This window comes from Chroicocephalus ridibundus, chromosome 1 (assembly GCF_963924245.1).
Source record: "Chroicocephalus ridibundus chromosome 1, bChrRid1.1, whole genome shotgun sequence".
NCBI lineage: Eukaryota > Metazoa > Chordata > Aves > Charadriiformes > Laridae > Chroicocephalus > Chroicocephalus ridibundus.
Window position 1 is genome coordinate 8,358,938 of NC_086284.1, and position 250,428 is coordinate 8,609,365.

The following is a 250,428-nucleotide window of genomic DNA, read 5'->3' on the forward strand; positions in this document are numbered from 1 at the left end:
CTCTGTCAACATGCGACACCCGCGCTCGATGCCGCCCTCAGCTCTGGAGCAGGCACGCAGCCACCTTCCAGAGGATGCGCTGCTTAACAGAGCTGAAATCTGTTGCACTGCAGAACGATAAGAGATTTGGGAGGTTTTTTTACGGGAGTCTGAGGATTTGAAGGATGTAGGATTTTTCCTTACTCGGGGGAATGAGAGAGGAGCAGTGCTCATCCCAGCCTGGCTGCAAGGCGGAGAACGAAAGCAAAACTGATGGTGAAGGATTCCAGGTGGGGTGCGATAAGGCCTGAAAGGGCCAGAAATCAGCAGCGTTTGCTCCGTCTCCGAGACGCTGCACTCCTCCGTGGAGCCGTCCAGCTGGGAGGATGACACCTACAACACATTTTAAGGGAACCGGCGGCAAGAAGCGGTGACGTGACTTGATAAGGCTGCAGCAGGAGTCAGTGGGAGGGCAGGCCTCGATGCCCAGACCCTTGGTCCCAGAGCTGCACCTCAAAAGATTTCAGCGGTGTCGCCTCCCTGTTTGGGCTTGGGGAAGCAAAACCATTTTGCAATGCAGAGAATGAAGGCAAAGGCATCAAAGAAGCAGCATCCCTACTTGTAATCCAACACCACTGCTCCTGGGGGAGGCTTTCTGATCCAGCGCTGGCCGACCTCCATCCTGCGGTTCCTTCTAATGGCCGTCGGCGAGAGGACAGAGCGAATACTAATGGGGCAAAACGCTCTCTGAGGTGCCATCGCCAGCTGAGCCTTGGGGTCGGAGCCCGTCCTTCACGATACGTACCTCTGATCTCTGTAACTCGTGGTTTGCCAGGCTGGGTGAAAACCCCGGGGTCAGCCAGCCGTTGGAAGACTTCAGGCTCGGGAGCCAAGTGGGAGCTTTTCACGAGCAGCCCGGCAATAACCTGGTTCTTGCTTTGCCCCGTTTCCCGCAGGCGATTCTCCAGCCTCAAGAAACAGTGAGACAGCAGCTGTGATAAAATGGCTCTTAGTCTAAGCACAAGGTTATTTTCTAGGACATTAACCAGAGTCCTCGGAAGCCGGCTTGTGAGAGACCCATGAAAAGCAAAAAGACACCTGACCAGAATGCAAAAGCAGAGCCGCAAACTTAACACCTTTTTTTTTTTTTTTTTTTTTTATAATCTTTTAAAAATAGCTTTAAAGAAAGGGCGAGCACTTTTGCTATTTGCTTTAGAAAACAAGCAGTTTCGGCAAAAATATCAAATGACTGCCACCCAGAAAGCTCTTATTTTCAGTATCGCAGCTATTCACGTCTCTAAATAAAACATTCAAGCTGCAACACAACACAACTGTTTTGCAGGAGCTAATAAATAAATGAAAAGTGTTTACCAAGCCTGCTATTCTGTAGGAATAATACCCCTAACATCCTAGAATTATCTCCATCTACGTCTGGCTGGGACTTCAAATCAATAAATCGCCTCCTCGTCCTCGGATTAGCTCAGTCAGATGATTTCGAAAGCAGCGGCAGCAGTTCCCTGCTATTAGTCCCCACAGCTCTGCCAGCTGAATTAACACGAGATCCCCCTTGTTATCCGAGAACAATCACGCTCTGCCAGTGTCCTTGGGTAGCAATTTGCACTGACCTCGACAACAATTTGCGGCAGGCCGAGGATCGGCTGTGATGCGGGTTTCCTTTTCCAGGAACATTAAACTACCCGGTGTTCAGTCTTCTCGCGCCCCAGCGCGGCTCTTTGCTGCGAGAGCCGGGATGCGGTAACATCGGTTGAGAGAAGCAGCGCTGATTTATGCTGCGGGGAGACCTGGCCTTGCAAAGCCGACGGCAAGCAAAAGCCAACTAGTACGAGGCAGTCAAGAGACCAGAGCTGGGTTAAAGGCGATCGCAACGGTAGATTTACCGACGGACCTCTCGGTCCAGCCACCTCTCTCCTCCACTGCAATCCCTCAAATGTCACTCTGGGTGAAGAATTCAGCTCTCCCACCTTTAATCTTCCAGCCACGCAGCTCCTGGGGCTGCCTCCTGCATTGCAGCGGGTTTCCGCTTCAGATCCGTGTAGGCTCTTCGCCAGGGAGATGCTCAAAACGTGGCATTTGTCTTCTGCTCAGAAGTCTAACACGTCCGAGCTACGTATTTATGAAGTTTAATGTTCGGAATTAAATTTCTGTTAAAACTCTGGGAAAAAAAGCCCCACCTGTTTTGGAAAAACTGGAGGCAGCTGCAGTGAATCGCGGATGCCATGACCCAAAAGAGCCCCTTGGCACTAGGAGTGAGGGAGGAGCCCCCGTTACGGGCAGGGAAGCCCAACGAGGCGTCGAGGGCATCTTGGCTCTGCAGGTCCTCATCTCTACGTGTTGTTCATGGGCTTCCAGCTCCACACAGCTGGAGTTCCTTGACGCTGGTAGGACGACCCGTCTGCCACGGAAACCCGGTTGTCCCCAAGAGGACAGCAGCGCGTGCAGGCACGCGGGGGTTCACAGCCCTCAGATCCGCAGGGAGACAGAACTTTCCAGCAACGCTCCGCAGGGTTTGGGGTAGTCCTCTCCCAAGTTTCCCCGCAACCGATCGAAGCAGTGAGGTGTTCTGGTTTAGCTACTGCCCCAGATTTTTAAAAGGTTTTGCCAAACCAGCGTTTCCTAATGAAATCTGCTTCATTAGACAAGTTTTTAATGGTTTTCCCAGTTTGGTTTTCCGTTTCAGAAACAAGACCCCGGCACAGTGTCCCAACCCAGACAACGCTGAATCATTCCCGGCACCAGTTCGTCTCTGCTGAACCAGCTACAACCGACAGCGCGGAACTCGCGCCAGTTTTCTCTTGCCGCGCGGCCTGCGAGGGGCCGCGGAAAACCTCGTTTGTCACATTGGAGTGACACAGAGAGAGAAAACCCGGCCCGCTGGTACAGAACTTGACCCGTCAGAGCATTTTGGACACATGTGAGCCAGCAGCGGGAGTTTATCTGGATCAGCGCTCCATCTTCCGGGGCCATGGTGTTCTTGGATTAGCACAAGGTGCCCTAAAGCTGGATTTACTCTGTCACCGAACCATGGCCTCAGAAAGCCTCCTGCCACTTTCACGCCTTAGAAGTGATTATTACCTGGCTCAGCCTCAGCTCTGCTGGCTCAAGCACCCCAAGAGGAGCGCCCGGATCCTTTCACTAAAGTTCCGGGGAAGTCCAAGTCTGTCTTTCTTCCAAAGCTCTGCCAAAAGCAGCTTTCCTCCGCAGAGTCTCTCTCTTCTGGCATCCAAACGTGCTGGGCTGGTGAAGCGCTGCCGAGCAGCCCTTCTCTGCCGCTCCGTTTGTCGTCTCCCACCGTTACGGATGTTCTCAGCAACGCCACGCGTTCCTCAGCCACAGCCCCCGCCTTCTCTCTCGCTGCCATACGGAGCACCCCTTTCCTCTTTTTTAAGGAGCGGCAAGAATTTGTCATCCCATTCCCAAGGAAAAACGCCGATCCTTCTGTTTTAAAATCAACTCTGGGCACTCCACGGCAATGCCCGCAGCGGTAACCCATGGCAGCACAGACAGGAGAACACGCAGTGCAAAGGATCACACCTCACTTCGCAGAAACCAAGATAATCTTATGAAGGAGGACGGGACACTAATAATATATATATTTTTAAAAACCCTCTAACCGTGCTTTTAAATGATCAGCCCCTCGTGTCTCTTCATGCAAGTTTACTCGGCAAGTTAATCCGAGGTTGTTGCTGTTTTCTATCCACGCTTGACGCCTGCAGACGGAGTGCGCTCCCTTCATCAGTCCCCCGCGTTAAACAAGAAGAAGGCCCCAGTCTTACAGAAATTAATTAGTGCAGTAATTTGCCCAGGACACAGAGGTGAAGCCGAATTTGGCCCACTCTGCAGGATTCAGCTGAGTAAAAAAGACAAATAGCTGTGCTACGGGATTTAAAAAAAGCTGCCGTCAGCATCCCCAGTGCAACTAGACCTGGAAAATCATCCGTCTTTCAATAAACAATGGCAAAAGAAGAAGCAATTACAGTAGACAAAACTAATTACACCACAGCAGAAGCATACCTCACAGCAATTGCTCTTGAATCCGCATTAAAAAAAGAAAAATCTAAACAAAAAATCAGTCTGTTGAACAAAAAAAAAGGTAAAAATTCAGGAGCAGACTAAAACCAATTCCCAAATGGAAGGTACTTCATCACGCAGCTCGAACGCTTGACCTCTTCCTCCAAAGCATCCTTCAGTTTTGTTTCTGTCCTCACTGCAAATCCAGATTTTAACGTAAAATAATCCATTCTCATGCGGTGAAATGACCCCCCGGGTCAAACTGTAACTGTGCCATTCCCAGCTGCGCGATGACACACAGGTGGACCAGGGATCTGGACTGAGAGCAGCCCCGAGGAGGAGGACTTGGGGGTGTTGGTGGGTGAGAAGCTCAACATGAGCCGTCAATGTGCGCTGGCAGCCCAGAAACCCCCCCACAGCCTGGGCTGCATCCCCAGCAGCGTGGGCAGCAGGGCGAGGGGGGGGATTCTGCCCCTCTGCTCCGCTCGGGGGAGACCCCCCTGCAGTGCTGCCTCCAGCTCTGGGGCCTCAGCACAGGAGAGACACGGAGCTGTTGGAGCGGGGCCAGAGGAGGCCCCGGAGATGCTGGGAGGGCTGGAGCCCCTCTGCTGGGAGGACGGGCTGAGAGAGCTGGGGGGGTTCAGCCTGGAGAAGAGAAGGCTCCACGGAGACCTTGGAGCCCCTTCCAGTCCCTCAAGGGGCTCCAGGAAAGCTGGGGAGGGACTCTGGATGAGGGAGGGGAGCCATGGGACGAGGGGGAAGGGGTTTCCACTGCAAGAGGGGAGACTGAGCTGAGATCTCGGGCAGAAATTCTTGGCTGTGAGGGCGGTGAGCCCCTGGCCCAGGTTGCCCAGAGAAGCTGTGGCTGCCCCATCCCTGGAGGGGTTCAAGGCCAGGTTGGCCGGGGCTTGGAGCAAGCTGGGCTGGTGGGAGGTGTCCCTGCCCAGGGCAGGGGGTTGGAACTGGACGATCTTTAAGGTCCCATCCAACCCAAACCATTCTGTGATTCTGTGATCCAAGCTTGACCACCAGCATGCTCTCGCCCAGTAAGCCCTCAGGAGAGGAGCTGGCGTCTTCTCCATCTGTGGGTATCTACACTGCCTGTTCTAAATCCAAGTGCATTTTTGGCTGAAATCATGTATTTAGGTGCAAGAGAAGAACTGGAGTAGCTGGAGAAACCATCTGTGGAGCTCAGCTTGCAGATTCGAGGTTGAAGGGCTTCTACTTTTGTAGTGAAGATGAAACACTAAAAAGGGAAGCGTAACCACGTCTCCCATTCTTCACAGCAAAGACTAGATGACTCAGGAGAATACCTAAGAGTTCTTCACATGGTTATGTTTTTGTTGGGTGAAACGATGTAAGAGAATCCAAAGCCTTCTCTAAAGTCCATTTAATCCTTGGCCCCTGCCCAGGCTGTAGCAGTGACCGTTCTGGGGAGAGGCGATGTCTGCTCAATAGAGCTGGATGGAGATCGCCAGGCCCGTTTCCTCCACCGGGCCCCCTTCAGGTACCAGCTGTGAAATCCAGAAGACAGCAAAAGCGGATTTTAAACAAAGTGGCGGAAGAATCGCTGCTTAAGGCATTTGAGAGAGGCCAAGAGGCTGGAAAATTGATTGCGGGGAGCAAACCTGAATGGGGAAGAGGAGGAGGAACGAGATGGGGCTGCAAACTGGTCTGGCAGACGCCGCAACAGGCCTCATTCACTGGTGACGTGGTGTGGACTCAGGAGTTGAAAGCCTCCACGAGGCACTTCCAACGTACAAAGCAGCCAGTGTCTATAGTATGTGGTTTTTTCCAAAGCATTTTTGGGAACAGAAACAAGGCCATGTCAGAGCATTGTTTTTTGTGGATCGTTAAGGAGGTACAATTTAAAGGCTCCATCCTGTAATCCGATTTCTGAGTCTCTGTGATGACTGCACAGCGCCCAGCCTAGAGCACCGTTCAACAGAGAGCTGCTCTGTCGGACCCACGAGACACGAGACCAGCCGAAGCAGCAATCTGGGATCCACGGGTAACACGAAGTCCACAGCGCTTGCTTTCTGAAAGGTTTCTGGCTGATTTAAAAGCTCTTCTTTGCAGGGAGAGCACACAGAGACGTACGGAGAAGGAAGTTTTTGGCCTGGAGAAGAGAAGGCTGAGGGTGATCTCATCAATGTGTATCAATACCTGAAGGGAGGAGGCCAAGAAGACGGAGCCAGGGTTATCGAGCATTGGAAGAGGCTGCCCAGGGCAGTGGTGGAGTCGCCATCCCTGGAGGGATTTAAAAGCCGGGCAGACGTGGTGCTGAGGGACATGGGGTAGTGGTGGTTTGGGCAGTGTTGGGTTGATGGTTGGACTCGATGATCTGAAAGGTCCCTTCCAACCTGGATGATTCTATGATTCTTCCCATTAGCAGGACCAGGGGCCATGGGCACAAACCGAAACACGGGAGGTTCCCTTTGAACATGAGGGAACACTTTTGCACTCAACAGGTGACCAAGCACTGGCACAGGCTGCCCAGGGAGGTGGTAGAGTCTCCATCCTTGGAGATACAAAGAGTCGTCTGGACACGGGCCTGGGCAACCGGCTCTGGCTGGCCCAGCTTAAGCAGGGGGTTGGACCAATTGACCTCTGGAGGCCCCTTCCAACCTCAACCAGTCTGGGATTCCGCAATCCTTTTCCAGGCGACAAACTCATCAGCTTTCAAACAGCGCAGCGCCATATACTCAGACAGAAAACTGGGTGACGGCCGCGTACAAGGAATAGTTTTAATAATTTCCTAGGAGATACTTCTATTTCACTCCGCCCGTCTCAGTTTTATCCCCCGCTGGGTCTGCAGTATGTGATATAAACTAAACTGTTGTCTGCTACAGATAAAATAGAATTCCAGGGTGTATTTTTGAGTTTTCCCTTGGGATGTAAAGCCCATTTCAGCATTTTAAACGGCAGACGGACGACCGTCTGCCTCCCGTTTTCCTTCAGCGTTAGCATCCCCCTCTCCTCGCTGCGAGCAGGGGGTGGCCATTCACCGCACGGCCGGGGTCTGTTCCAGTTCAACTCCGCTAACCACAGAGATTCCTTACCTTCCCCAGTCCGGCCCCGGTATCGCTGCAGCGCTTTTATTTTCTATCTGAAATGACCTGCAATGCAGAAGCTCGCTTGCTCCAGCGATCCTTCTCCCGGATCTGTAATCCTCAGTCCCCCGGGATAACGCCTGGAGTAGGAAACTATTTGGTATAGTGAGCACGTCAACATTTCCCTCGCTGCATTTTTTATCGGCTCGTTTGCTACATCCCTGGCATCAGTTAAGTTTTCTTTCTTTCTTTTTATCCCTCACTTTCTCCAGCCTCTCCCCGTGCCTTGAACCGAGGTCTCCACGTCCCCAGCTCACCTCTCGGAGAGCCGGCCAGCAGCAGGAGGGAAGGGGGAGCAGCATCCTCCCTCCCGTCAGTTTTATGGAGGGCAGCAGATCTGCAGACGGAGAAAACGTGGGGAGACGGGACACCCAACGGCAGCAGGATCTCGCCTCCCGAGCTTCCCGGGAGGCTCCGTAGAAGGAAAGGCTGATCACGGCGGATTTCCTGCTCCTCCTGCCTTGGCTGCGCTGGGATTTGCAGGTTATTAATTATAGGGATCTTGCTGGAAAAACAAGGATGAAAAAAGCGCAGAGCAGCCAGTCCTCCACGTTACGTGCAGAGACGCAAAAGATCCTTTATTTGGAGAAGAGGGTGAGGTGTTTTTCTTTTTTATAGAATCACAGAATAGTTTGGGTTGGAAGGTGCCTTTAAAGGTCCAACCACCATTAATATAACTATTAACAGCAAGAGAAACTTGTACTACATGGGAAAGAGCACTCACCCACGTGCCTGCGTTTGGTTTAATATTTCCATGAAAGAAACAATAAGGAACCCCAGCACAAGCAATTTGTCGGGTCTCAGTCTCATTATCCTTTTTGAAAACCTGAGAGCTGGAGCTGTCAGGAGAAACCCCGGCTCCACAGGAGACAGCGATGGTCCTGCACCACCTCTTCCAGAGACCAACATTTCCACCTCCGCGCTGGGCAAGATCCCCATCCCGCTTCTCTATGTATCCTAAGTGGAATACGGTCTCTCTGGTGAGACCTCACCCAGAGCAGTGTGTCCAGCTTTGGAGTCCTCAGCATAGGAAGGACATGGAGCTGTTGGAGCAGGGCCAGAGGAGGTCCCGGAGATGCTGGGAGGGCTGGAGCCCCTCTGCTGGGAGGACGGGCTGAGAGAGTTGGGGGGGTTCAGCCTGGAGAAGAGAAGGCTCCGCGGAGACCTTGGAGCCCCTTCCAGTCCCTCAAGGGGCTCCAGGAAAGCTGGGGAGGGACTCTGGATGAGGGAGGGGAGCCATGGGACGAGGGGGAAGAGGTTTCCGCTGCAAGAGGGGAGATTGAGCTGAGATCTCAGGCAGAAATTCTTGGCTGTGAGGACGGTGAGCCCCTGGCCCAGGTTGCCCAGAGAAGCTGTGGTTGCCCCATCCCTGGAGGGGTTCAAGGCCAGGTTGGACGGGGCTTGGAGCAAGCTGGGCTGGTGGGAGGTGTCCCTGCCCAGGGCAGGGGGGTGGAACTGGATGAGCTTTAAGGTCCCTTCCAACCCAAAGCACTCTATGCTCTATGATTCTATGCTATAACCATGCAGCTTTTTTTTTTTTTTTTTAACTCAGCACCTTTTTTTTGGCCTGGAGGTGGCCGCTGCACACTGGGAAAACCGCAGCCACCTCCCACTTGCAGGCGAACGGCAGCAACGGAGTTTGCCTCTCGGTTGGGGAAGCACTTCAGGGCGAAGAGGTTTTCAGGGAAATAAGTTACGCTTTTGTTAACGGGAAGAACGACGCAATCACCGCGCTCCTGCTGAACGGGCATTATCCGCTGGGTTTGTTTTGTCACGGCCCAGCTTTTAAGGAAGGGGGAAGAAGAACAAGTCGAGGTATGAAGGCAGCCTGTTAAAAAATGGAAGAAATGAAAAGTGGCATCACTGGGTGGGTTTGGGGCTTAACATCATTTATAAGCGATGAAAAGAATCACAAGCAAAGAGGTTTGTGAGAGATGCAGCAAGCAAAAAGAGAGATGCAATGCGCAAGAAGCTAAAAGAAAAGGACAACGTGGTCAAAGCAGTAAGTCTGGACAATAATTTTTGGAGAAGCGTGTAAAAAGCCAGAGAAGATGGGATTTCTCAAAGGAAGAGGCTGCAGGAGCTCAGGGAAAAAATGACGAAAGCCTGTGTAAGCGTTGCACGTGAGCGGTGGAAATGAAAGCTGAAAGATGGAACCCAACGCGGCGGCAATGCCCAGTGGCCGGTCGTCTTCAAAGAGGGTAAAAGCGTCTCGACTCCAAACAGCTGGAAGCAAAAACGGGGAAGAAAAATCAGTGCATAGAGCTGAGGTATCCCTGAGCACCGAACGCAAAAACCGCTCACCTGTGAGACACTGAAACGAGCCAGGCAAGGAGCCGGTCACCAACGCCAGGAAGGAAATAGAACAGGGAAAACCAGAATATGACATAATAATACGGAAATCTTACAGGGAACCTCAGCATACAAGATAATAATATGGAAATCTAACAGGGAAGCCCAGAATATAACATAAAAATAAGGGAATCTAATAGGGAAACCCAGAATATAAGATAATAATAAGGGAATCTTACAGGGAACCCCAGAATATAACATAAGACTAAGGAAATCTAACGGGGAACCCCGGAATATAACATAATAATACGGAAATCTAATGGAGAAACCCAGAATAGATGATAATAATAAGGAAATCTAACCGGGAAACCCAAAATGTAACATAATACTAAAGAAATGTAACAGGAAAACCTAGAATATAACAAAATAATAGGGAAATCTAACGGGGAACCCCAGAATATAACATAATAATAGGGAAATCTAACGGGGAACCCCAGAATATAACATAAAAATAAGGAAATCTTACGGGGAACCCCAGAATATAAAGTAATGAAAAGGGAATCTAACAGGGAAACCCAGAATATTAGATAATAATAAGGAAATCTAACGGGGAACCCCAGAATAGAAGATAATGCCAAGGCAATCTAACGGGGAAGCCCAGTGCGTAAAGGGATGCGGAGGCCAGCGAGGTCTGGGATGAGCGGAAAGGCTCCTCACGCGATGAGGCAAATGAAGCCCACTAAAGGACGGGCACACTGCAGTTACGATCAATCACTCTCTCCCTCTCTTTCTTCACGCAATTACCTTAACTGCATAATGGCTATTAAGCGATTATTTCGATAACCGGAGCTTTGTTACCGGCTCTCCATTTTTCCCGTGATTTTGCTCCTCATGTAAATACCACCTTTAAAGATCGCTTTAAGTATGTGCGTAAGTGTTTTCCTGAGCAGGAGATTCAAATTTCTGTACAAAAGCATAAACTATAAAAAACGATACCCAAGAAAATACACATTTTTATCCCCAAATGTCAGGTTCTCCCCCGATTTACCGCCAATTTTGCCGCCGGCGGAGCGGTGGCCGTATCAAGGCAAGGTGCTGGATTTCGTTCCACTTTTTTTATTATTCAACTTTTTATACATAATAAATACAAACTTTTTACAGCCAATATAAAGAAAGCATTTGCACCGATGCTTTCAGTGTACTGACGCTGTACAGGATGATACGTCGAATACATGCCCTGTATGAAGAAACCATAGTTAAAAAGGAGGCATATTTTTACAACTTTTCTTCTTTTTTTTTTTTTTTTTGTTGGGTTGTTTTTTTTTGTGGTTTTTTTTTTTTTTTTGTTTTAACCTTTTTAAATAAAATTAGCAGCTCTTACAGAAAATATTTTAAAATACAACTAAAAGAGACTTTAAATAACACTTTCTGAATTTTGAAAGTCCGGGTATGAAGGACACAGAAAAAACTGGCCAAAGAAATCGAACGTGAAGGTTATGGCAAAACTCGCTTTTCTTCCGCGTCGTGAAGCTCTCAAAATTTTTGCAAACAAGTTAAAATCTTTTTTTTTTTTTTTAAAAACGTCTTTTTTTTTTTTTTTTTTTTTAAACTTAAGAATAAGTTTGATAAACACATAAAAAGACCTCGAACAGATCAACAGGACGAGAGGTGCAAAAAGAATGAAAAAATTACGGAAAAGATTTCGCTGGGCAGTCAGCGGTTTCAGAACTGATCCAGGAATTATTTTCTTCCAACAGCCCCATTCTCGGTGGAAGATTCCCCCTGGGAAAGGAGATTGGCAAAACCACGGACGTCTCAGAGCCCCAGCCTGGCTCGGGATTGACAGGTACGTGCAAAACTGATGACATAATCTTGTTAGATGATTTGGATTTTGATTTTTTTTTTGTAAATGCAGCCTCAAAAAATAGCCCTTGTTAGTAAACTAAAGGTAGAAAACTTACTGGTTTAGAAATAAAAAAGAAGACATAACAGCGCGTTCAACAGAACCCATAGAACAGCTCAAAAAAACCCACTTTGTGATGCCTTTTAACCGAAGCTTTGATCTGACGGGAGATTGCTGAAAATAATTTAGTGAGCGCACCTAAAGAAAAAAAAAAAAAAACAAACTGCTTTCATCCAGTTTTTCCCTCTCCTCTGACCGTTTCCACGTTACGGTTCCCAATCTCCTTGGCCCTTTCAAACGACAGCACCAAAAGCTTCCTTTTCCCCCATCTCCGATGGCAACTGCCTTTCGGAATTCTTTCACTCTCTCCTTTCCAAGAGTAACTGGAGCCCGTAGGCCTGGCCGCGAAGGCGGCCTGAAGGCTTCGCAGAAGCCGGAGCTCTTCCTGGCGCTCTGGCTTTGGCACGTCAACGGGCTTCGCAGGGAAAAACGCTCCAGGACCATCCGAAAACTAAATAACGCGTGTAAATACTCGAAATTTAACTTCTAACTCTAGCCAGACGTGTTGATGACAAAGCTATACTGCTAACCTCGGATAATAAAGTACAATAACTGGGATAAGAACGACCCCAAGTACTTAAAAAACAAAACGAAACAAAACCAAACCCCCCAAATCTGCTAAGAAGAAAAAAAAAAAAAAAAAAAAAAGCAGCTCAATTTCCAGATCTAGACAAAAATCTCACTTTTCTACCAGTTGGTTTATGCTATGGAACAAGATGTTGCTACTAATTCAGCACCTCCATATTAGATACTGTATTACTAAATGTACTGCATAAATATTAATACAAAGAACATTTAGTTCTGTTTAACTGTTAATTAGTGAAGGGGTGTGCACTAACGCAACGAACGCCATGTGATCCGCATCACTTTTCCCTACCTCTACGAGTATTTTCCTGTTTCTTCCTTTCTGCAAGGGGGTTAAAGAGGAGCCAGCCTCTCCTTATACTTCTGTTTTTCAGTTCCCTTTTTCATTCCGCAAGCTCTGATTAATACCTAATCAGACAAGTTCACGCTACTTGAAGAACTGACAATCTTTTAACACATTCCTATGGCAACAGTAATATACTGTACTAATGCACGGGATGGGAATACGCGATGACTAAGTTGCATGAATGAGGCTTTTTTTCCGCAGCCTCCCTAGAAAAATTGACCGTTTTCAGCCAAGAGAGAAACCTGCTCCGAGCCAATCCTCCGCTCGCTGTTTGGCCCGTCTCGGTTTGTGCTAAGAGAGGAAGAACGATGTATACAAATCAAAATGACAACCAAAAAAAAAAAGGCACAAAATATTCATGACCGTGGGAAGGAATCCACCATGTCACTGCCACAGAAAACCCTCCCTATCTCTTGCTCTATTTTAAAGTCTTCATCATGCAAAGGTGCCTAAAAATGAGATTGACCAAATATCGCGTTTGGTCTTGATTGTAGCACTACTACTGAACTAGTCCGATCGTTACACCAGAGTGATTTCCACGTCCTCGATCTTCTCCGTTGTCCGGCGATGATGCTGAGTAGGGGGTGGCGGAGCCGCTCGCACCTGAAACAGCCAGAACCAGCCCGTAACTATCAGCAAACTCTCAACATTTCCAAACTTGTACAGGCTAAAACTGCAGCTTTGGGCTTATCATAGAACGTGTTGGGTTGGAAGGGACCTTTAAAGACCATCTAGTCCCACCCCCCTGCAGTGAGCAGGGACATCTTCAACTAGACCAGGTTGCTCAGAGCCCCATCAAGCCTGGCCTTGAATGTCTCCAGGGATGGGGCCTCCACCACCTCTCTGGGCAACCTGGGCCAGTGTCTCACCACCCTCAGTGTAAAGAACTTCTTCCTAATGTCTGATCTAAACCTGCCCTGCTCTAGTTTAAACCATTGCCCCTCGTCCTGTCGCTCCATGCCCTCGCAAACAGCCCCTCCCCAGCTTTCCTGTAGGCCCCCTTGAGGGACTGGAAGGGGCTCTAAGGTCTCCCCGGAGCCTCTTTTTCTCCAGGCTGAACACCCCCAGCTCCCTCAGCCTGTCCTCACAGGAGAGGGGCTCCAGCCCTCGGATGATCCTCGTGGCCCTCATACCTCAAGATGATGCAAATATACAGATCGTTACTAAGACTGACAGAACTGCAGCGAGGAACCAGCTGAGTTCAGGTCCAGGAGCCAATTAAGCCATCAAGGCTCTTCGTTACAGACTGGCACCGCTCTCGGGTGACCAGCAGTCACGGGGGGGGCAAACACACCGAGGGAAATAACCTATTTACTCTGCCTGTACCCACGGAGAATCCTGGGACGGACTTGGATCTTTACATCCAGTGCTTTCCAGCTGATGACGCCCTCGGCTGGAAACTACCAGAACACCTTGTTGCACCGAAGCAGCTTACTCCTGTTTAATCAATCACTGACCCTAACGCTACGCACCTGAAATCTGATGCTATTTTTACCCTCTGCCACATCAATAAAGTTCTTACTGCTCCTCATCGAGACTCCCTTGAGCGCTAACAGCATTTCGCCCAGGGTTTTTTATCACACGGTTTCAAAATCCACCGGAGTGACTCGATACGGAAAACGGGAATTGTGGAGCAATAGCAGAACAAACTTCCCAATGTTTTCAAACCGGGCATATTAAAAATGCAACACTGACAGAAATCCTTTCAATTAAGGCACGACACTGTAGTATTATTTTAAAAAGACGGTAAATTGCAAGCAACTCGTGAAGAAAATAATAAATCTACAAAATGGAAAAGCTGAATCAATGTATTTTTACAAGGGAATAATAAGATAATGTGAAACTTCTCTGTTCAATAATTAAACACTTAACGATGCGGTACTACCTCTCCCTCGCGTACGTCCGTGAATAAGGCTGACTCACTGACTACCGGAATATTCAAAATATCATTTCTGAATATGCAAAAACGCTCTTTTTCTCCAACCTCCTTCATTGAGGATGCCAGGAAAATACAAATATTGCAGCTTTAATACGATTCGGTTTAGGACTTTGAAACCCCCAAAACTTGATTTCAAAGTTAATCCCAGGAGACAGATCTCCGCAAGTTCTAAGTGATTAAATTCTTCTTCTCTTTTCCTAGCAAAACCTCTCCTTCTAGGCAGCAGAGACATCGCAAAATATACAAAATAAGAGACCATTTCATCTTATCATGAAGAATTTTTAATCTAAACCCCTCAAATGAAGAGGTTCAGAAATAAATTTAACCCTCAATCGAGTCCCCCGGACCACGTATCACGTCAAACTGCCGGCCAGCGGATTTGTCTGCCAGCACGCTGGGGAAATTGTACAAATCCTGTGATTAAGCTGTTCTGGCATTTATTCCCCACCTCTTTTTTAGTTCTGTTTAGGGGTTATTACGCGCAGCCAGAACAGAACTAATCTCCCAGCGCCCGAAAAGGCAGCGTAAGTTTATCGACTCACATCTATTTTTACTACGGTAAGAGATGTAATTTCCTCCCAGGTTAGATTTCACGATCGAGACGCCTCACGCGGGTATTACAGCGGTAACGGCAGCCACAGACGGGCGGGTTGGATGAAAAAAAAAAGGGGATGGATAAGACTCAAGGTCATCTTTAAACACGGGGACTTACCGGTTAAACAAGGGCAGCTTTGTTTTATTCTAGTGTTCGCCCCATCTCAAATAGCTCTCGTGTTCTATCGCTTTCTGACACCTCTATGGCATTATCCAAGGGGGGCCAACAGACCTTTCCTCGCGCTATTAATCTGAGATACCGCATTTTACTAGGCAGTAATTGGATTTGCAGAACACGGAGCCATTCACCACCCTGCTCTGAATGTACCTGATTTACCCAGACTCGGCCCAGTAACTTTGGAGCAGCGATAAAACCAGTTATTTATTTTTAACTTACAGGTCGCAGTTTGCCATAGGAAGTTTCGGGGGGAATTCGCGGAGGCTGGGAGAAGCCAGGAGACTCTGAACTGAAGCTGTTTTCTGAAAGGGTAAGCAACAACCCATCACACACACGCCGCTCAGCGCTGCTGAATTTACTTTGTGTTGCAAAAAAAGCTGCGCTTTTTTTTTTTTTTTTAAATATGAGCATTCTAAATTAAGAATTTAGCAAAACATTTCTTATACTATCACAAAATTTCTTACCGTTAGTTGTCGGCGACCTGGGGAAGAACTGAGAACCTCTTTTATCCGGACTGTGGTAGGGACTAGTGGGAGGCTGGTCGTAGAGCGGCAGCGGTGGAAGGGCGTTATTAGGCTTCGGAGTTGGGGATACCTGTGTTAAAAAGAGGGGGGGGGGGAATGCAGAAATCCTTATTCCTCGGTGGTTTTTACGTATGCAGCCAGCTGCAGGACGTTGTCTGACACATCAATATGCCAGGAACTGTCATCTGGAGAAAACCCATCTGTCAAAAGCGCTGTCAGGTAGGTTTGGGAAGGAAAGCCGTGATATCCAAGAGGGATTAGATGTTTTTTTTAAATCATAGGTTGCCACCGAGCAGAAATTTTCATCCTCTCCCAGATAATTTAGGCAGACTTTTTGAAGGTTATCCGAAAATAAAACCTTCTGATCAAGTGTGTTTCTCTACTATATTCACACAAAAGTGTTAAGATCATGACTTTTATCACAACTCAACTGCATATATATCATTTAAATCTTAAGTTTTCACAGTTTTCCCAAATCAAAGAGTAAAAATACTGGAGGAATTACTTCGTAGGGAACGTGGAAGTCCAGTTTCTAGCACCACAATTTTTCATGAGAATGTGTCTGATCTTCAAATATAATATAAGGATTCACAGAATCACAGAATGATGGGGGTTGGAAGGGACCTCTGGAGACCATCCAGTCCAACCCCCTGCCAGAGCAGGGTCACCCGGAGCAGGTGGCACAGGAACGCGTCCAGGCGGGTTTGGAATGTCTCCAGAGACGGAGACTCCCCCACCTCTCTGGGCAGCCTGTGCCAGGGCTCTGCCACCCTCACAGGAAAGAAGTTCCTCCTCATGTTTAGGTGGAACTTCCTATGCTCAAGTTTGTGCCCGTTACCCCTTGTCCTGTCCCTGGGCACCACTGAGAAGAGCCTGGCCCCATCCTCCTGACACCCACCCTTTCAGTATTTCTAAGCGTTGATGAGATCCCCCCTCAGTCGTCTTTTTTCCAGACTGAAGAGACCCAAATCCCTCAGCCTTTCTTCATGAGAGCTGTTCCAGTCCCCTCAGCATCTCCATAGCCCTTTGTTGTCCCCTCTCCAGCAGTTCCCTGTCCTTCTGGAACTGGGGAGTCCAGAACTGGACACAGAATTCTGGATTACAGAACTATACTGAATTGAGGATGTTTTTGAAGAGATTACTGTAACACAATATTTGGCAGTATCCTGCCCTTCAAAAACTGAGAGGATACAGAACAGACTGGAGTATGAAAACATTAAATTAGGGCTGAGAGAGCCTGTAATTCTTTTTTTGCCAGTTTGTCTTTGATGTCTCAGTTGATGTCATAAACGAATTCCAGGAAGCAGACTGGGAATTTTCTCCTTTGGTTCATTTTCTTTCTACCCAACTACTTGCCTTTATTCACAAATATATTACATTTGCCACGATAGATCAGTTGATCGTTATTAGGCTGGCTGAGAAATTAAAATGTAAATTAATATCATACGTGTAAGCTGGCACCTCAACTCTTTCCATACCTGAATATCTCCAATCCACTGAGTCTCTCCATTTTCTGAGGCCGTCAGCTCTTCAACTAATACTGATGGGAACACCCCGACGCGGCCGTTGAATTCTCCTTCCCAAAAGCCATCATCATCTTGATTTTCCTTGTTCAGGATGCGGATGATGGCTCCTTCCGGGAAGGACAGCTCATCATCTGTCTGGCCTTCGTAATCATAAAGTGCTTTTACAAAACAGACTGAAGAGCAGGGGGGAAGAATAATTATGGAATTAGGATGAGCTTAAAAAAATGATCATAGAATCATAGAATCGCCACGGTTGGAAGGGATCTTTCGGATCATCAAGTCCAACCACCAACCTAACTCTGACAAAAAACATCACTAATGATGTTATTGTACATGATCAAGTACTACACATAATTGCAGCGTCAAATTATTTTAGTTTTCTTTTTTTTTAGGTAATGTTAATCTCAATTCTATGAGATCGCCAGGTAAATTACACGGATTTGATACGAGATAGATCATTACTGAGAACAGCTGTACTCGGATACAGGTCAAATATGAGAAATTCCCACATGCGACATCCAAACTCGATACGCAGAATGCTTTTGAGAACAAGGTTAATCTACTCTTTATTTATTTATCGATCGGTATTTACCACTGGAGTCTCCATTCAGGCTGCCTGTGACTAAATCAGCCTCGGTGGAGTTATTTGAGGTGTGGGAGCGAGTATCCAGTGCGGCGAGGGACTGTAGCATACTCAGCAGGCTGCTGGACGTCGGGAACTGCAGGTACTTCTCTGGCACGTAACCCACTTGCCCCACTTTGTTCCGTGCCTGTAAGCAAAGGACAGAAAAGATGCTCTGCTTTTGCATACTCTGAAAAGAATCCAAATCCCTTCTCCCATCCCAAATTCTGGTTCTAAAAGTAACAGTGAAAAGAAATAATCTCAGAAAAACGATACCTTCACCCAGTCTTCCATATCTCCGTCTTCAATAACCTCCAATACCTCGTGTTCCTCTATGGTCAATTCATCCGGCTGAGAAGCCTGAAGTAAATAACGGGAAGATTAGAAAATACAAGCGTTTTCAGATGCATGGGACAGGAAGCATAACGAACAACCTCATCCAGGCCCTTTATTAAAAATTACGTCTTTCTAAAAAAAAATGAAAATTTGATGATGTAGCATACTTTAAAATATAAAAATAAGGGTTTTTCTGTATACCTACTGATATTCCCAAGACCCTTTTTCAGTCAAGAGGACAGACAGAAGCACCCCGAATACCACCCAGCGCGTCCAACCCTATTTACTTTTGAAACCCTAATTACTCCGTACTCTGCCACTGCCTTCGGTGTGATTTACAGCTGAGGCAGCGGCAGTAAATAGCGTGAATGCCGTTTGTCAGCAGAGCCTGAACTCCTGAATGGCGGTTTCACTATTCCGGTACAAAGACGAGCTTTGTGGCGTTTCTCATACAGCCGCACCAGCAACACAACTCCGTTTTTCACAGCGAGATGTTAGATATATATAATGTGCACCATTATTGAGCCAAACGCTGACATTCTACCTCCAACTCCCACCGAAGAGTTACATCTATCATTTTTTGGTCACGTAATTCATTTTTTCTAATCAATTAAAAAAAATAAAATCGCAAACCTTATATGAATAAACAACTTTGCAGGTGAGAGGATAATTTCTTAGAGTACCAGAAGGACTAGAACTACTGTCATCAAACACATCCATGCTGTCTTCAAACTCTTCGCCTTCTTCCTTTTCTGCATCGGCATTAATCTAATAAAACACATTAAATTCGGCATTATACATCAAAGAAAAATAAGTGAAGAAATAACATTAAAATTGAACTGATGGATATTCTTCTCGCTTTTTTTCCTACTTACAATTCTTGTAACTGGACAAAAAAAAAGGTCGACTAAATAATATTCAACATACAATTCTCAAATACCAACATCAGGAAAGCATCGACCAAACGAAGCAAATACAGGGAAGCAAAAGAAGACTCTTTGCTTAATTCAGCTGTTTTTCTTCATTCACGCACAAGCCGCGGGCTTTAAAAAGAACTGGAGAAGATTTTGGAAGCTCCAACTCAACTGTTGGCCGTTATTTATTTTGCGCATCAGCTGCGGAAGAATGACTAATGTGCCTTCCTTGGGGGTGCCATTTCAGAGGCACAGCAAACAGTTTAACGGAAAGGCGAGTCACTTGCTGAGAATTTATGCCGCTAAAAGATGAATGTACCTGTGACCACGAGTTATAAAATGAAACCGCAGTGGAAAGACTTAAATTTGGAAAAAAAAAAAAAAAAAAAAAAAAAAAATCAAAAAAATCAGCCTTCCGGCTGGTGGATTCTGCACAATAGAGTTGCTGCAGTTTATTAAAAAAAAAAAAAAATAGAGAAAGAATGATTAAAAACTAGCTATAAAAATTTAAATAAAAACTGAAGTCGAAACACCGGAAAAATACAGGTTTCTATAAATGTAGTTCGGGCAACATTGACATGAGCTGTGCTTTGGCCTGGTGCCTGGATTAAATGATGAATAAACACTTTATCTCATGTGAAAACAGGCAAGTCCTGCGAATCAAAGGCAACACTGTTACGTGTTTGCCGTCTTCCCCTTATTCATTCCTTTTAATATGGGGGCAAATCTGGGATTCCTCATGAAAACTAAAAGGCTGATAAATCGAGAAAATTGGGGCTGAGACCAAAAATGGTCTGTGCAGGCTCCTGAACCAGCCGGCTCCGTACGTCAGCCCGTGACACCTTTGCTCTTCTGGACCTGGGGTAGGAGACCACAAAGCTTCATCATTTTCCGACCTTGATTGATTTTTATGTTACAATTTCTAGACCACATCCTTGTAATTCATACCGGTTTTTCCCCATTTTCCTTCCAGCGCAGTTTGCGTCCATCGCCACTTAAACGCGTTCACGGATGTCGCGGTAACAAAAATAAATCGTGGTAAAAAACCCAATGCTTTGATATATTACCAACCAACTATTAATTATGGCAAATTTAAGGTTTCTCCCTCCAGTTTCTAACTGCCTTTTGCTGTGCACGGTCCGCGTCCCAGCAGCCGTAGGAAACATCATGGAAATTAGTGTATCATGCCTAGAAAGACTCGTTTGTAAAACATCTGGTCCTCGTTTTCTAACACGAGGAAGAAAAATACATCTTAATTTTCAGTGTGTGGGCTGCTCAGACTCCTTGAATAGCATCATTTGCAGAGTAGGCACACAGAGGGAAAACAGCATTAACGATACAGAAAACTTAGCAGCTCGTGTCATAAAGCTCATCTTTCAACGGAGCCTGGTATTATTTTGCAATAGAGGTATTTAGGGAGTGAAACCACAATTTGGTTCATGCAGGTTGCTGGTTTCAGATGACAATCATGCTTGAGTGTGAACCAGTAACGTAATATATAGAATCTTAAAATGGTCCAGGCTGGAAGGGACCTTTCAGATCATCGAGACCAACCATCAACCCAACACTGCCAAAACCACCACTAACCCATGTCCCTCAGCACCACGTCTGCCTGGCTTGTAAATCCCTTTTAAAACCTCGCCTGGTGCAACTTGAAGCTGTTTCCTCTTGTCCCATCGCCTGTTCCTTGGGAGAAGAGACCGACCCCCCCTGGCTACCCCCTCCTTTCAGGGAGTTGCAGAGAGCGAGAAGGTCTCCCCTCAGCCTCCTTTTCTCCAGGCTGAACACCCCCAGCTCCCTCAGCCGCTCCTCACCAGACTTGTGCTCCAGACCCCTCACCACCTCCGGTGCCCTTCTCTGGACACGCTCCAGCACCTCAATGGCTTTTTGTGTGGTGAGGGGCCCAAAACTGGACACAGCACTCGAGGTGGGGCCTCACCAGTGCCCAGTACAGGGGGACCATCACTGCCCCAGTCCTGCTGGCCACACTGTTCCTGACACAGGCCAGGATGCTGTTGACCTTCTTGGCCACCTGGGCACACTGCTGGCTCATATTCAGCTGCTGTTGACCAACACCCCCATGTCCTTCACCGCCGGGCAGCTCTCCAGCCACTCTGCCCCCAGCCTCTAGCGTCCATGCGGTTGGTGTGACCCAAGAGCAGGACCCGGCACTTGGCCCTGTTGAACCTCACACCATTGGCCTTGGCCCACCCATCCAGCCTGTCCACATCCCTCTGCAGAGCCACCCTAACCTCCAGCAGACGAACACTCCCACCCAACTTGGTGTCATCTATGAACTTACTGAAGGTGCACTCGATCCCCTCGTCCAGGTCGTTGATAAAGCTATTGAACAGAACCGGCCCCGGTACCGACCCCTGGGGAACACCACTTGTGAAAGACGCTATCTCCCTTTCCAGGTAAAAGCATCCATTTTCCTGTTCACAGAAAACGTACCAACTGCAAATATTATTTCTAACTCTGTAATAATGTACCTCTACTGTACAAGTGTTTCTTATAACCGTACTGCTTCGAGTCCCAGCAAACAGAAAACAAAACACAAACCCCATAAAGACATTATTCTCTCTTCCTTTTTTGCATAAACTACATAGTATTTACTATACATTTGTTGTAGGCAGCGTAAAGGTTTCGCAACAATGTCAACATGTAAGAGTAGCATTGCGTATCTTTTCCAGATGACATTAAAATTCAAAATGACAATTAACTTTTTTAGGCATGTACACTGGGAAAAATAAATGTATTCCCTCCCCAAATTATGCATTTCGTCATTACATCAGAAAGTCACTGGAGAGTTGATGGCATATTAACTCCTTCGGCTCGCTGTATTATTGCAGCAGGTTAAATAAATACAGTGATATCAAGGCATCGATGCTGCTTTCTAATTTTTAGCTCTTTGAAATAAAAATATATTGAGAGTTTTGCTGCACAGATTATGTCGTGATAAATATGGGCACGAAGAGCAAAGCAGTGCAGGACGCAGGGACGGCAGGTAGCTGGTTTCTGAACATTAATCACTGCCCACTTGTTAAGGATGAAGTGAAATTGCTGCTTGTTATGTGCCGCAGTAATTCTAATAATTGCACGCAGCGTAATTTCGGTAACGGTTCTAAGAATTCCATCTCCAGGCTGTCCTCATCTGGCCTGCCAAGGTCAACAGCATCTTATTTTTTTTTATACAGGAGGGTACGTAAGTGTAAAAGGGGAAAATAAGAATCAGAGTTGAACCTCCCACGCTGTGGCATCTGCTGGCTCGCCAGGGACTAGCCCGGGGTTTGGCTCAGGGACGGAGCGCTGGCACGGCCGCCGAGACGGAGAACAAGATGCTGGGCGCAATCCAAGGCGCACAACGGGAAGCGAAAAGAGGTGGAGTACAAGGAGAAAGGGAAAAAAACTGCTGATAAACACAGCTCCGTAACATCTCCTCATCTCTCCCGGCTAGCAAGGAGCTGAAATGACACGCGACGCAAGAAGTCCTTTGGGATTTTGGGAAGGCTGAAGCTCGGATCTGCATACAACAGCTTGAATATATAACTAAACTACTAACGATGGGGATAAAGAGACAAACAGGACAGGGCAGGGATTATAATAACAACCTTTACTGCAAATCGCTGTCACCGAGCTCCGTGTGGGACATCCTAGAAGAAACATCCCAACACCCTGAAGAAAGCAGAGTGGAGTCGGCGCCCCCTCACTTTTTTCAACTAAAGTTCATAGAATCATAGAATCATAGAATCATAGAACATGTTGGGTTGGAAGGGACCTTTAAAGGTCATCTCGTCCAGCCCCCCTGCAGTAAGCAGGGACATTTTCAACTAGACCAGGTTGCTCAGAGCCTCATCAAGCCTGGCCTTGAATGTCTCCAGGGATGGGGCCTCCACCACCGCTCTGGGCAACCTGGGCCAGTGGCCTTTTCCACAGGGCTGCTCTCTATCACCTCATCCCCCAGCCTGTATTGATAACGAGGACTGTCCCGACTACCAAGTGTAGGACTTTGCACTTGGCCTTGTTGAACTTCATAAGGTTTGCTCGGGCCCACCTCTCTAGGTCATCCAGGTCCCTCTGGATGACACCCCGTCCCTCTGGCACCACTCAGCTTGATGTCATTGGCAAACTTGCTAATGGTGCACTTGATCCCACTGTCTAAATCACTGATGAAGATATTGAACAGCACCGGTCCCAGTACGGATCTCTGGGGGACACCACTTGTCAGCCCTCTCCAACTGGACATCGAACCATTGACCACCACCCTCTGGATGCGACCATCCAGCCAGTTCCTTATCCACCGAACAGTCCACCCACCAAATCTGTATCTCTCCAACTCAGAGAGAAGGATGTTGTGGGGGACCGTCTCAAAGGCCTTGCAGAAGTCCAGAAGTTGACAAAGTCCAGAAGTTGACAGAAACGAAAATTTCTGTACACCCAAAAAAACCCCTTTCCCTCTAAGGGTTTGCCACCGTTCCCAAGAAAACAATAAGGAAGCATAAAAAGATGAAGAAACATGGGAACGGGCAGGATTTTTTGTGTGTGCGGACACTGCACACTTGCTGAAACAGAGATTTTGTCTCTCTTAAGTGATCAGGGAAAACCAGACCTCCTCCAAAGCATCTGCGGTGCAATGAGAAACCACGTTCCCATTCCCCCTGAAAGTTTCGTTAGACAGAAGATATATTCTGGCTGTCCAAAGCTTTTAAGATGAAAAAGAAAGTGTGAATGAAGTAATTTTAACAGCGTATGAAGACTACAGTTAGGAAAGTATCCACATGCAAACTAAGACTTTATAAAAGCCTCTGAAATTTGTTATAAATATATAAACATGCACAGAAAAATTAAAATTCGTTTGAGGCAAAATGACTAAATCTTCAGGAATTTTGAGTTGGTGACCGGTGAAGAGCCCCAGATTGCGCCGTTTTACTGCCAAAGGTGACCGCGCAGCATCGCGTGCCGTGTAGGGGAATTAAAAAAAGGGAATTATCAGCTCCTTTAGCAGTTCCTATTTATGAACAGGGTTTCCCGGTTCGGGCAGCCGTGTGATTCAGCTATCTCTACTTTTTTTAAAAAATATATCATTCTTCAGGGGAGGAGAGGGAAGAGAAATGAGTTTGCTTTTTATTCTTTCTTGAATTACATAAAAATGTGCTGTCTTCCAAGCTAAACAGGTGGGAAATGCCTCTATTTTGCAAACCAGCTATAGATATTGCAACACAATTAGTCTTATGTACTAATGAGTACAAAATCATTACCAATCTTCCATTGATCCAAGCCGCTTTTGAGTTCAATTTGGGGTATATTGGCTGAAATATTCGAAAGGGTCAGTGGGACTTTGGACACGTTGTGCCACACTCAGGTAAATGAATTTAACAGTTTCAGAAGGTACCAGCTCTCTGGATGAAACGCAGGAGTCCTCAGGTTTGGGCTCTGTTCCGATTTAACATCTTTACTGCTTTAAGCAAAACTAGTTATTCATATAGAAAATGTCAAATATCGCCTGTATCTCAAGTAACAGGGCAGCAGCTCGCAGGTGAACAGTGGTAACATCTACCTCCATGACAAATTCTTTGAGGGAAACATCTAACCCTGCTCCCAGAAACCTGTTTTCCAAAGCCTTTCACTGATTTTTAATGAATCAAATTTTCATTTCAAACACCCAAATCAATCTGGAAAACCGGCTTTGCTCTCTTGCTTGACTTTCACTGCGATCTGCAGGCAACCGACTCTGGAAGAGCCGATGTGGAGTCGACATTTTTCTAAACATTTGGGGGAGAAAAAAGCGCCTTTCATCCAAGTAGCTCAGATAACGTCGTGAACTATTAATGAAACTTCAAAGAAACGCGCAGCCATTTTTCTTTTCAGGAGGTGGCAAATAAATGTTATGGCACTTAATTCAAGGTCGGAAAAATCAACCTAAAGTAAACTCAGCAACAAAACCCAGAAATCCTTTTTTTTGGTTCTTACATGAAATTCAGCCACGTAAAGCTATGAGATTTTTCCAGTTAGCCACCAACCAACCAAACATTCTCAATTTGGTTTTCTATTCGATATGAAGTCAGGATTTGCTACGAGGAAAGATTTTACAGGTCGGAAACCGTACCAGGTGTGAAGAGCCGTTGTTGGTCACCGAAGGCAGGCTGGCCCAGCGTTCGTTCTCCAGTTCTTCCATCACTTGGTTCATTGCGCTTTTTAGCCAGGTGTCCACAGACACACCGATCTGCTTCAGCAGATCAAGACGGGCTTCTGCTTTCAGCTTAATTATCTGGGGAAATAAACACACACAAGTCAGAATTCTTTCAAGATTACTTTTCGCTCCTTGCCACCATTCAAATGTGTTATTTCCTGATCAGCAAATTACGGAAATTACACAAATAGGTGGCTCCGAAAGCTGCTCCATGCGGAAACGAGTCCAGGTCTTCATTTCCTTGCCTGCGGGAACACGGTGTGAGCCAAGAGACAGGGGATGCTTTCCTTGGGATGTAAAACTACAGGCACAGCCACTTTCACAAGCTTGTGTTCTTAAAGTAACGATTTAAAGTAAACTAATCATAAACCGATTAGTTTATGCTAATTTTCTATTCATATATTAGAATAACAGAATCGTTTAGGTTGGAGGGGACCTTTCAGATCATCGAGTCCAACCATCAACCCAACGCTGACAAAGCCACCACTACCCCATGTCCCTCAGCACCACGTCTGCCCGGCTTTTAAATCCCTCCAGGGATGGCGACTCCACCACTGCCCTGGGCAGCCTCTTCCAATGCTTGACAACCCTTTCGGGGATGACATTTCTCCTAATATCCATCCTAAACCTCCCCTGGCACAACTTGAGGCCGTTTCCTCTTGTCCCATCACCTGTTCCCTGGGAGAAGAGCCCGACCCCCCCTGGCTACCCCCTCCTTTCAGGGAGTTGCAGAGAGCGAGAAGGTCTCCCCTCAGCCTCCTTTTCTCCAGGCTGAACACCCCCAGCTCCCTCAGCCGCTCCTCACAAGACTTGTGCTCCAGACCCCTCACCAGCTCCGGTGCCCTTCTCTGGACACGCTCCAGCACCTCAAGGGCTTTTTTGTGGTGAGGGGCCCAAAACTGGACACAGCACTCGAGGTGGGGCCTCACCAGTGCCCAATACAGGGGGACCATCACTGCCCCAGTCCTGCTGGCCACACTAGTGGTGATACAGGCCAGGATGCTGTTGGCCTTCTTGGCCACCTGGGCACACTGCTGGCTCATATTCAGTCAGCTGTTGACCAACACCCCCAGGTCCTTTTCCGCCAGGCAGCTCTCCAGCCATTACTAGCTGGTGGCTCTTTTCTTTATGTTCTAGTGGTTGGTCAGTTTAGATTATTTTCAAAGTGTAAAAACCCAGACAAAACCCAGCGCTTCACAGTATTTTTAAAACTAGGCATATTCCTGGGCTGCAGACCCTGGATCCCCTTCGGCTGGTGACTAAACTGGATGCGACACGCAAATAAATCCGACGTGATACACAAATAAATCCGATGCGATACACACACACACACAAACCACCAACACCCCCAAATGAGCCTGTTTTCGATCAGCGCTTGCCAGAGATCACAGGCAGCGTATTTGTTATGGAAACAGAATATCTTAATAATTCCCAAATTAAACAAATAATACACTTCAACAAACAGTTTCCTGATTTTTGTCTTTAGAACAGAAGGAAAATTTAGGTTTTCTGACAGCTGGGTTCACTTCAGCATCCTGGCATGCTTTCTGGCCGACGGAGCCAAGGCTTTAACAAATTCACAGCAAACCATCACCCTGATCCAAATTATTTAACGACTGAAGCAGGAGGAATGGAAAGAGTAGCGTGAAGAAATGCAGAATTTTGAGAAAAGCGCAATTCAGAATTTCAAGAAAAGAAAAGCAGAATTTCAAGGGAAGAAAAGCAGAAATTCAAGAAGGGAAAAGCAGAATTTCAAAGATCGCCTCAAGAAGCGGGGGACAAACTTAGGAATAAAATGGAGAATATTTATGTCCAGTCCAGCCCTGTCGTCACCATCCTGTTCCACTTGCCCAGAGGAACAAAACTCGCAGAATTTACCAAAGGTCCTTCAGTGAGTCACTGATGGAGCCAACACCAGGAACCCACTGAACCGCCCTGGAGTTTTTCCGGCGTTTCCTTTCACAGAATTGTTCTTTCGGAGCAAGCTGCTGTGCAAGGAGCAAAGTTTCACCTCCTTTCTCGCCCTTCCACGGGCATCAGAAGCGCCTTAGTTCAGCATCACTGCCCGCATCCATGGATCGAGTCAGCAGCAGCGCTGGGAAACCAAGCAAAACCAGCAAAAATAGAAGGGTCTGAGCAAAAATTAGAGGGAAATTCTTTTTCTGCAGTGGCTGAAGCACGGTAAGAGTATGGAAGAATAGATGTACAGTGAATTAAAATGCCAATTGGTGCCACATAGATTTTTATCTCTCACAAATATCCTCGTTATAATATATAAAATTACGTGTGCTGAAATGATACCGGTATTTTTTGTGGGTTTTTTTGGATTGCTATTATCATAGAATCATAGAATGGTTTGGGTTGGAAGGGACCTTAAAGATCATCCGGGTCCAACCCCTGCCATTGGCAGGGACACCTCCCACTGGACCAGGTTGCCCAAAATAAATGACTATAATGTCCATTCAGCTGAACACCCAAAACATGGATCCATTTTCATTTTAAAACTACTTGCGAAGGTGACTTTAAACCTGTTTCAAACAATGAAATTGCTTTTGAGAGGGATTATTTTCAATTCCGTTTAGAAGAAATGTGATTTTTTTAGAAAGGTAAGTCATTAGAGTCAAATTTATGATGTGAAATGTATCTTCACAGGGGTACAGCTGCACGCACACGCTCTCCCACATCATTAGGTGCGGAGAATGAAGGATCGGACAAGCTTGGAAAGCATTTCCCACGGGAAAAGCCAAAGCCACTTCGCCAAGTGAAATTTCCACTTCTCCGTGCAAGCGGTCTTCAGGTGAATGATTAACGTGCACTGTAAATACTGTTCATACGGCCGAGGAAATGAGGAAAGAAGCAAAATATATTAATGCGCCTTGCGTTACTTCAGTCAAGATTCAGAAAATATTGATTTTAAAAGAATAGAGAGTCCAAAGCTGGATCCACGCACCAGCATCTACATTTGCGGGGCAGATCCTTTCGGTTCAATTGTGGCACCAAGCATCTTCTGAAAACCTTCTAAGTTTTTATGGCCCAAGCCCCGACCTGAAATTTGTAAATATTTACAGAAGCAATACCTATGGGAAGGTCTGAAATCAGAAGGGTTGGGGGGGTGTCAGAGTTTTGAGTTCCAAAGTTGAATGGAATAGACATTTTATCCCTTTATTGGTCTTAAAAAGGCACTACCTCTCACTTCGTTTTTTTTCGTTTTGCCCCTACTTATATTAGTTTGTATATTTTAAAGCTGTAAGAGCATGGAAACAATAATAATTTTAATTAATCATTAACCTTTTCTTTGGAAAAATTTCTTTTGGGAGCACTTATCCAATCGAGAAGTGGATTCCTCACTCTACCAGGCAAAACAGAGAACACACTTTTAAACCGAAGATGATAACACAGAAGGGTTGCACCAAAAAAGCTGAATCCAGGGATGCCAGTTCCTGAACACACCTCTCTCCTGTTACGAAGCATTCAAGATTTTGAATAAAACCACTTTCTAACCACATCTGCGTTGAAAGAAGGGGAGATGAGTGGCTCTGCAGCACCCAGCGCCGTCCTTTTCTTGGGTTTTCTTTTGAAGTGCGATAAATTGACTTAACGGAGGTCAACGCGAGTCACTTGCTTTAGCTTGTTAATGAGAAACTCCTCATTTTGTCACGTCACGGAGCTGAAGTGCCTCCACGTCTATATAAACACTTACGGGATAAAGTAGCTATCCCCTAATCTGCCTCTCCATTTTGAAATTGCGTTACGAGGGCTTTCCGTGCGCCTTCGACAAAAGCTGCCCAGGAAATGATCAGCCTGGTTGCTTTGCCGCTATACCTCGTTATGCGATTTCCAATTAGCTCGAGTCATCCAACAGCCCTACCCATTAGCGGAGGCAGGCTCTAAACAGGGGTAGTTTGTATTAGAACTCCGTCTGTTGTTTGTACAAACTTGTTAGCTAAAATAAACATGCTGCTCCAAGATCCTTGACTGTACTTGCTGAGGGTCAGAGAAGAGTTTTTAATCCGCGGTACCCAGCAAATCCAAGCGCGTTACCCCCCTCTATTTACACATCGGGCTCTTAATATTCAACAAATGTTCGTTCCAAAACCACAAATGTTTTGAGTTTCATTCCACTGCAGACAAGCCATAAAAGCACTTACAGGCCTGCACTCGAAAGATGTATAATGTTATTTACAAGCATATATATATATTTACCAAAATAATTATACTGGTAGACCAGAGTTAACAGCTTCCTCCCTATATGAAAAAACCTAAAAATCCTAGACAGCTGTATAACTTTATTCTGCTTCTCACACAGGAACAGCTACATATTTAAAAATACATTCAAGTATCACTACGACTAAATTAGCTGGGGTTTGATGCTTTCGTTACACCGGAATAAAATGTTGAGAGGGAAACCAAGGGATCACCCAGAGGAAATACTGGTGTTTCCACCAGCACCAAGTCACGCAAGCAGCTTCATGTGTGGCTTTTGTTCCTGCAGCCGGGCACAAGGCAGGATCTCTGGAAGATGAGATTCCTGCAAGCTGGAGTCCCAACTACATCACGGAGGGTCCCACCTTGCACAAAAGCTGCAACTGCTCAGTCTTGTCTTCCCCTTCCAGATGTGGGGAGGCAGCCAGAAAGGGATGTGTTGAAATAAAAAGAGACAGGGTGCGCTTTCTGACAAATCACAGCTCTGCACTACGCTGCAAAACCACACAAGACTACAAAATCCTTACGAAACGATGCCCTAGCTCTCAAAGCCCTTAATATCATAGAATCATAGAGTCACAGAATGGTTTGGGTTGGAAGGGACCTTAAAGATCGTCCAGTTCCAACCCCCTGCCCTGGGCAGGGACACCTCCCACCAGCCCAGCTTGCTCCAAGCCCCGGCCAACCTGGCCTTGAACCCCTCCAGGGATGGGGCAGCCACAGCTTCTCTGGGCAACCTGGGCCAGGGGCTCACCGCCCTCACAGCCAAGAATTTCTGCCTCAGATCTCAGCTCAATCTCCCCTCTTGCAGTGGAAAACCCTTCCCCCTCGTCCCATGGCTCCCCTCCCTCACCCAGAGTCCCTCCCCAGCTTTCCTGGAGCCCCTTGAGGGACTGGAAGGGGCTCCAAGGTCTCCGTGGAGCCTTCTCTTCTCCAGGCTGAACCCCCCCAACTCTCTCAGCCCGTCCTCCCAGCAGAGGGGCTCCAGCCCTTGGATCATCTCCGGGGCCTCCTCTGGCCCCGCTCCAACAGCTCCGTGTCTCTCCTGTGCTGAGGCCCCAGAGCTGGAGGCAGCACTGCAGGGGGGTCTCCCCCGAGCGGAGCAGAGGGGCAGAATCACCTCCTTCGACCTGCTGGCCGTGCTTCTTTTGCTGCAGCCCAAGATGTGGTTGGGTTCTGGGCTGCCAGCGTGCATCGCCGGCTCAAAAAAATCATATATTTCAAATTAAAAGCTAAACCAGGCTTCGAACATTGATTTTCCCCATGAACAAAAAGGATTCCAGCAGACACATGTGTCGTACTTCCCTACTGACAGAAGCTCATGGAATTGAAAATATTTAAAATCAAGTACCCACTTTTATTCCCAGCAACATGAAGTACCTCCAGGAAAGCAGCTGAGTTTCGAAAGCACAGGAATGCTGGAATCCAGCACTCGCTCCGAGATCTGGGTGCTGCCCAAATTTCATTGTTCTTACGTCTCACTGTAGGACAAACATTTTCCCATTTAATAGTGAATTTGCTATTTACAGTTACTATTTACCAATGCCTATTTAAGAGCTACGGACTGGGTTATCTTTACACTGATTGAAAAACCGTCAGCCACCCACAAAGTTTACAAACAGTGTTCTGGGTGGTTCCTGCTTCTCTGAGCCGTTCTTTTCCCTTAGCTGATGGTGGGTTAGAAGAAGATGAAAGGCAAAAAAACCTCCAAAGTCGTTAAAAATATAAATATTGTTATCTATTTCTCACATACCTATCGTTGCTCTACACGGAAGGAGGCACGGTTTTGTTTATTTACTGTTCCAGTCTTAATTAAGCGAAGGCTTTAAACCTACAGCTTGCACAAGATGAAGATAAACAACTGCTTTGGAAGGCGTGGAAATTAAACCCAGCGAGAATATCTTATATGGCTCATTTCTGTTCCCAGAAAGAAAAGGGCTTTTCTTCTCCACCCCACAAACACCTCGGTTACAAGTCTTCAAAAATCGTTTATAAAAGTGTTGGGGTAAAAAAAAAAACAAACAGGGAAATCCAGCAAAGCTGATCTAATGCAGCCCCTTCGACATTTTGGTTTATGATTGTTTGGAATGGAGTGGCTTGAAGGCAGAGTTGCTTTATTTTCCGTGATTTTTCAGGGCGCAGAACAAGCCCGCGACAGCCCTGCCCAGGGGAGAGGATTCCTCTCCCTGCTGGAACATCTCCCGTACTTTTTGATTTGTACTAAAGCCGCCTGAACCCTGTAATTTTTCTCTTAAAAAAAAAAAATCAAAACTATTGATTTTAGACGAAGGTCAAACATACGAGCATGTGCAGACATTAAAATCAGATTAAAATAGGCTTACAAGTAGACCCAAATGATCTTTTGTGAGAAATATTTTATTCCACTGCAATATTTTTCTAGGAACAAAACCATTAAGCGGGTTGGACGGTCTCATTTGGCAACTGGTTTTAGCCAAGGAGAAAACAACACGGAAACGTTTTGGCTAAACGTTCTGGAAAGACACTATCTATCTTTATTTCCTCATTCAGAAACATTTTGGTTTTAATTCTAGGCTTTTAAAAATGAAAATAAAAGCATTAAAATGAAATAATTCTCTTAACGAAAAGTAATGTATCATTAAAATTTTGGGCCACCAGAATTATTTGCACAGTGACGGGTGGAATTAACTATGAATACAGTAAAAACAAGTATTGGAACACTACAAAATTCTGAAAACCCAATGTAAGCCCTCCCCTGCAACTCAGCTTTAAATCACAGTCCAGTGCTGTTAAAGTAGGGCTGCACCAGCAAATAATCCACAAAGCTCAACTTTCACCGCCTTGCTGACGCGTGGGGTGGAAAGAGCTATGCCAAAACCACCCAAAGCAAAAAAAAAAAATCCTATCCAATATGACTCACTTAAAATTTTATCATAGAATCATATCACAGAATGGTTTGGGTTGGAAGGGAACTCAAAGATCAGCCAGTCCCACCCCCCTGCCCTGGGCAGGGACACCTCCCACCAGCCCAGCTTGCTCCAAGCCCCGGCCAACCTGGCCTTGAACCCCTCCAGGGATGGGGCAGCCACAGCTTCTCTGGGCAACCTGGGCCAGGGGCTCACCGCCCTCACAGCCAAGAATTTCTGCCTCAGATCTCAGCTCAACCTCCCCTCTTGCAGTGGAAACCCCTTCCCCCTTGTCCCATGGCTCCCCTCCCTCATCCAGAGTCCCTCCCCAGCTTTCCTGGAGCCCCTTGAGGGACTGGAAGGGGCTCCAAGGTCTCCCCGGAGCCTTCTCTTCTCCAGGCTGAACTCCCCCAACTCTCTCAGCCCGTCCTCCCAGCAGAGGGGCTCCAGCCCTCCCAGCATCTCCGGGGCCTCCTCTGGCCCCGCTCCAACAGCTCCATGTCCTTCTGATGTTGGGGGCTCCAGAGCTGGACGTGGTACTCCAGGTGGGGTCTCCCCAGCATGGAGCAGAGGGGGCAGAATCCCCTCCCTGGCCCTGCTGGCCACATTTTGGTCCCTGAGGCACCAACGTGAGCTCAGCCTGGGAAGAGGAGCCTATCCGCAATTCGAACTGGATGGCGTTCACCTGCAGTACTGTGAATCAAGACCATACGATGCCAGAGATGTATAAAGAACAGGTAAGGAAGCTGTTCTTTCTGCTCCAGCCTGTGTTTCATTTGTCTTCTCTACAGCCAAAAACCAATCACTACCTGGCTCCAGGCGAAGCTCAGCCACCGTTTGCAAGAGAACGATGACTGCAGCAAACCGGAGCCACCAGCCCTTGGGAATCCACCTGGCCGGGACCAAAACAACCCCAAACCCAATCCTTTTTCGGCACCAGCTAGGGAACCGGCTAATAAATGACATTTTTCACACAACACTGAGTGTTTGGTTGGTTGGTTTTTTTTTCCAAGTGGGAGGATGGGCGGGAAGTTTCTACAGCTATTACAGCAGAGGTAGTTAATTTATATGCTAAATATTCTGTGTGGACTTAAATCAAAGGCGGCTGTTAAGGGTGAAGCAAACAGGAAATGAAACACTGACACAGATAACGCGTCTCAAGAGCGAATGCCAAGGGTAAGAAAACAGAGGTGAAGCTATTAATGGAGAAGAGCCCACCTGCGTAGCTCCAGCCCAACTGGATTTTTTCCAAGCTCGAGCATATTAGAGATTCCTAAACAGAGAAAGCAGTTGGTGGGGAAGGAGATGGCGAGGAGATGAGAGCAGTAACGAAGCATTTTATAGGGTTTACGAAGTTGTTCCCAGGCTACTGGTAATGGGACTGAATGGAAATTATCCAAATTCCGTAAGTAGAAAATGGAATGTTCATAAAATGTATGTACGCAAACCTTTACTAACACATTTCTCTGCAGTCCTGGTGATGAATATTGGTTCTTAATGTAGTGAAAGATGTCGGATACGTTTCATAATCAAAAGATTCAGTGCGATTTAGGCAGAGGCTGGACTAGAGACACCCCCAAAGCCCCCAACCTGAATGACTCTACGAAATGCCACCGCATTCAAACCACAGCTTTAAGGAACTGAGCTGGGTTTTCAGTGTGATCCACCTTCCAAAAGAACTGAATTAAAAAAAAGGACAAAAAGAAAAGCTACAAAACACGCAACATTAATATTCTTGTAGCCCAGACTCATTCCTGACCCCTTTACCGAAAAGATCAGAGAGACAGTCTGCCACCTGAGGCCCTGCAGCAATTATTCTTCATCTCAGCAACGTTTAAAGTCATGAAGATTATTATTTGTAGGATGTTTTCAAAATGACTTATCCATTTGTTTCCATAAATAGGGATATTTATAGGATAGGGATACCTAGCCTTTACAGTACATAGGGATCTACAAGAGACAGAGCTTCAGTTGACTATATCCTTCCAGGAATCTTTATGACTGTATTTCATCATTAGCTTCAAAACATTCCTGTCTGTTCCTGCTCCTTCATCCCACGAAATACCTTCCTCTGTTAAATGTCCACAAATGAAAAAATATCCTTTATTATCATCGTGAATGCATATTACCCAGCCTTCTAAAGACTTCCCTTCTCATTGCTCATGCCAAAACAGGCAGGTTTGTCAAAAAAAAGATGCTGCGAAATATTTAGAATGAATCATAGAATCATAGAATGTGTTGGGTTGGAAGCGACCCTGAAAGGTCATCCAGTCCGACCCCCTGCAGTGAGCAGGGACATCTTCAACTAGATCAGAAGCAGGATCTTCTGCACACCCTCCCAATTTCTCAGAAATTATATATTAAATTATCAGAAAGTATTAATTCAAGATAAAGATTCTCAAATACGGTCGTATACTTTTTGCAACACCGCGGTCAGAATGATTAAATGTTCGGATACAGCAGATAAAACACTACAGCTTGTCCATCTTCACAATGCCCTAATACAGCTTCGGGGCTCTGATGATGATGTTCTCAACAGCGACATTCTCATTCTGCTTTTCACCAAAAGAGCTCAGAATTTTGTGGATGTCGGCGGCATTTTTCCAGGCTAGTTCTCCAATCTGCCTGGCCGGAATCTCCGACCGAGAAGGCAACCTGTTCACGGAGCACAGCTCTCCCAAGCATATGCTTCCCGAGCGAAGCCGTAGGTAGCAGCAAGTGACATTTTACAAATTCTTTTTTTTTTTTTTTTTTTTGGGGGGGTGGGGGGTGGGGGTTGGTAGCCTTATTCTCTTTCATTTCTCTTAGTGAAGCATACGGAATGAAGCTTTTCTCACATTTCTTATGAGCAGAGAATGACACCGCTCCTGCAGCTGAAAGGTTCCACACGCCACTAACACCAGGCTGAAGCGTAGCTACGTCTCCTTGAGCTGCAGGAGGACCACATGCTGCATACGATTAATAGATTAGATCCTAAGATAGAACAGGAGCCCAGCCAGCAAACACACTGTTATCACAGTAATAAATATTCATAGCCAAATAGAAGGGGAGGGAGAAAAGAGCCCTCCATTTACAATTAAAGATGGACCCAAGCTTCTGAACTAATCAAAGGAAGTAAACAGCACCATAATGAGTCTTAATCAAATCTTATCTGGTACAAATACTCCCCTGAGAGTTGTAGATATCCTAACGATGAGATGAAACGCATGCCCTTATAATTAAGTGGAAATAGGATTAATCGCTGTGGAGGCCCCGAGACCTTCCTTGAGCGCAGACCTGAGCACAGATGGGAAATCTCCCATCATCATCATCATCATCGAGAAGAACGATGTCAGTCCTGGGACCAGCCACACTGGCTAGTGAAACCCACTCCAGGCTACCAAAGTATTGGGGTGTTTAGTTTGATAGAGACAAAACAAGATGAAAGGAAGAAGAATTCCAGTAACCCAGCCTCAGGGTCCAGGATGCAGGCTGAAAGAAAGGTCGTAGAAACCAACGAAATAGCTGCAACTTTTCTTTTCCCTTATTTCCGCACCACCGATGAGTGGAGACGGTAAATTTTTGTCTTGAAGAGCATAAAGAGGAAGGGGCAGAGGCAGTGGAGAAACGCAAAGCTATTTTAAGGCAAATCAGATCTATCCAACTGCCTGAACTAACAGCCGTGAAACCCCCAGCAACCTTCCTTACCGTTGTCACAAAAAACGAAAGCTTAAAACACCCAAGTTCTATTTCAGTTACCCGAGCTGGTTGGTTAAGTGCCAAAGAGCTACAAGAATAATTTATTTTCTCAAATTACTGAATTTGGAGGGTGTTGACCTCCTTTACAGACGCTGCCTGAATCACGTCACCTTCAATTTAACCGAGCACCGTCTGCTCTCAGTGTTTGCCTTTATCAAAATCCAACCCTCGCCCAGCAGTAGTTAAATGCTGGTTTGACAAGGATGGATGGAGCTCCTCTGGATCTAAACTCCGCGGTGTAGCCTTAACCACAGTCAATTTTAGTGCCCTGAGGTATTATCTGAGATATTATCAGACCTGTTCTAACATTTCCTTTAAGAACAAGCAAGCAAAAGAAACAAAAACCGTTTAAAAAGGCAGAAACTTTCCATTTTTCAGAAGAAAATATGGGTTCTAGTTATCGATTACAGCCACTGTCCATCACCTGCTGTGTATCAATTGTACAGAAGCACTCTGGTGTAAGCCATATTTTCCCCAAACTTTAATCAAGGACTCCGCTCCCTGAAAAATCACATGGAAAAATATCTCTTATCCCAGGGAGAAAAAGATTAAAAAGAACCCAGTGAGCTGTGAATGTGCCAATCTCAGGTTTTCGGTTCAGGCACTGCATCTTGCAGAAGACAAAAAAGTAGATTTTTTCAGTGTGTCTTGGTTGTATGCACACTTTTACTGTAGTTCTTTGCTGTAGCTTCAAATTGCACCTATTCCACATCCATCGTGCTTGTCAGAAAACACATAAATTATAGAATCACAGAATGGTTTGGGTTAGAAGGGACCTTCAAGACCATCCAGTTCCAACCCCCAAATCCCACCAGACCAGGCTGCTCCAAGCCCCGTCCAACCTGGCCTTGAACCCCTCCAGGGATGGGGCAGCCACAGCTTCTCTGGGCAACCTGGGCCAGGGGCTCACCACACTCACAGCCAAGAATTTCTGCTTGAAATCTCATCTAAATCTCCCCTCTTGCAGTGGAAAACCCTTCCTCCTCGTCCCATGGCTCCCCTCCCTCATCCAGAGTCCCTCCCCAGCTTTCCTGGAGCCCCTTGAGGGACTGGAAGGGGCTCCAAGCCTCCGCGGAGCCTTCTCTTCTCCAGGCTGAACCCCGCCAACTCTCTCAGCCTTATACATACAGTAGAGTTCCTCGGTTTCTCTCAGCTGTTAGATTTCAAAGGATCCAGGGTCTCCAAGGAAGAGGGCAATGAGATGAATACATCTATGCACAGAACACCCTGGAGAAACCCCCTTACCAATATGCATCATCTCTGAAAGGTTCTGACTCAGCTCACGTTGTATTAGATGGCACATAGAGATCGCTTTGTCTTCCGATAGTTAAGCAGGCTGGCACTGGAGCAATGTGTCAAGAATGTGAAATCCCTGAGGAGAAACACGCAAGTGGAAGTGTCTTCTGGCAAAATAGCTTTGCCAGAAGAAAGGCAAAATTTAATCCCAACGTGCTTCTGAAATTATCTTCCCCTTCAGAAATGATGAAGAAAGAAGAGGAAGAGGGTAGATTTGCAAAGGAAAAAGCATCTTTTTCCTTTGAGCAGGTCAAGAAGTCAAAACAGGAAAGAACAACAGGCACACTACTCCAGAAAGGAAATAAAAATAAAATGCATTTCAAGAGAAAAACGCAAAAACAAAAGGAAGAAGGGAGGATGTCTCTGGAATGAGGAATGACAGTACCCGGTATCTAACACACCACAAGAAGAGAGGAAGCGTGTGCACGTACACATGCACGTGGATGGGACCTACAAATAACGTTCAGCAAAACGTCCATGTCTCCAAAGCGCTAGCAGTACACACCCAAGGTCTCTTAGAAACAGTAACTCTGCAATACAGGCATCGCGGGTTAATACAACCATCGACTTGAGGGAATTATCTCAAGGTTACGAAATTCATGCCCTGCAATCCTTGTCATCTTCTCGATGCGCTGTCCTCTAGCTGCTTTATTCAGAATAAACAGGAGCTTTCCATGTCTAAGTCTTGACCATCGTGGCAAGAGACAACAGTAGATTAACCAATACTTGTTGGAGTTGCAAGCGAAGTTGCATCGAAACCTTCCCAATAAAGCAGTTTGGGGTTTTTTGTTTAACAAAACAAAATCTACATGTTACCATCAAACGCTTCTACACATGGCACCAGAACATATTACTCATCCAGTTACAATCACCGCAGTATCCACAAAGTTTTGCAGCTGGTAAAGATGCCCCATCCCTGGAGGGGTTCAAGGCCAGGTTGGACGGGGCTTGGAGCAAGCTGGGCTGGTGGGAGGTGTCCCTGCCCAGGGCAGGGGGCTTGGAACTGGGTCATCTTTAAGGTCCCTTCCAACCCAAACCATTCTGTGATTCTGTGATTTAACGTGACGACGTGATAATGAACTAACTAGCGTTAAAAGGCAAATTACTTTGGGCTGTTCACACAGGGTACAACCATGTATGGTGTCAGGCAACTGTAAACCACCGTGCATTCAGCAACAGCCGCAAATGTGAAATTGCCCATTGACTCCTGCCAACTCTCCAGACACCCTCCTTCGCCACTCACTATCCTGAGAAGGACTTTTTTGAAGCACGGAGCTAATCCCGGGGTCTCTTTGCTTTGCTTTGCTTCACTTACCAGCCGCAGCTCCTCGAGCCAAAGGCAGGGCAGCGGGACAGGGAACGGGCAGCTCTCTGGCTCCCTACAGCCTAAATAGTTTATTCTTCCATGGATCATACGTTTGCAAAAATCTCTTGTCTAATGAACGGTCCTGAAACTACTTAATAGTGCCGCTTAGAGGGGTGGGGACTAATAAGGGTTGAAGCTAAAAGGAAAGGCGACCCCTAAGTAAAAGTAAACAAGCTTATTAAATGCACTTTCTAGCTTCTCTTAGAAAAAAATTCTATATTATAAATAACTCATGTGGGAATATATAAAAGTCAGAAACACAAAGTGATTTACACACCTACCATTCAAAAATTCAGAGACAACTTCCTGGCCTTGAAATACAGGGTGGAAAAGTTGTACCAAGATAAAAGGAAAATCACCCAGGCACCGAGTCTTGCGAGACTCAATTCCTTGGCATTTTCACCGTCTTCTGTTTTAAACCAGAACACGTGTATATTATAATATAATATTATTATAAAGGTAAGGGACATTTTAACTACGACACACCGGGTATCAGTGGAAAACCAGGGAAATACATTATTTGTCTATATTAAATGCTTTCTACCAAATACATCTTGGAGAAAAATATTCATGCTCTTTAACTCTTTGGAGCACCATTTAGTGTTTATAAGGATGCACATCTATGACTCTGCATTTGCTCCTCATTAGATCAGAGAACTGCATGCTATTCCCTGCCCCCCACCGCCCCCCCCATTTATTGCATTTATCCATCACCTTCCTGGCCAGGCACTTCTTGCCCAGTGTGTTTCCCAATGGAGCTTTACCCCTCCCTCTGCTTTTGGAAAAGCCCGCTGCCTTCTACAGCACACTACAGGGTTCATTTCAGCTCTCACATCTCTTTTTTTTTTTATTTTTATATATATATATATGTATATATGTAAAAACCTTCCACTTCTTGGCACTTTCCCCCTACCCTCAGTTATATTCTGCGGCTGTGGCCCAACTTGCAATTTTGTCTGAAGCTCTTTTAGCTAATTCTCTCTGAAAAGCCAAACTTCTGCTGGGCCAAAGTCCTCGTGCGCTCTCAAACATCTTCTTTGCTGTATTTGCCTGGACAACAACTGGCGTGTTATCCCTTCCTCTGTGCTCTCTGTACCACTCCTACAGGACCAGGCCCCGATTTCTACTGCAGAGATCCTTCTTGGCCATTACTCTTGCAGCTCGCCCTTTCCAAGTTCTCACTTGCCAGAATTTAACAAATAAAAAATACCCCCGTCCATTTTTCTCTCCGCCACCTCCCCCAAGGAATCGTGTCACCTCTTCGCTCAGTTTCCGCTGATTGATTGGGTTCTCTTAATTATGCATTCTTAAGACTTGCAAACACTAAAGTTCCAGACCGATTTCATCTGTACCTTTTATGATATTTTTGTGCGAGAACCTTCTCCTCTGCAACTTCTTATCCTAATTTTATTCCTTTCTGCTGCCGCTTTCATCTTTCATTCTCATGCTCTCTTGTCCTTGCGTATTAAATCATTAACTATCTATACACCAAAGTACTTTGGAGTACAGTCTGTTTGAAATAGTTTACTCAAAATAAAAGGCTACTGCATTTTAAAACACTTTCTGTTACGAGAGCATATTCTGGATTTGTTTTAAAACGAGAGCCTAACATTTATCACAGCAGGAGGAGGAATATTTTTACTCTCTATTTTCTAACCTCTTGAACTGTAAATCACATTCCTAATTACATCAGGTCCTCCGAATATCTGGCGGTATGAGAAGCACTTAACTGAAACAATTACGTTTGCTCTCCAGTTTTAATTAAGCGACCCACTCAGCCGAAAACGAATAGATCGGTTCCTGTTGCTTGCAATAGGTTTTTTTTGAATCACTGGCCAGGAAAACAGTTAACTTTTACCCACCCAGCGCTGGCAGTCAACCACGAAGTTTATCTTTTCCTGAGTCTTTCTTAACCCAGAACAGGTCTCACAAACCTCTGTAACCTTTTCAGAAGTACCTCAGAGTGAAAGCAGAACGAGATAGAAAGATTATTTCAAATATTTTCCCATCAACATTACAAATTAACGCGTATATCAAAAAAACGCTAGAACAGAAGGCACATCAGCGTGTGGGAGTTCCTTCTAGAAGCCAAAAAGCATGAAGATGGAGATATTATCATAATTTTGGGGTATTAATTCCTTCAAGCAGAAGGGCACTAGTAAACGTGAGATTGTTCTTTCTCTATTTAAGACAAAGCCCCTAAATGTAGAGATTCTTGACCTTTGCACAATAGCGGAAAACGCAGCAAGTTTAATCACTCCTCATCAGGAGTGTTTTTTAATATTATTCTTCTAATCTCGAGTCTTTCATTAAGTTGATTCAGTGATGTGAGAAGTACGAAATCAAGGAAAAAAAAAAAAAGACATCTCAAAATTCCCTGATTTTTGATGCTAAAAGCTTTCATTTCCACAAACAAAACGAAAATAGCTGTAACCTAAAAATAATTTCCTTCTTACCTCAGCCTTGCGAATGCTCTCTCTGGCTTCATCTATTTTCTGCTCTAGTTCTGCTCGGGTTTGCTCAGACATCACAGGCCCGTGGCATTCGAGCTCCTCAAGTGTCTGTCAGAAATCAGAAAACACGCCACAGATGTAGTAAATCCCAGCGAGCCATTTACATGATAAATATTTATGACAAGTCCGGGAAATTATTGGTTGATTAGTTGCTGGGTTGACCAACAATAGCCCGATTCCAGGAAAACAGATGATGACCAAGGCAAAACACCATTTAAAAGCACAGTATTTCACATGGAAATGCCACTTGGGGGAATATTTCAAGATCTTCATGAAAACATGATATTGTGGTCTGAATCAACTCATCTACAGGTTGGTATTTCCCTATTTAAAATGGGTATGTTGCTCCCCATTGATGTCAGGAGGGAAAAGAGCATCTTCAACACGGAGAGTGAAGTTGCTAATGGTACAGGAACGTTGTATCCAGAGGAGAATTTGCTGAATCACAGAAAACACATTGGAGTTTCTTGGCTTCCCTCACATGTGTGTTGACCGTACAGATCCAGAAAAATAACAACAGCATGCGATCGCACAAACTGTCACCAGTTATCTGCAAATATGTGCCTGGCTGAGTATTTCTGTATTTTGCGTTACGTAGTCTTTGGAGAAAGAGCAGAAGGAGCATCAGGTACTAGGACCAGAATGGAGGATGCTCCCTCCTTCCTCTGAAGAGAGTTTTACTGTCATATTTTGGTTACAGACTCTATTCATACCCTCTTCCTGGTGCTGCAATTTCTGGTTTTTTGCTACAGAGTGACCCAGGCTCAGCAGAAGACAGGTACGATGGTGAACACCTATTTTGGTCATCTTGCTTTGTGCCTTCCCTCTGCGTAGTTTGAGGAATGGCTCAAATCTCTAAAGTGGAACTAGAAGGCAGGTCCCCCACTTCCCGGGCTGCAACTCATTGAATTATACAATATTGCAGATATTGTGGTGTAGACACATCCTCTTTAACTGAATTTAATGTAGTCTGTGCAAGTTAGGCTTGACCCGAGCATGTGAAACAGAGGTTTTTAGGCAGAATTTCGCACAAGAACTTAGTGTGGCTCCCGACGCTCTCTCCAAACAAGAGCATGACAGCCTTGCCGTAGGTGTTTAAGGAATTCGGTGCCCCAAGGGATGCATTTCTACTGGCTGACTTTATTCTCATTCCCAGCCAGTCTCAGCCACATTCCAAAATACAGCTACCTGAAGCCCCAGTCAGGACGTCCAAATAAAGCTCTAGGGCCTTCTATGTTGAGCTACATATGTAGAAATAAATTTATCAATACGCACTTGATTTTGTGTCTTCACATTAGATTTAAGCGCACGTTACTCATGGATTTTCCTAGACTTGAAAAAACTTTTTGGTAGCCAAACTTTTTTTTCTACAGGCAATATATACATCATACAGCGGACGTAAGAGAATCCCCGAAACTTCATTTCTAACAGAAGGATGGCGTGTAGAACAGAGGTAGGTCTGTAAGTTATTTGCAGTAAAGAAGCTGTAACTTCAGATTTATACGGGAATAAAATGTATCGATGAACCAAAAAGTTAGAGGAGCTGCTAACCTGGCAGTTGGAGTGTGTCATATCAAGAAAGGCTTAGATGAAAATGGCAGGTTGCCCAGAGAGATAGCAAGACAAAAATAATTCCTTCGTGCTTGCGGCAGCTCCTCTTTCGTGCAGTGGGGAGCTGCAACAAATAAAATCCGTAAACAAATGTTTTCCTAACCTACCCGCTGACTGTGGATGATGTTTTTGTGCTCCCGGGCTACCCGGGTAGCCCATTTCCGAGCCTCCTTGTTGAGGCTGTGCTCTTCAGTCGTTCCAGTTTCCGATTCCAGTTGTCGACTCTGGAACAGAAAACAAGAGGATGAGTCATGACACAGACCCAGGGCTACCTCTGCAGATATGATGATATTTAGTTATAGGATAAGTTTACATTACGTTTATCAGCCTGGGATCTTGCTTCATATGAAACAAGGAGGATTCAACCAAAACCAACTCTCTTCCATACGAACTTTGTGATGGTACCATGTTGTGGGATCCCAACTACGAAAGCAAATCAAAGCTCACAAGAATTCCCAACTCAATTGCCTCGGAAAAAACAGCGTGACACTGAATACCGGCCACAGCTCTACTGCAATGAAAGACATTCACGATGAATACAACTGAAACTCAATTTCACCCATACTGGGTATCAAAGAGATGAAGAATAACTAGCCAAGGAAGCCACCTAATTTCTAAAATAACCATGCATTACGTGAAAGATTCATCGTTTCAACGATGAAAGGTTAAGTGTGGTCCAACTGGCCATTTGGGCTCATTCTTTGTAATTTGTGATCAAATCATAGCGTCATCAAATATTTTAGAACAGCGCGGCCATTTCTGTCAAAAAAAAAAAATTATCTGCAAAACAGCGACTCAAATTTCAAACCAAATTTTTTGATATTGTTTCATCTTATGCCCGCTTTTCTTGTGTCAGTAACAAAAAAAGAAAAATTCCAACTAAAATTGCCAACTAAAGCAAGATGAAGTAGTTCTCTATTGTCCCCAGATTGAACAGAACCCATCTGAAACTCTGAAGAGAGACTTCCCAGCATTTAATGAATGCAATCACGCCCAATCTTTCTGTAATTTCTATTAGAATCATAGAATCATAGAATCATAGAATCATAGGGTTGGAAGGGACCTCTGGAGATCATCTAGTCCAACCCCCCTGCCAGAGCAGGGTCACCTAGAGCAGGTTACACAGGAACACGTCCAGGTGGGTTTTGAATGTCTCCAGAGTTGGAGACTCCACCACCTCTCTGGGCAGCCTGTTCCAGTGCTCTGCCACCCTCAGGGTAAAGAAGTTCCTCCTCATGTTTAGGTGGAATTTCCTATGCTCAAGTTTGTGCCCATTAGTGGCACGGCAACTACGCCATGCATTTACGTAGACGTCTCAGTGTTCAGGATGTAGATCAGTCTCCATCTTTCCCACTAAGGTAGGTTTCCTGATAGTCCTTCTACATTTGTGGGCATTCTGTGCACATTTACTGCACCTGCACTGCGTAAGGGTAAGTAACTTAACGACAATTAAGTTGGAGAGAGTCCAGCAAAGGACCACAAAGATGATGAAGAGGTTGGAGCATCTCTCCTTTGAAGAGAGGTCGAGGGAGCTGGGACTGTTCAGCCTGAAGAAGAAAAGGCTCAGAGGGATCTCATCAATCCATATAACGGTGTGAAGGGAAGGTGCAAAGAGGATGGTGCCCAGTGACAGAAGCAGAGGCACAGGAAGTTCATTCTGAACACCAGGAAACACTTTTTCCCTGTGAGGGTGACCAAGCACTGGCACAGGTTGCCCAGGGAGGTTGTGGAGTCTCCATCCTTGCATATATTCCATATTCGTCTGGGCAAGATCCTGGGCAACCAGCTCCAGACCGGATGACCTCCAAAGGTCCCTTCCAACCTCAACCAATCTGGGATTCTATGATTTTTTTTTTTTTTTTTGAGCCAATCTCATACTCTTCCCATCAGTAAAATTAGCTGTGAGAAGACATTCTCTTCACCCCACCTTCCCGGGGTGTGCTCCTGGCACAACAGAACAGATTTGTGGTTCTCCCAATCAAAGTTAATCAATATTCCAAAGGGGACCCTCAAGAACAACTCCTCTGCGTGGATGACCTGCTGACTCGTGCACATCTCACTATTGAGACGGTGCAGTCCAGAGCCACCCTGCATCCCTCTTTATCACAAGTCCTCTCCAGGCTGATGGAATCTTGCACAACCTGAAAAAAATCCCCTAATAAATTATCACTCAAGAAGAGCGAGTCAATTATCACTCAAGGAGAGAGAGCACGCTTCGGGCTGCTCAAAACCAACTCAGAAAGTGTGAAAGAAATGACTTTTCCATGATTTTCTCTCTCTCACTCTCTCCTCTGTGGTTCAAAAGACAGGATTTTTCTCCATCAGGTGCGGTTTGAAACTAGAGAAGATCCCACAAGTATCCACAAGTTGTTTCGAAAGGAGAAATTCAAGGTTAGCCAGCAGGAGGAAGGTAAGAGAGCACAAAGACAAGGAATTTTTTTCAGGTGGGGCGAGAAGCCTGATGCAGCAGAAGACGGAGAGTTATCAGGTATTTTAGCAGGCAAAGTGGTCCAATTTGTGTCAAGGACGGAAGACAATGTTAACACCAGCACTTGGTATAAACTTGGTAAAATCAAGAGATACTGGGAAGCAAACCAATGTGATAATGAAAGCCAGGTTTTAATGCTTTTAGATTACATTGCCCTCATGGGAGAGGCAATAATACTAACTTATGCTAACATCCGATCAGAGGATTTAATTGAAAATGAAGCCAAAATTGGTTCAGCTTGTTATTTTGTTCAGCTAAGCTCCTTTTCATCAAAATTGAATCTGGCCTTTATTCTTATTCATCCTCTTATTACAGGAGAGCTGGGGGGAGCGGATTCAAGGGGTTGTGAAGGAGATGATTTCCACCAGCGGAGGCAAGCGAGGGAAAGGAAGACAACCCCTACACACGCACACGCTCCCACCACAGGGCTCTGAAATACATCTAACACTTCAGGCAGCTTCTGGGCCACTTTCTGTCTCTATTCCAAGACGCTGTAACTCAGCCAAGAAGCTTGCGGTGCTTCAATTTGTCCCTTCAGAATGCCTTTAGGCATATCAAAAGAGGGGTGGAGAGGAGGTGGCATCCTTCTGTTGCTCCCAGTGACCAAAAACCACCCAAGAGGTTCTTAAAATCCAGTACACCATGTCAAGATATTTTAGCTCCAAGCCAGAAACGACTCCATGAAGTTCATCCGCCAGAGTGGGACAGAGCCACAAAGCCCATATTAATCACAGAATGGTTTGGGTTGGAAGGGACCTTAAAGACCATCCAGTTCCAACACCCTGCCCTGGGCAGGGACACCTCCCACCAGCCCAGGTTGCTCCAAGCCCCGGCCAACCTGGCCTTGAACCCCTCCAGGGATGGGGCAGCCACAGCTTCTCTGGGCAACCTGGGCCAGGGGCTCACCACCCTCACAGCCAAGAATTTCTTCCTGAGATCTCATCTAAATCTAACGGTATTCTCAAAGCAAAAGGAATTGTTAGACAAGATGTGGAGCGGCCCAGAAGAGGAGGTAAGTTCTAAGCACGTGGTTATCTCCGGCATGAACAGGTAGGAAGGCAAAGCTGCCCACCAAGCAAAGAACAGGTGGGTCCAGCTCTCTTCTCCCACCCCCTCAGATTAAATATTATGGGTTTTTTGCCTGATTTTATTGAGGTGGCTTTACACGATCATGTTTCGTCACTACTGTTTGACCTCTTTAATTACCTACGTTAAGCTGCTCCACTAGGTCACTGCAAAACGTAAAGAGAACAAACACCCGGATGTATTTAGGCACATCCAATCCTTAAGATAACATTTGACCTCAGGTTTGTCCTCAGCTTATTGGAGTAAGCATTTTTGTACAGCTTCTTCCACAGCTTCCAACTGAGTCTTACCAGCCGCAAATCTGAGCAGAATCCTTTGACCTTGCCTCTCCCCCGTAAAACATCTCAGAATGAATTTTCACCGTTCCCACTGGTCTTGCTCCTAACTCAGCACCTCATTCTCGTTAAGAAATACAGACTTCTTTTCGCTCGCTTGATAACCTTCTGCGTTATCCCAAGCGTATTTTCGGTTTTTAATCTATTTATCAAAAGCACTTGACCAGAAAAATGAATGCAAACTTTGTGGCTGCTCCTAAGGGCATACTAAAAAAGAAATGAATTGTTATTGGATCGGAGCGGTTATATTAGTTATTCATAAAGCAGTATTGTACCCAAGCAGACCTCACCCTTGCTTAAAGGTCTAAAAATAAACAACATAAAAATGGGGTAATAAAAAGAGTTGGGGAAAAACCTGGAGCTGTGGTCTGTGCGGATAGCAGAAACACAGGCAAAAGCAGGAGACGAGATCTAGAGGAAAAATTTAGTCTCCTGGGGAAGAAGCTGAAAACAAGGGCTCCTAAGATGGACAAGACCAGAGAGAGAGGTGGAAATGCTTGGCCAAGAAGACAGAGCAGGAGAAAGTTTTCAAACCCATCAGGATCTGGAATGTTTCTGGAATAAATGGAGCCGGTATGGCCGGGAGGGACTTCACCTGACCTCTAACAGACCAAGCTGCCAGCACTTCAGAAGACTGTGAAGGATCTTAGAAGCAGAGGAGCAGCAGCAGGTTGGCTGGTGTGGAAGAGTACGTGCTTCAGGAGGACACCAAGGATGACCTGAGAAGTCCCTATCCTCAGGTAAAGATAGGCTAGAGGGGTATAGCAAGTAAGAAATGAAAAACCAACTGCCATTTAAACAGGCTGAAAGGACCTAAAAATAGGAAGAAAGGAGCTAAAATAAGAGATTTATCTGCTATAGACATGAAAATCCAAAGTGTAGGGAAGAAGGTGGAGGGACTGAAGTGTCTGGTCCTAAACTGATTTACTAAATTAAGCTCTTGCTTAAGTGTTTTCAGGACTGGAGCTCGGCGGTGGCAAAACGACCAATGACTCAATTTAACCTCTTCCAAAAAAGAGGGAAACCAAAACCACTCGCCGTGGCCAAGGAATGAAGGGAGAGCCCAAAAACCTGAGCTAAACTTAGATGGACGTTCTGCTGCTCTCTCAGGGTTTGGGTTACAGCGAAAGTGGCGTTTAGTGCTAAAAATTCAATCAGTAAACCAAGGAAAAGCACTAGATGGCTCCAACCAGCTGAAGAGCTTAGAGACTAGCGATGCTGTTTCTTAAATTAACAAACGCATCTATTTTGTAGACACGTTGCTCCTCCATTTTTGTCTGAAATGTTATTGCAGGTGCAGAAGTTGCCTTATGACAGGGCCAAGCGTTCATTCTCTTATTTACGCAGTTACATCTGCACGCAGATGGCACACGTACAGTTTTAAGAGCAAAAAAAGTTGGCTCTTGAGCCTTCAAGTTCCTTATTTTTGTAGCTGAAGCCTAAAAAAGTTCGCTTCGACAATGGAAAAACAGAGGAAACATTTACTGCATGCAAATCACCAACACAAAACACACCTAAAAATTGTAATTTCTTTTGAAGAGGTGAAAATAAAAGCTTCCCATGCCAATGTTGAAAAGCAAGCTCAACCTTATGACCAACACTTCCAGGGAGGAGCAAGGGATACGCATGACATTTTTCACACAACTCATAGCTCCACGCAGCAGCCGTAAGAAAAGCGTGAGTCGAGTTTGGCGCTTGTTTTAGTCTGTTATTGTACAACTCATTTAATTTTAGTTTAGGCGGGAGTGAGCTAGGACTGACTTGCATTTCGGTGAATTGTCAATGTTACAAACAGGACACCCCCATACAGGGGTGGATTTTCTTCCACTCAGAAGAATAGAAAAGGACCGACGTCCACTATTAATAGCTTACATCAACCTCTGTACATATGTTATGATAAAGCTAAACCAAACCAACCTATTATTGCTGCTTTATAGGACTACATTCTGCTTTTTAATCTAATAAATTAACATCTCACAGTGGCGAGTGCTGGGGGCTGCAGGAGGATAAGGAACATCCATCCTATCAGGCAGGGAACAAAGACAATAATGACATTTAAACTCATCACAAGAAAGGTGGTTCAGGGGTATGTGAACAGAGAAAAAGGGATCCTGGGACTTTTTGACATCATCTGGGCTGAAAAACAGTCCTACCATGATCTCGTGGTTTTTCCTAAAGAAATTTTTTCTATAGCAAAATATGAAATCCCAACAAATACTACCGAATACCACAAATACTACTTCAAGCTGTTGTCTGGCTTCTGGCGTAACCGAAACTCGCCTTACTAAAAGTACCCGGGAAAGGAACCCTCCTACCGCCATCTGTATGAAATGATTCCTCCAGTGGGTTTTTAGGGGGTTGTTTATTTTTAGTTCTGGTTCATTAATGATTTTGGGGGATCACTGCCCATTAGCTAGAAACCTCCTGCTAATCATACTGTGCACACAGATTGTTGGAGCAGCTGACGCCGAACACCTGAGGCCAAGGTTACTGTAAACCTCCCTTCTTCCCATCTCTGGGAAAACGATTTTGGTTTGGGGCGTTTTTTTTTTCCAAAGACTAGAATCTTAACAGTCCTATTATTTGTTAGACGGCAGTGATTAATAGAGCTTTGCTGTTCCTAGTGCCTGATGTTATTGTGTTAAGCCCTTTTGTTATATAGCAGAGATTAAAAGCCACAAATCTTTCTCTCTTTTTAAAATTTTCATCTTATTTGTTTTAAAAAGTTTTTAATCTTCTCACTGAAATTAATTTCGCAAGTAGAGCGCAGTATATTTTCATTAGCGTGCTTCCATTCTCCCCCTCATAATTATTCTTATTTGCCTCAGCTATCACAGCAGCCGCCTCCACATCCAACTTTCCCAAAAATCTACGCTGTGTTCTATTATAACTAGAAATACAGAAAAATTGCTCTCATTAGGTAACCGAAGGCAAAAAAACCCCCAACCTTCTAAACCAACTTTGACACCAAGAAATTGATTTCATAGATAATTTCAATGCGATATAAACAAAGATCTATTTCTTAAGCGGCCGCTTCTTTCAAGTATTACTCCTGCTCTCTGGTCTCGCTGCTAGAAATTATCCGGAGTTTTGCTTAAACGGTGTTTTCTGACTGTATGAGAAAGAATACTAACAGCGCGCTCTCTAAATTCAAATAAAATCAATTGGACAGTGAGCCAATTTCAGCTCATTATACTTCAAGCAGACCAGAAAGGATGTTAAAATTCCACCCAAGATAAGAGCCAGTAACTCCAGGGTGCTTCCCCTGTTCTTCAAACGACCCTTTTAACATCAACCTCAAATCTGAGTGGTTTAGCTCAGACTTTATTTTAACCACCACTGGGGTGGGGGGAATTAAGGAAAATGGGTTTTCCTCGTGTCAGCCATGCACAAGACGTGTCAAGTTATATAGAGAATATTCCCTATATATTCCCTATATATATATATACACACACACAAGTTATATAGGGAATATATATATACACACACACATACTAATACATACAGAGATATATATACAAGTTATATAGGGAATATATATAGGGAATATTCAGTATATATATTCCCTATATAACTTGTGTATATATATCACAGAATCACAGCATGGCAGGGGTCGGAAGGGACCTCTGGAGACCATCCAATCCAACCCCCTGCCAGAGCAGGGTCACCCAGAGCAGGTGGCACAGGAACGCGTCCAGGTGGGTTTGGAATGTCTCCAGAGACGGAGACTCCCCCACCTCTCTGGGCAGCCTGTGCCAGGGCTCTGCCACCCTCACAGGAAAGAAGTTCCTCCTCATGTTTAGGTGGAACTTCCCATGTTAAAGTTTGTGCCCGTTACCCCTTGTCCTGCCCCTGGGCACCACTGAGAAGAGCCTGGCCCCATCCTCCTGACACCCACCCTTTCAGTATTTCTAAGCGTTGATAAGATCCCTCCTCAGTCATCTTTTTTCCAGACCAAAGAGACCCAAATCCCTCAGCCTTTCTCCATCAGAGAGGTGTTCCAGTCCCCTCAGCATCTCCATAGCCCTTTGCTGTCCCCTCTCCAGCAGTTCCCTGTCCTTCTGGAACTGGGGAGCCCAGAACTAGACCCAGTGCTCCAGCTGTGGCCTCCCCAGGGCAGAGCAGAGGGGAGGATGACCTCCCTCCTCCTGCTGGCCACACTCTTCTTGATGCCCCCCAGGAGACCATTGGCCTTCTTGGCCATGAGGCCCCATTGCTGGCTCATGGTCATCCTGTTGTCCACCAGGACTCCCAGGTCCCTCTCTGCAGAGCTGCTCTCCAGCAGGTCAGTCCCAACCTGTCCTGGTGCAGGGGGTTATTCCTCCCCAGGGGCAGCACTCTACACTTGCCCTTATTGAATTTCATAAGGTCCCTCTCTGCCCAACTCTCCAATACATATCTATATATATATGTATTAGTATGTGTGTGTGTATATATATTCCCTATATGTGTGGGAATAATATATATACATATAAAGGGAATTTACAGCTTCGCCAGGCTCCCACTGGCATCTACTGGACTTTTCTTTACCTGAACGACTGTATTTCTCCTCAGCAGTACTTCCATATGCTTTATATTCTGATAACATTTAATTCTAATTTTTTAATATATATTTAGCTTCAAAAAGTAATAGTTAAAAGACAGTCAGCTTACCCTTTTCTGGTATTAAAAGCACAGGCTACTCTAAATACAGAAAACGTCATGAGTTCTCTGAATTTGTCCGTTTGGGCTTATTTACGCGAGAGATTATTTTTTACTAGCAGTTTGTATTTCACAAACTTTTCCGGATTTAAATATTTAATGTCGAACATGAAATATTTATAATCAATAATTATAAAAATAGAATATAAGACCATTTAGAAAACAAAGGTATTTTAAAATATTTAAGCATATTTAATACTAAATAAATGTTAAATATGTTTTAAATATTTAAATAAATTCAGGAGTAATTTCTAATTTCTATTTATTTTCAAATCCCCAAGCACTCGGAGAGCTGAAAAAACATGCCGTGAGCAAGAATGATGTCCTTTTGTAAATATTGCTTGTATAACTTACATCATACAGCTTAATATAAGCTGCTCCGAAATTCAAGATATTCTTCTGCGTATGACAGCGACGTGAAATTCATCCTTATTCCCACCATCTGTCCCTAAAAATCTTGTACATCCAAGTAACGAGGGGTGAAACTACAAAACTTTCCACTGATCTTACTGAGATGTTGGGTTGTTTTTTTTTGTTTTGCAAATGACAGTGAGAAAAATGGATTTTTTTTTTTTTTCATGTCGATAAGCTGTCGTACAAGTAAGATTCCGCTACGTTTTTTACTTGCGTGCTCCAAGAAAACGCCAGCATCAGTAATGTCCAGGGGAAATTATAGTCACAGGCGACACGTAGATTAGAAAAAACAGGAAAAAGACCTTCAAAGTTTCGTGTCAGCTGTTTGCTGCCGTTCTCGTCCCGCGCTCGCGACATGCTTTTTTGTCGTTTGGCTCATTTTCTCACGTGATAACGGCCGGTTCAAGGTAAAAAAAAAGAATCTTTTCCAAACAGGAAAGAGAGAAAAGCTGGGTAATTTCCTGTCATTTCCTTTCTGTTTCGCCCTGTTCTTATGGCGAGGGCTCAACCACGAAGCGTGTTTTCAACGCAATGGATTTCTGCGGATTTTATACTAAATATCCGGCGCCTGGCGGGAGGGTGTTGGATGATGAGAGTGTCACTCCATTGAATAGAGCAGCAGCCCCCGTGTCAGGTCAGCGTGTGCCGACTGGTTTTTCTCGTGAGGCCAACGGTATTTCAAAAGACCCTCTTGATTTTTTCCATTTGGCTCTTCGTAAAGGCTCGAGCCGTTTTGCGAAGCCATTTATTGAAAGGATTAAAGCTGCCTGGGAATGGATCAATGGTTTCTTACTTACTTACTTCCCTTTCCTTAGGGCAAACTAGGTCGTTTTAAATAAAAATTCAGAAACTTCCCTTTTTTAAAAAAAAAATAATCACATCTGTCGAAATTAACTGAAACACTGAAATAATCTAAATAGTAACACGAACAAATATATATAAAGTTAAGCTCAAAACAATGTTTTAGATAATGGAAAATAGCTGATCGGTGGAAAATATTTTGTCGTGGGCTTCTCTCTGTGGACACTCAAGAGTCTACATTTCAGGATAATGCTGGGGAAATAAAAATATTGAAAATCCATGGAAAACCATTTCATACCCATCTTTCTTAGGAAAGGTCTCTTTTGGAGGCTCCGACTGTGCACGTTAAAGAGTATTTTGGAAATCAATGGAGGTGTGGGGTTTGTCCCTGACTCAAGGACTGCATGGGAATCCATTCTTTGGCAACAGCAAAATTTTGGGACGTAGCACATAAAACTAGAATTTATAAAAGTATTCAGAGTTTTTCCTACAGCCGAGCTCCACATTCCTATTGTCTATAACATTCTTCTTCCCTACAATATTCACAGTTTCATTCCGGTAATATTTAAACGCTCCAAACTTTGACCCCAGCCACGGTGGATCCAGTATTTAGTCTGAAGAGAGGCCATAATTTGTTCTTGGAAAAGGTTGATATTAAAACATTTGATTAGATGTTTTAATCACGCTATTTGTATTTCTTTCAGTGTTAAGTCTTCGGTGTGAAAATTATCATGCATAACCCACAAAAACGAAAAGCCAACCGGTAACCTCGGCAGATCAACTACAAAGAGAATACGTGGCAAAAGAATGCTTGGTAATTATTCTTCAATATTTCAATTTCAATTATTCTTTCTTTTCGTTAGAAAACATACAATTTTGGACAAATTCAAAAGCCTGGACCAAAACCCCTCATTTTCTTGTATTTAGCGATTAAAAATGGTGAATGCGTAACCTGTAATTGCCCAGGTAGGATGCTGTTGGCTGAGAATAATTATAGGGATCATAAAGAAGCTTGATAATTTATTTATTTTTGTGAATGCCGGTTACAGAATAAGCAGGCAGAAGCTCAAAAAATGCGGTGCGCTGAAGAAAAGCGGTAACTCCACAGCCCAAGCGGGTTAGCCGAGTGAAGAAGTCACCGCATGGGAGGTACCGAGACAACTCGAGACGCAAAGCACCCCTTCATCGCCTTTAAAAAGCTCCCGAAATTCAGCAGCGCCCGCGCAGCACCTCTCGGCCCAGGCGAGCGCCGCGTCAAAGCCTCGTGTCATTTTCCCCCTTGAAGAGTTTAAAGAGGAGTGAATCACAGTTCTGTTTGAGGTGGGGATAGCCCTCTGGAAAGAGCACAAAATTAAATTAGTAATGGGACCGCATTTCATTAGCGCATGCTAAGAGCCTCCAGTTGTTGTACAAGCTTCCCCGTTCACGTTAGGGAAGCAACCGATTATACACAGCGCTATCTGGAGCTGTGAAATTTTAATTCCTGCCCCCAAAAGATTAGAATATCAATTACAAGCGCAAAAAGAGAAGCGTGAAGCTGCTCCCCCCCAAATAACACAGTTAAATTGCTTTCTCCTCCTTTAACTTAAATCTCATTGTGGAAAAAGCGCTGCTTTTTTTTTTTTTTTTTTCCTTCCTTATTTTATATGTATATTATGCATTCTGTTGCCACCTTAGGAGTGTAAATTCGCCATCCCGAGCCACACGCACAGCAATAACGACACAAAGGCTGATGGTAAATACTCCCATATACCTCTGCTATAGTCATTCTCATGGCACTGACAGGGGAGGGCTCAATATCCACCAGCTGAACGGCGTTAAAACTCTGGATGCAGAGATGGCGCAGGGAGGAAAACACACAGCAGCGAAGGTTAGAAAAGCAGGGCAAAAGTTAGAAAGATTCCGCTCGCTCTATTAACAACCTCAAACTTTATGGAAGTAAGTCACCCTCTACAAAGGAGCTGGAAGAAAAAGCAAACTCACAGTTTGTTAAAAAGGAAAGACAAGGGAAAGCGTGTTATAAGTGTCAGAATTTCTGGAAAAATCACCTTAAATATCACAGAATCATCATAGAACGTGTTGGGTTGGAAGGGACCTTTAAAGGCCATCTAGTCCCACCCCCCTGCAGTGAGCAGGGACATCTTCAACTAGACCAGGTTGCTCAGAGCCTCATCAAGCCCGGCCTTGAATGTCTCCTGGGATGGGGCCTCCACCACCTCTCTGGGCAACCTGGGCCAGTGTCTCACCACCCTCATTGGAAAGAACTTCTTCCTAATGTCTAAATATCTATTAACAGGGTTCTTGAATTTAATCACCTGAACTGGAGATCAAGACATACCTGTCCAAGTCAGTTTATGAATGCATTCAAGTAATAAAAAGCTGCACAAGGTTAACTTTTTTAAACATCTAGACTTAAATTGTTATTTCTTAAAATAACATTAGTAACGTCAGTGGGACATCAACAACCCGATTTCATTAAAGTGTTGTTTGGAAATGTATTTACATACTATCATAGAACCATAGAACTGTCCAGGCTGGAAGGGACCTTTCAGATCATTGAGTCCAACCATCAACCCAACACTGACAAAGCCACCACTCCCCCATGTCCCTCAGCACCACGTCTGCCCGGCTTTTAAATCCCTCTGGGGACGGCGACTCCACCACTGCCCTGGGCAGCCTCTTCCAATACTATGATTTACTCAATTTTAATGTCATTAACGATTGCTTCAGAAGCAACATGGGCACCAAGCAAACAATTTCTGAGATTATTTTGGAATGCAATGTGTTCTTTCTAAATCAATAACTTCTTCTATGTATGTCTAAATATTCATTGAGTAGTTTAGAGGTACACGGACACTTAATTTGGCACAGCATCACGCGTGTTGTCGCCCGCTATTAGGGAATGTTATGAGAAATCTCACCAGCACTATAAGAAGCTAAAAAAAAGTAGCAAGAATTGCCCTAAAAGCAGAGAAACACGTGACTGCTAGTCACAATCTGGCAATAAAAAAAAAAGATTGTGCTCTTCTGTGGATGACGTTGAGCTCGTTTCACGCTTTTGTTTCCATCACCCACCTACCGCTGGCAGAGCTGGTGGAATCAGGCCACTTTCCCTTTCTTTTTCCAAATATATAGCACGAGGTTAAACTAGCCCAGGATACCAGGGAGAGCTCTTCTCTTACCATTTATAACAACATTCTTAAAAATAGAGGGAGAACAAAGAAATGAAGGAATTCAGCGGGGTTCTTACAGTGTCACTGTCACTCGGTTGGAACTGGAAAGGCTGCGGTTTGTGAAAGACGGAGTTCTCCTGTAGGAACAGCTGGAGATTGTAATCCCGCACCACCTGAGGAAAATAACAAACGGCCTGTTATTTTGTAAACCTAAAAACATGCGACAGTAAAATTAGTCCACTATTTCAGAGACAGAACCTCGAATGCAACGGAACGAAATTCAGGACCTGATGCCAGGCAGTAAAACCCACAGTTTTTCAGAAGCAACTGGTAGGACACGCCAAAGAGCCCAAAAATATCTGGCTTTAACCGCGGAAAAATCCCACAAGGGCAAAATGGGGGCGGGGGGGGGGAGCCAATTATCCATATACAGTATGCGGTGTCACTACCATAAACATTTTTCTCTCCCCTTGCGGATAATTTCTTGCGCACAGCTCTTTCTTAAGCTGAAATGTCATCTTTTTACACAAATTATTAGTTGCAGGAGCTGGAAAGACTATTTGGGATAACGCGTAGAAAATCACTTGCACAATTAACCTCTTCCTATTAAATTGCTTTCAGAGACAACTCTCACAGCTTCCATTTTGCTAAAGCAAAACTACTTCAGCTCCTAAATTTGTTTAATGGTACATTTCACATAGCAGGACACATCTCCCTAAACAAATCCCTTATGTCACAATTTACACGTATTGACAAAGAAAAACTCAGTGACCGCGATACGAAGAAACAGTATCACTGCTCGAAGAACTCTGCGGCGCATTCGCTGCTTCTTCCATTGATGAAAACGCGTAAATAGCAGCATGAAATGATAAAAATCTACTGCCAAAAGGAGGGTTTCAATGTACAGAAATGTACAATAAAGACGGTATTTATCCAGAAAGAGCAGCAATGCTGTATGGGAGCGAGAACTCTGATTACACTGAACCTACAATGGTAAATACAACGTGTTCTCTCACGTATCAAAATGTTGATGCTTGTGTTACCCAAGTACCGAACTGTAAAAAATTAATCTTCAGTTTTAGAAAGTAAATAGTCCTCCAGGGCCAATAACGCACTTATTTAAAACAGTAAAGCACATAATTACTGTGCCAATTCGAGCAGTTGAACGTAAACACATTCAAACGTGTAGAAAACAGAGCGAGAAGGCATACGGGGAAGCTGTATTTATTCCCAGAAATAGAAATTTGGAAAATATGGAAGGAGGACTCGCCTGAAGCTTCAGACGATGCCCCGCACTGACCGTGGCATCGAAATTCCTTCTGTTAAACACTTAAACTTAGATGTCCTGAGAAATTTTCCCTTGAAACAACAATATTTAGTTATAAATGAAAACAACTGTTATAACGTGAGACTTGGGAGAGTTTGCAAGTCCAGCAAATTAATATCCCACTTTTTGCACAATGTATTTGACAATTGTTAAAATGAAAATAAAAAGACTCCAAAGCAACACAGTATTTTCAGGATTAAGCAGCAACTTTTCCGACTGGATTTCCTGCAATTCAGAAATCAAGTCAATGTTCCCAGGCAGTTTCTTTATGAAGTCAATGTCAATAGACATGTTAAAATAGACCTGAAATCAAGCGTTAAATACATAGCATATGCAGAATGAAGGCATAGTCAGAAATGGGCACAAATGAACTTATTTGCCCTAGGACGGTGAAGGTCCTTACCAGAAACATCACAGAAATGTTATTCAAAAGAGCAAATGGAATTTCAGAAAATGTTCCAAAAAAAATCATATTTTCTCCAAAAGAGAAGTGCAAGTACAAGTCTTGAATAAGACTGTTCAATTGAAAAGGAAGTTAAATTGCATTTTTCATATGTTCAGCGTCAGAGGGTAATATTTCATAGAATCACAGAATGGTTTGGGTTGGAAGGGACCTTAAAGACCACCCAGTTCCACCCCCCTGCCCTGGGCAGGGACACCTCCCACCAGACCAGGTTGCTCCAAGCCCCGTCCAGCCTGGCCTTGAACCCCTCCAGGGATGGGGCAGCCACAGCTTCTCTGGGCAACCTGGGCCAGGGGCTCACCACCCTCACAGCCAAGAATTTCTGCCTCAGATCTCAGCTCAATCTCCCCTCTTGCAGTGGAAACCCCTTCCCCCTCGTCCCATGGCTCCCCTCCCTCATCCAGAGTCCCTCCCCAGCTTTCCTGGAGCCCCTTGAGGGACTGGAAGGGGCTCCAAGGTCTCCCCGGAGCCTTCTCTTCTCCAGGCTGAACCCCCCCAACTCTCTCAGCCCGTCCTCCCAGCAGAGGGGCTCCAGCCCACGGATCATGTAGTGATAGGGCAAGGGGTGATGGCTTCAAACTGAAAGTCCCTCAAGGGGCTCCAGGAAAGCTGGGGAGGGACTCTGGATGAGGGAGGGGAGCCATGGGACGAGGGGGAAGGGTTTTCCACTGCAAGAGGGGAGATGAGCTGAGATCTGAGGCAGAAATTCTTGGCTGTGAGGGCGGTGAGCCCCTGGCCCAGGTTGCCCAGAGAAGCTGTGGCTGCCCCATCCCTGGAGGGGTTCAAGGCCAGGCTGGACGGGGCTTGGAGCAACCTGGGCTGGTCAGAGATGTCCCTGCCCAGGGCAGGGGGGTTGGAACTGGGAGATCTTTAAGGTCCCTTCCAACCCAAACCACTCTGTGATTCTATGACCACTTTTGTGCCAGAGGAACGCCATGAGTCATCCCAACCTCACAGTAATAAAACCTCCAAAGCTGCAACAAACGATGCTATGACAAATTGTGAAAAACCTTCATTTTATACAGAAAAACTTGTTTTGGAGATGTTTCCCTCCATCTGCATTAGCATTAGGTGACCAACTATCCCCTAGGCAGCCGGATACAACACAGCCCTGCCCACCCGGAGCAGCCCCCTCCGGCTCTCCCGCGCTCAAGCAACTTGTCTCATTCTAACACAACTATAATTTAATTCCATCCTGTGAACAGCAATACAGCTCAGCTGGAAAAACTAAAGCGTTTCTACCAATGATCTGAAGCGCCTTTTCTAAGCGTAGCTTGGCAAGCTTCTGATCTTAAAACTAACAAAGAACAGGTGAAGCATAAAAAAAAACCCACAATAAATATTGAAAATCTTTGCTTTGATGGCAAGCTGGGTTTTATTCCAAATTACTAAATTGCTAACAAATCTGTTACACGTTTAACACCCGAGCTGCTTCTGAAACACACGCACAGCTTTTGATACCCAGTTTCGACTCCGGATTCACCTCCCCTGTCTGAGTCAATTCCTGCAACGTGGACTTACAGGAAGTAAGTTAACTTAAAATTCCAAAGAAAGGCTGAGCAAAGCCTGCGTCTGTGGAATGAGCCGCCGATTGATGTGTTTAGTATTTCAGAGCAAGACGCACGTTTTCAGTAGTCACATAATACAAATTTTTCTGCTCTGCATTCTTGAACTGCAAGAAAACCGGTGCTGCTGAGCACTGGATGCAACCGACCTGAATGATAACAGGCCAAGGTAAATTAGTGAAAGTCCTTTTCCAACAGAAGAAAAAAAATACTATTTTCATTATCTTTCCCGCTGCTGCCAAGGAAATTCAAAGACGAGCTAGCGTGAAGCCGATTTTTAATCCACTCACTTTGTATCTAGTAAGGTGTGAGTTAGCACCCTCGCAGGTGAATAAGGAACGTGTTAAATATGTTGTTTCTACGTTAAGTCCCAGCATAAATGAGTTCTGCTTCTGTGCGGGTGGCTAAGGTATGCTTATAAAGGAATATTATGACAGCCCCAGAGCAGCTCGTTTGAGCTCAACGGCAATTATTATTATTTTTTAGCCCAGCAGATGAATTATTTAAGTATCAAAATTACCCCGGAAGCGATCGCGTATTCCTGATTCTGGCTGCTCGACAGAGCAAACAAACCACGTCTATGACAAGACTCAAATCTGTTTTCTGTGTTTGCCATTCTCCATTCCAGGGAGAAAACGCCGCAATACTTTGGTTTTTAAGTTGACAGTCAATTATTAAGAAACGATCCAAAGAGTTTCACAGGGCGTTACTGGGACGGATGACTAACGCGGTTCCAGATTACCCAGCGCAGAACTCAGCTGCGATTTCTCTTCCCAAACATGCAGAATGAACATAACGGAACGTCTCTTGATTGCTGTTCTCTGAAGATCTGGTACCGTGTAAACGCGCTGATGAGAATGCAATCTGGGTGGCAACAGGAAAAATTCTCCCCAAGAAAACCGCCTAGTTTCTTTTAACCCAATACCACTCATGAGGAACCAAAAATAATAACCATTCCGCTCTGTCATTCTTTTGGAAGCCAATCTTAAGCCTGGGAACCTCTATGTGCTGTAAGGATTCGGTTACAATGGTTCATTCAGTTAAAACTTACCCTGCTGGAAGTCTCCAGTAAAAACTGGAAGGTGTTTTGTACAGCTTGGCATGTCTCTAGCTCAGTCCTGCTGAATGCCATTAAATAATCCTTCAGGTGATCATATACATTGCCGTCAAGAGCCTGTATGAGGGAAAGAATTAGAGGAAATTCAGAAAGAAATTAAGAAAAGCGATGCGTACTTTGGAATAGGATTTATTAATATTCATGTCTAGGTTTGTAAGATGCCCCCATAATTTCTTTTAACACATATTCACCTATAAAAATCAGACTGGATGGTGACAAGAGGACATCCTTCACTGTTGACAAGGAGGAATGGCCGTGCTTTATTTCCATTAGGTGGCACCACAGAGCACCGTAACAATGTCGCGTTATAATAAATGATTTTCATCCAGTTGTGTAACGCGGCCACAGCGGAACAGTGAGGTCAGGCCGGGATAAGGGAATACGCTCAGGGAAATGGCTTTTATGCCAAGGAAGGGACCTGGTCACCTCAAGGATACGGGGCTTGGAGCAGGCAGAGCACTCCTTGAGCCACTGGACCACACTCCAAATGACATTACCAAGACACTCAACATCTGTATGCTTCAGATACACAGCTATTTGCTAATTAAAACCTGCTAATCAATACCAGCCATTCTGCGTAAGCACAACACACCTCTTCGGTGCACAGAATTGCCAAATATGTAACAAAAATGTCCGTACGACATCAAAGCTCCTACTCAAGAGCCCTGTTGCAACCAGAGCCATAAACCCACATCTCATGGCCTAGGTCACACGTAGGTTTAATGCACGTTCTGTATTATACCTGTCTGACTTTGCAAGTGACTGACGATTTCACTTAAATTTCACAAATACTCATTTAAATAGTATATACCAGGTTTCACAGGTAATCATTGAAATAGTAGATTCATTGAAACAGTGTATTTCAGGTCTCAACTGATTCAAGGGCGCGTTGCCATATAAAACTGCATTTGATTATTTCAATCATTTTGAAAAGTCAGGGAGGGGGGAAAGGTGAAATCGCACAAGCCTTAAGAAATGGTTTCTGCCCCAACAGAATCAATGTCTGCTCGGCTTTTAAATCCCTCCAGGGATGGCGACTCCACCACTGCCCTGGGCAGCCTCTTCCAGTGCTTGACAACCCTTTCGGGGAAGAAATTTCTCCTAATATCCATCTGAAACCTCCCCTGGCGCAACTTGAGGCCGTTTCCTCTTGTCCCAGGGCCTGTTCCTTGGGAGAAGAGCCCGACCCCCCCTGGCTACCCCCTCCTTTCAGGGAGTTGTAGAGAGCAAACTCTCTACTTGACAAAGCAATTATAAATGCTCAGTCTGCAAAGCAGCTCTGGTATTTTTAATTCCAGTGTGCTAGAAAGCAGTATTTCAGTTCAATCCCCCTGCCTTCGTATCAAGCCCGTATGTTCGCTTGGTGTTCAACCCAGCAGGAGGGATTCACGTCGTTTAACTTCAGACTTCTACGCCGGAATTTGTCACTCTAGGTCCTTTTTGGAGTCAATGGAGAGAAGCTGGGACTGCTGGGGTGCGATTCATCTCCCTCTAAGATAGATGGCTAAAATAGGTCAGATGAAACGCAGCATGCAAAGTGCCTCTTCCTCTTCACTGCCCGGTAATAGCACCCAGACAATTAGCTTAGATGTCTACCTCGGTCACAGAAAGCTGGGTGAGATGAAACCCATCTCAACTCAACATGTTTTTATTCTCTGCAACTCTTATCTACCGAGCCCTAGGAATGAAACTTTTCTCTCTACAGCTGTATTCTATAGTTCTAAGAATATAAAAAGATATATAATCTTCAATTTCATTTTTCCCTCGCTCCTCTTGCAATGACCACAGCTCTGAAGCGTCGTGCTGCGCTGTCAAAGTACCCTCCCAGTGCGATAGATAAGATACATAGGAAAGAACACCAAAGCAAAGCATGGCAAAACATAAGGAAGCGTACAAATCTGTCAGCGTGTGAAAACTGCCTTTTTCCTTTCATTAATTAAAAGCAGTTTCAATATGAAGTTCTTAAATACCGCCGAGAGCTGCCAGAATCGCCGTTATTAAAGGCGGCGTGATGCGACACGGGCACATTTCTCAGCCAAGGAAAACCCACAGCTCCAGCACCCGCTAAAAAACTCAGCGTTGCACAGAAAAAGCGACAATTCCATCCCATCAGTTACAGGACGAGAGAGTTGGTTGGGTACAAATTGCTTTCAATGATAATGTAGCTATTCATTCTATAAAATGGCAATTATTCTATCAAGCTGGATATGTTAATACTAAAACAAAAGATGTGAGTTTGCTGAACTATACAATAATAAATTAATATTCATGCGGGATTTTGTAATACCGAATCTGAATCTCATTTCCTGACAAACACTCTGACCCGAACCACCGAACACCCCAATTTAGGTTTGAAAGAAAAAGTCTTTTCAAAATTTCTGATCGCTCCACTTGGAAGAGGAAACTGAAAAAAAAAAAGCCCAAAAAATAAAATCAAAAAACCCCAACAGACATTATTTCACTACAATGGCTTTTGTTCTCGTTCTGAATCTCAGAAGATTACTAAATCACTTACTGTATTACCATCAGACTGAAAAACCTGTCTTTTTTCCAGCCTCAAAAGAAAATCAAGATTTAAGTGGGTTTTTTTTAACAAACCCAACATTAAAACTATGATAATATGAAGTTAAGTATCACGGAATTACCATTTCCAAGGATAGGAAAAAAGCCAATGTTTTTTAAGAAATAATTTCTTTAGAGTGAAACTGTCATACTAAAGGTAAAAAACTATTTCTCCACCTGAGCCCAAGCTTTAGCAGATAATGGCTGAAATTAGGCCTGACAAAAATTGAATCTGTTAACTAAGGCAACGGATACACAACCAAATTAAAGTGTATTTTTATAAAAACCCCTATACGTTAATTCAAATCAATAAAATGACATGGTGGGGGTGGCGAGCACATTTTTCTGATTTCAACATAAAGTTTCAAGTATGACATAACATAGTTTTCCGAGGAACAAAATTTCACTCCCAATTTTGATCATCATTTTGAGAAGGTTTTCCTTTTTTAATTCAAGGGATTATATTTAACATTTTAGGAACTAACTCCTATTCTATTCTATTTTATTCTATTTTATTTTATTCTATTCTATTCTGTTCTGTTCCGTTCCTCTACTCTACTCTACTCTACTCTACTCTACTCTACTCTACTCTACTCTACTCTACTCTACTCTACTCTCATACGCACCAGCTTTATTCATTCATTGAGATTTCCTCAAAGGCAAAGACGCAAATAAAACTACTTTAGATATTGTTAGTGCCTTTGGGCCATCGTTCTTAATCTCTGCTGATAACACACGAAGTAGAAAAGACAGTGCTGAACGTATCGCTTTCCTTCATGCAACTTTGAGGTCTCTTCACTAGAGCATTTACAGGTATAGTCCCACTTATCTAAAAATTACCACTTCAATTTCTTGGAGAAGACAGAGAACAGGCTAAACTACTTGCATTTTTTTTATTTTAAAAGACTCATTCCTTCTCAGATCCCAAAGGAAAAACAAGGAAATTATTTGACCCGTGCGTAATGCAAGACCAGAATCATGGAAAGGCACCAAGGCGGGTCTTCCATTTTCTCTCATTTATTTGTGAAATATTCCTGTTATTCTACTCATGTCTGTCTTGCACAGAAACTGCTAAGCTGTGCTGAAGCTCTGCGTGACATTTTAACAGTTTAAACTCAAGTGTTTGAATTAAACCTCCCATTTAGGGATCTGAATCCACCGGGTACCAAAACCTGGACCCTACAGTACTAAGTTAAAAACCCGCAATTAAAACCACACTTACAACACCATGTGGGTTTTCATCAACTAACTTACACTAATCTCATCTGAATCACCACTGCCTAGAAATAATTTCATATTTTTAAACACTAGCACTTATATGTTTAGATATTTTTGAATGCCCTAACCCTCCCTGGAACCCCACTCTTTCAATAAGACAACCATCGCGGATCAAATGACGTTTTCATTTGTAAACGTCCACCTTTTCTTGAGTTGATGCAACTCAACACTCTACCTGTGCTAATTTTGCCTACGCCCAGCATTAAAAACCTTGACAAACACTTCGTAAGCTGCCACCACTTTGCCGGAAACAATAGAGCTGATGTTGAAGGCCAAGAATTTCCTTACATGGGTGGAGGGAACAGATCAAAATTAGACCTGACCCTGCCCCACCCACACGACAGGCGGAAAATGAAAAGATAAGGGAAAGTTTTAAATGAAGTGAACAAAAATCATTGTGTTTGCGGAGTGATAGTTTTCCACGAAGCAGGGGGGTTGGAACTAGATGATCTTTAAGGTCCCTTCCAGCCCTAACGATTCTATGATTCTATGAAGTCAATGGGGTTGCATCACGGGAATGCGACATACTTTCCTGCGTAGTAATCAAAGCCAACCCCTCAAATAAAAAGGGAGATCCGTATCGCAGGCGCCTTCTCTTTATTTTTGGTGGCCTATTAAAAATTAAAACCTAATTCTTACACCACCTTATTCTCATTTCCATTAGAAACCCTGTTTTATCTATCCCTCATCTGGTCTGTTCTGAAAACAACCTGTAACCCATTAAGACCAGGGACTCTTATTTTTCACCCCGTATTTTCTGTAACATGATTCTAAACTTTGTCTTACTTAACATTAAAAAATAACAATATGAATTACCTAACAATGCATGCTGAGGGAAGCTTTTTGAGTGCTTGTGTTTAAAACTTATGCCTATAATCCATTAAATAAACAGTGCGATCTCACGGATGATGCAGTCTGGGAATTTTCAGTTGAATGATTTTGGCAAATGAGACCCCAAGCGTTTTAATTTTTATATGCAAATACCTCCGAATATAAAAAGGAACATCAAAAGGAAAGTTACAATAATAGCTAAATTGTTAACAGGAGTTTTTACTATTAGCTTAAGCATCCTTCTGGGTCTCCGAGAGGTTAAAACAAAAGTAGTTCGGATCTATTTTATCCCAAGTGTGGCAATGGATCTCAGATTATTTGACAGTGAAGGACAGAGTGTTTTAAAAACTCGCCTAAAACTCAGAAGTAATAAAGTCAACAACTTGAATCAGCTGGCTTTGCCCAACTCAGCAGTATTTGGATCAGTGACACGCATTTCCCAAGGACGTTGGGAGAAGAAAGGAAGGAAGGTCAGGAAAACCCATCCTTTTCAATTAACGGTTACATTCCACAGTGATTTTCCCTTAAAAATGCTGATTCCTCATAATAATTTATTCTAGGCACCAATTTCTCCTAACACAGAAGAGGACCCGCTTTTCTTTAAGTCTTTTTAAATTCTTCCATCACCGCAGTATTTGTCACTGCTGAAATACCCTTCTCCTCCATCAAGGCAACGAACATAAAAGTAAATCAAGTCTCCGAGTATTTGTCAACAAAACGCAACTTCTAGATCTAAATTACACACAAACCCAAGATCAAAGCGAGAGAAGTGTCCCTGAACCACTCACCTGCAGCAACCCTCTATCTGCTGACATAAAACTAGTGCGAGTTCCTGCAGTTGTCAGTCGTCGCAATCCTGGAGGAACAATTGCGCAGCGTCTGCACCCATCACGAGGTTGAAGTGTGACGCCTGACATAAAAATGACGGGAAGCCTGCTGCCTGTACCGGCTCAGCGTTTGATAAAAATCCTCTTTTTCCGCTAAACCGTACGTGAAAGAAGAGAAAGCCGCAGAGAAAAGCTGAGAACAAAACCCTACCCTCTCTGCTGGATCAAAAAGTTAGTACTGGATTTTCTCAGCCTACAAGGAGAAAGGACAGGAGAGACACAGAGCTGTTGGAGCGGGGCCAGAGGAGGCCCCGGAGATGCTGGGAGGGCTGGAGCCCCTCTGCTGGGAGGACGGGCTGAGAGAGTTGGGGGCGTTCAGCCTGGAGAAGAGAAGGCTCCGCGGAGACCTTGGAGCCCCTTCCAGCCCCTCAAGGGGCTCCAGGAAAGCTGGGGAGGGACTCTGGATGAGGGAGGGGAGCCATGGGACGAGGGGGAAGGGGTTTCCACTGCAAGAGGGGAGATTGAGCTGAGATCTGAGGCAGAAATTCTTGGCTGTGAGGTCGGTGAGCCCCTGGCCCAGGTTGCCCAGAGAAGCTGTGGCTGCCCCATCCCTGGAGGGGTTCAAGGCCAGGTTGGCCGGGGCTTGGAGCAAGCTGGTCTGGTGGGAGGTGTCCCTGCCCAGGGCAGCGGGGTGGAACTAGATGATCTTTAAGGTCCCTTCCAACCCAAACCATTCTGTGACTCTATGATCATCCAAGATTAGCTCTGGAAATTCAGAATTCGAGTTAGACAACAGCAGCACAGCCCCACAGTTTGCATCCCATGCAAAATAGTACTAAGCTAAGGCCAAAAAATTCTCCATATCCCAGGAGAAACCTGCACAGCCAAAGCTTCTGTAGTGACAAACCTCCTTCATAGTGAGGTCAGGGTCCAACTTACTCTCAGTGAAGTAACACTAGCTAGAGAACTAGAACACTGCCTGAGAACATCTGGAATTCAGTGGGGTTCTACAGAAGGGAAACACAACTATCCTAAAGACGACACACCTGGACAGAGCGAGGAAAGACTCCAGTTAATTTGGGGCAGGTGGGTGCTACTCAAAACGCAGAGCTACGACAGCTGGGAGCACTCCAAAGCAGCAAGTGTAAAAAGGAGGATGGGACTGAAATTCCTGCGTTTTCGTAGATGACTGTTGTCATGCAGCTCCCCGGGAGGGAAAGAGGGAAGAGCTTTCGAAATAACACTAGGGTTCCACCAGCATTGGTTCCTTACCCAAGGTGTGCATTTCTTTGCAGATTATTGGTGCTCTGCTCATGCTGGTCCCTTCAACACTTTGTAAAAATTAAATACTGCAGCAAAACCACTCTACTTTTACTTGAATTTCTCAATGATGGAATCATAGTTTGGGTGGGAAGGGAACTTTAAAGGTGATCTAGTCCAACTCCCTGCCCTGGGCAGGGACACCTCCCACCAGATCAGGTTGCTCAAAGCCCTGTCGAACCTGGCCTTGAACACCTCCAGGGATGGGGCATCTCCCACCTCTCTGGGCAACCTGGGCCATTGTTTCACCACCCTCAGGGTAAAACATTTCTTCATTAGATCAAGTCTGAATCTCTCCTCTTTTTGTTTAAAGCCACTCCCCCTCGTCCCATGGCTCCCCTCCCTCATCCAGAGTCCCTCCCCAGCTTTCCTGGAGCCGCTTGAGGGACTGGAAGGGGCTCAAAGGTCTCCCCGGAGCCTTCTCTTCTCCGGGCTGAACTCCCCCAACTCCTCAGCCCATATTAAAACTGCTTTTGATGGCTTCCTCTGTAACCTGGCGTCTTCAGCTCTACTCTGGAAGCATTTCAGTAGGTACCAACTGTGAAGTACAGGTGGACAGACAAGTGTCCTGGGCACCTCGGTTGCCCTCAACTTCTGCAGCACTTAGTTTCTTTGAACACCAAACATTGTCAAACACAAAGTACCAGCCAAAACAAACAAAAAGGGTAGTAACCCCCAGACATTTTTACTCTTCTAGTCCTTACTGCACTTATAGCAAACTCTTCTACCTCCCCAGCCACCAATCTGTTCATGTCTCCTTGAAACAAAGAAGGTTCTGGCCCAATAACTCCAGAGTCCCTACAGAAAGACCGTCTGCCACCTCTCTGGCTTCTGCTCCTTCTTGCAGAAGGATAGAAATAGGATAGAAGGATAGAAAATAATTTTAAGGACTTTTTACGACTGTCTCACTCTACTGTCGCTGTCAGACTAATTAGCTTCTCCTGTTCCTTTTTATTTTCTTTTTCTTCTATCAACATCCTGCGTGACTGCATGTTCTTCAGAAGTACATTCTTAAGCAGCCAGCTGTGAACGAGGAAGCGAGAGATATTGCAGGGACATATCCATACCGCTCAGGAGCGGAGAAATGAAAAAAATAAATAAATCTGGGAACAAGTGGAAATAAAAAAAGCAGACCAAAAGGCAGGAAGAGAATATGATGAAAAAGGCTGCAAAAACGTATAGAGTGTCGAGTTAAATCAACAAAGGTTGGAGAAGCGATTTTAGTTTCCTCATCTTTTCCCCCAGCGTAGAGAAGGAGCTTTCATCATGGCCAACATGAGGATAATAAACAGTAGAAGACAAGAAGTGCCCTGACTTCTGTTTGCCTGCCTTTCGGCTCAGCGCCCATAAACACACTTTGCACTTTCCCTTACCCCAGAGCTTTGTATTTTCTAGTGTCAATAGTTTCGGGCTTGTTTGCAAGTTCTTTGTTTGGTTTCATTAGTCACTTGATGATTGTTCTGCACATCATTTTGTTCCTTTACAATTTAGGCAGGGTCATTGTTTTTAATGACAAAACCTTTGTGGCCGGTACACTGAAGTCTATTCTCAGCCCAGAAAAAACATGAAATGACCGCCAGCAGATGCCCGTCACCCTCCCCGAATCCACAGTGTCCCTTTAAAACAATTATAAGCAAAATTAATGATGATATTAAGTAGTCCTTCTAGATCTGCCCCCACCGATCTCATGGCAGCGCCCTGTAGTTGTCCCAGGTGACCACGGGTAGGTGGCCACAGGCACCGAAGGAAGTCTCCTTTGCAAATTTTTTCTATCAATAATATAAATAATTCTTGGCCCCACAAGGGCATGAGAGTCACCCAACGAAGACAGCATTAAACGAACACTTCAGAGTTCAAGAATAATTCCACTTAAATCAGTGGGAATACCCTGATGCAAGATTGCCCTAACAATGGAAAAATCAGACCTTCAAAAATTCTACTGTATAAAGCTTAAAAAAACCCCATGGAAGATAAGAACAGATTCTTTATAGTCTAGAAATACACATACTTTTGCTAAAGTTTTTAAATATCATCTCCGAAGACTTCTTGGACCTATTTTGCTTTTTCTTTCGTGGCACTGGAATAAATCCCAAGGGGATCGATCCTTCTTCGGACATGACACATTTTCACTAAATTGCCCTGGCGCAATCGGCTTCGCTTTTGTACTTCCTCATTCTTGGGGAAAAAAAAACCACCTCTGGCTCGAATCCAACACTCAGAAGGCAGCTTCGTGGCAGACTGTCACTGTCACGTCACCTCCGCACCTAGACTGTTCCTGCCAACAACATTTGGCTTCCTTCAAGCACAAAAATGGATATTTAATTCGTTCAGCCTTTTGCCATTGATTTCTGCTATTCCGGGATTCTTATGCCGACCACATCATCATCATCATCACCACGATCGCCAAACGGCAGTGGAGCGTGTGCTATGTCTGACAGTTGCAGCTGGATTCTTTATTTTTTCTTCAGTAGGAAACCGTACCCAACAATGAATTATTTTGTTGCTCAGTTTAAAAAAAAAATAAATATATATTTTACATAATTTCGAAGGTGGGTTCAGGAAATGTACTTTGCCCGAGCATGGGTTAGAACCACGACGATGCTCAGCTCCTACAGGAGTTAATCGCACACAAACACAGACTCATCTCCAAGAAAGCTCTTGAAATTTTTCCTTACTGCAGAGATCCACGGTGTCACAGGTGTGGATTGACCAGCAAGTCCCCGCAGAAGCCTTCCTACTGAAAATGAAACAGCCTGACTCAGACACACTGGCTCTTCTGGATAAGTGTCCTAGAATACCACGTCCAGCTCTGGAGCCCTCAGCACAAGCAGGACATGGACCTGTTGGAGGCCACAAAGATGATCAAAGGGCTGGAGCCCCTCTGCTGTGAGGACAGGCTGAGAGAGCTGGGGGTGTTCAGCCTGGAGAAGAGAAGGCTCCGGGGAGACCTTAGAGCCCCTTCCAGTCCCTCAAGGGGGCCTACAAGAAAGCTGGGGAGGGGCTGTTTGCGAGGGCATGCAGCCACAGGACGAGGGGCAATGGCTTTAAACTAGAGCAGGGCAGGTTTAGATCAGACATTAGGAAGAAGTTCTTCACAATGAGGGTGGTGAGACACCGGAACAGGTTGCCCAGAGAGGTGGTGGAGGCCCCATCCCAGGAGACATTCAAGGCCAGGCTTGATGAGGCTCTGAGCAACCTGGTCTAGTTGAAGATGTCCCTGCTCACTGCAGGGGGGTTGGACTAGATGGCCTTTAAAGGCCCCTTCCCACCCAACACATTCTATGATTCTAAGTCTCAAACCATTCTATGTTCTACAAAAGTATAGACTAAAGAACAGAAACCTTAAAGTGACTCAAATGTGAGTGTGAAAATGCATTTCACGCCAAATCCCATGTTTCTTAATAGTTTAAAATACCTCCTTGGCGGATAAAATGCATAAAAATTGTAAAACAAGAAATCAGATACTGATCATACGCATTCCTCATGACCTTTTATTTTCTCTTTTGCATCCCTCCTTTTTTTTAACCATCTATTTTACTGCTGCTGTTTTCAGTTGTTGTTCAGTATATTCAATCTCTATTATCGTTTTTACAGCAGTTAATTTTTTCGTCCCGTGTGCTTTTCATCTACATCCCCAATTAAATCTGTCGAACAAAAACTCTTCTGCTCCAGCGCAGGCTGTTGCTCCCATTTGCTATTTGGATTTATCGCTTCCATATGCTTGGGGTTTTTTTTTCTGCCCATGGGTTTAAAGTTCCCTGTCACTATTAGGGAACAGGCTTTTCAAAAGACACCCTCAGAATAGGTGTAGGTGATGGTGACATTGCAATATTCAAAATTTCATTTTATCTATTACTGAGCGTTTCAGATTCTTATCACGCCAAAGAGACATAACCGGCAGTTTGACGCGGTCCTACAAATGTAACGTCCCACCGTCCAATCCACAAGACAACATTTCAGGATAAGGAAGACATTTTTTGAATTCAAATTCAAATACGCTTTTTAAATTTTATATTAAAATGTCCATTAATTAACCAAGATGAAAAGGGCAGAGCATATTTCACACAGCAAACCCCTGGTTCCTGAAAAGACACTCTATTAAAGGATTACTAAGCACTTTTTACCAGTCATACTAAAATTTAAGGACCAAACCAAGTGAAACTATTTTTAGGAATTTTTTGTAATCTACACAAATGAGCAACATGTTCTTAAAAGGAAAACGGCTCAGAGTCACAGTACTGCTATTACCGTCATAATTATAGAATTGGAGAACAATGAAAGAAATTATCGTGAGCAATAAAGGAAAAAACACGACAGGGGGATGCCAAAGGTACAGCAGCTGCGTCGCAGCACAGAAGGTTAATCCCTGTTTCCCGAATATCGCTCGGGAATTCCACGTGCCAATTACGCTTTATTACTTTTAGCAGTCCATTCTCATTTATTCCCAGGGGAATCACACTCACAATTGATGCGCGCACTCCTTAAAAGCATCGGTGGGTGAGGAGAGAGAGAATTTTGGGCTGAAGTCTGTAATTAAAAACACTGTGAAAGGTTTGTCCCTTTTAAACAGACTCCCCCCCTCCAACACAAAGCCGGGCACAAAAAAACCCATTACAAACCGCACTCCTAAATAAGAATTGACGGGTTCATTGGTTGCACCATTTTCTCCAGAAGCTGACAGTATTTTATAAGCTTTTACTCTTGGATACACAACAGTGATGGGTAATAAAAATAAGCAGAAAAGTGAATAAAATGGGATCCAGTGGTGTTGCATTATCTTTGAATTAAATGACTTCTTCAGCATGGCCTGACTGGAAACATATTTATGTTTATTTATATATTTATATATTTATTTATATATTTATATTTAAATCTATACATTTATTCTCATAACATCTCTGAGGAGCATAACTATAGAATCACAGAATAGTTTGGGTTGGAAGGGACCTTAAAGGCCATCCAGTTCCAACCCCCTGCCCTGGGCAGGGACACCTCCCACCAGCCCAGCTTGCTCCAAGCCCCATCCAACCTGGCCTTGAACCCCTCCAGGGATGGGGCAGCCACAGCTTCTCTGGGCAACCTGGGCCAGGGGCTCACCACCCTCACAGCCAAGAATTTCTGCCCGAGATCTCAGCTCAATCTCCCCTCTTGCAGTGGAAACCCCTTCCCCCTCGTCCCATGGCTCCCCTCCCCAATCCAGAGTCCCTCCCCAGCTTTCCTGGAGCCCCTTGAAGGACTGGAAGGGGCTCCAAGGTCTCCCCAGAGCCTTCTCTTCTCCAGGCTGAACCCCCCCAACTCTCTCAGCCTGTCCTCCCAGCAGAGGGGCTCCAGCCCTCTGATCATCTTCATGGCCCTCCGCTGGACCCGTTCCAACAGGTCCATGTCCTTCTTGTGCTGAGGCCCCAGAGCTGGAGGCAGCACTGCAGGGGGGTCTCCCCCGAGTGGAGCAGAGGGGCAGAATCCCCCCCCTCGCCCTGCTGCCCACGCTGCTGGGGATGCAGCCCAGGCTGTGGGGGGGGTTTCTGGGCTGCCAGCGCACATTGATGGCTCATGTTGAGCTTCTCTTCCACCAGCACCCCCAAGTCCTTCTCCTCAGGGCTGCTCTCAAGCCATTCTCTGCCCAACGTGGATTTGTGCTTGGGATTGCTGCGACCCAGGTGCAAGATCTTGCACTTGGCCTGGTTGAACTTCATGAGGTTCGCACAGGCCCACCTCTCCAGCCTGTCCAGGATGGCATCCCTTCCCTCCAGCATGCTGACCACCCCACACAGCTTGGTGTCGTCGGCAAACTTGCTGAGGGTGCACTCAATCCCACTGTCCGTGTCACCGACAAAGATGTTAACTGCATTAACGTGAGCTTCTCTTCAAACGTATTTCAGCAGTGCTGCACGCTCTATGATTAATAATCAAACCTTTTTTAAAAACTACTTAATTTCCCACTTAATTTCCCAATAATACTGCTCAGATGTCCTAATGACAATACACAGTAAAGCGCAAGCAACGTTTAAATCACATGGGAAGAGATGCTCCAAGAATCTGGTAGGCTTGGGATTTCTTTGATACAAGGTTATCTTTAATACCTAGCCTTTGCTACTAAATAAATCGAGACTTTCACCAAGGTTAATTTGATGAACATTATTTCAGATATCCCCTTTCACATTTGAAATGGGGCTGCTGGACCCAGCTAGACGGCAGGGTCTGTGCTAAATGTGAATGTCGATACACAGAATTTAGATTTTAGTTTAAATTTCATTTAAATGTAATTTAAAATTGCATCCCTGAAATCACATATGGATACCGTAAAAATACACTATAATAATCCAATACAATCAATGCCCGTTGAGAAGAGCGAAGCAGAAGGGGCTCAGCTATTAAAACTCGTTAAGATTATTTGGGTATACACAGTCATAAATATTTGTGAAGATTTTACCGAGAAAAAAAGATGCTTCTCACTCGGATTGGCCGTCTTCCTTCTATCCACCTTTTTCTTAGGACTCCATATCTTTTTTAATTTCTCTTTTATTAAACTGAGTTCTCATCTATTAAATTAAATTATTATATCTAAGGTCTAATATAAACCACTGAGCAATCTGATTGGTAGGAGCAGTTGAAAAATTTTATTTCTAATATTCTTCAGCTTGAACTAGAAACCTGATTTCTACCTATCTCCACGTACCTGGTTTTATCCTTCAGTCTAAAGTACCTTCACCAAATAAATTTAGGCACCCCAAAATCAGGATATTGTCACGATTCGTTCAGAACAATTTTCTTCCAGTACCTTTAGGTCATTTTCAGCTGCCATAACTTGGAGTTATATGAGATTAGCGCCCTTGAACCTCAGTATTTAAACTTTTCTGAAGTTTTTGAATTCCATTAAGATTTTTTAAAGGTACTAATTGCAGGGTGCTGCTCGGTGTGTCCCGACGATGCTGCCACCAAGGGGTTCTGCAGACCAGCAGACGGGGTTGTGACGAACCAGTTGCACTAGAACAGGTTCTTCCCATTAACAACGAGCAACGCCGGGCATACCAGAGAGACCTTATTTCTTTTAATTAGCATTCAAATCCTATGAGTCGTTACCCTAGTGCTTCAATAATTTGTAAAACATTACAAAATATCCTTGTTCAGCTGGACTACGCTGTTCCAGTTCGTCCATCATCGAGCATTAGGGATCTAATGAACTAGGGAACTGATGAACCTGCTGGTAGGGAATATTCGCTTCCCTTCCATGACACGGGGGTTTATCCCAGCTATAAAGCCTTTTTAGCAGAGATAACAACTGGAACAGACCGGATTTATTCTTTTTTTCCTGTATGAAAACTAGCAGGTAGACAAATCATATTGCAGGATTCCCCCTCCTCCTCCTCCCTTGACTGAGCTTTTCGGACAGATTTCCAATCAATTATCTTCCCAGCAATTTGTAAATGCTAAATAGGAATTTCTTGCCTCCTAATGTCCTTCTGTGGCCTAATTCCAATGGCACACGGATCAGCTCTGTTCACTTCCCTGCTGAGCCGCTCACAGGGAATCACACAATGGTTTGGGTTGGAAGGGACCTTAAAGACCACCCAGTTCCACCTCCCTGCCCTGGGCAGGGACACCTCCCACCAGACCAGCTTGCTCCAAGCCCCGGCCAACCTGGCCTTGAACCCCTCCAGGGATGGGGCAGCCACAGCTTCTCTGGGCAACCTGGGCCAGGGGCTCACCGCCCTCACAGCCAAGAATTTCTTCCCAAGATCTCAGCTCAATCTCCCCTCTTGCAGTGGAAACCCCTTCCCCCTCGTCCCATGGCTCCCCTCCCTCATCCAGAGTCCCTCCCCAGCTTTCCTGGAGCCCCTTGAGGGACTGGAAGGGGCTCCAAGGTCTCCGCGGAGCCTTCTCTTCTCCAGGCTGAACCCCCCCAACTCTCTCAGCCTGTCCTCCCAGCAGAGGGGCTCCAGCCCTCTGATCATCTTCATGGCCCTCCGCTGGACCCATTCCAACAGGTCCATGTCCTTCTTGTGCTGAGGCCCCAGAGCTGGAGGCAGCACTGCAGGGGGGTCTCCCCCGAGCGGAGCAGAGGGGCAGAATCCCCCCCCTCGCCCTGCTGCCCACGCTGCTGGGGATGCAGCCCAGGCTGTGGGGGGGTTTCTGGGCTGCCAGCGCACGTTGCCAGCTCATGTTGAGCTTCTCAGCTCAGGAGGAGTTCTCCCCCTCCATACCAGTTGCACACCCCATTCGTTGCTGGTGGAGCCCTGAGCTAGTCATTGACCCCTCAAAAGGAGCTGAAAGCCAACGTTGCGTGTCGCCTTTTGAGGTGCGCTGTGAACCCCAGCACCAGTAAAGGCTCACCAGCACCATCCCAGAATTCCGCTGCAGGAAGGGATCCCAAGGCAAGACAGTTTTCTAAAGAATGTGCCAAAAGTACAGCTCCAACAGCCACTGCCCACACAGGCTACGACAACTGATGACCAGCTCCTCACCTCCATCAATCCATCCCAGCAAACACCTCCAGCGGCACCGAATGGACTTAGGTTGGAAGAGAGAAGCAAAGCTTTTGAAGCTGAAAAAATAAAAAGCAACTCACAACTTGGCAGCCGTACCCTATGGAAACCATCTCAGTTCTGTAAAAACTCTTACCAGGTTTGCTTCCCTCTGGGGTGACACTGAGATGCGCAAAAAATAATAGATTAGAAGCCACTTTTCCAATAACTTCTTTTAGGATTTAATTACGCTTCAATTTCAGTGCGACATTTTCCACCTTACGCTTACTGGGCTTGTGCTATTTTGGGTCTTATCTCCTTCTTAGAATTCTTCTACCTCTTTTACAAGTTTAGTCACTCAGAAGTGTTTTCTCCTGCCGTTGAACGTATGAGACACCACATCAGTCCTCACAGTCTCCACCAGACGATGACCGTTATAACAAGTTTTGCCTTCTTGATGGTCACTATAACATGTTTTGCCTTCTTCTAAACCACCTCCCACGTTCCTTGAAGACAACAAAATCTACAGCAAGACCGCGCCTCAAACACTTTCTTAAATTACTCTCCCATTCCTAGAGGCTTTGGGAGAGGATTAAAACCAGCTCATCTTTGCCACTGGCTCCAATGCGTCCAGATGATCGCTTTTAATTTGCAACCCGTATTGGTTAAGTTTAATCAAAAGTGAAGTATCTACTAAGACAACTAGATATTTCATTTTTGATGAAGCAGCGGTTATTCACCTGGATTTTTGGATTTTACCAAACCTTTGGATTTTGCTTTGAATCATCCAACGGAGCATCTGAACCTTTCAGTACCAACTCTGATAGAGGATATTACCAGATATTAGTAAAAATTTCTCCACCGAAAGGGCTGTCAAGCATTGGAAGAGGCTGCCCAGGACAGTGGTGGAATCACCATCCCCGGAGGGATTTAAAAGCCGGGCAGACGTGGTGCTGAGGGACATGGGGTAGTGGTGGCTTTGTCAGTGTTGCGTTGATGGTTCCTGAAAGGTCCCTTGCAACCTAGATGATTCTACGATTCTATAACTCCATTATCACTCCAGTCCTAAATAACCACTCTGGGGGCACAAGACCCGTTTCTCGCCTAAAGAAGGCCTACGGGCTGCCGTTCAACTTATAAATATTCTTAGTCCACAGTTTCAATAACGTTTATAGCTTAATATGTCATTTAACAGGACAAAACCTGTACGCATGCATTCCATTTTGGAAACGGTACGTGAGCTCTTCACGTGGTTTCAATGTCAATATGTGTAAATTCCAGGCAACTCGCTGAAACATGGGGTGGTTATATCAATATATAAATAGATAAAGGAAAATGAATCTCTTCCCTTGCGTCTTCCATTCTTCAAGAGAATCCGGAGTTGCTAAAAACAAAGTCCCCCAACCAAACAAAACCCCCCAGATGATCTGTTTGAGATGTCTGCCTCCATGGCTTCTAAAATCAGAATGTCGCATGTTTCTCGTTAAAACTTTTCAATGTAGCCACACCTGCTCCCAACCGGAGGACGCCAGGTGCTTCCTGAGTTGGGTTATTTCTCCAGGCTGGCTACAGAGCGACCGGGAGGCACTGAGGGTGCTTTCTGGCAGAGCCAAGGATTTAGGGAACCGTTCCGACTGTGTTACAGCACAGCTTTGAAACAAGATGGCAAAGTTTCATTTCCTGTTCAAAATGGGTAGGTTGATGACAGCTGACGGAAAAATCTTGAAGCCCCATCCAAATCCTAAACAGTTTCTACATGAAAATTATTAAAAGCTAAAAAAAAACCAAAACAAAACCACAAAAACCCCCCACTTTGAAAGTTCTCTGTTAACTCCTTAAACTAGATTTCTCCACTAGACTGCCCGGACTCCGGTTAAGTACCTCCTCCCCTACCTTAACCCTTAGACTGCTGTCCCTCTGTCCTCTTCCTAGCCGTGATTTTGACTTTTTTTTTTGGCTTTCCAGTCATTTTCCTTGTTTTACTGCATCGCATTCAACCTTCATCATCGATTATTTCTCTTTCAGTCGCTCCCACTCACTGCACCGACGATACCAGCCTCCTGTTAACTTCCTTATATAAATACATCCAGGACTTTTTCTACGTAACCTCCTCTACAGGAAATACCTTTCACGAGCATCTGTAAAATCACACTACATTTTTTCGCAATCAACCCTTTTCTCAAGTTGTTTCTGTCAAAATGCCAAAGGAAAACTCGCTGACAAGTCAGAAGCATTATCAAGAAATGGTTTTATTATCCCATGAAAAATGATTATTGCTTTAAGATAATTAAGTAAGCTGCCCTGCTTTATATATCAGGCTTTGCTGTGCTCTGTCTTTACGCTATACACTCCCTGCCCGCGGAGGAATACTTAGTCCCCTTGGAAATAAACGGCCTTTTTTGGAGCAAAATCCTGAAACAAGGAATTGCTTTGCGGTTAAACCACGAGGTGAGAGGGAGCTGACTGTCATCAGGCAAATGTGACCATGGCTCAGTTTGTGATTCAGACCCACTCTTTTGTCTCGAGTTAGCCTGGAACGGCTGTGGGAAGGGTAACGTGATCTGTCAGGGTGCGAGCAGTGGATCAGAAATTTAAAATATTAGATGCTACCATAGCTAGCAGTGAGGGTACCGCTTACTGTTTGGGCCAGCTAAACTTCCCTTGCTTGTGATTTTGACAAAATTACCACCAGAAGTGGTCATCTTTCCAGTAGGACGCTGCTTTTCACTTCCCTGTAAATGTTTACTGACAGTCAGCTGGAATATAAATGATCAAAACCGTAGTTAGCACATATTCAATAGAATCGCAGAATCATCTAGGTCGGAGGGGACCTTTCAGACCATTGAGTCCAACCATCAGCCTAACGCTGACAGAAACCACCACTACCCCATGTCCCTCAGCACCACGTCTGCCTGGCTTTTAAACACCTCCAGGGATGGTGACTCCACCACTGCCCTGGGCAGCCTCTTCCGATGCGTGACAACCCTTTTGGGGAAGAAATTTCTCCTAATATCCATCCTAAACCTCCCCCAGCACAACTTGAGGCTGTTTCCTCTTGTCCTACCGCCTGTTCCTTGGGAGAAGAGCCTGACCCCCCCTGGCTACCCCCTCCTTTCAGGGAGTTGCAGAGAGCGAGAAGGTCTCCCCTCAGCCTCCTTTTCTCCAGGCTGAACACCCCCAGCTCCCTCAGCTGCTCCTCACAAGACTTGTGCTCCAGACCCCTCACCAGCTCCGGTGCCCTTCTCTGGACACGCTCCAGCACCTCAATGGCTTTTTTTGTGGTGAGGGGCCCAAAACTGGACACAGCACTCGAGGCGGGGCCTCACCAGTGCCCAGTACAAGGGGACCATCACTGCCCTAGCCTATGAAGGAGCCAAAATTCTCCAAAGCAGCACTTGGGTATCAACAGGGAAATATGATATATGAGCATTTAACAACAAGCCTAAACAAGAGAACACCATTTTGTATTAATTATTCAACAATTTACGTGGATGCATAATCACACTATAAACAGGGCCTTATTAAAGGAATTAATTTAAGGTTTTATGTGCACGTAAGCACAGACCGATGTCCTCGGAGGGGAAAACCAGTACCGGCTATTGTGAAGCCCACAATGAGCATCTTCTGGAACACGGGGATCATGTGTTGGGCAACGGCCTGCCTTCACTCATCCTCCATTCACACGGACGAACCTGATAAAGCAACGCACACTCACCGCCCGTCTGTAAAGGAAAGTTCCTGTGCCCATCTGATACTGTAGATAACGCAATCTACGGCTGGCTTAATTGTAATTACAAAATCTTTGTGGCTTGCAGCTGACAAGAACGGGAAGCGAAACAATAGTTCTTTCACTTACGTAAATTCCCTCTACATTTTAAAGGGAGTATTGCAGGATCTTAAAAGAATAGCTAGGAGTGAATTAATAAAAGAGATTTATAGAAGAAAATGGAAACCTCTAGTGACTTCAGAATTATTTTATCTTAATGCTATTTTTTCATTTAGGACAGAATCTCCGTTTCAGAAAAGTAACTCCCTGGGTGCTTCTAAATCATTCTAAAAAGCCTAAAACAATAACGTGTACGTAAAATGATTCCTTAGAGTGATAAGATTGGTTCTGCTTGTTCTGGAGTCTACAGAAATATGCACTCATGCAAATGTTAACCTTTTATTTATACAGGACACACACTGGCCAGCCTCTGCTGGGATAACATTCCTGAGACAATTTAAGACCTTCAGCTAATGTGTCAAGTTACTTTTCAAGTCAAATAGAGTCACCAGATGAAAGAACCGTTTGCCGTACTCATCCTAGTAATTTCTGGGCATAAATCAAATTATTAACTGAAAAAAAACCCTGAAGTCTTCAATCTTGGGTCATTTTTATAAACATCGCGAGCTTCAGCTGAATCTCATTTGTGCAAGTAATGTCTGGAGTCGGTATTTACATTTGGTTTAAATGATTTTTAAATGGTTTTTGGGGAGGAGGAATGCTAAGCACCAGTATAGGTTAGGGGTGGACCTGCTGGGAAGTAGTTCTGAGGAGAAAGATCTGGGGGTCCTGGTAGACAGTAAATTATCCATGAGCCAACAATGTGCCCTTATAGCCAAAAAGGCCAATGGAATCCTGGGCTGCATAGGGAAGAGTGTGGCCAGTAGGTTGAAGGAGGTCATTCTCCCCCTCTACTCTGCACTGGTGAAGCCACAACTGGAATACTGTGTCCAGTTTTGGGCTCCCCAGTTCAAGAGGGACAGGGAACTGCTGGAGCGAGTCCAGCAAAGGGCAACAAAGATGATTGAGGGACTGGAGCATCTCCCTTATGAGGAAAGGCTGAGAGAGCTGGGACTCTTTAGCCTGGAGAAGAGAAGGCTGAGGGGAGACCTTATTATGGTATATAAGTATCTAAAGGGTGGGTTGAAGGAGGATGGAGCCAGACTCTTTTCAGTGGTTCCCAGTAACAGGATGAGGGGTAATGGGCACAAGCTGGAACATAGGAAGTTCCGTTCAAATACACGGAAAAACTTCTTTACGGTGAGGGTGAGAGAGCACTGGAACAGGCTGCCCCGGGAGGTTGTGGAGTCTCCTTCTCTGGAGACTTTCAAGACCCGCCTGGATGCAGTCGTGAGTAATGTGCTCTGGGCAATGCTGCTTTAGCAGGGGAGTTGGATAGATGACCTCTAGAGGTCCCTTCCAACTCTGAAGATTCTGTGATTCTGTGATCGTAAAAAAGTGCTGAGTAGAAGTGGTGGGTGACGATGCTGAAAACACAGATGTCAACTCAGCTTCACAAAACCTCCCGACAATGTTAATAAAGAAAAAACAGCGTTCATCAAAACATGAATATTCTAGCACTGATGGCTCCTGGAGTTATTCCAGTTAATGGCAGAAAAAAAACTTAGAAACTGGCAGTTACGGGTTCCCAAGCACCATCTTTTTAACAGAAAATGTTATTTCACAAAATGAGAGAACAATTTGTGTTGAAAGGGAGATATCGGTCCAACCTCTGCTCAAAGCAGGGCCAGACAGATCAGGTTGCTCAAGGCCGTGTCCGGTCAAGCTTCAAAAGTCTCCAAGGTATGGCATTGCTCCCTGAGCCCCTGTTGCTGTTTGACCACCTTCATGGCAGACCTTTTTCCCTGTATTTAAATCAGAATTTCCTGGGTTTCAATTTGTCCTCCTCTCACCGTGTCAACACCTTCAAAAAAAGCAAGCCTGGCTCACTCTTCTCCATCAACACCTTCAAAAAAGCAAGCCTGACTCACTCTTCTCCATACGCTCCCTGCTAGGTACTTGATCATTACGACTGTTAATGTCTCCCTTTTCTTAGGCTGAGCAAACTCAGTTTTCTCAGTGGGTCCTTCACGGTGTGCTCCAGGATACTCACTCTTGGTGCTCCCTTGCAATGTCATTTGAAAAACTGAGCTCTCAAATTAACAAAAAACCAAAGCTGCAATATGTCTCGGTATCATCCCCCACGCATAAAGAAAGATCTGTTCCAGGGAAATTGCCTAACGTGAAATTCTATTTAAACCTGCTGTATCGCCACACGAACTGTGATCAAGAACAAGAGCGCAGTTATACAACGGCACTTCCTCATGTCAAACAAACTGGAAAGTACAGAAGACACAGAAAAGATGACTGATACTGACAACGATATAAAAAACCCGTACTGAAACCACAAAGACAAAAAACGAGCGAAGCACACTAGCTTTCGACAATACTCCTCCAACGCTGTCCGCAAACACCAAAGACAGCACTAGGTACGATATGAAATAAATTATTAAAAAAAAAAAAAAAATCAGAGAGCTTTACTTAGAAATACTTGCTGCTGCTGTTCTGTTTGCGACCCTATGGAGAATTTGTCATTGCTCATAAAAAATGCGTCACTCTCTGTAAACAGTTCCCCAACACGAAGATCACGCTCGACTGCCAATTGTTTACTGGCGTTCCTTTTTGTTTGTTTTTTGGGTTTTTTATTATTTTTTATTATACCCAACAATATCATTCAGGATCGTTAAAGAGCGTTTAGCTACAAAGGTGGCTGTATATTTGGCATCGACCATGAAGCTCCACCGACGACCAAGCTCTACAAAATAATTTTGATATCTTAAGGCAGATTTTCTTTAAAGATTTGGACTTTGAAATACAAGCATTAAAAGCGAAACACTCGAGAGCAACAGCTTTTAAAAATGTACCAGAGAAACAAAATAAAATACGTTATTAAAGTATTTTACATTGTGTCCAAGAACTTGCTCTGTGTGAAGCTGGAATGAGAGTCCTGAGCTCCACAACTCGCGTCCCCAGACGGGCACCCACCTGCCACGGGCTGTAATGGAATAAACTGCTGAGCTCCTGTCATCTCTAAAAGTGAACACTTTGAAATCAATTCAAGTTTTAGTTCTCTCTTTCTACTAAAAATAACCCAAGAATTATTTAAAATGTGCATGATGCCTCCCTTCCTTTTTACAGATCAACATTTCCTCATTGTAAGTCGCTTTATAAAGTGATATTCTGAGGTGGTTCACGAAAAGGAACTTACAGTAAAAAAAGGAATGCACTAACAATAAAGTTTCAAAAAAGACAGGTATCAAAACAGCCCTGAATTTACTTCCTTTTGACCTCAGTTTAAACCTCCGCAGAAGCCCAAGCACCAGGCAGACAACTCACGCTTAAAAGGGTTTGCAGATTGAACCTCAGCAATCGGGTGATGGCAACTCCTCCTAAGCAGCTCGTCAGGAAACTGGCAAAGAATAAAATGCTTTAGTCTTACCATGCTTTAGTCTACGCTTTTTTGTTTGGTTGGTTTTTTTTAAAATTTCATTACGGAGATTGAAATGCAGAGCTCAGGTCTGCGGCATAACTTTGTTATATCCAGGTGTAAAAGGGGAGACCTTGGAGCCCCTTCCAGTCCCTCAAGGGGCTCCAGGAAAGCTGGGGAGGGACTCTGGATCAGGGAGGGGAGCCACGGGACAAGGGGGAAGGGTTTTCCACTGCAAGAGGGGAGATTTAGATGAGATCTGAGGCAGAAATTCTTGGCTGTGAGGGTGGTGAGCCCCTGGCCCAGGTTGCCTAGAGAAGCTGTGGCTGCCCCATCCCTGGAGGGGTTCAAGGCCAGGTTGGACGGGGCTTGGAGCAACCTGGGCTGGTGGGAGGTGTCCCTGCCCAGGGCAGGGGATTGGAACTGGATGATCTTTAAGGTCCCTTCCAACCCAAACCATTCTATGATGCTATTTTTCATTCCTTGCATAAAAATACTGCAAAATAAAGTATGATACTGAAATCAGAAGTTGTATATCACCAGGCATCCTGCCACTGACAATGTCATCTCGACGCCTGTTGCAGAAAACTGAATAAGGCCACGACACGTATTTATGAGTGAAGAAAATGAACAATGAACAAAACCAAAGCTGGCTTCTTTTGATCACAGAGTAACCCAAAGCGTCTCCAGCCCAACACACGTTACGCTTTCCCGACAACAGTTTCGCAAATACCTTGTGCCAGCATAAACCAACCCTGTTTTTACTGCAAAAGGATCGCCACCCCTCCTTTCTCTTAACAATACCATGAACTTTTATTGGATTTTATTGCTTATAAAGCACTGATGAAGACGCTGTTGTCTAGGCTGTCAGCAAGCCAAGGTATGAATTAACGTTACCCGTCTGCGTTTGGTTCCTCTTGCACAGGATGCAAGGCCCAACCTTTGATGTACACATCCTACAATAAACTTCAGCGTTTTGCCCTCTTCACTAAGTAGGAGCCAAGGGATGCGGATAACAAGAGTTCTTGAGAGCAGGGTAGTATAAAATTGAAGGCATAATTATAAAATTGCATTTGGTTCAACATGTGTGGAAGCCCTTAAGAAAAATCGCACAAATTGCCAACTTTGGATCAAATGTCGCTAAATGAGACCAAGGTTTTGGCAAATTAAAATCAAAGGTAACTTAGTAAGAGAAGAAAACTGATAGCGACAGCCAGCCAAATCAGCTTATTTATTTTAATCCACTATTTATCAATGTATACAAGTTAACATCAAAGTTAAGAATTAAATTTCAAGTTTTCTAGGAAAGCGGGCGCTGTCTGCCCACGCAGATGGTCCAAAGGGATGGGTTCAGAGAGTGCTACACTACGACCCAAACCCAAAGCCAGCAGCATTTGGCATTTCATGGCCAGAGACTGGCTGGGTCCACCCAAGCCAAACCCAGCTTCCAATGAGCCAGAGGCCAACTCCTCTCTCGCCACCCACTACGATCCTCACTCTGGATACAATAACCCAATTAAAATCAAAACCTAGAAAAGAAGCCGACTACCTGCAAGAAGGCAGTAACTCCAAAGGTGCTGCAAGACAGATAAAATCTCAACAGTTTAAGGAGAAACTTGATGTGATTTGAGGCTGAGAGAGTTGGGAGTGTTCAGCCTGGAGAAGAGAAGACTCCGTGGAGACCTTCGAGCCCCTTCCAGTCCCTAAAGGGGGCCTACAGGAAGGATGGGGAGGGACTCTGGATCAGGGAGTGCTATGATAGGACACAGGGTAACGGTTTCAAACTGAAGGAGGGGAGATTTAGATTGGATATTAGGAAGAAATTCTTTACTGTGAGGGCGGTGAGCCCCTGGCCCAGGTTGCCCAGAGAAGCTGTGGCTGCCCCATCCCTGGAGGGGTTCAAGGCCAGGTTGGACGGGGCTTGGAGCAGCCTGGTCTAGTGGGAAGTGTCCCTGCCCAGGGCAGGGGGTTGGAACTAGATGATCTTTAAGGTCCCTTCCAACCCAAACCATTCTGTGATTCTATGATTTAGAAACGTGGACAGCCCTGCAGAGCTCACACAGAAGAAGGTCTATCAGCTCAATCGCAGCTAAATGAAGAAATAGAGATAGCAAGGTGCCCATCGCTACAGGAATACCTAAGGATTTACTAATATTGAGATAAAAGATGCAATTTTAGAATGTTAATCTCAACAGACGAATGAAGATGTTTAGTTTAGACACTACAACTGTAGCATGTAACATGTATCGGGTGACACAGCCACCCAGCCTATGAAAACAGGACCTGTGCTACCAAGGAAGGGTTTTAACACCTCCTTCCCTACTGACGTTACCTAGAGGAAGGATTACAAACATTTAATAGGCAAAGTCTCCATTTCTTTATCCTTCACTCCATTTTCCAGTTCTAGTACCTCTTTCATAAATCATAATGGCTATTCTTCACTCTCTAGGCAGCAATTTTCTCCTCAGCTGACTGCTTGTCTCTTTTTAACATGAATTTCATGTGCTATTTTCTTGCCTGGTCAACCAAAATGGTTGAGATCCCACCACACCTCTTGGTCACAAGCTTTACATTTGTTTATACTGAATGATTCTTCACCTTCAAATCATCCCCTCTCTCTTCAGTTCCTTCTCCATATTGTTTATGTTAAATAAAAGCATGGTTTTCTCAGTAGGTTAAACAGCACAGTTCCCACACGCATTCCAGAAGGAGTCAGGTAAGGGAGAAACCAGGACCCTGCCAGCAAATCTCCTTCCCTTAGAAACCCCAAGTATCTACTTCATTCCCACATCTCCTCTATCTCTTCATCAGTTATTAATCTATGCGAAAACCCTCACCGCCCCACCTGTACTAGTGTTGTTCGTTTACGTAAGCAGAGACTGAGTGGGAAGTTTGTTGAGAGCTCCTGGCAAATCCAAGACATTAAATCAGATGAATCACTCTTATCCCCAGCCTGACGGACTCCTTCAAGATCTCTTTTTGCAGGACACGTTCTCTCTTCAAAAAAAGTCCTGTTGATTGTTCCCACCATATCGGATCTATCCGCGTGTGAACCGACTCAACTCATCACTGCACTGATTTTATCGGCCTGCCTGGGAGGGAAGTGGGATTTTCTTCATCGATAATTCATGGAGCCCCTTCCTGAAGGCCTTTCCAAACGCTGGGACACAGTTGGTGCCTTCTTTTGGCACCAAGGCTGGGTTTAGCACCAGGTTACACACTGTTGTTTACAGTTTTACATAGAATCAGAGAATAGAATCATAGAATCGTCTAGGTTGGAAGGGACCTTTCAGATCATCGAGTCCAACCATCAACCCAACACTGACAAACCCACCACCGACCCATGTCCCTCAGCACCACGTCTGCCCGGCTTTTAAATCCCTCCAGGGATGGCGACTCCACCACTGCCCTGGGCAGCCTCTTCCAATGCTTGACAACCCTTTTGGTGTAAAAAGTTTCCCTAATATCCATCCTAAACCTCCCCTGGGGCAACTTGAGGCCGTTTCCTCTTGTCCCATCGCCTGTTCCTTGGGAGAAGAGACCGACCCCCCTGGCTACCCCCTCCTTTCAGGGAGTTGCAGAGAGCGAGAAGGTCTCCCCTCAGCCTCCTTTTCTCCAGGCTGAACACCCCCAGCTCCCTCAGCCGCTCCTCACAAGACTTGTGCTCCAGACCCCTCACCACCTCCGGTGCCCTTCTCTGGATACGCTCCAGCACCTCAGTGGCTTTTTGTGTGGTGAGGGGCCCAAAACTGGACACAGCACTCGAGGTGGGGCCTCACCAGTGCCCAGTACAAGGGGGACAGTCCCTGCCCCAGTCCTGCTGGCCACACTGTTCCTGACACAGACCAGGATGCTGTTGGCCTTCTTGGCCACCTGGGCACACTGCTGGCTCATATTCAGTCACCTGTCGACCAACACCCCCATGTCCTTTGCCGCCGGGCAGCTCTCCAGCCACTCTGCCCCCAGCCTGTTCATGGGGTTGGTGTGACCCAAGAGCAGGACCCGGCACTTGGCCTTGTTGAACCACACACCATTGGCCTCGGCCCACCCATCCAGCCTGTCCTTTGCAGGGGTTACAATACAATGAGCAGCCATAACCCTCCCGAGAACCAGTCATAATTTTACCTGGGCTATCTATTCATTCTTTTATTATTTCAAACGACTGTTTTGTTTGTTTTACTGTGAACATATTAAATTCACTTCTGGCATTACTTCCAAGTAAGAGCATTAACTGCTGACAGCCAACCATGCATGGAAGTAAGGAATTATTTTGTGTAAGCATCAACTAATAATTTTACCTTTAGTATTACAAGGAAATATTTACTCTAGAACCATTTCCACATACTAAATATTTAGTCAGCACAAATATTCACGTTTTACCACACATACGCCAAGAGCAAAGCCAGGGTTCCTGCTTCAAGGACTATGAGCTCTTCATCGCCTCCGAGATACCCAGATCTGATTTAGCCTTCCAGGAAGGCAGGTATGAGGCACAGCAATGAATGTATAACACATGCTGTGATTTACTCCAAGACGCATGCACATACTGCTGGAGGAGTGGTTAACTTAGTCAAGATACAACGGAATTACACATAAGACTCCCTCGAAGGCCTCGTCTGGCGCTCACATTTTCTACTTGGGTTACCTGCTTTTCAGATCAATATTTTTTTCCCCCCCAGTACACAAAAGCCTGATGATCATACAGCAATTTGTTATAACACAGGGATAGTTCTTCAACAAAGCAATTTTAGAAGCAAATTGCAAACTTCGAAGTTGCCAAGCCTGACTGCATCACCTGGAAATAGTTTGTAGATAGCACACTTAAATAAACTTTGAAAATGTCAATACATGAAACGCATCTATATAAAGCATGAATTAGCTTTAAATAGCCGATTTCACAGATTTTACATTTTATCTGCAACTACCTAAGTTACAGGAATAGTGTACGTTCAAGTAATTCTAGGATGATATAAAAAAAAGCAACTGTGAGCCATCATATTTGAACTTTTTAAGTATGTCATTTCCTATGAGTTCAAGTACCTCCTCTTGGCTTGGAAAGCTGCCACGCGCGAGTACAACGAGGCTGATTTGCCATCCTCCAAAATTCATAGCTTGAAATCAAGATATTTAACGATAACATTTTCATTAATCATACCATAAGAGAAATGTTCTGATCAGCTAATTGGATTAAAAAAAAAAAAAAAAAAGGATTAGGAGATACACTACTGAAGAACTAAAACATCTCCAGCTACTTAAGGTCAACTCCAACAGGAAAATGCAGGTTTTAGTTTTACAAACTTGATTCCTTTATCCCAATAGTTCAAAAAAAAAAGTGAATTAAAAATAAAAGTGATTCCTTCGCTTTGGGGCTTGATAATTGGTACCACAGATCCTCCGCACGACCGCAGGACCTGTCTACTGAACTGCACTCTCCTCTACTGCAGCATATTGGGAAGGTCAACGTTGCCGTCGCAAAACCCGAGATTTTGTACTTTGCCCATTTTGCATTCCAGATTTTCACACTTCCCAACTCCCATACATAAATCAGCTTCCTTACCTTCATAATGTTTACTAAGTCCGTTTGATAATAGCGATCTTGGTGCGCGTTAGCAGCTGCTAAAGTGAGAAGATAATCATTCCGTGCATGGATAGCCTTGGAGTTACACTCGGATCGTCGTGCTTTTAACTACAACAAGAAACGGAAGTTAAAAGATAGGCATTAATGAGAAGTTATATGACCAAACATGTATTAATAGTAAATTAACACGCATAAGTATGTATTAATATAATTTATTAATCCCTCAAAGTTTTGACTACAGTTTTGTTAATGGTACGGGCATTTCTAATGTCTTTTTTTCTCATGCCGTTGTAATTTCACACGTGGTCTTCAAAAAATGGTTATAACTCCCACTAGAAAAAATTTCCTTGTAAATATAATTCTGTGCTCCGACTGATGAAAAGAGTCTGCTCTTATCACTTGGTCTAACGATTTATCTTCCAAAATGTCAGTCATCTTTAGATTCCAGCCAACTTTGGTCGTATGCCTCATGAAATCAGCTACAAAGCACAACTATAAATTAAGGGGGTTTTATACTCACCTTTACACTTGCCTTCTGCAAGCTTATTCTTGACTGAAAAAGACTAAGTTTGGACCTGAAACAAAAAGTAGAAGAGGAGATTAACATCTTCCACCCTTTCTACAAAAGCACAGGATGAACAGGCCCCTGCACTTCACTTCTGCAAAATTTCAATCTGACTAACTCGTTATGTCTAAATTTTTATTTGTATAGTTTGAAATAAAGCTTAAGGATCAAGGAAAATACTACAAAGTATGATGAGTTACATCAATAACATCTTCACTGCGCGTTCTGAAATCTTTTGTATATTTTTACCCTGGTTTTTGAACAAAATTTAAAAAGATCATGAAAGGGAAATTGAGTGGTGGCTGCGACTCAAGTTATTTTGGTGTTTGATGCATTTTGAGTCAGCCCTCCAGACACAAAGTGCTGTAAATTTGAACAGCCGGTCATCTGAAGGAATATTAATGCAAAATGATTAATAATTATGTTCCAGCAAGCTGGAAGAGTACTCATGTACGCACACGTATTTTTAAAAGCAGGATTGGTGTGATTTTCACATTCGATGTTAATGAAAGAGAAAATAGAGAAGTACTTTATTGGCTATTTGAAAGACGGTGGTTTAAAAAGTAAATAAGAAAACAAAATCAAGTAAACAGCTATTTTAATCTGGACAATACTGCAGTATGAATCTGGCCCAAAATTCCCAAGCTCAAGTTTTCGGTTGTTTTTTTTTTGTTTGCTTGTTTGGTTTTTTTTACTTTCTGTGGGTATTATAGGTAATTTTAAAGTTCTTCCTTTCATCATCCAGCCCCCATAAAGTAAAAGAAAGAAAAATTCTGTAATGAAACCGTAATTTCTTTTCGTTCCCTGAGAATAACCCCGAGGCATTTCACAAAATAAATAAATAAAAAAAAAAGAAAGAAACTTGCAAAAAAGGGTAAGGCAAACTCCCCTAAGACAGGCCAAAGTCCAAACTGAAAACATGTGAGCTACTGGCTTTCCTGAAAGGAAGGAAATCAACCTCTTCAGGACATCAAGGAGCATAAAAACTGAAAGCCTCAAAAATTTATCTTTAAAAATGGAAAAGAGCGTCCCATCCCCTCCCCTCCTCCAAATGGACTGATACCAAACCTGAGATCCACGGAGAGAAAAGGAAATAAGCAGCTTTTCATATCAAAAAAAGCGCCAGCTCACACGCTGTCCTTTGAAAAGGTCAAATTAAAGCAGTCAGTTTAACTTCCTTCCTAAAGGAACCCGCCGCAATGAGTTATACTTGACTAGCAGGGTAAAAACATGCTTGAAATGGTTACAAAAACGTATGTAAGCAAAAAGAAAAACAACTGGCACAGGCTCGTTGAAAGCAATTATCTTTCTCCTAAAATAATATCAAGTGTAAAACCTAATACAAGTTCAAATCTGCTTTATACACACGCAATTATTTATACATACGCTATTATGAAAACATACTTGGCCTCAATATCAGCTTTCTCCCGCACCGCTTGAGCCATCTGTTCAGTCTCAAAATATTTCTTTTTGCCTTTAGCTAAATCTTTTACTGTCTCTTGTAATTCAGCTTGGATCCGTGTCAACTGGTCCACGCACTGAAAAAAAAAAAAAGCATTCCGGAAACAAAGCATTAATGTTGGGGGGTTTTTTTTTTGCATCCAAATAATACTCTCATCATTGTTTTATTACTTTTCATCACATTTTAGATGGAACGACGCCGTCTCCAAGTGACTCCTGGTCAATTATTCATGCCTTTCTTTCAAAGCTGATCAGAACATAAACCCGAATTTCTTTCTTTCTTTCCGCTGCTGTTCAACTACTCAAATTCAATGATCACTTGCAAATCAAACATAAAACTTCTGAAAGCTTTGGATGAGGTACGTAGTTGAAATACTTGAAACACAATTGGGAAAAATCCAAAGGCAATCTACTGGAGGTGATAGAAAAAATGACTAATCTCTTCTCCCCTAAAATTGAAAACGTTAAGACAAAAGCTACCACGTAAAATACGGCGCAACGGCAACAAGAACAATTTGACAAACGTTATTTTAAGAGCTCATTTTTCTTAAAACTTCAAGAGCTTTCCAACAAAGTGGGTTATCTCAGAAACCGGTGTCGTTCGCAAAGAAAGCTTAGAGGCTTAAAATGCATAGCGAGCTAGACAAGGAGTGAAAATAACCTTTTCATTAATATGACCCAATCAGTGTTACGACATATATTTTAATGCCAAAAAATAAACTGTCTTTATCTGAACCCACAAATTTTTGCTCTTTTACCCTCAGATTCTCTCCCCCATCCCGCCGGGGCTGTGGGGGGGTGGGGGTGCAAGCGGCTGCGTGGGGCTGAGCTGTGACCATGGTTAACCCCCAGCAGCGACTAAAATGTTCAGCAATTCTCCAAACATCCTATCGGCTTCAAAAAAAAAAAAAAAAAATTCTGGGAAAGGATCTATATTAAGCGGAAAGATCTACTTAACAAAACAAATGTGAGTTATCAATGTCTAGAATTATACTATCTTTAAAAGAGATTTGTAAAGGTTTTCTTTTACCTGAACTAGCACATGTAAGAGCTACAGTTCAAAGCATTTATATTTAATTACGGATATTACGGACTAGATGTCAATGAAGGCTCCAGGCAATACTTAAAGGCAGAGGAAGCTGAGGAAACTTAAGGAAACTCGAGCTTAAAGAAATCAATTTGCCTTTCTGTCCTTCAAAGACCAGACCCAAGGTCCCAGCTCTTGTCACATCGTTGTCACACACCCGACTTCTCCCATTCAAGGTGCCACATGTTGTCCTCATACTGAACACCCTTCCTAAACACCTAAGCTTTTTCATTACACTAACAATTAATGCGTGCAACCTCCTTTAAAAGAACTGCAAGACTAACAAGGCGATGTAATCCAACAACCTAACATTAATTTCACAGTATTTGACAATCATTAAAAATAATATTCAGTCACCTGTAGAAAAAAGAAACTTGTGCTTCATAGAATCATAGAATGGTTCAGGTTGGAAGGGACCTTAAAGATCACCCAGTGCCACTCCCTTGCCCTGGGCAGGGGCACCTCCCACCAGACCAGGTTGCTCCAAGCCCCGTCCAACCTGGCCTTGAACCCCTCCAGGGATGGGGCAGCCACAGCTTCTCTGGGCAACCTGGGCCAGGGGCTCACCGCCCTCACAGCCAATAATTTCTGCCTAATATCTTATCTAAATCTCTCCTCTTTCAGTTTAAAACCTCATCCTATGGCTCCCCTCCCTGATCCAGAGTCCCTCCCCAGCTTTCAGTCAATAGAAATTGCTCATCTTCTCACCACACAATTGCTCTCGCTAAAAATGTCAAATTTCTTTCTGGCTATAAAGTACCTAAAAATCCATATAAGTTCACACCAAGCCCAGTATTTGATGTGGGCAGACCAATAAAGCAATGGGCTCCATAAGGTAAGCTTCGTGGTAGGTGGTTTGGGGAGCGGTGAAGGGCAGGATTGAGTTTTTTGAAGACTTCTCCGTGTATGAGAGAAAAATGAAAGGTAGAAAAATCTGTATATATTGGACAGCTGACAGAGGCCTAAAATCGTTTCAAAAGGACTGGGATTTTGCTACATCAATCGGTATTTTGATCCCTGAAGTCTCCTGCCGGCATCAAAAAATTAAAATATCAAATAACCCCAGTTGTTAACGTGATCATTTTAAAAGCGTAAAATAATCCTGCTTTTGCACCTCTGAAGAACACGGAATTATCAGGGGATTGGATGCCTTTTAGGGGTTTTGGGTTGGGTAGACACTGGTTGTATGTAAAAAGCTGTTTGAGAGAGCTGAGGGAGACGGTTTCTTGTTGCGTTGGCTCCGAGCAGAGTGATTTAAGTTCCCTTCCAACCCAAACCATTCTACGATTCTATGACTTTATTCTATTTGCCTTTCAGTCTTCCCATACGGATCCGCGCAAACATCTGCAGTGGTGGCCACATCGTCTTTCCTGCAGATCCCTCATGAACGTCCACGGCAGGTCCCTGCCTTCTCCTTCAAGGCCAACATATGAAACCACACATCATTTCTGGGATAAGCTTCCAAGGTCTCCAGGGAAAGATAACGGCAGGGGGTGGGCTGCTGCCCCCAAACCTCCTCGTCTGTGGCCAAGAGCCGCCGAGGGAGGGCAGGGGATCAGTTTTCTTAATAGGTCAGGTGTGGTCTACAGGAGACACATTTATTACCCCTCCTCCAGAGTCACTGTGCAACTTAACAATATTTTTCAGCAAATTATGGTGAGGTTTTCCGAAATTGTTCAAGTTTAGTATTAAAACAGCTCATAAAAAAAGGAGTTTCTATATGCTACCCAGCCGAGGAAGTAAAGGTTTACAGAAACATCTGGAAAATAAAGATGACATCTCATCAGGAGCAACTCAATACCTACTGCAGTCTTGGTAGGAGACGCTGCTTCTGATAGAAACTCGATGTTAGATGGGCATTCCAAGTGGAACGTTACCAGTATTTTACTGACTCTGAATTTCAATTTCGATAAGCTTTTGCCTGAATGGAGGTCAGTGTAATTTATCATTTATCGGTTTGGAAATCCAAGGGCAAGGGTGAGAGACTGCACTGCACGAACCACGAGATTCGTTGTGGAGAGAAATTAATACCAAGTGGATGGTTATTCCACGTTGTGGAAAAAGCGTATCGCTGTTAGACTACTTGGAACCCGCAGTACTGCCCTGATAATTGCAATAACTTGTTCTGCTAACTCAAAAGTGCTGGAAAAATGGAACTTCTATCATTTATATAAATTTAAAGAAGTGGTCCTCGCTTCTACAGCTGACTCATAAACACCGAACTATCAGCATTTGCAGAAGAACAAAACTGGAGGTTATTTACCCAGTAAAGATACTATAAAATTGCTACGGCATTGTTTGGAAAGCTTCACAGAAAAATAAAATTCCCCAGGACAATAAAACAACGTTAATAAAGTTAATTTTTCCTCCAGAAAAAACAGATACTCCACGTGCTTCTGAGAGCTGTATAACAGTTTGTTCAGAAAGGGAGAGCTCATGTTACGCTAACATCTGTTTAAAAGTTTGTAGCCACGCGTTTTACAAAATACTGCGTTAGAGTATTTAACTAGGGAAGTTACAACTAGCTGTTGTCACCTTTCAGCAAATGAACCCGAAATTTCTGCATTGGGTTTTTTTGTCTTTTACCTTGAGTGGATGGTTCAGCCTACCTCAAATTAAAGCCAGCGGCGACACTAGTAAATGCTCAGTGATAACGTAGGGAGGGAATATTTACAAGCGCCAACTAATAGCCGAGACACTTGCAAAGTCCGTTCCACCAATATTTCTACTTCCCTCCTTATGTTAAGCTTTGTCTAAGCCACACAGCGAGCATTTCCAAAAAATCATTCTCAAAAACTTCCAAAAATGTATGCTTTTTGTAAACCTCTTATAAACTATGCTCATTGTTTAATAAAAACGGGAGGCTTTCTCCTCACTGCAGCAAAATCCGCCGAACACAAACAGAAAATAATTAAAAATGAAGAGCACCTAGCTTTACGCAAATACACGTGACTATTTTTAAAATATTCCTTACCGCCTTATGAAAATAGTTTATTTGAAACACACCGTGTATTAAGAGGTACGGTAGAGAGCTCTCAAGACATAAACGGCTTTAAAATGTAATAACCAATTAACTAAGTCAAGCTTACTTTTTTTCCTTGAACTAAGCTATTTTCTTCGCAAGGATTAACCGATCAATTGTAGCAACTTTTGGAATACTTACATGTGATACCTTTAGAGGAGGTGGCTGAAAAACCTGCATTCCACATCTTGAAGATGGCACAAGTCGTTCTTTCGTGTTTAAGATAGGCCTTTTCTCTAAAATCAGAACCTATTTCTACCAAAACCCACTTGCAACTGTCACGGCAAAACCAATTCAATTACGCAATTGCCACAGCGTGACGGGAGATTTGCAGCGATAGTTTTGACCAAGCAGGTATCACATTTTGAAAGGCTCATTCCCAAGCAATTTTAATGTCAGATAACACAGCTCGGATCTTCAACAAGCTGGCTCTTCACTTCTGTAACAACACGCTTAGGGAGACTGAAAAGCACATACATATTTTAGAAATACTATACTAAAAGATTTCTAACAACAACTTTTGTTTCTAAATAAACCCAACAAAAGCTTCAAGAACTTATAAAAGCACAAATACCTTCTTCAGCTGCTGTTCCTTAAAGCACCGTACAGTCCTGGCTGGTTCAGAAATTAAGTTTTTATAGTTCTCGCAGATATTGAGTCGGGATTGGGCCACTTGCATCGTGCCTTCCAAAAGCGATTTCCAAACTGAGTACATGCTCCTAAAACAGTGAAACACAGAAAGTCTGAGCATAGGAAGGAAGGGAGACAAGGCATTATACTGAAAATATGGGTTGTTTTAAATAACAGTTGCATAATTCTTCAAAGGATTGCTTTAAAAAATAACGATAAAGCACTATACTTCATGCTGATCTAGCAAATACCTGCACTTCTAAGAAAAAATTTAACCGCAGTTCTACCAAAAGTAAAATTTTTCCCTCCTGTCCCTGTTTTGGGATTCAATTTTTTGGCAAACATTTCCGGCTGAAATGGTTGCTCCAATGGAACAGACCCTACAGAACCCAGCAGCCAAAGCCAGAGCAGATGCTGACAAATTTTTTATAAGATCATGGATTTTGTGATTTTGGGCGTTTTGCAATCAAGCAAATAGTTACAGATGGCTCATCAATGTTGCCTCAGCTACCTGTCATTCCTTCAGAGAATCTTAGAATTGTCCAGGTTGGAAGGGACCTTTCAGATCATCGAGACCAACCATCAGCCTAACGCTGACAAAGCCACCACTACCCCATGTCCCTCAGCACCGCGTCTGCCCGGCTTTTAAATCCCTCCAGGGATGGCGACTCCACCACTGCCCTGGGCAGCCTCTTCCAATGCTTGACAACTCTTTCGGGGAAGAAATTTTTCCTAATATCCATCCTAAACCTCCCCTGGGGCAACTTGAGGCCTTTTCCTCTTGTCCCATGGCCTGTTCCTTGGGAGAAGAGACCGACCCCCCCTGGCTACCCCCTCCTTTCAGGGAGTTGCAGAGAGCGAGAAGGTCTCCCCTCAGCCTCCTTTTCTCCAGGCTGAACACCCCCAGCTCCCTCAGCCGCTCCTCACAAGACTTGTGCTCCAGACCCCTCACCAGCTCCGGTGCCCTTCTCTGGACACGCTCCAGCACCTCAATGGCTTTTTGTGTGGTGAGGGGCCCAAAACTGGACACAGCCCTCGAGGTGGGGCCTCACCAGTGCCCAGTACAGGGGGACCATCACTGCCCCAGTCCTGCTGGCCATGCTACTGCTGATACAGGCCAGGATGCTGTTGGCCTTCTCTAGACCCCTCACCAGCTTCATTGACCTTCTCTGGACTCGCTCCAGAATCTCAGTGTCTTTCCTTGAGTGAGGGGCCAAAGACATCACCTGTAAGAGGCTAAAAGCAACAACCACAGCTGTGTAATGAGCTTTTCAGGGTCCCAGTAATTCACCAGAAAAGCTTAGAAGTGCCTGCATCAGAAGGAGAAGGTGGAGCAGGAGAGCGGGGGAAGAAGGCGAGAATATGTGCCCTGCAGCTGGCAGAAAGGAAAACTGCTGGAGCCCAAGGAGTCGGTGATAGGGAGGGAGGGGGTGGCAGGTGTTTGGAGAAGACCTCTGGGCACTGTGGGTGTATCTGATGGCACCGAAGGCAGAAGAAAGACTTGCTGAGTGGGGAGCAAACTGCAGGTAGGAGGGGTCTGTCTGTGTGGTATGGGAGCATTTTAGATACTCTTATGACTAATAATCCAGTTTATTCTTCTTAGAGACACAAGTGGTGTGAAGTTATTGAAAGTCCAAAACACAAACCTATCAGCAGCTTCTTCCTGTTTGAAATAACGTTTGTCAGAATACAAAGAACGCATCAAAATAAAGTATCTTCAAACTTTTTCAAAATATTTAGGAGGTATTACTCATAGGCGGGAGGCTTTCAGCAACTAACTCGTTCCTGTTTTGATGTTATGATCCACCTTTCATGTTAATGACATTAAGTTTTGTAAACAACTGTGTCTTGCTTTGCCTCCTCCTTGCTGTCAGATGGGATCTTCCTGAGGGGCGGCCTCCTAAAAAGAAATGTGTTGCTGTCTTTTCCTACGAAGAAATCCACACGCTTATTACTCTAACCGTAAAGCTATTTACTAAAATATATATTCAGATACAAGCATTAATACCCAAACAAAGTGCGCAATTACAGTTGTTGTCCGGTCTTGCCATTTTGTTTTTCCCGTCTTCCTAAATTATTCAAGTAATAAACGTCTACTTAAGACCAATCTCGGAATTTCAGGGGAAAACAAAGCTTCGTTTTTAACTGGCAATGCTCTACCACAAAGAAAAAAAAAACAACTTTAACTACAGAAGAGCAGCGTTTCGTTGTTGAGTAAAATAATTACACCAATTGAAAATAAACACAGCCATTTCGAGATATCCAACTGTTAAATTACCTATAATCACTTCGTTCATCAGCTTTCATTCCAAGCCAGTCCTTCTTCAAGTATTGGCTAGCCAGCTTCTGAATGCTCTGTTAAAACAAGGAATAAAACCAAAAAAGTTAAAAATAAGAGGTATCTAAAATAACATTTTTGCTGCTATATCAGACAAATGATAAGCTGACATATAAAGAAGTAATCAATGTACAGTATTAGCATACTACAGTGCAAGACTTATTTTTACCCTTTTTTGTACTTTTGACTTTAGTTTCTCTTGAGAAAAATCAATGAGTTTCATCTTAACGTTTTAATTCAGAGGGACTCTGAATCTACTGAGATTTACACCGAAAAATCCTTCTGCATGTGACTACGGCCAGTAAAACCAGTAACACAGAAGACGTCTGGGCAGCGTGTGGCAGAATCAGAGGAAGGAATGTTGCAAAATGCCTCAATTTGTCACAGTTCGGAGAATGAAGATCTTGATTTAACCCAATGAGGCCATGGGGTTCTGAGAAGCGACAAAATATCCGGTCATTTACGTGCCCAAACTGACGTGCTCAACTCTGATCAGTCATGTCCGCACCGTTATCAGTCAACTGGAGAAGCCCGATCCCAGGATCAAGCCCTTCCTCAGAGGATTACGATACACTGGAGGTTGAAAAATGCAGTTCATTTTTAATTATTAACGTTAATGACCCTCTTTAGTCTCTGCATTTCACTTTGCGCGGTCTGAGAAAAATCAATAACAGCATTTTCATACTCAGGCTCAGAGAGCAGCAATGTGGAATTCGTAAACAACGGGAGGGAGGGGAGTCGCCGCCGCAGCGCTCCCTCCTTCGGCTCCTAATCTCATTTCATGTATCGCTTACAAACTGAGTACCAGCAAATGGAAAAGAGGATGGATATTATCCAGCTCGCGGAGTCGGATAACGGGTTTATGAACACCGAGCAGCGTTCCTGCTTCTTCAAGAGAGCCATCACCGGAGGAGCACTCTCTTTTTGTATAAAAGTCTAGCAAACAAGTGGGAGACCTGGGTTGAAATTTCCTTTCGAGTTAAGAAAAATCAACGCCACAGTTGCTTTCCAGAAGAGCGGATCCCGGTGAAAAGCCTGGAGTGAGACACCTTCGCATACAACCCACCAAACGAGAAACATGGCACAGTACCATTTATTTACATTTTCCAGACTATATTCCAGATGCTGTCGCCTGCTGGGACAGCCTTTGAGTGCTCTTAGAGAAAAATATCAGAAGAACCTCAAAAAGCAGACCCGGGTTCCGTTCTTGTCTTACCAGCCCATTCGATGCTCAAATTTACTACCGAGCTCACAATCCGACTGACACTTTCACATCGAAAAATATTAATTGTTCCTAATATATCATTAGCGGAAAACTTACGCTCCCTCATATTAAATCTATCTATTTCACCTTAAGAGTCCAACTCCCAAGCCCCTCTGCTGAGGTGGGTACCAGTTTTCGGTGTGAACGATGCTTACAGACAGGTTTACACTAGTAGTCCTCGTGAAGCCAATTTCTTAACGCGTAACTCATGAACACGCATCCCACTGTGCTGCTATTTCCCATTCTGAGCTTCCACATCTTCCCCGGTTACCTTCCCTGATTTCTAGTGCTCTTTTTGCTCAGTTAAGGATCATTTTCAAATGCCACATCAATATTTCATTCTGACACGCTCATGTGTACAGTCAGCAATACTTCCCGCAGGTAAAGTTATGCCTTTAACTATAAATTCGTGAATTTCCATCGCAATTTCTTCCATTAAAAAAAAAAAATGCACAAATTGTATTAGGTAGCTGTTAAAAAATCCAGATAAAAGGAAAAATAACATCTCCTCTAACTCTGGCAGAGCAATTTGTGATGAGATACGGAGCTTTATTAGGTACCCCCCACCTGGTGTTATTTTCAGGTTTCCACCCCTTCCGCATCAGACCCCACCTACGAGATCTGCCCCAAGACGCAACAAACGTTCACAAACACAAAACTAACCACCAAAAAAAAAAAGCCCACTGACAGCTGAGGACAAGCTATGCCAAAATTAAAGACGCAAAAAACTCACAAGAGGGATAAATAAAGCCATTTTGCACACAGAAACCCTATTGCTGATGTCAGCAAATCAACTCTACAACTGGTGAGTAACCGTTTATTTCCAAAGCGACCAAGCTCGCCACCAAAATCAATGAAAGGCTGGAAAGGGCTCCAGCTGCAGAGTGAAGGTGTCTGATTATTTAGTGTTTGTTCATGAAAACCGATAAACCACACCTTGGCTTTTCATACAAAACTGCCATAGGCAAACCCGCGGGTTTTAATTAGACCAGTACAGTAGGTTTGCTTTCTTAAACTTTATGCTGAACGTAACCTTTTTGTATGAGAACTTCCTTGTTCTGGTCTCAATAACGCTTCTTGTTTCGCTGGACGGAAACAAAGACAACCACTGTTGGGATCAAGCGGAGAAATCAACTGGTTGTTTAACCTTTGGCATCGCCCGCAGCCCAGGAACATGCTTCTTTCTTCCTTGAAGGTGCACATCGATCACGTTTAACCGGCTTGAGAGAAAGATATTTCAATGCAAGAATAAATTTGTAGAGAGGCAGGAAAGGAAGACCGCGCAGAGTGCGCTCCTGATTTCAGTATTGTGTAAGGACACATTTCCTTAATGTTTCTTTAAACATTAACTTTAAAGAATGGGATAGAGCTTCACTGAGTAAAGGTGCTATCAAAAATCACGACGTAAATCCCCATCCAAGGTTGAGTGAAATCCATAAAAGTTCTCCTCCCTCTCAGTTTCACTGGACTACAGATAGTCGGAGTATCATGACTTGAGCAGCTCAACATGAGCCGTCAATGTGCGCTGGCAGCCCAGAAACCCCCCCACAGCCTGGGCTGCATCCCCAGCAGCGTGGGCAGCAGGGCGAGGGGGGGGATTCTGCCCCTCTGCTCTGCTTGGGGGAGACCCCCCTGCAGTGCTGCCTCCAGCTCTGGGGCCTCAGCACAGGAGAGACACGGAGCTGTTGGAGCGGGGCCAGAGGAGGCCCCGGAGATGATCCAAGGGCTGGAGCCCCTCTGCTGGGAGGACGGGCTGAGAGAGTTGGGGGGGTTCGGCCTGGAGAAGAGAAGGCTTTGGGGAGACCTTGGAGCCCCTTCCAGTCCCTCAAGGGGCTCCAGGAAAGCTGGGGAGGGACTCTGGATGAGGGAGGGGAGCCATGGGACGAGGGGGAAGGGTTTTCCACTGCAAGAGGGGAGATTGAGCTGAGATCTCAGGCAGAAATTCTTGGCTGTGAGGGTGGTGAGCCCCTGGCCCAGGTTGCCCAGAGAAGCTGTGGCTGCCCCATCCCTGGAGGGGTTCAAGGCCAGGTTGGACGGGGCTTGGAGCAACCTGGTCTGGTGGGAGGTGTCCCTGCCCAGGGCAGGGGGTTGGAACTGGCAGATCTTTAAGGTCCCTTCCAACCCAAACCATTCTGTGAGTCTATGACTTAAAAATCCCATTCTGGGGAAGTGATATTGCGAGGTGGGTGCATCTGCATCCCCAGGCACCGTGTGGCTCGTCTGCTCTGTGTCCCACAGGCAGGGGGCTTCCTTCCAAACCTTTGTGTCTGAAGAAACACTAAAACAATTTTTAGCATAAATACGTAAAGCCGTAGTTCACCAAAACAACAGTAATAGTCTCTCCGATGGCTGCGAAACAAGAAGGTTTTTTGATTTCATTTTTCCACTTCATTCCAAGGTGTGTATCACTGAATTTGAAAACAAAGTTCAGTTAATTATTTTTGAATGGTAATTACAATCGATTTATTTCAAAGTACGCTATTTTTAATCTATAATTATTGACACGAAAGGTCAAAAAATGTCTGAAATGCCCTGCAAGCACTGTGCAACCTCCGCTCACCCTTTGCCGAAACAAACGCACTTGGGCAATTCTGCTTGTGTGTGTTATTAACAGGACACATATAAAATAGTATAAACAGACTGGCTGTCACATAAAACCAATTTTAACTCATTTGAAAAAGACATATATCCTTCCTCCATGTCTTGGTTTTCCCTTCCTCCTCCCCATCAAAACGCACGTTGTATCGCTATGCTACGCACACATTAATATTACACATTCATAGGAACCTCAACTGGTTGCAAATCTGCCCAGCAGATGGATGGATGGGACATAAAATTGTGTCAATCGATCATCCAAGGAATCAACACCTAGAAATGAAATTCTGCTGAAGGGGAAGAGCATCAAAAAAAGCAGCAGAGTTTCACGTATGCTCAAATTCGTGTTTCCCAGCGCTATGGCTCCTATTTGAGTTGATCGCCCGACCTTACCTCAAGTTTATTGCTGGTGTTTTCTGATAAGGCCGGTTGACACAGATGTTGGGGGAAGAAAAAAATAATAACAAATTGCTATAACGGAAAGTAAGTAATTACCAACAGAAAAGGAAGGAGAAAGATGTTCCGAATTAAAAGATCATTGATAGAAAAGTATGCGGCTTTTAAAAAGACACATTAATGATGCTTTTCAAAGCAGTCCTAAGATCTTTATCTGCAATCCTTGAGAGGTGCTGATGACAGCCAGGTCCCCTAAAATCTATTATTGATTGCAGAAAGCATGGTAGACGCCAGCTGGTGTAACACCAAGCTTTGGAAAATATCTATCAACAGGACAAATTTAGTGCTGCTCTTCATTTAGGTGGTTTCAGTATCTTGCATCATTTTGATCACTTCTCTTTATCAGACCAAAATCCATCAACCAACCCTTTATAGCTTTCATTTCTACAAATAAATCTACGCTCTGCTATTATTGTCTCAGAAAAAGAGGAACCATGAATTGACAAGAATGACAGAAATATTGCCTTCTGAGTAATCCCTAATATTCAGCAATCCGAGGAGCTCCAGCACAGGCTCTAAGCAAACGGCCCAAATAATCCCTGCAAGAGGGGAAAAAAGGCAATGGGTGGGAGGAGAAGCCCGGCCAGGAGGTAAGACCTCAGGCTGGTGGACAAGGAGGGCACAGTGAGAGCGGCTGCTCCGACAAGTCTCCGATGGCAAAGCCTTCTCCGACCAGGCCATTCCCAGCGGAGTCGGGACCCTGAAACAGCCAGCGAGGGAGAAGATGGAAAGGAGAATTAAAGCAGGAGAAATGGGGAGAGTTCCTACCCGAAACCAAGTCCGAGATGGGAAGATGATGTCCTGTATGTTTAATATCCATTAGCTACTACATGATGTTAATACACCATTTTTCTAGTTTGAAGTGTAACTTTTCCAAGCGCTGATCACTGACGGGTAACAAAAAATAACGCTTCCCCCCCACCCCCCTGCCATGGATGCGGGCACGGCAATTTGCTTGACCGACCCTTGAGATCACTCCTATGTGTTACGTGCTGCCGCAGCAGCTTTCTGACATCATTTTGTTCGCTAAGTGGCATTATTTTGTTCGCTAAGTGGCATTATTTTGTTCGCTGAGCGCTCTTCTGGCAGGCAAACCCTCCAGGAGGGAGAGGTTTCGAGCATCTCTCTCTTTACTCGACTTCTCGGGGAGGAGCGAGGTTATTCCCAACTTCAGAAGTCCAACACCGGCAACTTCAGGCTCTCCCATAGCACCAAGGAAAAGTAATAGTTTTATTATGGATAAATTCTTATTATCAGGCCCATCCATTGCTCATGCGCGAGAGGGCTGTGTTTTGTTTTATTTTTAAATGAAAAAAACAAAAGAGTTCAGCAATGTTGGACCATTATTATTATTGACTTGCGTGTAAGATGGAAAATTCTATTTTAATTCAGTACTGCTGGTTCTTCAAAAATAGGATGGAGACTTACACTAAGACTTCCTTGTCATTGTAAAAACAGCAGTTTGACTGAGATCAGACAGTTCTAAAATCCCATTTTCAGTTGTCAGAGAGTTAAGACTGGCTGGGAATGAAGAGAAACCGCCATACACAGAGAATCCTCCAAAAAGAGAAGGAAAAAAAAAAAACCCACACAGCTGAGCTACGACAAATTTCTGCATTTTGAAGAATGCTTCTACTACCAAAATGAAAAAAAAGAAGATGCATCCCAAAAAAGACATTTCAGATGCTCGTGCTTCCCCGATCCCTGATTATTTCCTTAAATCACTGCGATTTTACATGTCTTTAGCTCAATGAGTCTGACTCACCGAAACAGCGAGGTACTTAGTGCCAAAAATTTAGTAGACAGCTTTATCAATCATACAGCTGGGTTTTTTTTTTTCACAAGCTTGAGGAGTAACTTGAAACATATTTAACGCTGTCGCCAATCTCTTCAAAACATTTGGACAGGGAGAAGGGAAGGTGTGGGAACGGAAAACGCAATGCAGTCTGCGTGGTGAGGAGGAACACGGAGAATACAGAAGAACAATTTAGTCTCAATATTAAATTCCCAGATAGTTATTAAGCGTTCACAGCCATTATTTAAAGTGGTATTTTATTTACTAGAGCTAGATTCAATAAAACCTTTAACGATTTAATAAGAACGAACGCCGTTCTGCACGGACTCAATTCAGGGATTCCACGCAGGATATGACTCGGTCCAATTTACATTATAAGCTGATGACAAAAACACTGTCAGACACAATTATTTTTGCTCGGAGCTTCCCCAGGGCCCTTCGGCAACGAGACCGTGACTAAAGCGCTGCTGCAGCACAAATAAAAATGAAAACAAACCACATAACAGGCAGCACACGGACTTCTACAGAGCACCCTAATACTTTCCAAAAGGCACAGACCAGAACTATGGCGGGACTGTTTATCTAAATTGCCTTTAATACGGTTAAACGATCAATAAAAGAGGTTTCCGCATGCCTGGCAGCATCAATCGTAAAACTCCCCAGAAACATTACAAAAGGCTGGTTATCTAATGGAAAGCTCCGTCTCCAATCACGCTGCTTCTCCTTCCTACCATTTGATGCTTCCAGTTCCAGAAAATAAGGAGTTTCGTTCTGTCATTCGCAATCTCTTTCCGAGCTGCTCCATTTCGCATTTTTTGATATTTGAAGCATGACAAGAAGGCAAAGGAAAACAAAGGGGAAAGCTGAAAAATTAATTTACAGCAATCAGGCTTAGCAAAGGAAACGTCAAATCTTTGTGGGGTTTGTTCTTTTGTCAAGTTAAAGTCAAGAGTTAAAACCGTTACATCACTGGAAGCCTCTTAATTCTTTCCAAAACATCTTGCTCCAGGAGTTTAGCATTATTTTCTATATTCAATCCATAAAAGAGATTTGAAAAAATAAAACAAACTGCCAAGAATTGTTTATTCACTGGTAGAAGGAGTATCTGAGATCCTACAGAAAGGAAAGGCAAAAGGCCGATCCACATGACGGTCCCCAGGTCCAAGGAGGGACGGTCCTACACCAGGGAAGACCATCCAGGAAAGTTCATGAAGTCTTATCCCAATCCCTAACTATTTTTACTCTAATGTGCTTAATATCACGTACTACAATTTCCAGTATGCTATACAGCGGATAAATCAAAAAATTCCAACGCTTTTGGCGTTTCAAGGCTGCCTTAAGGCTTTAGAGTAAACATGTTCCTCTTCATTCAAACCTGAATTTTTCAGTCTGAATTCGTAACCTGTTTATTTTCTTTCTCATTCTCAATGATTTTTTCACTGCTCTCCTCTGGTCTCCCTCCAGATGGTCTAAATCTTCCTTGAAATGTAGGAGCCGACACTTGGAAGACAAGTGCGCTGATTTTTCCAGGAGATTTTGAACTTCAGTCCTGTTGGCAGAATCACCTGCCGCCCATCTCGAGTCAATACGGTTGGTTGATGGTTGGACTCAATGATCTGAAAGGTCCCTTCCAACCTAGGCCATTCTATGATAATATCAGTAAATTCAATAAGTCCACATCCTACTCCCTCCTCCAGGCTCCTAATGATAACGTTGACTATTCCCGGATTAAGGACAGGCCCTAAGAAACCTCATCGATTTTAACAAAGAATTAGTTGATATCGTCATGATTTTCCCAATGTTTTTCAGCACGGTTTTGTCATTTTATGCAGACCACATTTCCCTAGCACGCATTTTAGACGGCCACATGAAAGAATCGATAACCTCCCTGAAGTCGAGACACCGAGCACCTTCTCTATTTACAGACCTGTTACCCTCTAACAGCAAAGAAAGAAGTCAAAAATTTATAGCAAAATGGTGTTAAGTGGTCTTTCTTAACACTTCTGTTTGTTGCTGCAACGCTTTTCCAGGAATTTAAACCAACCTGAACTTAACTCTTCCTCCCTCAGCAGTCCTTTTAAAAAAAAAACAGGCACTAAAGGTGCCCCTTTTTTTAAAAAGATTTCAAAGTTTTCCAAGACAACACTCACAGCCTTAAGACGGGAAATTATCTGAGGCTAAATCCCCTGCAGTCAAGCTGACAGGAGCTAGAGCCAATTCAGATTTATTCACTAAAATATCCTCAAACCTATTATATTCCTGATCTTTCACCAGGCCAAGATGGATATATTGCCTAGGGATTAATACGAGCCAATTTACCCACAGTGTTCTACTTCTCTTGGCAAAAAATACATGTTGGAAGTTGCCTTATCTGTGTATCTCCGTTATTAAGAGCATCCTGACAGATTAGGTCAATAAATTTTAACTGGTAAAACCATGGTTTGCAAAGCTTTAAATTGTTTGCTTTGTCTCCAAGTGCTCCTGCCTTTGGCTTCCAGATTTTAGGCACTCAAAAATGTAATTGTCATCTTCATGACGTGGTACCATGTCTGTAACTAAACTGCAGATCCTTCCAACTCTGCGCAAGTTACAAACGAGAATAAAACGAGTTACGACCAAGCCAAGTAGTCATGTGTATAAATTATTTTCACTTTCTAAAGTATAGACTTTAAATTGCTAAATGAGAGATACGCTGACATTCAGAAATACTCCAGGTCATTCAAGGCCTTTTGCTAAATTACTCCTAAAAAATTTCTAGGTTGATGCCAAACAGTCTTATTGCACGTTCCAGTGAGTATTTCAAAATGTTTTCTCTACTGATTCCACTGCGGGGCTGCCTGACTGGTACTGAGAGCCAGCACCAAGTTAAGGGACTCTCATCTTGCAGACACAGCAATTTTCAGCTCCACAACCTATGAGGAGGTACAATATGGCAAGCAAACTGACATTGAAACATAGAATCACAGAATGCTTTGGGTGGGAAGGGCCTTTAAAGATCATCCTATTCCAGCCCCCCTGCCCTGGGCAGGGACACCTCCCAGTAGAGAAGCGCAGGTTCCAGGGAGACCTTAGAGCCCCGCTCCAGTCCCTAGAGGGGCTCCGGGAAAGCTGAGGAGGCACTTTTTACAAGGGCTTGTAGCGATAGGATGAGGGGTAATGGCTTCAAACTGAATGAGAGATTTAGATGAGATCTGAGGCAGAAATTCTTGGCTGTGAGGGCAGTGAGCCCCTGGCCCAGGTTGCCCAGAGAAGCTGTGGCTGCCCCATCCCTGGAGGGGTTCAAGGCCAGGTTGGACGGGGCTTGGAGCAACCTGGTCTGGTGGGAGGTGTCCCTGCCCAGGGCAGGGGAGTGGAACTGGATGATCTTTAAGGTCCCTTCCAACCCAAACCATTCTAGGATTCTGTGGCTAAACATCTGATTGTCCCCACTCAGAGCTCTGATTGCTAGCATTAATTCAAAGTACAGTTTCCCAGGACACAGCACCTTCACCTACGCAAAATATAATCCAAATATCAGGTGTAAAAGTGAAATTCAAATGCTGTTGTATCATTCACTCAGAAGAGGAACTGCTTTTACACTTACTGGACCCACCAGTCTCCCCTGCTCTCTGCGAAACAAATGCCACATCCTTCCTCTGTCTCAAAGAAGCCGTTTGCACAAACCTTATCTGAGCGAGCGCTGCCTGTGAAGGAGGAGATGGGAGAGATCTCTATCACTTCCTCACTTCACTTTCTGCTGTTTTAAGGGATACAAGCCAAAAGCACCTGTTTAATACGGCTTTGAATGCACTTGCTGTGGGGTTGGAACTAGCGCTGCTGTCAGGTAGAGGGTTTTTTTCTTCTCTGCACAACTTTCTGTTTGAACTGCTGAGAAATGTCACATGCAACAGGTACAAAACTGTCTCTATTGACTCTTGAAATACTGATTGCTTTAACAAGGGCACCCTCAGTAAGTCTGAAGATGACACCAAGTTGGGTGGGAGTGTTCATCTGCTGGAAAGTAGGATGGCCTCAAACCTCTACCACACAGAGGTTAACAAGGCCAAGTGCCGGGTCCTGCACTTGGGTCACACCAACCCCATGGACGCTACAGGCTGGGGGCAGAGTGGCTGGAGAGCTGCCCGGCGGCAAAGGACCTGGGGGTGTTGGTCGACAGCGGCTGAACAGGAGCCAGCAGTGTGCCCAGGTGGCCAAGAAGGCCAACAGCATCCTGGCCTGTGTCAGGAACAGCGCGGCCAGCAGGACTGGGGCAGTGACCGCCCCCCTTGTACTGGGCACTGGTGAGGCCCCACCTCGAGTGGTGTGTCCAGTTTTGGGCCCCTCACCACACAAAAAGCCACTGAGGTGCTGGAGCGTGTCCAGAGAAGGGCACCGGAGCTGGTGAGGGGTCTGGAGCACAAGTCTTGTGAGGAGCGGCTGAGGGAGCTGGGGGTGTTCAGCCTGGAGAAAAGGAGGCTGAGGGGAGACCTTCTCGCTCTCTGCAACTCCCTGAAAGGAGGGGGTAGCCAGGGGGGGTCGGGCTCTTCTCCCAAGGAACAGGCGATGGGACAAGAGGAAACAGCCTCAAGTTGCCCCAGGGAAGGTTTAGGATGGATATTAGGAAAAATTTCTTCACCAAAAGGGTTGTCAAGCATTGGACCAGGCTGCCCAGGGCAGTGGTGGAGTCGCCATCCCTGGAGGGATTTAAAAGCCGGGCAGACGTGGTGCTGAGGGACATGGGGTAGTGGTGGTTTTAGCAGAGTTGGGTTGACGGTTGGACTCAATGATCTGAAAGGTCCCCTCCAACCTAGACGATTCTGTGTTTCCCCCCACCGAAGTGGAAGCTCCGTGCTGGTGGGGAGAAAGGCAGACAAGGATCATGATCTGGTGCTGTAGGAAAAAAGCAAAGCACCAATTAGGAACAAAAAACCCCAACCTTCAGCTTCTCAAATTCTCACCTTCCCCATAATTATCTCCTCAAGTTCTGTTTTGCTGCATGAGACCATAACCTGGCACTTCCCAGTTTTGTAACGTGAGGATATAGTGTAGTTTTAAATTCCAAATTTCCTTTAATTCAGATTTTAAGGGTGGCTGATGGCGTATGGCAACAATTTCAACTTCTACAGCATTTTTGGCTGGAGAATAATGTGAGATGTACGCCTCTGTAACACAGAAGAATCAGGACAGGATCTCGTAGGCAAAGACTGAAGTAGGGATTAAAAATCGGCATTAATGAGTTCACTTGCCTGACGGAAGAATTTGAAAGAGAAAAACCTTTATCATCCTTCCAGCAAAACAGCTCTAACAGCATCATCTGTTAGATGTGAAGAGCCCTGTGTGAACACTTTCCACACCACCACTGGAACCAGTTTCTGACTCAAGATATTTGTCAAAGAAAGTAGCAAAAAGGTCAATACAGCTTTTTAGCCTCCCAAATTTGATAACCCATTCAACACAGCTGTCCTGACCTCGATAACTTTGGCCTGTCATGATCAACACTTGCTATTTTTTTTCCTTCTAAAAAGGAAAATGCTTTTTCTACCCCCCACAAAAAAAAGAGGGGGGAAAAAAAAAGAAAAAAAAAAAGTATTTATAATCTAATCAAACCTTTTTTTGGAAGAGACTGGTCAAGCAATGTTGCAGCTGACACTGGCTCTAAGCCTGGTTTGTAAAAGAACCTGAAATTCAAAACTTTTGCTGTCAAAATAGCGCTCGGTGCTCAATGGCAGAGAAGTGACTGAAAACAGGATACGCTCTTTCTCACACTGTAAGTTCAAATGGCGTTTTTTGAAGCGACTTCATGGTTGAGTCAATTCTGTAGCGATTTTCTGGGAGACGAAAGGCTGCCCAATTCATGCAGATGCGCAGAATATATTAAGCAAAAGAAGAGAACTGTACAAGAATAAAACCACTGGGACACTGGACGGGACACTAAAACCAGAGCAAGTAAGCCATAGTAGAATATAATATTACACAATGCATATATTTTCTTACATAATTACATTAAAGCGTAGAAAGCTCTGTAAATAAAGTGTAAATTGAAAATGCTGGCTGGAAATTATCTGAAAATATGATGATAAAATTGCATACTACATCAGTCATCCACAAAGACAGATTAAGCAACCACAAAAACAAGACTCTTCAAAACTAGAGATTTACAGACACTGTAGGAAAGGGGATTTTAAGAAAATTCGAAAAAACACATATGACTTTAAAAGTAGTATGTTAATTGAGGAAGTTCATGTAAGGAAAATTCCACAGGCCAATTTTACTTCCACTTGATCACAAGGCTGTAAAACACACGTAGCTGAATGTTGAGGCGGTGAAATAGAGTTTCGGGAAAGAATTAAATAAATGGGAAGTTCCAATTAAAAGCAGCTTTCAAAGCCTGCAAGCGCAGTATCACAGAAAGATGAAAATATTCTAATAAGAGCAGTCACTGTTTGAGACTATAAATAAAATGCAGAATTACGAACTAAGCAGCGTAAAAACCTTACCCAAATTAAACCCCTTAATCTTCAGTTTATTTAAAGAAAAGAGCGAATGATTAACAGTTTAAGAGACTGGGGACAGGAGACAGAGGGTGATAGTATCTGTTAAAACTAAACATTTATATTATCAAATACAGCTGAAACCCACCAAAGAAATCAGCAGCTACAAATTTAAGACAGTAAATGTACAGCAATAGGCAAGTTATCTGATATACTTATTAAAAAAAAACCCCACCGATACTAACATATAAAAGCATGGTAGACACATGTTAAGCATGACAGTATCTTTCAATGTAAGCCAAAATAAATTAAGAATTGTTCTTGCAAACACTACTAATTCGGTAGCTGCCATTGATATAAGTTAATATTAACAGTGGGCTAGAAAACATTTAGTACAGTGTCACAGCAAGCTGCCAAAATGTATATTGCGATAAAGACAAAGCGGATTATTTATCAAGATCAACACGTATAAAAAGCACAGACAGCCTCGGTGAAGAGCATATACAGGTATTTCTAGAAACACAGGAGCGTAACGATGCCAAGGGGAGTTCTCTGGCTTTATCAATAGCAGCAATGGCATCTCAGCCCCCAGACTGGCTCAGAGCGCGACACAATTCACCTCTTAAATCTGAAAGGTTGACGTATTTTCTCCAAAACTGCAGACAAATCTGCCCAACAGGTTCCACCTCCATGCGAGAGCTATTTTCGCCCCCAGGTGAGCAACGCTCACGACAGATCAACTGTCCCTCCAGGGCAGGGGGTACAGCTGCATTTCGGACGCTTTGGGAAATTAAGAAATTAAAACCGCAGAGGAATAGGTCAATTGGAGTTAGTTATTCGGTGGGATGCAGGAATACAGACTTGCATCTCTTAGCCTAACTCAAATTAGTCTAGTTTAAGGTAACAACTTTGCTAAAGTATCCCGTGCCCACACCAACCGGCACTCTTCAGAACCTTAATATATTTGTCTGCTTTAAAGTTACTTTGAACTAGTTCAAAAAGCCGCGAAATATTCGAGGAGCTAAAAAGACAACATATAGGAATATCGGACTGAAACAAAGGCCGGGGAGCGACTTCTCTATCCCGTTTCAGAGACAGACTGCTACTGCAAATGGTATTTCGGAATTCACCGAGTCAGCCCCGCAGGCCCGGGACTGTCAAATTATGGTTCTCTCATCCTTGTTGTGTGACTTTGCATTTCCATTTATAAATAAACCGTAAATATGCCTGCGGGGTTTTTTTTTTTTTTTTTAATAATGCCATTCGCAAGAATTCAATGTTTGAATATTTAATATTTTGAAAAAGCCTAACAAGTGGAAACACGACCGTTTAATGTCCCGGATATATTGTAAGGAATCTCAGAAGGTGAGGGACTGCAAACCTGAGTTCTGGCAGCTCTTCCAAGTTATTAGAGCTGTTAATTGGTGAATCTGAACGCTCATCACTAACAAGCATTTCTTGAAAGAGTCTGTGTTTTATTGCATTAGGAGCAGACTGCAAAATATGACTTCTTTCCGTTCTCCATCTGCAGAGGAATATATCCTCCATTCCCTTTCTTCCCCTCCGTAAAAACCATTCCCGAGTTTGTTTTATTTCTCTGCAGTGCCGTCACCAGCCGTTTCTGAAGTCGCTGGGTGTTATTCATTGACGGTGTCTTCACAACCGAGCAGGTCGGCCTTCTCTATTCTGTGGGAACTTCTTAATTAAAGGTTCACAGGATTACAAAGCATGGACCCAGCTCCCTGTTTTATGTAGCACAAAGCTTGCTTCCCCCCCCCACGCCCCATCCGAAACCAGCTGGCAGATAACTATTACATTTGTTGGGCTTCACAGAATATTTATCGATCGGTTTAGAACAACCAAAATGTTACTACTCCAAAAGTTTATCACACTACAGTGTCAAAATTAATTTTGCATTTGGTATTCAGCTTCGGAGCTTGTTATATCTTCAGAATACGGAACTTGCAATTAGGTAATCTTTTATATTCAAATTTTATAACTCCGTTTTTGGCAGTAGTTTAAGTGTGTGCATCATATTGTGGGGGAAAACACAAAAATCTGCCTGAAAACACAATGCCATATTTTTAATGGATTTGGGATGTTTTGCTATTTGGAATATTTTGGTATTTGGTATGTCTGGCAAAGTTTACATGGGTAAATTTTGCTCTGGAAATCATTATCATTATTCACACTTCACAGTTTTCTTGGTCGATTTGTGGGGTTTTTTTATTAATATTTCTTGCCCATTCTGTTTCAAGCATTCCTTTTAAGCATTAAACCCTGAAACTCTACATTTAGCACTGCTGAAAACTTACACCCTCTAATACAAGATGATGATGATGATGATAATAGTAATAGTAATACAGATAGTGCACAGCAGGTCTGTTTCTATAGCTATATATTTATTAACTCGTGTAGTCTGGGTTAATTAAGCAAAGGACCTTTTCCTCGAATATCTCAGAAAACACTTACTTGCACTGACAATGTTTCACCTAATTCTACATGGAATCATAAAATGGTTTGGGTTGGAAGGGACTTTAAAGATCATCCAGTCCCACCCCCCTGCCCTGGGCAGGGACACCTCCCACCAGCCCAGGTTGCTCCAAGCCCCGTCCAACCTGGCCTTGAACCCCTCCAGGGATGGGGCAGCCACAGCTTCTCTGGGCAACCTGGGCCAGGGGCTCACCACCCTCACAGCCAAGAATTTCTTCCTAATCTCTAATCTAAATCTCCCCTCTTGCAGTGGAAACCCCTTCCCCCTCGTCCCATGGCTCCACTCCCTCATCCAGAGTCCCTCCCCAGCTTTCCTGGAGCCCCTTGAGGGACTGGAAGGGGCTCTGAGGTCTCCCCGGAGCCTTCTCTTCTCCAGGCTGAACCCCCCCAACTCTCTCAGCCCGTCCTCCCAGCAGAGGGGCTCCAGCCCTCCCAGCATCTCCGGGGCCTCCTCTGGCCCCGCTCCAACAGCTCCGTGTCTCTCCTGTGCTGAGGCCCCAGAGCTGGAGGCAGCACCGCAGGGGGGTCTTCCCAGAGCAGAGGGGCAGAATCCTGAAATCCTAAAAAAATCCCTCAAAATTCAGGCATTGCGAGTGTTCCTGGTACCCCCATCCCACCACAGCACCGTTACCTCACCCTGCCCCACAGCCATCACAAACGGTCTAACTGATAAATGCCATTTTCTCCAAGAAACTTGTATTCTCTGTAACAGTGTCCTTGATGCCAGAGCTCTTTTGGGTTTGGGGAGTATTTCACATGTTCTCATTGGAAAAGGACGATCCCAGTAAGACCATATTACAATGTTTGTGATGAAATATAGACATTAAATACTAACACAGAATTTAAACGATAAAATGTGATGATGTGAGGAGGCAGAAGGCCAAACCTATCCAGTTCAGCAGTCAAACGGCCATCGTTTCCAAGTCTTGCTCAGTCCCATCTTCCCTTTCTCCACCCCCCCAGCTTATTTTCTCCCAACTAATAAAACAGCCAAGGAGGAGGAAAGGTTTACCCCTGCTCGTCTGGTTATGGACAGATCAGTAAAAGAATTAATTGTAGCGTAAAGACTATAACAGGCTGCTTCAGCCAGTGAATTTAAACTCTTGACTGAGAGTTTTGGTTTGTTTTGAGCAAATCAGTATGTACCAAAAAGTACCATTATGAATTTTCAGTGTAGAAGACAAAGAGACAAAGATCTGCACATTTTTAAAAACCAACGGAGATGACTCACCTTGGCTGGAGAACTCTTTCAGCTGAACAAACAACCCAATTGTTCTCTGGAAATCAGAAAGAAGAGTGGACGTGCTTACATCCGCAAGTAAGTTTTTGGCACCGTGACCCAATCATGAAAAACAAAGATCTAGAGTTCCTAAGTGAAAAAGCTGGATTAATCAGAGGGGGTAAGTATGGGTCCAGTTGTACCTAACACCATTCCCAACATTTGAGGGAAGAAGACACCAAAGCTCCCTTCTTCTCCTGCTTAGTGAAGTTTGAAAATTGACCCACAAAAAGGGACTGATGAACTATTTCTCAGTAATTTCAGTGGAGATCATGAGTTGTGGGGGAGAAAAGGAAGAATAAAATACATTCTGGGTCAGGGGAATCCCATCAAAGTGGTTTTTTTGGGAGAACCTGCATTCATCTAAGGACATACAAACTAATGGGATTGTGTCCTGCAGGGAAACACAGAAAAAACTACGCAGCTCAAGAAACACAGTTTCAGAAGAAATGTGGCCAAGGACAGTTTCTTCCAGTCTCTGACTGGTCTGCTCACACCAGCTGATCTGCAAGCTGATGTGAGCTGATAACCGGATTCATGGGCCTTTAAGAATGAAAAAAAATCTCATCTTCCACTTCCAGAGGCAAGGGATTTTGGAAGATATTCCCAACAAGAATGAAATACAAGTATTGTTTCCTCCCTGTAACTCCAAATTTCAGTCTTTAATATGCATCACTCAGAGCAACGTACCACTGATGACGTGGGACAGCTCAAATTTTTGCAATTTCTACTTTTCAACACCAACAGAAGTTTCTTTGATCTTTCAGCTGAGCTGACATGAAAAATGACATTCTCAAAAATCTTCAATCCATGGTCTACTACTCCAGTTAATGTCTGAGTCACGATCAGATGATTACTACATCACCTACTTGACGTTGCAGTGCATGAAATGCCAGGTGCCAACACAGTGTTCCACTTCCAGTGATAAGAAATTAACTGTCTGCCTGAAATTGTCAACGTTTGTACCCCAAGATGACAGAGTTGAGCCAAGATTTCCCAATAGTAGATGCAAAATTGAATTTTACACTCCTAGGATGAATATAAAAGGCAACCTTAGAAACCCAAGCTTGCTGCTTCTCTCATGCTGATGGCGACAGAATCATAGAATCATCCAGGTTGGAATGGACATTTCAGATCATCGAGTCCAACCATCAACCCAACACTGACAAACCCACCACTACCCCATGTCCCTCAGCACCACGTCTGCCCGGCTTTTAAATCCCTCCAGGGATGGTGACTCCACCACTGCCCTGGGCAGCCTCTTCCAATGCTTGACAACCCTTTCGGTGAATAATTTTTCCTAATATCCATCCTAAACCTCCCCTTGCAGGGGCAACTTGAGGCCATTTCCTCTTGTCCTATCGCCTGTTCCTTGGGAGAAGAGCCCGACCCCCCCTGGCTACCCCCTCCTTTCAGGGAGTTGCAGAGAGCGAGAAGGTCTCCCCTCAGCCTCCTTTTCTCCAGGCTGAACACCCCCAGCTCCCTCAGCCGCTCCTCACAAGACTTGTGCTCCAGACCCCTCACCACCTCCGGTGCCCTTCTCTGGACACGCTCCAGCACCTCAAGGGCTTTTTGTGTGGTGAGGGGCCCAAAACTGGACACAGCACTCGAGGTGGGGCCTCACCAGTGCCCAGTACAGGGGGACAGTCCCTGCCCCAGTCCTGCTGGCCACACTGTTCCTGACACAGGCCAGGATGCTGTTGGCCTTCTTGGCCACCTGGGCACGCTGCTGGCTATCTGCAATCTCGGCTATCTGCAGCTTTAGGCAATTATTTCCTTTGTCTGCCCTAAAGACACTTTCGTACGTTCGACTGTGCAAAGGCCTGAATGCACAGCTTGCACAGTGTGTTGCAGTGTCTCCTGTTCTATCCCTGCAAAGAGACTGGCAGAATTGGTTTGGGTTTGGTTTTTTTTTGAAAGAAGAAATTAGAACAAACCCACTGTAAGACCATGAAAATCATATACCCTCCTTAGTAAAAATCTTTGGAGACTTTTTCTGTAGACCAGTACAAGTAAGCAATGCCTGTAATACCTGCGAAGCCGCAAAGAGTTTGCTGTCAGAAGATCCCAGGTGAACATCCCATGCCGACACCACTGCAAATAATTAAACAAGGTCTAAAGGCAAGCACCGATACCAGCATTCCCCAAGCACAGCGGCTCCAAAGCTCACAATCAGTTTCTAAAAAGCAGCAGTGTTTTTCAGGTTTTGCAGTCTTTGCATTCCCCTTACGGAAAGCCCTCACCGTATAATATTTCCCGCCTTCCTAAAACTCCAGATTAACTCTCAGTGGAAGTAGTATATAATTTAAGAGTAGTATTACTTAGTGAAAAGCGTTTTCCTAGAACACTTGCCCTCATAGAATGGTTTGGGTTGGAAGGGACCTTAAAGACCATCCAGTTCCAGCCCCCTGCTCTGGGCAGGGACACCTCCCACCAGACCAGGTTGCTCCAAGCCCGCTCCATGTCACGCAAGTAACTTCTGAGATGACATCCACATTCCTTAACCTGGTCTTAAAACGCACCAGTATCTATTTCAGGGGGTTTACTGGGTTTTATTTTGTCTTTTTTTAAATCAAACAGTAGCAGAGACACATCTTTGAACACGGATATTCAGACTACGCAAAATTATAAGTAAGGTTTGAGTAACCTTAAACTGTCTTTATGAGCATTTTAAGCTTACCAAGAGTAAATTTGGTATCTCAATGGATCTTGATACCTTAAATCTAGGCTATCTTTTTTAAAAAAGAAATCTCTCTTTCCACCAGGACAGAAGAGCAGGCGGCTGCAACTACTGCACAGGTGTTAAAGGTCATGTTCATGTTCAAACATCTGTAGCAAAAAAAGCCCTCCACAGCCCAGGATACAGGTGCCAAAGCACTCACTAAGGGGAAAAACAGGCTATTAGAAAATATTTTTTTCTCTGAAGTTATTAGGCAAGCCAACTGTTCTAAGAGCTGCCAAGAGCATCCAAGTCCAACTCAGTTTGACTTCATTCATATTAAAAAAAAAAAAAAAATTCCTTCCTGCTCATTTAAGACAGAATTTAACAGGAACAATTCAGAAAAAAATAAATGATCAAGCTAATCTCTGCACAGAAAAAAACCAAAACAACTGGTGAAAAGCCACCAGAACAGAAGGAAAGCTTGTCTTCGGGTATTTACAACATAAATGTATTCACTCTCAATGTTTGCAAAGTACAGATCCGCCCACAGGAACTTTTATACATATATATATATATATACACACACACATAGTTATTTTTTCAGATGTGAAATTCATGGATTTGGTATTATCAGATAAATGGAACAACTGAGAAAAGCAAGAAAATGCCCGGCGCCGGGGGAAGCCGACCATCTGGTCTCTAACAGACTAACACAATGGGGAAGGAGTTGAGTTTGGCAGCTCAGGACTGGAAAGCATATGGTCCCTTTCCTCTTAACTGGGCATTTTCTGGCTTTTCTTAGCTTGTGTCAGACCTTAACAGACCTCGTGGAGTTTGTATTAAGCTTTCTCGTACTGAAAATCAAACCATAGAGAGGGCTCAGAGTTCTTCGCTTCGGGTCATTTTGAAGCGGGCTAAGCGGGGAAAAAAAAAAACCCTGAAAATCTCTGTCATCTTTCAAGATCATTGTGTTGGAATTTATTTTCTGCTTTCTGAATGGGCTGGGTGCTAATTCTTCACCAGACACGTGCAACGTCCTTATACCATTTTCAAAATATAGATGCGGTAAATGCCCTGGGGCTTGCTTCCAGGTCAGGTCAAAAAAAAAAAAAGGAAAAAAAGGAGAAAAAGGCAAGACTGAACCTTGGCAATAAAATCCTACCAAGATTATTTGGGTCAAACATCTTTGGGTTCAGAGTAAGTTTATTCTTAAATAAGCAAAGTTAATCTTTTTGTTTGTATATTTACTAATGGTTACAAGACAAGCTCTTGAGCTCTGAGTTTATTCATACAATGATAAAATAAATCAGAGAAGCCTGAAATTACCACAAACAAAAGATTTAAAAGTCTATACTGGTAGCAAACATACTAAATTTTAATGTGAAAGTAGCTGAGTACAGGACTGAAAGGAGTTACTTGGAAACAGATTCATATTTCAGATGTTCACACTAGTATTAGAGACGTTTTGGGTTTTTTGCCCATCCAGTTTATCATAAGGTTTCACTTCAGTGATAAATGGAAGTTTCAATTATGTTTTCAGATCAGCGATTTAAACAAGATAAATACATCATGCTGCAAATGCTTCTACTGGGGTGTCTGGGAGCACCGGTACCCTCTGAACGGGTCAGCACCCTGTCACGTCAGGGCGGAAAACTAGAGACCAAAAATCTCAAAAAAAAACCCAATATAGTAACAACTCCTCAAATTTTTAAGACAAAAGTTACACACCAAAATTAATCTAATACAAACGAATTGAGCACAGGAGAGAATGAGACGAGATTAGTCATCACAACACTGATCCCCGCACATCAGCGCCTTCAAATTATTTGAGATTACCTGAAATTGCACTATTTCATGTTGCAGTATGGTCAGCTATTACGTACTCAAAGTAAAGGCTCAATAAGTATTTAGCATTATTTTTTTCGGACCTAGCCGCAACTTTCACCTTGCAGAGATTAGTAGGTACTATTTTTACCCTTGTATCTAAAAAGTTACATGGATAAAAAAAAAATCTGCAGCAGAAAATCTTCCAGAAGACTTTCAGGATGTAATCATGATGAAACAGCCATAAAATTAAGACTATTATGCATCAAATAAACAGCAGTAACTGTGTGTATGGCCTTACCAGTGACCGGTGACCAGTGACCAGTGACAGGCAAACCCACGACCGGATTCATTCAGCAGTGTCAAACATTATTCTCGATCCCACAGATGTGTTAAAAAAGTCATTGCTTGAGGGCAAACGCACAAGACAAGAGCCAGACAAGAGCACACCAAGAGCAACCCGAGCTTCATAGAATCACACATTGGTTTGGGTTGGAAGGGACCTCCAAGATCATCCAGTCCCAACCCCCTGCCCTGGGCAGGGACACCTCCCACCAGACCAGGTTGCTCCAAGCCCCGTCCAACCTGGCCTTGAACATCTCCAGGGATGGGGCAGCCACAGCTTCTCTGGGCAACCTTTTTGTCAAGGTTGGCCGATGCACCAAACCAGGTTATGGCACAGCAGCGTGATCATGAGAACCTGGAGTTCACTTTTAAGTTATCTGTACGTACAACGATGAACATCAGGATTACATCCTGCAAAGTTATTCTATGACTATCAATACATCAAAGGTAGTATTCACAGAATCACAGAATGGCAAGGGTTGGAAGGGACCTTCAGAGACCATCCAGTCCAATGCCCTGCCAGAGCAGGGTCACCCAGAGCAGGTGGCACAGGAACGTGTCCAGGCAGGTTTGGAATGTCTCCAGAGACGGAGACTCCACCACCTCTCTGGGCAGCCTGTGCCAGGGCTCTGCCACCCTCACAATAAAGAATTAATTCCTCATGTTGAGATGGAATTTCCCGTGTTCCAGTTTGTGCCCGTTGCCCCTTGTCCCGTCCCCAGGCTCCACTGAGAAGAGTCTGGCCCCATCCTCTTGCCCCCCGCCCTTTAGCTCTTGCTGAGCATTGATGAGATCCCCTCTCGGTCTGCTCTTCTCCAGGCTGAACAGCCCCAGGGCTCTCAGCCTTTCCTCAGCACAGAGATGCTCCAGTCCCTCCGCATCTCCGTAGCCCTCAGCTGGACTCTCTCCAGCAGTTCCCTGTCCTTCTGGAACTGGAGACGCCAGAACTGGACCCTTATTCTTCCGTGAATATTTGCATTTCAGTGCCTTCAGAAAAAAAACACCCCAACTCAAAGGGAAATACTCCAATCCTTAAAGTAGAAATAATATTCTCCAAAGAGCACTATTAAGCACTCTTAAAGAGGGGAGGAGGGAACTCTGGTAGAATTAAAATGTGAAGGTTGAAAGCTTTTAGGAAAAACCCAACAAAATTTAACACTGATGTTACAAGAGACACCGTGCGATGAAGACCAGCTCCCCGCGAAGTGGAGAGTCCTCGGAAAAAAGAGATGAGTTTGACTGCAAAAAGGGAACAGACAGAATGAAATAAGGAAAAGTGAATCCACGCTGTAATTCTGCAAAGCGTGTGGCTGTTCGGAATTGAATTCAAAGCAATATGAAAGAAAACACAGGTTCTGCGTCTTGAAGAATATCTTTGCTACAAGTGGAAGAAGCCAAAGAAACAGCTATCGAATGTGGTCATCTGAATGTCTCCTCCTGTCTGCACAGTGTCAGTGTCAGAGGAACAGCACAACTCTTTGCACCGAGCAGCTGCCCATCGACTGGAGATGGAAAAGTCCCATCCAAGAACGTCAGCAAAACATTTTATAAATACTTCTTCTCTAGACAAACGCTGGCGAGACGATCATTAGAAATCGTTCATAACTTTTTAATTTTCTCAAATTTACAGAAGTGGAAAAAGCTTACAGAAAACCTCTTTTACTTACGAAAACAGAGCGTTTACAGACAGTGTCTTGTACAAGGAGCTCGGGGCTGAATTTCTGCTCCCCTCTGCCTTTGCGCATCTTCAGAGCACTCAGTCTGACAGCACTTCGTCCTCCTGCACCCGAAAACCCCGGTGCACTTTTCTTTCTTTGCTGTAGCAAAGGTCAGGAATCTCAGTATTTTTTGTTAAACTACTAGAAATTATTGTGCTATAGGGTATCCATGTCATTTCGAAGAACAATCACTCAAATAAACACCAAGTATACTACAGTTAGGACCTAGCAGATAAGCAATTGCTTGCCTCCTTTCCCCAGCACTACATTTTTTTCCCCAGTTTAATATAATATTGAAGCGTACAGAATAGGAAAAAAGCCCCCAAGTTACAAGCAAATTCAACTGAAAGGGATTCAACAAATGTAACTGTCAAGATTTGCAAAAAAAAAAAAAAAAACAAACCACCGTTATGTTCATTTTCTGCTTCACAAAGGTTTTTATGTATTCGCGATCCACCGTAGCTCTGAGAGATCTGAGCAAACGCTAACATTTAGGTAGCAACACAAAGCATTAATTAATAGATGACAAAGTCATCTGGTTCTGTATTCTCCACTGTTCTTCAAAGGCAAATCATTTCTAACCTAAATATAGGCTTCAGAGAAAGCACTGAAAGGTTAAACAAAAACCTCTTCAGTCAAAATGCTTACAGCTCTTAAGACAGCAAGCTATAAATTATTAAGTAGCTTGTCTAATTGCTTCATGATGGCATCCAAAGATTCCAGTCCTCCCTACCCCCCATCCCAAGACGCAATTCCAGCTGGATGCACTTTCACCACAGCCCATTATTCACCAGAGTCCGCTCGAATGTTGAAATGAGGTACCAGAGGTCAGGCTCCTAATAAGAAAACAAAGAGCAAGATTCCCATACCCACGTAACGTCCTAAATCTCCAAGCTCCATCGGCGAGCTGACAACTGGAAAACCTAGGAAACCTCATCAATAAGTAACGGAGCAAGGAATCGGATTACAGCGAACGCACAGATTTTAAATCCTCCAAATTAAGTCATATACGGAGAACCGCTCCTATAAAAACTGCCCTGAACCACGGCTGTAATCAGAGTTTTAAACGAAGAATAAGGGAACTTTCAGGTCTTCAGTCAGAGGACGAGAGCATAAAGAGCAAACTCCATTTCCAGTTATTATGGAAGAAATAGGCAAAGCAGGAAAAACCAGCACAAGATAAGAAAAACATATTCAATTCATCAACACGCACAAATTTTCCAATTCACTACTTTGCTGGTTTTTAAACAACACATTTCAGGCAGAGGAAACACATATTTAATGACTCAGGGTTTACAAACTATAGCACGGCTTGCAAATCAAACAAAACATCTCTTTTTTTACTGCTGGAAGTAACAGCATTCCTAATTTGCTAAAATACATAAATAAATCATCCACACACACACCAAATCAAAAGATATGTGAAAATGTTAACCGCTGAAGTAATCTGTCTTGCCTTGAAGCTTCTTGTCGTCTTAATTTACAGCTGTTAAATATTTATTCTTTCCTGCCTACCGTCTTTCACCGTAATGAAATTATTTTTCATTACAGCAAAATGCAATTGATTGATTTTAGCGTTCTCCCTCTTGGAAAAAGAAACATGGAATCCGGGACAGATGAGTCAGTCTTTCCATGCAGTTTTCATATCAAAGTCCAGAATAATTCAGATACCTGCACAGCTGATATTACAACGTAGAAGCAATCTGTAAATAGCAAGGCGCAACGTTCATTAGAAGTGTCACCAAATCATCGCTAACTAAGGGAAATACAAGAGCGGCGGCAGCTCAATACCCACTCAAACGGGGGTAAACGTGTATCGGGAACAAGAAAGAATCAAAACAAGGCAGTAAAATGTACGTGGTGCACGTCTCGTCCCCAGAACGCAATTGCAAGAGGAGTTGATGATTGACAGAAATCTCTGGGCACTCCTCCACTGCCACCAAAGAGCAATCACAAAGGCCACGGATACTGCAAAGCGCTGACTAAGGGTTCAAAAAGGGCGTTAAAATAGTAATGTTCTATTGGCACGACGTATCTCTTGCCTTTAATTGCTCCTGGGAAGAACAAAAGGTAGGGAAATAAAAAACCACCATGTTACTCTATTCTTAACCTGCTAACGATTACTTGGCCAAACTTTGGCCAACTGATTTTCAAGATGGACAAAAGAGCCCAGCAGTAAAAGATACAACTATGAAAGTTAAAAATATGGAAATCTTAACTGTCAGGGTTGGTTAACATGTCATTTTTGGCCAAAAAAACCCCCAACAGTACGGAAGGGTTTGTTTTCCTTTATCGTAACGCAGCAATCGAAACTCAGCCTTTGGATACCGAGATGCTTTCAGTACAAAGGTTGATGTGCAATAAAACGTGGCACCAGAAGAGTTTGTCCTTCCTACACCTTGGTTATCAAAAGCACGAAAGCTACACGAAATAGCAAATTTCATGGTTCTCCCCTTGACAGTGGAAATTAAAGTTAATTTGTTACCGCGTCTTTAATCCTAGGGGTACAAAAGATCAAGAAACAACATTCACACATGCAGAAGTCAAATAAACGTGTACAGAGAAGCTTAATTCTCGTGATGAAGCGCTGGCGAGGAGTAGTGTCCTCAGGACCCTTTTCCTACCCTCCTCTTCTCCCCTCCCTAAGAACCCAATTGTTTAATTAATTGTTTTACGTAGGTGAAATGGACCATTAGAAAACATTAGACACTACTTAATTTATCATTTATACAAGGATGAATGCAAATCATTTTGAGGTTTGGGGTTGGTTTGGTTTTTTGTCTTCCCACACCCCTAATTAATATTCATGAGGATAATTTCACAAAGGCAGTTATAAAACTATGTCAAAGGCGGCCTGAAAATATAGTTGTGCTAAGGCAGAAAGAGGAAATTCTCTTCCCCCTCGGCCCTGAAAGGGGGGATTTAAACGCAACGCAAGCATTTAGTGAATGATGGGGGGGGGGGGGGGGAGGAAGGGGAAGGGGTTTATAATATTTTATTCGAGTTATTCATTACGCAAAAATAACACTGTGGAAAACCAGATAACGGTATACAAAAGCTAAGTTCATTTGTTCTGGACAGGTGGCCAGTCTGCAACTCCGTGCCGGCATCCAAAGCCCGCCCACAATAGCACTAAAGACGATTATGCAAATGTTCCCTATTCCCTGCTATTTTCCCAGGAATGGGAGAAGGGCTCCATGTGGAAGAAGCAATTGTTTCCCAGTCATGTGGAAAACAAACCGAGAGAAAGAAGGGAGGGAATGGGAACGGGAGATAGCAACACATACGCGCAACCAGGCCGGGTCTTCTGCTCTCTCGCGCTGCAAAAATGCTTGAAATGATCATAACGTGATTTCCATTCCGGAGCGCGGATAGCAGGGGTCAGCCACGGAGTTCAAAGCCCAGGAAAGGGAGTCTTCATATGCAGCTATTCGACATTTTTCCCTCATATTCTACTGCGGGACAAAGCGGTTTCAAGGTGGTAACTCTCTTTGGGTAGTAATACATCACTGAAATGTGAACAGCGGGGCCGCGCGATGCTTCGCTAGAACAAGCAGAAGGTTTTAAGGGCTGGGTAGCGGAGCATCTACTTATCCGGGAGCCTGGATTTTGTCCAGATTTCACATTACTGAAGGATTTTTTTTTTTTTTCCTAATTCCACACCTCGATCACAGCGTAATTAAAAGCCAAATGGGAAATCGAAGTCAATGCGTTTGCTTCACTTCAGTCCTTCAACAATTATTACTTGAAACCTGTTTTACTATAATACAGCACCTGGTACCACAATATAGACTAGTTTGAAGGGACATAAAACTAATTCGTAAAAAGGACTAGAACAGGCCTTGTATTTCAAACAGCTCTTCAAAACCCACGGCTTAAACCACCAATTTCTACATAAAATGCTTTTCACCTCCCCCAAATATCAGTTTTCCACTTAAGTAGCCATCTGAGTAATTCGGCCATCCTTCTGCTTCTATGGTATTGTACAGGATTCAGCAGGACACAAAAAGACCGTAGGTAAACGAATGTGATGCAACTAACCAGCAGCCTGCAACTTTAGTAATTATAAGTTAGGCGTGACTAATTATAATTATAAGGGCATAACTGTCCCTTCCCACAAAGCGCCAGGTATTAAACGGATCCAGAGCAGCCTCAGCGGGCCAGAAGTTGTAACAGATAAACAACCTGCACCCTTAGCATTAATTTTTTACACAGGTTGGGGATTCGGCTCCGCAGTTGAACCTTCCAGCCGCAAATGGGTCCAGGAGCGGTTGCGTTAATGGGAGGGAGATTCCCTATCTACCAGGGCCAAGCAGCTGCATCCCATTGGAATTTACTCCAATAAATGATTTAATTTGAACTGGACAACCACCACAAGTTGTGATACTTGATTCAATAATAGTTATTTTTTTCTTCGGTTCACTATTATTCTTTACTCTTCCTATTCCAAAGGAACCAGGTTTCTACAGCTGCTATCAGGAGACTAAATAAGAAATACCCATCTGGTTAACCTTCCCAAAAAAAACCCCACAGCAATCAGAGTTACAGCGAGCCTCACAGTTTGCTGGGTGTAACCTAGAGGAGCAGTGTTAAGGATAATCAGCATTTGGTGATTTAAAGACCAATAAATACCTCCTCTGCTTTAGGACAAGAGGAAATGGCCTCAAGTTGCACCAGGGGAGGTTTAGGATGGATATTAGGAAAAATTTCTTCCCTGAAAGGGTTGTCAAGCATTGGAAGAGGCTGCCCAGGGCAGTGGCGGAGTCGCCATCCCTGGAGGGATTTTAAAGCCAGGCAGACGTGGTGCTGAGGGACATGGGGTAGTGGTGGCTTTGTCAGTGTTGGGTTGATGGTTGGACTCAATGATCTGAAAGGTCCCTTCCAACCTACACGATTCTGTGATTCTAAGGAAAGCAACACATTTTTTCACCCTATTCCAGCCCTGTAATGTGAAACAGGAAATATAAAAACTGCCTCCTATATGTGCATATTTTTTTACTTTTAAAACTATAGCTTTTCAGAACTTAGTTTTTTATACTTCATTTTGCTCCACCTCAACATCACCTAATCCTTGAGCGGGGCTTCCAAAGTATTTCCCAGTACCTGGAAGTTTGTTTGCAGTTCCGATCACTACCTCTTCTCCATGCTACAAGGACAGGCTGAGAGAGTTGGGGGGGTTCAGCCTGGAGAAGAGAAGGCTCCGCGGAGACCTTGGAGCCCCTTCCAGTCCCTCAAGGGGCTCCAGGAAAGCTGGGGAGGGACTCTGGATGAGGGAGGGGAGCCATGAGACCAGGGGGAAGGGTTTAAACTGAAAGAGAGGAGATTTTGGTTAGACCTCAGGCAGAAATTCTTGGCTGTGAGGGTGGTGAGCCCCTGGCCCAGGTTGCCCAGAGAAGCTGTGGCTGCCCCATCCCTGGAGGGGTTCAAGGCCAGGTTGGATGGGGCTTGGAGCAACCTGGTCTGGTGGGAGGTGTCCCTGCCCGGGGCAGGGGGTGGGACTGGGTGGTCTTTAAGGTCCCTTCCAACCCAAACCATTCTATGATTCTATGATTCAGATCCTGACAACTGACAAACTTCACAATATCTTCAAAGTCAAAAGAATTTCTTGGCAGTTTCTGTCACTGCTTTAAAGTGATTAATAACAATCCTCCTTACTTCACCGACGTTATTGCTACTTTTCGTCATTCAACAGAACTTACAAAAGCGTAGAGTGAAGACTCTCGCTCATCAGTCCATCATACGGACACTGCCTTTATCGTGTCTCCTGCCTGTCTATAATTACTCCGCTGTTATTTTGACACGCCTTAGAATTTATATTCTTCCTTTTTCCCAAGCTAACAAGTGTTTTGCATTTCCATTAACTCCACTGTTCTCTCCCCCTCTTTCTTGTAGGAAGCTCCTCCAGTACCAGCCTACCTATTGGCTTCCGGGTGCTCTGTAGACCTTCCAAATATCTTTCAACTATTTTTTTTTGTGCTCTTGCTTGTTCTCAATTATCACTTGTCTTTCAGCACTGACATCTTCCATTTGAATGTTCCATTTTCAGAGTCCTCTTCTCTTGCTACAACTCTTTTCACGTTTCTCTCCACACACTCTTCTGAACATTCCTCCCCTACCCAGGCGTTCCTCCCCTACCTCCCCTACCATTTCCATTTTCAACACCAACTACCCGGTCAGTCTCTTGAATTTCTTTTTTTCTTCCCCTCCCTGGCAACTTTGAACACTTTCCAGCTCAGCAGCTCCTCATTCTTTACCCACCTCTGCTTCTTTGTCTTGGCCTGGTAACACAAAACTTGATCAGCCATTCCTATAATCTCATTTTTTATGCTGTTCCACAGCTCTGCATCATTCATTTCTTCTTGCACCAGAGACAAAATTCCACCCCCCAGCTCCTTTGTGTTCTTTCCTGGATCTTTCCATCTGTGCTTATCGTAGATCTTCGTTCTTGACACTTTTTTGGTCGCTCTTAGCTTCAGTAATGCCAGCGCTAACTTGGGCTCTGGAGGTAATTCTGTGCGAGAGGAAGCCTTCGACGGCCGTAGGAACATACCCTGATTTACTGCAAACTCCCTCCGGAATTATCAATTCTCGTCCACTGCCATATGCAATTCACTGAATCTTCAGAGGACAGGGATTATTCTGAGACTGAACTATATACTTGCTCATGAAAATAACCAGAAATTTCAACGAGTGTTAAAAAAAGGTAAGCACAAGCACGGCTAAAAAAAATAGACATGTTTCCTATGTTAATTAAAGCATGCCTGCAGGCCACGGCAGCATTCGTATGGCTTTGAGGATTATTTCTGCCTATTAGAAAGTTTTTTACATATGAGAATGGCGCTACCAGCTGTAATTATATGACCATACATAACTGGATTTTAGTAAAAGTTCTACTCTATCTTTCATTTAGTAGATTTTCTATATTAATTTATATTATTGGTCTTTTTTCTAGGTATACAGAAAATAGGTCAACAGAGGGACAAAAAGCATTTAGAATATAAAAATAGGTTCACAGAGACAACACTGTTTACTGAAGGGGGAACAAATCCAGGCTGCTGTAACAGAGTCCAACCCATGGTCTTGTCGCCATCACCTTTTTTCCACCCAAAATTCCCTCAACCATGACCAGAAATCACATCACACACAGTGCTGCATATGCTCTCCCTCTCAGGAGCTTCTTCCCCCACCACAGTGGCACGACACCAGGCATCCATCCACAACGGGACCCACACAAAGATGCTCCCCTCTCTCCTCCTTTGCAATTACTCAACAAATCTATTTGGTTAAAGAGACACTGGTTGAGCTACAGCCAGGGACTGGTGCAGGATACGGCACGGGACAGCCCCCCATGCCAGATATTGTCACACAGAATGACAGGATCGGAAGGGACGTCTGGAGATCATCTAGTCCTACCCCTGCCAGAGCAGGGTCACCCGGAGCAGGTCACACAGGAACGCGTCCAGGCGGGTTTGGAATGTCTCCAGAGATGGAGACTCCACCACCTCTCTGGGCAGCCTGTGCCAGGGCTCTGCCACCCTCACAGGAAAGAAGTTCCTCCTCATGTTTAGGTGGAACTTCCTATGCTCAAGTTTGTGCCCGTTACCCCTTGTCCTGTCACTGGGCACCACTGAGAAGAGCCTGGCCCCATCATCCTGACACCCACCCTTTCAGTATTTATAAGGGTTGATAAGATCCCCCCTCAGTCGTCTTTTTTCCAGACTGAAGAGACCCAAATCCCTCAGCCTTTCTTCATCAGAGAGCTGTTCTAGTCCCCTCATCACCCTGGTAGCCCTTTGCTGTCCCCTCTCCAGCAGTTCCCTGTCCTTCTGGAACCGGGGAGCCCAGAACTGGACCCAGTGCTCCAGCTGTGGCCTCCCCAGGGCAGGGCAGAGGATGACCTCCCTCCACCTGCTGGCCACACTCTTCTTGATGTCCCCCAGGCCCAGCCCTGTGACACACAGGCTCTTACACTCCCAACAATTTCACGCTTTCCCCCCAAATTAATAGGTAAGAGTACACTTTTTTATAAAAGTAGAAAGGATAGTGTGAATAATTAATTATAACAAAATCTCTTTTGAAAATTAGATCCCAATAGCCCCTTTTTCTTATTCGCATCCTCATTATACACATACCTGAGAGGAGAGAAAACATGTTTTTTTCCCCCTTTTTTGGCATACAAAACCCATATGATTAATTTAGCATATAATTAACATATGTTTGTCAACTCCTTGTTTCGCTGTAGGCCTTTAGCCCGGTATTTTCTGTACAGCTATATAGATAGTGCCACCATTCATTATTCAAAAGGTTTCTGCTGCAAACCAAAGGTGTCCTGGTAAATAACAGTTTTGGACTCATTACAAAATGAGTCATGTTTGAGTTTCCCCTCGTTGCAGGTAGCTCAGCCATTCATTCTTCAAATATTTTTGCTCTTTGAGTATTACTGGGAGTCGCGTCGAGAAAAATCTTCGCTACAAGCCATGGGGAGAAGAGGAAAAAGAAATTCATTGTAAATAATCAGCTGCTCCTGGGAGACAGAGACATTGCAGTGTGCCAAGTCAAATTAATCCCAGACACAAAGATGTGAATAAAGCTTTAAAAGTGAGATAAAGCAGGGAAATTAAATAGATCACTTAGAGAAATAAAACTAACTTCATTCGGTACTGTATTTTACACACTGGCCAATGTGTGCCTAAAATCCCAAGTTTCTTCTTCACATGAATGCTTGAAGGCAAAAAGAAGAGAGCACTGTATAGAGAGCCTGGAGAACGCAGATGGGCTTTCTAAAGTCTTGTTTTAAGCAAATGCATCAAGAACAAATTTCTGCTAAGAAAAGCCAACAAAATCTGGTTTTAAAAGATGTGAAAAGAGAATCAGAACCAAAGTGAACTTCATTCATATTGAAATCAGCATTGCTAGAGAATAGATTTTAAAAGAACAACTTTTATTTAGCCTAGGGCGAGCTTCAAATTTGCAGTCTGGTCTCATCTCTCCACTCAAACCTTCCTTTATCACGTTTTCCATTTTGCCTCCTTTATATAAACGGTGTGTTTCCGAACACAAGACGTCAAACTCAGCTCTGATGTGACTTCATTAACTTCTACTGGGGTGGGTCATTAGAAAACATTCATATATTGTTGCAAATTTACATAGCGCTGTACAAACACAGAAGGAAACAGATTTCCTACCTGGAAGCACTTACAACATAAATAAAACCACCAATAAGCCTGGCAATCAGAGGATGTGGCAGATGCAGAAATTAGGGAGTGTTTTAGGGGCACAGAATAGTGTCACTGAAGGCAAAAATAGTCAAGAAATTGAGAGGAGTGATCTAAAAATAGAGACAAGCTAATACACGAGGGCATGACGCTTTAGAGCTTCACAAACAAGAAGCTTAACCACAATACAGTAAAGGACAGAAAAACACTCGTGCGCAGAAGAAAAGCACAGAAATCTCTATCAAGTATTTCCAAGAATATAGAAAGAAAGTTATTGTTCAAGTCATTTCAGTTCCTATATACGGAATATTAGTACTTCGACAACTGAGAAAGACATTCTGGCAATAAGAGAGGCAAAAATGAATCAACACACACGTGAAAAAATGAAAAAAATGTTCACCAAAAAAGACGGTGTCTCACTGTTTTCCAAATTAGAATCTAATTTGTTTGAGAAAGAAAGACAAAAGGGCAGATTTGGGAACTAAAAGCAAATATAGTGCGGGTTAAAAGCAGGGAAGATGTACTTGAGATGGGACTGAAATCCCAATACCGCACACTTGAATACAGCAAAAGAGGATCCACCGGAACCATTTGCTCACCCACTGAGATATTCAACGCGTGGGGAAGAAAAGCCAGGGACGACCAAAACCTGGATCACCTATGGAAAAGCTTTCAGGTAAATCAAGAAGCATAAAAACCAAGATTAAAACAACCACCACCACCTAAATAAATCCGTACAGAAAACAACCTTAGCAGCAGCATATGAACGATTTAATGAGTCCACATGCAAGTAAGGACGATTAAAAAAATGTTCTGGTATCCTGTGATACTGATGTAAATGAGGGGTAATTAATGGGATTAAAATGCTCCTCACCTTTAAACAATATCCTAAAACCATGCATGGTTTTTCTTCGTTTATTTTTGTATCCCGTTCTTTTGCTAATACGGCCTTCTGTGAAACTTGATGGCAGCCGGTACCGAGATTATGAAAAAACACATACACAGGGTCATCTTGACACGGTAGCTGCTCCGTGTATTTGTATTTTTACTAGTATTAATATTTGGCAGTGTATCTCCACGTCCAAGCAAACACATCTTCCAGACACCAGGAAAGGCGGCAGCGGCAGTTCTTCATTTTGGTTTTCATTCTCCACTCCCACAACAGTGACATTTCTGGGCACCCCGCCAAATGATATTTAATTAAAAGCTACTCTGCTTTCGATTCTTTAGTAACTTGGTTACCAGCTCCACTGACCGTTTATGCAGCAAAAGGAATTTAATAAAAAATTGGTTTTCTATTGTGTTTACGGAGCCGGTGGCAGTATGATTTTGAGTGTAGAGACAGCTGGCGGTGCAGTTTGTTGCAAAAAAACCTCAGAGAGGTAAAACACTGGGAAAAAGATAGAAAAAGCCCCCAAATCAATGGAGTATTATGTACATTACTGCTGTACAAATGGTATTTATTGTAGTTCACCATTTGGCAAACCAACGAACCCCTGTTTTCTTCGGCAGAGGCAGTTTTCCCAGAGCACCTCAGTAACGCCGAAGTTATCGAGTCCCGTCTTGCAGCCTGATAGCAGAAAGAAGGGGTAAAAAAAACCCAAAAAACAGGATCTTTGATTTAAACTACATCTCTTGCGTTCAGCGAGGGCTGATTAAAGACATCCAGTAAAGAGATACACACCAATGGGGTTTATAAACATTTCTTGGATAATAAAGGGATAAAAGTGGCTGGCTGAAAAATGCATTAGTTTGTTTTACTTTGAGGTTGAGTTTACTCTTTTTTAAATGGTAGAAAAATATCTCGATCCTACCAGTAGCCTCCGGTCATGGTTTTAAAGACTTGAAATCATATCTTAGCCTCAACAAACTGATTTCTGGCCTGTCTGATAACCCGAGCCCACAACACCTCTAACCCAGCCCACGTAACCACCTACAGAAAAACCTCACTCCAGACGCTTCTCACTGCAGCAGCCACGCAAGTTCCTGAGGACAGCTGATGGTTTTCCCCCCATAACCAGTACGGCGAAGTGAATTTCAACATCAGAAGCCTGAGCAAAATAAAAGAGAACCGATACAGACGATACCTTCGGCAGAGCTGGCACTGTATTTTCCATCCTGACTCCAAATAAAGAAAGAAGAGAATACACGGGCAGGGTGGGACACGCATGCACCGTAGGAACAACCTCAGATGTCCTCCTGTCTTCACTGCAAGATACTTTTCTTTTTAAACATACTTAAACCTGCAGATAATATCAGAAAAATCTTAAAATATGAGAAAATCATGGAATATATCCACGCAATGGAATTAACACCCCGCAGTGCTGAACACACACGCTGATACCATCAACCAGCCAGGCTACACTCGTGCTCCCACCAAGGCTAAATTCCAGCGATGCTTCCTCAGCATGTCCTAATCCTGCCATGAATCATCAAGTATTTCACGGTCCTGAACGCAGATAAACTGTAAGAATAATCAGGGAGAAACTCTGTCACTCACGACACTAGAAATTGGTTGAAAGAACAGATCTCTGTTTATTCCTGTTACATACAACCCCGTGAGGCTTGGAGTTGATGGAATTTTACAGCTCGCTTAGTCTAAATGATTTTAGTGAAGAAAATACCATCACCATTTAGTGAAAAGTTTTGTAAACTGGAGAGTACGTATTTTATTTTTAACTACAGGCTGTGACTCAAATTTAGATACATTTAATATCTTAATTTGGAAGTTAAGCTTCGCTTCAGCTCTGTGGCTTACCAAAAAGAGCATAAATATTAGGAACTGAAAAATATTTCAGAAGGTTGTTTTCAACATTTCTACCTTCCGAAGCTCTTCGCCTAATTTCTTCTTAATGCCTCAGACACACAGGGGAGAAAAAACCCACCTTTGATAAGCCATACAAATTGCAAAGCGAGTAATTATGGATTTTTTTAGGGTTTTTTTTGTAGATTCAAGAGGCCAATCGACTAACGCACAGCAACAACCCTTCTCTCTCTCATTTCTCACCTTTTAATGACTTTTAAAGAAACTAAGCAGTCACAGCAAAAGCCTGAAGGTCGCTGTAAAACAGATAAATATGGTTACAAATCCAAAGCAGAGGGATGGTGTAAAGCTCCAGCGTCGGCTAGGACTTTGCACTGGGACTCGGCTGTTACACAGGGTTATAAATGACCTGCGGAAGGTGAGGAGCAAAGAGCTAACATCTGCTGACAACAGTTATTCAGAGCAGTAAAGTTAACGGCTTGGTATCAAGAACTGGAAAAGGATTTTCATGAGATTGAGTCACGGTGTAACAAAATGGAAATGAAATTCAATACAAATAAATGTAAAGAGATGCAAACAAGGAAAAACCCAGTTTGCTAGGCAGACCATTTCCATGCAGGGTCAAGATCTTGGTGTCATAACACATAGGTGCATGAAAAACATCAAGGGTTATCGAAAAACATCAAGACAGGTGATTCTCCTGCTCTGCTCTGCTCTCATGAGACCCCACCTGGAGTACCCTGTCCAGCTCTGGAGCCCTCAGCACAAGAAGGACATGGAGCTGTTGGAGCGGGTCCAGAGGAGGTCCATGAGGATGATCAAAGGGCTGGAGCACCTCTCCTATGAAGACAGGCTGAGAGACTTGGGGTTGTTCAGCCTGAAGAACAGAAGGCTCCAGGAAGACCTTATAGCCCCTGCCAGTCCCTGAAGGGGGCCTACAAGAAAGCTGGGGAGGGGCTGTTTGCGAGGGCATGTAGCCACAGGACGAGGGGCAATGGCTTTAAACCAGAGAAGGGCAGGTTTAGATCAGACATTAGGAAGAAGTTCTTTACACTGAGGGTGGTGAGACACCAGAACAGGTTGCCCAGAGAGGTGGTGGAGGCCCCATCCCTGGAGACATTTAAGGCCAGGCTTGATGAGGCTCTGAGCAACCTGGTCTAGTTGAAGATGTCCCTGCTCACTGCAGGGGGGTTGGACTAGATGGCCTTTAAAGGTCCCTTCCAACCCAACACGTTCTATGATTCTATTACTAGTCAAACCCAAACCCCAACCCAAATTAAAAAAAGCAACAGCGATAGGACTTAAGATGGGAAGGAAGCACATAACACAGATTATTGCTAACACTGCAGGAATAGATGGAGCACCGTCTCAGAAGTCTGGGTGCTGCTGTGGGCTTTCCCTCTCCCCACCTCCAAGATACAGAGAAGAGGAAGAAAAGAATGAGGATGGCAAAAATGCATTATCATCGGCCACATCGGGAATGACTCGGAGAGCTTGGACTCTCCTAGGAAACCAGGCAACTGAAGGGACAGGACTATGATGTCGATTTATGGAATCATAACCAACATGGTGACAATCGATAGAAATTAACTGTTTTTTCATTCTCTAAACATTGAAAACACCAGATGAAACTAGCAGAAGTATGGTTCAAGGCATATATTAGCCAGGCGGCGTCAACAACAGAAGGTGCTGTAACCTCACTAGTTCCTGCCAAACAAACCTCATTTAATGCAGAAGTAAAATCACAAGAAAGAAAGAAATCCACTTCAAATTTCAAGGGGGAAAAATGGCAAACTAAAATATCTTACATTGGCTGCATGTCAAGACTAACCAAAAACTGTCACATGGACTATGACATACATCCTAAACACCTTAAAATAAAATTATGGTAAGACTGGTAATACAGGCAGAAATCTAAAGTAAACAAGCCCAAAGCCCACTGCCTCCCTGCCAGCTTGACTGACGTGGCCATGAGGTTCTCCATGTTATCTCATAAAGGTTTTCTTCAAGACTTGTCCTAACGTCTTCCATCTTTTGGAAGAAATTGAAGGACATCCGTGCCACTCCAGAAGGAAGGATACATGAAGGATATCAGGGATTTCACGTTAAGTTGCTTTGGAATGTTGGTGAATCAGTGCTAGGGGAAACAGGCACGATGTGCACGTCACGTAGAGCAGAGACGGGCAGCATACAGCTGCCAAAACCGGCAGGTGGCAAATTTTCAACGTCATGCAATAATACTAGTTGAGGAGGGCTGTGAGCTGGAACATCTATAGTAAAGCATTGAGAAGAAGAACTTGACAGGAGGCAGAAATACTGCCTTGTACTTAGGCAATGCTGCTACTGATTAGATGATCAACACATTTTGCTTCTGCTATTTTGATTTCATCAGCTTTCCTGGATGCTGAAACATCTTGACCACAGCGTAAACACCTACAGGATTCCCCAGCCCTGTTTAGTGTGGCCTCCTTCACACACAACCTGTCCAACAGCCATGACACATAGATTGTCCCTCATATCAGGAACATACAATGTGGCTCACACGCAGAGGACACTGATGGAAATGGTGAGTTGGGAAGGTCTTGCCATACTACGCATCCTGATGCGGTCCCCAGACATCAGCCCCAGTAGACCCAATGACTCGCTTCACCCCATGGAATTATGTGCTTGTTTTCACATAGCTCAGTTCCAGCGATCATCAGTGACAACCCCCAAAAAACTGAGAGCTATGAAGATTCAGTGGACAACGCAGATCACGTGGGGAGGATTTCTGAAAACGCAGGCAGCCAAATCCATCAGAACAAGTGCAGAATAGATGTATTTTCAAGCATGACCTGGAGGAGAGGCACTAATGGAGACAGCCTAAACAGAAAGAAGCTCAAGCATAGAAGGATAATAGCAACTGATCCAAACATTTCTCACCACTTGGAGTGTTAGAGAGAAGAACAAGAAGATATAATTTGTTTTTTTACTGAAATGTAGAAAAAAATATGCTCATAAAATTTATGCTTTCTCTATCATGCTGGCTGATGCCATTATTGTCCCGTCCTTCACAGATGTTCAAATGGGCAATCAAAGAGGGCTTTGCTTTGTCAGTTTTGCCGCCACCATCAGTCATAGAAAAAAAAACCATCTCAAGAGAAACAAAAGGCTGGAAGAGAAGGAACCGAAATGCTCATCTTTACTCTAGGTTTTACAAAGCAGTCTGCACGTATCAGAAGAGCTAGTTAAGCACCACGATTTCTTCTTGCAATCAAACCTTTTTATTTCTCTCTGGAGCTTGCTGCAAGAACCGAATCGGGCGACGCTCCTCTGCGATTGAAGACCTCGCTGAAGTGCACTGCACGAGCGCCAGGTGACGCAATGTATAAAGACCATGTCAAAAATAAGGGTGTTAATGGCAGAAATGAATTCTGCAGTGTTAATGAAGACCTCAGATACGCCAGCAGCTGTAAGTTTTGCCTTCAGAAAATCATTTAAAGACCTTTGCCCTCCCTTCTCCCCCCCTAATTTTTACACCTGCAAAAATACCTTCGTTGTTAAAGAAGTCTTGCACTGCTGATGCAGGGCAAAAATGCTTATCTAGAGATAGCACAGTACCAGCAGAATTCATTTATTAAAAAAAATAATAAAATAAAAGAAGGGGACCAAATTTTTAAAGCTCTGCAAGCTACGGGAAAACACATTTCATTGCTGTACAGGAAGTTAAACAGGTAGGATCTATCCAATTCCATTTAATACTTCTATTTTGTATTATTTTCAAGGATTTCCAGGAAAGCTAAAAGGGCAGCTGAACTCCCCAAGTCTTCACTAGATGTATTTAAATCTACTCTTTAATAGAACAACAAAGCTTACAGTCCATGCCGACTTAGAAACATAGAATCATGAAATGGTTTGGGTGGGAAGGGACCTTTAAAGGCCATCTAGTCCAACCCCCTGCCATGGGCAGGAACATCTTCAACTAGACCAGGTTGTTCAGAACCCCATCCAATCCAGCCTGGAATGTTTCCAGGGATGGGGCATCGCCCACCTCTCTGGGCAACCTGGGCCAGAGTCTCACCAAACTTCTGGGCATGTTCTGTGCAATCGCAGCTTGTCAGCTTCCTAATTCTACAAAGTAAGTTTCAAAACATGAAAAACATATTTCCTCATTTCTTGAAGCTACGTATGTACCCAAATAGCCAGTATAGACACATCTGCACAAACCGTATGAGGCAGGACCTTGATTCAAACCTTAAAATATGTTCAGCTACTTGAAAGAGTTATTGAAAGAATATTACACAACTCATTTCTTTGACTATTAAATTCATAGAATCACAGAATGGTTCAGGTTGGAAGGGACCTTAATGATCAGCTAGTTCCAAGCCCCCTGCCATGGGCAGGGACATCTCCCACTAATTCCTAATATTTTAATCGCTTAGAAATAAAATCAGAGAATGACAGAATGGTTGAGGTTGGAAGGGACCTTTGGAGATCATCTGGTCCAATCTCAGTCCTAACAGCAACCTATAAAACACCAGAAATGTACTTTTATACTCCCAGAAATAACTCCTATAAAGTGGCCGTGTAACAAACAACTCCTGATGATGTTTAGAGTGAAAGAAGGGGATGGGAGAGGAGGTAGCCCACGGCTACCATCATTAAAAAAGCCCTACTGTTAAGAAAACAAACAAAAATAATCCCCCAAAACCACAATTCTTACTTTTATTTGCTATGTAATTATTGCTACAAAAGAAATTAAATCATCTTTGACGTTAAGAATCTTAGTTTCTTTCCTATTTAGAGGAAAAGGAGATGTATTTTTACTGCAGATAATCAAGATGCTGTATATTTTTTGTTCTTTTTCTATGTAAAAATCTACCTTTATAGGAGTGAGCCATCAACATTAGTAAAACCCAGTTTTTGCAAAGCAGGATTCCGCCTGTTTGGTGCAACTCTTACTAGGTAAGGCTGTAAAGTGATCCCTAAATCCCTCTTCCCAAGGAAAGCTGGTTGAGCCATCACACTAATGTCCCGGATTAGACCTTCTGGTTCCCATCAAGAAACACCACTTTGGTTTTGTAACTTAAAAAAGGGAAGAGGGCAGATCTCACACGGCAACAGATTCCCTGAATAACCCCGGGGCAAGAGGCACACCTCTGTGAAAAAAGGTGACAGGCTCTATGTTTTGCAATGTCTTGGTATTTCTTAAAGATATTTCTAAAAACTCGTGGTGGTGTCTTCATCCAAAAGCCTTCTGCATGAGACTTTCCAGAACCTGTCTGCACCTAGATTCAACTTTTCTGAACCTTTTTTGTTGCTGGCAAGGTTGTTATGAGGGGGATTTTGCTTTTAAATGGAGGAGATACAAGATCTATCAGAAATAAACATTTTGATAGATTTCAGCTCTTTCTATCGCTACACAACCCTTTTTAAGAGGGAGCAAGCATCACCTAGCTGATGAACAGAGATCTTCATGCTGATGCCATGTCTTTTAAACAAAAGCACACAACACGATGGACCAAAATGGAAAGTCGTGTTTAAAGGAACTTTCGATCTTTGATCCTCATGTCCCTTTGAGAACCTTCCCTTTGCCATCATTTGGGACAAAACCTTTAGTTCCCGACTGGGAGGAACAACTGACAAGTCGGTCGTGGTGGTGAGCTTGGTGGCAAAGAAAACCGTAGGAGAATATGGCAGGATTTGTTGTAGGGTATCTTCACTTCTCAGACTTGAGATGTAAGAGCAGAGGTGAACAATGATCTTTCAAAAAAACTGCTGTTTAGTCATTCTTTCTTTTTACATATTGCCCAGAGAAGCTGTGGCTGCCCCATCCCTGGAGGGGTTCAAGGCCAGGTTGGACGGGGCTTGGAGCAACCTGGTCGGGTGGGAGGTGTCCCTGCCCAGGGCAGGGGGTTGGAACTGGACGGTCTTTAACATCCCTCCCAACCCAAACCATTCTAGGATTGTACGACATATGACCCTCTCTATGGAAGATTTAGCTTAGTTCTACAGGAATATACACCACCCTGGCTTCATCCATGTTCTGTCATAGCCCTCTACAACCTGGATGAATTTGTTCAGCTTTCTTCTTTATGTTTTTCTATCCATCTACCAGCAGCACGTGCATATTTACAGCACGTTCTCAAAGCCAAAGGCCTAAAAACACACACATCAACCCCAAATTTTGCTTTTCCTCCTCAATTTTAATCAGATATTCTTAGAAATAAAGTTAAGTAAAAAATTACTTACATCATTACACCTGATTGTAGCTGCATATTTGAAAGTTCTTTTTAAAAAGGGAGATAGTGTATGTTTCTTCTTAGCCAGGAGACACCTTTATGAACACACCGAAAAAGTAATCCTACTGTCAAATCCCACTCCCAACCACATTTACTGGAGGGCATTCATACAGATGCCTCGCTCTACCTTAAGTGAACAGAAATGACCAGGAAAAACAAAAACAGAAAACCAAGACCAGACAGAAAACTTCTTTCAAGACGCTACTATAAACAGAAGAAAAATAATTTGATAGGAAAAATGCAAATTTCTCGCTAGCCTATTTGGATAGACAATCAAAAAGCAAACACAGATGTACTTGGCATCCTGACCAGAAAGAAATCCAGGAAACCTGGTAGCTCACAAATTTCACATCTCAAAAAAATGTAACCACCCCTTCCTAGTTTGTTTGGTTTTGTTGTTGGTTTTTTTTTTAAAAATTACCTCTTTATGGTTTTTGAAGGTAAAAAAAGCTTTGAGCCACATTTTTACACAATCAGAGCTAAGAAAACCAGTGCTGAGATTTTTTTTTTTTCAGAAGTCTGCAGGCTTCCTCCTACTCAATTAGTTTCTGTTTGCAAGCAGTATGAAATATGCTTTTATTCTTGTTGAAAATATGACAAACTACCCTTTAAACGGCATGTATCCAGGATATTGCTAGTGAAATGAACAGCAGTAAGACTATCTGTCAAGCAGAAAATAGAGAATAACGTTAAAAAAATAAAAAATGGACAGGACGAATAAGTGTATGCAATCATCAAAACAGTTTTGGTGACTGAAAGGAACGGTTTACACGGAGAAATTAAAATGCAAATCAACGTTAAGGGTTTGTTCCTGCACTATACTTACACTCGTTTTCCACTTCACGCATGACATCCGTGTTTGGTGATGATGATGACGATATCACTAACCTCCCAGTCAATCTGTACCTTAAAATGTTTGCTCAACATAACAGAAATACAGAGATAATTTAATATACACGGAAACCTCCCAATATACAGCTTATTGCACAGCCTAGTTTTGTTTGTCATGGAATATACTGAAAAACGATTATCCAGTTTCTCAAGTACACTGCTGCACCTAATGGGATACAAACTAATGAACACAACTAAACGAAGCTAAGTCGCAATAGTTTCAGAGATTCAGAAAATAACCACCACGCCATTTTTATTGAAACTGCAAGAGACTGAACCACAGTATGTTTTCATTATTTCACACTTGTAATTAGGCGATTCGTTTGCTTACATGAATTTTATGTAATTAGAACGGACGGCATAACACAAATTTCTTCCCCATTTTGGCTTCAACTCAATATCGTACTTCAAGCACGTGCTTACGGCGATCCCAATTTTTTTGCAGCTAAGGTAACTAAGTTCTGTCAGATTTGTTGGCCCCAAAATCCATAATTTGGTTAAAAACCTTTCACTTAAGTAGCAAACAAGTGTTGGCTTACGTTGAAATTTCACTGAATGCTTTAGCCAACGCTTTAAGCGTTTTTGGTTTATTATTATTATTTCAGTGATGGCGACAAAACAGCAAACAACTGGAGAACATCACCTATACGATTGTATACCAAGCCACGTATTTTTTCTAGAATCCGGCTGCTTAGCATGCTCCCTCATCAGTGTTGGATTTTATTAAAGAAAAAACAACCCCAAACCACTATTTTAATTATATTTACAAAAAAAGCCCAACAGTTCTAAACTGAGGTCTTTGGCACTGCACTGACAAAAAATCCGACCACCAAACTTTTAAGATACTGTTATTTATATCTTGTAAAACAATGTGTAAGGGAATGACCCAGCTGGGCCGAGTTTCCCTGCTGGCCACCCAGACCTGAAAATATGTAATAATTAATGTTTGAAGAACAGTCATTTGGAAATAATCAGAAATAATCCCCTAAGATCTAAAAGCTGACGTGATACCTACTTTTTATTCATGTTTTGCAGCAGTTCTTTTAAATATGGGCAAACCAACTTATTTTTAAAGGAAAGCTTAGGTATTACTGGCAAAGAATAAGATGTAAACGTTTCTTATCTACCGTTTATCAATATAGCATGTCTTTATGATAAAGCAGGCAAGGCAATGAGAGGAATGCACAGTTGTAGCTCTGGCGTGAACATGAAGAATAAGTCTCACCTCCATAACATGCGCAAGAAACATCCCAGCCATTTACTTTTATATTTGTAAGTATATTTATATTATATATCTCCCAAAGCCATACAAACAGCAGCCTGCACTCACTTGCCTAGATCATAGGGAAGCGAGTGCCTATGTTCAGCCTGGAGAAGAGAAGACTCTGGGAAGACCTTCTAGTGGCCTTCCAGTCCCTAAAGGGGGCCTACAGGAAGGATGGGGAGGGACTCTGGATCAGGGAGTGTAATGACAGGAGACGGGGTAACGGCTTCAAACTGAAGGAGGGGAGATTTAGATTGGATATTAGGAAGAAATTCTTTACTGTGAGGATGGTGAGGCACTGGAACAGGTTGCCCAGAGAAGCTGTGGCTGCCCCATCCCTGGAGGGGTTCAAGGTCAGGTTGGATGGGGCTTGGAGCGACCTGGTCTAGTGGGAGGTGTCCCTGCCCAGGGCAGGGGGGGGGAACTGGATGATCTTTAAGGTCTCTTCCGACCCAAACCATTCTGTGATTCTCTATAGGCAGGCTTCTTTGCTGCTAGCACGTATTTGCAGATTAGCTGCACATCTTTTATTGCTTTGCAGCTGCCATTTGGATTCCTCTCCTGCGCTGGCCTGAGTAACCTTAACGTTTCCTTTCTCCCTCCTCTGGCTGGGGAGAGCGGGCAGGACGGGCTGATAAAAGGCCTTTTATCTGTACGAAGCTGAACAAGTCAACTACTGTGTATGTAGGGGCTTATTCTGAATAATCATTGATGGTAGATTTGACTTAAACATTCTCTCTCTGTGTTTTTTTTTTAGCTGTCAACACGTTCTAGTTTGTCCAGGTCTGAAAGCGTAACTTCCAAGGCTGCAAAGGGGAAGAAGGGAGTATAGTTTTTAAAAATAGTGAAGAACACATCTACTGTACCCTTTAAAGTAATCCTCGGTCTAAGACAAACAATTTTAGTAGCCAAGAAGGTCTGCCCAGTTTACCTTACATCCATCTAACAAACTGCTAAGTGTCAAGCGTAAAATGTGGATCTCTGGGGTCAGGGACTGTTCTAGAACAGAAAAGATGAGAGGCGGTTCCTGTAGAAGCATGTTCAAACATACAAATTTATGTATTTTAACTAGTTGCACAGTGAGTTAAATCAGCTTCTTTTTTTTTTTTTTTTTTTTTTTTTAAAGTAATGGAGACGTTATCCTCGGGAAAATTAAGGTAACATGAACTGAGAAATACAAAACCAGTAATTTCTCAGAAATATCCCTATTTAAAATACATAGAGTCACACAGACACGGTCCAAAAACACTAGTTACTGTGCCGAAGGTGCAGTCAAACATTTCTTTAACTCCCATAGAAGAAAGGAATAACAACTCTTATAAATTACCCTTGTCTACCTAACATTTATAAACCCGCTGAACTAGTTGAATTGCAGAAGAATTAATCAGCCGAATTAACGAGCTGAACTTCAGGAGAAAACAAAGAAGGAAGCTCTACATACCTTTATTTCTGCATGGATTATTTTTTTAAAACAAACATTTTCATTTTAATTACACTCTCCAGAGTACCATTCTCAGGCACTTCAGCGACTGCTGGTTTTGCCTAAATTATGGCCTTTTGATTGTAACAGAGAACGTGCTCGTTAGGTAAAGAAGCAGTGTTATGTTAGAATACAAAAGATTTTATTTTTTTTTTTTAATTGATGGATCCAGAACAAATGCGGGGCTGAGAAAGCGTGTAAATGCAAGTAGAAGCCAAAAAACAACCTAAAAGCCAAATGGCTTTTGACTTGCCTACACTGTGGTAGAAAATATGAGGAAGGGACGACAAGTGATGCTCATCCACCAAATATTTGCCTTTTTACCTTAAAGCTTTGGGGATAAATAATCCCAACCCCCAATGAGAGCATTTATAAGCTTATTGACAACTGGGAGATCTCTGCAAAGATATCACCAGCGGCGGTTTGCAAACCAGGATGCATTTCCCACCCCCATGGAAATGATCCCAGCCCAAAAGCCGAGAACAAGGGCAGGAAGAGAAGAAAGCGGGGAAAGGAAGGGCACAGCCATTACCAGGGGACTGTGAAAAAGGTGGGGGGCAAACGGCCAAAGAAGTGGCTCGGGTAGGACCTGGGCGATCAAACAACCGTGAGAATGAAGACACGTTTTTCACCAGGGCTGTTGAATGCTAGAAAAATCCCACAGAGGTTTGGGAATCTCCACGCTTCAAAGTTTTCCAAACGTAAAGACATGAGGACTGAAGTAACATCACTGAACTTTAAAGTTAGCCAAGCTTTGACCAGAAGTTGGACCAGATAACCTCCAGGAATCTCTTCCACACAAAATTATCCTGATTCTAAAATTAAGAGTAGAAACAGAGCTCAGTTACTCAGCCAACGGTCCCAGTAACGGAAAAGGCAGTCGTAACTGTGACTGAAAAAGGGACAACTTACTGCAGTGGGGACACCTTCATTCCTGACCTATGAACCTATAACCTTCCACCGCCACCTCCTCTCCATCCCAGTTTTTCCTCAAGAGTGCACTCACTACGTACCTGGCCCAGACACCTTGTTCCAACACATTTTCTGGTTCACTGACCCTTGTCTTTCCCCACTTCAGCCATCTCCTCTCCTGCTGCACCCCAGAAACACTGGAGTGTTTCTCCTGCCATCCATCCCCTTGGATGTTACAACTGGTTTTTGTTCAAGGTAAGGAAGGTCAAGAGAACTAGGATGAAACAAATGGCCATTAAAATACAGTTGGAATAATCTTTTTCTTTTTTTTTTTCCCAAAAAATATACCAAAAATATGAATAGGAAGTGGGCTCTTTTACTGTAGACAATATGCCTCACCTTAGTGGTAATTTTTCAGGTTCTGAAATATTGCGTAAGTGTATCCCACTCCCCACTCTCAAGTTGTTTCTAAAGTTTAAAAGGAACAGGTACAAAGTATTTGTATTAAGGCGGAGACATAAAGCTAGACATAAATAACTCCGAAATTAATATATCAGCAAGTTTGCCGATGATACCAAGCCATGTGGCGTGATCAACATGGTGGAGGGAAGGGATGCCATCCAGAGGCACCTGGACAGGCTGGAGAGGTGGGCCTGTGTGAACATCAGGTTCACACAAGTTCAACCAGGCCAAGTGCACGGTCCTGCACCTGGGTCACGGCAATCCCAGGCACAAATCAGGCTGGGAGGAAAATGGCTGGAGAGCAGCCCTGAGGAGGACTTGGGGGTGTTGGTGGACGAGAAGCTCAACATGAGCCGGCACCGTGTGCTGGCAGCCCAGAAACCCCCCCGCAGCCTGGTCTGCATCCCCAGCAGCGTGGGCAGCAGGGCGAGGGGGGGGATTCTGCCCCTCTGCTCCGCTCGGGGGAGACCCCCCTGCAGTGCTGCCTCCAGCTCTGGGGCCTCAGCACAGGAGAGACACGGAGCTGCTGGAGCGGGGCCAGAGGAGGCCCCGGAGATGCTGGGAGGGCTGGAGCCCCTCTGCTGGGAGGACGGGCTGAGAGAGTTGGGGGGGTTCAGCCTGGGGAAGAGGAGGCTCCGGGGAGACCTTGGAGCCCCTTCCAGTCCCTCAAGGGGCTCCAGGAAAGCTGGGGAGGGACTCTGGATGAGGGAGGTGAGCCATGGGACAAGGGGGAAGGGTTTTACAGTGAAAAGAGGGGAGATTCAGACTAGATATAAAGACAAAATTCTCAGCTGTGAGGGTGGTGAGCCCCTGGCCCAGGTTGCCCAGAGAAGCTGTGGCTGCCCCATCCCTGGAGGGGTTCAAGGCCAGGTTGGACGGGGCTTGGAGCGACCTGGTCTGGTGGGAGGTGTCCCTGCCCAGGGCAGGGGGTTGGAACTGGATGATCTTTAAGGTCCCTTCCAACCCAAACCATTCATTCCATGATTCAATGTGATGTATATAAGGCATGCTGGTATGGAAAGCTAGGAAATAAAGCAGAGCCTTCCTCTTGTATGCCCAGGACAAGATATGTGAAAAGACACGCATGAAAAATGAACACAAATAGAGGTGGAAAAGACCAGTGCGGGCTTGTGACTCAGCGCTGGTATTGCTACTACTTTGGAGGCCCAAAGTTTCCACTTGGTTTATTTTTAAAGCACCGACATGGGACTAGCCTGCCCTCTTAAATCACAGGAAAGAGAAAAGCAGATATTGGGAAGGATGACCGTTCGGATTGAATGTCTTAGAAAAAAGCTGAAACGCTGATGCAGTTAGAAATAAAAAACCCACCCAAACACACTCAGCCTCCAGTAGAGAAACCAGTGGTGCCACAGAAGCAGCTCACAGATAACTCCGCAGGCTGAAAGATACACTGCCTGGTTCAGGAAAACTGAAAGACCAACTAAAAATGAACAGTTTTTAAGAACAAAGTTTTTCATCTGAAAGTAGAGCACTTACAGGTTTCAAAATTCCAGGCAGTGGATGCTTATGAGCGCAGTAATTGGAAAGAAAAATAACAGCTAAAAGCAGGCTAAGAGAAATGCGCTTGCATCAATTCAGTAAAAAACGTAGTTTCTTTATGAAGGGCTTTCTTTGTAGAAATAGCGTAATTCTAAGCTTAGCAACGCCTTTATAAAGAACTAGATGTTTTCACTGAAAATAGAAGCTGACAGTCCACCTCTGTTCTTAGAGAAATATTATTTTAACCTAAAGAATTCCATAAAAGCTGTAGCAGATAGCTTAGCATTTTTAAAAGGCTGCCTTTTAAAATTCTTTTTAAAATGGACAACTATTTCAGTATAAGGCATTTTAATTTGTCTCTAACAGAACAGTCAGCGAGACAAGACCTAAAGCAGATACCTGACTTTTTCCCCCAGCTTTAAGTGCTGACATGTGTTTCTTGGAGAAGAAAAAGTACACAAACGATTGAATGCAAAATCTACATAAAAAGAGAAGGTCACCGATAATATTGTTTGGAATGTCACACACAGACCCGTAGTCTTTGTTCCACGCCAAGTATATTATATTAAATGTTAAATGGACATTTAATATAGGGAATTCTAAAGAGCTTCTTGTTCCGCGGCAAAAAGGGAAACGTGCACTAAGAGGTTGAACTGTGACAAGTGCAGAATAGTATCAATAATCCCATTATAACACCTGATTTGTCAAACTTGTCTCTACAAGTTATTCTAAAATTCACAATAGTGTTCTTAACCATTTATGAAATGGAGCAGATCACGTCTTTGTAGCATTCACGGCCACTGATTCTCCATGCTTTGTTGGAAAGAATGGCCTGAATAGCTACTAAGTCTTAGACTTCATTTTCTTCAACCTCTTATTGATATCCTGGTGCTTTGAATGGTGTCCGACTGTAGGAAAATATAGTACAAAGGTAGCACCAAGCAGGTGTTTTCTTTCTGGAACCAGTAAGTTCTCTTGCTGTATTATGCAGCATCGTGGCTTAACGGACCCAACCTGGTCATCAATATGTATGATGTCCACATCGGGCAGTGCCCAGGAAGCGGTACGGATCCGCTCCTGAAAAACGCGACATCTGTTGAGCTGAGATTTAACCAACAAAACATTCCGGGCTCCAGGTGTATCTGAAATCGTGTGCATACGCACATTCCACACCAATTATGAGATTTTTCAGGAAAAACGGCAAGGAGTAAAGACGCTTAGACTGATTGCTCAAGAATAAATATATATTTCTTATAATCCAGGTTGGAAAACAGGTTTTCCTCTTGGTTTTGCACCTTAACTGAAGGAATCCAAAGTTCTTTTAGAGATCACCATGGATTATCCAGAAGAAATATCATAAACTAAAGGATGACATTGAGGGTGCAGCAGAGAGCTACCAAGATGCTGAGGGGACTGGAACAGCTCTCTGATGAAGAAAGGCTGAGGGACTTGGGTCTCTCCAGTCTGGAAAAAAGACGCCTGAGGGGGATCTCATTAACACTTATAAATACTGAAAGGGTGGGTGTCAGGAGGATGGGGCCAGGCTCTTCTCAGTGGTGCCCAGTGAAAGGACAAGGGGTAACGGGCACAAACTTGACCATAGGAAGTTCCATCTCAACATGAGGAGGAACTTCTTTCCTGTGAGGGTGGCAGAGCCCTGGCACAGGCTGCCCAGAGAGGTGGGGGAGTCTCCATCTCTGGAGACATTCCAAACCCGCCTGGACGCGTTCCTGTGCCACCTGCTCCGGGTGACCCTGCTCTGGCAGGGGGTTGGACTGGATGGTCTCCAGAGGTCCCTTCCAACCCTATGATTCTATGATTCTATGACATAGAATAAAGAAAACTTATTTTGCCAAGAGGATAGTTGAAAGAGACTGTTTTCCAGAAAAAGTTTTGGGAGCTATTACTAATTGCAGGACACCTCCAGAAAGTAAAAAAATGAGAAGGTTTTTGCATTATAAGGTTATTTTTTGAACAGAAAATGAAAGCATACAGCAAGGAAACTATAAACAGAGTATAAAGACACTTTCATTTAGACAAAAGATCATTGAATTATTGGACTGGAAGGTGGGGATTTTAACCTAAGTTGTGTAAGCAGAGGAGGTCTCAAAGATATGCAACAATTCCCTCTAGCTCTTTAAAAGAAATTAATTACTCCAAAACAAGAAAAATGAGCAAAACTAACAACAAGCAAACATTTAGACAGGGTTTACTGAGGTTATTGAGCACTGGACCAGGCTGCCCAGGGCAGTGGTGGAGTCGCCATCCCTGGAGGGATTTAAAAGCTAGGCAGACGTGGTGCTGAGGGACATGGGTTAGTGGTGGGTTTGGCAGTGTTGGGCTGATGACTTGATCATCCGAAAGGTCCCTTCCAACCTTGACGATTCTGTGATTCTAGGAGTAAGAGATGCCCACAGGCAGGACCGCTGGAGCTGGGAGGTGGAGAACGAGAACTCCCATAGGCTGTCCTACAGTTCAATGCCAGTGGTGACGTGGATGTCAACCAAAGACACCATTTCCCATAAAGCACCAGCTGCTTGTGACGGCTGTACATCCTCCCTAGTTTCTAGGGTTAATAAAAGAGCATATTCTTTCCACTTTTTTTTTTTTCCCCTCCCAGAAACCTGCTCAGTTTTTCATATTTTTATTCACAAGGCAGGAAGAAGCCTACAGAAAATAACACAGTATGTTTACAAGCAAACCTGCCTGACATGATTTTCTATGACAGATGGGATCAACCAGAGCAAGATTCCAAAGCGGGAGAAACAGAGGAGCCTCACAGCCCCTAAGTACACACGAGGGAATATCACTCAGTGCAGGAATAGGCCTGAATGGCTCTGGCATTTTTGCATTTGGATCCGGAGGTTTCTTGGATACAGCTTTTCCCCCACCCCCAAGTAGCTGTGCCAACAAGGCTTAAGAGAGTAACATCCAAAAATAGTCGCATGTGGATGACTGACTTTTCCCATAGAAATTCCTACAAAGGGAAAGGTGGAAAATTCAATTCAGACCTTGGATTCTAAGATTTCAGTAGCTGCTACCTTTATACAGGTAAAGAATCACAGAATGGTTTGGGTTGGAAGGGACCTTAAAGATCATCCAGTTCCAACCCCCTGCCCTGGGCAGGGACACCTCCCACCAGACCACGTTGCTCCAAGCCCCGTCCAACCTGGCCTTGAACCCCTCCAGGGATGGGGCAGCCACAGCTTCTCTGGGCAACCTGGGCCAGGGGCTCACCGCCCTCACAGCCAAGAATTTCTTCCCAATATCTCATCTAAATCTCCCCTCTTGCAGTATAAAACCCTTCCCCCTCATCCCATGGCTCCCCTCCCTCATCCAGAGTCCCTCCCCAGCTTTCCTGGAGCCCTCTGAGGGACTGGAAGGGGCTCTAAGGTCTCCGTGGAGCCTTCTCTTCTCCAGGCTGAACCCCCCCAACTCTCTCAGCCCGTCCTCCCAGCAGAGGGGCTCCAGCCCTCCCAGCATCTCTGGGGCCTCCTCTGGCCCCGCTCCAACAGCTCCGCGTCTCTCCTGTGCTGAACTCTCCTAAGTCAAAGAGGTTCCATATTCCCACAGACACTACGGCAAAGAGCTGAAGCTGAATAAACACTATGTAGAATGTCTCCCTTCAGGCTCCGATGGTGAGGCCACAGCTCTGGCTTGGGAGGAGAACACTCCCCGGTGCTGGCAGGTTTCATATTCGGTTAAAAAAAAAAAAAATCACTGAAATATTATTAAAATGCTGTGCAATATTATTGATAAAACAGAATGAAACTACCTCAACCCTCCTGACATATTTGTAATGTAGACGGACCATCTCAAGCCTCCAGGATTGACTTCACACAGCCAGCGTGAGCCAAGCTGGATGTGGCTTTCTAAAGAGATCTAAAACAGTAAAGATACTGAAAATCTCAAGAAAAGAATTATATGGAGAAAATTCAGAAGTTAAGGGGGTTTTTTTTAAAGAATTTTTTGTCTGTCTATTAAAATAGACAGCAAGGACAAAGCTAACACCTGCAGACATGCAGGAAGCTCATTTATGGAAAAAGATTTCACTCTGAATTTTTCTTAATGTTTCCTACAGAAAGTTTGAAAATACAATAAATACATAAATGGATTTCAAAGCAATTTGCTGTCTTTCAAATTAACTGCTATCAAGTACATCCAGATATAGCCACCATTCATCTCACTGCCCAGGACGGAAATTTCTACGTAGTCTACTCATTTACTACAAGCGGAAGTTTCTCTGCAGAGAAACCGGGGAATGGCAGCCAAGTTTCTTCAAAAGATAAGCCTGAGAAAAAAAAAAAAACAGTTTCTGTACTTGTGCTAATTACCAACTGAACCCCTCCTCACAAGCTCTGGACTACAGAAGTCAAAGCTCTTCATTCCCCAGAAGATAAAGTATGCCTAAATCTTAAAAATACATCTTCCCCACCCCCTCAAAAAACGCTAATTTCACAGGACCTGCTCGATTACAGAAGTCATCATTTTCAGCCATAAAGCAAACACGAGACAAACGACTAAAATATCGCAGAAATACTCCAGAGGGAGATGTACCGCAGCAGTAAATCTAATATCATCCTCAAAGGAAGAAAGAAATAGTTTTAAGTTCACCGGTGAACAAAACAGGCCACTGACCAGCCAACCTGCGGCTGCTTCTTGTTTGTCCCCACGTCAAGGACCCACCCTTAAAGTCTACAATCTCTTCCTGCTCTCCCTAAGGCCACAGTAACCTTCTGTATCCTTTGGGCTGAAAAAAAAAAAAAACCCACCCCATTCTGTCCCGACGACAGGGAACGAACTAATAGTAAGTGGCTTGTTGGATTTTCAAGGCAGGTACCTCGAGTTTCTTTCCCCGACACCCCAGGGGTTAGCTTCCTCCTGAGTCAGAGGGAAGACTTCGTTTCACCCTGAATTTTTTTATTGTTTTGCGTTTTTTTTTAAATTCCAAACCTGGCATAAGGTTGTGTTTGCCAAGCTGCAGTTCTTTTGCCACGTGGGATTTCTGAATCAAGGCGGGCGACTTGCGTTCGATGCTGAAATGAGCTCTCGAGCCGCACGGACGCTGCTCTTCCTGCATAGGGTCGTCCGTCCTCCTGCTCTTACAGTCGATACCGCAACATTGCGACAAAGCAATATATTTTCCAAAGAGAATTACTTAACCTAGCACCTTACATTGCTTTCTTGAAAGATTCTACTTTTACTACAAGGGGAGCAATTTGGTTTGCAAGAAACTTGTCTGTGATCCACACTAAAGCCCGCTGTACCTCTTCCTAACGCGCCAGCAAAGGGGCTTTACAAATAAATACTCGCACAGGGCTCCTCCTCTATAAAACCTCAAAACATTTTACAAGGCAAAGGAAGAAAAATTACTGGAATGATATTGCTGAAGCAAAAATTGCACTAATTCCCAAAGGCTTCTGTTTAAAAATTTTTTAAAAAAAAAACCAAACAAATATTCAAAAGAACAGGGGCCTAGCTCCCATTCTGTCAAAGCGACCCATGTCATTTTGGCTAAAATTCACTCAATTTCTCTAATTCCTCATTAGGGAAATACTATCACCTTTCCAGGCTTCACAGTAAAAGGATAAATCAGGTAACATTCGCAAAGCGTTAGACTACATGGTAAAGAGCAGCAAAGAAAAACAACCAAACCATTAGCCACAGCACAAATGAGTAAGACATGGGGGGAAATCTCTGATTTTCACCCTTAGAATTTTAATCCATCGAAAAATTGTTAAAAAGTAAAGCAGCCCAGCATCCTTGTCAGAAGATGGTACAAGAAACAGCTTCTATCTTCTGATTTTGAACAATGGAAAAGCAACACAGTAAGGAAAAAATAAAATAAAATAAAAAATCATGCAACGATTTAGGCACTGCAGCCCATAAATATTATTTAGACATATAAAATAAATTATACATTATATTTATTTATTATATATGTGCTTTATATATAATGTATATACACACACAAAAAAATTGCTATTGGAATATTGCAATTTTCTAGAAAATAAGCTTTCAGCTTTGGCATTCACTTCATCTTATTTTCAGGCTCCTCTCCTGATTATTGTCCTTATAGAATCATAGAATCTTTCAGGTTGGAAAAGACCCTTGGGATCATTGAGTCCAACCATCAACTCCACTCTACAAAGTTCTCCCTTACACCATATCCCCTAACACCACATCTAAACGAGTCTTAAACACATCCAGGGATGGTGACTCCACCACCTCCCTGGGCAGCCTGTTCCAGTGTCTGACCACTCTTTCTGGGAAGAATTTTGTCCTAATGTCCAGCCTAAACCTACCCTGCTGCAGCTTGAACCCATTCCCTCTTGTTCTATCGCTAAGTACCTGTGAGAAGAGACCAGCACCAACCTCTCTACAGTGTCCTTTCAAGTAGTTGTAGAGAGCGATGAGGTCTCCCCTCAGCCTCCTCTTCCTCAAACTGAACAGTCCCAGCTCCTTCCATCGCTCCTCATCAGATTTATTCTCCAGGCCCTTCACCAGCTTCGTTGCCCTCCTCTGCACTCGCTCCAGCACCTCGATGTCTCTCTCGTATTGAGGTGCCCAGAACTGGACACAATACTCAAGGTGTGGCCTCAGCAGTGCTGAGTACAGGGGGACAATCACCTCCCCCCTTCTGCTGGTCGCACTATTTCTAATACAAGCCAGGATGCCATTGGCCCTCTTGGCCACCTGGGCACACTGCTGGCTCATGTTCAGCCGCTTGTCAATCAGAACCCCCAGGTCCTTTTCTGCCAGGCAGCTCTCCAGCCGCACTGCCCCAAGCCTGTAGCGCTGCATGGGGTTGTTGTGGCCCAAGTGCGGGACCTGGCACTTGGCCTTGTTGAAGCTCATACCATTAATATAATTGATATAAACACCACCAAAGGATGCATTTCCAGTTCACTCAGAGCTGCCAACAGGAATGGGTGGATAGAAACCATACTACCCTTTTACTTTCTCCACACTTTAAAGTGTTTTAAAGGTCTCAAGTTTCCCATAGTGGCGGAGCAATCAACACCGAGCGACCTGTCCACTCTTTCCCAACGCCAGGTAAGATACCTATCTGCACTGAGCATCTCCTCAATGTTAATTTGACCTCCAGAAAAAACAGGGAAAAAAAAAAAATCATCATACCAATTAGTGCCTTTTTTTTTAAAAATCTGAACAGAAACTCCTACTTGCACCTCAGTTCATATTTAAAGCTCTTGTGTCGCTTACAGAACAGACTTTCCTACCTTTTTACTACATTATCAATGCCATCAGTCAAGGTATTACAGTTAACAACTAATTAGCATGCCCTGCAACAAGTGGCACATTTCACAGCTCGAGCTCTCGGAGGTTACTTGCACGTTGATTGCCCGGAGTCACGTTTTACTCCAAAACAATGACAGCTAAATATGGAGCAAAACCCAAGCATGACAAAACACGACGAGGAAGGTCATCTGTGTGTTCCCAGCAGGCGACGCGGGCTGTGAAAGACCGCCCTTGAGTTAAAAGTGTTAAATAATATTAAAAAGTACAGCAGGGATGTAATTATGACCCCAACAAAATACCATTTTACCTATTTAACGTGCCAGGTAAAACAGTTTTTTATTACGTAGCAGCAAAAAACACACTTTTACCAAGTTCTACTTCCACCCACCAAGAGAGTATTCTTAACCACCGATTTCAGCTAGCGTATTAATCAAAGAGAATAGCTAATATAATAATACAAAATTGCAATTTAAATGCTATTACTAGGAAGACCGTCAATGGGAAGTGAGAGCCTTTCTATACTCTCAATTCTGAATATTAAGGTAAGCCTTTAAGCGTATATTAAATAATGCAGCACGGAAAATACAAGTGAAATAGCTGAGTGCGTAGTCACAACAGATGAGGGAAGGACTGCAGAACTGCAGACTGCAGAATTGCAGTCCTAGGGCTGATACACTGGATACGTCTCCCATTTATACCACGGCACAGCCTAGAAAAACCAGTAAAGAACCCACTGGAGGCAGACAATAAGGGGGGGGGGGGGGGTGGAACACTCAAAAAAACTCCAATGCCAACAGGTGAAAAGACTCCGTAAAACAACTCCCTTGATAAAGTTAGACATGGGGCAATTGACATCCAGATCCTGTAATACATCACACATAATTAGAGATAAATTATAAACACCAGCCCATGGTGTTTCACGAGCATTTCCCAGGTTCTCCTTCTCCAAACAAAAGCACTCTGTGCACAGAAGCCTGGCACCCAAGTGCAGAGCATCACCATACATGTTTTTTAAACCAACAAAGCATTGAGTTCTGGGAAACTTACTTTCACTGTCCACCCTTCCACTTTTATTTTTGTCTTGCCAAAAAAGTCATAAGCTAGAATATTCCAACTTCCCTAAAGTGACAAAAGGCATTTGGACGGAATCGGGGAAAAGATTTAGAAATCTCGCTTCAGAAACTAACTACTGAGAATTTCCAGTTCCCTTTATAACTGGTTTTAAAAGAATCTCCCGCTGTGGATGAATATGACTTCGCATTTATTTTCATTACAATTTCTCTCACCAAAAAGGCTTTATGGGAAATTTTATTACCAGTTCAAAACCAGAAATCCTTTTACAGGCCCGAGAAGAAACATCCAACATTGTTCTTGAACTGTGCACTTATCAGCAAACCGAGGAAGCGATCCCACAAGACTTCATTCATGTAAGCAGCCATTCAATGAATCCCAAACGATGCAGCTGTATTGCTGGAAAGTTGGGGTTTTTTCTAAATCCAAGTATCTGAAAGCCTCAGTTGTTAAGACCGAGCCTCCCGAATCTGCACATGTAATTATTTTTCCAACTTATCAAGACTGTTCCCTAAATGCAGCAACTGCTGCAAGTGCCTCTGCATATAAAACACATTCCCAGCGTAGAATGGATAAACGTATTAAGAATTGATCTTAAATTCTCTACCATATCATTACAAAAATCAATAAAGAATGCATACCTTTAATCAAAGTTTCATTAGACATATATCGATTCTGTCATTGAAAAATTGCTATATTTAATCAAATCAAGCGCCACTACCTATGTAATCAATGTATGCTAATGTAAATTCACGTACAATGAAAGAATCGGAGCACCGGTAACTGCCGACCCTTCTAGCACCATTGCAAGAGTTTGGGTTAAATTCAATACAAATTTCATTTCATTTCCTGTTTTCAGCTAAGTTTCAGGCTGAGAGCACACACAGAAAACCTAGGACTAGAAAACACGTACATTGCCGTTTCGAAGCGTACAGAAATCCTCTTTCATAAGCTGACAGCCCAGTCTGGCCCCCAGCAAACGGTCGTTGTGGGTGATGCAGTGACACGGGTGATGACTAAAAGGATGCTTAACACAACCACCTCCAAACTACGCTTGGAAACATCCCAGCGACAGCTTCTGTGTTCACTTTTCACTTCTGCCACTGCCCCAACATCAACTACTGTAACATCAGACACATCTCCAGTTGTTATTTATTGTATATAGAGCTCCACAAGCTCTCCCTTTCTTTCCTTACCTTGAATCTATTTTAAAATAAATTAATGTATTTTTAATCTGTTGCGCTTGGACTTCAGCTCCAAGAGCCTTTACTGTAAATTAAGCAGGCAGCCACCCCTTATTAAATGCTTTCTAATTTTGGAACAAGGGAAAAATAAAAAAATTAAAAAAAAAAAATCAATCCTCCTTCCTTTCTCAAAAACAAATCAAAATTCATTCCACTCCCTATCACAAGCATGAAGCCAAATCTGGCTGCTTTTATTTCAGATGAATGGGAAGCTGCTCTCACTGAAGAATGTGAATGTAAATTTATTTTGGACTGAGTATGCCAGAACGCATTTCCTCTCCCTCTAATTGACCTGATTTTACTCAAGTTTCGCACTAACTTCTGAGAAAACCTTACAGAGTTGATTGACTTCATAACAATTTGAAACAAATGTTAAAAATGCTTTCTGTACCCAAGAACTTCCTCAAGTCCGAACGTCCATGAAAACACAGAATGAGCCTAAGTCCTGCAGAGGCCGAACTGCCCGATGCAGAATTTCAACAGGTACTTTCATCATAAGCAACGTAAGGAAAGGCTAAATGAAAAAACATACACTGCGGAAAATCTGCTCATGCATAAATTACCTTAAAAGAACAATTCCATAGACATTAAAATTATTCCAGAACTTACCTGTGCATATTCTTTCTCAATTGCAGCTCTTTTCTGACTGAACGCTCTGAAAGAGGGGAAAAAAAAATAAAAAAATCCATTAATACATAACAGCAAAACACTATAAATTCAATAATTCACTTAAAAGGATTTTCTGCCGGACAGTCTTTATAGTTAAATGAGCAAGAAAAAAAGCAAAATTGTTTGACAACTGTGTATCAGTAGCCTAGCAACTAGCGCATGTGGCCTTCACATAGGTGGTGTTCAAATTTCCAAGTTTTATTGGACAAATTCAGTTCCCAGGACTACCAGTGTAAATACCGTTTACTTCGTTAAAAGCTCACCAGCTTTCCACTGGTAGAGCCTAGGGAAGAATTTGGGAGCACAGAAGAGAATTTGCCTTTAGGCACCTAGACAAACTAACTTACTATTTTTTATTTTTTTTTTTGAAGAAAAAGGAAAATCATGTTTCCTCAGCAGCAACTGAACACGTCAGACTGAGTTGCCGTCCCAAGACTAAACGCCTCTCTTTAAACCCAGGCTGTCGCACAGCAATATCCTGATTTTCCCATTAACGGAGCTGTATCACATTAGACCCACTTAACTCAAATGGCGCAAATCACAGCGCGTCATTCCGCATTAACATCAGCGCTGTACTCTCATGCGGGGGCTCAAGATGTACCATCTCAACGTATTTTAAAACATAGGGTTTCAACACCGGAAGAGGAAGAAGGCTGAAAGACCTAGAAGTGTCAAGGCTCTTTCTTCAATAGCTCTTTATCCCTTCAACAGCCAAAGCAGAGTCATTTTCTTCAAGTTATCCTATAAATTACTAAGCTTAAGGCTGCACCACCAGCAAAAGAAAAATCTAATTACATTTAAATTAGTTACACAATAATTATGGTGACACGTTCCTAAAAAAATCCTCAGGAACATCCTATAATAAGGTTAACTCAATAAACACACAGAAAAGGAGCTCTGAACAGGCTCTTTCTACTCCTGTCTACTCCATTTCACCCCCGAAGAGCATCCACATGCTGAGAGGGCATTAAACGGGCTCGGTCTCCCCAACACGATCCAAAACAAAAGTCAAAACGCATCGCAATTGCTTAAAATTCTTTCCGGATTAATGATCGCCCCGACGGGCTGGCCATATTCCAACTCCAATCTTTACATCCCATCTTCCCAAATCCCCCCTCACGGAGCCCAGGTGGGTACAAAGGGCTGCACGGGACACCTCTATACGAACAGGGAAAGTCGTCTGAGACGCTTGTAAATAAGTCTACTTTGTAAAGCATTCAAGGCATTTCAATATTCCAAATCTTGAATATTCAATATCTAATATTACAAAACTATTTCTTTTAGGTTCTCCTGTTCTAAAGTCCAATAACCCCATCAGGTTAGCCAACATCTAAAAACCACAATATCCTTCTGAAAGACCTCACTTTTCTTTTAAAAGTATAAATTACTGCAGAAATAACTACTAGGAATAATGGAAATGCGTTATCAATATTGAAAAGGTAAAAGAAAACAAGCAGCTGTCTTTGAAACGTAGATCTGGGAAGAGTTTAGGCAAAGGCAGTTATTTTCGAATTCTCAGCTAATCTTATTTGAAAACATATAATCAGAGCTAAATGTTAAGGATACTCAGTTTATACAAAACCTGGATATGGAGATGGATATTTCACCATGTGTTCCCCGCCCCCCCCATACAAAACAAATTCCACTTCAACTAATTGCATAACAGTAATTGTGACAAGCTGGGAGCCTCAGATATCCCCTAAAAACCTTCCACGTTGAAAGGTTTACACTAGAGAAGAAAAACAAAAGCCTTCAACTGGCCCTAGCGTAGAATTACAAAATACCATGCAAATCAAATTTACTCGCAAAACCAACAGAAATCTTGGACTTGGAACGACTGCAAGCTCCAGCATGAAGAAAATGTATTGTACAGTAGCAGCTCCATAAATTAGAAACATTTTAGAGTAGGTTTAGATTTTGTTCTGTATTTTAAAGGGGGATTTTGAAAAAAAGAAAAAAAAAAAAAGTTGGCAAGCCAGCACATAATTCAATTTAAAGAATACTTAAATTTGTGTTTGATCTATTTTTTGGTGAACGAAGAAAATAGGAAGCGCTGCAAGAGCGGCACGATCGGCCGGCCACGATCCTCGAAGCTGGTGTCCCCTCCCGCTTTGGGACTGCATTTCCCTGGATTAGGCAAACACAAAGCTGGTTGCGACCTCGGGACAGTTTATACAGGAATCCTTTTATGACAACCACAAATATATTACAAAACATGACGAAATACGAGACCTAAGTTGACAAATTTCCCAGGAGAAAATTATTTTGAGCCAGAAAAAAAAAATAATTCTGACTAATAAATGCATCGTAGTTTCTTAACGGGGGAAAAATCTGGAAACTTTTCACTTGTGTATCTTGATTTTATGTGCAAAGCTTGACCTTAATGTCATTCAAGATAGAATTAGAAGTTCATTCATACAAGGAAACAGTTTCATAAGGTAATAAAACATTCTCTAACTGTTACTGAAAAGTTTTTAAGAAATGAGTTCGTGGGTCTGCAAAAAAAGCAGGAAATTATTCAGAGTTTCTTTAAACTAGGATGTATTAATATCTCCTGTTACATCTTTTTCTCAAATTAACCATTAACTAAGTGCAAGAGACACCAGAATTGCACGCCAAAAAAAGCATTTAAGTTTTTGTTTCTGGACTGTAACTCCTAAATATCATCTCTACCCTGCAAACGTTAATTCATGCGATATGTTTTTTCCCTTTGCCCTGCTAAAAATCGTTCAAAAGCATTTAGTCTTTGACAGTTTAAAAAGAGGGTGAGAATAGATACAAAGAAATTCAGCAATATTTGGTGTATATAATCAAGCTAAGACCATTTTTCATATAAGTGTGATACTTGCCACAGTCCTCACATTGTAGGAAAATCCTGACTTAGTCTCCAAAAAAAGAAAAATAATAAAAAAAGTAATAATGTACGCTCACCATCAGGACAAGAAGCTGCCATTTAAAAGAAATACTATTTTATTACACGTCCAGAGTCTTCAAAAGGGTACAACTAGGGAACAACTGCTGCAAGGCCGAAGGAAAAGCCACACTCGGGAAAGTTATTCCAATGGTTTCAACATCCATGATTTAACAGCAAGAGGCAACGCCAGCCACCCACAGCATTTCCTCACGCTGCTGCCTACAGCCCCTTCTGTGCCCGACGGCTCCGTAGGACTAGAATGAACCTAATCCTGGAGGGATTACGAAGGAATGTTCTTTCCCAAGCACAAACAGCTAGAGAAGCTCCGCAGAGATGGGTTGTCTTCCTTTGACATGTCAGCTATTGGCCAAGTCTGCCGGAAAACAGAGCAGCGGGGTTGGAGAAGAGTCACTCCTAAAGGATTAGATGTCATTAGGACAATAAGGACTAAATGTGGGGTCGGAAAAGAATTCTCCTTCAGACTAAAAATTAGTAAGAATATCTGAAGAGGAGGAGAGTGGAGATTTTTCTGGTGCGTAGCAGGACTTTGCCCACCTACATCTTCTCCTTCTGACCCGGGGTAACACGCTCCGAGGCGCAGCACGAGGCTGAGCTGGTCGCTTTTGTTTCCTGAGGAAAGAAATTCTTTGGTCTGCATTCACGTGATGAAAAATATCTGGATGAACCCTAATGATCTGCCGTATTAAAGAAATTAGATTACGTGATCTAATTTTCCCTTGGCCTCTGTGAAACAGTGGAACCGCAAGGGAGGAGAGAAAAGTAAACTACGCTTCTTGTCATCCCCGCTTTGTCAATGCTACTTTTACTGGTGCAAATTCACAAACAAGAATTCCAGCAAGTGCTAGGGAATTTAAATTACTCATATCAATTTAAGATAATAGATGCTATGACATATTCGGGTATATTTTGAACTTTTCATTGTCAATAAGCGTAACAATGTGAACTGAGGAGTCGGGTGAGTGAAGAATGATACTTCAACAAGTTTTCCTATAGAAAAGTAGGAGAAACAGACGGGCTCAACCTGGTACGTGGATGTCCACTTGGGCTGGAAATGTCTAAAGCTCCTGTTTCCATGATGTCTTAACATTAAAATATACATTAGTGTTATATAAAAAAAATGTTATACTTGTCAAGTCGTATAAATCTAAGGATGAAAGCCACAGCTTGCACAGTGAAAACACTTGAACACAGTGACACCTTGAAAATCAGAAAGCAAATTACTCTCTGCATTAAAAAGCTAATTTAACGACATCTGGATAGCTATGCAAAAATGTAAACAGACACTTCAGGTACAGGTCTCTTGAATAAAAGAAAGGACTAAATTTGCATAGGTGAATGTATTTCCATTTAAAGGCTGAGAAATTCAACAACGAGCCAAGCAGGGGCTTGAACCGCATTTGGAACGAATCCCCGTGCAAGATCATGATAATGGTCAAAAAACAGATGTATTAAGTGGCAAACTGGTACAATTGTGTTAATACAACTTTTTGGCTATGGACATTCAGATAAATTGTTTGGAAATCTTAATGAAAAAAAAAATTCCTTACAATTTATACAACTATGCAAAAGCACCAGAAAACGTACAAATGAGTATCGTATCTGAAAGATCCAAAAATGTTAAAGAAATGCACCTGTTTTAATTGACCTTGACCTAAGAGAGTCCCCAACTGTTACACTAACAAAAACAAGGAGCAGCAGCAAATGAGAAAATAAACGTGCTCAGCTCTACGGAGCCTGGATTTCCCAGATCAGCAGAACACGAAGCAACAGAATTGACACTTCCAGTGCCGTTCATCTGAAAGACGAGGAAATGAGAGGGGGGAAAAAAAAGTTACACATGCACACACTGGAGAGTGATGGTAACTCTCCAGAATCTATTTTCAGTCCTTTAATACAGGCTACTGTATCCCTCACAGAATCAAAACAATAAAGACAGTATCGTTTTCTCTTTGCTTTACCAACTGCGGGTCTCCCCAAATTGAAAAAGTGAAACCCACATGAAGCGATGCAGACGCAGATGACCAGAGCAGATCTGTAAAGCCCCAATACAGCGAGAAAAGGAATGGGGGGGGGGGAAAAGGTGGAGGAATAAAAGATTTTCCACTGTTTCAATTTTATGGGGTATTTAGGGAATCCCGAAATTCAGTTTAAAAGTGAATTGACCCCATCAAAAATTTTTGGAAGTAAGTCTACTTAGGATTTGTAGAGCACGTTGCAACTGATTTTAAACTGGACTCAATCCACCAACACTCCAGGAGGTGAATCAGTGACTTATGAAATACCCCAAAATTTCCAGCTTCCCAAGAAGTAGATCAAGAATAATTCATAACATCTAGTATGTACACCAGCAGAAAATGCCTTTGACACTTCTACTTATAGTGTACACCGGTAGCACACGCACTCAGTGTGCAATGGTGTATAAACTAATACTATACTGGTTTTCTTTTTCAAGATGAGCCTACACTCACTCCAAAACTTTCCATTAAAGCAGACAGCTCTCATTTAAAAAAAAAAAAAATCATCTAAGAAAAAGAGGGGAGGCAACTGCAGAATACTCAAAAGCCAATATTATGTATCAAGGTAGGATTACATAGCTGGCTTTGCTCACTTTTTGTGTCCCATTTGGAGACAAAAATCGCTACTGAACAATCTAAAAGCCACCTGTCTAACAGCGAGTACGTGCACGAACACAGTCTTAGCCCCCCTAAAATATCCCAATCTACCTTTGAAACAAAACCAAACAAAAACCTGCATGCGGCAAGTTAAAATACAGCGTTAAATACCAATTCCCCACTCCCGTAACTGCCAAGCAGCTCCAGAATGCCTTTTCCAGTGATGAGATGTATTTATTCTCAGCAAGGGAAATAGATCCTAATACACGAGCACCAGGGGAGGAACCCCGATGGTGAACTACACACGCTTGAAATATTTATCTACAAAACGGCATTGAAACTCCCAAGCAGCCTGGCCTCTTGCTCAAGGCCAGCGTGTCCCAGGGGCAGGACTTGGCGTTTGCCTTTGTTGACCTTCACCAGGTTCCTGCCAGCCCAAGTCACCCATCTGCCAAGGTCTCTGTGAAACACGGCCCTGCCTCCAGCCAAAATATCAACCGTTCTCCCCCAGTTTGGTGCCCTTCATCAATTCGCTGAGAGCACGCTCCATCCCATCATCCAGGTTGTTATTAAAGCCATTAAACAGTATTGATCCAGTATTGACCTCTGAGGGGTACCCAGCTGCCAGCTGGACTTTGCACAGCTCTCCACCACGTACAGTTGGGAAGTCCAGCCAACTTTCCACCCTCTTATCAGTCCATATGTCCCCAATGTGACTATAAAGGTACTACAGGACACTGTGTTAAAGGCCTCACTAAAGTCAACACATACAACGTACCCTGCTGTCACCTTGCCCACACTGCCAGCTCTCCCAGAAGGCAATCAGGCACAATTTGCCCACGATAAGGCCACGCTGGCTGCTCCCAATCACCTTCTTGCCCCTTCAAGGAATGGCTTCTTGGAACAGAAGCCTTGGAAGTAGCTTCTAGGAGGTTTTGCTCCGTAATCTTCCCAGGTAAAGGTAAATCTGACCAGTCTGCTTTTCTCCAGATCCTCCTTCCAGCCGTCTTTGAAGACAGGTATGGCATTTACTTTTTTCGCAGTCATCAGGAACCTCTCCTGATTGCCATGACCTTTCAAAGAGGACAGAGAGTGAACAATCTTACCACACCTCTGCAGTCCCAATAAGCTCACAGCTCGGCAACGGCACACACATCTTTAATTCCTCCTGTTTGTTTCCCACCTGCACTCACGTACAGGCACCTATAGTTTCCCCTACTTGTAGGAAAACAAGATTTCTTCAGGAATGCTGATGTTCTTGTTTGGAGGCTTAATTCACTGCTTCATCTGGATGCCTCATCCCACTTTCCCCAGTAACATGAAAAATGCACCGTAATGAGTCAAAAACATAGAATTGAACAAGTGCTTTTACCTGTTTCTTTTAATTCATGGACAGGTGTGTCACTGACAAAGGCACAACTGAATTCAAAAGCACTTCAGCTAACATAAATCATCCCCGTAGCTCAGTTTAGGCCAGTGGTTGGCAATAAATGCTGAGATAACACAGCACACTAGCAGCTGCATGCCTAATTGGGTACTTGAGGAACACCCATATGTGCAGGGACAGACTGCATTAATATTCCCTTTCCATGTCCAGCAGAGACCGAGATGACACACCTGGAGCAATAATTAATCGACAGCAATTATTCAGCACGACGAGACTCTCAAACGCTGCACGTAATAGCCTCCTCTTCGTGTTTTTCTGTTCAGACTAAACAGAAATTACCACTACCAAAGCATTTTAAATGACATGCATAAAATTCTGAGGGTCTGAAGGGTAAATTATTTCACAGAAAAGCACTGATCTCTAAAGTTATCTATATACAGGCTTCAGAAACCGTAGCAGCAGCCAGGGCGCAACAACCCAGGTTATTAAAATTAGAAATGTACTTTTAAGAAGAAGGGGTCCCGTTAGCTCCTCTCCAGCAGGTAAGCGAACGTGGGGTTCTTCAAAGAAGACAGCGAGCAACGCACCACTTCAAAGAGGCGCTTTAAAACACTACATACAACACAGGCAGAACGATCCGAAGCAATTTTCATCACAAAGTACCCACAGCTCCAAATTCAGAGAGTTTTGTAGGTTGGGGAGTTCACGTAATTACACAAAAGACTGGCTTTCCCTTTTCCAAGTAAAACTCCTCTGAACACAGAAATTCTTTCATCTTAAGGCGATGCAGTGGCCTCCCCTGGAACACAGTAACAGAACCATTTCGCTGCCTATAGCATCTAAAAAAAAAAAATAAAAAAAAAATCCCCATCAGCTTTGTGATTCGACACAAGTATCTGCCAGACAATGGTAAAGCTCTCTAAGCTCCTCCAGGTTTATATAAAGTTCAGACGCCGCATTAGCAGGGAAAAAAGAAACAGTATTGGAAGATAATGGCCCTTCTTTCCCTCGCTAAAGGTAAGCTGGAACAAGTTCACTGCTATTCCACTTTCCAAGTTACATCTACTGAAAAATAGAAACCCCAAACCAGTCCAGCGGAAGCAGGTTAAGTGGCCTTACAGAGCGAATTCTGGACTCTTAAACAACTGAAATTATACCAGCGTTAATTTTTGGATAAGGCTTTGTGCTACCGGTGAAAATAGCAGCACAGCCCTCTTCCCTCTCCTCAACAGGGTATTTCCCGGCCCAAACAGCTGTACAGCTGCAAAGTCATCAGGCCATCTGCTTTTCAAATGAAGAATCCTAACTTGAAAATCCATACAGCACTGGTTGCTTTTTGCGACGTTTTGGTTTTTTTTTTCACTTTTAGGGTGTTCCTTTTATTTACATGCACATGAAAATCACAGGAGACCAATCCAGTAACAAACATCAAAAAAAGGAAATATAGTCAACACTCCTACATACAAAAGTTTGAGAAAGTAGACTTAGTGACCGTGTACAGTTTATTTTAATCTTTTCTAGCCACAGCATGTTTCCTGGCACAAATTCTCCTTGCCCACCATGCCTACGTTGAGCATTGGGCCCCACTAATGATATTTTACTTACGCATCAAAAAATTCACCTAGGACAAAGCATGCAAACTCAACTCTACAGCAAAGCTTTTATCACAACAAACAGTCTGGTTTTTCAAACTGTTTGTGCCAACACGTCCACTCACTGTTGCTATTGTTCCAGCATCACAAATACAGTATTTATTTTTTTTTAAATCTGTAAATCATCTAGCACAAATTTAACTCCTGCATTGACAGACAGCTATAAATACGCCATGAAAACCTTATACATCTGCATCCATCTAGACAGCTGGGCTCAACCGCCTTGGGAAAATACAGAAAATAGTATTCTCTACTAGTTAGCGGAAAATTTTTCATATCCAAGCAGCCTAATGGGACATTTCCTCCCCGAATCCACCCGCAAAAGGGCAGAGGTACAGAGATCCCCACAAAGAAGCAGTTCAAAGGCTCTTTAGGCAAAATAAGGCATAAAGTTCCTCTTTCAGCAGCGAGAGGAAAGGTAAAGTTTCACCTTAATCAGAACGTGTAAAAGAAGTAACTCCTTTATTGCAACTCTTTCTAGTGTCAGGCTACCTGAAAGCCATTGGCAACCAAAGATACCTCAACCAGGGAGGACACTGTCTCCAGTCATTTTTTGGCTAGTTGGATTCAATTTAAACATCCCTGTATTTCACAAGCCAAGGTTGCCTCTCTTCAGACTAGACCTCACGCCTTTCCTCGCGCTGCACAAAGGCAACTGGAGAAATGAAGATGTTGTAAGCAAGCAGAAACTCACTTCTATTTCATTTAAGACCATGCTCTCCACTGCCACAGCATACTTTAGCTTCCTTTCCACCAGACGCTACGTTACAGCAAATAACAGCCTTTATGTTGGGTTTTAAAAATAACAAACTCGCTTTTGCTCAATGATTTTATCATCTGAATGAAAAAGATCTGCTCCTAGAAGGGTGACTATTTCATATGCACTCTGTTACCTTCCAGATATACCTTACGAAGACCTGATAAAAAATAAACAATTAACCACCAAATTTATCAAGATGCAAAAGTCTGGATCCCTCAGTGCATACCCTTCCTATTCCATGTCAGGTTTGGATAATATCAGCACTACTACTATTGCCTTTCCTGCTGAAGACTTTGTACCACCTATTAAATAAACTCTAGAATAAGTTACTGTACTGTGTTGAGCATTTAGGAGCACTGTTCAAACACAGTTTTGCTGCTTAGATTTTGGGTTACCTTTATTTGTCTCATCTCCAACTAAACTTGCTGCCTCCTGTGTTAGCACAAGATCATCACTCGTGCCCCTCTGCACAGACACAGATGTGCAACGTTTTCCCCCCAGGTCTTGCAGAAAGATGGTCATCAACGTTCGTATCAGAGCATCATCTTGGCTCGTCTTTGCAAACCAGATGTTAAGCACATAAGTCTAGGTAAAGATTTCACCTGCAAGAACGGAGGGAAAACAATAAAAATGTTGAGTCCTGCAATCTTTTCCTCAAAAGCCATCGCTAGGCTGTGTCCCCTGTTGCCTCTGAAAATGTCTTGACGCTAGCATTCCCGTAGCACCCCTTTTAGTTGGACTTTTATTTAGACTTTTATTTAAGTTCTTCATGTCCCTGACCAGCTGTAGATGCAACTGATACTGTCCTTTAGCAGCCAAGCAAAGCTTTAATACTCTTTACTGCCCACCACCTTCACATGTTGTATGCTGTCCTTTAGCTCCTTGTGGGGCTTCTGCTGAAATTCCTCATCTTCCCACACAAGGAGGTGCTTTGCTCTCTGGAACCCTTCCTTCGGAAAACTAAGCTGAAACCATCAATCCAGGCATATTTCCCCTTCCTGGCTGCTTCCCAGGAGATTCTGCCCACCACCAAGCTGAATTCTGCTCTCATGACAGCCCGTCTCTGGGTCCTGAAGTCAATTTGTGGTCACAGAAGCCCAAGCTGCCACTTCTCTGGACGGGATTCCTAACAGCAAGTTAGGAATACCAGCCTTCCTCCCACGGCAAGTATAGACAATTTGCAGTTACTATACCACAAGCATCTCAACGCAGTGTGAATGCGGCCTCCCGGCCAAAATGTTTAACAAGAGCATACTAATACGATCATTGCTGGGTAGGCCAAATTCCCGTCAGCTGTGAAAGCACACGAGCCAGAAGAACAAACTCAAAACCACCCTTCGCGAGGTCACCCACAGCCTCAACTTTTGCCCACAATGAAGCTCTATGACCCACCACGAGAAGCCAGTGACATTTCCTGCTTGTGAATCAACCAGAGGTCTGCCCGATCTCAGCAGACGCGTGAAGGATATCTTCACAACTCTTAAAGCACAAATATTTGTAACATCGAGAAACTCTTTGCTTGCCAAGTCAAGAAATCCAGCTATTCACCTTGTAGGGCAGTGTTCTTGCAGCTCGTTGGCTTCTGCTTACCTCAGTGTACTTGTTCAGTATAAAAAGAAAAAAAAAAAGTGGACTTTTTTGAAGCTTGATTTTAACATACATACTCTTTGTACTATCTCCCTTTTAGTCTTAATCTTAAAATAGACATCTCTTCTGAATACAGCTCCCTAAGTTCCTGCAGAACGGTATCAATTGACAACCCCAACATCCTGTAACGTTATTGAAGCTCTTCTCTCCTCTATAAATTCCTTACTGTAACACATATTACTGTTTTCAAACAGTAGTTTTCCTCAAGCAAATAAAAGCTACGATATCCGCCCCATCCCTTTTATAGCCGAATACAGAGCAATCCCTTGTTGATTCAGCTACTATGGAACATTTTAGCAGCCTGAGGAATCTTGCTACATCTTTCTGCTCCTATTCTGCTATGCAGAAGATTTACAGGAACTCATCAACTGTGTCCAATTCAGCATCCCGATGCTGCAATCAGAAATACGCTTTTCCTGCCACTAAAACTAATCATCTCGGGCCGCTTTGCTATGATTTGTCCTTTGGAATGTTTACTCTTTAAATATCCACTTATTCTCAACTAAGATAAACTGCACTAGAGGAAAATTCTCTTGAATGTAAACAGAGGCATTAAAGCAGAAAACATTTCAACCAATTTGCAGAAAATCTGCTTATGACTTAAATCAGCAGACAGCAAACTATATAAGAAAGAACCTCCTAAATCAAGGAATCAAAGTTATGTGTGGTATCTTTGTGTCATAAGCAGTTTTCTGCCTTTTCTGCTGGCGTTCATCTACAATGTTTTACTGAAAATTGTGTGTGAAAATGAGTATCTAGATCATCCTCTTGCCCTCCCCTCAAGCAACTCTCTGAAATGGAAAAAAGATCTTTTATGCATTGATCCCAGAGGAATGAGGAAAAACCTAGGAGAGAGGCAGAGCTAGAAATGGGGCAGAGCTAGAAAGCCCCATCCTTGACATCCAGCATAGCTGTTTCTAAACACAGCTACAGGTCTTCCTCAGCATCGTTCTTCTGGACACAGGAGAAGATTACTCTAATTGATGAGAAGCTCAATATGAGCTGTCAATGTGCGCTGGCAGCCCAGAAACCCCCCCACAGCCTGGGCTGCATCCCCAGCAGCGTGGGCAGCAGGGCGAGGGGGGGCATTTCGCCCCTCTGCTCCGCTCGGGGGAGACCCCCCTGCAGTGCTGCCTCCAGCTCTGGGGCCTCAGCACAGGAGAGACACGGAGCTGTTGGAGCGGGGCCAGAGGAGGCCCCGGAGATGCTGGGAGGGCTGGAGCCCCTCTGCTGGGAGGACGGGCTGAGAGAGTTGGGGGGGTTCAGCCTGGAGAAGAGAAGGCTCCGCGGAGACCTTGGAACCCCTTCCAGTCCCTCAAGGGGCTCCAGGAAAGCTGGGGAGGGACTCTGGATGAGGGAGGGGAGCCATGGGACCAGGGGGAAGGGTTTAAACTGAAAGAGGGAAGGTTTAGATGAGATCTCAGGCAGAAATTCTTGGCTGTGAGGGTGGTGAGCCCCTGGCCCAGGTTGCCCAGAGAAGCTGTGGCTGCCCCATCCCTGGAGGGGTTCAAGGCCAGGTTGGACGGGGCTTGGAGCAACCTGGTCTGGTGGGAGGTGTCCCTGCCCAGGGCAGGGGGTTGGAACTGGATGATCTTTATTTAAGGTCCCCTCCAACCCAAACCATTCTGTGATTCTATGAGTTTACGATCTTCAAGGTCCCTTCCAACTGTAACAAGCCTATGGTAATTTGGACACAGAGGTAACTAAACCAGAGAAAGTTTAACCTCCTACCTAAGAAACGAGTGGCAGCAAGTTCACAAGGTAAATTTCTCTCAGTCTTTTTACTACAAAACAGATCTTAGTAAATAATGGAAGTTACTTGGTTTTCTCCATCTTTTGCAGATAGAAACCCTGCAGCTGACCCTGGGCTGCTGGCAGCTGGGTACTGCCACCCCACCATCACACAATTCAAGACTCTCAGCTCTGTTATTACCTTTCAGTCACTGCATTGCCAAAAGTACAACAGTTGATCATTCTTAAACCTGTGTGCCATTGCAGGCACTACTGTTCTTCTAACCCCGCTCCATTCCAAGGGGTAAAAAACTAATTTGCCTTCCATGCCCGCAGAGAGCAGATAAATGAGATCTTGCTTTGAAACACAAAATCCAGACAGTCAAACTTTGAATTTCTTGACTTTAGAAGTTCCCACACGTGACTGATTTCCTGCTGTTTAAAAAAAATATCCCTCCCTAAAAAGCACATTTGTATTTTATAGACTAAATTGCTTACTCACAATAGTTTTAACTGATGTACTTAAAATCTACAGCTTCCCCGTACAACGTGTTAGAAAATCACCATTTTTACCAGGACATTCAGAGGTCAATCACAACTGGCACAGGCCGGTGGGTGCAAGTTTAGATGTTCTTTATAACACACATAACATACATCTTGGCAACATTTCTAACACAAGCTTTTTCATGCAGTATGTGGAACACGCTCAGTACAAGTTCCCTGATTTAAACAAAAATTATTAACACAGATGCAAAATACTCAGTGTGCAAACCCACAAGCAAACTGGAGTTTAAACAGGAGATATCTGTGATTTTTATCAGCACAAGCTTCTGATTAATCAGAAGCTGCTTCTTCATAAACCTATCAAAAATGACGAAGCAATTTTCTCCCAAGTTTCAGTTTTAAGTATGCTTTTGAGCTGAGATTTTATTCATCATTTAAAATGTTCTAATCCCCACAACCTACGACAAACGACTCTTTCGTAAAAACCATGAAATATCCTCACCCCGTGCCTGAACAATGACCCTCTAGCAATGCACAAAGAAAAAATTTCCAGACAACATTAAACAGCGAGCAATGTACTCACCATAAATCACATTACTGTACAGTTTGGGATTAGGATGAGTTGCCACTAGCAACAGAGCCAAAAAAAAAAAAATCAATTCTGTCACTATATATAGAGAATTCTTGTAACCTCGAACGTAGCCAGTGTTTTCAGCAATTTGTCTCAGAAAAGTATTAGCAGTCCAGCATGCGAGCAGAGAAACATGACATCCAGACACAAAACAATGCTAAAACAATGGAGTTTTCCCTTTAGCAGAATAAAAAAGACAACAAAAAGAAGAACCAGAAAGCTGCTGGTGAGCGTGAGCATTTCATTCACCCTTTTCAAAATAAAAGCATGCCATCTTTATAGCATTAGCATTTACGACAAATATGAAGATTGGTTTTAAAGCTTAAGTGTATTTAAAATGATGAGTTTTTGTTTTAAAACAGGAAACTAAGCAAACATTAGGGAGACACATAATTTAGACAAAGGTACTTTTCTAAAGCTTACCCAAACCTGATTCATCATGTTCAAGGTATTTCCTATTTAGGAAAAAAACCAACACACACACTAGCATAATTCCGTCTACCAGGAGGTTTTAGAAAACAGGAATATGAGGAGTTTCTTTGATCCCCATTTGCTTAACAGCTCTCTGAAGAAGCCAAGACACATTTCGTCATTCAAGCAGCTTATTTCATCCTGGATCTGCAAAATGTTTTGCAGTAGGCAACAACCACCTTAGAATTTTTACCTTACTCGCCTGTCACATTTTTGGAATTTTGACAGTGCCACCCAAGTTTATCACAAAGACTTTTTTTCCTTTCTTTGCCTAAATTTTGAATACAGGCAGTTCATTTTTAAATGATGCCCTTCACAAGGTTTCGTTATCATTAACAGAAGTCAAATTCTGTATTTTAATGCATTTGACAAGTAACAATAATTGCCATGGTCTTTTTCCTCATAAAGCACAATTGCCTCGTCTTACATGAATATGGTACAGGTACTGTTATTTTTTTAAGTCAATAAAATGTAATAGTTCCCTGAAAATAGGTTGTCTAATTTCTAAAATATATCTGTAGGTATATCTCAGAGTATTCCTTAGGAAGTTTCACAGAGAGAAAACAATTCTGAACCGAAAACCGAAAACCACTTATCCCTACTTCTCGCACAGTGTGCGGACCCTCAGCACATTCACCACTAAAATACCGTTCCACGAGGTGTCTCTGCGTGAAAGTAATATTCAGGCGCTATTTACCCCCCAATCATACCGCTCTGTGTGCTAACCCCTTTGCACCTTCACAAAAAGCTGCTGCTGTTTAAGAAACAGCCGCTATGTGTTGCGCATCTCTCCCAGACACCACCGCACGTACAACAGTCGGCGTGGAATGTGCCCACACCTCAGCCGCTGCAGCGAAGTCTCAGAACTTTGCCAAAGAAAGTGGGTTTAAGATGTTTAAGGATGGTTGTCACCCCACAAGCCAGGTGAACCCACCTACCACAGCTGGGTATGCTACTCTGTACACAGATGTCACAACAAGAAAGCACATTCCTGCCCACCATATAGCTTTCTGTAAACAATACTGTTCACAGTTTTCCTTCAAAGGATATTTAAACCTGCCCATATCTTGCCTGCAGGAATCGGATCCATCAGTTACCAAGAACTCCGAAACGCCCGCTTCTTCCCACCACCTTCTCATTTTCCTGACAGAATAATTCCATGCTATATTGCTATTACAGGTTGTGGTCCACATACTATGGAAAAACAACTCTCCCTACCACCGTGAATGCCTGTTCTGAATAAGCCGTGGAAAGGTCGCTCAGTTCCCCGCTCTTCAGCTCACGTACGTTATCCCTGGGCCAGATGGGACTCAGAGGAAGCAACGTGAGGGACACTGAAACAGAATTATGCTTTCTGAATTTGGTGGTTTTGTTGAAATAATGAGAAAAGGAGCGGAGGCTGCTAAATTTCTGCTCAGTAGGGGAAAAAAAAAAAAAAAACAACCACCACACACAAAAAAACACACAAAACCTAGTATCTTCTTACTAATGCCACTTGCCACCAGGCCTGGCAGGGCGCTGCCTATGCTTGAACTGTTTCTTTCCCAGTTCAGCTCATCTCCTTTTCTGGAATGGTGGCATTCCTTACCTCTATCCATTTCACCTGGGAAGGTTCTTGAGTACAACCAGTCATTTCTGCTTTGATCATTCCCTGCCCAGGGGAAGAGAAGCCAGGGTCCCACCCCATCCTTCTTCCAAAAAGCAAAAACTCAAGTCTACTGCCAACCAGCCTCCTGGAAAAGACACCTGGAAAAGTCCGAGAAGCATTTTCTTCTGGCCACTGGCGTTCCTTGGTCTTGATTACCACCTGCAGCAGCATCAGCTGCTACAGACACCTCGGAACAGGAAGCCCAACAGCAGATAATCTTCCCTAAGGGCAAATGCAGCTCAGGTGCTTAACTGAGAATTAAGAATCAGTTTTTAATACAACTACATTGGAAATTCATTTATGAAAACAGCACTTTTGGGAAACAGGAGTATCATATAGTTAAGACTGTTTTTCCTGAATGAAAAGCTACAGTAAAACCAGAACACAGTTGCTAATACAGTTCGCCAGCACAGCTAGGTGAAAATAAAGCAAAATGAGTTTCAAACATCTAGCTAGCTATGTCAACAAAACAGGGCTCAGCCCTCATCTTGCATAATATTGAACCAACCTGCTAAATTTAGAAAGAAAAAAATGTAAAAAAAAATTTCAACAGACAAAACTTCTCCAGCAGGGAGATCCATTTTCTCACTTGAGAGTAGAAAAGTGTTTGGATGTGTCTGGATTCACAGTAACATCTCTTCGGCTGAAAAGTGTTGGTCTGGGTTATTAACTGGCCAGCAGCATTGCAGCGCACCTCCACGGGAAGGACTTGGCAGTCATCGGCTCCAGCAAGCAGAGAACATCAAAGCACCCCTGCTAAGTAAAATGAACTTTTCAGGGAAGATCAAAGCTCAAAGAGCTCCACAATCTAGGCCCGGGGTGTTTAAAAGACTACCCCAAACTCCAGAACAAAGACCACTCTCGACAGTCACATTCCTCTGGCACAGCAGAGCTCCGCAGTAACAGTGAACCTTGGCTGCGGGACACAGAACGCCACTGGTCAGAAGTCCAAGTCTCCCTGGGAAAGCAGGAATAACAACATCACCCCATCCTTGATTTCAAGTAAAAGAAACATACCTTCGCTCCTACTTGCACATTTGGAAAGATGAAAGCAAAGACAGCCACCTCTTACCAAAAGAAAAGGGAGCACAAACAGGAAGTACGTGCAGAAGAAAGAGTTAAAGAATATTTTTATCCGGCTTCAGCAACACACTAGAAGAGGCTCAAACTCTTTATGTAGATTTTTATACTATTTCTTGAGTACCTAATGCCCACTAGCTGCTATGGAAGCAATAGAAACATAAAGGATTTCATTCCCCTGGCGTTAGACGCTTGTCCCCAGCAATAGGCAGACTGGAACATCAACTTTAACCAGTCTTTGGATACTGTCATCAAACTTCTGCAGATTTACAAACAAAAGCCTCATGTAATAACAAAGATTATGTTCACCTCCTCAGCAGAAAAGCCTAAGCTTCAAAGGCTTAGCAAAACTCAAGTATATGGCCTTCTTTGTTTTCTACACAACTGATTAGCTCATAGTAACTAACCAAAATCTGCTTTCACATAGATTAATACAATTACAGATTAACGTTTTTAAAGTTTGATTGATTTGGGGAGGGTTTTGGTTTGTTGGGTTGGTTGTTTTTTTAACCAATTGGAACATAATGCACATCATTTAAGCTCTGCGTATGTTTTGACAGATGAGAAGTTTTTAGGCAGATGCTACCCTGAAAGCCTGACCATTGGTCACCGCGTCGTATCAAGTGTTTCTGCACCTTTTATACGGAAAGCACAGGGGAAAAAAAAAAAAATCAGATGCCCAAAGAGAACTAGCGCGCTCCTGGAGTCTGTCACTATATACAGAGGTAGCGATTCGAAGTCACTACACTTTTGAGCTCTTCGCTTCTATTTGAAACACACAGAAAAAAGCTAAGAAGCAAATACAAACTAGTCTTACTGCAACCGCTCAAAGAAACCGCAGAAATTACTTTTCTTTCATCTCTTTTCTACTATTTGGTGGAAAATGTGGAATACGAGGAATAGCTACAGCTCCTGCTAACAGACACGATGATATTAATTATACAAGTACCCAAAAAATATTAGCGTGTTTGCTATACAGAGATCTGAGTGCTCTTTTAAGTGCAAAGAGAAGATGAGAATGCTCAAAGATCTAGAGAGGTAATCAAATCACAAGCCCTGAATCGTTTTGCTCACAAATTCACACACCTTTCTGTTATCCTACTTAGGCATACCTGAAAAAAGATAACTCACTCCTGCCCTCCCCAAAAATAACCAACCAAAAAAACCACACTGCAGGCATTTTCTTCCCTGTCTGGATTACCAAAGTTTCAAAGAGATTAACGCCAGTAGATTTATTGGCTGCTTTTATATGGAGAAAGAGAAAAAACATCATCTAGTATCAAAAGGTTTATAAACCACCTAAGGATAGTTTCAGTAAACAGAATTAAATTCTCTGTTATTATGAGGTATTGAAATGCAAAACGTTCAGCTTTTACAACCCACGTTCCCTTGCCATATAGATACGCTATTTCAACATATAGATACGCTATTTCAACACCGCTACTGCTCCAGACACACAGTCCCATTCAAGATTCCTGCCATCTCCAGGAACAGTGAAGGGAGGCGAGGAACAAAGAAGTAGTTTTGTAGTTCTCTACTTGAAAACACATGAATACTACTCAGTTACCACTGAGCCTAAACCTAAAGGTCCCACCTCTGATTCCTTTTGTCTAGGATGGTCACACAACTTCTCTTCACAAGGAGCCACACAGAGAAGACAAGGGGCGATGGTACAAGTAGCACTGGGAGAGGTTTCATCTCCATATAAGAGAAATTTCATAGAATCACAGAATGGTTTTGGTTGGAAGAGGCCTTAAAGATCATTTAGTTCCAACCCTCCTGCCATGGGCAGGGACACCACCCACCAGGTTGCTCAAAGCCCCATCCAGCCTGGCCTTTCACAGATGTTCTCCATTTTTTACATGGAGGACAATCAACAACCGGAATAACCTCCCCAGGGACATGTCAGAGTCCCCACTGCTGGAGGTTTTCAAGGTGTGATCAGGCAGAGTGCTAGGTAATCTCACCTGTGCTTCCTTTTCCACATAAGGTTGGACCAGATGGTCTTTCGAGGTCCCTTCCAACCTGGGCTGTTCTATGAATCTATGAACTTGCTGACAGCAGTTAGCTTCCATTTCATCAATTTAGAGAGCAAAGCCAACCAGATCTGCTTCCCTGCTTACACACATCAAGTGCTGCGTTCAGTTTTGGGCCCCTCACCACACAAAAAGCCACTGAGGTGCTGGAGCGTGTCCAGAGAAGGGCACCGGAGGTGGTGAGGGGTCTGGAGCACAAGTCTGGTGAGGAGCGGCTGAGGGAGCTGGGGGTGTTCAGCCTGGAGAAAAGGAGGCTGAGGGGAGACCTTCTCACTCTCTACAACTCCCTGAAAGGAGGGGGTAACCAGGGGGGGGTCGGTCTCTTCTCCCAAGGAACAGGCGATGGGACAAGAGGAAATGGCCTCAAGTTGCCCCAGGGGAGGTTTAGGATGGATATTAGGGAAAACTTCTTCACAGAAAGGGTTGTCAAGCATTGGAAGAGGCTGCCCAGGGCAGTGGTGGAGTCGCCATCCCTGGAGGGATTTAAAAGCCGGGCAGACGTGGTGCTGAGGGACAAGGGTTAGTGGTGGCTTTGTCAGCGTTAGGTTGATGGTTGGACTCGATGATCTGAAAGGTCCCTTCCAACCTAGACAATTCTATGATTCTAAGAAGCACAAGTCACCTCAGCAACCTTCATTGCAGAACTCGGCTGGGGGTAGAGATCATTCCAGTCACCAAACTATATCCTCTAATCCAGCGTCAGGAAGGACAAACTACAACGGTCACTCCCCACGCACCGAAGTGTAAAGCAGTGCTACATGCAAGCAGAAGGTGGTGTAACACCAAAGGGACACAGCAAGCCCAACTGCTGCATGAATTGCATTTCCTCACCTAAGCAGAAAACAAATGGTTTTGCCAAGGCAATAGTTGCAGCACACAAGGAAGGTGTGGCAGAGTTTGAAACTCTTACTGGTTACATACCCCAGGGGAGATACCTTGGAGGCAAATCTACTTTTAAAAGCACCCGTGTGTTCTGGTATTGCTGGTACAATGAATTAACATAAGGTATCACCCTACACCAATTACCACAGGAGCTGGTGAAATAAATTTATTGAAATGCAAATTGTTGCGACTCATTAAAAAAAACCTTGGGATGGTCCTCCCAATTTGTTTCTTCACCGTCTTGTAATTCAGGTGGAACTGAATCTTGGAAGTGAAGCTAGCATCCCCAGAAATGGCTTGGTTTCCCCCAACTATACAAACTTAAATACTGTAGCAGTTCTCGTATAGAAAATGTGAACATTTTACCTGTGCACTGCCTCTCACACAACTTCGTGGACTCACAGCATTGAGAAGAACGGGGGAAGAATGAGAAGATAAAGAAGACATTCAAAAGCAAGAACCTACTTCTAATCAGGTGTTACTATGCAGCTATATTTACTTGTCCTCTTATTTAGTCAGCTTAGATCCCACAGAGATTATTAGAAACAATCACACAAAATCAATCAACATGAAAGGAAACGTCATAAACAACAAGCACATTAAAATAACATGTAAAGCCGCTGCCACCTACGCCCTTTTTCACTAGCAGCAACACAGCCGAAAACGAGCAAAGTACATTTACAGTAAGACAGGCTGACACCAGACTGGGGAGACACCAACAGCATGAAAAGCGGCTGCTAGAAATCGAGACACTATTGCTTTTCTGATTTTTTTTTTTTTTTAAATTCACAAGTCATTCTAGCCTCTCTCCTCTGTCTCTGCCTGGTTTGAGGATGGACAGACACTGATTTTTAGATCAAACTTTAACACAAATGCAGCAGCCTAACATATGGTCGTGTTTCCAGATCGAAATTCACAATTCAGTCAAGACGTAACAACTATTTTACTACGCTGCTGAAAGCCTGAAAAATGTTTGGGTCAATTTTATTTCATTTTTAACAAAATTCAGGCCCTCATCTCTGTCATTCTCAAACTCCGAATTAAAGCCAAAGCACTTCCGCCTTTTATACCCTTAGAAAATAATTTTAAGTAATTTCTCATATTTCCAGCTTTTCCAAATATTGCCAGGAATGTCTCACAAAATATACAAATTCATTTATTCTTCTATTCAGACATCTTTAAAAGCACTTTTGATCTGAGATCATCTTAGAGTATCGTATCCTCAGGAAAAACTGTGGCTTGTTCGGTTTTTTTTGCCTCCTCTCTATTTGTCTCCCCTCCAAATATGCATACAGAGTATCGCGGAGCCAAAAAAATAACTTATTTATGCTCAGTATTGTATGTATTTAAACATGCAAGTGCCAAAATTTTCTTCACTAACACTGGCTCGCAGCTGGCACACAAGCTTAGAAATAACTATACTTAGTGGCTTTACCACTATAAATCTTCAAAAGTCTTCTGCATGGCTGAGCTCTTCCCATAAAATTAGACACCAACGCGTTTTGTCTCTCTCATTAAAAGGATGCTCGCTGCAGAAAGCGCAGGAGGATAGAGATGTGTGTGAACAACCTTCTTGGAGCCACTGGAGATCCTCACAGGCACAAAGAAAGGAATACTTAAAATAACTCAAAAGACTGTTACAAGGAACATCTCCAGACATTAAGAACAATTTAAAAATCTAATAATAGAATGTATAAGCTTACAATAGCGCACAGGAAAAAAACATAGATTCCAATAGATGGGTTTTTTTAGTTACTTCTACTCTCTTTCCTCAAATATTAATTGGAAATACAGTGTTTATTTCAGAAGGAAACAAAACAGAACACTTACAAACATTAATGCAATAAAAAGCCTGTAACTTAATGTATTCCTACTATGCATTTTGGAAAAACGTTATTAAAATTTTAAAACCCACTATAAAAAACAAACAGAAAAGCACTACTTTGAGCTACTATAAATCAGATTTGTTTACTGTGAATACTTGACTGCAATAACTTCGGTTTGAATAGGTTTTGCCCCTTTTTTATAGCCTGTTTTTAAAAATATGCATGCAGAAGACCTTTTTTGTGTGCTTTCATACCGCAGTAAGCGACTAAGAAGATTGAACCAGCTCATTGACTGTATTAAGACCAAAAAAATAAGCTGATGCATGTTCATAAGAAAGCTAAAAATCACCAACCATAATAAAAGGTAATGGCTAAGTTAAAAGTCCAGGAGGAGCGGGAGAAGCTGATCTCAATGACCAGCTGGGGATGGGAAGCAAAGTAACACAGTACCAAGTTCTCTACAGTGAGATAATCACGCTACATTGGCCCCTATCTAGGGAAAAAAAAAATAAAATAATTGAAAAAAAAAAAAATCTCTCTTTTTATCTCTGCCTCCCCTATGAAGGGTATTTACACGAGGTATGAGCTGACAATACCGTTTCCCTCATTTGTGAGGACAAGCTTCCCACTCGCTAGCACTGAAAAGGCACAAGGTTTTCAAGGTCTCCTGACGGGAGACGAGACCAGCCGTTCTCTCTTGATTCCAAAGCTGGACTTGACCCAAATGCAGAAACTCAAAATATTAAAAGGAAATTCACACAATGCAGCATCAGGAGGCTGGCTGAACAGCTTGATAACGTAAATTCTGTACATTTCTTAAAAGGTTCTTCAGGATCCTTTATATGAAGCTAAACCAGCCTTTGTAAGACACAAAATACACACAGGCTCCAATTATAACTTTTAGTAAAATGACAAAAACCACCTCAGATACAACAACTATCAGATTCTCAGAGCCGTATCAGCTCCTATGAAAAGTGGTATGTTTTTTATTATTATTTTTAGAAATACCAACCTGCAACACTGTTTGCATTAGGGACCACAAACAAGGTTTTACTTTCAGATTGACTCCAGTCCTGTGGCACAAACATCGGCGCTGCCAAGAATTAGTGTTCCCAACACGCTAACGGCTATTTTCAGCATGACAAAAATTGAACTTGTTCCGAGCCAGTTCTGACACACGGTCAAAAACACTGCAGTGAAGCCAGTTCTGGCGGTGTCATACCATCTCCTGGTATTCACCACACCCTTCTCGCAGAGGCAAGAGACGAGAATCTGTGCCCGCAAGTCAGATAATAAAATGGACCATGAACTGGACTATCACGCAAGCAGCTTCACCAGCTCATGCACATTCTCTGTGTTCACCCGTCAATGTCTAAAATAACTCCCAAAGTAAAGACAAGGCTGGCACGGAGGGGGAAGGGAAGAATAAACAGCATCTTCAGCCACGAAGCCAGATGAAAAGGGTGGAGCATCCTCTATAACAGCCTCAACGTCCCAAAGCCACAGCAGGTATGGTTTACAAAAGTCCTGGTGTGGGTTATGCTAAAAGGCCGAAAGCACTGTCTGCAAAAAATGCTGAAAGCACTATTGGCAAAGGATGCAAAACCTGCAAAATAAACCTTCTCCCACCAAACATGATGAAACAAATACAACAAAACACCATAGGAAATTAAGCCAGGCTACACTAATTGTGTCTGGAATGATAAGAATGCTCTTCCTCTTTCCAATACAGCTTATCGTGACATTTGTGGTATGTCCTGAACGTCTTCAATTCCCCTTACATACAGGGGTTTGGATTGAGAGTTGGGATTAGAAATACACAGAGCCTCAAAGAGAAGAGCTTTCCTTACAGAAACAGGCTTGGGTTTGATCACATGGATCAATGGAAAAGCTTTTTGTTCCTTTAGAATTATCCTGTACAATATATTCTAATATACATACCTAGCCTGGTCGATTGTCAGCTACGCCTTGCGATTGTCACCATAAAAATCTGTAACAAAGGCAACTTTTACAGAGCTGCATCGCAACTGCTGGTTTTCTAGAGCTCTGCCAAGAAACGCTGTGGTGAAAAATGATAGCTCCAAGGAAAGGCCATACTCGGATAAAATTCAGGGAAAAAAAAACAACAACCAACCCCACAACTTTCTGCAAGCTAAAGAATTCATTCTTAAAAAGGGGGCACTGAGTCAAAACTGAAAATACAACCTTTGGCAAAGAATGCGGGTGTTGTACTCAGTACCAGAATTATCTTTTTACTCCCTTCCAAGACAAACGCATACTAAAGGCGCAGCGCTCACCAGCTAACGTAACAAGCCTGAATTCTCCTGAAAGCTTCTAAGGAAACACAAGCCCAAAAAAAAAAAAAAAATCAGACTTCCAGACCACGTGCTGGAATTGCTTTAATAAACAGCAGCTCATTCAAATGCAAACCTTAAAGCTAAAGTGGTGAAAAAAAAAAATTCATTTTCTCTCTGATGTGAGAAATGGACTGTTGGGTTTTGTTTTACACTATTACTTCTGCTACCAAAAAAAAAAAAAAAAGCCAAAGAATCATCAAAAACAAACCTTCATCAGTTAACCAAAAAATGTAAAGCTACTTAGAAATATTGAAACTGGAGATCCATTACTTTTTATGTCAGGAATTTAAAAAAAAATAATGAAGGAGTGTGGTCCATTTCTCAATTTCACTGCGCCAAGATAGGCCTGAATCATTACACTGTGGCTATGTTTATACTGAAACTTTTTTTTTTTTTTTTGCTCAAAACTTGGACTTCCACACCCAGTAGGCAACATTTTTTTTTAAAGTACATTCCAAGCTTCCCTCAAACAGTTCCAGTCAAAACAGCGCTAGATTTTAATTCCGTCAAGAATGCGAGCATCTCATTAAAGGACGGCCTAATTATAGGTAATGTGCCCAAACCACAGATTCTGCGGCATCTTTATACGCAATATTATTCAGAAGCAACACCACCAACTTTTCTCAAAACTTCTGCATATTTAGTGTTACAGCAAAGAATTAACAGAGCTTGAAAAAAAAATAAAAATGAACTCACAGTACTCACTAGCTGTGAGAAAGATCAGCCCAAGACGAAAGAAATGTCACCAACTCCTAAGAAAATTGCAAGCTTTAAAGCAAAAAAATAAGCCTCTAGATCTACTAGTCGCACAAGGAAAGGCGTTTCAAGTGCGAGTCAAACCCAGAGTAAAGCAATATTGTGCATGCAGTTTCCATGAGTTTTTCTAATACTTCTGCTGTTTTCTGCTTTGTCAGGTTGCGGAATTCAGAACCTGTAAGCACAGAAAAATCACTCTGCTCCTACTTAAACAAAGCCGCAACCACCGAGGCGAGCATCACGGCTGCTGAAGGGAGGGAATGACCTTGGAGGAAGAAGGAAAGGTGGCAACGAAGGACAGATTTCTAAGAAATAAAAGAAAAAAGATTACCTCCTTATGAAAACCTCCCAGTGACTGCAGAGTGCAAGTTCTGAACAGGAATTTTTAAAAAAAGGCCTCATCAGATACCCACTAGCCAGAGGCAAACATGCTCTGGAGCCCAATACAGGGTTCAAGAACATCCAAACAAATTGCATTCCCTGCAGCTGGAAGACCAGAAAGAACAGGAAGAATGGTAAACTCCTCACTACCATTTTGCCTCCGGACAGGAAAAGTAAACCTTTCTCATCATTTTTCAGAATCCCTTATGGCATCCTAATATATATGGCTATATACATATACAAATACGTATTCTTTTACAGTTTTCTTTTCCAGTTACTTATCCTTCTCCAGCACTATTCGTACTGCGACAAGACTTCTCCCTAACACAGTTATCTGTTAAGTGATCTGCCTTGTAGCTGCTACATTAGATTTGCTGTATTTAAAATGGGAACTGCAGTTAGTTTCTACTTCAGTAGCTTGACTCACAGCCAAAGTTGCTGTAAACCTTGTCACGAACCCACCAACATAATCAGCCAGATTACAGAAGCACAGTCAAATTCCACCGGAGAGTACAAAGTATATTCATAGCAAAAGGTTACACGCAAGTTTATTAAGTGAAGCATAATTCAAAACATAAAATGACATGTTAAAACTAGCAGCAACTAGCTAGCTACAGATACATATTCATTCATACTTTTACTTTCTTTTTCTTTTTTTAAATAGCTGTAGTGTTCACTCAGGCTTGTTATGACAGGAATGAGACACCAAGTTGGAGACGAAGAACCACTCTGCCCTCACACCGAGCACATAAACCCGTATCCCCCACTAAGTTCCTTCTTCCCTCACCCATATATTCCACATCCAACCTGCTACTTCTCTGCGGAGAAGATGCAAGTGAGAGCCCCACTGACAGGACAACAGCATCTGAGACCAGAAAGGGCTCAGATTGTTGAGGAAGACCCACAAGAAGATCTCCCCCGCTTAGCAAATAAACACAGAGGCTTAACAAACCCAGCAGGCGTAAGCGGTACTGCTGAACATTAAATACAAAAGCATCTCAGAAATAGAGGTGATGCCCAAGAACTAATTAAAATTCACAAGGTCGGAATTGCATTAAGAAAGGAGTAGGGGAGAGATGAAGTATCTAGGAGGAAAAGCAAAAAATAAGCTGACAAACTGGAAGGAGGGAACAACCTTCAGAGGGCAGAGCTTTGGATGAGAGGATGGAAGACAGAAAATAGCACACAAAGGCAAGGCAGCAGCAGGAGAAGGGCGGATGACACAGAGAGAGAGTCAGAGGACAATGTGGCTTTACCAAAAAAAAGTTGAATGAATTTATAGGATACATTACACTGCCATATATGCTAGACTGAACAACGAGAAGATATTTTAAATACGAAAAAGCAAGGAGGGAGAAATAACAAGGACAGAAGAAGGAAAGAAACAGAGATATCTCTATGTATATTTGTATCCATATCAAAGATTTTGAGCCTATGATTTTGGCAATTCCTTTTACACTATGAATTTAGTTGGAAGCGATGAAAAACTAAATCCAGGACCCAGCAAATGAAAGGACTGTATTGCTATTCCATCTCGGCCAGAAATCATGCAATCTTTATATCTATTTACACCACGCTGTACAGTCAACCGACTTAAAATGATGCAGCAATATAGGATCAACGCATCCAGACAGCAGAAAATTAGCTAGGATTTAAATAAGGTGGCCTTTCCAGCTCTGTAATTCACAAAGCGGCAGCTGTGCCTTCCACAGGAGCATCAGGCTGTGGTTACACAGCGACTTTAATCCCACGTGAACCTGGGCTGCTACCGCAGAGTCTTGCTTTTTCTCTCCTTTCTTAGTCCTCCTACCTCTTATGCTACAGTGGCACTTGTGAAGCCATGCAGCCTTGCATCACCGAATAGATTTATCCGAAAATTATCCCTTTTTGGGAGAAGGGTAAGGGAAGGTTTGATTTCAGGGTAAGTTCCCTAACCCACATGGCTCGCCCATCCTTGTGCTGCTAGAGGGAGACAGCAGAAATAGTTGGCAAGCGGAGCTGGCCCTTCAGCAGCAGTCCAGGCTGTAGAACAGAGTAAAACAGCCATGCAACCACAACCTCATTCTTGCTGGCAAAACATGAAAGCGAAGAAACTTTTAAGACGACATTTTAGAATACATTATCAAAAACTGTAAAGGCATACAAAGTTCTTCTGAAAAGCAAGCCTTGTGATAAGGTTCAAGGTAAAGCAACTATCACCCAACAAGTTTAAAAAGTCTATAGCATACAAGTACATTACAAAAATACCAAGTTGAATTAAAACACGGATCATACAGAGTTCTTTACAACTTTGGAGACACGTGCGCACACACAAAAGGAAAGTATGCCTAAGTCCTGGCAAACTAAGGGCAATTTAGATCACTACATGTGACTTATTTCCTACCACCAATCAAATAAGGCAATCTTTAAAACCAAATACATGGAAATTGCCAACACCTCTGATAAATTCAGCCATTCATAACCCAGTTGGCCCCTGAAAAAAAAAAAAAAAAAAAAAAGAATTTGCTGCCTAAAAGCAGCCAGGTGTGGATAGAGTAAAGGAGTACTTCTAGCTATAAAGAAACCCTGAAGGATTTCAGGTTCGCAGCAACAAAGTCTCCATTTACCTTTCAGGGGGAAAAACCTCCTTCTCCGTGGCCGTGGTAGAAAGACAATCTCTGTATAGTAATGCCAGCATAGATCTACCACATGAAAGGATATGGTAGCTTCAGTGAGCTACAGAAGATAAACATATGTCATGCCTAAAAATGAGCCAATGATCCTAAAAGCATCCTGAATCACTTGTTCCACAAATTCCCCAGTCACCAAGTATGAAGAAATGTAACATGAAGAGCCAAACAGAGATTATAAACACAGAAATGTATTTTTAAACCTATTTGCTAACACATTTCAAAACACATTTTTTACTATAGTATTGTCAAGTCATGAAAAGATTCTTCAGCTTTACTGCTACTAAGCTCCCACAGAGAAGAGAAACACAACACGGTTTGTAAGACTGCAATGGATATTTGAGGTTTTTTTAAAATAGATATTCAAATTTTACGTTGTGTCAAAAGTCATCCAACTCCCAGGAAAGCTTTCCACTCGACTATCGGCACATAGATTTGTCAAATCTTAGGTACGCTTTCCAGAAGGAAAACATGTTGCCTTTCTTCCTGGCCTCCAGGACCCAAATCTGTTGTTTGCACACAAAATGTTGTATTATCACCCAAAAAGAGGACATTAGATTTAATTAAACACGGTAGGTTTGCTTATGTACAGCCCTCAAGGAGATGAAGTATCTGCAGAGGGGCTGGGAAAAAGGTAGATAGACCTATATGCCTCATCCCCAACCAAGAAGAATCCCGTTTGGAATAAGCAGTAGTTCGGTCTTCGTCCTCTCCAAATGACATAGTCTAAGCCTTCAAACTACAAACATTTAAAGCAGCGCTCAGTTTTACATAAAGATATCAAAGCTATTGGAATGACAAGTATGCTTATGATCTGGTGGGCTGCCAAAAATCATCTGCTAGTGTACCAGACAATAGATGCATTCTGCTAGAACTCATCAGAGAACTTTCTGATCTTTTCCTTGCATCGCTTCTTTTTAGTTTTATAGAAAACTGAACTGAAATGATGTAAAAAAATGTAATTAAGAGTTTTAAATCCTACACAAATACTATGGGGTTTACGTATTGCGTATGTGATTTGAATGCTTGCATTTATATGCTAACAAATACTGGAATTATTTGTAATAATTTAACATTTTAAAATATGCATTCTTAATCACTAACTTGCAAATCATATATTCAGAGTTTCTTGTTGCCACTGTAGCAGTTAAGTTGGTAGAATTCAGAGCATTAAACAAGAGCATAACAAGAACATAAAACAACGGCACAAAGTTGTACCCTTGCAGTGCCTGAAAGCTCCAACAGTTCTACGAAAGGACCTGAACTCAAGTCTTGATAAACAAACGGCATTCAGTTAAAATTTAATACTTTTGGATAACAGCAGGGTGCTTTCTATAAAAATAATTCTTCATTCCAGAGACAAAAAGATCCTGTGTGTGGTTCCAGCGAGCGTTGCTTTCTGGAATGCTCCGGAATCACGGTGGCTGCATATCCTGAATACAGTCATAAACACACAAGTAATGGGATGACGAGGTTGACACCCAGCTTCTCACACGAGCGTCACACACTGACCAGCATGTTATCAAAACTACCCAGCTCCTTCCCAGCTAAACGCAATTAAAAGGCCTCTCCATCACAACCCAAGATTTTATTTCTTTTTTTTTTTTCCAGCAAAGGTTTATAAGCAAAAATTCTCTTGTTCTCTCTTATCTGATATTTGAACAAATCGTTGACACGATGGAGCTGTCATATCCTATCGCATCATTCCACGTTTAAAGAACGTTTAATCTGTAAATCCACGCAGTGATTCTGCAAACGCAGATCGCTTGCAACAAGAACGCTGAATGGAGACTATGTACGTATAGTGACCGTGTTAGTGAATTAAATATATTAATGCAGTCTCTTAATCCGTAACGTTAAAATTTACAAATTAAATTAACTGTAGAAATTAAATTACATTGAAGAAAAATATTTTAAGCCGACATTTTCACATGTTTTCCTGCTTTTGTATCCACAGGCTAATAACGGTTATGACATCTTTCAGCAGAATACAGACGGAAGTAATTATAAACTCCTCAAAAATAGGAAATGCTAACAAAACCTGGGCTAGAGCAGCAGTACCTGGTCTAGATGTTCTAAAAATAAGCTTCTATCTAGGGGGAAAAGATTCCTTGGATCAGTCTTTACTTATTACTCAGCATTTGCTAGTTAAACACTGCACAGCCACTAATTTTATTCTAAGGAAATGAATGCCGTGATCTTTCCCATACAAAAAAGCGTTTCAACACCCACAGAAGAAAAACAGGGGAGAGAAGGCTCAAGCCTCCACATCCTGATTTATGAAGAGAGGACACTGCGAGAGCGAGACGAACAGTATGTAATCTGTCAAAGTTGCCACATTTGCATTTTATATACAAATATAAAGCAAGAAATCTCATTTAAATAATTAACGGGTGGACTATACGCTGCCAAAAAGAGCAGGACAGCAGTGAGCTCACTGCTAAATATTCTACAGAAGAACCGTCCTAGAAATTGATCTTCTCCAAATGGAATGATTAATCCTCCGTAGAATGCCAGGTATCCACGACCACCATGTTTTGTTAAAAGCAAACTTTTAACTTCAAGAGGAGCAATCACATTAGGTAAAATGAATAATAAAACCCCCACAATTGATGTCATGTAGATTTTCCCTATTGATCTTAACCTGTGCAGAGTTTTAAATTACAAACGCAAATACCCTCTTACAAGTTTCTGGTTAAAAATACAATCTATTTAAAAGTGCTGTTCAAAGCTATCTCTACGAGACATAAATCATCAGTGGTTTTAAAATATTTTAATAATTTTAGCAGCCTCTTATAACCGGTAAATCAAAGTCTCAGTCTATTATATAGAGAACTATTGCTGAAAAGACCACTGCTTTTTGTATGTTGTTTGTGACTTTTTTTTAACATTTCCCCCATTGAAGAGAAGAAAAAATGGTTTGCATTGTGTTAGCTCCAGTTATAATTTCCAGCTGTGTCAAAACTTTAACAGCCTAAAAGCAGGAAATCCAAAGAGGAAATTCCATCGTCAGTTCCTGAAGTTTTGTAACTCAAATGTTCTTCCAAAAACTGGATCTTAAAGGAATTTTGGTAGCATTTGCTGTAACCTTACCTGATATCTTCAAGTAGCTCACATTCTGCCTGATGCTTGGCCTGAAGTTTTGTCATCTGCTCAACCTGAATGTTTTTTAGCTCTTGTGTAACTTTCACCTAGAAAATAAAACCACAGACCACATATATTTTCTGTAGAGTTTAAGTCAAATTTCAAGAAGAAAAAAAACAACACTTCATGTCTTTAATCTATTTTGAAATTGCACATTTCAGTGGAAAATTCGAACACACAGCTAAGAGGGCAGTTTAACCCTGCACAACATTCATAGAGGCTGATTTCAATAAGCGCTGTCACCCCAAGCTGGCTTATACTGCACACGACAAGAATCCCACGCTTATCCCCAATCATTAACAGAAGTGCAATTTTATTCCAAAACCTGGGAGGGTAACTTGCGTGCAACAGGAGTTTTGCCTACCAAAAAAGAAAAAGCAGACCACAAAATTAACTTAGAGTGTATACATTTAGCACTTCAGTGCAAGTCACACAATTCTGAAATTCATTGAACTGTCCTACAATTACTGTTACTTAAAGATAGTTTAAACATGAAATTGTTTTTTATTGTGCATCAGATCAAGAGAGCCCTCTATAAAAAGGCTTCAGAAGGTTGGCCTTACATTTTTAGCATTGGTGCTGTTTTCCCTTGAACCTTGTGATCACAAAGGTAAAATTTGAATTCTTAGGGAATCTACCTGATAACTGGCAGGTAGCAGCACCATTGGCACAGGTATCAGGAATGATTTGATTTTGGAAGGAAACCTTGGGGTCGTTTTGTTCTTGTTTTTATAAAACAAGAGGTCTTGGCATTTAAGCCCTCTAGTGATCACAGGGAATCCATGTATCAGCCTAAAAAATGATCACCAGCATATCTGAAGACATTATGCATTCACGAGGACAGAAATGCCAAACAGTTACTGTAATGGGGGAAGAGAGATGAAAAATTCAGAGAGGAAGACGACACAGATCTCCCTCTTCCTCACTAGCCAGGCAAAAAAAAAAATCTAGATCTCATTAGCTAGCAAAAGCCTCCTCAATTTTAACACTGAAAACAATCCCCCAGCAACAAGCATCCTTTAATCACAACATTATATAAAGACAAGTTTTTCACATGATAAAAAAAATAAAAATCACATGTATGCCCCTGACTCTAAGCAGAAAAAGTGTCTATTTTTAATATGAACTTTCAGCATTTTCATTTTTATTTGTACATGAAAAAAAAAACCCTACTCAAAATAAATAAACCCACACAAGATGACCCAATGTAATGGAAATAATCTCAAATGAAACAATATAGGCAAAGAATGACAAACACGTAATATAAATAAGCCACCAAATGCAAACTAAAATAGAAATAAGAACTGTTTAACAAAAGCAGAGTCCAGACGCAAAACAAGAGGTCGAGAGGCAGGAACGAGCCAAGGAGAGATCTTCACTGCAGCTGCCTGCCAGGGCTACTGGGGAGCTGGGGGGATGACAAGGGATTTCTGTTTACGCTCCCTCTCAGCCTTCCTCCCCTCCCAACCTCTCCCAGTCACTATTATACAGTTCACACACAGCAAACCCCTGCAATCTCCTCTCCTCGCTGAGAAATCTCAACATCGCGTATGAAATCTCAAGCATCTGCGGAGAGCTACGACAATCAGGCTGTAAATGATTACAGCCCAAACCACCTAATCGGGCAGCATCGCAAAGAATACAGAATGCGTACACAGCTCAAAACCACAAAACTCCCTTCCACAGTGCCTGTAAAGGAGCTGCCCCTCCATCCCTGGCCCCGCTTCGCCGTCTCTAGCTCCCCCTTTCTCCCCACACACCGACCATAGCACACAACCCTCAAAATAACTAACCAATAAATCTCCATGTATTGGTACTTACATGTAGCTCAAGACCCCACTACAGATCAAGCCTCCCAGATAAGGACCTGAACACAGACACACTAGGAACAGCCTTTTTTACCAAATCTCCATTCCTTCTTGCGCCTCTTCCCACACCAGCTCTCCCCCCTAATGTAAAGCACCCCATATTCCCATGGACCACATGGACACAAAAAAGCCACCCCGCTGCATTTGCAGATTGTTCCCATCACACATATGTTGCACATTTTTGGCTGCCCCTCTTTGCCGGCACTCCTGATACGTGCCGGGATAGCCTGCATCCTTCCATCAACTCCAGACATGACCTTCTGCTCCAAGACAACCAACCCATCGCCGTTGGCATCAACCCACCATGGTGCCCGAAGCCAGCTGAGCCCCCAAAATACACCCCACAACCGGTACGGTCTCAACACCCCCGTGCAGCCAAGCTGTCTGCAGTCACTGACCCCCTTTCAGCCCTTCATAGCCATCGCTCTCCTTCATCGGGAGAACCTCTGGTGGGCATGGGGGTGGCCCAGCCATGGCCACCCAAAACATCCACTGCCCAACCACTGCCGCCCCCCACACCTCTTTCCCCACCAGCACCTTCCCCATGCCCTCTTCTACCTCCAGACCTCACCTCCACACCTGACCCGTCCCACCCCACCACCACCTCTGGCCCCCCAGGTCCAGTTTCCAACACCCCCCCACACCCCAGACGCTCCCCCCTCACCCACCTTGCTGGGACCACCCTTAGGACCCCACCGCCCCCGGTTCTCCCCCCCTCCCCCGCCATTCCCTCCTCACACTTGCTCTCCCTCTCCTAAACCTGCCTCCAGGCTCCACCACCCCACAGCCAACCTGCTGCCCCCCCCTCCCCCCCCACGCATCCAGCCCCCCTCCATAACTCACCCCCCAGGCCCCACCACCCTGCCCCATTCCAGTCAGCCCCACACACACACACACAGCCCCACCGGCGGAGGGGGGGGCTCCTCACCTTCCTCGGCGGGGGCTGCATGGTGCTGCGCTGGGTCTCCACATCAATTCCCTCCCCCCCGGCAGCAGGCTGCGGCCCCCGCTGCAGGAGGAGGAGGAGGAGGAGGAGGAGGAGGAGGAGGAGGAGGAGGAGGAGCGGGCAGCGACCGTCTGCCTCCCGGTTCGGGGCGAGTCCCGGTCGGCGGGAGGAGCGGGGGTGGATGAGGGGAAGGGGGGGTTGGGGAAGGGACGGCGGGGGAGGCCGCCTCTTCCTCACGGGCAGCGGCGGGCGGGCGCCGAGCAGCGTCCCCCGAGTCCCGGCCCTGGGGAGCGGGGAGGGAAAGGAGGCAGGCGGAGGGGAGGCGGGGACGGGGATGAAGGAGGAGGGGAAAGGAGAAGAAAAAAAAAAAAAAAAACGGGAAAAGGAGGAAAAAAAAATATTTAAAAAAAAAAAAAAAAAAAACAGGCGTCAGCGGAGCGCGGCTCGGGAGCGCCCCGCTGAGGGGACGCGCGTCCCGCCAAGGGGCGAGGCCTCCCGGCCAGCCAGAGCGGCCACCATAGAGCGGCGGCGGCGGCGCGGACAGAGCGGCGGCGCGGCCACGCCCTCCCTCACGCAGCGCCCGCGGCCGCTGGGGGGCGCCGTGCGCGGGGCGGGGGGGTGGGTGGGAAAGGGGGGGCGGGGGGGGGTAGAGGAAGGTACGCAGGGGCGGGGGGGGAGAGGGGGTGCATAGGGAACGCAGGGGGTGTCCGGGGGGGTACACGGGGGGTGCAAGGGTATGCACAAGGGGAGTGCACGGGGAGGTAAAAGGGGGGGTGGCAAGGTTGTGCACAGGGGGTGCATGGGGGGGTGCACAGGGGCGTACGGGGGGGTGCAGGGAGTGCACGGGGAGGTAAAAGGGGGGGTGGCAAGGTTGTGCACAGGGGGTGCATGGGGGGGTGCACAGGGGCGTACGGGGGGGTGCAGGGAGTGCACGGTGAGGCGGGGAGGGCAGAAGGGGTGCACAGGGAGCGCGGGGGGGCTGCAGGGGTGTGCACGGGGGGGTGCAGGTGGGGGGGGCGCAGGAGGGGTGCCGAGGGGGCACAGGGCGGTGCACGGGGGGATGCACGGGGGGGCTGCAGAGGTGTGCCATGGGGGTGCACAAGGGAGGGTGCAGGGGGGGCGTAGAGTGTGCACGGGGGGAGCACAGGAGGTGCCGTGGGTGTACAGGAAGGTGGGGGGGGCACAGAGGGTGCCGTGGGTGCACATCGCGGGGGGGGGGGGGGCACAGGGGGTGCAGGGATGCGGACGGGCTGTGCACAAGGTGGCGGGGGGCAGGTGGGGGTGCAGAGGAGGTGCACGGGGGGTGTGCAGGGGTTTGCACGGGGGGGTGCAGGCATGCGCAAAGAGTGTGCAAAAGTGGGGTGCGGGGGGGTGCACAGGGCCTGCAGGGGTGTGCAGGAGGGGGGTGTAGGGTGTGCAGGAGGGGGTGCCTATGGGGGTACGGGGGGGGTGCCTATGGGGGTACAGGGGGGTTCAGGGTGTGCAGGGGGGGTGCATAGAGGGGTGCAGGGGGGTTCACAGCGGTGTGCATTTGGGGGTGCAGGGGGTGCACAGAGGTGTGCATTTGGGGGTAGAGGGGGTGCATACAGGAGTGCCGGGGGTTCAGTGTGTGCACGGGGGGTGCATAGAAGGGTGCAAGGGGGGTTCACGGGGGTGTGCACTTGGGGGTACAAGGGGGTGCACGGGGGCTGCATTTGGGGGTCCAGGGGGGTACATAGAAGGGTGCAGGGTGTGCATTTGGAGGTACGGGGGGGTGTAGAGGGGTACAGGGGAGTGCGTAGAGGGGTGCAGGATGTGCACAGGGGTGTGCATATGGGGGGGCAGGGTGTGTACACGGGTGCATTTGGGGGTACAGGGGAGCGCACGGGGGTGTGCATTTGGGGGTACAGTGGGGTGCATAGAGGGGTGTGCATTTGGGGATACAGGAGGGTGCGCGGGGGGGTGCATTTAGGGGTACGGGGGGGTGCATAGAAGGGTGCAGGATGTGCATGGGGGCGTGCATTGGGGGTGTGCAGTGGGGTGCGGGGTGAGCACAGGGCTGTGTATATGGGGGTGCGGGGGGGTTCACAGGGGTGTGCATTTAGGGGTACAGGGAGGTGCAGGGTGTGCACGGGGGAGTGCATTTGGGGGATAGAGAAGGGTGCACAGGGCTGTGCATTGGGGGTACAGGGGTGTGCATATGGGGGGGCGGGGTGTGCATGGGGGTGTGCTTATGGGAGTACAAGAGGGGTGCGGGGTGTGCATGGGGGTGTGCGTATGGGGGTGCAGTGGGGTGCATAGAGAGGTGCACAAGGGGTGCGCAGGGACCCCACAGGGCTGTTGCCCAGGGCCACCACCAGCATGCTGCGCGTTGGCCCAGCCTCCAAGGCACAAGTCCACCGCAGGCTCCGTCCACACAGTTTGGGGTGCAGGACACAGCCCGTGCCACCCAGGAGCTGCACCCCGGCACCGTGCAGACGCGGTGCACCGCAGGAAAAGCAGCCATCACCTTCCCTCCAGCACTTTTCCCGAGCAAAGTGGGGCAGCGAGAGCCAGACTCGGGCTGGGGTTGAAGTATATAAGGGACTGTCACCCTCAAAGCCTGGGGACAACGGCTGGAGCAGTGCCTTGACGGTGACACCCAGGTCCGCGGTGCATCCCAAGGGCACCGCGCCGGGAGCAGAGCACCCAAACAGCCTTTTGCAGGAGGTTGCTTTTAATCAAAGGAGCATAAAATGAAGCTGAACGCTTGAGCGCTGCAGACACGGGTGGGATGCAGGGGAGCCCAGGAGGCAGCAGTGATGTTCCCCGACACGCAATGTCGTGTTTGGCTAGGCGCGAATTAAAAAAAAAAGCCTGATCGGAGATGCTTTTTTTTTAAATTTTATTTATTTTTTTCCCCCTAGTACTTAGGTTGCTTGGCTTAGCTTATTAGATCTGCTGCAATGAAATCTTTGAAATATTAAAATGCATTTGGATGTTTCCTTTAAGCAAATTACCAGGGCAGTTTGCAGAGTGTAAGGCAATTCTCATAATTGCATTTTCCCAAGTGCTCCAGCGTTGCTGCTGCTCCAGCGCCGGCTCCTTTATTATTGATGAACTGCTTTACTCCAGCTCCCAGAAAATGACCCCTCGCCTTTAAAGATGCTTTAACCATCTTTTAACACTTTTTTTTTAAAAAAAAAAAAAACAACCAAACTAAAATGCAACTTGAATTCTCCTTTCTCCTCCAGCTATTAGTTTATTTAGTGCTGCTAATTAGTCTGACCCGTTCTCCCTGGGAAACCTTCTCTAAATGATTAGTGAGAGGTGGTGCATCAATGGATGCTGTGAAAATAAGTTGCATCTCTCTGTTTGAGCTGCACGACCTGCAGACCCCGAAGGTGTTGGTGCAAGACCATGCCCCGTGCCCAGTAGCAAGTTTAAATGCATCTAATGCGACTCCTACATACCCAAGAGTAGAGGAGAAAGTGCTTTGGGAAGACAGGAGCATGGAGTGCAATCGTTATTTCATATATCTATTGCAGTTCCTCCACGCCGTTTGGCCAGGATGAGCAAATGCAATGGGGTGCGCTTCGGGGGAAATGCAGAGGCTGGTTCCTTCAAGCCGGAAGGTGGAAAAATGGATTGGAAAAAAGCATTTTGACGGGCTAAGAAAAAATAGTTGGTGCTTTGGAATCATAGAATCATGGAATTGTCCAGGTGGGAAGGGACCTTTCAGATCATCGAGTCCAACCATCAACCCAACACTGACAAAACCACCACTGACCCTTGTCCCTCAGCACCACGTCTGCCCGGCTTTTAAATCCCTCCAGGGATGGTGACTCCACCACTGCCCTGGGCAGCCTCTTCCAATGCTTGACAACCCTTTCAGTGTAAAAATTTTTCCTAATATCCATCCTAAACCTTCCCTGGGGCAACTTGAGGCCATTTCCTCTTGTCCCATGGCCTGTTCCTTGGGAGAAGAGCCCGACCCCCCCTGGCTACCCCCTCCTTTCAGGGAGTTGCAGAGAGCGAGAAGGTCTCCCCTCAGCCTCCTTTTCTCCAGGCTGAACACCCCCAGCTCCCTCAGCCGCTCCTCACAAGACTTGTGCTCCAGACCCCTCACCAGCTCCAGTGCCCTTCTCTGGACACGCTCCAGCACCTCAATGGTGTTTTGTGTGGTGAGGGGCCCAAAACTGGACACAGCACTCGAGGTGGGGCCTCACCAGTGCCAGAGCATGAAATAAAGATGATGATCCAAACGTATATAGTGTAAGTGTCTAAGTGAAGTATGTTTTATAAAAAATACTTGTTTTCACAGCATAAATTGAGTTCAAGCTGCATATTCTGAGCCTTTACCCCTTGATTTCTTCTTCTTGATCACACAGGTCCATATCTTTGCGTCTTGCCGAAAACATGAGCTGGAGTTGAAGGCAGCCGGGTATCCTGCAAACCCCGATGAATACAGGCAAGCCCAGCTGAACCTGAACATCACAACTGATGCTAACGTGGGGTTTTTTTCTTCCTTAAGTTATATATGCCAAGAAAGTTCCTGACCAGATGTTGGAGATACAATAACTAATCCTCTAGCAGGTTGGCTTGGTGGCCCGCATCCCAATCAACCTCCATCTGCTGCATCCACCTGCTGATACAGCTGCGCCAGATGTTGTTCACACGTGTTCCAGCCTTCCTTGCTGCCAGAAAATAAACCTCTGGGTTGCAGCAGCTCAACCGCCAACGGACCCATAAGAGCAAAAGGGAGTTTCTGCTGCCTTTTTGGGGCATCGCATGAAGGTTTGCACCCAGCTAACGGGAGCTCAGTGTTTCTATTCCCTCCAAAAAGATGGACCCACTGATGGGTTTCTAGAGGTTGGAGCAATTATTTGGGTTAATAGTCATGCAGGGCATATTCAGAAGCCATTGCATCGATGTGCTGGGTCTAAATCTGAGCTAGATTTTGATTTTGGTGGAATTTATTTGCTTTGCGTTGATAGGAGGTAGTTAAGGCCGTGTAGCTCAAAGGGGTTCAGCCCCTAATATTCACTAAGATACGCAGAACAGTCAGCGCAGGAGGTTTATTAAGGGCTTCGTTCTCCAGGCTCTCCACAAGCAGCAAGCATACTCACAATTAAAAAACTAAGCAATAAAATAAATGCGTCCGCTGCTACAGAAATAGAGTTATTAATGGCAGGGGGTGGGCTGGATTAGTTAAATAATCATTGAAAAGGGAGATACAGCATCAATGAAGAGGGACATGCAGCATCATTTAAGAGAGAGATGCAGCCAAAGGACTTTTATAGTTTTCTGAATAGTCAGAATAGTCAATTGTCTTATTTTTTCTCAAAACAAGAAGCACAGGAAACATTTTGAAGGAAACCTGACATTTCCAAGGAGCTGGGCCAAGCTTTCAGCAGAGATTTACAGCTCCAGGAAAGCGCTGGCGGTGGGTTGCAGCCGCCAAATGGGACCATTTCAGGTGGGTTTTGCTTCTCCTTCGGTTGGGGATGCTCAAAGTGCAACTCAGGATGTTCTTGGCATGCATCAAAAGAACCGTGGCCAGCAGATCCAGAGAGGTGATTCTCCCCCTCTACTCTACTCTCATGACACCCCACCTGGAGTACTGTGTCCAGCTCTGGACCCGTCAGCACAAGAAGGACATGGAGCTGTTGGAGCGGGTCCAGAGGAGGGCCATGAGGATGATCAAAGGGCTGGAGCACCTCTCCTATGAAGACAGGCTGAGAGACTTGGGGTTGTTCAGCCTGGAGAAGAGAAGGCTCCGGGGAGACCTTATAGCGGCCTTCCAGTCCCTGAAGGGGGCCTACAGGAAGGATGGGGAGGGGCTGTTTGCGAGGGCATGTAACGATAGGACGAGGGACAATGGTTTAAACTACAGCAGGGCAGGTTTAGATCAGACATTAGGAAGAAGTTCTTTACACTGAGGGTGGTGAGACACTGGCCCAGGTTGCCCAGAGAGGTGGTAGAGGCCCCATCCCTGGAGACATTTAAGGCCAGGCTTGATGAGGCTCTGAGCAACCTGGTCTAGTTGAAGATGTCCCTGCTCACTGCAGGGGGGTTGGACTAGATGGCCTTTAAGGGGCCCTTCCAACCCAGCACATGCTATGATTCCATGACTCTGTGGTGAGCACCGTGACATTCAGACATTGTTTTGCATGCTCAGGTCTCTTCAAAAGGTTTTCCATGGGGAAATGGAAGATTCCGATCAGCTGGTGGCACCCACTGCAGCTATCTGGCTCCTCATGAGTTAATCTGCTCTGCCAACTAACGAGCTACAGGTATTCCAGAGGCGACAGGAGCAATTCCTCCTCCATCTGGGACTGACCCTGGCCCAGCAGCCTGGAACTGGTTCCCAGTCCCCCGCTTGGTGCTGCTCCCTCACTAACTGGGACCCAGTTCATCTCCATCACTGGAAAACTGGGAGCTGGATGCACCAGGAACTGGCTGTGTATTGGCAAGAACAAGGAAATTTATGAATTGGGTATTGAGATAAAAACCTCCCAGCAATGGGCATGAGCAAATACTCCCCCGGCATTCCTCGGAGCAGTCACACATCCCTAATTCCCTGAGCAATGCACAGCACAGCAAGCGAATAAGCAGGGAAACGACCCAAATTATGTGCTGGTAGAAGTAAGATATAGCTGGTTTGGCTCAAAAATAGGAAAAATAAATCATGATCCTCATTGAGATAAGCAAGTCCTGGGGTACGAGCATCTGTGCTAACAGGGAAGAGCTTTTCCAGTTCACAGGTTGTCCTGGGCGGTGATGGAGTGGCTCCAGCTGAGCTGGCTGGCGGCTTTCCCATCAAATCCTGTTGCAGAAGTGAGATCCCAAAGGATCTGCCTTCCCTCAGGGATCTGCCCGTGCTCCCAGGTCATGCCTGCACAGGCAGCTTTTCCTGAACATCTCTGAGCACGCCTTGTTTGCTTTCATGAAGAAAGTGGCTCCCAAAATCCACCAACAAGGTGGGATCCATGATGCGATCCTACATGGTGGGCAAAAAGGTGTTGTGTGTGTCAGTGTCACAGAGTTGGGAAAGACCTAAGGAATGATGGAACAAGGGGTTTGGAGACCTATGCTCCATTTGGGGACCTGTCTTCTGTATAAGCCAAGGAGAGGGTGTGTGCTTCTCCATCCCCACGTCTCTTGGCCATGCAACCCTCCTGCTTATAGAACCATAGAATCATTTATGTTGAAAAAGACCCTTAAGATCATCGAGTCCAACCTTACACTGCCAAGTCCACCACTAAACCATAGAGTCATAGAATCATAGAATGGTTAGAGTTGGAAGGGACCTTAAAGATCATCCAGTTCCACCTCCCTGCCCTGGGCAGGGACACCTCCCACCAGACCAGCTTGCTCAAAGCCCCGTCCAACCTGGCCTTGAACCCCTCCAGGGATGGGGCAGCCACAGCTTCTCTGGGCAACCTGGGCCAGGGGCTCACCGCCCTCACAGCCAAGAATTTCTTCTTAACATCTCATCTACATCTCCCCCATTCCAGTTTAAAACCCTTCCCCCTCGTCCCATGGCTTCCCTCCCTCATCCAGAGTCCCTCCCCAGCTTTCCTGGTTTCCTGGAGCCCCTTGAGAGACTGGAAGAGGCTCTAAGGTCTCCGTGGAGCCTTCTCTTCTCCAGGCTGAACACCCCCAGCTCTCTCAGCCACTCCTCATAGGACTTGTTCTCTAGACCCTTCACCAGCTTTGTTGGTCTTTGGATGCGCTCCAGCACCTTGATGCCTTTCTTATAGTGGCTCCATTGTCTGTCACATCATGTCATGTCATGTCCTTATATCCATGACAGTCCTTTATCTCAAGGGTGATGAATCCCATCCCCAACCTGTTTTAGGTCCCCAGCCGTGGTGCAAGGTCCAGCGCCTGGGCTGGCTCTGGCAACACCTCTGTTGCCCAGAGAGGTGGAAGACGCCTCATCCCTGGAGACATCCCAGGCCAGGTTGGACGGGGCTCTGAACAACCTGGTCTAGTTGAAAATGTCCCTGCTTATGGCAGGGGGGCTGGACTAGATGGCCTTTAAAGGTCCTTTCCAACCCAAACCCTTCTATGATTCTATAATAGTGGGGGGATGCAATGCAATGGCGGGAAACCCCCAGGAGACCAAGCTGTGGGTGCTCCCCAAGATCTTCACCCCAAGCCTGGCCTTGCTCCATGTCAGCTCGCCAAGGGGACAATGTTGAAACAGCCTCAGGAGTCACGTGGGGTTTTCTGGCAGGCACATCCCATGGAGGGAGATAAATAAAACACAGCCGTGCCCCGAGTGGTTAAGAAAATAATTTTTATCAGCCTTGTTGATTTTAATCTTCCGGGTCTTAGTCTTCTGGAATGTTTTTTGTCAACCTGGCTGTTTGCAAAGGTTCATTCCCTCCCTACAACCCATCCAGGAGGGTCCGAGTCCTTGTGAGGATGTTCAGGGCATTAATACTCGGGTTTCCCATTGGATATGCTGGTGGGAACGGGGATTTGCTTCCCTGGGGTCCACACTGGAGCGAGGAGGGGGATGAGATTTTGCAGGAGAGCAGCACCGAATTACCTGAGAAAGGCAGGAGCTCAACGTGGCATCACTAAGCCAGGCAGAATAAACGAATTTTTTTTAAATTAAATTTAATTGTTTTGTTTTATTATTTTTTCATTTTGTTTCATTATTTTTTCTTTTCTTTTCATTTCATTTCATTTCATTTCATTTCATTTCATTTCATTTCATTTCGTTTTATTTTATTTTATTTTATTTTATTTTATTTTATTTTATTTTATTTTATTTTATTTTATTTTACTTCATTTCATTTCATATGACAGAGGGTACAGGGTCCCAAAGAGATACATAATACTCAGGGAACCCCGACAAAGATGAGACATAAAGGTTGGAAACCCCAAGAGCCAAACACCGCCTGATGGCGACAACCCACAGCTGAAAATATCATCTAAAAAAAAAGAAGAATCAGGCCATAAAAGCAAAATTTGGAGATGGATCCCAAGAAGTGGAGGTTTACTTGATTCCCATCCTCACGCCGCTCCCTCGTTGTAGAAGCCATCGCTTTGGAGTGGGGCTCCCGAGCGGCTGCTTCCCCATGTGCCTCTTTATTCTTCACGTCTGAATTTAATCCCTGAAGGAGTTTAAGCCTTTTTAAGTCCAAAAAACTCGCAGCTGAGGACAACGCTTTGCATTTAAGGACTCTTGGCTGGAAGGATGCGCTTCGGAGCAAAACCCGGGGTGTTTTAACCCACACTACGGGCAGGGTGATTAATGGATGAGGCAGCTCCGGCTGCGAAAGCCTTGGAGAAGAAACATTTCCACCAGCAAATCCGAGCAGCTGCTGATGAAGCAGATTTGGCCTGCTGAACTGGCAGGAGTTTTCCTGGCAGAAGGATTTGCTTGCCAAGAGAAACGGCGGCAGGAGGGGAATGCCGACGCAGCAGCCGCCGGTCTGCGAGGTTCCCCCCCATCCTGCCGAGACGATACGGGAACCGCTTCCTCCAGGGAAATCAGCTTTTTGTATTAAATAGGAATACCTAGGAATAGATAGTAGTCCTGTGAGGGGCAGGGAGTCAGACTCGATGCCCCTTATGGGTCCCTTCCAACTTGAGATATTCTATGATTCTATGATGTATTTTTATATTAAATATGAGTATATAGGAAATAAAAAGCTTAATGGCTATGATAAATAGATAGATGATAGATAGATAGATAGATACAGACAGACAGACACATCAACAGATAGACAAATAGATCAAGTAGATAAGAAAAAAAGAATGAAAAAATGAAAAAAATGAATGAAAGTTTATTAAAAAAAAAAAAAGGACTAAAAGAAGAAAATTATCCTTAATAATAAACAGTGATCTCCTGGGGGGTGGCGGCACCGCTGGTCCCTTCCCTGCCTGTGTTTTTGCCCGCATGGGAGGTGATCTCTCCCGGGAGCAGGTAAAGCCAGAAATTGAGCTTGGGATTATCTGACGGCCGCGGTTTTGTTCTGAGTGTTTCTCCCAGGGCTTCAAAGACCTCAATGGCACCGCACCAGATGTTTCCAGCCTCCAGATGTTGTGCCTCCAGGTGTTTCCAGCTCCTCCTTTCTCCTCCAGCCCTTGCTACTGCTGCGTTAAGATGGGGACAGGTTTCGGGGGGGCCATGGAGACGCATACCATGTGTTCATCTCAGGTTGGGGGTATCCCAGCGTCTGTTGTGAGGGCTCCTTGCATCCCTCCGCTTCCTGGGATGTGGTGAAAGATCAGGGATGGTGAGTCCTGGTCCCACCTTGGTTGCTCAAAGCAACCCATGTGCTCAAGCAATGATGCTGGTACTCACCTTGCTCTGCCCCGCCAGCACTTTCCCAACACAGCCGCTGTTTCCCCCGGATTTCCCCTAATTAATTATTTAATCTTTGTTTCCACCTCTTCATACTTTCCCCCAGGAAGCTCCACACGTCCATCAGATGGAAAACGACAGGCTGGCAATGGAGCCTCCGGGCTTTCCCCACGTGGGGGTGCCATGCAGATGCGAATGGGACTGGTGCGCATGTCCTACAGCCGCCGCAAGGCGAAAGGTGACACCTAAGCAACTGAGAACACTCAAGCTTTTTTGGCAGTAAAAAAAAATAAAATACATGGATTGGGAAAAATAAGATTCACAAAGCATGAAAAAATCCCAAGAAATTATACAGATGGGGAAAAATAAGATTCACAGAATGTGCTTTAAGCTCGGCGAATCTTCTTTTTCCCCATCCGTATAATTTCTGGCTTTTTGCATGCTTTGGCATTCCCCAGCAGAAGAAAAAAAATCCCTCTTTGGAGCTTGTTGTAACCTGGTGCGAGTTGAGGAAACCTTGAAGTGGCTCTTCAGGAGCCCAGGGGATGAATCAGCCTCCTCCAGGTTAAACTGGGGCGGAACGTCTCGTTCTGCAGCTGAGATGGCCGCCGGGGAATAGAGGTCCGGCCGAGCTGGAAAAGAGCCCGTACGGCCCTGCTATGTCCTGCTTGGTCCTGTTCCACCACATTTCGGTGAAGACGAAATGGGTACACCCAGGCAGCTTTGTTCCCCGTGCTCTGCTGTCCTGGCCTCTCCCCATTCCTCACTCATAATGTTTACCATACCTGGAGGGGTGAGACTGGGATTAATTTCCATGAGAACATGTCGAAAGAGTAAATATCTCCGAGCGGGGACGCTTGGCGGGTTTATGGGGTTTGTTTCCCTCCAAGAACTGGCAGCTTTCCTGCTCTTTTTCTGGTTGCTCGTGACCAGACATGAACATCAGGAGGCAGGAGGCCATGCCCATCTGGAGCAGGACTCAGTCTTAGCCCTCTTTCCCATCCCGGTGTGGGACCGTAACAGCTTCCAAGTCTATCCAGGAGAAAATTCTTGGTGCTTTCAGATGGATGTGACCTCTCTGCTGGTGTAAATCAGGTAAGTCCTAGTGCAGCCTCCTCCTTACACCGTTGTTATCTCCCATCCTGCAAGCTGGGAGCAGATGGGGGGAGGTGAAGAGAAGAGATGAGGGTCATGTCCAGTGATGGGTTGTAGCCCTTGGGTGGGAGTGAATCTATGGGGCTGCTATGGTCTGGTGTAGGAGTGGGACACATCAAAAACCCATTGGTTGCTTTTCTGATGCGGAGCTCTTCTACACCAGCAGCACATCAGGAACAGGAGGTGGGAGGTCACCAATACTACTGGAGTAGAGGAAACACGAGAAGAGTCTCCAAGAGCCGTCCAACAACGCTCCCGAGGTTTGGGAGTATTTAGACAACAGGCACGGCTTCATGGGATCACGTTGTGGGATCATGTTGCCCCTGGCTTGTGGGCACACAGAGATGGGTGCAGGGCCTCCTGCCAAGAGCCAACCCTGCACATTCACCATCACTGGAAGTAACTCCAGGAACCTGCATCTGTGTTCAACCAGGAGGTGTCACCGTCATTTCTGTGGAGCTGGGATGGTATCTGAGGTGTTGCTGTGACCTGCCTTCATCCTGAGAGTCATCTACAAGGTCCAGGGATGGGGGGCATCAGCAAGCCTCCAGCAGCCTCTTTCCTCCAAGCTCTTCCACATGACACAGACATGGACATAGACATGGATATGGACATCCCTGTGAGCAGCAAGATCACCTGAAGACCTGTTCAGGGTCCTCAAGGTTGGGATACCCCTGATGGAGCTGCTCCTGAGTTCTTCAATTTTCCTTCAAGAAGGTGGCCTTCACCTTCCTAAAGGTGACCTTAAAAGGGTTGACATAACCGTCTGGAAATTATGGCAGTCAGGAAAGGTGGGACAGTAAGAGAAAAGGGATGAAAGAAAAGATAAAAGCTCTGATGGGACAAAAGACAAGAGGAGACAGCAAGAAGAGGCTTAGACTAGGGAAGAAGAGAAAGGACGTCAAGGCAGTAGACAGGTTGTAACGACAAGGGAGGAACTCTGAGGTTGCAAAGCATTGAGGTGTATGACAGCAAATATGATGGTGATGATGCCACTTGGCCCTTTATAAATCACCAGAAGGACCCTGGGGTGTTGTGGACACTTTCCACATTGCAAGAGCATTCCATGCTTCCTTGGTAAATGCAGAAGGACAAAGTTGAGGAGACACTCACTGGATCAGACCAATGAATCCCCAAGAGATGTTGCTGCGTGTTCAGGGCTCTCCCAGAGCAGATTGGTCCCAGTTTGGTTTCATCTGGGAAGAACAAAGGTTGCGTGCTCTGGGGCTGTGTTTCCAGAGCAAACCAACGTGCAGTAGGTGGGACAACCAGGGCAATCACCGCAAAACATCTTGTTACTCTGAATTAAAATATTCCCTTTGAGTCCTCTGTGCTCAGCAGCACAGACCTCCTCCGTGCTGCTTCACCACGTGGTCCATAGCACAAAATACACCTTCTAATGGTGGAGGAGGCAGTACTCCATCTCTATTCTGTAGAGGTTACCATGTCTGTGCCGGAACATCCTTCAAGATGTTCTTTTAACAGAGGGTGATCTGGGGAGAAGGATGGTTGTATGCACAATGGTCACGGAGAGAAGTCTGATGGACACATAGAAGACCCCTTCCCGGTGGTAGAGCCCAGAGCCAAGCTCATGTCCCTGGCTGTATCCAGGTGGTGTGTTCACAAGTCAAGGAGGTGTGGATTGCTCCCAATTGCCCGGCTTTGTTATGAGAAAAGATAGGAAGGGATGAGGGTGGTTGCAGTGTAGTAAGGCAGACTTGCAGGCGTGCTCAGCAATGGTGAAACTGGCCCCCTGAAGCTGCTCAGAGGGTGCCCATGAGATCCTGCTCTGAGATAAGGCTGAGCTGAGGGCCTCAGCAGGCTCCAAAAATGGAGCGGCTGCTCACGGGTGGCACATCTCCAGCTGGCTTTTATAGCTTTAGCAACCAGTGCCCGTGTTAAGGTGTAAGGTCAGAGCTGGAAGAGCATCTTCTCAGCTTTATGAGAACTTCTCCACATTTGGGGAGTTTCCCACACCTTCCATGGAAGTACAAGCTGCTGTCAGACTGAGAGACTCCTACCCTAAATTGACTCTGGCCTGATGGACATGGATCTGATCCCAAAAAGCAGGGTTTACCCTGCTGCCCTGGGCACACTCTGAGTGTCTCCAGCTCACAAAGACCTGCTGCTGCCAGCCCTGGCTTGTGCAGGAGCACGTTGGGTCAGGGCTGTCCCCTCCGCTGTCCCTTCTGTGTGAGCTGAGCAACGCGTGCATTCCTGCTGTAAATTCCCCTGCCCATTCGTGCGTCACCTCTGCGCTCCCTCATTTCTTGTTAATGTGTAACTTGAAACTCGCCGGGGCACATTTCTGTGATGGCAACATTATCTGTTCCCAGCTGGGCGCATCCCTGCCTGCTCGCACCAGGGGTATTTTTATTGTGGGTAGATGGTATCACATGAAGGGCAGTGGATGGGGAGGGTTGAGCACATTGGAAGGGTCTCCTGGATCTCTCCAGGGCAGCTGAGGAAAAGTCATAGAATCACAGAATCATAGAATTGCCTAGGTTGGAAGGGACCTTTCAGATCATCGAGTCCAACCATCAACCCAACACTGACAAAACCACCACTACCCCATGTCCCTCAGCACCACGTCTGCCCGGCTTTTAAATCCCTCCAGGGATGGCGACTCCACCACTGCCCTGGGCAGCCTCTTCCAATGCTTGACAATCCTTTCAGGGAAGAAATTTTTCCTAATATCCATCCTACACGTCCCCTGGTGCAACTTGAGGTCGTTTCCTCTTGTCTTATCACATGTTCCTTGGGAGAAGAGACCGACCCCCCCTGGCTACCCCCTCCTTTCAGGGAGTTGTAGAGAGCGAGAAGGTCTCCCCTCAGTCTCCTTTTCTCCAGGCTGAACACCCCCAGCTCCCTCAGCCGCTCCTCACCAGACTTGTGCTCCAGACCCCTCACCAGCTCCATTGCCCTGATCCTTCTTGGAGAGAGGGTGAATAACCACCTGATGGTTATTCAGGTGTCCAAGAGCAGTTTTGGGGGCCAGGATCTCAACAGGGCTCAAGGCTGCTGTGTGTCTGGGGCTTTTCAGGTGGGAAGCCCTTCTCTTTATTTACCAGCTGCAGAAGGAAAGGGCATGTTGGGTTGCTTTCTGTGTCCATGGTGGATGTTGGGGAAGGACATGGCACCTCCAGCAGTGGATGGTTTTTAGAGCAGACAGGTGTTGATCGGGAGTGGTGTGGGTAGAGCTGGTTGACCCACAGAGCTGGGGGTGGGGTGGGTGGAGATGCTGGTGGCACCTCGCTGCACCATCCCATTATCAGAGCACTACTCTGCACCAAGGGCTTGGCTACACAGGGACCCTATCACTCTGCGGCTGCCTGGGCTGGATGGAGATGGCCCATTTCCAGTGTTCTTCACTTGGTCATGTCCCATTGCAGCCTTGGTTATCAACACTGGCCATCCCCACCACCCTGGCACTGATGTTTCTCGTGGTGCTTTTGCATGTAGATATCTCCATTCACCCTGACCAGCCTTAATATCTCTGTTTCACCTCTCTGCTTCTCTTCCTACAGCCAGAGAAAACTGAAGGGAGGAAGAAGCAGTGTCCCGCTAGGAGATAAGCCCCTTCCAGCCCCAGACACTCCCACCTTTGAAGCCCAGGAGAACAGCGTTTGTTCAGCCAAGGGGAATTGTGTGCCTCAAGGCAGCCTCAGATCCTGCAAGGACCTTTTTTCCAGCACCTTCTCCAAACAAATGACTCTGGCAACTCTCCTCCCGACATTGCGGCCACAAGCCTAATCCTACTTTTTCTTATGCTTCATCCATCTCAACGACTGAAGCGATGGCTGGACCAGGGTCATTTCTTCTTTATAAATTTTCCTACCGCTTCTGACCACAGCACTTCTGTAGTGTAACTCAGCAACATTCACATCCCTTCCTCTCTCATTTCTTGGAAACATCACTTTCTGATCCTTTTTCCTCTATTTCAGTCTCCCAGAAAGTGGGTGAGACCCCAACACCAAATATTACAGCCAGTGGCACACAAAAGAAGCCACGCTGAGTTTTTGCTGACTTGGACAAGAGGCTGATGGAGGCAAGGGCATCCTTACAGGGAGGGATCCCATCACTGTCAATTCCTTCAAGGAAGGGCCTGTCCCTGGGTGCCAGTCACAGAAAGAAAACAGAGATGAAGCTCTTAAAAAAAAACCATGAGGAACTGTGACCTTCGTGGTTGTTGGCTGGACCCTGCTCCAAAGAGAGCACCTGGAAGGAGACAGGAGAGGGAGGCATCAGGAGATGGGTGAGCCGCAACCTTGGAAGTGCCCATCCATGGATGGGTGGAGATCTTGGAGTTACCCATCCTCTGCCAAGGCTAGGAACGAGGTGAAACTAGGTTTGAAGCTGAAAGTGTAGAATGGGCCAGGCTCAGCACTTTTTTCCCCATTTCGTGGAAGGGCCTGGCGTGGTCCTTCAAGAGGGTACGGGGGAGACGTGGGCTTAGAGCTGGGCCTTGGCACGCAAGAAAGGAACTGAAACTTCCCCTGCGAAGGAGGAACGGTGGGAGCAATGTGCTGATGTGTCTCTAGCTGCTCTGATTTAATTCCTCTGAAACTCTTCTCTGCAACGAGCTGCGCCTGTTTCATGGAGGTGATGCTCCATGGCCAAGCATCGTGCTCGCTAAAGCAAAGTGACGGCAAAGCACCAGCCTGAGAGCAAAAGGGGTTTATTCCTGCTATAAATGAACAAAAGCGCAGAGATCAGCCCCACTCCTGCCTGCTTTTCTCTTCTGCTGCTTGGTTTTGCCAGTGAAACAGTCGTATTTGGAGGGTGAGGCTTTGAGACACGCAGAGAGATGAAAACCCCAATACATGAAAGAAAATAAACCAAATGGCCTCAGAGATTTTTATTCTCCTGGAGCAGAGCATGCACTGAGAAAAGAGATTGTGGCTGTAATTATGAGATCTAATCAAAGCGTTTCAACAATAAGTAATCCCCTAGTTTAACTTCTGAATGTAAAAATACGGATATCTTGAGCGGTTTGGGTTTTCTGTGAACACGGTTGTCTTGCTGCTTTTAGCCTGAGCATCAGAAAGCAGCAATAAAACCCGTACAAATACTAATTGCAGTGCTGATTTCTCATCGGTACAAAAGGCAGAACAGCCTCCCCTTTCTCTCCCAAAGCTGAGTTCGTTCAACCTGAGCGGATTATCAACAGCTTCCCGGCAGCACTAAATAAACCCGGGCTCAGGTGTGCTGGCTGAAGGGCTGCTGGGTTTATACATCACCTGCGTAAAACCAGCCTTTCCACGCCGGAAAGACCTGCCGCTTTCCCCAGCAAATTGCTTTTGCTGCTTCAAGTGTGTTGCTTATGCTCTGCGAAAGGTTTTTCTTCTCCGGGAACGGTTGATAAGTTACAGAGGCAAACAGTAAAATCCACTTACCAAGCCCACTCTTACACAATAGCTGCCGCGGAGAGTTGAGTTTTCATCTCTGAGTCATAGGGGAAATGAAACAAGAATTTATTTTGGTGGTTTTAGCTCCGTGAAGTATTTAATCCCTTTACTTCGCCTGTTCACAAATGGGGATCGTACATCCGGAAGGTTCCCAGCATTTAGAGGCAGAAACATGAGCTTAGCTAAGCCTTATCCCGTCCCATCAGCGTGGAGAGAGAAGACGTGCATCTGTCAGTCCCCGGCTTAAAACTCTGAAGAAGGGCTGGATCTGGCCGGCATTTGCACAGGCAAAATTATGCCACGAAGCCCAAGATGTCACAGGTGTGTCCATGGCACGGGTGCATCTAAAACATGCAAGATGAGGTTTTTCCACCCTTGCTTGCTCCTGCTGCCTTCGCGGATGCATTTTGCTGCTTTGGAGTTTGCTTTTCTACATGCCCGGACTCCCCAAAAAAACGCCGGGCAGGGGTGGCAGCGTTGTGGAGAATGTCTGACTCATCCGCTTTGACCCGCTCAGTTGCCGATCGTGGCAGGTCCCAACTCAGGCTGGGACACGATGGGGAGCTCAGCAACGCGGAAACGCCCTGAGCAGCCCCATGCCATTAACGCCTCCAGCTCCTGGATCTGGGATAGCATCTGGGATATCTATTAGTGGTTGTAGGACACGAGTGGCCTCCGTGGTTGCACAAGCCGAGATGAACTTTGGAGTGTCCCCGTGCCCTGGGTGAGATGAATTCACCAGATGAGGCTGGGAAAGAAACGCTGCCGGGGGGTGAAGGTTGCCCTTGCCAGGACGTGGGAGCATTTTTCCTCTCCTGAGCATCCCTTTTCCAGTTGCAAAAGGCATTGCCCGGGGCTGGGCAGTCCCTTGGACCAACCTGCTTCTGATCTCACTGAACCCTAAATGTGGTCCTTTGTCTTGCCCCTGTTTTTGTTCAGCCCTCCATGGCCTCCTCTTGTCCCATTCCTCCCCAAAGGTCCACTCGTTCGTCACCGAGCTGTTGGAGACACCTGGCTACAGCCCATGCGTGGGGACCCCAAATGAGGGTGTCAGTGGGTGGCACAGGACATGACTTAGATGCTGTCCTCTAAGAGCAGGACTAAATCTGGCCATGCAGATGCTGCCATCTCTTGAGATGATGCCCACAAGAGATGGATTTGAAGGAAGCCCCCTGTTTGTGTTCATAGGGATGGTCAAGGCTGGGGGAATCAGGACAGGGCAACTCCAAAAGCAGTGGGGGTGTGAGGGGCAGTGGCCATCCCCTACTCAAGTAATGCATCTATGTGGGATCTCCATGAAATGCTGGAAAAGCAGGGGACAGGGAGCATCACCTAACCCCAACCCTAACCTTCACCCCAGCCCTAAATCCCAACGCTGAGGAGGGTCTGCGGGTGAATCCATGCTCGTGTCAGAGAAGAGCCATTTCCAACCAAGGAGCATCCTTCAGCATGTTCATGGGCACTGAACCAAAGCAGGACAAGATGTCACCTCAACCAAAAGGGTAATTGGGTGGTGCTTGAGACGGGTGTGGGCAGAGAATGTCCAGCACATGAGGCAGCAGGAGGGAGGGATTGTTTCCATGCTGTTGGGACAGGATTCAGGGCCACCATCCCATGAAGAGGACCCTCTAGATAAGGAGCTGGCAGCGGTGAGGCAGCCCCAAGTGCCAAGCAGTGCTGAGCTGTCCCCACAAGAGCTCGGCACACATACATGAGGAGCACAAAACTCTTCTTAAACCCAAGTGTAAACTCCCAATGACTTTTCCCCTCTCTTGCTCGATGATGAAATGCCATGAACTCTTCAGGAAGTGAATCAGACAGCCACGAGGAGATGGGATGTGAAGAGTTAACCCAATTTCTGGCTGTGGGAGTCAATCTGACAGACACAATGTCCCACTGCAGCTGAACTTCTGATACCCTCTCGTGCATGCTCCAGGGAGGGCTGGAGGACCAGGGCACACTCAAGTGCTCTTTTAAGAACCTCCATCACTCTCGTAACCGCCTGCATGATGGGATGGAGAATGCTCAGCGAGTTTGGGAGCAACACGAGCTTGAGGACCATGGTTGACTTGCCAGAGGCAGAGCCATTGAAGGGACCTGAAGAGGTTCAACAAAGACAAGTGCAGAGTCCTGCCTCTGGACACACTAGTCTTCTCCAATCGGCCAGACTGGAGTTGCCAGCGGGAAACAGCTAATGGCCACAAGTTGCCCCCAAATCAGAAGTGTGCTTTTGCAGCAACCAAGATCAATCATTCCCTGGGTGGTATTTGCAAGATTGCAGCCAGCAGAACCAGGGTAGTGATTCCTGCTCTCTCTTTGGCGCTGGTGAGACATGGTGGGACCCAGTTTGGTTCTCCCCAGTACCAGGCAGAGGGTGACAGATGGGCCCCGAGGGGACACCAAGCTGGAGCTCGGGACATGGAAGGAGAGGCTGGGAGATGGGTGTGCAGTGGGAGAGGAAGAGGCTAAGGGAGATTTTATTGCTGCCTACAGCTCCCTGCTGGGATGGCGCGGAGGAGATGGAGATGGAGGTGCCCAGTGATGGGACAAGAAGCAACGTCACAACTTTCAAAACAGAAAACTTCCATTAGATACTAGAAAAAAATCCCATAGGAGTAGTCAAATGTTGGAAGACAGCCCGGAGAGCAGGAAAATCTCCATCCTTGGAGACAGTCAAGCCTGTCCTTGACACAGCCTGACCTTGTTGAAGGTCAGACTTGCAGCAGACTTGGAGCAGAGTTCCAGAAGGTCAGACTTGGAGCAGAGGTCCAGAAGGTCAGACTTGGAGCGGACACCCCAGACGACCCTCCAGCCTCAGTTACTCTGGGAGTCCTATGCTGTGCTGAAGCTTGGGATCCCATGGCCAAGTTCTGCTGGCAATAAGTTCCCAACAGTGAGGCAGAAAGCCATCCAGGACCTGCTAACAGGGGAGCAGAGATACAGGACGCACGCATGCCCCCATCCAGAGCACCAAGGGACCTCCTGCTCCATCCATGCCATGGCTCCCCAGCATACACTGGGCTTTTTGTTTTCTCCACCAAAAGCCAAGTGATGTCTCATTTCGTCCACCTGGCATAAAGCTGACTTTCTCTATAGTCAACAGGCTCTGAAGCCAAAAAATTTCTCATTTGACATATCCCTCAGGGGTCTTTTGGAGACCTGCACCCACCTCCACTGGGAAACCCCTCCATCTGCTCCAAAGGGCATCATCTCTTGGGGCCTCACCAGCTCTTGGTGGAGTGGGACAGGGACATGTGGTCACCAGCAGCTCCATCCTCCATGTGGATCATCTCCTGGGGCTCACAGGAGTAATGATGGTGGTACCCGGACCTGACCAGTGCCTCGGTCCTGCTGCTGTCACCCCATTTCTTAGGTTGGTCCTCAAAAGTGGGGAGGAACACCCGTAGCTGAAAGTGAGACAGCAAAATGTGATAACATGCAAAATGATTCCCTGGTTGTTATAAACAATGGGAAAATAGTGTGGAAATATAATTAGCTAACACAATTGAATCGTTCCGCTTCAGTCCACTGGCATGGTTTTGGTTTAGGCTCTTAAGGAGGTGTGGAGGTGTAATACTTGCTCCATACTCACCCTTGACAGATGGGGAAACTGAGGCACAGGCTTTCCCTGCTGGTGAGCAACCAGTGTGGCCAACGAGCACACATAGACATGATGACAGGACCGAGGATATTGCTGGCTGCCCCAGCCCTGAGTCCCAGAGCAGAGACACCTTCCTCCTGAGCAATCCTTCCACTCATGGTGCTGCTCTCCCTCTATTACAGACCTCACGGGCATCTTGGAGGAGGTCAAAGCTTGGTGCAGAGCTCATTTCCTAATTGCTGGAGAGGCGGATCCCACACTCCTGCCCTTTCACCCCTGTCACACTGCCCACCTAGGTTTTAAGATTACTTTGGGAGCTGAATTTCGGAGCAGAGGACACCCATCAGCCTGGCAGTTCCCCCAGATGCCCTAAAACCATGTCGGTGTGAGATTACCATGTCCTACCTCCTCAAGGCCCATGGAAGATGACCGCAGATCCTTCACCCCAGTCTTTGTGGGACACACAGAGGTTGCCCTGTGCTCCAGGGCTCTGTTGAGCTGGTTAGAACGAGCAATGAGCCTTTCCCAGAGTTGCCCATCAGCTTTTCCCACTGGTCCAAGCTGTTGCCATCACCCCATAGGCATGGTGGGACACGGAGCATGGAGCCAGAGTGGTATGGAGGATCACCGCTGTGCTGGGGATTCCCCAGCCCACGCTGTTGGCCCCGGGGGGCATGGGGAAGAAACAGGGCATTGTATCCCAAAATAGCTGCCTCGTTACAAAGGAAAGGTCAGCGGAGAGACAATCTGCAGGGCTCCATGAGAGTGGGAGGGTTTCCTTCTGCCACAGGAAGGTGAGTGACTCACTCCTATGGAAACTGGAGGGACAGGGCAGAGGCAATCCCTCTCCCTGGTGGCTACCTATCTGGAGATAAATCTCCATCCACTTCCCTTGCAAATATCTGCTGCTGAAAATATCTGTTCCTGGGGTTTTCTTATCAGATAGTCTATTTATTTTGAAAATCACAGAGCCCCGAGGGTCCTTGCTGTGGCTCCAAGCACATCTCAATGTTTTGCCATGGCCATCCCATGAATGACGCATTGAAAAGGAGAACCTGGCCAGTCCCCACGCCTGGAAACACCAGGAAACACCTGCAAACGCTTAGCTAAGGGAAGGATCTTCCTCATGGTGTTTTCTAACTAGTAAGAGGTAAATCCCAGTGACGATGAGAAGGTCTGTTTTTCTACATGAGTCTGCGGTTCAGTTTTAATGACAGCTACCAGCTTGAGGGTGATGGTGCGTTCATGGTCGAGCCCTGCTAATGTGTGAACCGTGCAGTGCACCCCAGTTCCTGTCCAGGCTACACCCTGATGGTGTCCCATCTTGAAAGGGAGCAAAGCCATCATCTATTTTCCATGGATACCTTCTGCAGGGTCCATCTCTCACTGCAAACCCAGGGCTTTCCTCGAGACTTGAAACAGGCTGGGAAGTACCTGCTGGTGATCCCCCTCTACCCCTTCACTTTACAGCCCAGAAGAGGACAGCTCAGCTTCTCCTTTCCAAAAAGACCTGCCCGAATAGCTAAAAGGAAGATCAAGACCTGGCTTGCACATCATGAGGCCCTATGTTGTGTGTCAAAGGGCACTTTGGTCACTAGATGTCTAAGCCAGACACATGCCGGTATTAAATAAGGCACAAAATGTTAATACATAGGGCAGAAACTATGGGGAAGAAGCAGCGTTAAATGAAAGGACCATCTTGTCAAGAAGCAGTGGTGTCTCCCCATGGATGTCTCTAATGCAAGACGAGATGCCTTTCTAACAGAGATCAACCCAAGCCCTAGCTACTGGCTTTCGTGAGAGGTTGCAGGGTGAAATTCAGGTGGCAGCTAAAAAAACTGGACCTGGTTATCTACTGGTCTCAGCAAAACTCCCTGGCACTCACCCAGTTTGGGACGGAGACTTAGGGCTCAGTGCAGGGGAGTCACGGCAGACAGGCAGTGGTGTTGCTCCACCACTGGCATGTGTTAGCCTGACCCCATTCTGCTGGGATCCCCTGATCAGAAGACGACATGATAACTCAGACTGGAAGGGACCTCGGAGGTCTTCAGTCCAACCTCCTGGTCATGGCAGAGACAGTTCTGGGGTCAGACCAGGATGTGCAGGACTTTATTTAGTTGGTTCTTGAAAACCTCCAAGGATGGAGGTTGCACAACCTGTACATGGTGGAACAATTTTCACTTCTCCTCAACCTGAAATATCAGTGGTGGCGATGTCGGTGGTGTTGCTGTGATAATCAATACTTACCCAAGCAGGTCTCCTTGGACCTCACCACGGGAAGAGAACAAAGGCAGCAATCCCAAGGAGCACCACCATCATCACCTCTCCTGGGAAAGCCCCATTGGCACCAGGAGCAGCTGCAGGGGACGCGGGGAAGGAGCCCTTCTTGTTAAGGTGTGCCCCAGGCTGCTTCTTGCAAATTTGGATGCCACAGGTTTGGTCCATCCAGCTGAAAAAATGCTGCTGTTATAAAAGATTGTGTCTCTTTGCAGAGGATACGTTACAGGTCCCTCTATCCTTCTTCCCCCATCTTCTGCATCACAGACTATCAACCGTCTCTCTCCTTCCTTGGGGATAACGGCATCACCACTTCTCTCCCCCTTCCCTCTCTCCTCACCTACGCGTCCTCTGCTCCTTAGGCACATTTCATTTAGAGATGGCCTGACTGATACCCACTTCATTAAGCACTCAATTGCTCTCCGATTGTATTTAGCTTGGAAATCTGTTCCTGTGATTCCAGGACTTGTCTGGGCAAAAACCAAGCACAGGACCGACTGTACGAGTCGGTCAAATAAACACTATTCCCTATAAAGCTTGTTTTGCAAATCTGGACTTCCCCGGACTGCTCGGCCGAGGGCTAGAAGCAGATTTACACGGAAATAACCATTTAACGGCTTAGCTGAGTCTTGCTGATCACCCTCAGCTCACCGAGGACATTGAACCTGGTGCTGGTGGCACTCCCGGCCAGGGGATGTCCAGCACTGGGAGCGCACACCCGGCACTGCGATGCTTTTGCTCCGTGTTGGTCCCATCAGCGATGCCAAGCCAAGGAGCTGGCCTGAGAGACTCCGGATTAATCCCTGGAACGTGACCTTTAAATGCTGGGAGGGGTGGGAGAGTTATTTTAGCTGCGGTGGCAAAGATCCAAATAAGAAACACCAGCCAGGCCCTAGATAACAATATTGGCCTCCTGACAAGGACACCAGTTGGGAGTGAGCCTTTGGGCTGGTCTCCCTCCTCGGGGGGGGGGGTGGTTATCGTGGGGTGGACACAGGAAAGCAGGTGCCTCCCATCTTGCCCGGTTGGAGGTTAAAAAGAATACACGTCTGTGATGGAGCACCCAACCATCAGCCCGCGTTTCCCCTGGAGAAATCCACGTGGACATTTCCCATCTCTTCAATTGCTCTGACCCTACTCCAGCCATGGCCAAGGAAAAAGGTGTGGGTTGCAGAGCTCTGGGCTTTGTGAGCCCAGTTTAGGTTTAATTGGTGTTTTAAATGAGAAAATATGGAAAAATGTAAGAAAAGTAATCTTGATGGTAGGTGGGGGCTTAAAATGGAGTAGCTGAATTGCATCCAACCTCTGCAAGGGCTTTTTTATTGAGAATTGAAGTAGAGCTAATGTCGATCTGCTTCAAACGGGGTTTGGACCCATGGGGAAGCTGCTAAGGGATGAGTTGGGGGCAGGAGGATGCCACCAACCGTCTTCCAAAGGGCAGGAAGCAGGATGGGTCCCTGAGGAGGGTGGCTGGAGCATTGTGAAGGTGTAATGCTGCACTCCCCATCTTCACCCACTCATCAAATAGGGATGCGTTCGGTTTGGGGTCTATAGAGGGACTCGGTGTGGTTTTTTCCCCCATTTGAAATGTTGATTTAGATGGACACCCCCAAGGGGCCATGCACGGGCTGGACTCATCCTGGCATGGCTTATCCCAGCCCTGCCTGGGAAGCCTAGACCTGAGCAAATATATTGTTTTCTGGGCTGAGCTCGATATGGAGCATCCCCCACCGCATGGCGTCCACAGGGAGCGGTGGCTTTCTGGGGTCCATGTGTCCATCTGCTCCCTCCCAGCGCCGTACCCTGGGTCCTCTCAGTGCAAATCTCCCTGAGGACGCAAAGGTTATTTTGGAGCAGGAGGGGAAGGAAGTGAATTCAAAAGCCCCATACTGAGAACAAGTATTTTTTTGGAAACAAAGGGATTCCAGGGTGGAACGCTGTGCTGGTCTTGTGGTCTCGCTCCTGCGAGCTGAAAGCAAGAACGATGGAAGAAAACTACTGTAACATGGCTTTTCCCCTGCCACCAACAGGAACTTGCTCCTGAGCATCTCTGTGGCTCTTGTCTGCTGGATCCTACGTGAGGAATAGAAAAAAAATGGGAGACAGGTAATGCTATGGACATCCTGCCGCCCCATCCCTTAAACCAACCTCTGGCTGGAGGAGCCAGAGCAAAATCCACCGTAGTGCCAGGCTGGGCTTCCACCTTCACGCTGAGCCGCTGGTGGGTCAGTCGAGCAGTGATCCCATAACTTTTGGGGGCAACTGGATCGCACGATCCAGCTGCCCATGCCCACTGTGTCCCACCACGCTGCTACAAAGGGGTCCATGCGTGGTTAGACCCACAGAGCTGGTTCTTCACCAGCTCTGCAAACAGAGAAATGAGCCTTTTTCAGGGCAGCCTCTCCCCAAGCACTATTTTAGGCTTGGACCATGACGCGGATGGGTTGCCGCTGCTGTTTTTAGGAAGACTTGGTTTCAGGACATGCGCTTCCCTGCTCTCTTGGACGCCAGGATTACTGTACAAACACTTCCAGGAGTACCAGCCATGCCCAGGGCATGTCTCCCCCTGGCCACCTCTTCCAGCACCTCCTGTTGTTGCAACTCACTCAAAACCCCCAAAACTCAGCTCTTGAATAAGACCATGCTCATTTAAAAAAAAAAAAAACAACTCAGTCTTATTTACTATTTTCTGGGCGGACTCAGAGGAAGATGCAGAAGAGGAAGTGGCAAAGACCATCGTGAGATTTGGTAGAAAATAGCATCCCCGCTCTCAGAAAGCCATTGGTGGGGTCAGCAGCAGCAGAGCTGAGGATGGAAGGCATCGTTGTGACTCCCCCCCCTCCCTCCCATCCACTGGCTGCGGTGCAGAACCACGTCCACCGCTGCCACACGCCTGCTGGGAACCAGCCCGCGCCGCCCGCAGCACACGTAGCCCAAGCCGATGGGTTAATTTTAACACGCCTGCCCGGTGTGTTGTGTTTGTTTAAGGTCCTTATAGAAGCAGCGCTCTCGGCCACAACGGGACCCTTGTGCTTCGGGGCCTGGCAACCGGCCCCTGCCGCCTGGGAGGTCATGGCAGCACCCGAATCGCTCTCTGCGAGCATCCTCCTGAGGGAGGGGGATGCACTTGGAGTTTGTAAACCCCTCCAAAAAAAGATGAGTTGTGTAGGAGCTTGGAGGAAAAGCGAGCAGCTCGAAGCCTGGCACCTCCATCGCCCTCCTGCTCTGAAGCCCTGCGGTCACTGGAAGAGGAATGAGCACTTTCTCCTTCCAGGAGAAAGGTCACATGCGCTTGGTGGGGAGGAAACGAAAGCTGGGCTAAAAAAAACCCCCAACTGCTGCGGGAGAATAAAAAATAGACGCCCAGAGGGCTAAGGCTGCAGAGCGAAGCCCTCTCTGCACCGAAGCAATGTGGAGAAGATCAAGTCTTGCTGCTTCCAGCTGCTTTCTCCAGCAAGCATCATGTGCATCAGGTCTCCTCCAAGTTCTCCCTTCCCCAAGCCATACTGGCCCCAGACAGCAAAGGTCCCCTGTGCCCTGTCTGCACTCACTTGTCAGTTCTTGTTGCAGGGTTGAATGGCAAAAGGGTGGTGGGTGCCTTTCTGTGCTCAGCACCCACCCACCCTCTCACCACCATGGTTGTAGCTCTTGAGTGCTGCTCCCCCAAACACCATCAGCCTCAGCAATGTCAGGAGGAGATTCCTACAGGAATGTGTGCGTATGATGGATGGACAGAGGGACTGGCTCACGGTGGTTTTCCATCCCGAAGTCCCATCTCCAGCACCTCTTTCTCCAATCAACCCTGCTTTGGAGCTCGGTTGGCTGCTGGGAAGGTCCACCCATGCCTCCAAAGCACTGAGTGGGTACCAACCCCACTTGACCTTATCCCCTGCACACCCCATTAGTGTTCACCACCATGAACAGATTCTTCATCCTCCAGCTGGATGAGTTTTGCTGCCTCTTATATATCCTTAAAAGTTGATGGTGATTCTAAATTAGAGCATCCAGGAGGGAAAGTGCAGCCACTGTGGGAAGCTGCAAAATCAGATCTGCTGCCATGGGATGTCCCTCCTACTTGCACAGGATGTCCCTCCTGCACACAGGGCACAAATCTACCTCCCAGTTAGGTGGCTGAACATCTTACCAGCCAAGAGATCATGAGAAGTGACTAAATGCCCATGGCCAGGCTGGATCGGGAAATGAGTTTACACTTAAAGAGATTTAGATGAGTGTTCATGACCTTTACCTCTCCCACCAACCAACACAAGGCAGGTCTGCAGGCTTAACTCAACACATGGGATTGAGTGCGCCCTCAGCAAGTTTGCCAGTGACACCAAGCTGTGTGGAGCCATCGACACGCTGGAGGGAAGGGATGCCATCCAGAAGCACCTGGACAGGCTGGAGGGGTGGGCCTGTGTGAAGCTCATGAACTTCAACCAGGCCAAGTGAAAGGTCCTACATCTAGGTCAGGGCAACCTGAGGCACAAACCCAGGCTGGGCGGTGAATGGCTTGAGAGCAACCCTGAGGAGAAGGACTTGGAGGTGTTGGTGGATGAGAAGCTCAACATGAGCCATCAGTGTGCGCTGGCAGCCCAGAAACCCCCCCGCAGCCTGGGCTGCATCCCCAGCAGCGTGGGCAGCAGGGCGAGGGGGGGGATTCTGCCCCTCTGCTCCGCTCGGGGGAGACCCCCCTGCAGTGCTGCCTCCAGCTCTGGGGCCTCAGCACAGGAGAGACACGGAGCTGTTGGAGCGGGGCCAGAGGAGGCCCCGGAGATGCTGGGAGGGCTGGAGCCCCTCTGCTGGGAGGACAGGCTGAGAGAGTTGGGGGGGTTCAGCCTGGAGAAGAGAAGGCTCCGGGGAGACCTTGGAGCCCCTTCCAGTCCCTCAAGGGGCTCCAGGAAAGCTGGGGAGGGACTCTGGATGAGGGAGGGGAGCCATAGGACGAGGGGGAATAGTTCTAAACTGGAAGGGGGGGAGATGTAGATGAGATGTTAAGAAGAAATTCTTGGCTGTGAGGGCGGTGAGCCCCTGGCCCAGGTTGCCCAGAGAAGCTGTGGCTGCCCCATCCCTGGAGGGGTTCAAGGCCAGGTTGGCCGGGGCTTGGAGCAACCTGGTCTGGTGGGAGGTGTCCCTGCCCAGGGCAGGGGGTTGGAACTGGATGGTCTTTAAAGTCCCTTCCAACCCATGCCATTCTGTGATTCCATGACTGCAAACTTTCATCCTTGCTTCCACTAAGGCTTTAAAAAAAAATCAAGAAAAAGAGATCTGATGTATCCCAGTTTGTCTCAAACACTTCTACCAGTGTCCCCCTGCCCGCGCCACAGGTTTAAGCTGTTCCCATGGGTGCAGGGCTCTGCTGTGGGCACCCTGACCTTCCCGGTCCTCCTGTTCCTGTATCACATTCCTCTCAGCTAGACAACATGGAAATGTTTTGAAAGCGTCTTAGAAACCTGCATCGCTGCCAAAACGGTTGAAAAATGAAGCCGTGAAGGGAAGCGCGGGGCTGCTTTCCAGCTTGGCTCGAATGGGTATTGCCGCTCGCCTCCGTCCCTGCGCTGCAGCTGCACAAGTCATTCGCTTCTTGACTGGATTTAAAACATCTGCCTCTTTCTTTGGTTCATTTGAGCTGCTTTGGAGCTGGAAAATGGAGATTTTGGGAGGGTTTTGTGTCCCCTAGGCAATGGGTGACCATCACCTGCATGAAGAATGGGAATGAGTAAGGCGGGTTAGGGTGGACATTAATCTCCTCCCATCTCCCTCGCACCCAAATGAGTGGAGAAAGGGGAGAAAATGCAAAAGAAGGGGAAGGAAAAGCTTTTCCTTGTAGTGGGCAGTGAAGCTGAGACGCCCTTGCTTGCTAGAAGCTGCTTAGACTTCAGCCAGGCTTGGAAAATGACTGATGGGAAGAGGAAGTCTCCAGGGGACCACTTCCCTGCTCCGAACAAGCTTTTAGAAAAACATCTCCTCTTGCTTGTGGAAGCATCCAGCAATGGGCCGCCGACCAGACCTCTCAGCTGTTTGTGGCCATAATTAATCACCCCTTGACATGAAGAAGCCGCCTGCCTCTTGTCTTGAGATGTTTGGCTTTATCTTCTGGTGGAAGAGCTGCGGGTGTTCAGACCCCGGAGGATCAGGCTGGGGGAGACAGCACCAGGCAAGGGCTGCTGAGCAGCAGCGATCACCCCGCAGACCGAAGTTCATGTAAGGACATACGGCAAATCTCAGGACACCATCCACATCTCCATCCATCATCTCTGGACATCATCCCTCCTTCGGAGGGAGCCAGGGGGAAGGATTTGGAGGATGAAACCGGGGTGCTATGGTCCGGTTAAGCCAACCCTTACCCAAGAACTGTTTCCAAATCCCAGAGAGATGGGTTTAACTCAGCACCACAGTGACATGCCGGCAGGGCACTGCTCAGCAGCTTCACCACTCTGAGCCTCACTCAACAGCACTGCCCAGGCATCTCCCTCCCTCTGTGCAAGCAACGAGCTTGTCCTTCCTCCCTTATCAGCCCCAAATAGCTACGACGTGATGTATTGTTTTCCCTCCTCAAACAAATTACATCAGAAGAAGGAAACAGGCAATTTTTTTTTGTTGTTTTCTGGCATGGAGGTCCATCAGCAAGATCTCTGCTGCACTGTTTCCGTGCCAGACGTTCATATCCGCCTCGCACTGGCTAATGCCTCCTTAGCCGGCTGCCACTTTCTGCTTTTGAATAATAGATGGCATCGCTGCCCATCTCCTCCTCCCTCAGGGTCTTTATGGTTGCCCCCAGACATATCCAGGGCATCCAAGGAGCCCCCACGTGAAATCAGATCCAGCTGCAGAATCTGGCTTACGCCCACGGACACAGATTGGGAATACACGGAGGAGAGCTGGGGCTCGCTCTGCGCTCACCGCGGTGGAAAACAACTGGGCCACCTGTGCATGATTCAAAGGGGCTTGTTCTCCAGCCTCATCCTGCCCGAGAAATCCTCCAGCCCTCCCCAGATTTGAAGGGTTTTCAGTCCAGGTGAGCAAAACCCACTGGGGAGGTAGGGTTGAACCTGGTCACTGCTTCATTTGGGCATGAAACATCCAGCAGGCTACAAAGGCGGTGGTGGCCTTCCATAGCTTCTTAGGAGGCCGTGTTGTGCCAGGACTCAGTGGGGCCAGACCCCAGAGCATCTCTGTAGGGTGTGGGGGGATACGGGGGATACAACCCCGCAGCTCACACCCACAGCACCCAAACCTAATGTATTTCCTAGAAATTTAGGGCAGGCTACAAAGCCAGTGGTGGTCCTCCAAAAGTGCAGGAGAAGCTTCTTGGGAGGCTGCGTTGTGCCAGGACAAACCCCAGAGCACCTCCATAGCATGTCTGGGGCATGTGGCAGATACAACCCCCCGGCTCATACCCAAACTCGTGAGGGACTTCTCTTTCATCGTATGGTCCAGTTTGCCCTTAGGGTTCTCTAGATGTTTTACATCCCAGTAGAGGAATTTTAACAGGTCTGCTACCCTCTGCAGGAGATGGACACCTATTTGTGGTTGAACTCAGGCCCCAGGAGCTCACAGGAGAAGACATGGCAAGGAAGAACACCTCAAGCAAACTTTCTGCCATGTCCTCCTGGCTTCAGCAGCCTTTTCCCTGGATGAAAAGTCCCAGCATTGAGATGCAAGAGGTGCAGCACCCGCTTTGCCAAGGGTTTACCTGTATCCCCAAGGAAGAAGCATTTTGCTGGCACGTGGTTCCCTGGAAAATAAGAGTGGAGTTGCAAGGAATCAGACCCCCAAAATTACTCTTGTCAAAAATAAATTCCCCCACCCCAGGGAGTTCATGGCGATGCAGCTGGTTTTGACTTGACAGATCGCTGACTGATGGATGGGAACTGGTCCTGAGAGCTAAAATTAGAGCCAAAACTGGCTTCAAAGTCCCTTTACCATGTTATGTCCCCGATCCCTCTGCTTCCCTTGGAAATGAAGCTGGCTTGCAGTGAGAGATGTGCTGCGGGGCGCCACCTGAGATGCATTGGTAACCACCCTGGGGTAGGATGGGGCAGAGTTGGGTGTCACCCACAGTGGGACAGGGTCCCACATCATGGTGGCTGTGGCCGAAGACCCAAACAGGGCTCATCCAGCTGGTTCAGAGGCATTTTTTCCCCTCCAGAGCTCATCCTGAGACCCCCTTAGCCCTGGGTGTCTGCTCCATGCCCCAGGTACGGGACTATGGGCCCTGCCCCAGGCAGGGTCCTGTACCGGGGCACCCTGGGATGCAGGGGTGGGTCACCAGGGCACTCCCAGGGGGAGGCAGCTCTCTGGGGACCCTAGGGCTGCTGCGGATGGGGGGAGGTTGGATGCAGAGGGGGGGACTGGCCACAGCCCTGGGCAGGTGGGATCCAGCCCTGGTCCTAGCCCTGATCCCAACCGTGGTCCCATCCCCGGAGGGGGGGCTCCTGCCCCCTCCCACCCATGTGCCCATCCTTGGAGGGAGGGCTCCTGTCTGAGCATCAGTCCTGATTCCAGCTCCGGTTCCATCTCCTGGGGGAAAGGGGAGAGCGGACAGTCTCTAGTCCCAGTCCCAGTGCCCGAAGGGGAAAGTCCGGTCCCCAGTTCCATTCCCGATTCCATCCATGGTCCCATCCCTGGAGGGGGGACTCCTGTCCTGGCCCTAACCCCGGTCCCATCCCCGGTTCTATCCATGCTCCCATCCCCGCAGGGAAAGGGGGAAGCAGTCGGGCTCCTGTCCTGGTGCCAGCCGTGATCCCATCCCCGAAGGGGGGGGTGCTCCTCCCCCAATCCCTCCCATGTTCCCACCCTTGGAGGGGCAGCTCCTGTCCGAGCATCAGCCCCGGGCCCAGCCCTGATCCCATCCGTGGTCCCATCCCCGGAGGGGGGAGCTCCCGTCCTGGCCCTAACCCCGGTCCCATCCCCGGAGGGGGGGACTCATGCCCTAACCTCAGTCGCATCTGTGGTCCCATCTCCGGTGCGGGGGGAGGGTCCTGTCCTAGCCCTAATCCCGGTCCCATCCCGGTTCTATCCATGCTCCCACCCCCGGCGGGTGGAAAGCGGGGGAGCGGTCGCTCTCCTGTCCCGGTCCCAGCGCCGGCCCCAGCCCCGGGAGATGGGTGTCTGGCCCCGGTCCCAGCCCTGATCCCATCCCCGCAGGCGGGGGGGAGTCTTGTCCCGATTCCTTCTCCCTCGGGGGGGGGAGGCGGTCCCAGCTCCGGTCCCAACCCCGGGGAGGGCGGTGCGGTCCCGGTCCTGCCCCGCTCCTGCCCCGCTCCCAGCCTCGGGGAGGGCGGTGCGGCCCCGCGGCCGGCCCCCGTCCCGCAGCCCGGCTCACACGCGGCGGGCCCGGGCCCGGGGGCGGGGAAGGACCGAACCTCGGGCATGGAGCTGCCTCCGCCGCCCGCCTGAACCGAGCGGGGCCGTCGGCACGGAGCCACCCGGCTCGGCATCGCCCGGTGAGCGGGGCCGCATCCAGCCGGGGGGTGCGGGAGGGGGGGGTTGGGGGGGGGGGTGCGTGTCCTGCCCACGCAGGAGGGTGTGCGACAGTGTGGGACGGGGAGGGGTGTGTGTGTGTGACCCCCGGGGTGCGGGTGGGCACATGGGTGGGGGGGACACGCACGGACCCCTGGGCGCACACACGGGTGGGGGGGACACGCACAGACACACGCACATGGGGGGGGGCACGCACGGACCCCTGGGCACACACAAACACTGCACACGGGTGGGGGGGACACGCACTTGGTTGGGAGGGGACACACAGACCCCTGTGCACACATGCACATGGGTGGGGGGGACACTCACTGACCCCTGTGCGCGCACACACACACAAGCATGGGTGGGGGGGCCACGCATGGACCCCTCCGTGCGCGCGCGCACACACACACGCACACGGGTGGGGTGGCACTTGCTGCTGGGCGGGTGACATGGGTGACACAGGGTCCCCGTGCACCCAACGCAGGGAGCGGGCCGCTGCAAGGGCAGAGCTGACCCCCGATTCTCCTCCTGGCTATGGGGGCAGCTCACACCCCACGTACTGTGACTAAAACTGCCCCAAAACCCCCAAACTGACCCAAAGACAGGGTGGGCAGGGCAGTGGCGGGCAGCGAGCTGCTGGCATGGGCTGGTGCTGGCATGAACGGTGGAAGCCGGGCACTCGAGGAAGCCTTCTGGGCTCCCTTTGCTCCTCTTTGCCTGAATTACTTGATTGTTTGTGCATTAATTCCCAATAATCTCTTTTGCCGCTCGGTTTCTTCCTTCCCGGGGGGAATTCGCTGGCTGTTTATCAGGGGTTTCCTGTACACACCTCTGGTAAAAACCATGGAGCTGCCTCCTTGGTTTACTCCAGCTTGTGTTTTTCCACCTCTTTGCACGCTGCAGTCCCTGTGTCATTTATTTTGGGATGTTTTAATTTGCACTGGGATCGGTGAGACTCTGCTTTCAAACCCTTGGACTCCTCCTAAACCCCAAACCCCCTTCCTCCCCGGAGCTGGGCGTGGGGTAGCATCTCTGTGGGAGCAACTTCAAGGGCGAAATGTCTTATTTCTCTTTCTGCTCCACTTTTCTTATCGGCTTATTGCAAAACCCATTTGGCAACCCGCTCTGCCTTCCTGTGTGGGAGGAGGGGGAGCAGCAAACCCCGCTCCCGGGGGGCTGCCGGTGCATGTGCCCCGAATTCCTCTTCCTCATTTATACCCAACCAAAGGGAACTTTGGCCTTCGTCCTCGGTGGCCGATGGGCTAAGGAGCTTCGGAGTCAAGGAGGAGACCCCTAAAATACTGCTGAGTCCCGGAGCTCAGCCGCATCCCGGGGCTTAGTGGATTATAAAACCCCGAGAAGTATTTTTGACTTATCCTGGCACCGAGTGGCTTTACCCCGTCTCTGCCCGATGTGATTTTTATCTCCGGTTATTGACATAAAGCCAAAGCCATGAATAGTTCGCTGGCAGCGGAGCGTGCTGCCGGCCACGCCGTCGTCCCTCCTCAACGCTGATCATCACCCATTAGAGCCTTAACGGGAGCCGGTCCATGAAGCAAAGAGCCTTTTGCTCCCACGGGATGCAAATTATTCCCCAAAGTCCACCCTGCGTGGGTTTTGGTGCAGCTTTGCCTTTGCTGTAGCTGCCGGTGTCATGGCAGAGCCCGATAATTGTGTTATCCCTGCTCTCGGATGCTGGTTATCTCCCGGAAGGGCAGCGTGCGTTTGGTTTTGCCGGGGGTTGTTGTGGCGGTGTTGGCTGATTCCCTTGATTTGGGCAGGAGGCTGTTGGGGCTCTGTGGAAACATCATTTTTTTTCCCAGATACGGGGCTTGTAGGGTAAAACGGAGTTCCCAAAAGCAGGCGATCAGACAGAAACCGATCCCACACTCTTCTCCCGCTCCGACCATCGTGTCCTCCGGTGAGCACCACAAAATCTTGGAGGGCAGAACCAACGTCAAATTCCTGGTGTAAAAAACAGCACCAGGCTACACTGTATCCCCAGGAAGCCTAAAGGATGCGAGCGCCTCGTTTTCCCCCTGCAATAAATAAAACTCAGGGTTTAGAGGCTCAAAGAGGATGTCATCTGCCCTCAACACCTCCGGGATGCTGCAAGGTCTCCCGGAGGGGAGGTGATGTTGGGATGCAGGGGGAAAATACACAGGGAGCATCACTTTTGCAGTAGGTGGAAGGGAAATGTTCGATCTGGCAATGAAGGGATTAAATATTGGCCAGGGTGATATTTGTTTCCAGCAGGATCCATCCCCGGAGACCTGCCGTGCTGGGAACTCAGTCCGGTTCAACGGAACGAAGGCGGCTTTAATTACGCAGGATTGCCGGCACCGATGGGTTTAGTGCTTTTATCTAATTCACCCTAAAGCCACAGCTTTGGTTAATCCGGATTGACTTCCCATGGTGTGGATGAAAGCTGGAGGTTTTGGTAGCGCCTGGGAAGCGGAGGCTCGAAGGGAGACTGATTCAGGGAGGAATTCAGGGAGTTTCTTGGGGAAATCCAGAAATTCCCAGAAAAAGTCATTTGTAAGTCATTATATCTTTTATCCAAACTCATACTCCCCTTTTTAGCTCGGGTCAAGTGGCTGAAAAGCCCTCTAGGAAACCGGAACTCCCCCCAAAAATACTTTTCAGGGAGAAAACAAATTTAACTCTGCTACTTCTCAGCCTGGGGGGGGGGGGACGAGGGGAAACTGAGGCACAGGGACGCTTTGGTGGAGCAGCTTTGTTTTTGCCAGCCGGAGTGGAGTCACCAATGCCCTCTAATGTGCATTTCTGGGGAAAAAAAAGTAGCAACATGGATTCTTTGCAAGCTCATTTTTGGGAGGAATGAGAGTTTCTGGCTATGGATGGGGTAAGGGGTAGGTCAGATCCGCGGGGAATAAAAGAGGGGGCATTGCCTGGGGCTCCGGGCAGGGAGGTGGATGAAGCCCCTTAAGCGGTTTAAACCTTGCTTTTGAGTATCTTGGAAATATATATTGGAGGTGTCTTGCCTTGGGATCTCTGGAGAGAAGCGCCGGGGAGCGATACGGAGGGTGGGACCGGGACAGCTGGGGATGTCCTCAGCCCACGCTGGTGGCCGGAGCCAGCCCGGAGGAGAAAGGCGCTGAAGGTCACGGCAGCAGAAAGGAGCCAAATGAAAAGGGTAGATGAAAACCAGGGAGGTTGACCAGGCTCGAATTTCAGCCCGGTCCCATCTCACGTCTCCCAACCAAACAGGCTTGGGAGCATCCGAATGCGCCGCCTGTTTGCTTTTGGTGGCAGCGGGTTTCAACCACGGTCCCAACGGGGAGAAAAACGATGCCAGGTTGTTCGCTTCCCAGCGTCTCGAGTAGTTCCTGAGCCGGAGCGAGGATTTTGATGAGTCCGCTAAATGCCTATAAATTAGGGCAGGGAAAACACCCACGCTCTCCTTGTGTCTCTTGCAAAGGAGGCGGTGGGGAAGATGCAGTAAATGGATCGTGGTTTCGACCTCTGGCTTAAAACGACGGGAGCTGCGGTCGCAGTCGGTGCATCTGCGCCGCCTGGGTTTGATTTCCCAGGGCTTCACACCAGCAGAACGAAGGGCTGCGTCTGTGAGGTCCTGCCAGTAAATTAACCCACATTAATTATTTGGGAAGGTCAATTAAATCTCATCAAGGCCCCCCACCCCCCACCCCGTGAAACGCATTCATCGCAGCTGCGATTTGGTCGCGCTTTGTTTGCTTGCGTGACTTGGCTTCTGCTGGCAGGTTCCCAAGCGCGAAACACGGCGGGATGGACAGTGAGCGCTGGGATGACACCGGGAATGCTGAAAAGTGGGTCAGAAAACAGGATTAAAGCCCTTTACTTGGTGATTCAGCACCCGACCCACCGTCCCTGGGTGCTGCACGTCCTTCAGCTGCCCGTGACCTTCTCCGATGACAGCCCCCTCCTTCCCCACGTTGACTCATCTCAATATCCCCGGCCCGGCTGTGGTAGATACCGTTACGGGAGCATTTTGGGATGCTGACATCACACGCACATGCCTGTGGGTATATATTTTGGAGGGCACGTGGCTGCCAGGGTTGCAACACTGATCTGCCTGGCCTCCTCTCCTCACAGGGCTCCTCTCCTGTGCTGCCTTCATCCACTACAGCTGATGGTACCTGTTTTCTGGGGAAAAAAATCCTATGTCCCATGGGATAAACAGGTCCAAGGCCACACTGCAAAGAGAAAGGTGGTCCAGCCGTTGCAACCAGGTTCATCCAGACCCAACAAGTGGTCTAGTATGCAGGAGGCTGGTTGGAGAAATGCCCTTGCTGTGTACCAGTGGCTGGAGGGCACCTAAAAAGCTGTGCATGGTCATCTGTGTTCAACACCAGGAAAACAGTGGACGAGAAGCTCAACATGAGCCGGCGATGTGCACTTGCAGCCCAGAAAGCCAACTGCAGCCCTGGCTGCATCAAAAGAAGCGTGGGCAGCAGGTTGGGGGAGGTGATTCTGCCCCTCTACTCTGCTCTGGTGAGACCCCACCTGGAGCACTGCCTCCAGCTCTGGAGTCCTCAGCACAAGAAGGACATGGACCTGTTGGAACAGGTCCATTGGAGGGCCACGAAGATGATCCGAGGGCTGGAGCCCCTCTGCTGTGAGGACAGGCTGAGAGAGTTGGGGGGGTTCAGCCTGGAGAAGAGAAGGCTCCGCAGAGACCTTAGAGCCCCTTCCAGTCCCTCAAGGGGGCCTACAGGAAGGATGGGGAGGGACTCTGAATGAGGGAGTGTAGTGATAGGACATGGGGTAATGGCCTCAAACTGAAAGAGGGGAGATTTAGATTGGATCTGAGGAAGAAATTCTTGGCTGTGAGGGTGGTGAGCCCCTGGCCCAGGTTGCCCAGAGAAGCTGTGGCTGCCCCATCCCTGGAGGGGTTCAAGGCCAGGTTGGACGGGGCTTTGAGCAGCCTGGTCTAGTGGGAGGTGTCCCTGCCCAGGGCAGGGGGTTGGAACTAGATGATCTTTAAGGTCCCTTCCAACCCAAACCATTCTGTGATTCTATGAAAAAAACTTCCTGCTGTGACCCTGGGAAGGGCCAGGAGAGCCATTGAAGCAGATGCAGGTGGTCCTCACCAAAGCATCGTGGTGGGCTTGCTTTTGGTAGTCATAGAAGTATTTATCCTGTTCGATATCCTCAGGGATTGCTGTTGCTTTCTCCCTCCCAGTTGTCCCCGCCGGGGGCTCGATGCGTCACTGTGAGAGCTGGCATTCGTGCCATTTGGCCCGTAGGCAGAGGAAAGGGCAGCTGCCAGCTTTTGTGCCTTCGCACGCCTTGGCTGGCCGTGTCATCTCCGTCTGGCTCCCTGCGGATGCAACGCATCCAGGGGCGAGGGGGTGGACTGCGGCCACGGCCCTGACAGACACAGCAAGTTTTGTCCTAGGGATTCTGGGCCAAAGTAGGGAAAAAAAGAAAGGCTTTTGCATTTCCAGAAGGAAAAGGAGGGAGAGCACGATGACAAGGACAAGGCTGCCTTGTGAGCAGGGTTTTGTCTCTGTGATTACCCTGTTCAAGCCAACCAGCCCTGTTTGCTCCTTGTCCTGGAGATGTGTGACTTGGCACATCCGTGGTTGCGGAATGGCCTGGGGCAGCCCATGCTGCCCCGCACGCTGGAGGAGATTCCCCACCCTGACTTACGGATGGGTTTGAAATGCCTTGTTAGGTTTTCTAGCTGGGGTTGCAGGAGCCTACGGGAAGGTGGGCTGGAAGATGGGGTGATCCTGCCCCCGTTGGTGCTCCAGAGCTGGGTGATGGATTGCGCGCAGGGGACAGAGGGGATGCAGACGTAAAGGCATGGAGAAACCACGTGCAAGGCTGAAGTCTCTGGAGCTCTGTAACTGTTCCCTATTCCTTTTAGGGCACCTTGTGTGGCTTTTCTTGGTCACGGTGGCCTGTCCGACCCGTTTAATCAGCTGCCAGGTCTGCGGGCAACCTCTGTCTCATTGACCACAGATCTGCAAAGCTCAGACAGAAGGCAGAAGTTGAGGAGAAGCACAGCTGGAAAGTATTTTACCATCTGCCCAAGCACTGTCAACCCTCTCCTTCCGCAGGGACAAACCCTATTGCCAAGGGCTTGAGGGAAGCAGGATGAAGGGTGATGGAACCAAAGCTGAACTGGCTGCAGGAAAAGCAAAACCCCGGGGTAGGGACAGAGTGAGATGGGTCCTGGTTCCTCATGTTCATCGCAGAGCAGTTCCCAAAATTATATTTGGGTTTTTGCAGATGTTGCAGATTAGTCAGGGCGTGAGCGTGCGTGTGGTTTCTGCCCACGCCCTTGGGAAGCGTGAGCCTTGGCCAGCGCTGCTTGTGGTCTGCTCTGAGAGCAAAAGCAGTGAAATGGGGGGAACATGAGGGGAACATCAGTGGGGATCGTGTCCATGCCACATCTGGTCAGGTTGTTTGATCCTGTCCCTGGAGCAAGGTCTGGAATTATCCCCATGTGATGGGCTGGAGGCATCACTTCACCCCTTCTCCATTGACTGTGCGTTGTCAAGGTGCTTTTTAATGCCATAGGCCTTCACTTTGGTGAGAGATCATCCAGGTTGGCAGCTTCTAGGAGACTTTCATTGCCTCCTTCCCTGCAGGAGCTGGATTGGAGGTAGGGGCAGGATAGCTGTGGGTCAGAACGGTGCTCGTTTGCAAGAAAGGGCACATCCATGCCGTCCCACAGCATGGTGGCACCAGGTTAGCGCTGAACCATTTAGCCAAGAAGGCTGGTATTGCACTTTTCCACCCAAAATCATGATGAGATTTGGGTCAGGGCACATCCCACATGCTCATTCAAAGGGCACCTTTACCCAAACCTTTTCTCCTGCAGTAGCTCCTGGTCTCTGAGCTCCTGTGCTGGATTCATCTCCCTGTAGCCCCGTTTCCGCGGGCTCCCCATGACAGGAAGCAGCAGCACTGGGCTCAGCATGTTCCACCCCCTGAGATCAAACTGGCTTGTTTTACGGGAAGGGAGGCCAATGCATTTTTATTTGATTCCTGGCTGATGGGCTTGCTGAGCGATCATGTGTCGGCTGGGTCGTGGGCTGTCCCCGATGCACAAAAGGGCCCTTGTCTCTCCTGATACAGAGAGTGCCAGACTCGGCGTGTCTGCGGAGACTCTTTCGAGTCCATTTTTCTCGTCTCAGCTGGTCATTCCCATGCAAAAACCAGCTTTGCACAAGCACAGGCAGACTTTCTGGTGGTGGTGATACTGGAGGAGCAGGTCTCAAGGCCAGGAAGCAGGACGAGCGAGGTGGCCACCATCAGCCCAACCCAAGAAAAACCCTTGGCATTAAAACCCCAGCAGCAGCACCAAACCCTGTCAGAGCCCCTGTGGTGGAGAGCATGCTCTCTTTGGCAAAGTTTGGTTACCTTGGGGTAATCAAAGGGGCCTCCTGATGTTATGGTGATGTTTGCTCTGCAAGAAGGAGCTGAGGACCTCTGAAATCAGAGCCTTGCCAGTGACGGTGATTGCTTGCGGAAGGGCACGGTTCCCTTTTCTTGCCTATTCTGCCTGGGGTTTGGTAGGACCCACCTTTCATGGTGCTTGGCTGAGTCGCTTCTCATGGATGGTTAAGCACAGAGTGGAGCATCTTTGCTGTTCTGTAGCACAGGAGACCAAATTTCTGCATGAACATGGTGGGAAGGGTGGACTGGGGCATTGAGCTGGGCTGCAGGAAGCCTGACCTGGACTCCTAGATTTGGGACCTGGGGTTTGTTGGTTACTTTAGAACAGCTTGGTTCCTCCTGTGGGCTCCAGGTGCAAAATGAGGATAAATAAAACTCCCCTTATCTGCTCGACCGTAAGCCCTCCATGCTAGGTACTACCTCACTTGTGTTAATGCCCAACGCAATGAAGCGTTGGAGATGCCATGTGCTGGCAGGAGGCACGCACTGACACCTTTCGAGTCATTGTCACCCGTACTGAGATGGCACTGCCTGCCAGACAGCACGCCATACTTGCAGGTGGCTTTTGGATAGACACAGATAAGCGTTGATGGCAACCTTGACGGGAGGAGAAGGGAAGGGTGCAAATATGGTAGTGATGACAACATAGACCCCGCAACGTGTCGTAGCACTGCGGCACTGGGGTTTTCTCATCTAACCCACCTCTTCCAGGGACTCCTCATCTCCATGTCCTTACAGCCTCTTTGCTTTCCCCCCAGGGCGATGGCAAACCTAACGACTCCTCCAGCCTGGACCAGAGTCATCAATAGTTCCTTGAACCCAGACGGCACAGGAGACAATGCCTACAAGTGCATATTTGATGAGGACTTCAAGTACGTCCTACTGCCCGTCTCCTACGGCATTGTGTGCGTGGTGGGGCTCTTTCTCAACCTGTTGGCCCTCTACGCCTTCATCTTCAGGATCAAGACCTGGAATGCCTCCACCACGTACATGTTCAACCTGGCCGTGTCTGACACGCTCTACGTGGTCTCACTGCCCCTCCTGGTGTATTATTATGCCATGGGGGACAACTGGCCCTTCAGCGTGGGCTTGTGTAAGATAGTTCGCTTCTTGTTTTACACCAACCTCTACTGCAGCATCCTGTTCCTCCTCTGCATCAGCATCCATCGATTCCTGGGCATCTGCTTCCCACTGAAGTCGCTGCAGTGGGGACATGTTCGCTACGCCCGAAGGGTGTCAGTCATCGTGTGGGTGGTGACTGTCGTGTGCCAGTCACCCGTGCTGTTCTTCGTCACCACCAGCATGAAGCGTGACACCATCACCTGCCACGACACATCCAGCAAGGACCTCTTTGGCGAGTTTGTTATTTACAGTTCAGTGATGCTGGTGCTGCTCTTCTGCATCCCTTTCCTCATCATCATCATCTGCTACTGCCTAATGGCCCGGAGGCTGCTGCAGCCAACACGGGGGATGTCCCGGCTGTCCCGATCCAAAAAGAAGTCAGTCAAGATGATAATCATCGTCTTGGTGGTCTTCATTGTTTGTTTTCTTCCTTTCCATGTCACTCGTACTTTGTACTACTCCTTCCGGAGCTGGGACTTCAACTGTCAGACCCTCAATGCCATCAATTTAGCCTACAAGGTGACCCGTCCCCTAGCTAGCACCAACAGCTGCTTGGATCCCATTTTGTATTTCTTAGCAGGACAACGATTTATGAAGTTTGCAGGCAACAAAATGCCAGGGAAGCCTCAAAATGAAGTGGCACTGGGAATCGTGCCCAACAGTCACCTGGGAACCAGTAACGACACAAGCACGTTATCCAAGGATGTGAAATCCTAGCTCTGCTCTGGCATGGCCAGCACCGTCTCTGCGATGGAAGGGTTTATCCCAGGTGTGAAGGGAGGTCAGGATGCTTCAGGGTCTGAGGATTTTGGTGTTTGCAGTGCCTTGGCTTGCCCCCACTTCAGCATGGTCCGTGTTAAATGCACTCCTCTGCTTGTTGCTTTCAAACATATTTCTTCAGGAAGATGCTGCTGTGGTTGTACACACAAAGCCCGTATCTCTGCCTCTTCATCCAAGCCTGCCTCTCTGTTCGATGCTGAATGGCATCTCTCCACCAGGAGGCTGGGTGACCTCTATCATGGTGGCCAAATCTGTTAAAAAAAACAATCGTGCCCTGAATGTCTTCTATCATTTTCTAAAGCAGAAACGTTGTGTGCAAAAGGTCCCCCCTGAAGAAACCCATCTGCCTTCCTCCAGATTCCCTGGCACAGAGTTAGTGAGGGTTTCTCTGGGCCTTGGCAAGGGAGGAAAGGCTTTTGGTCGATGAGGAGTGTCAGCTGTGGCTCTGATAAACAAGTGGATGAAAATGTCAAGCACAAATATCACCCGCAGCGGGAAAGAGTCTCCCACAGCTTTGCATCCCTGAAGAAATGCTCTCCCAGCTTCAAGCCCTGGTCTCCGCTGGCAGAGATGGGAGGGGAGTCCCAGCTCCTGTCCAAGGGCTGGCTTCCCACTAAAAAGGGTGCTGGTGGACCCTCCATCCCACTGGAGTATGCTGGTACCATCCCACTGGAGTTTAGTGGTACCATCAAGCAGGTGCCCTGTAGGTTTCTGCAGTGGGGTCAACACCTTCCAAAAGACCTATTAGTGCTTCCCAACAGCAACATTCACTCCTGAAAAGCTTTTAGGCGCCCATAGCTTTCCCTCAGCTGTTGATTTTAATAATGATCCCCAGCTTATTAAAATTCAGGGTTAGCTCTCTATGTCTTGTTTTTAACCCCCTTACTAGCGACTCATGTTTCCAGCAAAGAAGCGAAGACTGTTCCTCATCCCCTTGGCTTAGAGCTGCCACATCCTCATTGCTGCTCAGAGGTGACAGCCCTCTGTGACCTTTAGCGGCTTGCTGTGACCCAAAATGCTGCCCAGATGCTGCTGTCTGGTCTCCTCATAATCCCAGTAATCCCAGTGCTCCACTGAAGCAGTCAGCGTAACCCTTACTGACAGTGCGGACCTTCCTTGTGAAATTTGGCTGCACTAAATCCTGGGGTTAGGAGCCATACCAGTAAACGTGGTGCTAAGCTTTGCCCCGGTCCTGTCTGGTTTTGGCCTTGCATCCCACATCAACCAGGAGAGTTCAAAGTAAACTGGAGAAAATGCCCACAGAACACTCCACCAGAAGGTCCACTTGGTCTTTCTCTATGTAATTGCTGGGTTAAACAGCCGAGAGCCCAGGCCCATCGTTTCCTTGCCCAGTCTTGCCACGAGGATGCTGATTCCTCACCCCAAAAATGAAAATTGCTTGTGCTGCAGCACTGGACGAGTCATATTTTGTAAAAGCAGCCCTGGCTCTATTTTAGGATTAGATAAACACTTTTGATCCTGGTTTAGAGCAATTCCTCAGACTTCTTCTTAGTTCCTCCCATCCCTCCTTCCTATGAAGTGGCTTGGTGGAGATAAAGACACGCCACGATGTAGTCAACTGAGTTCAGCCAAGGACAACTGGGACCATTCGGGGTCAACTGGGAGGTTCTTGTGGTCCCGGCTCAGTGGAGCCATGGTCCCATGGAGGGCTCTTGTACCAACCAACAATGTCATAGCCACAGGAGGCAGAGGAGGGGACTGTCTCAGCTCTGAGCACCATCAGCAAAGAAAAATAGGACATTTGTAGGGTGGTTCATCTCATCCTTGAGTGAACTTTTAGGATAAGGTTGGGTTAAGATAGGAGTTGCATCGTGGCAGCACCTTTTTCTCCTTGTGCCTGGGAAGGAAACTTGGCTTTATGGGGAGGGTCATGGCACGATCACCGGGGCGAGACAAATAATTAGAAGAAATTAATTCAACCGAAGCACTGAACTGGTACAAATGTTACTCCAGGCCAGGTCTTGCCTAGTCTTCCACACTTGCCAAAAAGCAGCGTGAACACCAAGTTACGTGCTCTGAATAATTCAACAAAAGCGTGCTCAAAGTTCACTCCTGCGGTCCTGCTTGGTGATCCCACCTTTCTCTGAGCTGGCATCAGCTGGCTTCAAACCACCGCCTTGGACAACACTGCCAGTCCCATCGAAGGGGTCCCTCCGTGATCCTGATCCTGCACAAGCTAGTGACACTGTTCAGACTGAGAGCGGTTGGAGAGGTACCAACTGGAAATTTATACATAGATACTTTTTTGTTTGTTTGTTTGTAAAAGCACTAACTTATACTAAAAAAAAAAGTGGGGTTTGTGACAATGACTGTACATTTTTATTTTTGTAACATGCAGACACCTGAGATTTCTTATAGTAAATAAATTTATTTCTACTACGAGCACTCTTCTGCCATCTCCTCTGACGTGTACAAAGAGGGGATACTGGGGATAGAAACTGGGTTGTTGAACCAGTCATAGACATATTTCAAGCTCCAGATACAGCTGTCCACACACGGGCTCCACAGTAGATACCTCCAGCATCTAAACTGCTGCAGGAGTCTATGGAAGAGCTGGTCGCCCCAAGAGGCAGGTCTTCTCATCCTTGGGCAAGGTGGGATGGAGCTGAGGTGGAGAGGGCTGCAGCTCATTGTGGAGGGTTTCACTTTATCTTGTTCCTGTCTCCCCTTTTCCATAAATCCCAGTAGTGCCAGTGCTAATCCCGCATCTTTGCTTCTTAGAGACAGGAAGACCCCGAGGAGCAAGTCAATGGTATCAGAATTTGCTGCAGAGATAGGTTGGAGCATCCTAGTACACCCCCGGATGGTTCCTTATAGCTGGTCAGAGCAAACCTCTGGACCTCAAAAGCCACCGAGCAGGTTCTTCAGTCCTCCCTCCAACCTGTCCCCGGTGGGGTGGTGCAGCTCCTTGCAGTGTGTCCCTGGGCATTGCCCTGCAGACCCTTACAGCACTGCCCCGTAACTGCAACGGGCTGACCTGTGACCTCTGATTTACCCCTTCAAGGTCTGGCAAAAATTCAGGTAGGGTAGAAAATGCCCCACGAGAGACCACAGCTCCTGGAGTCCATCTGCCAAGCAAAACCTCCTCTGTGAATCTCCACCTAATGTGCCTTCAGTTCAGGGCTTGCAGGGGATTGGTACCACCCATTCTGGAAAAACCCAGGGGCAGAGAGAGCTGTATGGTCACAGCAGGGCTTTACAGGGGCCAAAAAACCTCTAGCAGCACGATGAATTCCATCACCAGTCTTTTTGGTTGTTATCTCCATGGACTTGGTGGATAGCTTCTCCTAGGCCACTCCTGTTGAAGACCAGAAGAAGTTGCTAGATTAAGTATCTGGTTAATGAATCTCTAATTAATCTCCCATCCCATAGAGCATGTTTTTTTCTGCTTCACCCAGCAATTCCTGGAGCCACTATACCAGGAGGTTTCACTCCACGTGTTGGTGTGAAACCTCTTGTTCTCAAAGGCTTCTCACCTTCCTCTACAGATACCAGGAGGAGGTTTCACGAATGTAACCACAGTCCCCATGAAAAAGTACCTATTTTGGTTTCCGTTGCAATTTATCTGCTGCTTGCTTCCCCGCCTGGCTTTTTCTGTGCCTTTCTCTGCCAATATAACGAGTCTTTCAGGGCACACTCATCTCAGTTGATGGATTTATTACAAACTGTGATCAAGTTACTTTGAAATCTGCCTGGCAATAATCTGAGCAGCTCCAGTTCTTTCACTCTCGTCCCAAGGCTGATTTCTCCAGCCTTCAAATTAGTTTTGTGCCTTTTTGCCGCACCTCATCTGCCAGCAATGTCTTCAAGATGCATTTGGTAAATGCCCACTGCCCTGCAGTGCGGGACAGAGAAGCATTTCATGGTCTCCCGCACCACGGGGGAAAGCTCCGCTTTGGTTTCTCTTTTAAAAAAACTTTGTAGCCCTTGCAGTTGCCAACACATGAAGACTCAAAAGGATAACGCCAAAGAAATAGCTGCAAGCCCCAAAATTGCTGAATTATCAGCCCAAAATACACTCTCTGAAAACCCCCTCTTGATTTTTCAGCGCAGATTTTGGAGTCCCACCCCGGGGTGAATGTCATGGGGATGAAGGGCTCGCACGTGAATAGCTTTAGCTCGTGGGTTTTACAGCATCGCACCCAAGCTTTTCCTGCAGGGACTTCTCCGTAGCTCGTGTGAGTCACTCAAACCCAAGAATGAGAATTAAGCAAGACTGATACCCATTGACGGGGAACACAGAGATCGCGCGCTTACTTCAGAGAAACAAAAACAAAAAAAAAAAACCCAACCCCAAACCCACTTTTTCTAAATGTCTCTCAGGAAGAGAAAGTTAAGAGCACTCAGGGTTTCCTGCCAAGCAAACAAATCTGCCACATGGGCTGGAGGGATGCAGACTTCTCCTAGACCTTCCCAGCATCCAAGTACAGAGCCTTTTCTTCCCAGTCATGTCTTTCTAGGAAGCAGACCCTTAATCTGTCATGTTGTTACTGTAAGCCACTTGGTATGTCCACTTCTTTTTCAAGTAGTGAGTCCTGGCTTCATTTTCCTTCTGGTTTTCCTCCTTGGGGCTTGATTTTCTAAGGAACAAGACCGTCTGCCCCTCCAAGTCATTTCTGATCTAATTGGCCAACTCAATACGGGGACAAAGTCTCTGTGCCATTGAGCTCCTATGAGTTTCATAGAGAACAGCTCGCCACGTGCAAGAGAAAGAGCCAAGGAGCCCTCATCCAACAGCTCAACCTCTATATTAGACATCAGAGAATCCACACCTACTTCACCCACACTACAGGCTGAGGTGGCTTGGGAAGGTGTCCCTCACGCCATCAATGATGAGCAAGGAAAGGTGACAGATGGTGCCCCAAAGCCATCCAGGAGACTGGTGCTGCGTTCAAACAAAGGGAGGAGATTCCCAAGTCCCGCAAAATAATCCTATTATGGCAGAAATTCCCCAAAATGGATGGGCTAAGGCAGCATTTTCTTTGGAAGAAACCAAACCAGTGGGTGTTTGAAATAACACGCCAATCACCCAACTCTGCGAGGAGTTTATTTTAAGGCTTTCACGGGTTTAATACCAATATTTGCAGACTCCTTGGCAAATAAATGCTCAGGAAAGCCTGAAAGTTTAAAATATCCTTTTTCTTTTTTTTTTTTTTTTAGATTTCTCCCCAGATACCTGCAATTTTAAGCGCTGGCCAAACGCCAACATCTCGGCGCATGTTTTGGGGAGCAGCTGGACTGTCACACTGCAAACGCACACGTGTACACGTGCCTACGCACGCACACACACGTATTTATGCCCACAAATCCTCCTTCCCATGCTCCAGGAGAGGAGAAGGGTTTGAGCCCTTGGGCCTGCCCTCCCAGAGGCACGGGAAAGTGTGCGAAACAGCCCTGTGTACCCCAAAACCTCCTAATTTACGCAAGAACGGCAGCTCTTCAAATCCTCCCAGTGAGCTGAAAGCTGCCTGGCTGTGGCTCATCACCCATGAGATGAGCTGCAAGGTCTCAGCTTGGCACTGGAGGCTCCCACCTTTGAAGCAAAGGATGAGATGAAGCAGCCCCCCCCCCCAAAAAAAAACCCATCCTGACTGTGTGGGTTTTGCAGCCACATGCAGCCTCATTTGATGCTGCTGGTGGTAGAGGAGGAGATCCCACTCCAGGTCCTGCTCCTCTGTTTTCACCACCCGCCGTGAAAAGGCATCATGTCACGAGCCCATTTCCAGCCCCCACCCCCAAATCCTGGGGGATCCCTGAGATGCCCTCAAACCACCAAGCTCCCACCCTTGAACTTGCAAAGAAAGGGATGTGAGGTGGGTTCCAGGTGACATCCCAGCTGGTGGGATGACCAGTGAGAGACCTTGGAAGACGGTGGAAGATGCGTGGGAGACTGCAGTCCCCGTAGTACAAAAACTGATTTCCAATAGGGGAACCCTTTAGCTGAATAAGCTGAACCCTGCTGCAGCAGAGTCCTCTGCTGGTGCTAAGGGGATGTGGCAGCAAGGAGCAAGGGGTCCCCACGTCCACCCCCGGGGGAAAATGGTGTCCCCCACGGGAGCGCTAACAATGCCCTAGGAACACCCTGGGACCACACCAAGGGACGGGAGCATCAGGGTGCCAGCGGTGGGTCCCTGTCCCCATGCCGGGATTTCCACCCAGCCACCTACAGCCACTCAAGGTAAGGTCCTGGTTTTCATCCATGGGACTTTCCAGGGGATGGAGATGTTTTCTATTCACTGTGAAGTTCCCTTCGCATGAGCCAAACCACCGTCTGTGAGACAGCCAGGGAATCAGCCTCTCCTCCCGTGACCTGTGATTTTGAGGGCAAGGAAAGAGCTTGGTCACCATCTGCCTTTCATCCAGCCACCCAACCACCGCTCCAGCTCCATCCCTGCCTGTAAAGGCTCGATGCTCATTTAACATCCTTCCATCCTTTTCTCATCAAAACGGGGACAAACAGGTTGGAAACTGACTGGCCACCATTGGGAAAGGAGCCCAAGTGCAAGCCCAAGTGCACGGATGGAGATGGAGGCCATTTGAGACCCACATTGGGAAGGACCTTGGTATGTGTCTTTCACGATGGGGATTTACCACCATCTCTGCATTTGGAAATGGGTTTATTTTGGAAGGATGTCCCTGATCAGCCGTTCACCTGAGCTGTGAACCTCTCTGCACAACCTCATCCATGGCTGGACTGCTGGACCAGTCATCCTGGTCCCCTGAGCACTCCTGCCATGCCATTCGTGAATCTGTGAGCCCAGCACCGGGATGTGGGATGCAAGCCAAGCCCTGGCAGGTGCCTGCAGACCTCCTCTGCTAGGATGCAAGAGGATGCGATGCTTCTCTCAAGACTTTTGTTAGGTGAACAGCTCCACCGCCCCCAGCCGGATGCAGTTCTTCTCCTGCTCCTGCTTCGTGACTGAGCACATTTTTCAGCCTGGCAGCAGGATGAGATGCCACGTGGGTGCCAGAGCAGCCTATTTGCAAATAGGGTGTGGGTGCAATGCCCCGTCACGGTGTCTGTTCCTCATGGCCTGTTGAATGAGTCCATCTAGTCCCAAATGAGCAAACAGGCCTGAGCACCTTGGGATGGGATTGCAAAGCAGGGTCGTAACTCCTGGGGGGCAGCTGGCTCTTCGGTGTGATCCTGTCTCTGCACGCTGCAATTTGCAGGGCCAAGTAGAAATGTTGCGAGGAGGGGAAGGTGCTCGGGGGGTGGCCACATTCGGTTAGCAGAGCTTCAAGTCCTCCGTGGGCAAAGGATTCACCGATCTCAGCTTCTGCGCTAGGAGAGAGGGACATTGCTGCGGCTTTCAGGGAGCTGTTGGACACCCCAGAGCCTGCTGTGTGCCCTCATCCCTTGTTGCAGGACCCATGATCACAAGGGGAGGATGCATTTCCCACAGTCCAGGTCCCCAGAGGAATGTATCCCACTTGAGCGGACCTCCAAACATCAGTGGAGGGCACAGGAGACAGGTTGTCTCTTCACTAGCCCTAAGGGAAACCAGGGGACCTACTCTGGCAGACCCACCTGCGTTGGTGGCACCTCCATCCAGGTAGCTGCCTGGGGTCCATCAGGATAGGATCAGACAGAATCTAGGAAAGGGCCCCATGAATGTCTTAGGTCCAACCCCCTGCTCAGAACAGGGCTAGCCCCAAAATCAGAGCATCCTGGACATGACTCAATGCACCCTAGAGCTGCATCTCAAGGGGGTCCATGGGTGCGTGACCCAGAAATGCCTTTTTCTCTCCACTGGGTATCAAGAAAGCCTGGGGTTGTTAAATTACACAAATTTCCCCCAAAAGCCTCTTCAACACTGCTGGGGCTGTGAGCTCAGCAAAATGCTGATACTCCAATGTCTTACCCCTCCGGCATCCTCCCAGGATCAGCTCGCAGAGCTGAGACTTAAAAATAACCCAATGGGGGCAGCGGGTGGGTGGGCATCGCTGTCACCGCACCGTCACTAACGTCAGCTTTCCCAAACCCATCTGCACGCTGATGCCAGCTGCGAACCCCAACCGGCACGCTGCGGCTGCGCGAAGGCATCGGAGAAACCATGGGGGTTTGCCAAGGAAGTATCAAAAGCCCTGGAGCAGCCTCCCTGCTGATGCCTCCCCATCTGCTCTTCATTAGGCAAATGAGCTGTGGGCTCCTGGCTGGGTGGTCTGGGCTCAAGGACCCTCCTGTGGTCGGCTCCTGGGGTGATGCTCTGGCATGGGGAGCAATGACAGTGATGAGGGGGGTGAAATTTTTGGGATTGTGGGCTTGGATCAAGCAGCATCCATATGGATGATGCCTCCAGCCAGGGCTGTGGGCAGCAGCGAGTGCCCATGTCCTGCGGCCGGAGTTCCAGCTGGTGATTAATACCCCACTGGCCTGAGCCTCATCCAGACTTTCTGGGATCATTTCCTAGAAATTCATCATCCCTTCCCAGGCAATACTTCCCAGATGTTGCAACCCATCTCCACGTTTCAGCATCTGGTTGGTGATGCGAGGCTCTCCTCTCCACAGCACGAAGCCTGGAGAAAGAGCAGCATTTTACAACAACGCCTTGTCGCATTGAAATCCTCCCCTCATCTCCAAAATATTTCCATTTTTAGTCCCAATTAGGAAATGACTCCCGAGTTAAGGTAATTCCTCAAGCGTCGCCAGAAGGCAGCTGGGTTGAAATGTGATGCAAATATTAATTTGTAGCAGCTGTTCTTCCTCCTGGTTGCCCGTAGATGGAGGAAGAGAGCTTCACCCCTTTGGGTTCACTCCTTCAGCAATCTGGTTGATGAGTTTGTGTGGTGTTTTGGGGCTCTCCTCCTCCCTGCTTTGGCCCATCAGATTCTTGGTTTGGACCTTGGATTCTTGTCCTGGGAAAGATGTTGGCCATGACCTGCACGCAACCCTGCTACCTAATGCCATGCAAACCCACGAAGAAGAGATGGTCACACCAGGAGCCCACATACCTTCTTGAGACACTCGAGATGCTGTGTGAACCGTGGCCCCAGGATAAGCAACGGTGCAAGGATAAGCAAACACAGCTCCTCCTGGCTATGGCTGTGCTGGTCCATGAGACAAGCCAGGACCCATCTTCTGGCTACACATCCCATAGTGTTACTCCCTCACCACCCTGATGCGGGTGGCCACAACCAACTCACGGGTGGGCACCTCAAAAAAGTGCTGCTTCGGAGGAGTCCAGATCCAAACCATGCCAGCGACAGTGCAATGATTAATCTGGACAGTCGCAGCCCAGGGGCATGGATCCAGCCAACGATGTCCAAGGAGGCTGAGTCATGCCAGGTGAGCACCACAGAGAACCAGGGTTTGACGGAGAGAAAGATTTCCCCTAAGAGTTGTTCTGCTGCTCAGAGACCAACATTAGTTGAGAATGAAGATATTGTGGGGGGAGTAACTCAACTCCCAGAACACACCATAATTTCTGGAGATTTTTTATTCTTTTCTTCCAAAATGGAGTGGTTTTCTTGGGAGGCGTGGAAGTATTCCCCTTCCCTCTTTTCTGATACAAAGCACCTGACTTTTCACTTCAAAAAGACACTTTTTCAACCAAAAAAAAAAAAGGCTCATCTTTTTTTAAGCAAACAAAGGAAAATAGGCAAGGGTTAAAAAAAAAACAACAGAAGCTATTCGCTTTGACCTCCCTTTGACCGGGATCGTGTTTTCCTCCCAAATTTTGGTTCAACCACCCAGTCGAAAAATGCCTCCTGCCCCAGCCTCGCCGCTCGGGCCAGCTTTGTGGGTTTTGTCCGGTTGCGAGTTAATGGGATTATTGTGAAACTGGTGGACGCATGCTTGACGTCGACCCTGTGTGGGAGGAGGAATACAGTTAGAAGACTGTAAGAAACCCGATTTAGTAGGAAAAGAGCAAGAGAAAGACTTCATTGCTTCATTACCCCTCAGATAAAGCATTCTCAAAAGCAGGGAAAGATAAAGCGATCCTTTTCCAGTAAGAGCAAATGTTTACCCTGCACGATGCAAACTGACCCCAGGTTTAACGACATGGTTTAATACCACCAAAAAGGGCCTCTTTTGTATTTCTCAGGCTGTCATCCGGACGTGTCCTACCCACCGGGGGATTTCCTACGGGTACCTGAAGATATCCTGGTAACAGCAGTGACACTTTCTAAACATGTTGTGAAACATGTGTTCTATATAAATATATATATATATATATTTCTTTTTTAAACGTGTTGTGCATTTTTTTTACTTATATATTTACATAAGCCCCAGTGCCCCGTCGCTGGCGGAGGCCACTGGGAAGGGGACAGGGGTAAGGAATGAGCAATGTGATACCTGCTCTGAATCACGCCCTGCTTTTGTGGCTGCAGGATTTTTGTGAGGCGGAGGTGGGGTTAGTTTGTGCTCAATAATCTCCGGAAAACTTCCCTGTCTCGGAAACTTTCCCACTTTTATAACCTCCACACATCGCCCTGCCTCCTCCAGACAGGACACCGGGTGGGGGATGGGAGGATGAGCCACAGTGGCTGTCATCCCCGTGCTCCATCTCTTGGTGATGGCAATCTGGGTCTTGGAGGGGTGTTTTACAACCATGAGGAGCTGGATAATTACTAGGGGAGATCTTCATACCCCCTTGGTGCTCCTTACAGCTCCGTCCCATCTTCCTGCGGGACAGCAGGACAGGGACGGCTCATGGGAGATGCTGGCATCGCTTCACCACCACGCAATTCAGCGCAACGTATTTTATTCAACGCCATGAAGCTCTGCAGCTCTTCACTGTGGGCTTTGGTTCCTGGTAACTAATTTTCCACCTTTTAGCGAGTCATTCCCTAAAATTTTCCATGCACGCTCAAGCAGGTTTTTGCATTTAGTTTGCCGCGTTTGTGACCTCTTCCATGTCTCCCCCTTTGGACATGGCATGGACCCTCTGCAGGAGATTTTCTTTCTTCGAAGGACATTTTTCATTGTGCTGTTAAGCTCTGGCTGTCCTGGGGAAGGTTTTTATGGCCTTTTTGTAACAGTGCTTTGCATTTGCATCCTCTGTCCACTTCCACTCTGCCTGCAAACATTTCATCCTTGTGTTCAGCCGCTTAATTCTGAGGAGCTTCCTCATTTCACTGTAATTTCCCTTTTTGCACTTAAACACTGCAGTAGTAACTTTTTTTTTCACTGCAAATACTTTACAGTCACTGGAGCTCTTCTGCTAAATCCATATGACTTGCTAACCATGGCCAGGCAGGGGTTTAGCCTGTGCCAACTCAAACCCGTCAAGATAATGTCCAAGCATGGTCAACTCTGACCATACAGCTGTCCTCTCCAAGGATGGAGCACACGGTTGGGGCTAGATCAGGAGGGATTTCAGGACCTGAGAGCTTTAAAGGCTTTTACAGAGGTTGAACTATCGTGGACCTCTACAAGGAAAAGCCCAGAGCATCTTGCAGCAGACACATCCAGTGGACCAGCTCTACTTGGGATTGTCTCAATAAGAGAGAGGAAATTATATTGCCTTCAAAGAAAATGTTGTTGCAGAAAATGCCTTTTTCAGATATATCATGGTCTAGGCCAAGGTCTGGAGGATCTCACCACCAGCAACAATTTCCCAGGGCAAGGCTGGTGGAGATAGTGAGAGCCTGGAGCAACTGGTCTTCCTGGGGGACCCTCCCTGACACACGCAAGGTTCTGGGACAACCAGAGTTGGCGGGAAACACAGGGTGCTTCAGACAGGAGCTCGTTTCCATGGACATTTCTAGTCTGGGGCTTGGGTTTTTGCCCAGTAGAGACTGTGTGGTCACCCTGCTTAGGGATGGCGGTGCCCTCTGACCATGCTCCTCCAGGGACAACCTCTCTGGACCTCTGCTCCAGCCAGCAGACTCTGGACGGGCAGTGACATTCCTGACACGTAGCCTCAGTCTAATTAGTCTAAGAGGAGTATTTGTTCTGGCTTTGCCCAGAGGAGCTGGCCATGGGCCAAGACGTTTTAACTTCCCAGCCTGAGCCCTGGAGAGTCGCCGGTCAGACTGTCGCAGCACAACAAAGACCTTGCCCTGACTCTGTCCGTCACAGCTCGGCTGCTCAGAGCTCGGTGGCAGCACCAGGAACTCGTGCATGGCTGCTACAGAAGAAGAGGAAAAGCTAAGGAGAAACATCCTCAACTTCTAGTGGTGCAGGACCTACGAAATGACTTGACTTGACGGTGTATCCGCACCCTTAAGCCAAGTTATAGCCCTTTTTTCCATCTCAAAAAAGCTTGAAAGCTTGAAATCTGCAAATTTACACAGGAGTGTAAAAGCACTGTCTCTGCAGCTGCACCAAAGACCCTCTTCTTGGTGTAAAAATGTTATGGGGAACTGCAGATGCCCTGATAGGCAACCAGCACCCTTTTTCCAGGGAGAATGGCATATAACTCCTTGCACACGTCAAGAGATAAAAATCACATGTGGATGTCTTGGGGGTCTTCAACCCCTTTCCTCACCACTCTGCTTTCCAACTTCATGGAGAACAGAGGATGGGGACATCACCTTTCCCCCCTAAATACCATTCCCTGCCACCAGCTTGGCTCTTTGCTGCTGTTCTGTGTGGCCTGAGGTTTTGAATGTAATCCAGAGAGAAAGCAAAAATGGAAACTCCCCAGGGCACAGAGGGAAGGAGGATGGAGAGGGAACGGTTTCTGATCTCGTGGCAGCTGCGAGGTGGCTGTGGACCAGGCAGCCTCGGCTGTGCTGTCTGGGAAGCCACAGGGACCACTGGGACACAAAGCCCAGGGCAGGCTGACCTGGCGGGTCACATCTCACCAGGCTTTGCTCCTCAAGTGAGGTCATCAGAGATGCAGAGGTGGAAAGGGGCTGAAGTGACATGCCTGAGGTCATAGAGTGGCAGATTCAGGATGAGATCCTGGGCCCCTGATCCAACATCTTACAGTCAAGACCATGGGCAACCAGGAGAAGGAGGACAAGGACTGTGGGATCTCTGTTTGACTGTGCTGGCAGGGGGACGAGGGGACAGGTAGCCACGTGCCTTACAGTAATGCCCAGTTCATGTGCTCCCTGTGGAGCTGGAGAAGCTGGAGGCTTTACCACAAGTGGATTTGCTGAGGTCTAATAGGGGTTTCATGTCCCCTATCGAGAGATGATTCATGGTCTGTCTCCTTCCTCTCCCACATGCAGTGGGAACATCAGCATCTCTGAGCTTTCCACCTTCCTCCAGGTGTGATCAAATGAACCAACGGGCTCAGAAGTAATTCATGGCACAGAAACACACTCCAGTGTGGTGAGGAGCACCCATTTTCTTAGAAAAGACACCACCAGGCCCTTCCAAAATCAAATACAGCTGCCTTCAACAACACAAGAGCTTTTAATACATGTTCTATTATTGGGTTCTCTCTGTCTTCTCATCCCAAATTTTTTCCAGTGTTTTCTAGCCATTCCTTGTCCTCACAGGGGCCAGAAAGCTGAAACCTCAGGAACCAGCACTTCCCAGTCCGCCAACTGGAACAAGCCCTCCAAAGCCAGCAGACCTGTTGTTAGAGATGCTGGTGAAGCATTGGCTCTCCTTCTTTCCAAGCTCTTTGGTGGGCACAGCGGGGATTTCTGATCCATATTTCATCACCATTTCTTGCACTTCTCTGGTATGGTGTCCCAAGCACAAACGCACTGAAATGTCCCAACTAAATTGCTGCTGGCTGCAGTGAGAGATGTGGCAGATGTCAGCCACGCACGTTAACGCTTGGTTAAAGTAATCCATTAAAACTGGCAAGGAAGAAAACTTGGTGTCCTAGGAAACATCACGAACAGGAGTTGAGTTCACTGTTCAGGATCTGGCTAAAACGCTGGTGCTGGGGTTTTTGCCCCTGTTATTATTTCCCGGCCAACCTGCTGCCCTCCAACCTCTCTTCCCCTCCGCGTTTTCCCCTCCATCCCAGTTTGGGGCCGGGATAGCTCCACTTTCCGCAGGAAAAACCTTCTTTGGGGGAGTGCGAAAGGACAAATACTTGGCTTTGCATGTGTTGTTTGCATGCTTGTGTGCACTATTTCTAAGGCACTGGTATTTCCCCAGTGCTCCCGCCGTCGCCGATCGTGGGAGGTCACTGTAATTCAGGGGTAGGCAGCAAAGAGCTCTGCATAATCCCAAGCCTTGTCCCCAAATATTCAGAAATCGCTCGCCGATGCCCTTTGTGGCATTAAGTCCTTTGAAAACAAGCTTCAGAGTCGGGTGAATGAATAAACTAAGCAGGATTCTTCCTGAGCCGAAGGGAAAGGGAACCAGGAAAATCCTCAGGGATGCTCAAACCCGCTCAGCACACATCGATCAGGATGCATAAAGCAACGTTGGGATCAAAAGAGATGGGGAGGGAGGGAGGAGAGGAATGTTTGCAGGTTGGACCAAGCCGAAGGACCTGGGGCAGCTGACCTCCAAGCATCAAAGGGAAGGCCAAGGGAAGGGAAACACCCAGCGCCGGGGTGATTTCCCAAGGGAAACAACCCTGAGCTTGACATTGCATCCAACCACAGTGCCATGGAGAACTGGAGAAAAGGCCAAAGCCTGGATCTCACGGGGGGAAGGGCAGAGCTGTATCGGTCTCTCTTGCCCACGTGTGCATGTTTAAACGCAGGGAGAGATTTTGCAGCCAGCTCAAAAGCATTGTAGGGACATGGAAAAATATGTCGCAGCAGGTCATGGACACCTTCTGCATCACTGTATGGCACAGTGACCACTTGCATCTCTGTCTAGATGAGGCCAGGGGAGCTATTTGTGGTCCATGGATGAATTTCTGGCCAGCTGTGCTGCTGGGATAGCCTTGGGGCTCCCTCCAGAGGAGACCCCTTCCCTCCTGCAATGCAAAATTCGTAGGACCCCTATGAGAGCTACAGTCCCCATGGCTGGGTGGTCAGTGTCACCACGCAGGGCATGGCAGGTCCCACATGTGCTGCCGACCTGCTTGGAAAACCAGCCAGCCCTGCTGAAGGGCCATTTTTACCCTTTCTGACCTCTTTCCACCGCTTGATCCCAATTCCCACCAGCTCCTGAGCTCTGCCTGGAACAAGGTGCCGGCGACTGCTCAAATATAGTTATTTAGAGCGGTGATTTTTAACCCCAGGCGTGTAAAAGGGCAGCAACGCAAAGCAATCTAGTTTGAACCTACACGATTTTGGACCTGCTCCCGGAGGGGCAGGATGCGGCCGTGCCCCCAAGGCTGGCAGCGTGTGTCCCTCTCCTATCTCTGGGCACAGCCCAGGGTCGCTTGGCCCTGGATGCGGCTTCACAGAGCTGAAATATTTCCATGCTTTGCAGCCCGGCGGGGCTTTGCCGATGGCTGTTCTCCCGCACGTTATCTCAGCCCAGCTCCCTTCGTCTGTGCCAGCCCTTATCTCCCCCCAGACACTCTCCCCATGCTTATAAACTGGGAGCATTTATAAACTGGGAGCGCACCCCTTCCCTGCCAGACGGTTTTGCAGGCTGGGAGAGTGTGGTGGCATAAAGGGGAGATCTGGGGCAGTAAATACGTGGTTGCACACATTTTTCCTCTATGTTTTTGCTTTTTCTCTTTACTTTGTACTGGGAGCCCGTTTGCCTCAGCTGGAATGCACTGGGAAGGATGGGAGAAGGGCATCAGGAGGTATTGCTGGAGGAGAGGGACCTCCAGAGCCCATGCCTGGAGCGATGCAAGGCTCGGTGGCTCTCTCCTGTTCTCCGCGGTGGGTGAAAGGTGCAAGATGCCCCCGACGGCCCTGAGCCAAGTAGCCCCGGAGGGGAAGCACAGGCTGGAGCCAGCGACTTGTGGGAATGGGACTGTTTGGGCTAAGGGAGAGGCTGATTAGGGCTTCTCAAGGCCCTCAGAAAGCCGACCTCACTGCATCAGCGAGGGTGAAGAGCTGGAGCAGAAGTCCCGGCTCAGACATCCCACCGCACATGGGACCCGCTCTGCCCCTGATTGCTGAGGCCAAGAGGCACAGTGTCCATTTTTAGAATCACAGAGTCATAGAATCATGTCCTAAGAAGGACATGGACCTGTTGGAATAGGTCCAGAGGAGGCCACAAAGGTGATCAGAGGGCTGGAGCCCCTCTGCTGGGAGGACAGGCAGAGAGAGCTGGGGGGGGTTCAGCCTGGAGAAAAGAAGGCTCCAGGAAGACCTTGGAGCCCCTTCCAGTCCCTCAAGGGGCTCCAGGAAAGCTGGGGAGGGACTCTGGATGAGGAAGGGGAGCCATGGGATGAGGGGTAATGATTTTAAACTGAAAGAGGGGAGATTTAGATGAGATATTAGGAAGAAATTGTTTACTGTGAGGGTGGTGAGACAGTGGCCCAGGCTGCCCAGAGAAGCTGTGGCTGCCCCATCCCTGGAGGGGTTCAAGGCCAGGTTGGCCAGGGCTTGGAGCAACCTGGTCTGGTGGGAGGTGTCCCTGCCCAGGGCAGGGGATTGGAACTGGATGATCTTTAAGGTCCCTTCCAACTCTAACCATTCTATGATTCTATGATTCTGTAAGTGCCTAGGTTGAAAGGGACCTCTCAGAACATCAAGTCCAACCATCAACCTAACTCTTGATGAAAACTACCAGTAAACCATATCTCTAAGCTCTATATCTACCTGTCCTTTAAATCCCTCCAGGGATGGTGCCTCAACCACTTCCCTGGGCAGCCTGTTCCAATGCTTAATAATCCTTTCAGTGTAAAAACTTTTCCGAATATCCAATCTAAACCTCCCCTGGCGCAACTTGAGGCTGTTTCTTCTTGTCCTATTGCCTGTTCCTTGGGAGAAGAGACCAACCCCATTTTGCTGTCATTGCTGGAGACTTAGTGATTTGAGGGCATTTTTGATTGCCTGAGACCCCCTCCAAACCTTGGTCAGCAATGCTCTTTGGGAACCAGGTGACTGGTGGGCCTCTGCATGCCCCAAAACTGCCCTAGGGCCCACCAAAGCACCACTGATCAAGCAGCTGTGGCACTTTGCACCCGGAGCCACATGGCTGACAACCACCACAGCTCCTCTGAACATCTCCCAGGAAAGCATTGAGCTGCAGCCCTTTGACACTCCAACCCAGACCAACCTTACCTGCCCCGCTCCCTTCTTCACCCCACGTCCATGCTGTCAGTGAGGTGTCAGATGCCCTTGTGGGACAGAAAGTAGGTGCCTCTTCATGGCACAAATCCTTCTCCAACCTTCACTTAACCAAATAGTTTCTCACCAGCCCAGTATTTCATTCACTTTTTCCCAAAACCAGATATGACCTTGTCTCTTTGTGCTCAGCCTTTCACTTAAGCCACCAACCTCCAAACTCGAAGGTTACCTTGGTCCAGCCAAGAAGGATAATTGCTATCAATGGCAGCAGCCACAGAGGTGCCATAGCCTGGGGCGAAGATATCTAAAACAAAGCAGGCGTGAGAGGCATTTCTGTGCTGTGTACGGATCTGTGTACCTCACCCATGCTTCCAGCTCCAACTCCATCCACATCCTCATCTTGCTTTCTATGAGTGCAAGAAGTTCTGAGAGACATTCTCCACAGCAGTGGTTATAGGAATTTGGACTTAATTCCCTCAAAAGCCTCAAGGTTGGTGTTTTGCACAGCCTGGAGAATATCTTTAAGGTGACTGAGATAGTGAACCTGGCTTGGCAGAGCGCTTGGTAAGTATGGATCCCTCTCCAGGGGGGGAGAGGGGTCATCTGGCCTGATTTCAGCAGGTAAATGTCAACCACAGGAGCGTGAGAGGAGTCTCTAGCGCCAGAGAGGAAGACACTTCCAAAGGACAGCTGATGCCACCTCCAGGGATGCATGGTGAATTGTCCTGTGGAGGTAGTTGGTTCTCTCCATGGTCTGTAGAAGCAGCCTCAAGGCTCAAACATGCACCTTTTAAAACACATCTAGACTCATCAAACCCAAATTAGGCATCTAGGCTGGATATCCACCCAGTGTAGGTACCCAACCTCTCCGTCGGGAGGGAGGTAGGTGCTTCCCAGTGTTGTTCATCTCCAGCTGCCTGTGCTGCCTCTCCAAACCAGTTGGAAAGGGGGCCATTTCCAAGCAGAGCAGGTCCAGTAGCCACCATGCCCAGATGTTTCTGCAGGAGCAGCCCCCTCCCTTGCCTCACGAGAGTGCTGACATCTCTGCCAGCTGTGCTAACATCTGGACTTTGCTATCGTGCAGGAGCACTTGCTTCAGAGGACAGAAGTTCATACACTTCAGCCAGAACTTTTGTCTCTGATCTAATGACAAACACATGGCGCTCGTGGTCCGCAGCACATCTGGAGGTTGTCTGGGATTTACTGGGTAGGGAGGAGGAGGATGACGAGCTCACAGTGTCCTTGCAAGGCCACTGCATGGGACAAGGCAGCCCTGCCTGCACTCTCAATGTGCACCATGTTGGGTGGGAGAAAGCTTGGAAGAGTTGGAAAGGGCTGGCATTAGCGGCCCTTCCACCTTGCAAAGGAGTCAGCAGTCTGGGACAGGCACGTCCTCGTTACACCAAGCCGTGGCTTCAAGGACTCCCAGGCACAGGAGGCACCCCCACCTTCCCACAAAAGTGGACAGGATTCATTTCCCACGGGTGTCCTCTCCTCCCTTCCCTTCCACAGAATGGCTGAGGCTGGCAGGGACCTCTGGAGACCATCTAGTCCAACCACATGCTCAAGCAGGGTTGCTGGTAGGGGGCTCCCCAAGGCCATGTCAAGACGGGTTTTGAGCATCTCCAAGGATGGAGACTCCACAACCTCAACTGGCAACTTGGGACAGTGCTTGATCGTCCTCACAGTAGCAAAATCATTTTCTTATGTTTAAATATGTTTTCTTGTGTTTCAGTTTGTGCCCATTACCTCCTGTCTTGTCACTGGGCACCACTCAGAAGACCTTGGCTCCATTTTCTTTATTCCCACCCCATCAGGTATTTGATAAGATCCCCCCAAGTCTTCTCATCTCCAGACTGAACAGTCCAAGGTCTCTCAGCCTTTCCTCAAACAAAAGATGCTCTGGTCCCTTCTTCATCTTCATGGCCCTTCACTGGACTCAATCCAATATGTTCATGTCCTTCTCATGCTAGGGAGACCCAGAAGCCCACTAGGACACCCAAGTCCTGCTCCGCAGAACTTCTTTCCAGCTGCTCAGCACCCAGTCTGTGCTGGTATGTGGGGTTAGTCCTCCCCAGGGGCAGGGATTTCCATTTCCATTGACTGAACTCCACGAGGTTCCTCTCTGCCCCTTTCTCCAGCTTGGCCAGGTCCCTCTGGAGGGCAGCACATCCATCGGGTGTATCAGCGACTCCTCCCAGTTTTGTATCACTTTTCCCTTTTTCAGGGCTTCCTAAAGGACAGGGAACCACAGGGAACCACAGGGCACCCCTGGGCTGTCAGGGCAGGGGACTTTCTGGCCAGGACCAAACCCTTCACCCCCAAGAGAGGTGAGTAGGACAGACCTGGAGAGGGAACAGTCAGGGGAAGCTTCCAGCACGAGGCAAGTTCGTGGTGATGAGACAGGTCTGAGGCCAAGCCAGAACATCAATCCATGGCCAGGCAGGGCTGGGCCATGGTGGGGTTGGAGACATGTACGGCATCGCTGGGGCAGGGACTGATGGCTCTGGGCTGAGCTGAAATGGAGGTCCTGGGACCATGGCTGGGATGGGGGGAAGGCTCCAGGGGAGGGTAGGTAGGGCATTTAAAGCAAATTCATGTCCTCAAGCCCCCAACACT

General features: G+C 45.9%; 2 protein-coding genes and 3 long non-coding RNA genes across 9 annotated transcripts; 4 read left to right on the forward strand and 1 right to left on the reverse strand.

Annotated features, from left to right (window-relative positions):
• Positions 1–10,517: 10,517 nt before the first annotated feature.
• FCHSD2 (FCH and double SH3 domains 2) lies at positions 10,518–189,501 on the reverse strand. Of its 2 annotated transcripts, XM_063327329.1 has the most exons (21): positions 189,246–189,501; positions 186,399–186,496; positions 155,281–155,326; positions 97,367–97,443; positions 95,033–95,177; positions 90,293–90,426; positions 88,844–88,898; positions 88,303–88,431; positions 60,147–60,269; positions 55,818–55,913; positions 54,321–54,392; positions 42,850–42,966; positions 41,075–41,179; positions 25,047–25,208; positions 18,660–18,794; positions 17,967–18,050; positions 17,661–17,838; positions 17,021–17,241; positions 15,483–15,612; positions 15,238–15,320; positions 10,518–12,910 (listed from the first exon to the last, which is right to left on the reverse strand). In XM_063327329.1, the coding sequence occupies exons 1-21, from the start codon at positions 189,264–189,266 to the stop codon at positions 12,827–12,829; spliced, it is 2,295 nt and encodes a 764-aa protein (XP_063183399.1). In that variant the 5' UTR covers positions 189,267–189,501; the 3' UTR covers positions 10,518–12,826. The 2 variants fall into 2 exon arrangements, with proteins under 2 accessions (XP_063183399.1, XP_063183410.1); XM_063327340.1 differs by lacking the exon at positions 54,321–54,392.
• On the forward strand, positions 15,217–17,654 carry LOC134512190 (uncharacterized). The gene is made up of 3 exons (XR_010070070.1): positions 15,217–15,328; positions 15,680–15,761; positions 17,461–17,654. It is a non-coding gene; the product is annotated as an uncharacterized LOC134512190 (long non-coding RNA).
• Positions 46,989–54,281, forward strand: LOC134512189 (uncharacterized). 3 transcript variants are annotated; one of them, XR_010070068.1, is made up of 4 exons: positions 46,989–47,391; positions 52,202–52,400; positions 53,272–53,381; positions 53,617–54,281. It is a non-coding gene; the product is annotated as an uncharacterized LOC134512189 (long non-coding RNA). The 3 variants fall into 3 exon arrangements; XR_010070069.1 differs by having other exon boundaries at positions 52,268–52,400; XR_010070067.1 differs by lacking the exon at positions 52,202–52,400 and having other exon boundaries at positions 46,991–47,391.
• A 3,862-nt stretch (positions 189,502–193,363) lies between the features above and the next one.
• Positions 193,364–194,700, forward strand: LOC134513539 (uncharacterized). Its single transcript, XR_010070460.1, has 3 exons — positions 193,364–193,496; positions 193,613–194,018; positions 194,575–194,700. It is a non-coding gene; the product is annotated as an uncharacterized LOC134513539 (long non-coding RNA).
• A 26,578-nt stretch (positions 194,701–221,278) lies between these two features.
• On the forward strand, positions 221,279–233,172 carry P2RY2 (purinergic receptor P2Y2). Of its 2 annotated transcripts, none has more exons than XM_063327399.1 (2): positions 221,279–221,438; positions 229,629–233,172. In XM_063327399.1, exon 2 carries the CDS (start codon positions 229,633–229,635, stop codon positions 230,707–230,709), a length of 1,077 nt encoding a protein of 358 aa, XP_063183469.1. In that variant the 5' UTR covers positions 221,279–221,438; positions 229,629–229,632; the 3' UTR covers positions 230,710–233,172. The 2 variants fall into 2 exon arrangements, with proteins under 2 accessions (XP_063183469.1, XP_063183478.1); XM_063327408.1 differs by lacking the exon at positions 221,279–221,438 and adding an exon at positions 223,656–223,995.
• Positions 233,173–250,428: the final 17,256 nt, after the last annotated feature.

Excerpts from the sequence above, each read along its gene's own strand:
- FCHSD2 (XM_063327329.1), bottom strand. The coding sequence starts at position 189,266 with ATGCAGCCCCCGCCGAGGAAG. Across the intron at positions 42,967-54,320 it reads TGAGAATGACTATAGCAGAG|AGTCGACAACTGGAATCGGA; the intron begins GTATATGGGAGT and ends TTTCTGTTCCAG. Across the intron at positions 17,839-17,966 it reads ATATGGAAGACTGGGTGAAG|GCACGGAACAAAGTGGGGCA; the intron begins GTATCGTTTTTC and ends CTTTGCTTACAG.
- P2RY2 (XM_063327399.1), top strand. The coding sequence starts at position 229,633 with ATGGCAAACCTAACGACTCCTCCAGCCTGGACCAGAGTCATCAATAGT.